Source organism: Tachyglossus aculeatus, chromosome 9, assembly GCF_015852505.1.
Source record: "Tachyglossus aculeatus isolate mTacAcu1 chromosome 9, mTacAcu1.pri, whole genome shotgun sequence".
NCBI lineage: Eukaryota > Metazoa > Chordata > Mammalia > Monotremata > Tachyglossidae > Tachyglossus > Tachyglossus aculeatus.
In genome coordinates this window covers 34,725,531-35,013,888 of record NC_052074.1, presented here as the reverse complement: position 1 = coordinate 35,013,888, position 288,358 = coordinate 34,725,531, and the positions used below count along the sequence as shown (strand labels likewise).

The following is a 288,358-nucleotide window of genomic DNA, read 5'->3' as shown; positions in this document are numbered from 1 at the left end:
ATGTGCAAAGCACTGTTCTAAGCGCTGGGGGGGGGATATAAGGTGATCAGGTTGTCCCAGGTGGGGCTCACAGTCTTAATCCCATTTTACAGATGAGGTCACTGAGGCACAGAGAAGTGAAGTGACTTGACCAAAGTCACACAGCTGACAACTGGCAGAGCTGGGATTTGAACCCATGACCTCTGACTCCCAAGCCAGTGCTGTTTCCACTGAGCCATGCTGCTTCTCTAGAAAAGGACAAAAGAGGAGGTTCCACAATGTGTTTCCAGACTTTGTTCTAAATTTGTTAATGAAGCATGGGAGGCAGTACCATCGAGGAGAGTAATTCAGCTCCTTTGCTTTGAGGATGGTAAGCTTGATAGAGTGCCCAGGCAACCTCGGAGATCAACCACACCTGATTAGTTTGTATTTGAGAAGCAGCATGGCTCAGTGGAAAAAGCACTGGCTTGGGAGTCAGAGGTCATGGGTTCTAATCCCGACTCTGCTGCTTGTCAGCTGTGTGACTATGGGCAAGTCACTCAGTTTACCTGGGCCTCAGTTACCTCATCTGTAAAATGGGGATTAAGACTGTGAGCCCCCCGTGGGACAACCTGATCACCTTGTATCCCTCCCAGCGCTTAGAACAGTGCTTTGTACATAGTAAGCGCTTAACAAGTACCATCATGATTATTATTATTGTATTTACCCCAGAGCTTAGTACAGTGCCTGACACATAGTAAGTGCTTAACAAATACCATAAGTAAAAAAGATAACCTATGACTGTAATGCACAAAAAGCAGCATGGCCTAGTGGATAGAGTATAGGCCTGGAGATCAGAAGGACCTGGGTTTTAATTCCAGCTCTGCCACTTGTTTGCTGTGTGAACTTGGGAAAGTCTCTTACCTTCTCTGTGCCTCAATTACCCCATCTGGAAAATGGAGATTATGTCTCAGTTACCTCATCTATAAAATGAGCATTGAGACTGTGATCCCCACATGGGACAGGGACTGTGTCCAACCTGATTTGCTTGTATCCACCCCAGCGCTTAGTACAGTGCCTGGCAGAGAGTAGGCGCTTAACAAATAATACAGTTGTTATTATTATTAGGACCAGGGCCTGGAACAACCAGCCTACGTTGAAGTCTCAAGCCCCTGTCAGTCCTAGAGTCCTAGAACAGAGCTCAGCTGTAGTGGGGACACTAATGATCTATAGAGGAAGGAGGAGAGGGGAGGCAGGTGGCAACTGCTCTCAGGGAACTATTTTCCCTTCTCTACTGGGTACACTCCTGATCCAAGCAGCAGGAAGAGGCAGAACCCACCTCTCCCTGGGAACCCCAAGTATTCATTCTCTTGGTTTCTAGTTCGGTGGCTGAGCCCAGAACACACCAAGGATCAAGTGGAGGTCTGCAACTCCTGAAAAGATGATTTTTTCCTCTTTTCATCCTCCTCACCCCACCCCGCAGGCCCCTACCTAGACTCTGAGACTCCAAGACTCCTCAGGGTGTAATAGAGGGAGCTAAGGAGGAGGGGTCCAGTGCCGGGTTGGTGCCGGGGAAGAGGGGCACTGATGTGTGGGGTGATAAGATAATGTTGGGGATGACCAGATTTGGTGTGGGAGCAGACACTGTGGATGGGCCCGAGCATCATGGCCTAGTGGATCCTAATCCTGGCTTTACCACTTGCCTGCTGGATGACCTTGGACAAGTCACTTCACTTCTCTGTGCCTCAGTTCCCTCATCTGTAAACTGGGGATTAAGACTGTGAGCCCTATGTGGGGCAGGGACAGTGTCCAACCTGATTACTTTGTATCTACCCCAGTGCTTAGAACAGTGCCAGACGTGACAAATACCATAATTATTATGTGGTGTGACAGCTGGGCTCAGGACTCCCTCAGAGGGGGGAGTTTGTCCCTCAGCTGTGTAAAGGTTAAGGTCGGCCTCTCTGCTCATTACCAGTCTTAGGGTTCCCTCAATTCCTTGAAACTGTGACTGTGGATTGACTGTAGAGTGGTTGAATGACGAGAGACTTCATGGGATTGAACGTGGACCCCGTGTTAGGAAATGAAGCAATTTATGGAATCAGAAGCTTATTGTGGGCAGGGAATGCTGTCTGTTATAATGTTGCACTCTACTCTCTCAAGCACTAAGTACAGTGCTCTGGATGCAGTAAGCCATCAATAAATAAATAAATACAATTGACTGACAGACGATATAAATGGCAACAGGACCAATAGTAGTTACAGCCCAGAGCAAACCAGCTGAAGGGAAGCTTTGATGTTAATTTGACTGGAATGATAATAATAATAATAATAACAACAACTCTACTCTGGGACAAGCCTACTCTGGGACAAGCACTCTGCTAAGCACTGAGGTAGATACAAGTAATCACTGTCCCTCATGGTTTCCCAATCTAATGAAAAGGGAAAACAGTAATTTAATCCCCATTTCACAGAAATAAAGGCACAGAGAAATTAAGTGGCTTCCCCAGCATCACACAGCAGGCAAATGCTGTGTGATGTCTCCCGACTCCCAGGACCGTGCTGTTGATTTTTTAATGGTATCTGATAAGCATTTACTATATGCTAGGCACTGTCCTAAGCTCTGGGGTAGATATGAAGATGGACACAGTCCATGTCCCATATGGGGCTCACAGTCTTAATACCCATTGTACAGATGAGGTAAGACACAGAGAAGTTAAGTGACTTGACCAAGGTCACAAAGCACACAAGTGGCAAGAGCAGGTATTAGAACACAGGCCCTCTGACTCCCAAACCCATCCCCTTTCCACTAGGTCATGCTGCTTCTCTGTTGTGTTGTTTCCACAGAGCAGTCTGTGTCCTGCTCAGACTGATGGGTTTGGCTTATCCTGTAAGGTGTCCGGGGAGGGGGATTCTGAATATGTGGTGGTCCAGTTCCTGATCCTGCCATATCCTCTTCTTCTAATGCTCTTCATCGGACAACCACCTCCATCCTTTTGCTCTTCAGATCCAAATATAGTTCCTAGTGCTCTCGGCCCTAGCCATCTCGATGTCGTTCAAATCCCAGTCCCTGTCCCATCAGCTGTGGCCCATAGCTTGGCCTGGTAGTTGAAGGGGTGGATATCCTTCTAGAAAAGAGAATAAAGCCAAGAGCCAGTGGCTGAAGCCCTAGAGCATGAGAACTGGGTAGGGCTGTTTTCCCTCAGCTGAAAAGAGTGACCATTCTTTTACAGGCATGACATGGTGGTTCTGTTCTGCGGAAAATCTGGTGCTACCATCTGCCAACACCTCAGCAAAGAAGCCCACCTCTTGTTCTCAGAGGACGACACCCTCTGTTGTGTGCTCCCACAGAACCCCTGCTGTCAAGGAGAAGTTGACTTTGCCGGGGCCATCTTTGCACAGAGGTCCGGGGTCAGAAACGCATCATTCCCAGGAGATCGGCTTCCAGCATCAAGATTCCAAATCGGGCAAATGTTCCTATAGCTCAAAGATCCTGATTTTTCCTTCAGATAAAGGGCCTCAAACTCTTCAGCTGGAAGAGAGGCATCAACATCACCAGAAGCTGGGTTTCCTGCCCTCTGGTCCCAGATCATCAGAGGTCCCTGAAGAGGAAGCCCACAGAGATGCAGAACAAACTTCTCCCAAGCAGCAGCGAGAGGCTGAGACCCACTGGGAATCGAGACCCCCCTCCTGGCTCCCTCTCATTACCCCCAAGACCCTCAGTGTCCTGGAGCAGCACTTGAAGTCCATGCTCCACTTCCAGCAACGGGGGCTGCCCAACTGAGTCCTGGAGGCCCGGAGTCTGTTAATACCTCAGGTGGGAGAGCAAGACAATCAGCCCGGCTCTCTCTGGAGAAAAGATTCAGTCATGTCTGGAGACTCCTGCAGGATGAAGATGCTGAAGAGCGGCAAGGAGGCCCTGGAGAAGCACGTGGTCCAAAAATGCCATCAGCTTAGATATGGGGAAATCCTGTCCATGGTGCACAGTGGTCAGGGTTACATAAGCAACTCATCGCCTCTGGTCCTCCCCATGTTGCTGGGCCCCCCTAGCTCTCTCTGGCCCCAAAGGCCCAGCTCGCACCATAGAAGCCTCCTCGCCCCCAAATCCATTAGAGACCAGATCTCAGACACCAGACCAGAGGACCTCTTCGTCTCTGAAGCTGAGCTGAAACCCCGGATTGCAGGAGGACCGATGACTTCCCGTGGAACCATCGGGTCTGGCCGAGGTTTCAGTGAAGAAGAGCCTGGAATCAGTCATGCAGCAGATACGTGTGGATTGCCATCTCTGGGTGTGACAAGCTCTACGATCTACCTGTCGACAGGACTGTGTTTTCAGCAGGACCTGTCCAGACGGCAGTGAACCCAGAGAACCAGCCAGCCCCGGACACAGACCCTTCAGAATGCAGCAGGTTAGATAAGGGGAAGGGGGAGAAATCTAAAGAGCCGAAACTCTCCCCCATCACCGAATGCCAAGAGGTTTCAGTGGACATCAGGGAAGGTGACTGTTCTCAAGAAATCAGGGACTGTGATGGGCCACGGAGTCAAACTGCCTAGGTCCCGGGGCAGGAGAGCGAGGGGCCTGATCTCCTGGGTTACCGCCACTCGAAGTTTTTGCTCTGCCCCCCAGGGCTGCAGGTGGCTTGGGGGCCTCTGTGGGCATCCAGAGAAGGGAGAGGAGTCGCAGCCAAAGCCTCAGTAGAGTCTCTGTCTCTGCCCTGGCAGGAAGGGGTCCAGCTCCTATCATGTCCTGTGGCCCTGAAGTTTCCAACTCAGAGCTAATGAGCACCAGAAAAGGCCACCAGCTGCCTGCCAAAGCCACGTTTTCTGAACAGCTGAAGATGAGGTTTGACTCCAAAGGCTAGCAGGCTGGCATCAGCCCCAGGGCTTGGGCGACAGCTACCTTAGGAGGGTCGGGCAAGCTGAGCTCAGTTTTATTGGGGAATACTAAGCCACCCTCCTCAGGTGTCTCTCTCCCCTGCCGCAAAGCTTCTTTGCCCCGCCAACACGCGGGTCTCTCCCCACGCAGTCACGATCACCACCCTCAGGATGGATTCCCAGGCCACAGTCCAGATAGGCTGGGTGCCCCATAAACTCTGCACGAACATCAAGATCCAGTGGACGCTTTCTCATTCATGGGTGGATCAGCCCAGTCACCCCACAGCGCAGTGTCTAATTTCATTCACCATCCTGGTCTCTGTTAAAATAGACTCATCCTCCTGCAGGAGAGCTCTGTCCTTGTCTTCCCCGGAGTTGATTCCTGGGGAGCTTTGGAATTCAGTCCCCAGATGTAGCCAGGTCTGATGCTTCTGGGAGGATTGTTATGCTGTTTGTCTCTCTGGGGATAGAGGAGGGGAGCCAGGATGGGGAATGTGGGGTTGTGGAAGTCAATCTTGGGTCCTGAGGGGATGGTGGGACCATTATTATTATTATTATTATTATTATTATTATTATTATTATTATTATTATTACTCAGCTCACCTTCCCCTTTTCCAGTCTAGGGCCATGCCCCTGGCACTGACCCCCGAAGGGCAGTCTGGAATTTGATACTCACCCCAACCCCTCAGCACTTATGTACTCCAATAATAATGAATAAATATGGCATTTATTAAGCATTTTACTATGTGCCAGGCACTGTACTAAGCACTGGGGTGGATACAAGTGCTTAGTACAGTGCTCTGCACATAGTAAGCTCTCAATAAATACAATTGATGATACAAGCAAATCGGATTGGACACAGTCCCTGTCCTACATGGGGCTGACAGTTTTAATCCCCATTTTCCAGCTGAGGTAACTGAGGCCCAGGGAAGTGAAAGGACTTACCCAAGGTCCCACAGCAGACACATGGCAGAGCTGGGATTAGAACCAGATCCTTCTGACTCTCAGGCCCGTTTTCTATGCACCAGGCCATGCTGCTTCTCCAAGTTCTCCAAGTTAGAGAGTCTCAACATTCTCCAGGTCCTGTTAGAAATCAGGCTAGGAAATAAACTGGGAGTGGGAAGGGGTGGACAGAAGGGGAGTCAACTGGAGCGTGGCTCAGTGGAAAGAGCACGGGCTTTGGAGTCAGAGGTCATGGGTTCAAATCCCGGCTCCACCGCATGTCTGCTGTGTGACCTTGGGCAAGTCACTTAACTTCTCTGTGCCTCAGTTACCACATCTGTAAAATGGGGATGAAGACTGTGAGCCCCACGTGGGACAACCTGATCACCTCATATCCCCCCAGTGCTTAGAACAGTGCTTTGCACATAGTAAGCGCTTAACAAATGCCATCATCATCACAAGAAAGAAAGAAACATCTGTAGGCCTCCTCCCGTCACTTGAATGATGGTGGTGGGGCAGTCTTACGCCCTGTCTATCCCTGATTTGTCTCCTCTGAGCTCTTTTCAGGGCCCTCTAGCCTGCCCTGCAGCCAGTGCTGGAGTGTGTCGGTTCCATCAAGCTCTCAGCAGGCAGAGTTGTGCACAGATCAGATCCAACCTGGTACAACCAATTAGAGAATGGACATTATGGACATAGGGGAAGAATCAGAGGAAGACCACTCTGAGGGCAGATTTGCCCTCCAGTCACCTCAGTGCAACCCACCCAGAAGAAATAATTTCCACCAATCAGGTCCTGCCTGGGGGAAGCAATCGGAGGAAGGGGTACGGTAGGTGGTTCATAAGGCGATGTTTTATCAAGGGTAATATGAACAACAGAGGTTTCTGGGAAAATCTTCCAAATGGGAAGAGTAAGCAAACCACACCCCTAACCTCTACCCATTACACTTTCTATTTAACCTCCACCACTATTTCCCCTAATAATCATCGAAATGAAAATAATTTTGGGTCTAATGAAGCACTTATTTATGGTATTTGTTAGTGGCATTCATTCAATCATATTTATTGAGCGCTTACTGCGTACAGAGCACTGTACTAAGCGCTTGGGAAGTTCAAGTCCGCAACATATAGAGACGGTCCGTTTCCCAACAATTCTGCCACCTTAGTGTTGGAATGGTTTCCCTTTGGAAGTATGAAGGGTACACCAGGGTATCCTCAGATCTCAAATCTTGGTTGGGGGTGAGTGGGGTTTCTTTTTTGGCATAATATGTGTCAAACACTGTTCTAAGCTCTGGGGTAGGTACAAGTTAAATTAGGTCGGGTAGAGTCCCCTTTCTGTCAAGTGCTTACTGTGTGTCAGACACTGTACTAAGAACTGGGGTAGACACGAGTTGATCAAGTTGGACACAGTCCTGGCCCACGTAGGGCTCACAGTCTTAATCCCCATTTTACAGATGAGGTAACTGAGGCACAGAAAAGTTAAGTGACTTGCTCAGGTCACATAACAGACAAGTGCTGGAGCTGGGATTAGAACCCAGGTCCTTCCGGCTCCCAGACCCCTGCTCTATCCAATGGGCCTAGCTGCTTCTCTGTCACTGACCCACATGGGGGTCAGTTTGCTATATATATAGCAATATATATATATTTTGGATGGTGTGAATTGAATCATTTGGTTATTTTGGATGGGGTGAATTGAATCATTTGATTATTATGGATGTGGCAAATTGAACCTTCCTTTCAGAAGGAATATGATTATTTAATGACATTACAGCTTTCCCACCAGGTGGAATATACTTACATGTTACTTGCATGTGACAAAAACACGTAGGCTAGGTGTGAGAGTTAGGGCTAGGTTTATGGTTTTTGCTATATATATAGCAAACTCTGGTGTAGAAATAAGGCGCACAGGTCATTCATTCATCATCATCATCAATCGTATTTATTGAGCGCTTACTATGTGCAGAGCACTGTACTAAGCGCTCGGGAAGTACAAATTGGCAACATATAGACACAGTCCCTACCGAACAGTGGGCTCACAGTCTAAAAGGGCTCACAGTCTAAATTCATTCTTTCAATCATATTTATTGAGTGCTTACTGGATGCAGAACACTGTACTAAGTGCTTGGGAGAGTATAATATCACAATAAATAGACTCATTCTCTGCCCACAATGAGTTTACAGTTTAGAGGGGAGACTGATGTAATATAAATAAATCTTGTCTTATGCTGTCGAGTCATCTTCGACCCATAGCCACACCATGGACACATCTCTCCCAGAATGCCCCACCTGTCTGTAATTGCTCTGGTAGTGTATCCATGGAGTTTTCTTGGTAAAAATACAGAATTGGTTTACCAATGTCTCCTTCTGTGTAGTAAACTTGAGTCTTGACCCTCATCCTTCTTGTGCTGCGGCTCTAGCAGATCCGGTGGGGCCACCTGGAATTGGGAAAGAAATGAAACAAAATCCACAATGTTGTAAGGACCCCAGTGTGACACCTCCCTCCCCAACATGCAGATCTTGTAGGGCCTTGGAGAACTGTAAGCTCCATAGCCCACTTTCTCCTGATCCCCTGTCTCTCTCCATCACCTACCTGCCCTTGGTCCACTGTGCTTTATGTGTCCAGTGTCTTAAGTGAGAACCATGGCTCTGTCCTCTGCTATGAGCCCACTAGATTGTAAACTCATTATGGTCAGGGGACATGTCTGCTAATTTGGTTGTACTGTACTCTCCCAACTGCATAGCACAATGCTCTGAAAACAGGAAGTGCTCAACAAATACTATTGATTGATTGATTGATTGCTCAGGGCCTCAGCAGCTCACAGGGGTCTTTGAGCTGGGTCTTGGGAGTTGCCCCTGCTGGAGACAGGCTCTCTGGGATTTTGTATTGTCAGACTCTTCCTCCTCCAGTCCTAGTCTATTCCCACTCTCAGTCTCCTTGTCGGCCCACCTCAAATCTCCTGGGACAGAGGCAGAGCCAAGGGCCAAGACCCCCTTCTCATGAAGGGAAGATCTTCGAAAGTAAAGAAGGCGCAGGCAGAGCCAGCCAGGGTTGGTAACAGAAAGACAGGAATGAAAGTGAGTAAAGGTTTTTTACCTTCTGACCTAACAGAGACCCCAGAGCCCAGCCCAAACCCCTGCTAATCACACTCTCACTTCCTGTGTGAGCATGGTCCCAGATACCAGCTGGAGGACTGGGTAGGGACTGTCTCTATGTGATGCCAATTTGTACTTCCCAAGCGCTTAGTACAGTGCTCTGCACATAGTAAGCGCTCAATAAATACGATTGATTGATTGATTGATTGATTGACTGTCACCTGTCGCCCGGGGACAGGTTCATTTAGGAATTGGTTCCGAGAGAGAGAGAGAGAGAGACACCGGGGACAGAAAGGCTGAGTTTTATGTAAAATTTGTTCTGCGAAGTAAATTGAATTATTCATTTATTTTGGATGGGGTGAATTGAATCATTTGATTATTTTGGATGTGGCAAATTGAACCTTCCTTTCAGGAGGAATGTGATTATTTAATGACATTACAGCTTTCCCACCAGGTGGAATATACTTACATGTTACTTGCATGTGACAAAAACACGTAGGTTAGGTGTTAGAGTTAGGGCTAGGTTTATGGTTAGGTTTAGTGCTAGGGCTAGACCCAGGGCTAGCCTTAGGTTTAGGGTTAGAGTAAAATTAAGGTTAGGGTCAGGGTTAAGATTAGGGTTACAGTTATGTTTAGCGCTAGGATTAGATGTAGGTTTAGGTTTAGGGCTACGGCCAGGGGTAAGGCTGTAGGGTTGGAGTTAGTGTTAGCATTTTGGTTAGAATGGGAGTTAGTTTTAGGATTGGTCTTAGGGTTAGGGTTGTGTTAGAATTGGGGTTCAGATTAGGGTTAGAGTTTGGGTAAGGGTTATGTTTAGGGTTAGGGCTCATGTTGAGGCTTTGGGAGAGAGTTAAGCTTAGGGGTTAGAGTTAGGGAGAGGATTATGGCTAGGGTTAGGGATAGGTTTATGTTTGGGGTTAATTTTAGGGTTAGGGTTAGGCAAGGGATAGGGTTAGGGTTAAAATCAGGGCTAGGATTAGGGTTAGGGTTAGGATTATGGCCAGGGTTATAATGGCCTGGCCTCAGTCTAGGGTTAGATTTAGTCTTAGAGTAAGTGTAAGGGCAGAGAAGCAGCGTGGCTCAGTGGAAAGAATCTGGGCTTGAGAGTCAGAGGTTGTGGGTTCTAATCCCAGCTGTGTGTGTCAACTGTGTGATTTTGGGCAAATCACTTAACTTCTGTGGGCCTCAGTTCCCTCATCTGTAAAATGGGGATGAAGACTGTGAGCCCCACGTGGGACAACCTTGATTACCTTGTATCCTCCCAGTGCTTAGAACACTGCTTGGCACATAGTAAGCGCTTAACAAATACCAACACTATTATTGTTATTATTATTATTATCATCATTATTATTATTATTATATGGTTAGGGTAAAAGTTAGCACTATGGTTTAGTGGTATGGTTATGGTTAGGGGGTATATCTAGCACAAGGGCTAGGGTTATTTTAAGGTTATGGTTAGGATTAGGGTTAGGCTTCAGGTTATGATTAGGGTTAGTGTTAAGCCTAAGGCCAGGGTTAGTTTAGAATTAGGGATAGGGGTAGGTTTAGGTTTATGTATAGGTTTAAGTTTAGGTTCAGTGTTTGGGTAAGGGCTAGGGCTAGTCCTAGGACTAGAGTCAGATTTCAGGTTAGGGTTAGAACTAGGGCTAGGGCTAGTCCTAGGACTAGAATTTGGGTTAAGTTATTGTTAGGGTTATGGTTAGTGTTAGGTTTATGCATATAATTAAACTTTACTCCTCTAGTGCTAACCTCAATGAGCCTTGATAATAATAATAATAATGATGGCATTTATTAAGCACTTACTATTTGCAAAGCACTGTTCTAAGTGCTGGGGGGGTACAAGGTGATCAGGTTGTCCCACGTGGGGCTCACAATCTTAACCCCCATTTTACAGATGAGTTAACTGAGGCCTGGAGAATAATAATAATGATAATAATAATAATAATAATAATAATAATAATAATAATAATTGCATTTATTAAGCACTTACTATGGGCAAAGCACTGTTCTAAGTGCTGGGGAGGTTACAAGGTGATCAGGTTGCCCCACCTGGGGCTCACCGTCTTAATCCCCATTTTACAGATGAGGTAACTGAGGCCCAGAGAAGTGAAGTGACTTGCCCAAAGTCACACAGCTAACAATTGGCGGAGCCGGGATTTGAACCCCTGACCTCTGACTCCAAAGCCCGGGCTCTTTCCACTGAGCCATGAAGGGCCCCCTCCTCCACCCGCCTGCCGGGCACCGGGAAGTGACTTGCCCAAAGTCACACAACTGACAATTGGCGGAGCTGGAATTTGAACGCATGACCTCTGACTCCAAAGCCCGAGCTCTTTCCATTGAGCCACGCTACTTCTTGATCTCAACTGTCTCTCCCCCGACCCCTAACCCACATCCTGCCTCTTGCTTGAAACATCCTCCCGCCTCAAATCCGACAATCACTCTCCTTCCCTTCAAAGCCTGATTGAAGACACATCTCCTCCAAGAGGCTTTCCCAGACTAAGCCCCAATTTTCCTCATTTCCCATTCCCTTCTGCGTCACCCTGACTTTGCTCTCCCCTTTGCTCTCCCCCCTGTTCCCAGCCCCAGAGCATTTATGTACATATCTGTCATTTTATCTATTTGTAGTGATGTCTGTCTCCCCCACTGTAGACTGTAAACTCATTGTGGGAGGGGGATGTCACTCACTGTTTGTTCAATCAATCAATCAATCGCATTTATTGAGCGCTTACTGTGTGCAGAGCACTGTACTAAGCGCTTGGGAAGTACAAGCTGGCAACATATAGAGACAGTCCCTACCCAACAGTGGGCTCACAGTCTAAAAGGGGGAGACAGAGAACAAAACTCAAACATACTAACGAAATAAAATAAATAGAATAGATATGTACAAGTAAAATAAATAAATAAATAGAGTAATAAATATGTACAAACATATATACATATATACAGGTGCTGTGGGGAAGGGAAGGAGGTAAGATGAGGGGGATGGAGGGGGGACGAGAGGGAGAGGAAGGATGGGGCTCAGTCTGGGAAGGCCTCCTGGAGGAGGTGAGCTCTCAGTTTGTTGTTGTATTATACTTTCCCAAGCACTTAGTATAGTGCTCTGCACACAGTAAGTGCTCAGTAAATATGACTGACTGAATGAATGAATTAATGGTCAGGATTAAGGTTAGTTTAACACTTTGGCTATGGGGTTAGGCATAGGATTAGGGTTAGTGTTAAGGTTAGGGATAGCGTTAGGGTTGGGGTTAGGGTTTGGTTTAGATTTAGGGTTGAGGTAGCGTTTGTGATAGGGCTAGAGTTAGAGTGAGGATTAGAGCCAAAATTAGGGTTAGGGTTAGATTTAGGGTTAAGGCAAGCGTTATTGTTAGGGTAACAGCTAGGCACAGGATTATTTTAAGAGTTAGGGTTAGGGCTGGGCCCAAGTATAGGGTTAGGATTAAAGTTTGAGTTCTTATCTTCTTCCCATCCAAACCTGTCCTCCCCCTAATTTTTCTGTCCTTGTAGGTGGCACCTCCATCCTTCCTTTGCCATAAGCCCATAAACTTGGTGTTATCCTTGACCCCTCTCTCTCATTCAACCCAACTATTTCAATCCATCACTAAATCCTGTCGGTTCCACCTTCACAACATCGCTAAAATCTACCGTTTCCTCTCATTCATTCATTCATTCATTCAATCGTATTTATTGAGCGCTTACTGTGTGCAGAGCACTGTACTAAGCGCTTGGGAAGTACAACTTGGCAACATATAGAGACGGTCCCTACACAACAGTGGGCTCACAGTCTAGAAGGGGGAGACAGCGAACAAAACAAAACATATTAACAAAATAAAATAAGTGGAATAAATATGTACAAGTAAAATAAATAAATAAATAGAGTAATAAATACGTACAAATATATATACATACATACAGGTGCTGTGGGGAAGGGAAGGAGGTAAGGCATGGGAGATGGAGAAGGGGAGGAAGAGGAGAGGAAGGAGAGGACTCAGTCTGGGAAGGCCTCCTGGAGGAGGTGAGCTCTCAGTAGGGCCTTGAAGGGAGGAAGAGAGCTAGCTTGGCGGATTGGCAGAGGGAGGGCATTCCAGGCCAGGGGGATGACGTGGGCCGGGGATCAACGGCGGGACAGGTGTGAATGAGGCATGATGAGGAGATTAGCGGCAGAGGAGTGGAGGGTGCGGGGCTGGGCTGTAGAAGGCAAAGAAGGGAGGTGAGGTAGGAGGGGGCGAGGTGATGGAGAGCCTTGAAGCCAAGGGTGAGGAGTTTCTGCCTGATGCGTAGGTTGATTGTTAGCCACTGGAGATTTTTGAGGAGGGGAGTAACATGCCCCGAGCGTTTCTGGGCAAAGACAATCCGGGCAGCGGCGTGAAGTATGAATTGAAGTGGGGAGAGACAGGAGGATGGGAGATCGGAGAGGAGGCTGTTACAGTAATCCAGATGGGATAGGATGAGAGCTTGAATGAGCAGGGTAGCGGTTTGGATGGAGAGGAAAGCGCGGATCTTGGCATTGTTGCGGAGCTGAGACTGGCAGGTTTTGGTGACGGCTTGGATGTGAGGGGTGAACGAGAGAGCGGAGTCGAGGATGACACCAAGGTTGCGGGCTTGTGAGACGGGAAAGATGGTAGTGCCATCAAAAGTGATGGGAAAGTCAGGGAGCGGGCAGGGTTTGGGAGGGAAGACAAGGAGTTCAGTTTTGGACATGTTGAGTTTTAGGTGGCGGGCAGACATCCAGATGGAGATGTTCTGAAGGCAGGAGGAGATGCGAGCCTGGAGGAAGGGAGAGAGAGCAGGGACAGAGATGTAGATTTGGGTGTCATCAGCTTAGAGATGATAGTTGAAGCCGTGGGAGTGAATGAGGTCACCAAGGGAGTGAGTGTAGATCGAGAACAGAAGGGGACCAAGAACTGAACCTTGAGGAACCCCTACAGTAAGGGGATGGGAGGGGGAGGAGGAGCCTGCAAAAGAGACTGAGAATGAACGACTGGAGAGATAAGAGGAGAACCAGGAGAGGATGGAGTCTGTGAAGCCAAGGTTGGATAGTGTGTTGAAGAGAAGGGGGTTGTCCACAGTGTCCAAGGCAGCTGAGAGGTCGAGGAGGATTAAGATAGAGTATGAGCCATTAGATTTGGCAAGCAGGAGGTCATTGGTGACCTTTGAGAGGGCAATTTCCATGGAACGTAGGGGACGGAAGCCAGATCGGAGGGGGTCGAGGAGAGAGTTGGTGTTGAGGAATTCGAGGCAATGCGTGTAGACTCTCCAACCAGACTGCTATGACATTAATCCAGTCACTTACCCTATCTCACCTTGATTACTGTATTAGCTTTCTTGCAGAACTTCCTGTCTCCTGTGACTCCCCACTCAAGTCTATATTTCACTCTACATCATTTTTCCGCAAAAACGTTCAGGACATATTTCTCCAGTCCTCAAGATACTCCATTTGTTGCTCATCCACCTCCTCATCAGATAAAAACTCCTCTCCTTGCTACGCTCTTACTACAACCCAGCCTATTCAATTCATTCATCCAGTGCTAACCTGCTCACTGTACCTAGATCTCACCACCAACTTCTCTCTCGCCCACCTCCTGCTTCCAGCCTCTAGCGCCATCCCTTCCAGCTTATGTACATAGCTAAAATTTATTTGCCCTCCCTCCCAGCTTATGTACATAGCTAAAATTCATTTATATAAATGTACATCTCCCCCTTTAATAATGATAATAATTGTGGTGTCTGTTAGGTGCTTACTATTTGGCAGACACTGTACTAAGCACTGGGGTGGGTACAAGCAAATTGGGTTGGACAGAGTCCCTGTCATCCATTCATTCATTCAATCATATTTATTGAGAGCTTACTGTGTGCAGCACTCTGTACTAAGCACTTGGGAAGTAGAAGTCAGCAACATATAGAGACGGTCCCTACCCAACAACGAGCTGTCCCACGTGGGGCTCACACTTTGTTTTGTTTTCTGTCTCCCCCTTCTAGACTGTGAGCCCGTTGTTGGGTAGGGACTGTCTCTATATGTTACCACCTTGTACTTCCCTAGCGCTTAGTGTAGTGCTCTGCATACAGTAAGCAATCAGTATAGAGAAGCAACGTGGCTCAGTGGAAAGAGCCCGGGCTTTGGAGTCAGTGGTCATGGGTTCAAATCCCGGCTCCGCCAGTTGTCAAGCTGTGTGACTTTGGGCAAGTCACTTAACTTCTCTGTGCCTCAGTTACCTCATCTGTAAAGTGGGGATTGACTGTGAACCCCCTGTGGGACAACCTGATCACTTTGTATCCTTCCCAGCGCTTAGAACAGTGCTTTGCACATAGTAAGCACTTAATAAATGCCATTATTATTATTACTAATAATAAATACGATTGAATGAATGAATGAATGAATCCCCATTTTACAGATAAGGTAACTGAGGCCCAGAGAAGTGAAGTGATTTGCCCAAGGTCACACAACAGACAAGTAGTAGAGCTGGGATTAGAACCCACAACCTTCTGACTCCTATCATCATCATCATCATCAATCGTATTTATTGAGCGCTTACTGTGTGCAGAGCACTGTATTAAGCGCTTGGGAAGTACAAGTTGGCAACATATAGAGACAGTCCCTACCCAACAGTGGGCTCACAGTCTAAAAGGAGGCCTGTGCTCTATTCACTAAACCATGCTGCTACTCATAAGCTATAGACTGTAAGCTTATTCCAAGCAGGGAATGTGTCTGTTTACTGTTATACTGTACTCTTCCAAGTGCTTAGTACAGCGGTCTGCACACAGTAAATGCTCACTAAAGACAGTTGAATGAATGAATGAATGGGTTATGGTAAACCCTGCGGCTAATGTTAGGATTAGGGTGAGAGAGAGGGTTAGGGTTAGCGTTAGCATTAGGGGTATAGTGAGGTTTAAGTTAGGATCAGTTTTAGGGCTTGGGTTAGGGCTAGGGTTAGAGTTAAAGTTAGGTTTATGGCTAGGGCTAGGACAAGGGCTAGGGTTTGGGTTTGTTTTAGCATTAGGGTTAGTTTTAAGGCCGGATTAGGGTTAGAAGGAGGGGTAAATCAGAGTTAGGCCTACGGTTTGTGCTAGGGACATTTGTTTTCCTGGGAGAGTTGCAGCATGAATGAAATTCTCAGTTGACAGGAAGCTACCCACAGTGGTTCCCAAACATGCCTCCACAGCCCAGAGGAATTATGGAAAGGGTTAATGTTAGTTAACCCTAATTATTGTCAGGGTTAGTGGTAGGGATAAGCCTAAGGCTAGAGTTATTATTATTATTATTATTATTATTAATCATCAATCATATTTATTGAGCGCTTACTGTGGGCAGAGCACTGTACTAATGATATTAATGATAATAATAACAATAATAATAATAATGATATTTATTAAGCGCTTACTATTTGCCAGGCACTGTATTAAACATTGGGGTGGATACAAGCAGGTCAGGTTGGATTTAGTCCTTATCCCACAGAGGGCTCACAGTCTCAATCCCCATTTTCCGGATGAGGTAACTGAGGCTCAGAAAAGTGAAGCGACTTGCCCAAGGTCACACTGCAGGCACCTGGCAGAGCTGGGATTAGAATCCATGGCCTTCCGATTCCCAGGCCTGTGTTCCATCCACTCCACCGTGCTGCTTCTCTAGGTTAGGGCTATAGTTAGTTTTAGGGTTAGGGTTAAGATTAGATTTAGAGTGACCTTGGGCTAGGCTTAGGGTTAGTATTAGGGCTAGGGTTAGGACTAGGGTAAGTGATAGGTTTAGAGTTTGGATTAGGTTTAGGGATAGGACTAGTATTAGGATTAGTAGCCGTTGCGTAGCCATTTGGATGGAGAGGCAAGGGTGGATTTGAATGATGTTGTGAAGGTGGAACCAAGATGATAGGTGGGTTGAATGAGAGAGAGGTGTCAAGGATAACACCAAGGTTATGGGCTTGTGAGACAGAAAGCATGGTGGTGCCATCTACAGTGATGGGAAAGTCTGGGAAAGGACTGGGTTTGGGTGGGAAGATAAGGAACTCAGTTTTAGACATGTTAAGTTTGAGGTGATGGAGGACATCCAAGTAGAGATGTCTTGAAGGCAGGTGGAGATGTGAGCCTGGAGGGAGGGAGAGAGATTAGAGGAGGAGATGTAGATTTGGGTATCATTAGCACAGAGATTGCCCTCTGAGTCGCACCTGGAGAGTTTCTAGTACTCAACAGTCTTGACTATGGGTGGGAGAGTAAAGCAGAGGCATACTCATTCCATTCCTAGCTTTGCCAAGTCAAGACTTCCCTGTGCTGGGCAGCAGTGGAATGGGAGAAAGTCGAGGGTGAAGACTCAGGTTTACTGTACGGAAGCAGGCAATGGTAAACCACTTCCATATTTTTATCAAGAAAACTCCGTGGATACACTACCAGAACGATTGCAGATGGAGGTGGGGCATTCTGGGGGAGATGTGTCCATGGTGTCGCTACGGATCAGAGACGACTCGCCAACATAAGACAAGACAAGCATAGAGATTGTAGTTGAAGCTGTGGGAGTGAATGAGTTCTCCAAGGGAATGAGTGTAGATGGGGAGCAGAAGGGGACCGAGAATTGAACATTGAGAGACTCCCACAGTTCAAACCCGTTTTGGCCCAAATTTCCAAATGAACTCTTGGTGAAATTTCAACAGCTCAATTCCACTCTCAGTCATAATACAGTAACAAAAGATATCTACACTAATCCTTGCATTGCAGTTTACAGCCCATCAGCAGTCTAATCTTCTGCATGTGCCATTTTTCCCCTACCCCACTGGGTAGACCAGTTAAGAGAACATGTGTTGCTGTCCATTCTGTCAAAATGACTGCCTTCACAGACAGGACACTTGACACCATAACAATTTTGTCACTACCTAGTTCAAGGTTTTCTCTTTTCCTGTATGTTAGCAGATGAGAGTGCAAATAGGTGCAAATAGGTGCTTAGCAGTTTTGGCATTTATCTCAAAATTTGTATTGTACAATCAATCAATCAATCAATCGTATTTATTGAGCGCTTACTGTGTGCAGAGCACTGTACTAAGCGCTTGGGAAGTACAAGTTGGCAACATATAGAGACAGTCCCTACCCAACAGTGGGCTCACAGTCTAGAAGGGGGAGACAGAGAACAAAAGAAAACATATTAACAAAATAAAATAAATAGAATAGGTATGTACAAGTAAAATAAATAAATAAATAGAGTAATAAATATGTACAAACATATATACATATATACAGGTGCTGTGGGGAAGAGAAGGAGGTAAGATGGGGGGATAGAGAGGGGGAAGAGGGGGAGATGAAGGAGGGGGCTCAGTCTGGGAAGGCCTCCTGGAGGAGGTGAGCTCTCAGTAGGGCCTTGAAGGGAGGAAGAGAGCTAGCTTGGTGGATGGGCAGAGGGAGGGCATTCCAGGCCAGGGGGATGACGTGGGCCGGGGGTCAACGGCGGGACAGACAAGAACGAGGCACGGTGAGAAGGTTAGCGGCAGAGGAGTGGAGGGTGCGGGCTGGGCTATAGAAAGAGAGAAGGGAGGTGAGGTAGGAGGGGGCGAGGTGATGGACAGACTTGAAGCCCAGGGTGAGGAGTTTCTGCCTGATGCGTAGGTTGATTGGTAGCCACTGGAGATTTTTGAGGAGGGGAGTAACATGCCCAGAGCGTTTCTGGACAAAGACAATCCGGGCAGCAGCATGAAGTATGGATTGAAGTGGGGAGAGACACGAGGATGGGAGATCAGAGAGAAGACTGATGCAGTAGTCCAGACGGGATAGGATGAGAGCTTGAATGAGCAGGGTAGCAGTGTGGATGGAGAGGAAAGGGCAGATCTTGGCAATGTTGCGGAGCTGAGACTGGCAGGTTTTGATGACGGCTTGGATGTGAGGGGTGAATGAGAGAGCGGAGTCGAGGATGACACCAAGGTTGCGGGCTTGTGAGATGGGAAGGATGGTAGTGCCGTCAACAGTGATGGGAAAGTCAGGGAGAGGGCAGGGTTTCGGAAGGAAGACAAGGAGTTCAGTCTTGGACATGTTGAGTTTTAGGTGGCGAGCAGACATCCAGATGGAGATGTCCTGAAGGCAGGAGGAGATGCGAGCCTGGAGGGAGGGGGAGAGAGCAGGGGCAGAGATGTAGATTTGGGTGTCATCAGCGTAGAGATGATAGTTGAAGCCGCGGGAGCGAATGTAGTAACAGAGGATATCTGCACTAGATCTGCACTGCAGTGAACAGCCCATCAGGAGTCTAATTTCCTGCATGTGCCATTTTTCTTGTCTCATGCTAAGTGGCCAAGTTAAACAAATGTGTTCTGTCAAAGTGACTGCCTTCACAGAGAACACACTTGATGCTATGGCAAGTTCGTAACTACGCAGCTTAAGTTTTTTTCTTTTACTGTATGTTGAGATACAAGAGTGCAAATAAATGATAAGTAATAAGCTGAGCAGTTTAGGCCTTTACCACAAACACTTATATTAAGTTTGAGTACACTTATCCCAACTACTCTGGGTTGACTTGCATATTCTCTATATTCTGTGCCCGTTGCACTCTCTAGGAACTCTCTCTCATTCATTCATTCAATTGTATTTATTGAGCACGTACTGTGTGCAGAGCACTGTACTAAGCACTTGGGAAGTACAAGTCAGCAACATATAGAGATGGTCTTTACCCAACAATGGGCTCACAGTCTAGAAGGGGGAGACAGACAACAAAACAAAACATATAGACAGGTGTCAAAATCGTCAGAACAAATAGAATTAAACAACTGACTGGCACAAATTACCAAACTCTTTTTGAAATTTCAAAAGATTAGTTCCATGTGAAATAATAGAACAGCAACAGAAGATATCCACAGTGATCCTCTGCACTGCAGTGAACAACCCATCCGGAGTCCAGGTTTTGGCATGTGCCATTTTTCTTCTATCCTGATAAGTAGGTAAGGTTAAGAGAATGTGTGTAGCTGTCCATTCGGTCATACTGACTGCCTTCACAGAGAGTACACATGAACTTGAAAAAAATTGTATCTACTGAGCTCAAGTTTTTCTCTTTTCCTTTATATTGGGGTATCAGAGTACACATAGGTGCAAGGATGTGCTTAGCAATTTAGGTCACCATTCCAAAACATCTTTGTGGCAATCTAGGTAGCTTATCCCAATTACTCTTTGTCCACTTACATGTTCTCTATACACTGCTTATAGTGTAACAAGGAGTTTCAGTCTAAACACATCACCACTCTATAGAATGAATGAATTCATAATAATAAATATGGTATTTAAGCGCTTACTACGTGCCAAGCACCGTTCTAAGCACTGGGGTAGTTAAAAGGTAATCAGGTTGTCCCAGGTGGAGCTCACAGTCTTAAATTCCTATTTTACAGATAAGGTAACTGAGACACAGAGAAGTGAAGTAGCTTGCCAAAGGTCACACAGCAGTCAAGTGGTGGAAGCGGGATTAGAATGCACATCCTCTGACTCCCAAGCCTGTGCTCTTGCCACTAAGCCACACTGCTTCTCTTGAGACAGTGCATGACACATAATAAGCGCTTAACAAATATAACAATAATGATGATAATAATAATAATGATATAACAATACATGCGTGATAGCCTGGAAGAGGTGGAGGGGCTTGAGCTATTGGAGGTCTCTGTGGGGGAGAGAAAATCATTTTGGTGGAGATGAGGTGGTGGAGGTTGTTATGAGATTGGAAATGATCTAATGGCTATGGAGGATGAGATCCAGAGTGTGGTCACATTGGTGTGAGGGCAAAGTGGGGCAGAGCCAGATGTCAGCACCACTTAGGAGTAAGAGGAATCAGACAGTTCTCTCTCTTTTTCTCTGCCACCACGAGGAAGCTCATACAGGAACTGCTTTGCAAAAGTCCTCAAGGGTCTGGGCTACTGCTGTGCCCAAGCCCCCAGGATGGAGAGGGCCAATGGAAGCACACAGTCACTCTCTCTTCCCTCGGCCAGACAGGACAGCTGAGTTCCTTCTGGCCCCTTCAGAAAAAAATGCAGCCCGTGCCTTCCTCGTGCGATTTTGTAATTTTCCAGTTCCGAAACAATTAAGATTAAAGTTTTGATTTCAACCGAATCCCAGATGAGTCACCGGAAAGCGAGCTAGACGTTGGCCACGTTCTGGGTGGCTGCTGTTTCTTAGTGTGCATAAGAGTCACGCACACAGTCCCGACAAGGACTGCAGACTGTATGGCCTACGCTGAGTCCCCGGACACTTTATATCACTTCAGCTGTGAATGCAGGAGACCCGCAGCTGGGGAGAAAGAAGGCACAGGATTGCAGCAGTGCTGCCACTGTGTTTCTCATCTTATTTGCAAGCGATGGCCATCCATCTTCTTGCCGAACTGGTTGGATGACTCACTCCCTTACACCAACAGTGCTGAGAATGGCTTCATAAAGCAGCATCTCACAAAGATGCATTGTTTACGGGGACAGAATGACTGAAGTCACAGGGTGGGGCAGATGGATGAGGCGCTCTGGGGATTCACCAGAAAAGATGCTCTGTGGGAAAGCAACTCTTTGGCCTGGAGATCTTCATGTTACACAGTCCGACCTCTCCACCTCAATCCATTAATCAATCAATCAATCACATTTGTTAAACATCTGCTGAGTTCAGAGCACTCTTCTAAGGTCTTTGAAGAGTTGAATAGAGCAAAGCAGCCTGGGAAGCAGCATAGCCTAGTGTAAAAAACATGGGCCTTGGTGTCAGAGGACTTGGGTTCCAATTCTGAGATGTCACTTTGGGCAAGTAACTCGACTTCTCTGTGCCTCAGTTAGGTCATCTGTAAAATGAAGTATAATCAATCAATCAATCATATTTATTAAGCGCTTACTGTGTGCAGAGCACTGTACTCAGCACTTGGGAAGTACAAGTTGGCAACATATAGGGACAGTCCCTACCCAACAGTGGGCTCACAGTCTAGAAGGGGGAGACAGAGAACAAAACCAAACATATTAACAAAATAAAATAAATAGAATAGATATGTACAAGTAAAATAAATAAATAGAGTAATAAATATGTACAAACATATATACAGGTGCTGTGGGGAAGGGAAGGAGGTAAGACGGGGGATGGAGGGGGGAGAGGAAGGAGGGGGCTCAGTCTGGTAAGGCCTCCTGAAGGAGGTGAGCTCTCAGTAGGGCCTTGAAGGGAGGAAGAGAGCTAGCTTGGTGGATGGGCAGAGGAAGGGCATTCCAGGCCAGGGGGATGACGTGGGCCGGGGGTCGACGGCGGGCCAGGCGAGAATGAAGCACGGTGAGGAGATTAGCGGCAGAGGAGCGGAGGGTGCGGGCTGGGCTGGAGAAGGAGAGAAGGGAGGTGAGGTAGGAGGGGGCGAGGTGATGGACAGCCTTGAAGCCCAGGGTGAGGAGTTTCTGCCTGATGCGCAGATTGATTGGTAGCCACTGGAGATTTTATAGTATAGTGATATATTCAATCTTTCACCAAATCCTGTTGGCACTTCCTTCACAACATTGCTAAAATCCACCCTTTCCTCTCCTTTCAAACTGCTATCACATTGATCCAAGCACTTATCTTAGCCCACCTTGACAACTGCATCAGCCTCTTTGCTACCTACCTGCCTCCCGTCTCTCCCGACTCCAGTCCATACTAAACTCTGCGGCCTGGATCATTTTTCTAAAAAAAAGATCAGTACAAATCTCTCCACTGCCCTAGAACCTCCAATGGCTGCCCATCCACCTCCACATCAAACAGAAACTCCATACCATGGGTTTTAAAGTACTCGGTCACCCTACTCCCTCCTAATTTACCTCTCTGATTTTTTGCTGTAACTCAGCCCACACACTTCACCCCTCTAATGCCAACCTACTCACAATACCTCCATCTCATCTATCTCAGCTCTGACCCCTTGCCCATATCCTGCCTCCTCCCCTTCATACCTGAAAGACCTTCACTCTCCCCATCTTCGAAGCCTTAGCTGGGATCTCTCATTCTACAACCCAGCCAGCATACTTCACTCCTCTAGTGCTAACCTTCTCACTGTGCCTCAATCTCGCCTGTCTCGCCACTGACTTCTGGCCCATGTCCTGCTTCTGGTCTGGAACTTCAAAGCTCTCCATCACCTTGCCCCCTCCTACCTCACCTCCCTTCTCTCCTTCTACAGCCCGGCCCACACACTCCAATCCTGTGCCGCTAACCTCCTCACTGTGCCTCCTTCTCACCTGTCCCGTTGTTGACCCCTGGCCCATGTCCTATCTCTGGCCTGGAATGCCTTCCCTCCATATATCCGCCAAACTAGCTCTCTTCCTCCCTTGGAAGCCCTACTGAGACCTCACTTTCTCTCGGAGGCCTTCCCAGACTGAGGTCCCCTTTTTCCACTCCTCTTCCTCCCCTCCCCATCGCCCCCCCCATCCTACCCCCCCAACCCCGCAGCACTTGTGTATATTTGTACATATTTTTAACTCTATTATATTAAGGATGTGTATATAGCTATGATTCTATTTATTTTGATGGTATTGACGCCTGTCTACTTGTTTTGTTTTGTTGCCTGTCTCCACCTTCTACACTGTGAGCCCGTTGTTGGGTAGGGACCGCCTCTATATGTTGCCAATTTGTACTTCCCAAGTGCTTAGTACAATGCTCTGCACACAGTAAGCGCTCAATAAATATGACTGAATGAATGAATGGATGAATGAATGAATGGAACACCCTCCCTCCTCAAATCTGATAGGCAATTACTCTCCCCCTCTTCAAAGCCTTAATGAAGGCACATCTCCTCTGAGAGGCCTTCCCAGACAAAACCCCTTTTTTCCTCATCTCCCACTCCCTTCAGTGTCACCCTGACTTGCTCCCTTTGCTCTTCCCCACCCCTTCCCAGCCCCACAGCACTTATGTATGTACCTGTAATTTTATTTATTTGTATTGCTATCTACCTCCCCCACTCTAAACTGTGGGCTCTTTGTGGGCATGGAATGTCACTGTTTATTGTTGTATTCTACTTTCCCAAGTCCTTAATACAGTGCTCTGCACACAGTAAGCTCTTAATAAATACAGTTGGATGAATGAATTAATAAAACCAAATCTCCTCCAAAAGGCCTTCCCCAACTAAACCCTCATTTCCCCTACTCCCTCTCCTTTCTGCACTGCTCTTGCATTTGGATTTGTGTATTTGGATTTGTACCCTTTATTCACCCCATCCTCAGTCCTGCAGCACTTATGTACATAGTCATAATCTTTTATTATTACCAATAATAATGATAGTGCTTATTAAGCACTTCTATGTGTCAAGCACTGTTCTAAGCTTTGGAGTAGATAAAAGCTTGTCAGGTTGGACACAGTCCCTGTCCCACATGGGGTTCACAGTCTTAATCCCCATTTTACAAATGAGGTAACTGAGGCACATAGAAGTTAAGTGACTTGCCCAAGGTCACCCAGCAGACAAGTGGCAAAGCCGGGATTAGAACCTAGGCCCTTAATGTCTCTAAGCTCAATATGGGCAGGAAGTTCTACACATTCTAAGCACTCAATAAATACCAGTGATTGACTGATTGATTAATTAATTAATCTTCCCTCCTACTTAGACTGTGAGCTTCATATGCAACAGGAACTGCATCCAACCTATCTTGCATCATAAGTCAATAGCACTTATTGATCATCTACTGGGTCACAGAGAAGCATCTTGGCCTAGTGGAAAAAGCCAGAGGAGCCAGAGGGCCTGGGTTCTAATCCCACCTCCACCACTTGCCTGCTGTGTGATATTGGGCAAGTCACTTCACTTCTTTATGTCTCAGTTTCCTCAACTGCAAAGTGAAGATTCAATACCTGTTCTTCCTCCTACTTGGACTGTGTGCCCCATGTGGGACAGGGACTGTGTCCAGCCCAGTTACCTTGCATTTACCCCAGTGTTTGGGCATATAGTAAGTGCTTAACAAATACCACTATTGTTATTATTATTACTGTAGCCCTGTACTAACAATTTGGGAGAATTCGATAATCAATCAATCATATTTACTGAGTACCTACTGTGTGCAGTATTAAGCGCTTGGGGGGAGTTAAATATAAGCAAGTTGGCAGACATGTTCCCTGCTCAAAATGAGCTTACAGAGTACAGGAGAGGCAGACACAAAATAACTTACACATAGAAGAAGGGGGAAGAAAAACAGATAGGGAGATGCACAAGTTTTCAAATAGTAGGACATGCAACGATACATATAGAAGTGCTGTGGGTGGATGGGAGGACATAGGAGTTTACAATGTAATATAGCTCAGTGGAAAGAGCATGGACTTTGGAGTCAGAGGTCATGGGTTCAAATCCCGGCTCCGCCAGTTGTCAGCTGTGTGACTTTGAGCAAGTCACTTAACTTCCCTGTGCCTCAGTTACCTCATCTGTAAAATGGGGATAAAGACTGTGAGCCCCCCGTGGGACAACCTGATCACCTTGTAACCTCCCCAGCGCTTAGAACAGTGCTTTGCACATAGTAAGCACTTAATAAAGGCCATTATTATTATTATTATTGTTAATAGAGAGGACACAAAGGGAGGAAAAAGAGAGACTCAGTAGTTAACAAGAGAATGGAAAGAAGCGTAAGTGAATAAACACATACTTAGATGTAGAGTATGTAAATAGATGTATAGAAAAGGGCTCTGGATAACTGTGAGTATGTTGAGTGCTGAGATGGGAATTAGGAGGATCTACCCTGGGGAGAAGGAAATTCATCAAGGAACATTTCCAGGTCATAGTGGGATTTTGGGGTGGGGGTGTTGGAGACCGGGATATTTGTGTTCTGGTGGATTTCAGACAACCTGGCACAGACAGAGGCCTGGCAACCAGCCCCAGATGAGTGGAAGGCCCTGGGAAGATTCAGCCTGGAGAGGAGAAGGCAGGCATGTGCGGGGGTTCTCTTCGGGGGTTAACGTGATGTTTATGGGGCAGGGCATAATGGCTGCTCTCCTGCCCACTAACACCAACTGCGGGATAATGGACTTGTGTAAACCTGGAAAGAACTGGGCGGTTCACATGGAGGGGTGCACTTGGCTCTTGGAAGGGTGGGATGGAGCCCTGACCTCCATGGCCATGTATAGAGGAACACCTGGACTGTCAGAAGCATGGGAAGAAGGCCTGATCTCCAAGGCTATGCAAAGGCCTGTCGGGAGGATGAGATCAATCACTGACCTCCATGGCCATGCGGAGGGGAATTCCGGGGATTTTGGAAGGGTGGAATGAAGCCCTGACCTCTGTGACCATGCAGAGGGGAACGCCTGGGCTGTCTGACCTCCATAGCCAGGTAGAGGGGAATGTCTGGGCTATAGGAAAGATGGGATCAAGTCCTGACTTTCACAGCCACTCAGAGGGGAATGCCTGGACTGTCGGAAGGATGAGATTCATTCATTCAATCGTATTTATTGAGCGCTTACTGTGTGCAGAACACTGTACTAAGCGCTTGGGAAGTACAAGTTGGCAACATCGATGAGATGAAGCCCTAAACTCCATGGCCATGCGGAGGGAAATGCCTGGACTTTTGGAAGGATGGAATGATGGCCTGACCTCCATAGCCATGCAGAGGGGAACTCCTGGGCTGTCAGAAGGATGGGCTGAAAGTTTGACCTTTGTGGACACACAGAGGGGAATGCCTTGGCTGTTGGAAGGATGGGATGAAGGCCTGACCCCCTGTACCAGGCCTAAGTCTCTGATTCCATCTTGTTTGACCAAGTCACCATTTGCTTGGGGTGAGCACACCACATCTGTCACTGATCTTACCTATCTCTTGGAGCCAGCAGACGCCTTTGGGCAACACTCCACTGCAGACTCTGGGAAAGAGATAAGATAAGGAAGTGGTATTGGCCTGACCCTGCTGGAGTGAGTAGAGCAAGGTGGAGCACAGCCATTGTAGACCCCATTAGCTCTTCGTAGTGGGATGAGATCACTGTTAGCTGGTGAGTGATCATACTCCTCTACCCAGAACAGGGGATGCCAGCTCTGCAATGGCACCACTAGGAAGGTGGGGCACCTGGTTGGTTGTCGTTTGTATAGAATTAGACCCTGCTTTGATCCGGGCGTTTGAGAAGTCATGGAATGTATTCACAGTGTGGCGTGTTGCACCAAGGTGAGCCCAGAGGCTGGGGCCTGTTTGTAGAAAATTGCTTCCATGATTAGTGCATTTGAACCTAGGTGAGCTCGGTGGTTTGGGACTGTTTCTCATGACTTTTACTCTGAATGCTAGCATATTAGATAACTAAGTGAGCCTGGCTGATAGGCCGTATTATAGTGAATTATATATTAGATCATCATCATCAATCATATTTATTGAGCACTTACTATGTGCAGAGCACTGTACTAAGCGCTTGGGAAGTACAAATTGGCAACATATAGAGACAGTCCCTACCCAACAGTGGGCTCACAGTCTGAAAGCGGGAGACAGAGAACAAAACCAAACATACTAACAAAATAAAATAAATAGAATAGATATGTACAAGTAAAATAAATAAATAGAGTAATAAATATGTACAAACATATATACATATATACAGGTGCTGTGGGGAAGGGAAGGAGGTAAGATGGGGGGATGGAGATGGGGACGAGGGGGAGAGGAAGGAAGGGGCTCAGTCTGGGAAGGCCTCCTGGAGGAGGTGAGCTCTCAGTAGGACCTTGAAGGGAGGAAGAGAGCTAACTTGGCGGATGTGCGGAGGGAGGGCATTCCAGGCCAGGGGGAGGACGTGGGCTGGGGGTCGACGGTGGGACAGGCGAGAACGAGGTACGGTGAGGACGTTAGCGGCAGAGGAGCGGAGGGTGAGGGCTGGGCTGGAGAAGGAGAGAAGGGATGTGAGGTAGGAGGGGGCGAGGTGATGGACAGCCTTGAAGCCGAGGGTGAGGAGTTTCTGCCTGATGCGTAGGTTGATTGGTAGCCACTGGAGATTTTTGAGGAGGGGAGTAACATGCCCAGAGCATTTCTGGACAAATACAATCCGGGCAGCAGTGTGAAGTATGGATTGAAGTGGGGAGAGACACGAGGATGGGAGATCAGAGAGAAGGCTGATGCAGTAGTCCAGACGGGATAGGATGAGAGCTTGAACGAGCAGGGTAGCGGTATGGATGGAGAGGAAAGGACGGATCTTGGCAATGTTGCGGAGCTGAGACCGGCAGGTTTTGGTGACGGCTTGGATGTGAGTAGTGAATGAGAGAGCGGAGTCGAGGATGACACCAAGGTTGCAGGCTTGTGAGAAGGATGGTAGTGCCGTCAACAGAGATGGGAAAGTCAGGGAGAGGGCAGGGTTTGGGAGGGAAGACAAGGAGTTCAGTCTTGGACATGTTGAGCTTTAGGTGGCGGGCAGACATCCAGATGGAGATGTCCTGAAGGCAGGAGGAGATGCGAGCCTGGAGGGAGGGGGAGAGAGCAGGGGCAGAGATGTAGATCTGGGTGTCATCAGCGTAGAAATGATAGTTGAAGCCATGGGAGCGAATGAGGTCACCAAGGGAGTGCATGTAGATCGAGAAAAGAAGGGGACCAAGCACTGAACCTTGGGGAACCCCCACAGTAAGGGGATGGGAGGGGGAGGAGGAGCCTGCAAAAGAGACTGAGAATACGTACAAACATTTATACATATATACAGATGCTGTGGGGAGGGGAAGAAGGTAAGGCAAGGGGATGGGGAGGGGGAGGAGGGGGAGATGATGGAGGGGGCTCAGTCTGGGAAAGCCTCCTGGAGAAGGTGAGCTCTCAGTAGGGCTTTGAAGGGAGGAAGAGAGCTAGCTTGGTGGATGTTGGGAGGGAGGGCATTCCAGGCCAGGGAGCTGACATGGGCCGGGGGTCGACGGCGGGAAAGGCGAGAACGAGGCACGGTGAGGAGATTAGCGGCAGAGGAGCGGAGGGTGTGGGCTGGGCTGGAGAAGGAGAGAAGAGAGGTGAGGTAGGAGGGGGTGCTGGAGAGCCTTGAAGCTGAGGGTGAGGAGTTTTTGCCTGATGCATAGGTTGATTGGTAGCAAGACAATCCGGGCAGCGGCATGAAGTATGGATTGAAGTGGAGAGAGACAGGAGGATGGGAGATCGGAGAGGAGGCTGATGCAGTAGAGATGAGTGGTGGACTGAGGGTGGGGATTCTGGCTTGGGAGCGGTGGTAATGAAATAGAACGTTTCTGCCAGTGGAAGGGCAGAGTCAGAAGACTTCAATCTCACCCCAAAATACAGAACTGTCAGAAATGGAACCTCAAGGATGTTTTCCTCTTTCGAATTATTAGGAAAGCATGAGACAGAATGCATTCATTCAAGAATATCTATGCAGCTTTAATTGAGAGTTGAGAGATGGCTCTCCATGCCAACTCACATTGTGGGCAGGGACTGTGTCTGTTTATTATTTATTGTACTCTCCCAAGTGCTTGGTACAGGGCTCTGTGCCCAGTAAGCACTCAGTAAATATGATTGAATGAATGAAGGAACACCCCATTATCATCATCATCATCATAATAATGGTATTTGTTAAGTGCTTACTATGTGCCAAGCACCTCTCTATGCACTGGAGTAATTACAAGGTAATGAGGTTGTTCCACATGGGACTCACAGTCTTAATCCCCATTTTACAGATGAGGTAACTGAGGCATAGAGAAGTTAAGTGGTTTTCCCAAGGTCACACAACAGACAAGTGGCAGAGCCAGGATTAGAACCCATGCACTCTGACTCCCAAGCCCATGCTCTTTCCACTGAGCCATCCTGCTTCTCATCACTCCTCTAGACTATAAGCGCCTCCACTAGACTATAAGCTCCACGTGGGCAGGGAGGTACCAATGCCTACCAATTCTGTTATATCATACTCTCCCAAGCACTTTTTACAGTGCTCTGCACACAGTAAGCACTCAATAATTTCCAATAATTTACTGATTAATTGATTTGAAAGAAGAGAGAGTACCTGGGATGAGCAATGGCTCATCCAAGGGAATAAACTAGAATGAGGAACAGTGAAGAGGTTCAAATGGGAGGGGAGAATACAAACTGGAGAGTAGCAGGTGAAGAGGAAAGATATGTAGGTGAGCCCGTTGTTGGGTAGGGGCCTCTCTATATGTTGCCGACTTGTACTTCCCAAGAGCTTAGTATAGTGCTCTGCACACAGTAAGCGCTCAATTAATGTGATTGAATGAATGAATGAATGAATGTAGGGAGAGAGTTGGTGGACAGTCTTAAAAGCAATGGGCAGGTTATTTAAATTGCTGCAGATGTGCTCTGAATTGATGTTTTACAAAGGTTTAGTGTAAATTCAAGACAGCTGAGGCTGGCAGTAGAGAGACCAGTGAAACAGCAATTTCATCAGAAGATGATAAGAGCTTGAAGTAGTAGTAGTAATAGTAGTAGTAGCAGTAGTAGTAGTAGCAGCAGTAATAGTAAATGCTTACTGTGCTTACTATACCAAGCACTGGAAAACTTTTAGAATTAGACAACAACCTTGTCTCTCCAGGGTTTATAATCTCTGAATACAGGTCGGGGAGAGGACTGGATTTGGACACATTGGGAGAAGTGAAACAATTAATCACTAAAATGGCATAAAAGACAAGGACAAATACACAGCAGACAAAATAAAAACAAAAGTCAGTAGGGTGCTGTATCTAGAGGAGCAGAATTCCAGGCTCCTTATAATTCAGGGTCCAAGGCCCACCTGTAGTCACTGCAATGGCTACCACCACCATTAGTTTTCCCAAGGTCCAATGAAGCCTCATGCTGCAGGTGCTATATTATCTTTCCCGCTGGAGTGGTGAAAGGCAAGACAGGATGGAGTTCCTTGGATGGTGCTGGGGGGAGAAAGTGCATTCATTCATTCACTCAATTGTATTTATTGAGCACTTACTGTGTGCAGAGCACTGTACTAAGTGCTTGGGAGAGTACAATACAACAATAAACAGGCACATTCACATTCCCTGCCCACAGTGAGCTACAGTCTAGATGGGGTGAGACAGACATTAATATAAATAAATTACAGATGTGTACATAAGTGCTGAGGGGCTGGGAGGGGGGATGAGCAATGGGAGCTAGTCAGGGCTATGCAGAAGGGGATGGGAGAAGAGGAAAGGGGGCTAAGGCAGGGAAGGCCTCTTGGAGGAGATGTGCCTTCAATCAGGCTTTGAAGCGGAGAGAGTAATTGTATGTCGGATTTGAGGAGGGAGGGCGTTCCAGGCTAGCGGCAGGACATTGGCGAGGGGTCGGTGGCGAGATAGATGAGATCGAGGCAGGATGAGAAGATTAGCATTTGAGGAGCAAAGTGTGCGGGCTGGGTCATAGTAGGAGAGTAGGGAGGTGAGGTAGGAGGGGGCAAGGTGATTGACTGCTTTAAAGCCAGTGGTGAGGAGTTTTTGTTTGATGCAGGGGTGGGTGGACAACCACTGGAGTTTTTGGAGGAGTGGGGAGACAAGGCCCAAACACTTTTGTAGAAAAATGATCTGGACAGGGAGTGTCGTTCTTTATTATTATATTGTACTTTCCCAAACGCTTAGTACAGTGCTCTGTACGGTAAGTGCTTAATAAATATGATGGAATAAATATGATTGAATAACTGAAGTAGGGCGAGACAGGAGGGCGAGCGGTCAGCAAGGAGACTGATGGTTCCCAGGGTGGCAGCATGACCGGCACATAGAGCATGCTGGAAAACATAAAGCGCTTAGTACAGTGCTCTGCACACAGTAAGCGCTCAATAAATACGATTGATGATGCTGGAGCTCTCTAGGGGACAGGGAGAGAGAAGGCCGTTCACTCGGTTGCAGTTAAGAACACACAGGGAGATGAGGCTGCAGTTCCCGGATGGTCAATTCAGGCACAATGGGAAGGGGCCAAGAAATCAGCGGCTTTTCTACCCAGCCCAGAGTACAGAGAGAAGCCAAGGAAGGAAAGAGTGAATCCAAAAACACTGTGAGGAAAGAACCTGCAGGATTTAGTGATAGGGAATGTTAGGAAATGAATCGTTATAGAATCTCCTATCTAAGAAAAATGACAAAATAGTTATCTTTTGGGGGTGGGTTAAAGTACATCCTGCTTGGAAAAAGTGAGTTGGACCAGATGTCCTTTGTCAACCTATCATTTGGTGATTCTGTGCATCTCTGTGCACTTCGATTACTAGTTGCTATCATCTACTGCCTCTCTTTTTTCTCCAATTTTGTGAGAGATTCTGGCATCTTTCTCCCCATCCTCATTCATTCATTCTCTCAGTCATATTTATTGAATGCTTACTGTATGTACAGCACTGTGCTGAGCACTTGGAAAGTACAATTCAGCAACAGATAGAGACAATCTCTATCCAACAACTGGCTCACAGTCTAAAAGGGGGAGACAGACAACAAAACAAAACAAGTAGACAAGCATCAGTAGAATATTCCTCAGAGAAGCAGCATGGTCTATTGGAAAGTCCACAGGACTGGCAATCAGAAGACTGCCACTTGCCTAATGTGTGAATTTAGACAAGACACTGAAGTTCTCTGTGCTTCAGTTTCCTCAGCTGTTAAATGGGGATAAAATATCTGTTCTTCCCTCCCTCTTAGTCTATGAGCCTGTGAGGTGCAGGGACTGTATTTGGCATGATGATCTTGTATCTACCTCAGCACTTGGTTGGGGTAGACACAGTGCTTGGTTCATGATAGATTCTTAACAGATACTACAGTTATTATCATTATTATTCCTTCTCGTCTCTATCTCTACACTGATTCTTTGTGATTTCAATATCTATGTGGACATTCCTGATGAATCCCCAGCCGCCTATATCTTCTCACTCCTCAACTCTATCGACCTCCTGCTTCACCACACCTCAACCTCTTACCAACTTGGACGCTTGCTCGAGCTCATCATTACTAATTATTGTTTAATCTCTCATCTCATCAACTCGGAAATCCCACTCTCTGACCATACCTATAAATTATTTCTTTATATTAATATCTGTTCCCCCTCTAGACTGTAAGCTTTTTGTGGGCAGGGAATGTGTTTACCCACTCTATTGTAGTGTATTCTCCCAAGTGTTTAGTAGAGTGCTCTGCACACAGAAAGCGCTCAGTAAATACCATTGATTGATTGTTTGGTTGACCACAGTGTGGCCTAGTGGATTGAGCCCAGGCCTAAGAGTCCAGAAGGTCCTGGGTTCTGGTCCCTGATCTGCCACTTCTCTGTTGTGTGACCTTGGGCAAGTCACTTAACTTCTTTTTCTCTCAGTTACCTCATCTGTAAGATGAGGTTTAAGACCGTGAGCTCCATGTGGGACATGGACTGTGTCCATTCTCACTACATCCTGTTGGTTCAACCCTCACAACATTGCTAAAATCCACCATTTTCTCTCCATCCAACCTGCTACCACATTAATCCAAGCAGTTATCCTAGCCCACCTTGATTACTGTATCGGCCTCCTTGTTAACCTCCCTGCCTCCTGTCTGTTCCCACTCCAGTCCATACTTCACTCTGCTGCTTGGATTATTTTTCCACAAAAATGTTCAGTCCATTTTTTCCCATTCCTAAAGAACCTCCAGTGGTTGCCCTTCCAGTTGCGCATCGAACAGAAACTCCCTACCATTGGCTTTAAAACACTGTTACCTTGCCCCTCCCTACTCTCCTATTACAACCCAGTCCACATACTTTGCTCTTCTAATGCCAACCTACTCACTGTACCTCAATCTCACCTAATTCTCCGCCAACCTCTCATCACATTCTGCCTCTGGCCTGGAATGCCTTCCCTCTTCATATCTGATAGACAATTACTGTCCCCACCTTCAAAGTCTTATTGAAGACACATCTCCTCCAAGACACCTTCCCTTCCTTCATTGTCTTTTCTCCCACTTGCTTCTGCGTCTCCCTGATTTGCTCACTTTATTCACCCACACCCCTCTCAGCCCCGCAGCACTTGAGTACATATCCATAATTTTTTTATTCATATTAATGTCTGTTTCCCCTCTAGACTGTAAACTCACTGTGGGAAGGGAATGTGTCTTCTATATTGGCATATTGTACTCTCCCAAGTGCTCAATACAGTGTTCTGCACACACTAAGCACTCAATTGATTGAGTGGCCAACCTGGTTAACTTGTATCTACCCTAGTGCTTAGTACAGTGTCTGGCACAAAGTAAGTGCTTAACAAATACCATTTTTGAAACAAGCCTCCTTGACTGCCGTCTCTTTCACATCTCCTCCTTGAAAAGTTGTCCTCTCACCTAAAAGAAACCTATCATCTCTTGACCCCTTGCCACTTACCTCATCATAATGCTCTCTTTGTATTTCCTATCCAATATCTCATCTCCTGTTGAACAAATCTACATCCCCATCTGCCTTCTTGGCTGAACTCACCTCTTTGCACCCCTGTTCCTCTATCAGTCTCTTTTAGAGAAGCAGCGTGGCTTAGTGGAAAGAGCACAGGCTTGGGAGTCAGAGGTCAAGCGTTCTAATCCCGGCTCCGCCACTTGTCAGCTGTGTGCCCTTGGGCGAGTCACTTAACTTCTCTGTGCCTCAGTTACCTCATCTCTAAAATGGGGATGAAGACTGTGAGCCCTATGTGGGACAACCTGAATAGCTTGTATCTACCCCAGTGCTTAGAACAGTGCTCGGCACATAGCAAGCGCTTAACAAATACCAATATTATTATTATTATTATCAGTCTTGCAACACCAACCCCCAGTCCTGTAACCACTGGAAGTTCTTGAGAAGTGGAGCTGTGTGGACTGAACAGTTTTTTTTTACAAAAAGGCCCCAGGCAGCAGAGTGAAGTGTGGACTGGAGTGGGCATGTATGCATGTGTCTGTATTTGCCTATGTATGTGCCTATGTTTTCCTATGTGGGGTCAGAATAGGTGCATATTACTATATGCATGTGTGCATGTGTATATATATATATACACATATATATATATTTATATATATACACACATATATATATATATATATATGTGTGTGTACGAGTGTGTGTGTGTGTGTGTGTGTGTGTGTGTGTGTTTGTGTGTGCCTCCTTTCACCCACCCCCTAGGCCTCCAGGGTCAGAGCTGGCAGGGAGGTGGTTCAGGGGTGACAGGCACTTTGGGTTCAATAGGGCCGCCGCTGCCCACTTGGAAGTCCTGCCTCTGCATGATGGACTAGGGAAGAGCTGGCAGGGCTGAAACCAGGACAGTGGGCAGAGTGGGGAAGGGAGGGGAGACTGGCAGGACCAAATCTTCAAAAAAGGCAGGGAGAAGAGTTCAGGATTTGGCAACCAGGCCATGAGGGAGCTGGGCAGGGACCACCTAAGGGAACATGAATGTAGAGGAGGGAGGAAAGTGGGATAGTAGGTCTGGGGAGGGCAGAGAAAGTAAAGAAAACATAAGAAATCTTGAAGTGGATCATTTGGACGACAGCTGTAAGCAACTGGGAGATATCCAGGGTGCTGGCTAGTGAAATTCAGCAGATCCGTCCGGCTGATATGACATTAAGTTGATGACAATGATAACGAGGACTATGGATTCAAGGATGATTACAATGACAATGGTGATGATGGAATCTCCTATAGTTCCCAATGAGTTTCTGTATTGAATCCTTAGGCCTGAAAACTTGCATAAAAGAATTGATTATCTTGTTAGCTGCCCTCCTCTCCCAGCCACTTATATACTTGGCTCTGAACTCCTTAAGCACTTTGATATTTACCCCACCCTTAGGCCCAAAGCAGTTATTTACATATCCTTACACTGCGATTTCCCTTACCTGCAATTTATTTTAATGTCGGTCTCCCTCTCTGGACTGTAAGCTCCCTGCGGAGTTTGGAGAGGGGAGAATCTGGAATGAGGGAGACCAGGGAGGAGGCAGATAAAATAGCCTAGTTGAGATATGAGCAGAATTTGTACCGAAACTGTAGCTGTTTGGATGGCATAGAAGGGGCAGATCCATCTGCTCTTGTGTAGAAAAGAATTGGAAGGGTTTGGCAACAGTTTGAATTTGAGACAGGGAAAACAATGAGGAGTCTTGGATAACACCAAGGTTTGGGCTCCTGGGACAAGGAAGAGAGTAGTTGTTTATGATGAGGAAGTAAGGAGGAGGAAGAGATTTGGTTGATGAGTAGTTTGATTTTAGACATATTAAGTTTGACATTCTGGTGGACAGCCAAGTGGAGATGTCCTGGAGGCAAGATGGGATGCAGGATTGCAGGCCAAATAAGAAGTCAGGGCTAGAGAAATAGAAAAGCAGCATGGACTACTGGATAGAGCACAGCCCTGGGAGTCATAAGGTCATGAGTTCTAATCCAGGCTCTGCCACTTGTCTGCTGTTTGGGCAAGTCCCTTAACTTTTCTATGCCTCAGTTCCCTCATCTTTAAAATGAGGATTAAGACTGTGAGCCCTGTATGGGACAGGGTCTGTGTCCAACCCAATGATCTTATATCTACCCCAGAGCTTAGACAGTGCCTGTCCCATAGTAAGCACTTAACAAATGCCATAATTATTATTATTTGAGAGTCACCCTCATAGAGATGGTAGCTGTAACACTCAAGCAGGTGAGTTCCCCAAGAGAATGGGTGTAGAATGAGAAGAGTAGGGGGCTCAGAACAGAACCTTGTGGGATGCCAAGGGTTGAGAGGCAGGACAGGATCCAGGAAACAAAACTGAGAAGGAGGAGAACCAGGCTAGTGGCATTAGTAAGCGCTTAACAAATACCACAATTATTATTGTCTTGTCTTATGCTGTCGAGTCGTTTCTGACCCATAGCAACTCCATGGACACATCCCTCTCAGAACACCCCACCTCCATCTGAAATTGTTCTGGTAGCATAGAATTTTCTTGGTAAAAATATGGAAGTGGTTTACAATTGCCTTCTTCCACGCAGAAAACTTGAGTCTCCGCCCCCGACTCTCTCCTATGCCGCTGCTGCCCAGCCCAGGTGAGTTTTAACTGGTTGCAGATTGCCTTCCATTCATTCATTCATTCAATTGTATTTATTGAGCGCTTACTGTGTGCAGAGCACTGTACTAAGCACTTGGGAAGTACAAGTCAGTAAGCTAGGAATGGAATGGGTATGCCTCTTCTTGACTCTCCCTCCTGCAGCCGAGGCTGGTAGAGTACTAGAAAAACTCCAGATGTGATCCTGAGAGGGGACTATTGTTATTATTATTATTTCAGCAAAACTGAACCCTGAGAGTGTTCTGAGGGAGAGGAGGAGGTCCACAATATTAAAGGCATCTGAGAGGCTAAGGAGGATTAGGACAGGGTAGTACCCATTAGATTTGGCTCTAAGGAAGTCACTGCTGACTCTCCTTTTGACTCTTTGTGGTCAGACTTTTGACACGTGGAATGAGCGTGTCAAAAGTCTGACCGCAAAGGGTCAAAAAGAGAGTTGGTGGGAGGAAGTAAAGGCAGCGTAGGTAAATGACCCATTCCAGGAGTTTGGATAGGAATGGGAGCATGTGATGGGGTAATAGCTGGATGGGACCATGGGAGTGAGAGAGGGATTTTTTTATGGAAGTGACTAAGGCTTGTTTGAAGGCAGAAAGAATGAAACAAACAGAGAGTGGGAAGTGCAGGAGGGATAAAGCTTGAAAGACTGGTGGGGGGGACCTTCTGGAATGTATATTGTAATTTCACTATAGTAATAATAATAATGATGATATTTGTTAAGCACTTACTATGTGCCAGGCACTGTACTAAGCGCTGGGATAGATACAAGCAAATCGAGTTGGACACAGTCCCGGTCCCATCTGGGGCTCATAGTCTCACCCCCAGTTTTGCAGATGAGGTAACTGAGGCCCAGAGAGGTGAAGCGACTGGCCCAAGGTCACAAAGCAGACATGTGGCAGAACCGGAATCACTAAAATTTTGATTTGACTAGGTTTTCGAGAGGCGAAGTTTTTAAATAATACACATGGGAATAACACAAAGGATAGAGCTTAAGTAAATATTCCTCTTTTCATTTACAATGGCATCATATCCAAAAATATGAATACCCTTTATGTTCAGATGTATTATTACCGCACACTTTGTATAGTAAGGGAAAATAATTTTCCAATTTAGCATGGAAGCAAGGTTGGCCTTCCCTTTGAACCACACACACAAACTTCCATTAACATTAATGTGCCTTACAAGTGCTCAACAGGAAAATTAACCTAGTTGCTCATAAATCTCTGAAAGCATCTGGTATTATTAGAGCATACTGACATAAAACTGGAAAAATGTGCTAAGCCCTTGTTAAAATGTAATCGGGCAATTTATTCCTTTTGAGGAATAGTTTCATCTTTATATTAACGCTTTAGATAAGCGGTTCTCTTCACTATTAATATAATGTGCATGACTAAAGCTCTATGCATCAAGCTGAAAATAAACCCCCAATAAACTCCCAAGGACTAACATTGCTTGTACATTATTTATATTTTACATTGTCAACTGTGATGAGAAAATTAGTGGTTTGCAGAGGGAAGGCGAGGATTTCAGTTTTAGACAGATTGAGGTTAAGGTGCCAGAGGGACATTCATTATTCATTTATAATTATATATTATAAATTACTTATTTATATTAATGCCTGTCTCCCTCTCTAGACTGTAAGCTTATTATGGGCAGGGAACATGTCTGCTAACTCTGTTTATCATATTCTCCCAAACACTTAGCACAGTGCTCTCTCCATAGTAAATGCTAAATAAATACCATTGATTGATTATTTAGTTTGGTTCTGTAGACAAGAGGAAACGTGAGATTGCGGAGAAGTTAAGAGGTTTGGGACAATGAGCTAAATTGGGTAGTCATTCCTACTAGAGGGGGTAGCAGAAGTCAAGTGACCAGCATAAATTTCCAAGGGAATGAGTGTGAAGTGAGAAGGGAAGGAGACCCAGACCAGAGCCTTGAAGGACACCTTTAATTAAGGGGTGAAGAGTGGAAGAGGTGCCAACGACGGAATAAGCAGTCAGAAAGGTAAGCGGAGAACCAAGAGAAATGTTTGTCAGTAGAACCGAGGAAGCTTCTGGGAGGAGGAGGTGGGTCTGGCCAAAAGGAGCCCAGAAGGAGCCCAGACTAGACAAGACAGGAGAAATCGAGTCACGAAGGCCGGGACAGGCCCCGTATTAGGTTCCCTACTAAACTGCAGAGCTCTAGTGCTGTACAACCTTCTCTAAGCCTGTGAGACCAGGATTCCCCACAGATGCACATTCACCTCTCTGAGTCACATGTGGGCTACACTCTACATCAAAGGGCAAGACAGAGTCACAAGCAACCAGGTCCTAGGATGTCATCAGTTTTCTAGCATTGGGGCGATGCTCAACCCAACACAGCTGCACTGGCAGGGACATAAGAGTATCCTGGACAAATAATCAATCAATTGATTGTATTTATTGAGCGCTTACTGTGTGCAGAGCACTGTACTAAGCGCTTGGAAAGTACAATTCGGTAACAGATAGAGACAATCCCTACCCAACCATGGGCTCACAGTCTAGAAAATTTCAATGTGCCAGGCAGATCTGTCAGCAGAAACTGAATCCCAGTTCCCAAATGAGAAGCAACATGGTCTGAGCCTTTGTCTACTTTTATTGTACTTTCCCAAGCAATTACTACAGTGCTTTGCACACAGTAAGTACTCAATAAATATGATTGATTGATTGAATTGGAAAGTGAGGCAAGCTTTTTTCTATGGTTGCCGTAAACCTGTAATTTCTGAGGAAGATGCAAGATAATTTGTCTCTGACCCATCTGAGGCTTACAATCTAAGGCAGAGGGAGAACAGACATTTGATCTTCATTTTGCAGATAAGGAAACTGAGGCACAGAGAAGTCAAGTGATTTGCCCAAGGTCCCACAGCAGGCAAGTGGTGGAGTCGGGATTAGAACCTAGGTCCTCTGATTCTCAGGCCCATGTTTTTTCCACCAGGCCACACCGTTTCTCAAAGCTCCTTGTGCACAGGAATCATGTTTCCAACTGTATCGCATTCTCTCACGCACTTAAAAACCAGATTGAATGATTCATCATCCTGCCTGTTCATCCACTCCTTTGCTGCCACCATTACTCCATCACCCCGACCTTCTGCTCCTGTTATTCCCAACAATTTTGATATCCCAACCTGATATACATTCAGGGGCTAGATTGGCCCATGGACTGTGAGCCCCACGTGGAACAGGAACTGATCACCTCAAACCTTCTTCACAGCTTAGTACAATACTTGGCACCTAGTATGAGCTCAATAAATGCTACGGTTTTCACTCAGTTGGCTCTTGCCATCCTACCTCACCTCTACACTGCTTTCTGCGTCCCGTCACTGCGGACAGCATCACCATACCTCCTGTCTTACAAGTCAGTAACCTTGGCATTAACCATGAATCATCGGTTCAGCCTTCACATCACTAAAGTCCACCCTTTCCTCTCCATCCAAATTGCTATCACATTAATCCAAGCACTTATCCTATCTTGCCTTGATTAATAATAATAATAATAATAATAATAATAATGGCATTTATTAAGCACTTGCTATGTGCAAAGCACTGTTCTAAGTGCTGGGGAGGTTACAAAGTGATCAGGTTTTCCCACAGGGGGCTCACAGTCTTAATCCCCATTTTACAGATGAGGTAACTGGGGCACAGAGAAGTTAAGTAACTTCCCCAAAGTCATACAGCTGACAATCGGCAGAGCCGGGATTTGAACCCATGAACTCTGACTCCAAAGCCCGGGCTCTTTCCACTGAGCCACGCTGCTTCTCAAGGTATCAGCCTCCTTGCTGACCTCCCTGCCTCCTGTTTCTCCCTCCCCCTCCAGCCCATACTTGACTGCTGCTCAGATCATCTTCCCACAAACTCCTTTCCGTCGGCTTTAAGGCACCCAATCACCTGGCCCCCTCCTACCCCACCTGACTTTTCTCCCACTACACCCAGCCTGCACACTTCGCTCCTCTAATGCCAACCTACTCACTGTATCTCGGTCTCATCCATCTCACCACCTACCTTTCGCCCACATCTTGCCTCTGTCCTGGAACGCCCTCTCCCCACCTTCACAGTCTTACTAAAGGCACATCTCCTCCAAGAGGCCTTCCCTGATTAAGCTCTTTTTATGGTATTTGTTAAGCATGCCAGGCCCTGTACTAAGTGCTGGGGTAGATACAAGCTAATCAGATTGGACACATTCCACGTCTCCCCTGGGGCTCAGAGTCTTAATCACCGTTTTACAGATGAGGTAACTGAGGCACAGAGAAGTGGAATGCCTTGCTCGAGGTCCTTCTGACTCTCAGGCCTGTACTCTTTCTACTAGGCCATGCTACTTCTCCCCCTATTCCGTCTCCCTTCTGCATTGCCTATGCATTTGGATCTGTGCCTTTTAAGCACTTAATATTCGCCCCAGCCTCAGACCCACAGCACTTACATAAGTATTCTTATACAATGTCACATCCCCTCTCCTTAACTTATTTCAGCATCTGTCTCCTGATGTAGACTGTAAGGTCCTTGAGGGCAGAGATCATGTTCACCAACTCTATTGTACTGTAGTATTGATTAAGCACTTACTGTGTGCAGAGCACTGTAATAAGCGCTGGGAGAGTATACACAGGTAAGAATTAGACACAGCTCACGTCCTCTGCGGGGCTCATAGTCTAAGACTTTAAATGGGGAGAAGGGATTGGACACTCCCAAGTACTTAATACCGGACTCTGAGCAGAGTAAGCACTCAATAAATACCATTGCCTGATTGATTTGATGGCCCTCTCTTACAGACAGACACATACCGTATCTTCACAGCATGTTGTGCTCTCTCCCTGGACCATGATTTGGGAACAGAACAATGGGTTCTGACCATCTGCAGCATTTTGCCTGGTCACACGCTAAGCTCCCAAACAACGGTGATGGTATTTGTTACGTGCTTACTAGTGCTGAGATAAATACAAGTCAATCATCCTGAACACCGTCCCTGTCCCAAAAGGGGCACCGAGTCTAAGGAAGAGGAAGGAAAGGTGTTGAATCCCCATTTTACAGGTGAGGAAACTGAGGCAAGAGTTGGAAAGGGAGGGTAGGGGGAGGCTGGAGGAGGAAGGGCTTGTAGAGGAGACAGGAAGTTTTTCCCGTATATATCCGTGTATAAATCTATAATTGTATTTATCTATTTTGATGCTACTGATGCCTATCTACTTGTTTTGTTTTGTTGTCTGTCTCCCCCTTCTAGACTGTGAGCCCACTGTTAGGTAGGGATTGTCTCTGTGGCCAAATTGTACTTTCCAAGCACTTAGTACAGCGCTCTGCACACAGTAAGCACTCAATAAATACGATTGAAGGAATGAATGAATGAAGCACAGAGAAGTGAAGTGACTTTCCCAATTGCCTGCTGTGATGAGAACCCAGGTTATTTTGATTCCCGGACTCTGCTTTTTCCACCAGGTCACACTGTTCCTCTGGCAAAGTAGGCTAGAACCCCTTCTTTCCAAAGCAAATGATGAAATTTCTGAATTCAATAGTATTATATTTTAGTGATTAAACAAGGAAAACAATTAGTCTAATCAGTAATCAATCAATCAATCGTATTTATTGAGCACTTACTGTGTGCAGAGCACTGTACTAAGCGCTTGGGAAGTACAAACTGGCAACATATAGAGACAGTCCCTACCCAACAGTGGGCTCACAGTCTAGAAGGGGGAGACAGAGAACAAAACCAAACATACTAACAAAATAAAATAAATAGAATAGATAGGTACAAGTAAAATAAATAGAGTAATAAATATGTACAAACATATATACATATATACAAGTGCTGTGGGGAAGGGAAGGAGGTAAGATGCGGGGGATGGAGAGCAGGACGAGGGGGAGAGGAAGGAAGGGGCTCAGTGTGGGAAGGCCTCCTGGAGGAGATGAGCTCTCAGTAGGGCCTTGAAGGGCAACAGACAACTTCAGAAAACCAGGCACATTCATTCATTCAATTGTATTTATTGAGCGCTTACTGTGTGCAGAGCACTGTACTAAACGCTTGGGAAGTACAAGTTGGCAACAGATAGAGACGGTCCCTACCCAACAATAGGCTCACAGTCTAGAAGCGGGAGACAAGACACACCAACTCTTATTACCTGGACTCTTGTTCCCCACCTTTCGAGCTCCAGGTCCTGAAGTCCCAGGGTTACCCCTTGCTTTCCTTCTCATCGCCAGAAACAACAACAGCAGCAGAGAAGTCTGGGCCCCAAACTGTGGCCCAGGCAGCACCCTTCTGTCCCTCTGAAGGCTGGGAAAGATGGACCTGCCTGGGGCTGTGAGAAGCCCAGAGATGGCTCCCCCCAGCAGGGTCGGATGCTTGTTGTTAACTCTCACTGTAGGGTTGTTCGTTGTTTATCTGGGGGGTTTCTTATTTAAGTGTTGATTTTTCTGGGTTCTGCTTCCTTATCTCCTTCCCTGTGGTTCTGCCCTCACACCCCCAACTTTAGACGTTAAGGCCCCCCACCCGGGGGACTCTGGAACCTTATCTGAAGCAAGATCCTTGTACCTTTTCCCAGCGCTCAGGACAGTACTTAGCCCAAAGCAAGGGTGGAATAAATGCAATAAACACTGAGCCACAAACTTTTTCATTTTCATCTTTTAAATTACCTTACCTCCTGATGCCATCTACTGGGCCTTAACTGAAGAGGAATGAGGACTTCAACCTCTGCCAGAACACCATCACCATCGTTCATTCATTAATTCAATCGTACGTATTGAGTGCTTACTGTGTGCAGAGCACTGTACTAAGCGCTTGGGAAGTAGAAGGTGGCAACATATAGAGACGGTCCCTACCCAACAACTGGCTCACAGTCTAGAAGGGGGAGAAGGACAGCAAAACAAAACATGTGGACAGGTGTCAAGTCATCAGAACAAAAAGAATTAAAGCAAAATGCACATCATTAATAAAATAAATAGAATAGTAAATATGTGCAAGTAAAATAAATAGAGTAATAAATCTGTACAAACATATACAGGTGCTGGGGGGGGGGAGGAGGTAGGGCGGGGGGGATGGGGAAGAGGAGAGGAAAAAGGGGGCTCAGCCTGGGAAGGCCTCTTGGAGGAGGTGAGCTCTCAGTAGGGCTTTGAAGGGAGGAGGAGATTCTGAATAGCCAGTTTGTGTGTGTGTGGCGGGGGGGGGGGGGGTGTTGCTAGAAGTGAGAGCACTGGAGGTTTTCTTAGTATGGAGAACTATGTTGGCCTCAAATACTGCCCCAGTTGTTAGACCTCAAATTCTCTTAACAGATGTTTCACGTGAGAAGGTACCAGCAAAATGTTCTCCTAAGGGCTTTCAACTAAAATCCTCAAGTGCTGGTGGTTATTTCCCCCATTTTTGTTGAACTGTGTACTTATCCACAGTCTTATTTCTTTTAGGAGTAGTCTAATCAATCAATCAAAAAATGGTATTTATTGAGCACTTACTGGTTGCAAAGTATTGTACCCTTGGGTAAAGCTTGGGAGAGTACAAATCAACAGAGTTGATAGACGTGTTCTCTGCCCACAGTGAGCTTATAGTCGAGGGGGAGGGGAAGAGGGGCTCCAAGACTTGCCCGCTGTGTGACCTTGGGTAAGTCACTTAACTTCTCTTTGCCTCAGTTTCTTCACCTGTAAAATGGGAATTAAATATCTGTTCTTCCTCCTTCTTAGACCATGGGCCTCCTGTGGGACAGGTGTCTAACCTGATTGTCTTGTATCTACCTCAGTGCTTAGTAACGTGCGTGGCATCTAGTAAGCACTGAAAAATACCATGGTTATTATGATTGTTATATTTTTACAGATCCTGAGCACTACTCATTGGCTATGCTGTCAGCAAGCAGTGTGAATTCTATTCTTTTCCTCCCTCTGCCCTTTCCCCTTCTGCACTAAAAAGGCAGGAGTTATTGTGGTCCCCCTCAGAAGGAGGGGAAGGGGAAGGGGAACAGCAGCAGCAGAGGTCAGGACTGCATCCACGATAAGGTTGATGATGATGATGATGATACGGTCTAGAGGGTTTGGGGATAATGAGTATTTGGAACCATGCTGCATGGAAGCTGCCACTTTGTGCCTGCCACTCACCCAATTGTATTTATTGATCGCTTACTGTGTGCAAAGCACTGTCCTAAGCACTAAACAGGCACATTCTCTGCCCACAACAAGCTCACCTGCCCATTCTTCCCCCCTGCCCTGTCTCAAGGTGGGTCTGCTTGACGCAGCCCACACCTTTCTCTGGACGGGGCTGCGTGCGATCATAACACTGTTCATCTGCCGCGGCCTGGCATGTATACACAAGTCTTTTCTTCCAGTTTAGGAGTTTCAAGCCCAGTACCAAGATAGGTAACCCGTAATTAGCAGGCCCTTCTGAAAATCTTTCAAGTCCAGAAAGTCCACTCAGCCAGCTGTTTCCAGAATTCCAACATCAAAGAGAGAGGAGGAAGGTGAATGGCAAGGGAAAACCACACCCAATCTCCTCTGGGTCTGGGCCAGACTAGTCAAGGCTAGTTCTGGAGTGGCCTTTAAGGGCCTCGGACTGAATCACACCCCCAATCTGGGTCAGCACCGAAGTGGACCTAAGCTCCTGGAGCCAACCTCTCTCCTGGAGGCCATTTTGGATGCGGATGTCTTGTGGCATGAGGGGAGTTGGCAGGGCTTTTTTCACCCCCGTCCTTGGAAAGTCAGAAGGATGGGCCACTTAAAAATAACCATGAGCAGTGGGAGACCAGTCGCAGCTCCAGAGCATTGAGATCAGGGAAGCAGCATGGCCTAGCAGAAAGACACAGGCCCACGAGTCAGAGGTTCTAATCCCAGCTCCACCATGAACCTGCTGTGTAACCTAGGGCGAGTCACTTAACTTCTCTGTGCCTCAGCTCCTTCATCTGTGAAATGGGGATTTGATAACCGTTCTCCCTCCTACTTAGACTGTGAGCCTCAAGTAGGACCTGTTTATCTTACATCTACCCCAGTGCTTAGTCAAGTGCTTGGCACATAGTAAGTGCTTAACAATTATTATGATTATTATTCCCTGAGTCGGCTGGCTTGGAAGCACATCCCCAAGTGGGTGCCAAATTCTCTCTTGGGCTAAATCCTGGCCCTAGGTTGAAAATTAGACAGCCCCATGAGGGGAAGCTGAAGCCTGGGCTTGGTTTTTCTGGGACTGAAGCCAATGCCAACCTACCTTTGGGGAAGGAACTATCAATTATGTTTTCCCACTCGTATGGAAGTGGAGCAGCTGCCCGGTAAGGTGGGCCTTCCCATGGCCATCATCAAGGACCTTTCCACTCTCAAGAGCCCCTTCCCAGTTCCCATGGTCACCTGCTGGCTATCAGGGCTGTGGGGCGACTCAAAATAATTCCTGCACCAGTGGGGAGCATGGAGGTGGAAGGTCTGCAGAACTGATGTCCAAGGAGGGCATAGGGTCGGGGGGGTTGACGTATGGCCAGGGGGCCCACTGGACTTCATGTGTCCTGGGCCCCCCAGAACCTGACTCAAGTGACGAGAAAGAAGGAGGTGATGTTTACTGGCCATTAGCTTTCCTCTTAGATATCGATTCGCATACCAGTCCCTACTTTACCTTTAGCAAACTGACTTGTTGGCAAAGCGCACAGCCAGTAAGGCAACAGAACTGGGCAGCCCCTCCCCTTCCCTGCTCTTAATCACTGTTCAACATAGGGTTAAGTTTGAAGAGGAGGATGAGTATGTCCTGACAAATGGCCCTGTGTCACCAACACCCCCCTCATTTCCACACCATGATCCTCATTTCTTGCTCATCAGTCATCTCTCCCTGAGGCTCTCCCCAGCCCTCTGGCTTTTGAGCTGCCTGGTTAACTCAGTCAATCAATGCTATTTATTGAGCGCTTGCTGTGGGCCTGGCATTGTATTCTAGTGCTTGGGAGAGTACAGTCCAATAGGGTTGGTAGACATGTTCCCTGCCCACAAGGAGTTTAGGGGTTTATAGTTCAGAGGTGGAGACAGATATAAAAATAAATTACAGTTTTGTATTTAAATACTCCAGGGATGAAGCAGCGTGGCTCAGTGGAAAGAGCCCGGGCTTTGGAGTCAGAGGTCATGGGTTCGAATCCCAGCTCCACCACTTGTCAGCTGTGGGACCTTGGGCAAGCCACTTAACTTCTCTGTGCCTCAGTTACCTCATCTGTAAAATGGGATTAAGACTGTGAACCCCACGTGGGACAACCTAATCACCTTGTATCCCCCCAGCGCTTAGAACAGTGCTTTGCACATAGTAAGCGCTTAATAAATGCCATTATTATTATTATTATCATTATTATGAGGGTGGGGTGAATATCAAGTGCTTGAAGAGTACAGATCTAAGTGCATAGGTGACACAGATATGGCCTAGTGGAAAAAGCACAGGCACTTAGTACAGTGCTCTGCACACGGTGAGCGCTCAAGCAATACCATTGATTGAGAGTGAGTAGGGAAAATGAGGTCTTAGTAGGGGAAGGCCTCTTGGAGGAGATACAATTTCAATAAAGCTTTGAAGGTGGGGAGAGTGATTGTTGCATATGAAGAAGGATGACATTCCAGGCCAGAGGCAGGACAAAGACGAGAGATTGAAGGCGAGAGAGAGATGAGTGCTTACTGTGTGCCAAACAGTATACTCAGCACTTGGGAGAATACAGAATACCAGTAGAGTTGGTAGACGTGATCCCTGCCCTTAAAACACTTACAATACACTCTGGGAGATGGACATCAAAATAAATTACAGGTAGGGGAAGATGCAGAGTAAAGGATATATACCTAGGTGCTGTAGGACTGGAGGTAGGGGTTGAGAATTGAAGTGCTAAGAGGACTTCAGTGCAAAGGTGACACAGACGGGAAGGAGAATAGGGTTGGGAGAAGAGAGCTTGAAAAGGGCAGGCTTCCTAGAGCAGGTATAATAATAATAATGGTATTTGTTAAGCTCTGACTATGTGCCAGGCACTGTACTAAGCACTGGGTTGGACACAGTCCCTATCCCATTTGGGGCTCACAGTATCAGTCCCCTTTTTAGATGAGGTAACTGAGGCAGAGAAGTGAAGTGACTTGCCCAAGGTCACACAACAGACAAGTGGTGGAGCCAGGGTTAGAATCCATGACCTTCTGACTCCCTTCAAAGCCCTACTGAGAGCTCACCTCCTCCAGAAGGCCTTCCCAGACTGAGCCCCCTCCTTCCTCTCCCCCTCCTCCCGCTCCCCATTCCCCTGTCCTACCTCCTTCCCCTCCCCACAGCACCTGTATATATGTATATATGTTTGTACGTATTTATTACTCCATTTATTTTATTTGTACATATTTATTCTATTTATTTTATTTTGTTAATATGTTTTGTTTTGTTGTCTGTCTCCCCCTTCTAGACTGTGAGCCCACAGTTGGGTAGGGACCGTCTCTATATGTTGCCAAGTTGTACTTCCCAAGCGCTTAGTACAGTGCTCTGCACACAGTACGCGCTCAATAAATACGATTGAATGAATGAATGAATGAATGAACTCCAAGTCTCATACTCTATCCACGACATCATGCTGATTTTAAGAAGAGTGGTGGTCTGTCAGATTACTTAGACTGTGAGCCTATGTGGGACAGGCACTGTGTCCAACCTGATTGACTTGTATATACCCCAGTGCTTAGAACAGTGTGAGGCACTTAGTAAGTGTTTAATTTTTTATAATAACAGTGAAACGGGAGGGAGTTCCAGGCAGGAGGGAGGATATGAGGCGAGGGGCCGATGTTGACAGAGATCATCATCATCATCATCATCATCATCAATCGTATTTATTGAGTGCTTACTATGTGCAGAGCACTGGACTAAGCGCTTGGGAAGTACAAATTGGCAACATATAGAGACAGTCCCTACCCAACAGTGGGCTCACAGTCTAAAAGGGGGAGACAGAGAACAAACCAAACATACTGACAAAATAAAATAAATAGAATAGATATGTACAAATAAAATAAATAAATAAATAAATAGAGTAATAAATGTGTACAAACATACATATATACAGGTGCTGTGGGGAAGGGAATGAGGTAAGATGGGGGGATGGAGAGAGGGACGAGGGGGAGAGGAAGGAAGGGGCTCAGTCTGGGAAGGCCTCCTGGAGGAGGTGAGCTCTCAGCAGGGCCCTGAAGGGAGGAAGAGAGCTAGCTTGGCGGATGGGCAGAGGGAGGGCATTCCAGGCCCGGGGGATGACGTGGGCTGGGGGTCGATGGCTGGACAGGCGAGAGCGAGGTACGGTGAGGAGATTAGCGGCGGAGGAGCGGAGGGTGCGGGCTGGGCTGGAGAAGGAGAGAAGGGAGGTGAGGTAGGAGGGGGCCAGGTGATGGACAGCCTTGAAGCCCAGGGTGAGGAGTTTCTGCCTGATGCGCAGATTGATTGGTAGCCACTGGAGATTTTTGAGGAGGGGAGTAATATGCCCAGAGCGTTTCTGGACAACGATAATCCAGGCAGCAGCATGAAGTATGAGATGAGATTGAGACACAATAACTCATCCTATCCTGACTGGATTACTGCATCAGCCTCCTTTCTGACCTTCCAACTGCCTGCCTCTCTCCATAATTTCAGTCCATACTTCACTCTGCTGCCTAGACAGTTTTCTGTCTCCCCCTTTTAGACTGTGAGCCCACTGCTGGGTAGGGACTGTCTCTATGTGATGCCAATTTGTACTTCCCAAGCGCTTAGTACAGTGCTCTGCACATAGTAAGCGCTCAATAAATACGATTGATTGATTGACTGATTGATTATCTTTCTACAGAAATGTTCAGGGCATATCACCCCCTTCCTCAAAAATCTCCAGTGCTTGCCTATCAACCTCTGTATCAAACAAATACTCCTCACTATTGGCATCAAAGCTCTCCATCGCCTTGCCTCTTCTTACCTCACCACCCTTCTCTCCTTCTACATCCCAGCCCGCACATGCCGCTCTTCTTGTGCTAACCTTCACACTGTGCCTTGATCTCGCCTGTCTTGCTGTTCACCCACCCCTGGCCCGTGTCCTACCTCTGGTCTGGAATGCCCTCCCTCCTCAAATACACCAAACAATCACTCTTCCTCCCTTCAAAGTCCTACTGAAGATGCAGAAGCCTTCCCAGACTAAGTCCCCTCTTCCTCAGCTCCCCTTCCCTTCCGCTTCAACTCGACTCACTCCCATTGCTCTTTCCCCCTCTCCCCACCCCACGGTACTTACACAAATATCTATAATTCTATTTATTTATATTGATGCCTGTTTACTTGTTTTGATGTCTGTTTCCCCCTCTCTTTACTGTTAAGCCCACTGTGGGCATCGATTGTTTCTCTTTTTTGCTGTATTGTAATAATAGTAATGATGGCATATGTTAAGCACTTACTATGTGCAAAGCACTGTTCTAAGCTCTAGGGGGGATACAAGGTGATCAGGTTGTCCCACGTGGGGCTCGCAGTCTTAATCCCCATTTTACAGATGAGGTAACTGAGGCTCAGAGAAGTTAAAAGTGACTTGCCCAAGGTCACACAGCAGACATGTGGTGGAGCCAGGATTAGAACCCGTGACCTCTGACTCACAAGCCCATGCTCTTTCCACTGAGCCACATATTTTCCAAGCGCTTTGTACAGTGCTCTGCACACAGTAAGCGCTCAATAAATATGATTGAATAAATGAATGAAGTAAGTAGGTTGATGTTAGGAAGAGCCAAGTATGTGTTAGCTGGCTTGTAGAGAATGGGGAAAGAGGTTAATTAGTAGGGAGAGAGCTGAATAAGTTCCTTAAGAATGATGGTGAGGAGCTTCTGTTCGACGAGAGATAGATGGGTAACCACTGGAGGTTTTTGAGGAGTGGTGAGATAATAATAATAATGGCATTTATTAAGCGCTTACTATGTGCAAGGCACTGTTCTGTGCACAGAATGACTTTTTAGAAAAATGATCTGGGCAGTAGAATAAAGTATGGACGGATGCGGGAGAGGCTAGAGGCAGGAAGGCCAGTGAGGAGGCTGACGCAGTTGTCCACCAGCTCTGTTGTACTGTACTCTCCCATGTGCTTAGTACAGTGCTCTGCACCCATTGACGAAGATTGATGATGACAGTCATCACGTAAGCTTGCAACCTGTAACATGTTTGTAATGTATGACTCACCTTTCTAACCCATGCTTTTATGGGAAAACTATCTTCCATAATAAAAACTGGTCACGATGCTTGACATTTTTGAGGGACACATCATGGTTGTATCATGGGTTATATCTGTAATAGTACTTATTAAATGCCTACTGTGTGCAAAGGATTGCTGTTACCCAAAGGTCTAAATGCTGCAAGCTCACACTGCCAATCTCGAGCTAGAACAGGGGCTGATGGGAAGGCCGGGTGGTATGGAGGGGCAGGGTAGCTTGTCTTTCAGGCTTCAGGCCTCAGTGGTTCAGTTGTACAGGTGATAGGCAGGGGTCTTGCTATGCCATCACCAAGATTACCGCGACTCCAACAGTCACAACCAAAGTCTCCCCAACTTTCTACAATCTGTGAAAGGGTGTTCCACAGGAACAAAAGCCCAGGACCACAGGCAGCAAAGCACTGTACTCCACATTTGAGAGAGTACAACGGAGGTGAGACACAAGCTCCCTCCTTTCAAGGAATTGCCCCTTTAGTGAGGGGGCGGGGATGAAATACAAAATGATTTAGTTAGAAAAAGGAGATACATTTCATTGTAACTTGAGAATAGACAGATGAAGAAGTGACCAAATAAATGCTTAAAGTGCACGGTTGTTGTTGTTGTCTTATGCTGAAAGTGACACCAGCCTCATCCGACATAAGTAGGGAGTCCAAAAAGGTGGCAAGAACAGTTGTGCATCCTCCTGGGCACACCTTCTACTATTCATTCAATCATATTTATTGAGCGCCTAACTGTATGCAGAGCACTGTACTGTTGAGGACGAACCCCAGCAAAACCTCCACAACCTCCAAATAAGTGAAGACCTGGCACCTGAACCTGCTACTGGAGAAGCAGAGTGGCTTAGTGGAAAGAGCACAGGCTTGGGAGTCAGAGGTCGTGGGTTCTAATCCCGGCTTCGCCACTTATCAGTTGCGTGACTTTGGGCAAGTCACTTAACTTCTCTGTGCCTCAGTTCCCTCATCTGTAAAATGGGGATTAAGACTGCGAGCCCCACGTGGGACAATCTGATTACCTTGTATCTACCCCAGCACTTAGAAAAGTGCTTGGTACATAGTAAGCACTTAACAAATACCATAATAGTAATCATTTTTATTGTTAAGTCCCTGGATCAGTCAGAGCCATGAAAAATAGCAAAATACCCCGGCCTGGTGACACGCCTACTGAATTTGTCAAACATGGAGGGGACAACTTGCAGGAAAGTGCTCTTCCTCAACACGTGGATCACTGAGGAAATGCCAAAGGGTCTCAGGTATAGCGCCAATATCACCATCTTCAAGAATAAATGTGAATGATCAGATTACCGCAATTATCAAGGTGTTCCGCTACTCTCTGTTGAGGTTAAGATCCTCCTAGCAGGAGGTCCTCCTGGATTGGCTACTAAAGAAAGAATATTGTCAACAGAATGTTCCCAGAAATGTAACGTGGCTTCAGATCACCACGTGGCACAGCGGATAGGGTCTCTGCTGCATGTCCCCTCCCGGCCCCCTTGACCGTGAGCCCGTTGTTGGGTAGGGACCGTCTGTACATGTTGCCAACTTGTACTTTCTAAGTGCGTAGTCCAGTACTCTGCACACGGTAAGCTCTCAATAAATACAATTGAGTGAATGAATGAATGAATGTACGAGGCAGGAGAAGTGCGGGGAAAAGCACCAGACCCTTTACACAGTTTCCAGAGACATTGGCAGAGCTCCTCTAGGAGGCCTTCCCAGACTGAGCCCCTTCCTTCCTCTCCCCCTCGTCCCCCTCTCCATCCCCCCATCTTACCTCCTTCCCTTCCCCACAGCACCTGTATATATGTATAGATGTTTGTACATATTTATTACTCTATTTATTTATTTTACTTGTACATATCTATTCTATTTATTTTATTTTGTTAGTATGTTTGGCTTTGTTCTCTGTCTCCCCCTTTTAGACTGTGAGCCCACTGTTGGGTAGGGACTGTCTCTATATGTTGCCAATTTGTACTTCCCAAGCGCTTAGTACAGTGCTCTGCACATAGTAAGCGCTCAATAAATGCGATTGATGATGATGATGATTTGATACGATCGGCAGATCTGGGCTCTGGGAATTACTAAGCACAAACAGCTGCCCTGGAAAGTTCATCAAGGCTCTGAGACTGCTTCTCAGACTGTGAGCCCCATGTGAGACAGGGACTGTTTCCGACTAGAGTACCTTGTGTCTGCCCCAGAGCTTAGTACATAGTTCGGCACATAGTACGTGTTTAACAAACTCAATGATTATTACTGTTATCATTATTACTATTTCATAATAGTATACATGGCCATTGCCCATTACCAACAGAGCCAACCTAAGACACGTGGTGAGCCACGGTCCGGTTCAACCTAATAATAACAATAATAATGATGATGATATTTGTTAAGCTCTTACTCCTCCCTAGCGCTTAGAACAGTGCTCTGCACATAGTAAGTGCTTAACAAATACCATCATCATCATCATTACTAAGTGCCAGGCACTGAACTAAGGGCTGAGGTGGATGCAAGCAAATCAAGTTGGACATGGTCCCTGTCCCACGTGGGGCTCATGGTCTCAGTGCCCACTTTACAGATGAGGTAAATGAGGCGCAGAGAAGTGAAGTGACTTTCCCAGGGTCACGCAGCAGACAAGTGGCAGAGTTGGGATGAGAACCCATGACCCGCTGACTCTCAGGCCTGTGCTCTAGCCACTAGGCAATGGCGATTCCTCAGCACTCTATAGAACCAGGCTGGAGGATGCAACGAGAGACCTGATGTTAGAATACTGTCCTGCACCCCTGGGACTTGGTGCATCATCCAAAGTCAATCAGTTGATCAATGGTATTGGTTGAGTGCTTACTGTGTGCAGAGCACTGTACCAAGCACTTGGGAGAGTACAATATAACAGAGTTGGTAGATACATCCCCTGCTCACAATGAGTCAAGTCCTAGAAACAGCCAATCGATCAATCAATGGTATTTATTGAGCATTTACTGTGCACGGAGCATTGTACTAAACACTGGGGAGACTACAATATAACAGAGTTGACAGACACATTCCCTGCCTACAGCTAGCTTATCGTCTAGAGGACGAGTTTACAATGTAGAGGACACGCTTACTGGAACTATAGACACAGGTGCTGGCACCCTAACTGCCAGAAGACATGCAGGGGATTGTAATCCATTCAACTGAACCTGCCAGACATTTCAGGTGGGCAATAAGTCTGAAGGAAATGAAGGTGACGTATCAGAGAAGACACATAAGCAAAAATGTACACTAGCACCCCAGTGCTGTTACAGAATTGTGACTTAGGCAGCTCCACATTGACCAATGCTGCAATTGACAGCTGAGGAAGTAGAACGCTGAATCAAGAAGGTCAGCACATCCTTCGGGAGGTCGTCAAACCGAGCATGGCGGCAGACTGGTATCTCCAGACCAGACTATTCCGAAGGCCTTCAGTGCTGTGATGCTGTCCAACCTTCTCTACAGCTACGTCACGTAGAATGTCCGCCGCTTCCTCATCTGGCTTCTTGAACAGTTCCATCAGCATCATTCACAGGCCTACTCAAGATCACGGCAAGACACACACACACAGTTTTGGAACATAATAATAATGATAATAACAGTGGTATTTGTTAAATGCTTCCTTTGTGCCGGACACTGTACTAAGCGCTGGGGTGGTTACAGGCAAATCGGGTTGGGCACAGTCCCTGTCCCGTGTGGGGCTTACAGTCTCGATCCCCGTTTTACAGATGAAGTATCTGAGGCACAGAAAAGTGAAGTAACATGCCCAAGGTCACACAGCAGACAAGTGGTGGAACAGGGATTAGAACGCATGACCTTCACACTCCAAGGCCCAGGCTCTATACACTACACCATGCTGCTTCTGAGTAGCCACGTCGTAGCAAAGCTCTCCATCCCCCTCATCTTACCTCCTTCCCTTCCCCACATCACCTGTATATATGTATATATGTTTGTACATATTTATTACTCTATTTATTTATTTATTTATCTTACTTGTACATATCTATTCTATTTATTTTATTTTGTTAGTATGTTTGGTTTTGTTCTCGGTCTCCCCCTTTTAGACTGTGAGCCCACTGTTGGGTAGGGACTGTCTCTATATGTTGCCAATTTGTACTTCCCAAGCGCTTAGTCCAGTGCTCTGCACATAGTAAGCGCTCAATAAATCTGATTGATGATGATGATGATGAAAGCTCTGCTCCCCTCAACACAGCTACACTAGGCGGGGCACACGAGGAAAATAAGGGACAGCAGGATACCCAAACAACCCCTGTATGAAGAGCTGAAACTGGGAAACCCAAGGTAAGGAAGACCTTGGAAAGATTTTATTGGCACTGTAAAAGAAATCCTAAAACAGTGCTGCATCCTGTAGACTGTAAGCTCCTTGAGGAGAGGGATAGCATCTACCGATGCTGTTGTATTGAATTTATTCATTTATTCAATCATATTTACTGAGTGATTACTGTGCACAGAGCACTGTACTAAGCACTTGAAAAGTACAATTCAGCAATAAAGAGAGACAATCCCTGCCCACACTGGGCTTACAGTATAGAAGGGGGGAGACAGACATCAAAACAACTAACAGACATCAATATAAACAAATAGAATTATAGATATGTACATATATACACAAGTGTTGTGGGGCTGGGAGATGGAGGTAGAGCAAAGGAAGCAAGTCGGGGTTATGCGGCGGGCAGGGGGAGCTGAGGAAAAGGGGGGCTTAGTCTGGGAAGGCCTCTTGGAGGAGGTGAGCCTTCAGTCGGGCTTCGAAGGGGGGGAAGTGTGATTGTTCGGAGGACTGGGTGTACTGGGTGTATACAATGAACACTCTGCACTCAGTAGGGGCACAAGAAAGCAGCCTGCATGTGAAAGCTTCCCTGGGAGAGTGTTTTGAACATAATAGGTGGGTGGAGAGGATAGTTAAAATGCAGGCATAATAATGAATAATAATTATGGTATTTGTTAAGCACTTACTAAGTGCCAGACACTGTACTAAACGCTGGGGTGGATACAAGCAAATCAGGTTGGACACAGTCCCTACCCCACATGGGGTTCACAGTCTCAATCTCCATTTTACAGATCAGATAACTGAGGCACAGAGAAGTGAAGTGACTTGCCCAAGGTCACACAGCAGACAAGTGGCAGTGCCTGGATTAGAACCCACGACCGTCTGACACCCAGGCTCTCTCCACTACGCCATGCTGCTTCTCTAAAAACACAATTCCCAAAGTAGGATGAACATCATCCCTAACAAACGTCATCATTCCCCCTGAAGCTTACTCATTCACTGGGCCTTCCTCTCCCCCGTGTCTAGAACTCCTTTTCGTTTATACCTGACCAAGTCCTTCTGAAATTACATCTCTAATTCAATTCTAATCTCCCTCGTTCACATCCTTCCTCACCCCCAGCGCCCGCGGGGCACTTAAACCCTTGAATTCATTGTGGGCAGGGAGTGTGTCTGCTTATTGTTGCATTGTATGATCATGGCATTTGTTAAGTGCTTACTATGCGCCAAGCACTGTTCTAAGAGCTGGGGCAGATACCAGGTAATCAGGTTGTCCCACGTGGGGCTTACAGTCTCAATCTCCATTTTACAGATGAGGTAACTGAGGCACAGAGAAGTGAAGGGACTTGCCCAAGGTCACACAGGAGATTAGAACCCACAACCTCTGATTCCCAAGCCCGGGCTCTTGCCCCTAGGCCGCGCTGCTTCTCTCGTACCTTCCCAAGCGCTTGGTACAGTGCTCCGCACGCAGTAAGTGCTCAATAAATAAGATTGAATGCATTGACTGAATAGTCAATTCAATAGTCAATTCCCCCTCGTCGCCCTCTCCATCCCCCGCATCTTACCTCCTTCCCTTCCCCACAGCACCTGTATATATGTATATATGTTTGTACATATTTTTTACTCTTTATTTATTTATTTATTTTATTTGTACATATCTATTCTATTTATTTTATTTTGTTAGTATGTTTGGTTTTGTTCTCTGTCTCCCCCTTTTAGACTGTGAGCCCACTGTTGGGTAGGGACTGTCTCTATGTGTTGCCAATTTGTACTTCCCAAGTGCTCAGTACAGTGCTCTGCACATAGTAAGCGCTCAATAAATACGATTGATGATGATGATGATGTACTTCCCAAGCGCTTAGTCCAGTGCTCTGCACATAGTAATCGCTCAATAAATATGATTGATGATGATGATATACATTTCCCAAGCAAATGATTCCCCAGTAGGCACACGACGCTTTCCGGATTTGGGAGAATGGGCAGCAAGTTTCGACTCCTTCCCTTCCCCACAGCACCTGTATATATGTATATATGTTCGTACATATTTATCACTCTATTTATTTATTTTACTTGTACACAACTATTCTATTTATTTTATTTTGTTAGTATGTTTGATTTTGTTCTCTGTCTCCCCCTTTTAGACCGTGAGCCCACTGTTGGGTAGGGCCTGTCTCTCTATGTTGCCAACTTGGACTTCCCAAGCGCTTAGTCCAGCGCTCTGCACATAGTAAGCGCTCAATAAATACGATTGATGATGATGATATGCATTTCCCAAGCAAATGATTCCCCAGTAGGCACACGACGCTTTCCGGATTTGGGAGAATGGGTAGCAAGTTTCGACTCCTTCCCTTCCCCACAGCACCTGGATATATGTATATATGTTTGTACATATTTATTACTCTATTTATTTACTTATTTTACTTGTACACATCTATTCAATTTATTTTATTTTGTTAGTACGTTTGGTTTTGTTCTGTCTCCCCCTTTTAGACCGTGAGCCCACTGTTGGGTAGGGCCTGTCTCTATGTGTTGCCAATCTGTACTTCCCAAGCGCTTAGTACAGCGCTCTGCACACAGTAAGCGCTCAATAAATACGATGGATGATGATGACTGCTATGAAAATGGTCCCATTGGGCGACATTTGCCTGACATTTGTTTTCAGTCGGAGGGGCAGGAATGGCGTGAGGGGAACAAAGCCCGCGGGCGCGCGCACGCTGAGGGAAGCGCCGAGGCCGCGCGCACGCGCGCTCCCGGGCCGGGGGTGGGTGGGGGGAGGGGCGGCGGCGGCGTTCCAAAATGGAACGTTCGCTCGCGCTTTGTTCCCTCCGCTCGGCGCCCCCGCCCACCCGGGCGACCTCAGCCAATCCCGTTCGAGAACGGAGGAGCGGCGGGGGCGGGGGGGGGGAGGCAGGCGCGCACGCGCACGCCCTGGCGGTCACGCGCACGCCCGCCCGTCCTTCGGGGCGGGAGCGGGCTGAGGAGGGGCCGCGTTTCCTGCTGCTCCTCGCCCCTCCCCCAGTTTCCCAGGGCGCACCGCGCGCGGCGCGGCGGGGGGCGGGGTGGGAGGAGGAGGAGGCGGCGGCGGCCATGTTGTTGTGAGCGTCTGTGTGTCTCCCACTCGGTTCCTCGGCGGTTCGGAGGAGGGGTCGGGGGGGTGGGGGGGAGGGAGGAGAAGGAAGAGGAAGAGGAGACGACGACGACGACGACGCCCCGAGCCCACGCCGCCGCTTCTCCAGCCTTCCGTCTCCTCAGGGGAGGCCGACCAGCCGCGGGAGCCCCGTAAGTGTCCCGCCCGGCTCCCTTCCCTCCTCACGGCGATGGTCCGGAGGCCTGGTGTGGGGGGGGGGGGGGGGGCGGCTCGCGGGGCCGGCGTCGTCGTCGCCTTCTAAAGCCTGCGCGCGCACCCCCCCCCCCCCGTGCCCGGGCACGCGCGTGCGCGCTGTCGCGCCCCCCCCCCCCCCCCCGGCTCGTTCGCACAATGAGGGGCCGTGAGGGAAGGGGCCGCCGTGACCCAATCCGTCAATCAATCGTATTTATTGAGCGCCTACTGCGTGCAGAGCACTGTACTAAGCGCTTGGGAAGTGTACAAGTTGGCAACATAGACTCCCCTTGCGCCCACTCCTCCCGGTCGGCCGGGGGACCCCGAAAAGTCGGGGTGGGGGGGAGAGCCGGCCTACCGTGAGGGAAGCCTCTGAGGCAGAGAGAGAGAGAAAGAAAGACACAGTGGGGGCCATTCAGTCAGTCAGACCTATTTATTGAGCGCTTACTGTGTGCAGAGCACTGTGCCAAGCGCTTGGTAAAGTACAGTTGGGCACCAGCTAGAGACGGGCCCTGCCCCTCAACGGGCGCACAGTCTACAACGGGGAGACACACAACAAAACAAGTAGGCATCAGTGGGTAAATAGAAGTATAGGTAGCCGCACGAAAGACACAGTGGGTGTGTGTGTGAGTGGGTGTCGGGGGTTGTTCAGTCAGTCAGACCTATTTATTGAACGCTGACTGTGTGCGGAGCACTGTACCAAGCGCTTGGAAAAGTGTCTACGACGGGGAGACTGACAACAAAACAAGGAGACAGGCATCAGTAGGTAAATAGAAGTATAGATATCCGCACGAGAGGAAGACACAGTGGGTGTGTGCGTGAGTGGGTGTCGTCAGTCAGTCCTATTTATTGAGCGCTTACTGTGTGTAGAGCACTGTACCAAGCGCTTGGAAAAGTACAGTTGGGCACCAGCTAGAGACGGGCCCTACCCCACAACGGGCTCACAGTCTACAACGGGGAGACTGACAACAAAACAAGTAGGCATCAGTAGGTAAATAGAAGTATAGATATCCGCACGAGAGAAAGACACAGTGGGTGTGTGTGTGAGTGGGTGTCGGGGGTTATTCAGTCAGTCCTATTTATTGAGCGCTTACTGTGTGCAGAGCACTGTACCAAGCGCTTGGAAAAGTGTCTACGACGGGGAGACTGACAACAAAACAAGTAGACAGGCATCAGTAGATAAGTAGAAGTATAGATATCCGCACGAGAGGAAGACACAGTGGGTGTGTGCGTGAGTGGGTGTCGTCAGTCAGTCCTATTTATTGAGCGCGTACTGTGTGCAGAGCACTGTACCAAGCGCTTGGAAAAGTACAGTTGGGCACCAGCTAGAGACGGGCCCTACCCCACAACGGGTCACAGTCTACAATGGGGAGACACACAACAAAACAAGTAGACAGGCATCAGTAGACAAATAGAAGTATAGGTAGCCGCACGAGAGAAAGAAAGACACAGTGGGTGTGTGTGTGTGTGAGTGGGGGTCGGGGGTTATTCAGTCAGTCACACCTATTTATTGAGCGCTTACTGTGTGCAGAGCACTGTACCAAGCGCTTGGAAAAGTACAGTTGGGCACCAGCTAGAGACGGGCCCTACCCCACAACGGGCGCACAGTCTACAACGGGGAGACTGACAACAAAACAAGTAGGCATCAGTAGATAAATAGAAGTATAGATATCCGCACGTCATTAATAAAATAAATCGAGTAATAAGGGTGTACAAAGGGTCTCGGGGGGAAGGGGCCCGGTTCGGGTTTGCCACCGGCCTTTTCGCCCCAAGAGCCACTTTTTTTTGTTGTTGTTTTTGGTGGCACTGCCTCGTTCCGAAAACCGGCCAAGGAAAGGAAAACAAAGAAAAACGTTTGGTGGCCCCGGTTACCCCGGGGTCGCGATGGGGATACGTTTTCGATTCCACATGTTAGCGTTTCGGGAAAAGTCAGCTTTTTAGGCCCCGACGGGGTCGGGATGGCTGTTGTAGATTACCCTGTTTCTCCGGGTCGTAATCGCTGTTAATCCGACTGTTTCGGTTTGAAGCAGGGGGAGCGTTTGCCGAGGACGTAGTACTTCCAAAGCATTAGCTTTGGCTATTGAATCTCGGGTTTACGGGACTCTCATTTACTAAAGGCCTTGACGTGGAAGTAAACAAGGTCACTCATGCACTTAATTTTGCTAAGAATAAGAGAACAATGCCCTTTTCGTCAGAGTTGGGAAATCTGATTTTTTTGAAAGATGTGACCTTTCAACATGTACTGATATTGAAAAAGCAGAGGTAAGGACTAGCCTACTGCATAGCAGCAGATTGATCAATCAATCAATCAATCAATCGTATTTATTGAGCGCTTACTATGTGCAGAGCACTGTACTAAGCGCTTGGGAAGTACAAATTGGCATCACATAGAGACAGTCCCTACCCGATAGTGGGCTCACAGTCTAAAAGGGGGAGACAGAGAACAGAACCAAACATACCAACAAAATAAAATAAGTAGGATAGAAATGTACAAGTAAAATAAATAAATAAATAAATAAACAGAGTAATAAATATGTACAACCATATATACATATATACAGGTGGGAACTACATTCTGGCCAGTTTCTCCCAGATTTTCAGTGCCTTTCACTTTTTAAACTAGGCTGTTTGTCTTCTCGGAGTTTTATTTTTGAACCATTCTTGTGGATTTTTTGTGTGCAGGCGTGCAGTGATGAAGAATATGTATGCAAGTTCCCTAAACATTTGATCTTAAGAGATGACCTCTTTTTCTTCTACAGTATTAGAGTTTTTACAGTTTAGGCTTTTTCATGAACAGCATGGCAACGTATGTAGTGCTAAAAGTACTAGGAAGAGGCACCATATAAAACCAATGTGAAGTGTCGCATACTATTACAACATCAGCTAGAACACGACAATATGTGTGGTATGCGGCATAATAGGATAAACTAGTAAAAGGCCAGGACTCTTGTGTATTCTCAGTGCCCGGCCTGGCCCATTGTTCTGTAGTGTGCCTTGAATGCCCTTAAGGGTTCTGTTGCCAGCTTCCTTTCTTGCTTCCTATTTCTAGGGTAGCAGCATTCTATTCTGATGGTGGCATAAACCTACTTTTGGTCCCCACAAGGGTGAAGGAAGTTTGGAAGCACCATAGCATAGTCTAGATTTTGATGGGATCAAGCTTTTTTTGTAATGGCCTTTGATCAGTAGATTGGAAGAAGGCTTTTTTGAATTGTAAAAATTAGACATATCTAAACTAGTAAATGTGAAGTCTAAATGTAGATCTATTTCTTGCAGTCAAAGGTGTTCCAGTACATCACTTCTTGATTTTTTTTTTTCCCCCTTTCTGGATTGAGGCAGTAATTTTTACTCTTTCAAGATCACTCCGTTTTGACTGTTTTCCCTTTGACCTCTTCCTACTTTTGCATTTGCAGAGTGCTCTTGTGATGGTCTCATCTCTGTTACCCAGGCCTGTCCCAAGGCTCCTTCCTTCCACCGCCTACTGTGTTTTATATTATTAGTGTTTCTGTCAACCATGTGAGAATGTATTTTCAATCAGATCGTTATTTATTTTTCTTCTGGCAGCTTCACATTGTAACATATAGAATTGGGCAGATGAGCTTTGCCTTCAGTTTTTCTTCATTTTCCCTTTTAAATAGTTAAAATAATCCTTCACTTTTCCATTGAAAAGGCTAAGGTTGCTCTCAATGCTGTTAAAGTATCTTGTTTCTGATTAACTGCGAAGCGTGAGTTCATGAATCACTTGTCTACCAATATCCCGTGTTTCTTTAGAACGGGAGCAGTGATTTCTCAAACTTCTTTAACCAAAGGGACCTAAAGCCATTGTCTGCTCCAGCTATGCGGCCCCCAAAGGGGGTATGACTGGGGCTTATCAGGAGCTTTAGATATTCTGTTGTCAGTGCAGTGCCTGCCATGTGTTCCCTGGCAAGGGTTTTGTTATATCAACTTCAGTTGGTGTGGAGAAAAGGGCTAGTTCAAAGGTCAAAACTCCGCAGCAGGAGTCGCCACAAGTTATGCATAGCACGATCCATCCCCCTCCCTTATAAATCCTAGAGCATGTCATTTTAGTATAAAAAGAGGACTTGTGTCTTTCAGAGAAGTCCAGGACATGATGATATCCTTGCTGCCTTCTCTTGAATACTTGTGCTACACTTACCTAACATACTTGGGGACTGTGCGCCCCATGAGGGACAGGGACTGTGTCCTACCTGATTAACTTTTATGTACCCCGGTACTTAGAGCAGTGCTTGACAAATAGTAAGTGCTTAACAAGTACCGTAAAATAATCTGATTATAATTTAGGAAATTTCTTTGGTTGTAGAAAGGAAGGGCAAACACCACACCCCCAAAGAAGAAAAGAGTCTGAGAAGGAATCATGAAGGATTAAAAAAAAATGTGTAGAACTCAGATCTTCTAAATGCCAAAATAATTTCATGGCAAAATATCACCATTGCTGAAACTTAAAACTAGTATTCTATTGCTTTGAAATATTATTGTCCATGGTAGTGTCCACTGTGAGCACAACCGATCAGTGGTGTGTAAGTGCCTGAATTCCAAGCACGGTACTTGGGAAAGTACCACAAAAGTAAAACACCTGATCCTTGCTCACAAGGAGCTTGCAGGCTAACGGAGGAGATGGGCATGTAGAGTTAATTGCAGAACTCAGCTTAGCACTTGGAAGCGTACAGTGGAGGTTGAAGACATGACCCTTCCCTGAAGGAACTTTATACAGTATAATGGGGGTGGGGAGACACCTATCAAAACTGTGAAAACGCAGTAGGAACGAGAGTGAAGGCGTAGCTACAACTGAGAAACTAAAGAGGGCACAAAAAATAAATGGGATTCACAGGCATACACATGTGTGCCTTGAATGGCCAATGAAATACTACAACTAATAAGGCAGAATTTAGGTGGGGATTACTCCTGGAGGAGGAGGCTTTTTAGGAAGGCTTTGGAAAACATGAGAATAAACTGGAGTGTTTTAGGACCGTCTCACTCCACAGTCTACAAGATCTCAGTATATAGCTTTCTTTTATCACCTTCACGAATAAAGCGCTTGAAAATCCCAAAGGCTGACTAAACCGTTCTTGGGGGAACAAAGAGTTTTGGGTTAGGACAGGTTTGAGTTGGGACAATGTGGCTTCAGTAATACTGGGGAGCCCCACTTTTCTTAAGGTTCTGGCAGCAGGCTCACTTGTACCAAAGTACCGTTCATGGGGCTCTCAGGAGTTGGGGGTGAGGGGATGGGGAGAGTTGCTGATTGTTTCCATCTGAGGCACAGATGCCATTGATTGAATGTGGCAACACTTTTGTCATTTTTAAACCCTTTCTGTCATTCCCACTCATGGCCAGGAGGACTTTTGCTGACATCAGTGTGCTTTAAGGTTCATAAGTGGTCCTCTGACCAAAGTAATTGCTCCCCTCTTATAGACAAGTCAACTCTGTTTTTATTTCTTAGGGCTGCACTTTCTTTGCCTTCTTTAGACTGCTTACTCACTTTTTTTTCGGCATTGAGGCCAATGAAATAGGGAGAATCCAGAGCACTGTGACTGGATCTTTATGGCATGATGCGTGGTTAGATGGGAGTGTCAGGCGTGACAAGCCTGACCGTGGAGAAGTCGAAGTCACCTTGTGTGGCGTGGAAAATGGAGCCTGCGCAAAGCTGTCTAGGAAACCTGTGGACTTACGGAGCAATTGGCTCCTGAAAACTGTCTCATGTCGATAAATACCTGGGAACAAATTTTTCCATAGGAACAAGGTTAAAAATAATAATTGTAGTATTTCAGCATTGAGTACGTGCCGACTGTTGTGGCAGATTCAAGTAATCAGGTTGGACATGATTTCTGTCCCTCGTAAGACTCGCAGTTTGAGGGCAAACAGGTATAAATGCTTAATTATCGATGATTATAAAAATTAGTTCCCAAACCAAGGCTAGGTATCCTAATATTGCCCAAATTACACAGAATTATGTATTCAGTTGTAGATGATGAATACTAATTAGCTACACTGATGCATGTATATTGAGTCAGAGAGCCAATTTTACTTCATCTGTTTCCCCCCACTCCTGCTCCACTTTCCCAACTCCACCTCCTACCCCTGTCCACTTTAAATTCTCTCTATCTCCTTGGAGCTAGTGCCATGATGGAGGCCTGTGTTGTGCAGTCGAAACCCAAGGTGGTGTAAAGCGAAAATGGTGGATGTTTCTAAACGCAGGGGCCACTTGTCGTAGTTCACCTGAAAATGAAGACTTCAGGTATTATGGTAGCCAAAATGATGTACAGAATATTAAGAACAGAGTCTCAAAAGTGGTTAGTGAGGGACACCTGTGTTTATCATTTTGAAATACAGTAATGGTGTACACCAGGTTCTGCTATAACACAGTGGTTGCAAGACCCCTTATAAGGAAAACTTTCTGTGTAGTTCCCATTCTGACACAGCATGCATTGGCATAAGCCATTTCTCCCAACAGCATGACATGCCATGTCCAAACAGGGTTGAATTGTTGGACGGGTGTTCTCTAGCTCCCTAGCAACATTCTTGCCAAAATGAGTGGTGAGAAGACATGCCTTATGACAGAAATAAGTGTATTTGAAAAATGGTTAGATATATGTTGAAAGAGTGTTAAAGTTATTGTTAGTTTCTGTTTATCTATATCTATCCAAACTTTGCTGTGAATCAATTTTGGCTATAATTTGTAAATTTAAACAGAAACAATTTTTGAAGGCAAACTTCCTGACACTAAAGTTTATTTGATCATAATTTTCAATTATGAGAATGGAATAGCTATTATTATGTTTTTGGGATGAGGTGAAAGGGAATTGCTTTTAAAAAAAAGTTTTTAGTGTTATGAAGCCCAAAGCTCTTCTGCTAACCACTGTTTTGAATTTAGAAGCTTTGGTATGCTCAGCGCTAACAGGGAGCCCTGAACACTTTCTCAAACCAAGTTGGATGTAGTCTGCTAAGCAGTACTTTCCAAAATATTCACTTACCTACAAGCATTTGGGCTTACTCCCCTTCCATTTTGTCCTTCCAGACAGCTCTCTAGCCGGTCTGTGTCTGCCTCCTCTCCCCCAACCCTCTCCCCCGTCTTCACTATCCCTCCACTCCTTGTCTTTTTCCAGATTACTCTTAAGCCCAGTGTATTTGAGGAAGGGAAATGTACCTAAACCCAATTGGAATAAAATAGAAAGCTTTTAGGCTTGTGGTTAAGCAGGATAGGGAGCATGATGGGGAGCAGGAATGACCCTCCCCTTTCATTCTCCCAGGAACAAACAGATGACCAAAGCAGACTGGGAGCTTAGGCCCTGGAGAAGTTAGTGCTGTTGTACCTCAGGAAGTTATTGAAGTTGTTTGTGGTTGTTGTTTAATTAGCCGGTCCTTGCTACCCTCATGCTGTAGGTTAAGTGCTCCTAGGAGTCAAACTGGTAAGTTGCTGTGAATCACTTCTAAAAAAATCCTGTGCAAATATTTAAATCCACAGGTATGTAATTATCTGCTTTGTGGGGACAATTCTCCCATATCATCTCAGTGTGCACTTTGGGGTGTTAGCTATGCTTTTCATTGGATTGATTTTGTAATTTAGCTAAGTTGGAGGAAGCCATTATCGAAAAGTTATCTGCCAAAATGAGCATTAAAACGATTTTTATTGCCAATGATCATTGTTCAGTTCTTTCACTGTCCAGCAAGAATACTTCTAAAACCATGAAAATAGTTAAAAAGTTAAAGTATTTATTCATGAATACTGAAATAGACTGCTCAGGAACCTTTTGAAAGTTTCATCCCTGTTGAATGATTTCGATGTTGTTCTGCCTAAAAGGCATAATAGGATAGAGAAGGATTTTGTACCCTGGAGGCATGCATCCATGAAGACAGGCAAATCATTGTAAACTGCTTGATGGAATCAGCCAGACTTTACAGCCTGTTAATCTAAAGAAATCCAGATGGGTGTATCAGCCTGCACTAGGAAAGCCCCTTGCACAACCAAAACTCTATATTGGCAGTGTAGAGCTAAAGACTATCTCACAGTTCTGTTGCCTAGGCAGCATACTCACCGGTGATGAAACTCTAGACAAGGAAGTAATAATTGTGGTATTTAATGCAGCAATCATTGGCGTTTATTGAGCTCTTACTACATGTAGAGCCCTGAACTAAAGTCTTAGGAGAATACAGTGCAATAGAATTGCTGGACATGATCCCTGCCCTCAAGGAGCTTACAGTCTGTGCTTACTCTGTGCCAAACACTTCAATAAGCCCTGGAGTAGCTGCGAGATCACTCCCATGATTCTGCGCATTATCGTGGCACGGGTGAAGCTTAGAGCTATGCCACCGAAAGAGAGTCTCTTGCCAGGGTTACGCATAATTCATTCATTCGGTCGTATATATTGGGCACTTAACTGTGTGCAGAGCGCTCAGTGGGAAGGTCTAAGCCAAAGTGTCAGACAGAACTGATTCTAGACGGTGAGCCTGTTGTTGGGTAGGGACTGTCTCTATATGTAAACAGGTAGGGACTGTCTCTATATGTAGTCGATTTGTACTTCCCAAGCGCTTAGTACAGTGCTCTGCACACAGTAAGCACTCAGGAAATACGATTGAATGAATTAATTCACCTTTGCTGGGCAGCGGTGGCATGGGAAGAGTCAAAGATGGATGATAAGTGATCAAAATATTGAGCAGAGACAAACAGCAGAGACTTTTTTTACTGTGCAGAAGGCGGCAATGGTAAACCACTTCTGTATTTTTTTTTTTTTTTTTTTACCAAGAAAGCACTATGGATTTATATATATATATATACCAGAATAACTACAGAAGAGCGAAGATAAGACGTCCTGGAGAAAATATGTCCAGTCGCTATGGATTGGAAACGACTCGATGGCCAGCAGCATGGCCTAGTGGCAAGAGCACGGGCTTGGGAGTCAGAGGACGTGGGCTTTAATCCCAGCTCTGTCACTTGTCTGCTGTGTGTCCTTGGGCAAGTCACTTAACTTCTCTGTGCCTCCGTTACACCGTCTGTAAAATGGGGATTAAGACTGTGAGCCCCACCTGGAACAACCTGATTACCTTGTATCTACCCCAGTGTGTAGGACAGTGCTTGGCACATGGAAGTGCTTAATAAATGCCATAATTATTATTAGATGATGAGATACGAGCTAATCAGGCTGGACACGGTCCATGTTGGACATGGGGCTCCCAGTCTGAGTGGGGAGAATGTATTTAATCTTCAATTTACAGGTGAGGAAACTGAGGCCCAGAGAAGTTAAGTGACTTGCCCAAGGTCACCCAGCAGGCAGGTGGTGTAGCCCCACTTAGAACCCAGATCCTCTGATTCCCAGATCTATGAGACTGATTTTTGAGACATCTCAAAAATCTCCAGTGGCTACCAATCAATCTGCATCAGGCAGAAACCCCTCACCCTCGGCTTCAAGGCTGTCCATCACCTCGCCCCGTACTACCTCCCCTCCCTTCTCTCCTTCTACAGCTCAGCCCGCACCCTCCGCTCCCCTGCTGCTCGTTCTCGCCTGTCCCGCCGTCGACCCCCAGCTCACGTCCTCCCCCGGCCTGGAATGCCCTCCCTCCGCACATCCGCCTAGCTAGCTCTCTTCCTCCCTTCAAGGCCCTGCTGAGAGCTCACCTCCTCCAGGAGGCCTTCCCAGACTGAACCCCCTCCTTCCTCTCCCCCTCCTCCCCCTCTCGATCCCACCACCTTACCTCCTTCCCCTCCCCACAGCATCTATATATATGTATATATGTTTGTATGTATTTATTACCCTATTTATTTTATTTGTACGTATTTATTCTATTTATTTTATTTTGTTAATATGTTTTGTTTTGTTCTCTGTCTCCCCCTCTAGACTGTGAGCCCACTGTTGGGTAGGGACCGTCTCTATATGTTGCCAACTTGTACTTCCCAAGCGTTTAGTACAGTGCTCTGCACACAGTAAGCGCTCAATAAATACGACTGAATGAATGAATGAATGAATGCTCTTTGCATTAGACCACAGAGGCCATCACATCTTTAGGTATACTCAGATGGGATGACAACAGCATGGTGGTAGACTCCAAAACATACTGGCTTCAGATCTCACAGAGTGGTGAAGTGGCTAGAGCACGGGCCTGGGAGTCAGAAGGACCTGAGTTCTAATTATGGCTATACCACATGTCTGCTGTGTGTCCTTGGGCAAGTCACTTAACTTCTCTGTGCCTCGGTTACACCGCTTCCCCTCCTCCCCCTCTCCATCCCCCCGCCTTACCTCCTTCCCTTCCCCACAGCACCTGTATATATGTATATATGTTTGCACGTATTTATTACTCTATTTATTTTACTTGTACATATTTATTCTATGTATTTTATTTTGTTAATATGTTTTGTTTTGTTCTCTGTCTCCCCCTTCTAGACTGTGAGCCCACTGTTGGGTAGGGACTGTTTCTATATGTTGCCAACTTGTACACTTTCCAAGCGCTTAGTACAGTGCTCTGCACATAGTAAGTGCTCAATAAATACGATTGATTGATTGCTGTGTGACCTTGGGCAAGTCACTTCACTTCTCTGGGCCGTAGCTATCTGTAAAATGAGGATTAGGAATGTGAGTCTCATGTGGGACAGAGAGTGTGTCCAACCTGATTGACTTGTATCTACTCCAGTGCTTGGGCCCTTAACAAATACCATAATTATTATTTGTCATCTTGCCCAATCTTCTGCAACTAGGAGATCTGACTTCCACACAGACATAACATTCAACTGCATGAGCAATTCCTTTGGTGTCACTTAATATCTATTAAGATTAATTATCTATTAAGATAATTATTAGATTAATTATCTAATTAGATATTTAATATCTAATGACAAGCAGGATCAGTCTGAAAACAGCCTTTAGCTCCATGTTGCCAGTGAAGTCTGAGAATCAGTCACTGGTCGTTAGGGAGTACTTACTCCCTACAGTACTTGCAGAACAGTACTTGCAGAGTACACTACAGAGTACTTGCAAGTACAGTACTTGCAGAGTGCTGTACTGAGAGCTTGGGAAAGCTCTGGGACCTTAGATGACAGCAGGATACTCTAAACAGCTGCTGAAATCGGAAAGCTGAAAGGAAGGAGAGCAGAGGAGACATTTTTAAGTATTGTAGTTAAACTCTCAGAGCATGCTGCATCTCAGCTGAACGCTGCGATGAGATGCAGCATGGCTGAGTGAAAAGAGCAAAGGCCTGGGATATTTAGGATCTGGATCCTGGGTGGCTCAGCCACTTTTTTTTATGGTATTTAAGCACTTACTATATGCCAATGCTTGCACTTACGAGAAGCAGCGTGGCATAGTGGATAGAGCGTGGTCCTGGGAGTCTAAAGGTTGTGGGTTCTAATCCTGTCTCCACCACTCAACTGCTGTGTGACCTTGGGCAAGTCATTTTGCTTCTCTGGGTCTCACCTCACTTGTAAAATGGGGATTGAGATTGTGAGCCCCATGTTTGACAGGGACTGTATCCAACCCACATTGTAATCAGTCATATTTATTGAGTGCTTACTGTGTGCAGAGCACTGTACTAAGCGCTTGGGAAGTACAAGGTGGCAACATATAGAGACAGTCCCTACCCAACAGTGGGCTCACAGTCTAGAAGCACTGTAAGCATTGTAAGCACTTAACATTTTTTTGCCAGTTTGTTTAGAGAAGCAGCATGGCTTAGTGGAAAGAGCAGGGCTTGGGAGTCAGAGGTCATGAGTTCTAATCCCGGCTCCGCCACTTGTCAGCTGTGTGACTTTGGGCAAGTCACTTAACTTCTCTGTGCCTGTTACTTCATCTGTAAAATGGGGATTAAGACGTGGGACAACCTGTTAACCTTGTATCTGGCCACGTGGGACATCCTGTTAACCTTGTATCTATCTCAGCGTTTAGAACAGTGCTTGGCAGGTAGTAAGTGCTTAAATACCATCATTATTATTATTATTACTACTTAGCACTGGGGTAGATACAAGCTAGTCAGTTTGAACACAGTGCCTGTTCCACATAGGATTTACAATCTTAATCCCCAGTTTGCAAATGAGGTAATTGAGGAACAGCTAAGTGACTCACCCAAGGTCACACAGCAGACATAATGGTGGAGCATTGTCTGCTGTGTGATTTTAGGCATATCGCTTAACCTCTTTGGGCCTTAATTTCCTCGTTTGTAAAATGAGGATTCAGTACCTGTTCACCCTTGTACTTAAACTGTGAGCCCCATGTGGGACAGGGCCTGTGTCCATCCTGATTGTTTTGTATATAGTAAGCACTTAGCAAATACCATGAAAACAACCCAAAAAAACTGGGAGTTAATTGCCATAGACCACCATAATTAAGACAGGAGCAGCTCTTTGCAAGGGCAATGTTGGGCCCTGCAAATAACAATACAAAAAGGACATCCTTTATATATGCGCAAGACAGCCACGTCTATGAGGCAGGGATTGGCTTTATCAGTCTTACACATGTGTTTCCCCTGCTTCCTCTCACCCCCAGCCACAGGTGACTTTCACCATCAGTTGAGGCTGAGTAGAAAGTCTGTGTACTTAGATAAAATGGATCTATAGGATCAATTCTATGATGTGACTGTATCGCCTCCACCATTGTGATTAGATAATTTTTTTGGTATTGACCGCTTACTGCTGTACTTGCAGAGCGCTGTGCTAAGCGCTTGGGGGAATAAAATGGAGCAGTTGGTAGAAACAATCCCTGCCACAAGGAGTTTACAATCTACAGGGAGAGACAGACAGACATCATAATAGATTATGGATAGAAAAAATAGTGTAAGAATATTTACATAAGCACGGCAGAGCTGGGATGAGTTTCAAAGTGCTGGAGTATGCTTCATGTTTTCATTGTATGTCTTATTTCTCTGTCTGAAACTTCACAACATAAAAATGAAAATATTAAGGTAGGGCTACTGTCACAAATTCCGTTGAAGCTCAGCATGGTTCTTGTTGTTAGTACATTTGTAGTTACTGTGAAGTTTTCTGCTTATTGAGGAAAAAATGACTAGAGAGCATTGCTCTTTAGGTTTTTCTCACAAGAATTTTTGTACACATCCTGTCTCATAGAGTCTGGAATAGAGGTAACTAGGGATTCTGATCATATGAGCCCTGAAAAATCCTCATTTCCACCTTAGAAGGAGTACCAGGGTGGGGGGAGAAGCCATGATTACCTTGCAGTCTTTTGATACAGTGTAATTGAGATACATTGCCCTGGCCATTTATTGGTTTGTGTAGAAAGCGGTCCTGGTTATGGTGCATTAGCAACATGCCCAAGGGAATATGAACAAAGTAAAAATAACTACTAAAAAGAAACTTAAAATGATAGCTCCCTTTCCCCCCAAAAAAAATGCTTGGAAGAAAAAATTAGCGAAGGAAAATGGGATAGACTAGGGAAGGACATCTCTTTCTGACCTGCCTCCTAAAGAATGGTTTATTTTTGCTTGTCTGTTAAATACATTTAAATTTCTCTGAATCCAGATGACTTTTTTTGCAGTCTTGTCACTCACTCTTGCACATTAGGGGCTAAGAAGAATGATTTTGAAAACATCCCACTAACTAAATATACATAAATTCTTGGGGGCAACTTCAACCCCAAACTGTTTCACATTTTAAATCTTTTTGCTGCTGCTGGGTAGTCTCAATAGTCAGAACTCTAAGAAAAGTTACTTACAAGTGATGTTTACTTAATCATAGTAAACTTTAAGATGATTAGAATTAAAACCTTTGGGTGGTTATATTATATTTTAGAAACCACTTTGAGGCTGTAAAGCATTCAGGTTGTATCACATTCAGGATATGCTATTTCCATGTATGTCATGCAGGTGATATTACATATATATCAAGGTATATGCTATATATAGCAGTATGTCATTTTGCTGTATATACCATATAGCAATTTTTTATTAAACACATTAACTTTCTATTGCAGTAGGAAAAAAAAGGCACAATCACGAAGCTTGCATCTAATTATATTTGATTGAGGGTAACTGTGAACTAAATTCTTAACATAATTATGTATTACCAAATCTACTTCTCCAGCCCTGACCCCTCTCCTTCTCTGCGGTCTTGCATTTCCTCCTGTCTTTAGGACATCTCTATTTGGGTGTCCCAGTGACGTTTCAAACTCAGTGTGTCCAAAACGGAACTCTTCCTCTTCCCGCCTAGACTCTGCCCTCCCCCTGACTTTCCCATCCCTGTTAGTAACATCACCATCCTCCCTGTGTTACATGCCCGCACCCTTGGCATTTGTCCTCGATTACACTTTCACTCAACCCGTATATTCAGTTTGTCACCAAACTTTGTTGGTTCTACCATCACAACGTCTCTAGAATGTTTAAAGAAGTAGCATGTTGTAGTGGATAGAGCACGGGCCTGGGTGTCTGAAGGTTCTAATCCCAGCTCCCCTACTTGTCTGCTGTGTGACCTTGGGCAAATCACGTAACTGCTCTGTGCCTGTTATCTCATCTTTAAAATGGGGATTGAGACCGTGAGCCCCACGTGGAACAGGGACTGTGTCCAGCCTAATTTGCTTGTCTCCAACCCAGCACTTTATACAGTGCCTGGCACATAGTAAGCGCTTAACAAATACCACTATTATTATTATTATTAGTAATAATAAAATATGCCCCTTCCTCACCATCCAAACTTCCACCCTGATCCAGGCTCCTTTTGACTACTGCAACAGCCTCCTTGCTGACCTCCCTGCCTCCTCTCTCTCTCTTCTCCAGTACATAATTCACTCTGCTGTTTGTATCACTTTTGTAATAAACTGTTCCATCCACATCTCCCCTACTTCTCAAAAACCACCAATGCCTGCCATCCACCTTCCTACGTCAAATAGAAACTCCTCACTATTGGCTTTGGCTCTCAGTCAACTAGCCACCTCCTACCTTATTACCTCACTGCTCTCCCACTACACCCCATTCTGCACACTTTGCTCCTCTAACTCCAATTTACTGTTCCTCAGTCTAGTCACTGACCTTTTTCCCGTGTCTTCCCTCTGGCCTGGAACTAACTTCGTCCTCCTTCATAATCCGACAAGACTGCCTCTTTCCCCCACCTTCAAAGCCCTACTCAAATCACACTTTGTCCAAGATGCCTTCCCTCATTAAGCCCTCAACTTCCATCTTAGCCCTCCCTTCTGCATTGCCTATGCACTTGGCTCTGTACCCCCAAGCACTCGATATTCACCCCACTTCCAGCTTCACAGCACTTAAGTGTATATCCTTATACTTTCCCATTTCTCCATCAGTAATTAATATCTGTCTCCTTTTAGACCGAGCGCCTCGTGGAACCTGTCTAACAACTCTACTGTGTTTTTTCCTCTCCCAAGCGCCAAGTACAGCACACAGTAGGCACTCAATAAATACATTAATTTAACATTATTCATAGTAAACATAACTCCCTTTTGGGTAATTTTAGAGGGAATTTTCCTAAATTGCTGATCTTTATGGCTTAGATTTTTTGTGAGAAACACTACTTTTGTGAGTCCTTTTTCACTTTTGAAGTGTCACATTCAAATGTTTGTCTTCAAGGCCATTTTCTTTTAGGTCTCTGTTTTGAGGCAAAAGTGAATTGATCTGGCAGGACACCAGAGCCACTGGATTTTGACTAGGAATTACCTCCATTGAAGCTAAGATGGAACAATAATAAGTTGTCCGCCTATCCATTTTTAAAGGGTTTGCAGGTTTTCTCCAGAGGAAGGCCTCAGGATGATGCCCCAGCTAGAAGTTTCTTCCAGAGGTGAGATATTTTGCCTGGCTGCTATGAAACTGGATTTTGAGATCCATGCTAATCTCTCAAGACTCAATTTCAGGTGATAGTTGTCCAAGATGAGGTCCAGTGGCTACCACATTAATAATAATTATGGTATTTGTTAAACGCTTACTCTGTATTCTAAGCGCGGGGGTAGATACAAGGTAATCAGGTTGTCCCATGTGGGGCTCACAGTCTTAATCCCCATTATACGGATGAGGTAGTTGAGGCCCAGAGAAGTTAAGTGACTTGCCCAAAGTCACACAGCTAACAAGTGGCGGAGCTGGGATTAGAACCCATGACCTCTGACTCCCAAGCCCGTGGTCTTTCCACTAAGCCGCGCCGCTTCTCATTAAGGCAAACGCTTATCCTATCCCACCTTGGTTATTGTGTCAGCCCCTTGCTGACCTCTGCTTTCTGTCTCTCCCCACTCCAGTCCATACTCCATTCTGCTTCCCCAGTCATTTTCCTTCAAAAACGTTCAGCTCGTAGCCCACCCCACCCCCTCAAGAAACTCTAGTGGTTGCCCATCCACCTCTGAATCAAACAAAAACTGCTCACCATTGGCTTTAAAGCACTTAAACACCTTTCCCCCTCCTACCTCACCTCTCTACTCTCCTACTATAACCCAGCCTGCACACTTGGTTCATCTAATGCTAACCATCTCACTGTACCTTGATCTCATCTATCTCGCAGCTGAGCTCTCGCCCACCTCCCACCCCTGGCCTGGATTGCCCTTTCTCTGCATATCAGGTAGATAATTGCTCTCCCCCACTTCAAAACCTTAATGAAGGCACATCAGGAAGCCTTCCCTAAGTCCTCCTCTCCTCTTCTCCCACTCCTTTCTGCGCCACTCTTATTTGTTCCTTCCTTCATCTTCCCTCCCAGCCCCACAGCACAGATGTATATATCTGCAATTTATTTATGTAAGTGTCTGTCTCCCCCTCTAGACTGTGAGCTCATTGTGGGCAGGAATGTGTCTATGTTGTACTCTCCCAAGTGCTTAGCACCCAGTAAATGTTCAGTAAATACAATTGAATGAATGACTCAATGGGAAGTTTAGGGGAGCAGCAGGTCTCTTAAATTTCTCCACTCAATTACAGCAATACCAGCATCAGGCCCTTACGTTAATTTTGAGTGCCCACTTTTTAAAGAGCACTGTACTAAGCGCTTGGGAGAACCCAATGTAATCTGCATACAAGAACCGGGTCATTAGTGGACCTTATGGTCTATTGGGGAAGATAGACTAGAATACATTATAAATTGGAGGAAGGAAGGAGAAGGGGATGTGTACCTGAGTTGGTGCTGAGTGTACCTGCCACTTGGCTCCTGTGTGGCTTTGGGCAAGTCATTTAACCTCTCCGAGCTCCAGTTTCCTCATATGTAAAATGGGGGTGAAATAGCTGTTCCCCTTCCTCAGACTGAGTCCCATGTAGGATAGGGATGGTGACAGACCTGCTTATTTTGTGTTTAGTACAGTGCTTGGCACATAGTAGTTGCTTAGCAAATACCACATTATTATCATCATTAGCTCGAGCTTAAGCAATAGGGCATGAAATGTATAGAGAAGCAGCGTGGCTCAGTGGAAAGAGCACGGGCTTTGGAGTCAGAGGTCATGGGTTCAAATCCCGGCTCCGCCAATTGTCAGTTATGTGACTTTGAGCAAGTCACTTAACTTCTGTGCCTGTTACCTCATCAGTAAAATGGGGAGTAAGACTGTGAGCCCCCCGTGGGACAACCTGATCACCTTGTAATCTCCCCAGCACTTAGAACAGTGCTTTGTACATAATAAGCACTTAATAAATGCCATTATTATTATTATTATTATGTACACACGTGCTATGGGAAGTTGTGAATACTTAAGGGCTTAGGTGGCCGAAGCTGCATTTGTGGGGTGGGAGGGATATAGGATGGGATGATTAGAAATTAATCAGAGAAGACCTCCTGGAGATGTGATTTCAGTAGGGCTTTGAAGAGGGGGAGAACTGCAGTTTGATTTGAAACGGGATTTAGTGAGGTAAAAGGGGTGATGGCAGAGTTGAGAACAAGGCATAAAGAGTAGGTTGCCTTGAGACAAAAGAAGATTGCAAGGTGTGGCTCGTGGCAGAAGAAAGTGGATAAAATAAACAGGAGACAGCGAGCTGAATGAGTAACCTAAAGCCCATCAGTGTTCAGAAGTTTTTGCTGAATGTGGAGAGGAATTGGTAGCTGTTTGAGGTTTTTGAGGAGGGAGGTGTGTGCAGAACAGCATTCTAGAAGAATGATCCAGGCAGCTGAGTGAAACTGGATAATGAGAAAAGGGCATGGGCTTCCGAAGGAGAAAGGGGATGGGGAGGGGTAGGGTAGCATGAAAGCAGCAGTTTGGGCAGGAAGTAGATCAGCTCTTTTCCCCCTTTCACAGTGAGTGTGGTAGAGTGGGGAAAGTGAAACTCCCTCTTGGGAGGGAGTTCTGGGGAACATAGTATCCTAAGTCAGGCTCCCTGTGTTCTAAAAGCAGTTCCCTCATACTGCCCAGAGTCCTCATCACAAGCGTCCTGAAATTCAGTATTTGCCTCTGAACCTGGTCCAGGGGTCGCCAGGCCTTCTGTTACAGCGCACTCTCCTAAGTGCTTAGTTACAGTGGTCGGCACACAGTAAGTGCTCAATCATTACCATGGGTGTACTGATTCAGAGTGGCAGAGGCATGTATTATTTATTTTTGCAGTGGTGGCGGGGGCGGGGCAGAGGGGAGGTGGGCTGCAGTTCCAACTCTTTCAGTGGTGGTGGTGATACCCCCCTATTCAGGTGGGCCCAGAATGGGGACACCTGATTTTGGCCACCACCGCCAATCCCCAGCTCCTCCCACCCCCACCCAGGATTGCTAATTTGGTATTTTGATCTTTGGCTCTCAGCCAAATTAGGTTTTTGGTTTGTGGCCCTTCAGTCCCTGAGATGTCACCACTTCTGGGAGGCAGTAATAATCTTCATTTTCAAAGCACTTAGACCAAGTATTATACACAGCATATTAAAGCGAGTGAGAAACCTTTTCCAGGGAAGAACATAGGTGGTCTGATTCTTACCAAAGCTGGAATTAATAAAGATTAATTTACTCATTTTTTGTGAATCCCGACATTATTTGACTGCATCTTTATAAAATCAACAAATTAGAAATACTAGATGCACCATAAATGCAATAGAAAATGTGTGTACAATGATAAATCTGCATCATCAATGATAAAAGGTAAGTGATGATGATGGTGGTTGTGCTAAAATATTGGTACCTTAGCATCTGGAGAACTGGATTCCAGTCGTGACCGTGCAAGGGGGGAAATAGCTGGTGGGGCTGTGTGTGACGCAGGCCATTCTGCAAGGTGGACAGTAGGCAGGAATCTGGCTATTGTGATCCGAGGGCATACTGTCAAGCAGGGGTGGGCTGTCGTTTGGACTGGAGGGACCACTTACAGGTTGTCTAGCGTTGCACACCAACTTCTTCCAGGTGTTATGCTTAGGAACTGGGTTTTAGAGGTGGAAGCCATTGCAGCTCCCCAGTGGCTTTGAGCCAGTTGTAGATAACTTTTGCCACCCTAAGCTGCCAGTCGTAGTGGGGGTTTCAGCACCAGTCACTTGGTGGCCTGGAACTCGTCCGCCTTCTCCTGCCCATCCTTACCATAGAACTTTTATGAGAGTGACGTAGCAAGGCAGCTTAACTCTTCATCATCAAGGAGGCAAAAGAGGGATGGTGATGGTGATACAATATCTTTGTATTTTTGAGCCTTTGGAAGAAATGAGTTGCCCAGAATTCTGCCTGGGGTATGAAACTATTCAACATTTTGATAGCTCCTTAATGATGGAGACTCATTTATGGTTATGAATTTTGCAAAGGATAAAACTGGCAAGAGTTATGGGGACTTTAGAGGGTTGGATTTCCCACTCCCTTTTGTGTTGCCCTGGTTGCTCCCTCTAGTCACCTTCCTCCCAGCCCCACAACACTTAGGTACCTATCCATTATTTATTTATATAAATGTCTGCCTCCCCTTCAAGACTGTAAGCTCCTAGAGAATGTCTACCAATTCTGTCGTGTTACTATATTGTACAGGGAAGCAGAGTGGCTCAGTGGAAAGAGCCCGGGCTTTGGAATCAGAGGTCCTGGGTTCAAATTCTGGCTCCGCCAACTGTCTCAGTGTGACTTTGGGCAAGTCACTTCACTTCTCTGGGCCTCAGTTCGCTCATCTGTAAAATGGGGATTAAGACTGTGAGCCCCCAGTGGGACAACCTGATCACCTTGTAACCTCCCCAGTGCTTAGAACAGTGCTTTGCACATAGTAAGCGCTTAATAAATGCCATCATTATTGTTATTATTATTATTATTACTCTCCCAAGCACTTAGTACAAGTGCTCTGTAAGAGTAAGCACTCAATAAATACGATGGACTGGATTCAATTTCAGAACAGTACTGATTACATTGGGACATTGGTTTATTAGGCAGGTGAGATTGGGTAGGATGGTGATTAAGGGAACACTATGTACAGTAATTAGGAAATGCTATAAGATCTCACTTGAAATAATGGAAAAACTATTTGAGTCTAAGCTGGAAGTGATTCACTTGTATAATGTAGTTTCTACAAAAGGGCAAGTTCCTATCCACACATTGCAAAAAATAGTTAATTTTGGTGGGTTTTGTGAAATAATCTTGATCTGAAACACAACTGCTGTACGGGGTCTTCTATTGTGGTGAGGCTTGTTCAAAAACGGGAGGGTGGGTACTTAAGGTATTTCAGTATTTATGTTGTAATGAGCCATTCAGGCTCTAATGGTCTCTCTCTCATGGACTAGGGTTAGAGGGGTTCGTTGAAGTAGTTTTCAGTCAAAGCTATGAAGAATCGTAAGACCTTGACACATAATAAGCGATTAACAAACACCACGATCGTCACTGTCAGTATTTATGGATGCCCAGTGTGGAAGAGATCATTGGTCATGCACAACACCCAGACTGTGGACCCTGTCAGTCAGAAGTGCCACTTGGAAAAATCTATGTCAGCAATATATATAAAGTATCTTATTGGTTCAATCAGTAGTTTTGGAACCCTTAGTTCATATGGAGCACAATAATAATAATACTAATATGTGGTATTTGTTAAAGCACTTACTGTGTGTCAGACATGATAGTGAACTCTGGGCTAGGTACAAAATAAGGAGCTCCCAGACTTTAAATAGACCACCAAACTATGTTCCTTTGTTAACCAAATTGATGCCTTCAGCACGAGCCTCTCTGCTTAACTCTCACCCATCCCTTCGCCAATCTTGTACCACTAATCCGCAGCTCCGGATCACCTCCATAGTCCGCTTCCTTTGCCCCATGCATAAGCTGTAGAGTGCTGTTGGAAATCCAGGTATCAGGCCGACCTTGTCTTTATCAAATTCATACTTGCCTGCTTTAACTGCACTTTCCTCCACCTGGCAACGTTATTTCCTTCTTTTTATTGACTCCCATGCCAGTTGTTCCAGACATTTAACTCCCTCCCCCAACTCCCTGACCCTATAATGACCCCTCTTTCCTCTAATGACCTGGCCACATACTTTATTTAGAAGGTTGAAACCATTAGGTGAAATCTCCCTAAACTCTACCTTGCTTCTTTCCAGTCTCTCCCTCCTCCTGCCCTTTCTTCGATTCTCCCATCTTTCCCAGCAGTATCTCAAGAAATTCCCCCCCCCGCCTCTCAAAATCCAGCCCCTTCCTCTGCACCTCCAACCCCATCCCTTTGCACCTTATTAAAGCACTTGACCCCTCCCATCTTCCCTCTCTGACCACCATTTTCAGCTGTTCACTCTCCAATGGCTTTTCCCCCTGACTGCTTTCAAACATGCTCATTTATCTCCTATCCTTAAAAAAAAAACCCAAACCCCCTCCCTCCACCCCATGACTACCTCCAGTTATTTCCTCCTTTGCCATCCTTCCATTCCTCTCCAAACTTCTTGAGCGAGTTGCCTGCACCCACTGCCTTCCCATCCTCTCCTCCAATTCTCTCCTTGACCCCCTCCAATCTGGCTTCCACCCCTTTCACTCCACAGAAACAGTCCCCTCGAAGATCACCAGTGATCATCTTGCCAAGTCCAATGGCCTCTACTCCATCTTAATCTTCCTTAAGCTCTCATTTGCCTTTGACACTGTCGATCACTCCCCTTTTCTGGAAACGTTATCCAACCTTGGCTTCACTGAGACTGGCCTTTCCTCCTATCCCACTGGTTGCACATTCTCAGTCCCTTTCGCAGGCTCCTCCTCTGCATCCCAGCCCCCTAACTGTGGGACTCTCTCAAGGCTCAGTTTTGGATCTCCTTCTATTCTCCCTGGACACCCATTTCTTCAGAACTGTTTTGTTTAGTACAGTGCCTGGTACATAGTAAGCGCTTAACAAATACAATTATAATAATAATTATAATAATTTGATCCCATCTCTATGCAGGTGATTCCCAAATCTAAATCTCCAGCCCGATCTCTCATCTCCTCTAAAATCTCTTATTTCCTCCAGCCTTCAGGTCATCTCTACTTGGAAGTTCCGCTGACACCTTAAACTTAACCTGTCTAAAACAGAACTCCTCATTTCCACCTAAACCCTGTCCTCTCCCCGACTTTGCCATCATTGTAGGCAGCATTACCATCCTTCCGATCTCAGCAAGCCCATAACCTTGGCGTTATCCTCGACTCATCTCTTTAATTCAACTTGTGTATTCCATCTGTCACCAAATCCTGTTGGTTCAACCTTCACATCATAACTAAAATCTACCCTTTCCTTTCCAACCAAACCACGTTAATCCAAGCATTTATCCTGTCCCGCCTTGGTTACTGTATAAGCCTCTTTGCTTACCTCTCAGCCTCCTGTCTCTCCCCCCTCCAGGCCATGCTTCACCATGCTGCCCAGATCATTTTTCTACAAAAATCTTCAGTCCATGTTTCCCCACTCTTAAAGAACCTCCAGTGGTTGCCAGTTCACCTCTGCATCAAACAGAAACTCCTTATCATTGGCTTTAAAGCACTTAGTCACCTTGCCCCCTCTTACCTCACCTCACTCTTGTCCTATTTTAACCTAGTCCACACACTTTGCTCCTCTAATGCTAACCAACTCCCTCCCTGTACCTTCATCTCATCTGTCTCGCTGCCGACCCCTCCCCCATGTCATGCCTGTGGCCTGGAACCCCGCACCCCTTTCTTCATATCCTACTTGCCCCACTTTCAAAGCTTATTAAAAGCATGCCTCCTCTGAGGCCTTCCCTAACTAAGCCTTCATTTCCTCTTCTCTCATTCCTGCCTTCGTACATGGAATTGCACCCTTTAGAGAAGCAGAGTGGCTCAGTGGAAAGAGCCCCGGGCTTGGGAGTCAGAGGTCCTGGGTTCTAATCCCGGCTCCGCCACTTGTCAGCTGTGTGACTTTGGGCAGGTCACTTAACTTTTCTGTGCCTCAGTTACCTCATCTGGAAAATGGGGATGAAGACCGTGAGCCCCATGTGGGACAACCTGATTACCTTGTATCTACCCAGTGATTAGAACAGTGCTTGGCACATAGTAAGTGCTTAACAAATACCAAAATTATTATTATTAAATTATTATCACCCCTCCCTTAGCCCCAGAACATTTATGTATGTATCCATAATTTATATCAATGTTTGTCTTCCCCTCTAGGCTGTCAACTCATTGTAGGCAGGGAATATGTCTACCAACTCTATTATATAGAGAAGCAGTGTAGCTTAGTGGAAGGAGCATGGGCTTGGGAGTCAGAGGACATGGGTTCTAATCCCGCCTCTGCCACTTGTGTGACCTTGGGCATATCACTTAATTTCCCTCTGCCTCAGTTACCTCATCTGTAAAATGGGGATTAAAAGTGTGAGTCCCATGTGGGACAACCTGATTACCCCAGTGCTTAGAACAGTGCTTGCACATAGTAAGTGCTGAACAATTACCATAATAGTAATAATAATAATTATTATTATATTGTACTCTTCCAAGAGTGTGATGCAGTGTTCACCAAATACGATTAACTGATTGGATGAGTAATTCACCACTAGTCAATGGTATTCAAGTACCTACTCTATGCAGAGCATTGCACTTAGAGTTTGGGAGAGGCAGAAGAGATGACCCTTGTCGTCAAGCGCTTAGAACAGTGCTTTGCACATAGCGCTTAATAAATGCCATAAAAAAAGTGATGGACATGATTGTAGGTGGTGAATGGAGCGGGTTCCATCAAGGAGACTGCTTTTGTAAGGGTTCGAGTGTAGGAAAGCTGAAACAGGTTACGCATTTAGAAATGTTGGCAGTGCTACTCCTCAGGATCCCAAAAATCAGGAGGTGAGGATTGTCCCTATGATGAAAAGAGAAGAATGACCCAAGAAAAGGGCTGAAATTGACCACAGGAACTGGTTATTCCCTGGGGAAAAGTGTTTGCATTTAAAGATAAAACCTTTAAGATAGCCCATTCCAATGGTGGCAGTGGAATTTCATCACACTAAATGTGCTAAATTGACTGAAGACCAGGGGAAAATTGGAGTTGGACTTCCTGCTTTTGGAAAGTAATTATTTGGGAATTCTTTTTACTAGAAGGAAGTTGAAAAAGTCACTCCTCAAATACAGTGGTTTCCAGTGGTGAAGACTGTAATGACCTCACCAACTATTCTGTTGGAAAATCTGCTGTGAACATCTCCAAGTCACCCCTCCGCCTTCTTACCACCTGTGGTGTGCCAGGGGCCCATAGCCCCAAATCACAGTTAGAACACCCTTTGGTGTCGTGTAGGAGAGCCCCGACCCCTGCCAGGGTCCTAAAGTCCTCTGGCTCTTCCCTTCCAAGGCTGAACTGGATTGGGGCTTCCTGCCCTGCAATCCCCACTCCTATACCCCCTTAGCCACCACCTGTTGTTTAACAGTGTAGCTTTTCTTTGGAGGGCAAGGGGATCATTCAGAGTCTGGCCAGCCTAACCCCCTAATCTTGAGGTTGGCTGCAGGGAGCTCCCTCAGTTTCCCGGGTAGACTCATCTCCCCAGCACAGAGTCTCTATGTCATCAGGGGCCTAGTGGTTACAACCCTGAATAAGTTTTTAGTGACAGGACTGCAGTTAACAACTCAGTTTGGTAACAAGTAGAACAGAATCCCAATGTAAAACATCTTTCCCATTAATAATAATAATAATAATGATGATGGCATTTATTAAGTGCTTACTATGTGCAAAGCACTGTTCTAAGCGCTGGGGAGGTTACAAGGTGATCAGGTTGTCCCATGGGGGGCTCACAGTCTTAATCCCCATTTTACAGATGAGGTAACGGAGGCACAGAGAAGTTAAGTGACTTGTCCAAAGTCACACAGCTGACAGTTGGCGGCCTTTCACAATTACTGCCCCCCAACCCCCAATGGTATTTGTTAATCAATCAATGGTATTATGCAATTATTATTTTTAGAGCATTGTACTAAGTGCTTGGGATAGTATGGTACAACAGAAACTCCAGTGGTTGCCCATCCACCTCTGCATCAAACAAAAACTCCTCACCATTGGCTTTAAAGCACTTAATCACCTTGCCCCCTCCTACCTCACCTCACTAGTCCTACACGCAGCCCACACACTTCATTCCTCTAATGCTAACCTTCTCCCTGTACCTCGATCTCGTCTGTCTCGCTGCCGACCTCTCACCCAAATCCTTTCTCTGGCCTGGGATGCTCTCCCTCCTCATATCAGGCAGATAATTGCTCTCCCCAACCTCAAAGCCTCATTGAGGACACATCTCCTCCAAGAAGCCTTCCCTGACTAATCTCTTGTCTCCTCTTCCACTCCCTTCTGCCCTGCTTTTACTTGCTTCTTCATTCTTCCTCTCTCACATCCCCACAGCATGTGTGTATATATTTACATATATATCCATAATTTATTTATTTATTTATATTAATGTCTGTCTCCCCCTCTAGACTGTGAGCTCGTTGTGGGCAGGAATGTGTCTGTTGTTGTACTGTACTCTCCCAAGCGCTTAGAACAGTGCTTTGTGCACAGAAAGCACTCAAATACAATTGAGTGAATGAATGAACAGTATTGGACACATTCCCGGCCCATGATGATTTTACAGTCTAGAGGAGGGAGACCGACATTAATATAAATGAGCAATTTAAAATATACAATTTAACGATATGTACATAAGTGCTGTGGGGATGCAGTTGAATGAATGATTGAACAGTATTGGACATGTTCCCTGCTCATGACGGTTTTACAGTCTAGAGGGGGAGACCGGTATTAATGTGAGTGAGTAATTTAAAATGAACAGTTTGATATGTACATAAGTGCTGTGGGGTTGGGGTAGGATGAATATCAGACATCCAAAGGTCACAGATTGAAGTGTGTAAATGCTATGTTAAATGCCTATTGTTTGCCAGGTTCTGTTCTGAGCCCTGGGGTAGATACAGGGTGATCAGGTTAGACACAGTCCCTGTCCAACATGGGGCTCACCGTCCTAATCCCCATTTTACAGATGAGGTAACCGAGATACAAAGAAGTGAAGTGTCTTGCCCAAGGTCACCCAGTAGACAAGTGGTTGAGCCGGGACTAGAACCTGGGTCCTCATGACTCTCAAACCCGTGCTCTGTCCACTAGGCCACACTGCCTTGTAAAGTGTCCCACTGCTGCACACATTCTCCAGGTCTTTTCTCCTCTTGCTGGATGCCTCCAGTTATTCTCTTCACAGTCTTCTGATGTCAGGATAGGTCTGCTGCTGATTCGCACAGTTGTTTCCTCTCCTTTGGGGTAGGACTCACTTTCCTCCGGAATTCTTCCTTCACGATCCCCACAAGGAGAACCTTTCTTCTGTGATCCGTGGCTCCAGGATCACATATCTGATCGGTCTGTTTGCTCTTACTTTCCTGCGTCACACCTTAGAACCTCTCCCCCGCAAAATGACCGAGGGTCTTCTCTTCCCAGTAGTTCCTCATTTCCCAATCCTCCTCTGTGATCATTTGGGTTCCAGAGGGCAGCATGAGAGGTCTGTGTGAGTGAGTTTCCTCCTCCAGAAACCACCAGAGTTTCCCCTGCCCCCTTCTTTATAGTGTGGGGCTAAATTGAGAGCCCACCACACTAACTTATTACCCCATCCTCCCCATTCTCCTCCTTTCCAACCCCCTGCTTTGCCTGCTCTCTAAATCTGCACCCTTGCCCTTTCTTTCTGACCCCTCCTCTCATTTCTTAAAGATAGTTACTTCCACTCTCCTTCCTGTCCTTACTGCGGTCTTCAACCTTCCACCCTCAGGTGACTCCTTCCCCTGTGTCTTTAAGCACACTCAAGTCTCTCATTCAAAGAATGCCTCTTCTGGGTCCCACTGCTGCCCTCAGCTATCATGCCATTTCCTCCTCCTGTTGAAATACCTTGAATGGGTTGTAGAGAACTGCTGCCTTCCCTTCTTTTCCATCAGCTCTCTTCTTGGCCTGCTTCAGTCAAGGTTTGGTCCCTTTATTCCACTGAAACTACACTCTCCAAAATCACCTGGGGCTACCCCAAAACTAAGCACAATGGGCTGTACTCTGTCCCAATCCACCCTGAAAGTCAACTGCCTTCAACACTGCTGACCACCCCCTACTCCTTGGATTGCTATTCAGATCTTGGTTTTGCCAGTGGGATAATTACCTGTTTCTCCTCCTACCTCTCTCTCTAACAGCTGTTTCTCAGTTTCATTTATTGTTTCCTCTTTCATCCCTCAATCACTATCAATCAATCAGTTGTATTAATTGTGGGCAGAGCACTGTGCTAAATGTAAAGTCTAGAGGGGAACACCCACCCTAACTGGGTGTCCATTCCTCTTCTTGCTCTACGCTCACTCTCGGTCTTGCCCCTCTAAGAAGCACACAACCATGGGATCATCCTCAGCTCCTCAGTGTCTTTCAGCTGTCATGTCCTATCAACTGCTAAATTCTGCCCGTTTTTCCTCCAGAACATTTCTTGGCTCCTCCCATTCCTTTTCACCCAGGCATTCACAACATCTATTCTCAGATATGAGTATAGATGGAAAGTAGAAGAGGACTCAGAACTGAACCTTTAGGGGGTCCCCTTAAGTTTAGGGAGTGGGTGGTGGAGGAAGAACTGGAGAAAGAAAAGGCGCAGCCCAAGAGTAAACAGGGAGAACCAGGAGAGGACAGTGTCGAAAGAATCCCAGGTTAGGTAGTGGTTCCAGAAGGAAGAGGTGGTCCACAGTGCCGATGGGTGTTGAGAAGCTGAGGAGGATTTGGGTGAAGTAGAGTCCTAGATATGGCAAAGGGAAAGTCTTTGGAGACCTTGACAAGAGCCGTTTCAGTGGAGTGATGGTTAGAGAAACCACACTGTAGAAGGTTGAGGAGAGATAAATTAATTTATTGTGCATTTTATAATGGTATGTAAAACGGTTTGTGCTGAATGCAAATTTTTGCTCTTCTTTCTTGAGCAACTCTAGAAATTGGACAGAAAGTGAAAACTGTTTATTTTTTTGGGAAGTCTCAACTGCACAAGATAAACTTATATTCAGTTTGTGATTTAGAGCAAACTTGAATGAAGATGTAGATAACTAAAGAACCTGTGGCACTTGTACATGATGCAGTTATTACATCAAAATGTGTTCTTGGATCCTGAGGAAATCCTGGGAGGTGAACCCTTTTTTCCCCCACTTCTCTCCTCCTCTGCCCTCTCCTCCCTTTCCCTCCTGCTGCCATCCCTCTCCAGTCCATGGGTTCCACTTTATGGTTAGGGCATCTATTTCACTACAGCTGTTTGGATGGTACAGCTTTCAAAGGAAAACTTATGTCATCCAGCCAAGTTTTGATATCTGTTCTGCAACCAGATGTTTTCTCCCAAACAGTTTGGGTGACAGTCTATTCCAAAGTTTTTCTAATTTTCTTTTTTTGTTGTTGTTGTTTTAACAGGTTTGATCTGTGGATGAAATGAATCATGATTTTCAAGCTCTTGCATTAGAATCTCGGGGAATGGGAGAGGTGAGTATTCGTAGTTTACACATTCTCCTGTTTTTTAAAGACAGTTGACAATCTCTAATGCAAGTAATTGAAACAGCTATCAAAACCAGTCTTCCGGGCTTTACAGTCGTTTCTTGTTTTTCCTAGAAGTTAGACTTGATGAAAAATCATTTAAACTATAAGATGGAATAAATTTTAAGATATGCTGGCCTGTTGTTCAGAGTGACTGTCCCACTGTTCATCACTCCCATTGATTCTTGCTAGATGCCTGTTTCGGCTGATAATGAGACCTATCTTGCCTTACTCTTATCCCCCTTTTATAGGCTGTCAGCCCCAACAGGTGCTTGCCTACACACCTGCACAATTACCTTCCTCACCTGAGAGTGGCAGTGGCTTGAGAGGGGTTTGGAGAGGAAGAAGGGGGTGGGTTTGGAAAAATAACATTGTTGGGAGCATCTTGGAAGAAGTTTAATGAAAAAAATGTGATTATTTCTATACCCTGGTTAGGGCTCTTCTTTGGTTCCGTGAAGGGAAAGAGCACTAAATAAAGTAGGTCTTCCTTAGGAAATAATGGAAGTGATTCAACTGGTTCCCAAAATTGACCAAAACTATATAAACATTTAAAATGATGATAGAAGCACAATAAACATTGTTGTGTGATAAAAGAACAGTGTCAGTATTGGTCAGCAACAAATTTTGAATTTGCTATTTTTATACTTACATTTAATAAATACTTAATTTTAAGGCAGTTTCACTTCCTGAATTATTTAGAAAAGGAAGTAGTGTGGCCTAGTGGATAACACACAGGCTAGGAGTCAAGACCTGGGTTCTAGTACCAGCTCTGCCACTTGTCTGCTGTGTGACCTTGGGCAAATGATGATAATGATGGTATTTGTTAAGCGCTTACTATGTGCCAAGCGCAGTTCTAAGCGCTGGGGGAGATACAAGGTAATCAAGTTGTCCCACATGGGGCTCACAGTTTTAATCCTCATTTTACAGATGAGGTAACTGAGGAACCGAGAAGTTAAGTGACTTGTCCAAAGTCACACAGCTGACAAGTGACAAAGCTGGGATTAGAACCCGCAACTTCTGACTCCCAAGCCTGTGCTCTTTCCATTAAGCATCACTTAATTTCTCTGTACCTCAGTTTCCTTAATTGCAGAATGGGGGCTCAGTACCTGTTCTTCCTACTGCTTGACTGTGAGCCTCGTGAGGGACTGGACTCCTACCTGGGTAACTTATCTACCCCAGCGCTTAGAATGGTACATGAAGGATAGTAAACACTCAACAAATACCTTAAAAAAAGGTTCTTGTTCTAAGATTAGAGATCAGTTTTGAGCTATGTTCAGTAGGCCTGCAGTTATCTATTGCTAAATTGAAATGGTCATTAATCATTCTTCAGTCAAAATACTTCAGAGGTTGAGGAAGAGAGGAACTGAGGTGATGAAATGGACAACGCCAAGATAAGCTCTGCAGCAAAAATTATAGTACTCTACTGAATAAGAACACCCAAGAGAAGAGCTTTGAGTTAGATCCAGTGAGTTAGAATATTGGGCCCATCCAGCCTGGAGACACAGTCTGATGGTTCCCTTCCTTGACATATGTCTCCTTCACCCATCTTAGACCTCTCATTCATTAATTTATTATTATTATTATTGCTGTTAATAACAACTAATATTTATTGACTGGTTAGAATGTGATCCCCATATGGGACAGGAACTGTTTGACCTGATTAACTTGTATCTGCCCCAGCTCTTGGAATAGTGCTTGATACACAGTATGTGCTTAATAAATACGTAATAACAATAATAATGATAATTGAGTGACAGCTGACTCCTGAGCACCGTTCTTGGGAAGAAGGCAGAGCGGGAAAGGGCACAATCCTTGCCCTTAGGGAGCTCAAAATCTAATCGGAAGACTGACACTTGGCATTATCCTCGACTCATCTTCGTCATTTAGCCCTCTTATTCAGTGTCTCCAAATCCAGTAGGTCCTACCTTAACATCTCTAGAATCTACCATTTTCTCTCCATTCTAAGCACGTGCCTCTTGGGCTAATGAATCAGCCGCCTCACTGACCTGCCCTGCCTGCTGACCGGGTGATTTTTCCGACAAAACATTGTTCCCATCTTCCCACTCCTCCAGAGACTCCAGTGATTGCCCATCCACCTCCGCATCAAACAGGAACACCTTACTGTTCTTTAAAGCACTCAATCAGCTCACCCTTTCCTACAGTAGCTCACTGATTTCCTAATACACACCAGCCCACACACTTTACACCTTTCGTTCATTCAGTCGTATTTATTGAGCGCTTACTGTGTGCAGAACACTGTACTAAGTGCTTGGAAAGTACAATTCAGCAACAGATAGAAGCAATCCCCACCCAACAGCGGGAATGTCAACCTACTCACTGTACCTCAGTCTCTTCTATCTTTTCCCCTACCCCTTATCCACTGCTTCTGCTGGCGTGGCCCTCTCTCCCCATTCATGTGTGGCAGGCCATCACTCTCCCCACCTTCAAGGTTTTATTCAAATCACAGGAAACATGTCTACCGACTCTATTGTGGAATTCTCTCAAGCGCAAAATAAGTGTTCAGTAAATACTATTGATTGACATTAAATTAGAGGTAAGAGGAAGAAGAGGAATATCACCTAATCCCCACAGCATTTATGTACATGTGCTCTGTGCTCTGGTATTTTCTCTGTGCTCTGGTATTTTTTCACCCTCTAGTTTGTAAATTCCTTGGGCAGGATTGTGTGTACTAAATGAATTGTATTCTCCCAAGCGTTTGGTACAGTGGCTTGAACACAAGCTCAGTAAATACAGTTGATTAATATCTGTCTCCCCCTCTAACGCAAGCTCAGTAAATACAGTTGATTAATATGTCTCCCCCTCTAGACTGTAAGTTCGTTGTGGGCAATGTGTCTGTTATATTGTTGTATTCTCCCAAGCACTTAATACAGTGCTGTGCACACAGTAAGCACTCAGTAAATAGGATTGACTGACTAGAAGAGGAGGCGCTTAAATAGTGTAGTTTATGTGTCAGTATGTACCAGAATGCTACTGGTGGTTGTGAGCGCTTAAGAGTAGTGGTGACATTGAAGTACAAAGATGACGGTTGGTAGGATATGACCTGGGAAGAAGAAGTAGTAGTGATTAGGAATGGCCTCATTCATTCAATCGTATTTATTGAGCGCTTACTTTGTGCAGAGCACTGTACTAAGCACTTGGGAAATACAAGTTGGCAACATATAGACACGGTCCCTACCCAACAGTGGACTCACAGTCTAGAAGGGGGAGACAGAGAACAAAACAAAACATATTAACAAAATAAAATAAGTAGAATAAATATGTACATGTAAAATAAATAAATAGAGTAATAAATACATACAAACATATATACAGGTGCTGTGGGGAAGGGAAGAAGGTAAGGTTGTGGGGTGGAGAGGGGGAGGAGGGGGAGAGGAAAGAGGGGGCTCAGTCTGGGAAGGCCTGCTGGAGGAGGTAAGCTCTCAGTAGGGCTTTGAAAGGAGGAAGAGAGCTAGCTTGGCGGATGTGTGGAGGGAGGGCATTCCAGGCCAGGGGAAGGGCATGGGCTGGGGTCTGATGGCGGGACAGGCAAGAAAGAGGTACAGTGAGGAGGTTAGCAGCAGAGGAGCGGAAGGTGTGGGCTGGGCTGTAGAAGGAGAGAAGGGAGGTGAGGTAGGAGGGGGCAAGGTGATGGAGAGCCTTGAAGCCGAGAGTGAGGAGTTTTTGCTTGATTCGTAGGTTGACAGGCAGACACTTTGAGATTTTTGAGGAGGAGAGTAACATGCCCAGAGTGTTTCTGCACAAAGATAATCCGGGCAGCAGAGTGAAGTATGGACTGAAGCGGGGAGAGGCAGGAGGATGGGAGATCAGAGAGGAGGCTGATGCAGTAATCCAGTCGGGCTAGGATGAGAGATTGTACCAGCAAGGTAGCGGTTTGGATGGAGAGGAAAGGGCGGATCTTGGCAGTGTTGCGGAGGTGAGACCGGCAGGTTTTGGTGACGGCTTGGATGTGGGGGGTGAATGAGAGAGCGGAGTCGAGGATGACACCAAGGTTGCGGGCTTGTGAGACGGGAAGGACGGTAGTGCCGTCAACAGTGATGGGAAAGTCAGGGAGAGGGCAGGGTTTGGGAGAGAAGACAAGGAGTTCAGTCTTGGACATGTTGAGTTTTAGGTGGCGGGCAGACATCCAGATGGAGATGTCCTGAAGGCAGGAGGAGATGCGAGCCTGGAGGGAGGGAGGGAGGGAGAGAGCAGGGGCAGAGATGTAGATTTGGGTGTCATCAGCGTAGAGATGATAGTTGAAGCCGTGGGAGCGAATGAGGTCACCAAGGGAGTAAGTGTAAATTGAGAACAGAAGGGGACCAAGCACTGAACCTTGAGGAACCCCTACAGTAAAGGGATGGGAGGGGGAGGAGGAGCCTGCAAAAGAGGCTAAGAATGAAGGACCGGAGAGATAAGAGGAGAACCAGGTGAGGATGGAGTCTGTGAAGCCAAGGTTGGATATCATGTTGAGGAGAAGGGGGTTGTCCACAGTGTCGAAGGCAGCTGAGAGGTTGAGGAGGATTAGGATAGAGTATGAGCCATTGGATTTGGCAAGCAGGAGGTCATTGGGGACCTTTAAGAGGGCAGTGTCCGTGGAATGTAGTGGACGGAAGCCAGACTGGAGGGGATCGAGGAGCGAGTTGGTGTTGAGGAATTCGAGGCAGCACGTGTAGACGACTCGTTCAAGGAGTTTGGAAAGGAATGGAAGGAGGGAGATGGGGCGATAACTAGAAGGTGAGGTGGGGTCAAGAGAGGGTTTTTTTAGGATGGGAGAGACATGAGCATGTTTGAAGGCAGAGGGGAAGGAACCAGTGGAGAGTGAGCGGTTGAAGATGGAAGTGAAGGAGGAGAGAAGGGACGGAGCGAGAAATTTCATGAGATGAGAGGGAATGGGGTCAGAAGCACAGGTGGCCAGAGTAGTACTTGGGAGGAGGGAGGAGAGCTCCTCTGAGGATACTGCTGGGAAGGATGGGAGAGTAGCGGAGAGCGTTGAGAGCCGGGGGGTTGGAGAAGGGGGAGGAGTGACTTTGGGGAGCTCAGACTTGATGGATTTAATTTTATTAATGAAGTAGGAGTCCGGATCGTTGGGGGTGAGGGAAGGAGGAGGGGGAGGAACTGGGGGCCTGAGAAGGGAGTTGAATGTATGGAAGAGCTGATGGGGATGATGGGCATGGGTATCAATAAGGGAGGAGACATAGTTTTGTCTGGCAGTGGAGAGGGCTGAGTTAAGGTAGGAAAGGATAAACTTGAAGTGAACGAGGTTGGCATGGTGTTTAGACTTTTGCCAGCAGTGCTCAGCAGCTCGAGCATAAGAGTGAAGGAGGCGGACAGTGGCAGTGATCCAGGGCTGTGGGTTAGTGGTCCGGGAGCGGTGAAGGGAAAGGGGAATGAGCGAGTCTACCTGAGTAGAAAGGGTAGAATTGAGAGCAGTAATCTGATCATCAAGATTGGGTAGAGAGGAAAGGGAGGCGAGGTTGGGTGTGAGGCGCTCAGAAAGATGGATGGGGTCAAGAGAGCGGAGATCTCTGTGAGGGAGTAATATGGATTTACAGGGGAAAGGAGTGTGAGTGAGGAGGCAGGTGAGAAGATTATGATCAGAGAGAGGGATTTCAGAGTTGGTGAGGGTGGACACAGTGCAGCGATAAGAGATGATGAGGTCGAGGGTGTGACCAAGTTGGTGAGTGGGTGAGGTGGGGTGGAGCAAGAGGTTGGCAGCATCAAGGAGAGATAGAAGGCGGGCGGCAGAGGAGTCACCAGGGATATCCATGTGGATGTTGAAGTCTTCAAGGATCAGAGTGGGCATGGAAAAGGAGAGAAGGAAGGTGAGGAAGGGGTCAAAATCGATAAAGAAGTTGGAGGTGGGGCTGGGGGGGGCGGGAGATGATGGCTAAAAGAATCTGGAGGGGGTGGGAGAGGCGAATAATGTGGGCTTCAAAGGAAGGAAGGGGAAGGAGGGTAGTGCGAAAGTGACATTGGGGGGCGAGAAGGAAACCGACACCTCCTCCTTTTCCCGTGAGTCTGGGGGAGTGGGAGAAGGAGAGGCCTCCACTGGAGAGAGCAGCAGAAGAGACCATGTCTCCGAAAACAGCCATGTTTCAGTTAGGGCGAGGAGGAGTAGAGACCTGGAAAGGAATAGGTCCAGGATGAAAGGGATCTTACTTAAAAATGGAGCGGGGGTTCCAGAGGCCACACTTGGCGGCAGCTGTCGAGGGAGGGGAGGGAGGAGGAAGGGTGCGAGGGGTGGGGAGGGTTTGGATTGGGATGAGTTGGCGGGGGCCTAGGCCGGGAGAGTGGGAAGAGGGGTGGCGATGGGAAAGGAGAACTGGGATGGGGTGGGCGCGGGGAGGAGGGGAGGACTGGCGCTGGTACAGAGGGATCCTGGGGAGGGGGTGAGGGGGAGTGGTCTTGATGGGGGAGAGGGAGGGAAAAAGCTGGGTGGGGAAGGGGAAGGTGAGGAATGGGAATGGCCTCCTGGATAGGTGGGGTTTCAGATGGTCCTTTCTGCAGCCCGACCTGGTGAAAAGAGCACAGTGGGGAAGAATATACAGATGGACGTTATTATTAATAATAATAGTGGTATTTGTTAAGTGCCTACTATGTGCCAGGCACTAATGCAAGCAAATTGGCCTGGGAATAGACTGTTCCAAATATTGTAAATTTGGCTTCTGCCCACTATCCTGCTGCATAAGTGGTGTGGTCCTTTTCTTTTTGGAATTAGGGAAGCACAACCTTTGTTAAAGGGGGATGAGGAGAACTGTAGCCTGGCATATTTGCAGAGGAAGGAAGTTCCTGTTAGGAGAAATGGTGTAAGCGTGAACTGATGTGTAATGGGAAAAGAGTGAATGTGTAAAAAGGAGAAAGCCGATAGATTGCCTGAAAGCAAACTGAGAATGTTCTGCTGATGTGAAAGGAAGTGACAGGTTTGCCTATTCCATCTCAGCATAATATTTTGTTTAAATGACTCAATTATAATTCCCAGCAAGGAAACTATTCTATTTTCTTGAAGCCCACAAATTTCTTCCATCTGATAGGAATTTAGTGACTCAGGAAGGAATGTCTATCTCTGAAAATATAAGAAATTGCCATTTAAACAAATTTCAGCAAGGCTAAAAGAACTCTAAAATTGGTGCTCACTGTCCATGTAAGGGGGATGTTCATATATAAAAGTTCAGTCATTTATATTTGTGAAGAATAAAGAAGTAGTAACTTCAGATCTAAATTTTATTAAAATGAAAGGGAAAATATAGCCAAACAGTGAATAATGTCTTTTTTCTTCGGGCTGTAGCAATTGGTTCACTAGTTTTGACCGTACTCTTCAAACACTTTGTTCTTTTTCCAGAAGTGTTTTTGATGATTTGTTTTGATTATCATTTAAATGTATTTTCCTTTCTCAAATAGCTCCTACCTACCAAAAAGTTTTGGGAACCTGATGATTCAACAAAAGATGGACAAAAAGGCATATTTCTTGGGGATGATGAATGGAGAGAGACTGCATGGGGAACTTCTCGTAAGTGATTATTTTTGGTTGTGGCATTTATAAATCACTTCTGTTTGACATTTTCCAAAACTCACATTTGCTTACTAAGTGACCAAAAGTTGTAAAATTGATACAATCCAAGCCTTGATGCTGAAATTGTTCTGATTTATAATCAAATGGAATCCAATTAAGAGCATGTGTCTCTTTTCAGAAAATTTGGCTGAGAATTTCACTTTCTATTTAGACGGAGTTGAATTAATGTCTTTCATAAGAGAATCTGATTTTTCAAAATATTTTTTGGCCAGAAATGTGCATTTTTAAACATTTTTAATTCTTTCCAAATCCGAACTCTAGACTGAATTTGCATAAGAGCAATTTGACCCCTCTTATTAAATTTCCATCAGTATAAATTGTCACCTGAACTCACTTTACAAAAGATTAAATTATTTCTCCAAAAGCGCCCGTAGACTTTCTTAGCTGTCATGATAGAGATCCCTCTGTGGATGCCTTAGAGTCATGAAGATTAGAGCTAAAAGTCTCAAGTTGATCCACAGGAAAACTATATTGTGCATATAGCCTTAATTCTATTTGTTCTGACGATTTTGACGCCTGTCTACATGTTTTGTTTTGTTGTCTGTCTCCCCCTTGTAGACTGTGAGCCCACTGTTGGGTAGGGACCGTCTCTATATGTTGCCGACTTGTACTTTCCTAGCACTTAGTACAGTGCTCTGCACACAATAAGCGCTTAATAAATACGATTGAATGAATCCTTAGGAGTAATTTCTGGGCCCAAGACAGAATGCAAAATTCATTAATTTTGACCCAAGTCCTCAAAGTGTGGGCCTAGGAGGGCTTCGGAGGTCCTCTGCTCCTCCCCTTCCCATCGCCCCTACTCCCTCCCTCTGATCTACCCCCTTCCCCGCCCCACAGCACTTGTGTATGTTTGTACTTATTTATTCTATTTACTGTATTAATGATGTGTATATATCTATAATTCCACTTATCTATTTTGATGCTATTGATGCCTGTCCCCTTGTTTTGTTGTCTGTCTCCCCATTTTAGACCGTGAGCCCGATGTTGGGTAGGGATTGTCTCTGTTGCCGAATTGTACTTTCCAAGCGCTTAGTACAGTGCTCTGCACACAGTAAGCGCTCAGTAAATACGATTGAATGATTGAATGAATGTGATCACATGTTTGCTGAAAGAGACATGCTTCTGGGTGAAGACGCACCTCCTTTGCACCCTGTGCCCCTGCCCTGTGTATGCAAGGTCTAGAAGCAGGTTCTGCTATTTTCAGGATAGGGTCTGGTCTTTTCCTCGCTGTAGTTGTTCTGTCACCCAAAAATCTCCGTGAGGGAGTGCCAAAAAGCAACTGAAATCAGTTGCTTTTCTGGACCCGTTGATTTCTGTAGGAAGGGAGAGGAAGGCAGCGATGGGGAGAAAAGAAGGGAGGTGCCTTGCGTAAGAGAAATCAAACCCGTCACAGGTTCATATGGGTTCAGAGGTACTAGATGTGTAAAGCTGATGGGCCCCAGCCCAAAGGAGAAAAGAAAACCTGCCTTTAACCCCTTTTAGGGGCCATTCCTCTTTTGTACTAGATCAGTGACCACGCTGATGCTGGGGCTTTGGGCTGGATTGCAAACAGGCTAAATTCTGCAGGGCACTTTGCCCATGTAAGCCTTCATGTTAGCTTTCTTTCTGTTGTTACAGCTAAGTGCCCTGACTTCTATTAGCCCTTAATCCACCAGACCTTTTCATCCACTTCTAGTAAGGAAATCTGCATGGCTGGATAGCACTTCAAGTTTTAACAGCCTGCTTGGATGCATTGAGATCAATATTACTCTCCACAGAGCAACCTGTACAAGAAAATTAGGAGCGTATCTCCGCCGGGCTCCCCCCACCCCGGGTTTCCTTCTATACAAGCATGGCCCAGTCTGAGGATCCAGTGGTCACTAAACCAGTAAACCCTGTTTGCTCTGACCCCCTGGCTGCCCACCCTGCAGTTTTTATTTTATTTTATTTTTATTTTATTTTATTTTATTCACTCAGAGAGGGGACAAGGAAGAACAGGGCTGAGAGGAAGTAGGGAAGCAGCCACGGTGTTGGTCTCAGTCAGTGGTGTTTGAGTGCTTACTATGTGCAGAGTACTGTATTAAGGGGCCTGGGAGAGTACAGTACAACAGAATTAGAAGATATGTTCCCAGCCCTATCGAGCTTACAGTCTAGAGGGGGTATGCTTGCTTTACACATGTATGCAGTTGTTTCATTGAGCTGGCCTTCTGATTTGGTACAGTTTTGATGCAGTTTCGACCTAGACTAGGTTGTGGGACAAAAGGGTGTGGAGCCATGTTGTCAGTACTTGGTTACTAAACTATATAATAATAATAATGACATTTGTTAAGCGCTTACTATGTGCAGAGCACTGTTCTATGCAAATAATTGTCTCTCTCCTTTTGAACAGACCATTCTATGTCCCAGCCTATTATGGTCCAGAGAAGACCCGGACAAGGTTTTCATGGAAACAGTGAAGTGAACGCTATCCTGTCTCCTCGCTCGGAAAGTGGAGGCCTTGGAGTGAGCATGGTAGAATATGTGTTAAGTTCCTCTCCTGCAGACAAATTGGATTCTCGATTTAGGAAAGGAGCTTTTGTAAGTACGCTGTCAGTTTGAGTAGGAAGATGCTTAATCATTTCTTTTTTCTTCCAGTTAAAATTTTTGCCCTCTAGTTGTACTGAGGCAGAAAGAAAAAAATAGTCACATTTGGGGAAACTTAGCTAGGTTATCACACAAATGCTAAATAATATCATTCATTTCTAAAAAAAGATTCAAAACCAATCATAATGGGTCTCATGGTGGCTGGCTCTCAAAGTAAATGTAGTGTTCTAAAGCTTCATGCATCTGTGTACGCACACGGAAATGAACTTGACATCTGTAAGCTATCGTAATGCTAAGCATTGTGGTGTTACCGCTTTATCAGCACCGCTATAGTTAAGGTTGCATTAGCCCTTCATTATAAATTACAACCTGAATGTATTTTAAATTTGCCCCATTCCAAATATGTGAGTGTAAAACCTGGCAAACAAGTTGCCACTAAATTCAATTTAAAAGGCACTAAAACTGTTTGTATGGTGTACATGCACAGCAGTGTAGAATTAGGTCACCTCTTTTTTTTGTGTGCTATTAAAGAATTCAGAATCAAACAGATTCTTTTTCCTCAGGGCACTAGAGATGCTGAAACAGATGGACCTGAGAAAGGCGATCAAAAAGGCAAGGCTTCTCCATTTGAGGAGGACAAAAACAGAGATCTTAAACAAGGAGATGATGATGATGTTTCTAAAATAAATGGCAGAGGTTTACCAAATGGAATGGATGCCGATTGCAAAGATTTTAAGTAAGATTTCAACTTTTTTGAGAAGACAAGCATGTCTTTTTAGGAATTATTAATTCGCTTGTATGTCTCAGTCAGGCTCTTTTCAATCTGAAATTTAATTCTTCTGCCTCCCAATGTGCCATGTGTTGCCTTGTGCTAAGTGTTATTCCTCTTAAAGACTAGTGGTTGATATTCAGACATTCTAATGTAAAAACTAATTTAAGAAGTAATAAAGGATATTAAAAGATGCTCTTTTAATTAGTGAGTGATAGGCCAAATTTCTACGGTTGTTTATATTTTTTTCCCACCCCCCCCTGCTTAAACTTCTTTCTGTAGCTAATTTCCTGCAGATCGCTAAAACCTCTTCCCAGGGCTGTCTCTGGGCTCCTTTCTGGTTGTTTTTTTTTTTTTTAACTGACTTTGTTTTTGGATTCTGGCTTGGGGTTCCTAAATTCAGCTGGGGAGCAGTGTCTCTTCAGAGACACTCACCAAGGGTTCAGGTTGATACTCCTCATTCCTCCGAGAGGTAGCGGCAGATTGGGAGATTCCAAAAATTTGTTAGGTGACCTAGTTGTTAAAAAGAATGTGTCAAGGCCATTCAGATGTAGTTTGTACATTTTCTTCATCTAATATTGATTTGAGGAAGGGCAGGAAGTGCGTTTACTCACATTTTTCAAATTGTTTCTGAATGAGTTTCTCATCTGTGAGGCCAAATAAAATTAAATACTAAACCAATGACACCCAAAGCATCAAGTTTTTATAACTACAGCTGCAGGTTCCTTAAGAGGGAGACGTGTTTACTCTGTCAAGTGCAAGCACAGAGTGGAATAGACTTAAATTTTTGTGGTAAACATCAAAAACAGAAAAACAGATGCTTCTTCCTAACTTCAAAAAAGCATTCTAACAAGAAATCTCCTAATAGTCATTTAAAGAAAATTCAAGTGTTTTGAAACTGTCTGACCCTGGCTTTGTTCTTCAGCATTGACCAGATTCAGCTTGTCAAACAAAAGCAAATATTTCCAACTGAGTTTATTCTGAAAATAGATATTTATAATTGAAGTGTTAGCACAACATTAACTATAGCAAGAAAAATGGCACCACTGAAAGAAGAGAAGCATAACCAGAACAAATGGATAATTAAATTTTCTCCCCTGTAGGATTCTGAATATTAACTCCAATCTTCAGTTTTTGAACCAAATGATAATGAGTCCTCTAGCTTTCTCCTTGTATAGGAAGAGAGAACCCAGGGCCACTTTCGCCCTTCTTCTTCCCTTGTGCAGAGGTACCACCGGTGACCCCAAAGCGTACCTCTGAAACATGTTGCAAAAGCATTGGGGGCCCGGAGTTGTTGACCTCTGCTGGTTTATTGTGCCCTCGATTCCCTTGGCCCTTTGGGGCTCCCAGTTAGCTATGGGGCTTCCACTGATCTGCTGCAGGTATCCTTTGAGGACGGTAAGGTGGGGGTGCAGGTTCTAGGTCAGTGATCGGTCCCGGGATCCTTAATTAACACCTGAAACTAGGGCAAGTTCCTAAGAGGTGCTTGGAGGCAGTGATAGTCTGGGAAACAGCATAACATAGGGGAAAGTGCCCAGGGCTGGGTGTCGGGAGACTTGAGGAGACCCAGGTTCTGGTCTGTGCCCTGACACCGGTCTGCTGGGTGACCCTGAGCAAGTAAAGTCCCATTCTTCCCTGTACTTCAGTTTTCTCATCAGCAAAATGGGAATGAGATGCTTGTTCTCCTTCCTTAGATTGCAAGCCCCTTGTGGGACAGGATCTGCATATCTAGCATCTACCCCAGAGTTAAGCACATAATAAATGCCAAATTACCGTCACACTCTCTGTGGTATGCCAAGCCGCCACGGGGCTTGGGAACGCCAATCCAAGTTCAGCGGGCTCCTAGGAGCCTAGTTACTGAGTGGGTTTCAGTAACTAAATAGGACAGAGAGAGCAATGTGGGTTCCCCTCCCGCAAATGGGTCCCCATCAGGAGAAACAGGCTCATTGTTTCTCTTTATTTTTGACGTAATGGAGGAAATAAGTATTCCGGTTTTAATACTAATTGAGAGGGAGGTTTTTTAATAAGAAAAAGATAAGTGGTAGTGCTTGGTGGAGAAGGTTGAGAAAGCCAACCCCCTGTATTAGTCTTATGGTCTCGTGGTTGGATTGTATTCAGTACTGTGCTCTGCACACAGCTCCATAAATACCACTGATTGACTGATTAGTTGCTCAGTCTTCAATATGGCCTCTCTTCAATCAACATGTCACTCTTTGCTCCAGATCATTTCTCTAAAATCTTGTTCTCTGCATATTTCCCCCCTTGTCCAAAACTTTTCCTGGTTACCAGTTCCTTGCTATTTCAAGCAGAAACTCTTCCTAACCATTGACTTCAAAGCACTCTTTTTTATGGTATTGTTAAGCATTTATTGTGTGCCAGGCACTCTGCCAAGCACTGGGATAGATACAAGATAATAGGGTTGGACACAGTCCCTGTTCTAGTTAGGGTTCATAGTCTTAATCAGTCAATCAATCAATCGTACTTATTGAGCGCTTACTGTGTGCAGAGCACTGTACTAAGCGCTTGGGAAGTACAAGTTGGCAACATACAGAGACAGTCCCTACCCAACAGTGGGCTCGCAGTCTAGAAGGGGGAGGCAGAGAACAAAACCAAACATATTAACAAAATAAAATAAATAGAATAGATATGTACAAGTAAAATAAATAAATAGAGTAATAAATATGTACAAACATATATACATGTATACAGGTGCTGTGGGGAAGGGAAGGAGGTAAGACGGGGGGATGGAGGGGGGAGAGGAAGGAGGGGGCTCAGTCTGGGAAGGCCTCCTGGAGGAGGTGAGCTCTCAGTAGGGCCTTGAAGGGAGGAAGAGAGCTAGCTTGGCAGATGTTGGGAGGGAGGGCATTCCAGGCCAGGGGGATGATGTGGGCCGGGGGTCGACGGTGGGACAGGCGAGAACGAGGCACAGTGAAGAGATTAGCGGCAGAGGAGTGGAGGTAACAAGCACAGAGACATTAAGTGACTTTCCCAAGGTTACACAGCAGGCAAGTGGCAGAGCGGGATTTGAACCCAGGTCCTCTGACTCTCAGGCCCGTGCTCTTTCCACTAGGCCACACTGCTTTTCGCTAGGCCAAGCTGCTTAGCGTCAGTCACTGGAGCGCTTATTGGACAAAGCAGCTTAGTGGATTGGAAAATGCATGGACCTAATCTCGGCTTTGCCACTTACCTGCTGGATGATCTTTGGCACGTCACTTAACTTCTCTGTGCCTCAGTTCCCTCATCTGCTGAATAATAATAATAATGATGGCATTTATTAGGCGTTTACTATGTGCAAAGCACTGTTCTAAGCACTGGGGAGAATTCAAGGTGAGCAGGTTGTCCTACGGGGGGCTCACAGTCTCAATCCCCATTTTACAGATGAGGTGACTGAGGCCCAGAGAAGTGAAGTGACTTGCCCAAAGTCACACAGCTGACAAGTGGCGGAGCGGAGCCGGGATTTGAACCCATGACCTCTGACTCCAAAGCCCGGGCTCTTTCAGTACCTGTTCTCCTGCGTACTTGAACTGTGACCCCATGTGGGACCTGATTACCTTTTATCTACTCCAGTGCTTAATGCAGTGCTTGGTACAGAGTACAGTACTGAACAAGTACCACAGTTATCAATATTGTTGTTACATTGTGCAGAGCACTGTTCTGAGCTCTCTCTTCTTACTCCCTCTCTGTTCACAACCCAGCTCAGACTGTTAACTACGGTCACCATATCGTATTAACTAAATGTTGTTCTCATTTCTCCTGCCTCCTGCACCCTTCCTCCTGCTAGGTTGTCCCTTCCGATGTACCCAGCCCCAGTTCTTCCTATCTTCAAAGCCCTTCTGATATCCCATCTCTGTTTGGAGGCTTTTCCTGAATAATTTTTCTATTTCTAACATCATATAATGCCACTTACCACACCAGACCGCTTTGCCATTTCCTCGGCAGTTTTGCTCTTCTCTGTACGTTCTCATGTGTTTCTGCATTAGATGGTAATCTCCTTTTGGCTAGAGATTGTGTCTTCTGACTCTGCTGTTTCACTGATGGAGGGCTACTCTTGGAATCAGGAAACCTGGGGTCGTCTGCGTTCTCACTATCACTGTCTGATGTGAATAAAGACTGCACGTGCCCTTGGCATTGTGCCACATCCCTGCCGGCTAATCAATCAGTGGGATTTATTAAGCTCTTACTATGTGCAGGGCACTGTATTGAGTGCTTGGAGAGTACAGGCCTATCATCATCATCATCAATCGTATTTATTGAGTGCTAACTATGTGCAGAGCACTGTACTAAGCGCTTGGGAAGTACAAATTGGCAACATATAGAGACAGTCCCTACCCAACAGTGGGCTCACAGTCTAAAAGGGGGAGACAGAGAACAAAACCAAACATACTAACAAAATAAAATAGAATAGATATGTACAAGTAAAATAAATAAATAGAGTAATAAATATGTACAAACATATATACATATATACAGGTGCTGTGGGGAAGGGAAGGAGGTAAGATGGGGTGGATGGAGGGGGACGAGGGGGAGAGGAAGGAAGGGGCTCAGTCTGGGAAGGCCTCCTGGAGGAGGTTAGCTCTCAGTAGGGCCTTGAAGGGAGGAAGAGAGCTAGCTTGGCAGATGTTGGGAGGGAGGGCATTCCAGGCCAGGGGGATGACGTGGGCCGGGGTTCGATGGCGGGACAGGTGAGAACGAGGTACGGTGAGGAGATTAGCGGCGGAGGGTGCGGGCTGGGCTGTAGAAGGAGAGAAGGGAGGTGAGGTAGGAGGGGGCGAGGTGATGGACAGCCTTGAAGCCCAGGGTGAGGAGTTTCTGCCTGATGCACAGATTGATTGGTAGCCACTGGAGATTTTTGAGGAGGGGAGTAATACGCCCAGAGTGTTTCTGGACAAAGATAATCCGGGCAGCAGCATGAAGTGTGGATTGAAGTGGAGAGAGACACGAGGATGGGAGATCAGAGAGAAGGCTGATGCAGTAGTCCAGACGGGATAGGATGAGAGCTTGAACGAGCAGGGTAGCGGTATGGATGGAGAGGAAAGGGCGGATCTTGGCAATGTTGCGGAGCTGAGACCGGCAGGTTTTGGTGACGGCTTGGATGTGAGGGGTGAACGAGAGAGCGGAGTCGAGGATGACACCAAGGTTGCGGGCTTGTGAGACGGGAAGGATGGTAGTGCCGTCAACAGAGATGGGAAAGTCAGGGAGAGGACAAGGTTTGGGAGGGAAGACAAGGAGTTCGGTCTTCGACATGTTGAGCTTTAGGTGGCGGGCAGACATCCAGATGGAGATGTCCTGAAGGCAGGAGGAGATGCGAGCCTGTAGAGAGGGGGAGAGAGCAGGGGCAGAGATGTAGATCTGGGTGTCCTCAGCGTAGAGATGATAGTTGAAGCCGTGGGAGCGAATGAGGTCACCAAGGGAATGCGTGTAGATTGAGAACAGAAGGGGACCAAGCACTGAACCTTGGGGAACCCCCACAGTAAGAGGATGGGAGGGGGAGGAGGAGCCCGCAAAAGAGACTGAGAAAGAACGACCGGAGAGATAAGAGGAGAACCAGGAGAGGACAGAGTCTGTGAAGCCAAGGTCAGATAGCGTGTTGAGGAGAAGGGAGTGGTCCACAGTGTCAAAGGCAGCTGAGAGGTCGAGGAGGATTAGGACAGAGTATAAGCCTTTGGATTTGGCAAGCAGGAGGTCATTGGTGACCTTTGAGAGGGCAGTTTCCGTGGAATGTAGGGGATGGAAGCCAGACTGGAGGGGGTCGAGGAGAGAGTTGGTGTTGAGGAATTCTAGGCAGCGCGTGTAGACAACTCGTTCAGGGAGTTTGGAAAGGAGTGGTAGGAGGGATATGGGGCGATAACTATCTGGTCATTGTAATCAGTGCCCCAACAGAAGCATGTCTGGGAGGGGCGAGAGATTGTGAGTGGCCCTGAGCCATTCTTCTGCACAGGTGACTACATTTGGCAGTGTCGTTTAGATGCTGCTTCTCACTGTCGAGTTCCAACTGCTTAAAGAAAGAATCATCCTAAAGAGGCAAGGGACAGGTAGAAGAGTATGTAGGACACGAGAAGCAGCGTGGTTTAGTGGATAGAGCCCGGGCTTGGGAGTCAGAGGTCGTGGGTTCTAATCAAGGCTCTGCCACTTGTCAGCTGTGTGACCTTGGGCAAGTCACTTCACTTCTCTGTGCCTCAGTTACCTCATCTGTAAAATGGGGATGAAGACTGAGCCCTACGTGGGACAACCTGATTACCTTGTATTTACCCCAGCGCTTAGAAAAGTGCTTGGCACATAGCACTTAACAGACACCAACATTATTATTATTACAGAGATGCTAGATATATACCTGTATATATGTATATATGTTTGTACATATTTATTACTCTATTTATTTATTTATTTTACTTGTGCATGCCTATTCTATTTATTTTATTTTGTTAGTATGTTTGGTTTTGTTCTCTGTCTCCCCCTTTTAGACTGTGAGCCCACTGTTGGGTAGGGACTGTCTCTATATGTTGCCAATTTGTACTTCCCAAGCACTTAGTACAGTGCTCTGCACATAGTAAGCGCTCAATAAATACGATTGATGATGATGATGATGATGATGATGGTTTCTTTCTAAGTCATATGACAAGTTAGTGGCAGGTCTGGGAAGGGAATTCGGGTCTCTGTTGGAAATTGTTTACTAGACTGGTATTTTTTTTATGTCTTCAGGCTTAGAGGCCTACAACGTTTCATTTGAGTCTTTGTTTGAGAACTGTGGGTCAAAAAAAGGGATTGAGAACTTGTGGGAAGTATTTATGGCCTGCGAGACCTGTGACTGACATAGAGCTGAAGCAAATTGAGTTCAGGCAGTTTTAGAAATGTCCCCTCTTTCTGCTGTCCTGCCACCATAACGAGGAAGGGCCAGGGCACCGGGGGGAAAGGACTAACTGTAAATTTAAGATTCTTCCTTTCTCCAAAGCAAGAGCACTCAGATCTCTTCTGCTGAATGCGTGTGCCTCCTAAGCCAGGAAACTGCCATTATAAGTACGTCGGTCCTCTGTATGGCTTTTATTTTTGCTTGTTTTTTAATTTGGAGTTTGGATGGTTGGATTCCAAAGATTTTTAAAGCCTTTTGAGCTTGCTCTGGGAGGTTTGGCTGTGAAAATCCAGCTTGTTCAGAATTCTAAGTAGTGGAAAAGGTACCTAGAAGGGGAAGCAGGTACTGACAGTTCTTTAGGGTTAAGGTGAGAGAGAAGTATGGTTCCCTCCTATAATATGGGCATAGGGAAAACTGCACCTTGACTGACAGTGTGGATGCTTAAAACTTCTGTTATATCACCAGTCTACGGTGGCAACAACTAGGCCTTTTCAGGAAGGTGACAAGAAATCGAAAACATAGTTTTGCCACTATTTAAAGCCATGGCACGCCTGACCTTGGAATCTTGTGTGCACTTCTGGCCGCTCCTACCTTGGGATAATGAGATGGAGAAAGTCTGGAGAAGGGCAACCAGGTTGGTCTCAGGAGTGGGGAAGGTTAACTGTCAGCACTGTGCAGCCCAGGTAGACAAAGATGGAAGGTAGTGGGGGCTCTGAAGTTTGCAAACTCACAAAAGGTGTGGCAAGTGAGAGAGTGGAGCTGTTCTTCAAATTCAGACACACCTAATGAATCTTGAGGGTGGCAGATTCAAAACCAATAAAAGGAAGCACCCAGCAGGTGGTAAAGTGTATCAAATATGTTACCCACTGAATCTGTGCAGATGTAAAATATCTTTGGTTTCAAGCTGTCCTACTCCCTGGGCCTCCTCATCTCTCCCACCACTGACCTCTTAGTCATTCTCTCCTTTTTGTCTAGAATACTCTGCCCGTTCATGTCCAAGGACCACAACACCTCTCCCCATCCTTAAGCCCCTTCTGAAATCACATCTCCATGACGCCTTCGCTGACTCAGCCCTCTTTTCCTTTTCTTCCACTCCTTCTGAGTCGCCCTGGCTTGCTCCCTTTATTCATCCTGTCTACTTCTTTTGTTTTGTCTGTCTACTTGTTTTGTTGTCTGTCTCCCCCTTCTAGACTGTGAGCCCGTTGTTGGGTAGGGACCGTCTCTATATGTTGCCAATTTGTACTTCCTAAGAGTTTAGTACAGTGCTCTGCGCACAGTAAGCGCTCAGTAAATATGATTGAATGAATCCCCCATCCCAGGACTTATGTACATGTCCAAATTTATTTATCTTAATGTTTGTCTCCCCTCTAGACTGAGCTCATTGTGGGCAGGTACTGTCTCTATCAACTCCGTTATATTGTACTTTCCCAAGTGCTTAGTACAGTGCAGTGCAAACAGTGTGCTCAATAAATACAGTCGATAGATTGATAATTGAATGTATTTCTTAAGGGCCCCTTTCAGAAGTAGGTAGCCATTCTCCATGTCCTGTTCTTTTCACTTTTGAGAGATTAATCAGCTCTTTGTTTGTTCTCTGTGCAGTCGTACCCCTGGAAGCCGTCAAGCCTCACCCACTGAAGTAGCTGAGCGCCTGGGCCCGAATGCTAATCCTGCAGAAGGGCTAGGCCCACTGTCCAATCCTGCAGCGAACAAGCCCCTGGTGGAAGAATTTCCTAACCCTGAAACCCCAAATCTGGATGCCATGGAACAAGTTGGTCTGGATTCCTTACAGTTTGACTATCCTGGGAATCAGGTCCCGATGGACTCTTCAGGAGCCACTGTAGGGCTTTTGGACTACAGCTCCCAGCAGCAGGTGAGCTTAATGGTTACCCAGCCTCATCTCTGCACAGCAGGTTAGTTTGTATAGCTTATGTAATTGTACAGCCTGCCCGTTCTTTTTAGGTAAATGCTTTGTCGAACATTAGCTCGTGAAGTCCATTTATTTGGAAAAAGTTCCAAATCAAAATGTATTGTGTGTCCCCAGCTTTCTAAACAATGTTTTGAGAGTGAAGAAGATTCTAAATGGAAAATTAAACATTTTTCCCTAATAGCTCTTTCAGCGGTCGAATGCGCTAACGGTCCAACAGTTAACCGCAGCCCAGCAGCAGCAGTACGCATTAGCTGCCGCCCAGCAACCCCACATAGGTGAGTCGTTGCAACTTTGTAAAGGTAACAGCGATTGTTCAGACACGATTTACTTTTAAAACAAAGTCAGAATGCAGTATTCTTGTTAACTGAATCTTAATGTTTTCCATGTTTTGCTCAGCTGGGCAAAACCCACAAACAGTTTAGGAGAATGTAAATGTGTTTCTCCACTTCCATGTCTGAGGTCCAGGCTCAGTGTCTCTTCTTAGTTCCCCTCTTGGTTCTCCGCTCAACACCATTCTGAGCACTGAGGCCATCCCGGTTCTGCTTCCAGGCCTGATCGCTTTCTGGCTTTCCTCCTAGTCCGGCCCTTGGCCCCAGATCTACTTCTGGAAGTAACGTTTATTTGCCCCATTGGCTAAACCTTTGTCGTCATAATAATATTGGTAGTACTTATTAAGCAGTTTTATATGGCAAATACTCTGCCAAGTTCTGTGGACGTTACAAAATAATCAGATGGGGGTTCACAGCCCAAGAGGGAGAGTGAACAGAGAAGCAGCATGGCCTAGTGGAAAGAGCATGGGCTGGGAGTCAGAGAATCTGGGTTCTAATCCTGGCTCTGCCACCTGCTTGTTGGGTGACCTTGGACAAGTCACTTAACTTCTCTGTGCTTCAGTTTCCTCATGTGTAAATCAGTCCGTCAAACAGTGGTATTTAATGAGTGCTTACTGTGAGCAGAGCACTGTACTAAGTGATTGGGAGAGTCCAATATAACAGAATTGATAGACACATTCCCTGCCCGCAAGGAGGTTACAGGCTACAGGAAGATGGAGATTTCATACCTGTTTCCCTCTTCTTTTTGTGAGCCCGTGCAGGACGGGGACCGTGTCCGACGTGGTTTTCTTGCCTCTACCCAGCGCTTAGTACAGTGCTTGGTACATAATAAATGCTTAACAAATACCACTACTATTATGATTATTTTTGTCCTTACAACAGGTATTTTATTGCCATTTTACAGATGAGGAAACTGAGGCCCAGAGAAGTTTAGTGTCACGCCCAAGGTCCCATAGCAGGCAAGTGGCAGAGCTGAGACTAGAACCCATGCTCTTTCCACTAGGCCACGACCATCCCGATGATGTTGCCTCTGATTCCTGAAGGTTTTTCTTGTTGTTTTTTCCCTTCAATATTGTGATGCTTTGGGGGTGCATTTTTTTTCGGGGGGGGGGTGGGGGGGTAAATCTCAGTGTTTTTCCTTTCCTCTTTCATCCGCTCCCTTAGAGCCTTGCTGCCCCTCTGCCTTTGATCAGCTCAGCAATGACCCCACACTTAGATAGTTCACTGTTGTCACTGCCTTCCACTACCTGTAACCCCACTTGCTCACTGCACGTGTCATCACATTGTTGGGTCTCTGGGTTTGTTTGCTTCCCCAAAGTGGTCTGGAGCAGTGAATGTCTTAGCCTCTGGTTTTAGATTTCTGATAAGCTTTCTGTTTTGTGACGGACTAGCCTCTTTTTTGCAGTCTCCTGCAAATAGTTGGAGTTTTGATCTGTTTCAGTGCTCAGTTGCTCCAAGTATACTCACGTATATTGTGTGCTCCTACTTTCCTCGTGGTCCTTAAGACAGCCTCCTTCACCTTTCGTAGCCTCGGAGTTGAACCGTCTCCCCTCGGGAGGAGATGTGGTGTGGAGAGGAAGCAAGGGGCCCTGTGAAATTTCTACCTGGGAGAAATTTGGCTGCTAAAGGGGTGATTTCTCTTCAGCAGCATGCTAATTGTCTTCACCGCTGCCCTGCTGTCTTAGGGCTTGGCTGCTGGACAGTTTACAGCCACAGTGGCAATGCAGCTTCTTTGAAAAAAGACTCTGTGTTGTTTCACTGTGTTAGAGGAGGCAGTGTGACAGTTGGAGGAGGATGTTAGTTGCTGATATCAGTCTTAGCACTTGTAACTCGTTTTCCTCTGTCAGTTTTTGATACTGGCATACCTTGAGCTTGGCTGGATTATCGCTCTCAATAATAATAATAATAATAACAACAACATTTGTTAAGCGCTTACTATGTGCTCAGCACTGTTCTAAGCACTGGGGAGGTTCCAAGGTGATCAGGTTGTCCCACGGGGGGCTCACAGTCTTAATCCCCATTTTACAGATGAGGTAACTGAGGCCCAGAGAAGTGAAGTGACTTGCCCACAGTCACACAGCTGGCAACTGGCGGAGCCGGGGTTTGAACCCACGACCTCTGACTCCAAAGCCCGGGCTCCTTCCATTGAGCCACGCTTGCTTCTCACTTGTCCGGGGCTAGTCAGTTGTATGGGAGCTGTCACATAAGATGCTTGGTGCCCCTCTGTCATGCTACACGCGATGGTAGATTAACCCTCAGAAGGAATCCGTTTGTGGAGAAGGGGAAAGGGAAGGAACGTGTAAACACACGGGGAAGCAGTGTGACTCAGTGGAAAGAGCACAGGCTTTAGAGTCAGAGGTCATGGGTTCAAATTCCGACTCCGCCAATTGTCAGCTATGTGACTTTGGGCAAGTCACTTCACTTCTCTGAGCCTCAGTTCCCTCATCTGTAAAATGGGGATTAAGACTGTGAGCCCCCTGTGGGACAACCTGATCACCTTGCAATCTCCCCAGCGCTTAGAACAGTGCTTTGCATACAGTAAGCGCTTAGTAAATGCCATTATTATTATTGTTATTATCCCCAGTCCAGTGGTGGGCTTGGAAGCAGGGACCCTGGGGCCCAGTGCTCTTCTAGCCGGACACTCAAGTGTACATTTGCCAGGACTTTGGACGGAGGGCGGGCAGGGGAACGTGGGAATGGGGTGCTGGGGTGTGAGAACGCATGTGTGCGCACATGAGGGAGAATTTAGGACCCCCCCCCCCCCCCTCCAGCCCCTTGGGGCCCTATGCAGGGAGAAAGAAGATGGGGAGGGAAAAGTTGACTTCCTGAGCAGTCCCCCTGTCACCCAGCTTCCCTGAGTAGCTGAGTTCCTATTAACACCTTCCCTTAGATTGATTCAGTTAAGGAAAATTTACTCAAGCTGTCAGCACTTTTAAGTCCCTGCTAGAAAGAGGGGTGCAGACGGAGCTGCTGAAAAGCGGCTGGACGGAGTTCCAGGGTCCGAACTTGAGGAGCCCCATAGGGTTCCAGGGTCTTTTTAGTCCCTCCCTAGGCACCTCCCCACCTCCACCCAGTAGCCGACTGGCCCAGGTCAGGACCAGCCACCCTTGCCCCGGTTTCAGTGTGACAGCCCCCTTCCTAGTAAGCACCAGGGTCTTTCTTTCTTGTAACCTCTCCAGCGCTTAGAACAGTGCTTTGCACATTGTAAACGCTTAATAAATGCCATTATTATTATTATTTTCCCCTCCCCACACTTAGTTTGAGGTCCCGGACTGTGGCACCCCCAAGCACTCGATTAATACAGTCTTCAGCCTGAGTTTTAGTACTGTTCTGTTTCTTGAAAGTGTGGCTATATGTGAATGGCTGCCATGGAGCACGCTTCCCTGCAGACATACTTGTTTCTGGTACCCCGGGAAAAATAACTCATAATCCTTTTTAACTGGCCTGTGTTGAGATATTAAACATTGCTGAACTATTCATCTGTGTTAAAGTAATTCAGAGCATAGCTTCACAATATTAACTCAGTGAGTGGTAGTATGATCGAGTCTTCTCAAGGGGGTACAGAAGAACAAGCTTCTTTTATAACTGATAGTTTTTCATGCTTGGAGAAGAATACGATCAGTTTAGATGGAGAAACAGCCTTCTTCCTATCCTGTAGCGGGACAGCTCTTGAACCTCTGTTCATCCCTTCTGAAGTCCTCCCTCCTTCAGGGTCTTCTTCAGCCATTTTTAGAAGTTCATCTTCTTTCTTGAAAACTGATGTAATGCTTAAAAGATTTTAGCTGCTGTTGGAGAAACCAGGAAGCATCGTGGCCGAGTGGAAAGATCTCTAGTCTGGGAGTCAGAGGGCCTGGCTTCTAATCTCAGCTCTGCCACTTGCCTGCTGGGTGACTTCTCTGTGCCTCAGCTCCCTCATATGCAAAATGGGGATTCAATACCCTCCTACTTACTGTGAGCCCCAGGTGGTACCTGACTGTCTTACTCCCTTGTTTCTACTTTTTAATGGTATTTGTTAAGCACTTATTGTATAAACAGCCGTGGTTTCTCATGGGACTCAAGTGTAAGTAGGGGGGAAGAAGAGGTATTGAATCCTCATTTTGCAGATGCGGAAACAGGCCCAGAGAAGTGAAGTGACGGCCACCAAGTCACATAGCAAGCAGTTGGCAGAGCCGGGATGAGAACCCAGGTCCTCTTTCTCCCAGGCTCTTTCGACTAGGCCACGTTGCTTCCCGCCAGGAATCGACACCTCCCACTCCCTACCTCCTGGTTACGACTGTGGTTCCCCAAGTACAACATGGTTGGTTTAGGAGAAGCAAAATAAACCCTTTTCCTCCGATTTGTATCTCTGAGCAACCTCAGTCTCTTGCAGCCGTGGATTTCCTTTTTTTCCCCCAGCTCTCCTTAAATGGATGCAGTTCTTGCGAAACGTACTGATTATGGTATTCGTTAGGTGCTAACCATGTGCCTGGCACTGTACTAAGCTTTGGGGTAGATATAAGATAATCAGGTTAGACACAGCCCCTGTCCCACATGGGGCTCACACTCTTAATCCCTATTTCCCAGATGAGCTAACTGGGGCACGGAGAAGTTGTGACTTACCAAAGGTCACACAGCAGACAACTGATGGAGCCGGGAAAAGAACCCACGTCCTTTGGACTCCCAGTCCTGTGCTCTATCCACTAGGCCGTGTGGGTTCCCCTCTTCTTCCTCTGCATCTCCCCCTTAACCCCCCATTTTCAGTGGACTGTACCTTTTCGTAAGCATGTATTAAAAGGGGAAAGCAGCAGTTCCATCCAGCTGCGTGAAATTCTGGGCTTGATCTTCAAGGAAATCCCCTAACGCTAGGTACGCCTGAATCATTGAAGGTGGGTGTAAAGCATTGTCTCCAAGTATTCATGTGAGCATATTTGCAAAATGAACTTTATGCAGTGCATGTAAGAAAGGCATATGCTTCCCAATAGTATTCTGTATAATCCTGGTTTTTTGAGAAGTGTAAAGTAGTCAAGATTTCTGCTACTCTTGATAGGCTTCCATATCATTTCTGTTTCAGTTATGGTTCATACAAGCCTTTTTTATAAGCGTGTAAGTGGACAAAGGAACAGGAATGTGAACTTCATTTAGATTTCTGTTTTTGTTTTTTTTTTTTAATGTCCTTTTTCCTTTTGAAATACAGCAGGTGTGTTTTCAGCAGGCCTGGCTCCAGCTGCATTTGTGCCAAACCCATATATTATTAGCGCGGCTCCTCCAGGAACTGATCCTTATACTGCAGCAGGATTGGCCGCAGCAGCAACACTAGCAGGTGATTCCATTTTATCTGTTCCCTTATTTGGTGCCTTTGCTGTATGTCTGTTGCTATAATGTACTCTCCCAAGCGCTTAGTGCAGTGCTTTGCACACAGTAAGCACTCAATAGATATGGTTGAATGAATGAATTTGCTGTTTAGAATGTAAAATCTTAAATTGTACTTGTCCATTTGGCAGCCGTTCATACTGAAGATAGGTAGTGACTCTAGTAACGGTGTAGTGACTGCAGTGAAGTGATTAGAGTGATTTTCATTTTTTGTTTTTGAATCCTTCCAGGAGGGCAGTTGGAAGAAGTGGGCGTAGCTGCACGTTTTGTCGTTTAGGGGAAGCAGTAATTCAGTACAAGCTTTGCATCCTTTTATTTCCTATGAGATAGATGAAGTCTTACGAATCACTTGTAATAAGCTTAAACTCGCCGAACATTTGTTTATCCAGAATGCCGGACATATTCTTTAGAAAATTGATCTGCCACTTGGCTTCCAAAGAAAGGAAGACGTTTGGAGAGCAGCTGGGGGAAGACAGTGGAAAAAAGAATGATGATTGGAAATACTTCTTGTACAAAACGTGTTCAAAGGACATTTGGTCTTGTAGCTGTTATTTTTGAAGGGAAAAAAACCCTAACAATTGGATGTCGGTAGGAAAAGCTATTATCATAATACTAACAAGGTCTCAAGATATCCCGATCTACTCTGTGGCCGTGGAAAAAATCAGATCACGGGAGCCCCCTCCAATTCTCTGGCATTAAATGCCCGTGGGCACGGCCTGGTGCGTGGCCTAGTGGCCACAGCATGGGCTTGGGAGTCAGAGGGCGTGGAATCTAATCCCGGCACTGTCACTTGTCTGCTGTGTGATCTTGGGCAAGTCACTTAACTTCTCTGTGCTTCAGTTCCCTCATCTGTACAGTGGGGATTAAGACTGTGAGCCTCCTATGGGACAGGGACTATGTACAACCTGATTACCTTGTATCTACCTCTAGTGCTTAAAACAGTGCTTGGCATTCATTCATTCATTCATATTTACTCTCTCCCAAGCGCACGTAGTAAGCGCTTAACAAGTACCATAAGTGTTATTGTCATTAATAACTTCTAGGGCAACTAAAACTCACCTCCTCCAGGAGGCCTTCCCTGACTAGTTCCCCTTTTTCTCTGCTTTCCCTCCCCATCGCCCTGACTCGCTCCCTTTTCTCTACTCTCTTCCGCACCCCACAGCACTTGTGTATATGTGTATGTATTAATAATAATAATTCAATTTATTTTTATTGATGATGTGTATATATAATTTTATTTATTTGTAAGAGTGCTACTGATACTTGTTTACTTGTTTTAATGTTTGTCTCCCCCTTTCTCGACTGAGCCCACTGTGGGGAGGGATTGCCTCTATTTGTTGCTGAATTGTACTTCCCAAATGCTTAGTACAGTGCTCTGCACACAGTAAGCGCTCAATAAATATGAGTGAATGAATGAAAAGTAAGGGGTTGTGCCCTGCCTTCCAGGACTCCCAATCTAGTGAAGAAATACCAAAAAATATTTACACATAGTATGAGCTGGAGGAGAATAAGAAAGTAGTTCACTGTGTCAGAGTAGCAGAAGGTATTATGAAAGATGTGTAATCAGCAAAAGATAACAAGACATATCTTAACTAATGAAGTAATAGCAGAGCATCTGAAACTGGTAGTGTTGTTTAGAATGGTTAACTAAGCCAGCGTTTGTTGAGCCCTGAGACGATAGGGGCATGTAAGCCATCCCTTTGCCTTCCGTTATTCATTCATTCAGTTGTATGTTTTGAGTGCTTACTGTGTGAGGAGCACTGTGCTAAGTTCTTGGGAGTATGCAGTGCAACAGTAGACACATTCCCTGTCCACAGTGAGCTCACAGTCTGCCTTGAGAGCTAATGTTTTTTAAACCGAACTGCATAGCTCTGCCTTGGCTCTCATTTCTTCCTATTCCCTAGGTTGTGCTCCTAAACGGACTTCCTCACTTTCCTTCAATCTCTTGGCTTGTTCACCTATGATCCCATTTCTCATCAGTCAGTAACATTTTTTGAGTGGTGACTTCGTGCAGAGCCCTGTACTACGCACTTTGAGAGGAGAATGGAATTAGACACGATCCCTGTGCTCACAGTTTCATTGTGGAGTGCCTCTTTCCACAACTGAAATACCCTCCAGTCTAATTCCCTGCCCTCCTTTGTAGCCATCTGTCCAAAGCCATCCATTCAATCACTTTTTAGTTCAAAATAGATTTATTCACAATGGATACATCAAGGTGGATGGCAGGAAAAGATTATAATCAGTCTATTTGATTCTCTTGCCTTTGTAAGGACCCTCCCTTCCCAAACTGGAGTGTCTGAAAATCACCTTTGTCTTTGCCTCCGATATTGCAAGGCCTTTGCTCTAGAGAGTCAACTGATGGAGTTAGTTTGCTGCCCTGGTTAACTTGACTCCTGGAGTCTCTGGGCACCTTACTGTGAATTAAAAATTCCAACCCCTTGGGTCACTTAAGGGGTCCCGATTTTGAACTCATGACATCAGCCTATCTGCAGCCGTGAAATTTAGGAGGTAGGCCTCTCTCAGCAGTACCTTGGAAAAAGCTCTTTATGGGCAGGGAACATATCTGCTAATTCTGCTGTTGTTGTACTGTCCGAAGTGCTTAGGACAGTGCTCTGTACATTGTAAGCGCTCGATTAATACTGTCAATTGATTGCTTGGGGTCACGTGGGTTGAATGACTGAATGCCTACAGAAGAGGAGTTCAACGCTCTTTTTAAAGGTTGAACCCCAGCAATCTTAAGAGCTCATCTTCCCCACACCCAGCCTCCTGCTGGAGCCTTGCCCTTACTCCCAGGATGAAACCTAGGGTCGTTTGAGTGGGCCATTCCCCGTGTGGAGTTAGACGGAGAAGGAGAGCGAGAGGGAAACAACCCACAGTACCATACATTGCAGTCTGTCTGCAACTCTGACAACAGGGCTAAAGACTGGGACAGAGATTTCTAGCATGAACTTTTCCAACCTACTATTGGCCTGCTGGAATTTTTTGTTTGTCTACTATCGGTGGCATCAGGGCTGCCGGAGGAACTTCCGTGGCCTCTGCTGGATGACTTTATACACAGTCCCATTATCACGATTATCAACCAAAACATTCTAAAGGTACAAAGCAGAAAATCGGAAAAGGTAATCCGCAAACACCTCCCTGTTTTATGTTGCCTAACATCACTGTATCACATAATCCACTTAGTGCGATGAATCTTTTTTTTTTTAAATCCAATATTCCCTAATAATTTGGGTGATAGCGAATGATTTGAAGCAGAACGATCACCAGTAGGGCCCTAAATTTGTATAGGCTCACCGAGTCAGTCCTTGTTTTTTTTTTTCATGGCATTTATTAAGCGCTTACTATGTGCAAAGCAGTGTTCTAAACGCTGGGGAGGATACAAGGTGATCAGGTTGTCCCACGTGGGGCTCACAGTCTTCATCCCCATTTGACAGATGAGGGAACTGAGGCCCAGAGAAGTGAAGTGACTTGCCCAGAGTCACCCAGCTGACAAGTGGCGGAGCCGGGATTTGAACCCAAGACCTCTGACTCCAAAGCCCGGGCTCTTTCCACTGAGCCACGGTGCTTCTCATTCTTGTTAAAATGTATTCCTTATTTCAGGTATAGAATTTCATTTTCTAGGGTGTACTATGAACATTTTTGTGTGAGTTTTCCCTGGTTGTGTTGCCTACAATTCAGAGATTCAGTAGGTGCGCCTGTCCTGTTGGAAGGATTGAACTCTCGGGGACTTGTACAGAATTGATTTCTCTTGGCTAACTAGGAAGGGACAGTAGATTTCTGCTTGACGTGGTGGTGGTGGTGATGATGACGATGACCTGTGTGTCTTTTTGGCCAGGTCCTGCGGTAGTTCCTCCTCAGTATTATGGTGTTCCATGGGGGGTGTATCCAGCCAACTTATTTCAACAGCAAGCTGCAGCGGCAGCAAACAATACAGCAAATCAGCAGGCAGCCTCGCAAGCACAGCAAGGACAACAACAGGTAGAGTGCACCTTCAATTATATTAAACATTTCTAACTCAAGCGTTTTTAATGTTTTATTTGCGTGGCATTGAAAACGAACATTTAACTGCGTCACAGGTTTCTTTGTTTTGGAGGGCAATTGAAAACTCCCTATCTATGCTTTCACATTTTTTCATTTTAATTGCTGCATAATTTTTGAAAGTCCACATTCTGAAAGAGTTAGCGAGTGCCACTTCAATCTGATTTGGCTATTTCAGCTGACAAGTTGTCCATGTCTCACAATAGGAGAGATGTATTTATTCTCATATTAAAGTTTTTTTAATGACTTAGGCATGCAACCTGAAATACTTTTGTCGAAGATTGGCATTTGGTTCATTTTTGTACCATACGTTGCCCACAGCAGGAAGAAAATGTTTTCACAAACATTTTTTCCAACATTTTTTCTTTAGTGTGGATGAGTTACTTTCAAATTTATCACTATGGGGTAATGCAAATTTCAGAGTAATTAATTTCACCTTTTTATGGGACAAATTTTGGGTCTCCTATTAATAGTAATAATAATAATAATGGCATTTGTTAAGTGCTTACTATGTGCAAAGCACTGTTCTAAGTGCTGGGGGGGGGGGTACAAGGTGATCAGGTTGTCCCAAGTGGGGCTCATGGTCGTAATCCCCATTATACAGATGAGGTAACTGAGGCTCAGAGAAGTGAAGTGACATGCCCAAGGTCACACAGCAGACGTGGCGGAACCGGGATTAGAACCCATGACCCCTGACTCCCAAGCCTGTGCTCTTTCCACTGAGCCACGCTGCTTCTCTTACAATCAGGTCTTAGTGCCTTTGAACTTGGAGTCCAAATTTCCATTTCTTTAACAGTGGCTAAAACACCACATATTTGGCTTTGGGCCTTTGCTTTACAGCATCGTTAAGCTTTCAAGAACAGAGAGGTACTCTGTGATTTGTAAAAATCTGTTAATATCTTAATAGGGTTAGTCTAACTTCATTTCTTCTTTTTTGAACTTTTTTCTTTTCTTTAGCCGGTATTATTATCAATGTCTGCTGTGGATAAAACATATCTAGAAATGGCTTTCCTCGGTCTGTTAACTTTGCGTGTTCTACAGTAATGCTACATGGCCAACATAGTATCACATTAACTGAACCATCTCACTAGAGTTGGCTCTCATTGAAGTGTAAATATAAAATCATAGGTCTGGACAAGTTCCAAAGAGGTCAGTTTGTCCATCTTTAGCCTTCAGGAGAGATCACACCTGCAATTTTTTTTAAGAAATAAGAGGATTTCATTTTAAAGTAACTCAGAAAAGTGGACTAAACCCGGAAGCATAGAAGTCTTCTTGTTCTGCCCTAGTTGCTAATGGGGTAGAGCTGGTCACCATCTTTATAAGACTCCCAATGCAGGTTCTTAATAAACTACTGCTGACCCTTCGCTTCTCCATGTTGAACATTTCTGTTCTTTTAATTTTCCTCATAGTGTTTTCAAACTCTTGAAACATCATTTTTATCTGTAACATTTGACATTATTATGCTTGTACAGCTCTTGGGGGAATTCTGTCTTTAGTAAAACCAAAGCTTAATTGACTTTTCCCCCAGATGGGAAGGAGGGAGAGAGAGAGAGATAGAGCGAAGTTAAAAACACAGATGGCCAGCAATGAAAGCATCTAATTGATAATGTAATGTTTTGGGTTTGGTTTTGTTTTTAACTTCTTAAGTCTCATGTGTTCAGTCAGTTCTGCGCTACAGGTAGTGAGATGTCTTTACTCCCAGGTTCCTTAGCCGTGGAGAAACTGTCAGTAACTATTTCTGATAACTGTGTGGAACTTGACACTTTCAATACAGTACTTAAAACAGGTCTAGTGTTCAGGAGGCCTTTAACTTGGTTTTTTTAATTCCTCGTGTATTTTGGGTGCATGTATCTAAGGGTCCAGACCTGAATCTTATGCTTTGGTTTATGTGCACTTCTTTTAGATGTAGAATAGTTAAAATTGAATTCAACTGTTAACTATGCAAAGTTGTTATCCTAGACAAATGAAACTGTATATATAACATTTGTACTTTAGCTTTTAAGGAAATAGTATCATATTGGTCTTTTGTAGGTTCTGCGTGCTGGAGCCAGTCAGCGTCCTCTTACTCCCAATCAGGGTCAGCAAGGGCAACAAGCAGAGTCACTTGCAGCAGCTGCCGCAGCAAATCCAACTTTGGCTTTTGGTCAGGGCCTTGCTACAGGCATGCCAGGTATATACTAGATCGGCTGAGGAAACCGAAATTCGAGTAAAAGTTAACATTGAATTGGGTCAAAGAGTGAAAAAAATGTATCTTTAAAATTCTGCTGCATTCTGGCAAGTTTGGGCCTTTCTCTTATTACAGCTTTAACACAGGTCAGCTAAAAACCATGACATGAGAATGTTTTTAGGGTTGAAAAGAAAAAGAAAGCCATGCTATACATGTGATGGAAATCTTATATCTTGGTAAATATACCACAAAAGATATCTGTAAGGGTCTCTTATTGCAATCCTACTTTTAATATTCACATCCACTAAGGGATAGGGCAAACGGAACCTTTTTTTTTTTCTTTTTTAAATTGAATTACTACATTCCGTTGGGGAAAATGAGGTCTTGGAACTTGTTTTTCTACCTTCCCCGTTGGGTGACTTTCCCTGCCACTAGCTATGGTAGCTTGCCTCCTTCCTGTGAAGTCGTTGCTTCCTCAAGGAGCTCTGTCCCACCGAAAGTTTCGAAGCCTAAAAGGAAATATCTTTTTTCCATGTGGCTTTCTGCCACTGCAGAATTCAAAGCCCGTTCTAGGGTCTTTCATGATTGAAGCCGGAGAGAAATGAGGGAGAAGAGTACCATGCCAGGGCGTCACAGAAAAGGGTTGATTGGATTTCTGGTAATTTTGTGCCTGAAATTACTTCTTCCACACTCGAAAACATCAGGCCTGGGACAGTTTGTTTTCAGGGAAAAAAACATGGAAAGATTAGGTACTGGTTGCTATTAGAGAATGAATTTCTTTCGTGAACCATGAAGTATGTAACCCTTATGCTCGTTAAATAGAGGGTTTGTAGTGGAACGAATAACGTGGGTTTTTACATTGAATTTGGTGGTTCATTTTTTAACCAAGTTTAAGCTCTCTCCCGGTTCATAAAGTCAAGTTTTTGTTCAGGTTTTAAGCAGCCAATTGACAGGCGGCGCATGACATTCTTGGTAGCTCTGGACTTTTTTGGAGGAGGCTGGTGTTCCCCATTCTGCTCCATGAGATTCCCCCCTCTTCCCATACTCAACAAAGCACTTTCCTTCCCACCCCTAACCTCCTGTCCCTGGCCAACGTCCCCCACCTGGACCATTCATTCATTCATTCAGTCGTATTTATTGAGCGCTTACTGTGTGCAGAGCACTGTACTAAGCGCTTGGGAAGTACAAGTTGGCAACGTATGGAGACGGTCCCTACCCAACAGTGGGCTCACAGTCTAGACTGGGAGACAGAGACTGGTAAATAGGATAGGTAGGTGAGTGGCTATATAAATAAATTTGAAAATCTCTACTTTCTGCAGTTTCCTAAGCACAGTGTAACATCAGTGTTTCTTTTAACTGTCTCTTATCCTGATCATATGAATTGATCTACTTCAGTCAAAGGGTACTACATAGTGTTACTTCTCACATATCACTTAGAATCATTTGTGTAATTCTAAAAATTGAACTTGGGTTTACTTAGGTCAAATTGCATTTAACACCACTTATTATATGCATAAGTCCTGTAACCTTGGGAGTGTAAGTTGTCATTCCCTGGCCTTGTAGTTCTCAAACCTTGATTTGAAGGAAGAAATTAGAGGGCCAGTTCAAGTTCTTAAGCAGCCTCCTCAAGTTCCTGAGTCTGGAAATGGAGTTCCCTCCCTCTTTCAGGCAGAAGGGACTCTTGAGCCCCTTAGCACTTACAAAATAATGGGAACTTCCTGCTCTACTCTTCCAACCTGAATGGGTAGGGTTGGAATTTACCAAGATGCTAGGGAGATGATGAGACCGCAGACTTACTTCACTGTCCCTCAGCCCTCTGAATATTATTATGGTATTTGTTGTGCGCTTACTATATGTCAATCACTGTCCTAAGCATTGGGTAGATACAAGTCAATCAGATTATACGCAGTCCCGGGCTCACAGAATAAGAGGGAGGAAATAGGCATTGCACCCCCATTTTACAGATGAGGAAACTGAGGCACAGAGAAGTGAAGTGACTTGCCCATGTCACACCGCAGGCAACTGGCAGAGCCAGAATTAGAACTCAGATCATCTGAATACCAGGACCAACCTCTTTCCACTTGGCCACCCGGCTCCTAATGTGGAATAACAGCCACTTTAGGGGTTGGAGAACTATGGGCACTTCTCTCCATAACGAATGGTGGAGGAAGGAAACAGGAAGAAGCAGTTGGAAAGTCTGGTCACTCTTCTTTTGGGTCTTCCAGATTCTCATCTGTAGGGAGAGGCAACGTTCCCATTGCTATTTTCTGGAACTTGCTACCCAGTGGCAGGTAGGTAGGTGCAGGGAAGGAACGCGTTGAGTACCCAGGAGGTGGGTACTTTTATTGTTAAAATTGAAACCTTTAGGCAGAATCTCCCTGAAATTCTTTCATTCATTCATTGTCGTATTTATGGAGCACTTACTGTGTGCAGAGCACTGTACTGAGTGCTTGGAAAGTACAATTCGGTAACAGATAGACAATCCCTACCCAACAATGGGCTCACAGTCTAGAAGGGGGAGACAGACAACAAAACAGAAGCAGCGTGGCTCAGTGGAAGGAGCCCAGGCTTGGGAGTCAGAGGTCATGGGTTCTAATCCCGGCTCTGCTACTTGCTACTTTGGGCAAGTCAGTTCACTTCTCTGTGCCTGTTACCTCAACTGAAAAATGGGGATTAAGGCTGTGAGCCCCATATGGGACAACCTAATTACCTTGTATCCACCCCAGTGCTTAGGACAGTGCTTTGCACAGAGTAAGCGCTTAACAAATGGCATAAAAAAAAAACTAAAACAAGCAGACAGGCATCAATAGCGTCAAAATAGATAAATACAATTATAGATACAATTATACATTTTTATAATTGTATAATTATGCAATTATAGATACATTTATAAATACAATTATACACAGGGATATATACGGGAAAATCTTCCTATCTCCTCTACAAGCCCTTCTTCCTCCAGCCACCCCATACCCTCCCTTTTCAGCTCTTGCATCCTTTCCAGCAGTATCTCAAAAGGGCATCTCCTGCCTTCTCTCAAACTCTGTCCCCTCCACCTATGCCTCTTACCACATCCCTTCTCCCCTCACCAAAGCAATTGCCTCCCCCCCACTTCCCTCCCCATCAACTGCTCACTTTTCACTGGCTTCTCCCAGCTTTTCAAACATACCCAATGTATCCCCCCATTATTAAAACAAAAATCATTCCTTTACCCAACAGCACCTTCCAGTAATCGCCCCTCTTCCTCCTACCATTCCTCTCCAAATTCCTTGAGTTTGTTAGTTTGTGTCTATGCCCACTGCCTCCACTTCTTCTTCTCCGGGTCTCTCCTTGACCTGCTGTCTGGCTTCCGCCCCCTCCCATCCATGGAAACGTCCTTCTTTAAGGTCACCAGTGACCTCCTTCCTGCCAAGTCCAATGTCCATCATAATTCTCCTCGATTTTTCTGCTGCCTTCTACACTGTGGGCCACCCACTTCTCCTGAAAACAGTACTCAACCCTGGCTTCACCATAATTGTCCTCCCTTGGTTCTTCCATCTCCCAGACCATTCCTTCTCAGTCTTTTTGACAGGCTTGTCCTCTTGCCTCCCACCCTCAAATTGTGGGGGGTTCCTCAAGACTCTGTTGTGGCTTCTCTTCCATTTTCCATCTGCTCCCATGACTTCAACTACCAGATCTACTTGGATGATTCCCAAATCTGCCTCTCCAGCTCTGACCCAGTCTCTTTTCTCCTTTGCAGTCTTGCATTTCCTCTTGCCTTCAGGATATCTCTTCTTGGGTGTCACTCCAACACCTCAAATGTAGTATGTCCAAAACAGAAATCCTCAACACCCTCACCCCATCCTCCACCTGACTTTCCCTACACAGTAGGCAGCACCACTCTACCCTCTGTCTTACAAGCCCATAACCTAGACATTTTCCTTGACTTCTCCCTCTCTCAGCGCACACGTTCATTCGGTCACCAAATCCTGTTGGTTCACAACATCTCTAGAATCTGCCCTTTCCTTGCCATCCAGACTGCTCCCATGCTGATCCAAGCATTCACATTTCCCCCCTTGACCACTTCATCAGCCTCTTCACTGACTTCCCTGCATCGTATCTCTCCCCTCTCCAGTCATACTTCATTCTGCTGCTGTTTCAATGCGTAGCTCCCCAAAACTTCCAGTGGTTGCCCAACCTCCTTCACATCAAATGGAAACACCTCACCACTGGCTTTAACATACTAAATCAGCTCTCTCCCTCCTATCTAATCTCACTGATTGCATACTACCCAACTCTCTCTCTTCCTCTCAGCTTACTCTACCTCAGTCTCATCCTCAATCTCACTGACTCTTCACCTACGCACTCCCTCCCCCTTCAAGTCTGATAGTCTACCACTTCTTCCCATATTCAGAATCCTCCTAAAATCACATCTCTTCCAGGAGGTCTTCCCTAAGTCCTTAATTTCCCCTGTCCATCCTCCCCTCTGCATCAACTATGCATTTGGCTGTGTACCCCTTAAGCACCTTTGGTATTCATCCCAGCTCCACAATAATAATAATAATAATGGCATTTATTAAGCGCTTACTATGTGCAAAGCACTGTTCTAAGTGCTGGGGAGGTTCCAGGGAGATCAGGTTGTCCCACGGGGAGCTCACAGTCTTAATCCCCATTTTCCAGATGAGGTAACTGAGGCACAGAGAAGTGAAGTGCCTTGCCCAAAATCACACAGCTGACAATTGGCAGAGCTGGGGTTCGAACCCATGACCCCTGACTCCAAAGCCCAGGCTCTTTCCACTGAGCCACTCTGCTTATGTAAATATTCTTTTCTTCTTCTGTTTCCCTTATCCCTAATCTATCGTAATGTTTCTCGGCCCTATAAATTGTAAGCTCCTTGTGGGCAGGGATCATGTCTACCAACTCCGTTGTACTTTCCCAATATTGTACGGTAAAACACTCAGTAAGTACCACTGATTGATGCTTTTGCCTTGGAGTTTGGCCGATCAGTTGGACCCGAGAAGAAGCACAGTATCCAAGGATGGTCCTTATGGAGGTTAGAAACGTAAATGTCTTCTGATTCTCACTTGGGAAGCCATCTAGGAAGGTCTAGAAGACGGTCAGCAAACTATCCCAGCACTACTTCCCCAACCTCATCCAAAGACATTGACATTGACTTGTTAAATCAACCGTATCTCTGATGACCTTACCGGCACCTCCTTTTGAAGAAATTCAGACTTAATTTAGTCAGACAGTGCAAGTATGTGAAAATAAGTTTAGCTCTCTTGCATTAATCCTCTTCCTGCTGTACATACATTTGTGCAGAAGGCTGGGTTATTTAGAGTTCAGAATGTGTTCAGCCTGCTTTAATCCGTTCGCTTCTTTAATGTGATTTCACTGAATATACTGTTATTGCTATCCAGATATATCTATTTCGTTTTAATTACAGTTACGAGTAAACTGTCTCATCAGGCTGAAATGCCAAATGGCTGTACCCCTTGAAAATAATTGATTTGCTTGATCTTGCTGGTTACCAAATAAAAATTTTTCATTTCTGGTTGACATTAGATTTCCCCTTCCAAATTAATTTTTTTTAATAGTATTTCTTAAGTGCTTACTGTGTACCAGGCAGTGTACTAAGCACTGGCGTAGATGTAAGTTAATCAGGTTGGACACAGTCACAGTCCATGTCTTAAATGGGGCTCACAGTCTTAATCCCCAAATAATGATGGTATTTGTGTGGCTTACTGTGTGCCATGCACTGTTCTAAGCGTTGGGATAGATGCAAGGTTATCAGGTTGTCCCACATGGGGCTCACAGTCTTCATCCCCATTTTACAGATGAGGTAACTGAGGCACAGGGAAGTTAAGCGACTTGCCCAAAGTCACACAGCTGACAAGTGACAGCGCCAGGATTAGAACCCACGACCTCTGACTCCCAAGCCTGTGCTCTTTCCACATGAACTGTGTTCAACTTTGTGCCTACCCCTGCGCTTAGTACAGTGCCTGGCCCATAGTAAGTGCTTAACAAATACCATAAAAAAAAATCACACAGCAGACAAGTGGCAGAATGGGATTTGAACCCAGGTCCTTCTGACTCCCATGCCCTTGCCTATCCATGAGGCCATGCTGCCTCTGTAATCTCTTTATTAAGTAGGTTATAGTACAAGGTTTTTGGCATTATTTTAGGGAATAGGGAAAGAAATCAGTATAAAATTCATTCAATCCTATTTATTGAGCACTTACTGTGTGCAGAGCACTGTACTAAGCGCTTGGGAAGTACAAATTTGCAACATATAGAGACGGTCCCTACCCAACAGCGGGCTCACAGTCTAGAAGGGGGAGACAGACAACAAAACAAAACATATAAACCAAATAAAATAAATAGAATAAATATGTACAAGTAAAATAGAGTAATAAATATGTACAAACATATATACAAATATACAGGTGCTGTGGGGAGGGGAAGGAGGTAAGGTGGGGGATGAGAAGGGGGAGAGGAAGGAGGGGGCTCAGCCTGGGAAGGCCTCCTGGAGGAGGTGAGCTCTCAGTAGGGCTTTGAAGGGAGAAAGAGAGCTAGCTTGGCAGATGTGTGGAGGGAGGGCATTCCAGGCCAGGGGGAGGACATGGGCCGGGGGTCGACGGTGGGACAGGCGAGAACGAGGTACGGTGAGGAGATTAGCGGCGGAGGAGCGGAGGGTGCGGGCTGGGCTGGAGAAGGAGAGAAGGGAGGTGAGGTGGGAGGGGGCGAGGTGATGGAGAGCCTTGAAGCCGAGGGTGAGGAGTTTCTGTCTGATGCGTAGGTTGATTGGTAGCCACTGTTGATTTTTGAGGAGGGGAGTAACATGCCCAGAGCTTTTCTGCACAAAGACGATCCGGGCAGTGGCGTGAAGTGTGGATTGAAGCCGGGAGAGACAGGAGGATGGGAGATCGGAGAAGAGGCTGATGCAGTAATCCAGTTGGGATAGGATGAGAGATTGAACGAATAGGGTAGCGGTTTGGATGGAGAGGAAAGGACGGATCTTGGCAATGTTGCGGAGGTGAGACTGGCAGGATTTGGTGACGGATTGGATGTGAGGGGTGAACGAGAGAGCCGAGTCGAGAATGACACCAAGGTTGCGGGCTTGTGAGACGGGAAGGATGGTAGTGCCGTCAACAGTGATGGGAAAGTCAGGGAGGTAGCAGGGTTTGGGAGGGAAGATAAGGAGTTCAGTCTTGGGCATGTTGAATTTTAGGTGGCGGGCAGACATCCAGATGGAGATGTCCTGAAGGCAGGAGGAGATGCGAGCCTGGAGGGAGGGAGAGAGAGCAGGGGTAGAGATGTAGATTTGGGTGTCATCAACTTAGAGATTATAGTTGAAGCCGTGGGAGCGAATGAGGTCACCAAGGGAGTGAGTGTAGATAGAGAACAGAAGGGGACCAAGAACTGACCCTTGAGGAGCCCCTACAGTAAGGGGATGGGAGAGGGAGGAGGAACCCGCAAAAGAGACTGAGAATGAACGACCGGAGAGATGAGGAGAACCAGGAGAGGATGGAGTCTGTGAAGTCAAGGTTGGATAGCATGTTGAGGAGAAGGGGGTGGTCCACAGTGTCGAAAGCAGCTGAGAGGTCGAGGAGGATTAGGATAGAGTATGAGCTGTTGGATTTGGCAAGCAGGAGGTCATTGGTGACCTTTGAGAGGGCAGTTTCCGTGGAATGTAGGGGACGGAAGCCAGACTGGAGGGGGTCAAGGAGAGAGTTGTCGTTGAGGAATTCGAGGCAGCGTGTGTAGACGACTCGTTCAGGGAGTTTGGAAAGGAATGGTAAGAGGGAGATGGGGCGATAACTAGAAGGGGAGGTGGGGTCAAGATGGCTTTTTTAGGATGGGAGAGACGTGGGCATGTTTGAAGGCAGAGGGGAAGGAACCAGTGGGGAGTGAACGGTTGAAGATGGAAGTTGAGAGGAGAAGGGACGGAGCGAGAGATTTCATAAGATGAGAGGGAATGGGGTCAGAAGCACAGGTGGCCGGAGTAGCACTTGAGAGGAGGGAGGAGAGCTCCTCTGAGGATACTGCTGGGAAGGATGGGAGAGTAGCGGAGAGGGTTGAGAGCCGGGGCGTTGGAGAATAGTGGGGAGTGACTTTGGGGAGCTCAGACCTGATGGATTTTATTTTATTAATGAAGTAGGAGGCCAGATCGTTGGGGGTGAGGGAAGGAGGAGGGGGAGGAACAGGGGGCCTGAGAAGGGAGTTGAATGTACAGAAGAGCTGATGGGGATGATGGGCATGGGTGTCAATAAGGGAGGAGAAATAGTTTTGTCTGGCAGAGGAGAGGGCAGAGTTAAGGCAGGAAAGGATAAACTTGAAGTGAACGAGGTTGGCATGGTGTTTAGACTTTCACTAGCAGCGTTCGGCAGCTCGAGCATAAGAGTGAAGGAGGCAGACAGTGGCAGTGATCCAGGGCTGTGGGTTAGTGGTACGAGAGCGGCGAAGGGAAAGGGGAGCGAGGGAGTCGAGCTGAATAGAGAGGGTAGAGTTAAGAGCAGTAATCTGATCATCAAGATTGGGTAGAGAGGAAAGGGAGGTGAGGTGGGGTGTGAGGCGCTCAGAAAGATAAATGGGGTCGAGAGAACGGAGGTCTCTGAGGAAGTAATATAGATTTACAGGGGAGAGGAGTGTGAGTGAGGAGGCAGGTGAGAAGATTATCATCAGAGAGAGGGATTTCAGAGTTGGTGAGGGTGGACACAGTGCAGCGGTAGGAGATGATGAGGTTGAGGGTGTGACCAAGTTGGTGAGTGAGCAGCATCCAGTAAAATGAGCAGCTTCCAATAAATTTTACAGTCATTTAGTACTCAGGCAGAAATTGTAAGGCATCCTAAATCATTTTGGGATTTATTAAACATTTAAGAATTCATAAACAGTTCCCAAAACAAAGGGTTTTTTTGTTTCTAAGCTCCCGGTTTTAAAATTAGATTTCATTTTCATTTGGAAATGTTTCCAGCTGGTTCCCCCCCCAGGTGAAAATGAATAAGATCCCCTTGGCATTACAGACACACACAATTTCTTGCACTATTTTAATGGTCAACTCCTGCAGTAAGCGCTCAGTAAATACGATTGAATGAATGAATGCTGGGCAGAAACCCAGCGAAGTAGCCTGAAGTGCAGACCTGTCCTGGAGTGGTAGCCCTAAAAACCTGTAGGGGTGACAGTGCTTTACTTATTTATTCTTGCAGACAAGGCAGGACAGGTGTTTGCCTCTACTTGCCCATTTAGTTTGTCTTTCAGGCCTCATGATCCAGTTAGCTAGTTTTATAGGATTGAAAGGGCAACTGCTTAGTTAGCCGTTCACCCCAGCACTATGTTGAGCCCTGGCTACAGACCAAATCTGGTCCCTCCTAGCTAGGAAACTTCTTTGTTTAAAGAAGAAAAAAAGCCCATGCTTTTAATGGATAGAATACATCAGGATGGTGGTGGGTGCAAGGAGTGAACATATGGATTAGGAATTCTTTGATCGTGGAGCCAATTAATATTCAGAGATCAAATCCCAAAGTAAGTTTTGACTCCAAAACCATTCCCAACTCTTGTCCTTCTCCTAATGGAGATCCTTTCTGGTTTTAATTAAAAATGTTACCATGTTTGCTTTTTTGTTAGAGAAGCTCTGTTTAGGGACGTGATTATTCCTCTCTAGTAAACCATCTACAGATGAGAAAGCCAATAATTAGAGGGGACAACTAAAGGAAAAGTTAGGGATGTTAGCTGATGCCACTCAGAACCATAAAAATCAGATCTACACAGGGGTAACCATCATCTACTTCCTTTGAGCATCTTTTGGTGCCACCATCAGATATCATACTGGGATGGATGAACATTGGGCTGATCCATTGTTTTCTTCCATTTTCACGTACTGTCCTAAATGTGGAAAATATACGGATAGAAAGCTAATACAATTGTTAGAAAATTATATTTTTCACACAAATAAAATGCTTCCCGACCTGTTACAAAACGTTGACTTCTGAAATCTGAACAAAGCAATCGGTAGTTTGCTTTCATTTGCTTCAGTGAGGTTTTCATATAATTACAGACTTTTCTGATGAAAGTTCTTCCAAAATACCTTTAACCAAAATTTCTGGGGCCCCCTCGATGAGAAAGATAATAATAATAAATGTGGTATTTAAGTGCTTACAATGTGCCAAGCACTGGGAAAAATACATAGTAATCAGGTCCCACATGGGTCTCACAGGGTAAGTAAGCGGGGAGCACATGGAATTAAAAACATATGGAGAATTAAATGCTTAGTACATTTTTAACTAAGTTGTGTACCAGTGTCCTTGGGGCCAGTACTTATGCACCACCAATTCAAATTTAATTTCCAGGTCCATTTATAAGTAACAGGGTGCTAAAGTGCTTACGATGGGCCAGGCACTATACCAAGTACTGGGGTAGATGTAAGGAGATCAGCTACAATCTCTGTCCCACGTGAGGCTCACAATCCAATGTAGAGGGAGAGCCGGGATTGAATCCCCATTTTACCGATAAGGAAACTAAGGCACAGAGAAGTTAGTGTCTTGTCCAGGGTCATCCAGGAGGCAGCTGGCAGCCTGGGCTAGACCCCAGGACCTCTGACTCCTAAGCCTGGGCTCTTTCCAGTGGGCTGCGCTGCTTCTGAAACATCCAAAAGCTTTGCTCCAGACTGGCGCAGATGCTTCTGTTTTGACGGCAATAAAGTCCTTCCTGGGGCTGGGCGTAGCTGAAGGTATATCTCGAATGAATGTAGGACTTTGGCTCATCACCCCCCTGCTCTCTCCCTCCCGCCCCCCAAATTTCCCTTTGGGGTGGGAAGAATAGCCAACCTAACCCCCAATTGCATCCTCTGGAGTGAACCTGAGCCTTCCCATCGCAGGTCCCTCTCTCCCTAGTGTAGGGATAAGATTGGACCCTTTCCCAAATGCTTTTCAATACATTCAGTTCTCCCTGTAGTGTGGCAAACACAATGTTAGAGAAAATTCATGCTCTGCGGCATTCCTTGACCAGTGCCTCATGCAGTAATTTCCTCCAGCATCACAATCGCCTCCTTCCCAGTTGGGCTCATGGTGTCAGAAGAAGTGCTCTAACTCCCTACAGTCTTCTATCCAAAATGCAGAATAAAAGCGTGCATTATGGAAGAACTGGGTTTATGTTATTTTCTACAAGAATGTGATTGCATAACAAATTTAGCTTTTTCCTGCATATACTGATTTCATTCTAATTGTATTTTACATTTTTTTTTACAGAACTTCAGTTCTGCAGGCAGGCTTCCTAGCATATGAAAGTAGCAGTCTTAATGATGAAGGCAATGGAACAGCCCAGCACAGTTTAGTATATATTTGAACACAATCGAACATACAGTTTTTGAGGATCATCATTTTTGCACATATTCAATAGGACTCTCCTTTTTGGTGATTTTGATTCTAATCGGGCTAGTCTGTGTTTTCAGAAGTGGTAGGAAAAGCCTTGCAGAAAAGCTTCAAAATAAAGCCCTGACCCAGGCCTTCCAGGCCATTCATATGGGCATGTGATTGATTAATAGTAGTGAAAATAAACTCAAGATTCCCTGGAAATTGTTCATAGCTCTGGACAAGGCTAAAATGGCACTTTTCCAGTGATAAGACCCATGTCAGATCAGAGTATTGTTTTTACGAGCTGACGTGTAAATGCGTTCTAGAATCAGTAGTACTGATGAGTAGTATGTAGAGCTTTAGAACCATTTTATAAATTCTAATTTTTGCTAGTGCATACAAATGTATACTATAGAGAAAATTGTAGAGGTGTAGCAGCGTAGTAAAAGGTAACTGGTGTAAACATTTAGGGAATGAAAGTAGTCTTCGAGATAACACCCCCAGTTTTAAAAATCCGTCAGCAGCAAATGCTGAAATTAAAGCTTTCTTTATTGCCCTCCCCAGTGTATAGCATTGAATTCAGAGACTTGGCCATTTCAAGTGTATGTTAGATAATTCATTGGCCATACTGAAACGAAAATTGCAAAAATGCTAGCTCTCCCTTTTTCGAGACTTGCCTTGTTTGAGTGTACATAAAATTTAAGAAAAGAAGTCAAGTTTTCACTTTTTGTAATGCTACTTAAGAATTTTTGGGTTTTTTTCTTATAAAAAAGTGGTAGCTTTCTTTTGATAGAATATTATAAAGGAAATGCCAATGTTTGAGGAATAATAATTTGTTTTGTATCATGTAGGCTATCAAGTGCTAGCCCCCACCGCCTATTATGATCAGACTGGTGCCTTAGTGGTAGGCCCTGGGGCGAGAACTGGGCTTGGAGCTCCAGTCCGATTAGTGGCTTCGACCCCTGTTCTGATTAGCTCAGCAGCTGCGCAAGCTGGTAAGCGTATTTCCCGTTCCTCGGAAATCTGTTTCATTAGGGAATGCAGTCAATCAACGGTATTTTTTGAGTGCTTACTCCTCGCAGAGCACTGTGCTAAGTACGCAGTTCAAAAAAACTGAAAGGCTTCTGCTCTTGGTGCTTGACGGGCACAGCAACTCATTCAAGTACGGCGTAGGGAAGAGGCTCTTTTCTGCGCTTATTCGGCACCCAGTAAGCACTCAGTAAATGCCATCGATTGCTTGCTTGACTTGATGAGGCCTTTCGCTTGGAGCATCCTAACGTATCCCCAATATTGTTTTTCACAGCGGCAGCAGCTTCAGCTGGAGGAACTGCCAGCAGTCTCACTGGAGCCACAAACGGCCTCTTTCGGCCACTGGGTCAGCCGCCGCCACCCCCGCAGCAGCAGCAGCAGCAACAGCAGCCGCAGCCGCAGCCAAATAGTAACCTACCGTCTAATTCGTTTTATGGGAGTAGCTCTCTGACCAACAGCTCTCAGAGCAGTTCCTTGTTTTCCCATGGGCCTGGCCAACCTGGAAGTGCATCCCTTGGCTTTGGAAGTAGCAGCTCCTTGGGAGCAGCTATTGGCTCAGCCCTTGGTGGATTTGGCTCGTCAGGTACGTATTTTTCGAGAGTTCACCGTACCAGTTACCGAACTGAAAGCGGAGCATGAGAAAGACCATTGCAGGTTGAAACAGGCTTTGCTCTAGAACAGAAAGCAAGAGACAATACCTGCACTGGTACCCCAAGTAGTGTGCTATTGTAGGCTCACCTTAATAAACTAACCAAGCTCGAACAAACTGAAGCATTAAAAACTTTTCCAAGTTATCTGTTTCAAACGGAAGTTTTCTTTCAGTTAGGTGTGCAGGAAGCAGTCCCTCCCATGCTAAATTGATTTAAGCCACTAAAGAACCCTTCATTTAAAAAAAATGCTGTTCATTCAGCTAATTTTTTGGTCTGTGTGAAATGTAAACACCTTAACATCCACTAATTTTTTTAAAAAACAGCACGAAAGGTTGAGTACAAAAGTGAGGTGCTTTAAACAAACCGTCCCTAAGAAACCAATTTTTGTCTATTCTTAAATGAATTACTAGGTGTATCTTAGCTCAAACTACCCCCCCCCCCCCCCCCGTGAAACCTAAAATCATAAGGAAATAGTCTCTTCCCTATATTATACTTGAATAAGTTGTTATTGTCATGAACTGAGAGTCCAAATCTTTTGATTTTTGGGGCGGGGGGGAATAAGGAACTTTGCAAGTAAAATCAACACCCAACCCCTCAACACTTAGTGGTTCTGTAACACCCTTAGCTAAGACAAAATGCCTTGAATGGGATCCTGGAAGGGCCATTTCAGTTCTGCAGAGGCAATTCACTCCCTTCATACCAAGGCACCCTTTCTTCTTCTCTCAGAGGAGGGAAGAACAATCCATAGGTACTGTCTGTGTTCACCAGAAATGAAGAGAAGTAGGATCCTTCACTGGTCACCCCAGCCTTTTAATTCCACATTGAATCAGCCTGCGGGCCAGTTTGTAAGCAGCCTCTGCCCCTCTTCCAAATCCAGTTATTATTGGAAATGGAGCAGGGATGTCATGTGGTAGCTGGGTGGCTGTGGCACACGTTCAGTGCCTGTAAGGGCAACTGGATCTATTGATCTGAACAGCTTACCAAGGAAACAGTTGTGCCTCAGATGTGGCTTTAAACCCACATGGGCTCAGAACAAACTCTAGGTTAGGTCAGAAAGAGAAAATGTAGTCTCTGCAGGAGTTACCAGGAGTGTTGCAGCTGCATTTTCTGGTGTTGGTGTCTCACAATCCAACCCTAGAGTTTCTTAAAAATGTTGGAGCTTCTTAGCTAGATACCCTCGCCCTCCCTCCCTTCCCCATGAAGAGATGGCCGACCGACTCATTCAGCCCCTCATCCTCCCTGCAGTCAGCCAGCCATAAAACTCATAAGGTCTACTCACTTATCTAAGATCATTGGATGTTGGGCTAGGAAAGACGTGTGCATGTCGTGGTTTGAATCGAAATGCACCTTAGTTTGGAGTGAGATGCATGTTGCAGTGATTAAAACAGCAGGGAATACACCCAGCGCTTCTAATCAGCATTATTCATTTTGGGCTATATTGTAACCAAACAGTGGGAAGTGCTTAACAGGTGCACGTAATAATAGTAATAATAATAATAAATCGGTCATTTAAAAATCAAGGCAAAAACCCTCCCGACCCCACAGCCAAGAATGACTGAACAAATCATGCCAGGTTGAAGTAGGAATGGGGAATGGCATTTTATGCGACCTTTTCCCCCACAAAAGGAACAGCTACCTTCTATGGGAAATACTACCATAAGTTTAGTAATGGAACTTAATCTCATTCCATGTGGGGATTAAAACTGAGTCCTTTGTGGGACATGACTTTGTCCAAACTGATTACCTTGTCTCTCCCCCAGCCCTTAATACAGTGCCTGGCACATGCAAATACCATGAAAAAGTGTAACTACTTCATTGTCCACTTCCTTAGGTAATTTAACCATTGTTAGTCTCGACTATTCCATAATCGTATTTTCAGGAAAAATGTAGTTACTCTGTAAAATTTAATTTCCTTCACGGTTATGCAGTCATAAAGGTTTTTGTCTAATACGTATTTTCTTATTTTTTTTAATGTGTGGTTTTCTTTGTTGTTCCAAAAAGTCTAAAATTGACCTGTGCAAGTGGCACTTTACCTGAAGGTTATCAAAGAAGTGAAAGTGTGCTGCAGCTCTTTTTAGAGAGCAGCTTTTTGTTTGTTTTTAGTCTTGACAGCGGTATGAATCTGGTGTTTTAAAACATGACCATTTCAATGGAGGCATCTTGGAAACAGCTTTGACAGTGTCCTTTTAAATTAACATAATTGCTAGAGCGTATATGACTATTCGTCAATTTGTGCTCAAGAAAGCCATGCGCTTCTACATTTGAAAAATATTGTGGATATAAACAATAAGATTTTTTTATTTTTATAAAAACCGAAGAAGGCACTTAACATTTCACTATTACATAACATGAATTTTTTTAAAAAAAATTGCTATTTTGTATTGTTAAAGTAAATATCTCCTGAGAAATTTTTCTGAACTTGTATTAGTTGAATGTGTTGAGTAGAATAGTTGTGCAGTTATCTTTCCTTCTATATGGGGAAAAAAAATGCCTTAACGTTTCATTCCTGTGTTTAGCTCAGTTTGATGTACCCATCCATGCTCTGCTAAATTTCTCTCTTCAACCTAAGAGGAAGATAATCCACCTCTAAAAAAAACATTACATTTGAAAGCCAAGTTTTTATAGGACCCTTTAAAATTTTCTGTGGAAGAAGCACTGTATTGGTCTGAATATAGGAGTAGGTATTTTTTAATGACTTCTATATGTGGGATCAAACCCTGGACTAAAATACCTGGAGATTTAGGTAAAAAGGGATAAGCAAATCCAGAAGTAAATCTTAGCTCTTCAAGGAACCAGTAGAAAGAGACTACGTAGACACCTTGGGCAGCAATTCCATTAACTGGGAAATTGCCAATATCAGCAGTGACATTAACCAGCCCCTGCTTTGGGTCCCCTGAGTCTATATATATATATATATATATATATATATATATATATATATATATATATATATACATATATATGTGAGCAAATAAGAGGGATTTGACCATTCAGAAATGGGGAGATGGAGTGTTCCAAAACCCGAGGGTTTCGTACAGAAAAAGAACAATGCACACTGCAGTATGGCACTTAAATCGCTCATTACTGCTGCCTGCCTTTTTTATCCAGGAGAATCAGCAGTTGGATTCCATCTCTTCAGGTAGTATGAAATACAGGGGAAAAGAGTAGGTAAAAGTCAAAGGAACGGAACAATTGATTCTGAGAAGGGTGAAGGACCAGAAAGAGGTGCAGAGATGGCGAGAGGGAAGTTTGGAGAGGATCCTTAAGAATGAACCCACTTCTGTGGTTCACTCATACTTGCCGTGCATTGAAGGAAGAATCAGGTGCGTTTTTGTAGGGCGTTTTGGGGCGCTTGAGTAGCAAGCCGGTACTTTTTCTTTTTCTTCTGAGGTGTAAGTATTCAGGGTTGGGGAGGTGGCCTCATCGCCAATACCACCTAATATTCAGGCCAATACGGTATTCTGATAAAGCGGCACAGTTTAAACGGAGGCCCAAACCCGATATGATGGAAGAGAAGAAAAAAGAGGAAAATTCACGAAGGTTTTCCTCTGTGACTTTTTTTTTTAACTGTAACCTTTATGTCCGGAACAGATTGGCACTGAGCTGGAAATACTAGGGATAGAAGGTGCAAAAAGTAGGAAACCACCTTTCCAGTCTTCTGGCACAGTCGGTTGAGTTTAGCGAAGGAAACGAAGCAGCACCAATGGATAGTGCCAAGGCTTGTGATCATATTAGGGTATTGAAGCACAGGTGCGAAACGAATGAGCGATATTTATTTAGAGAAATAGAAACGTGCTTCAGTTGTGTGAAACTGCATTGTTTTTATTGCCGTGCATTTATACCCTCGTATGATTAATCAAGTAGCATGTATAGTTATCACAGAAATTATCTCCATCACGGTATCTTTACTTTTATAAATTATTTCGATCACTTCTGTTATTGCCCAGCGGTAGTTGGGGATAGATTTTATTCAGTTACCACTGTATGTAATTAGGGTTTTTTTTATTTCTTCTTCAGTTGGCAGTTCTGCAAGTAGTAGTGCCACAAGGAGAGATTCTCTATCTACTAGCTCTGACTTGTACAAAAGATCTAGTAGCAGCCTAGCACCCATAGGGCAGCCATTTTACAATAGTCTGGGATTTTCCTCCTCTCCAAGCCCAATAGGCATGCCTCTGCCAAGCCAAACTCCAGGACATTCACTTACGCCACCGCCATCACTTTCATCACATGGATCCTCATCCAGTTTGCATTTAGGTAAACGAAACCAACAACAAAACCCTTTTTATTTGTATGTATATGTGAACGTGTGTTTGTATGTGGGTAATCTATGTGAGATCTTTCATGTCGGATATAATCATGTCAGATTGCTTTTGCTCGTAGATATTTGCAGCCAATTTTGAAAGTGTGTTCTACTTTTCCATTCTAAGTACTGAAAATGAGGGTCTAAATGTAAAAGGAAGGTAAAGACCCGTTTTTGTTTCTTGTGTTCTTTTATTGAAATGCAAAGATGTGTGTTGTTTTTCTTGTCTGTGCTTTTTTTTATTTGTGGACAGTTTTCACACATTTGAAAGGCCAAGTGCTTTATACTTGGTAGTGAAATAAAGCTTTCACTAGCAGCTGTTTGGGAATACCGGGAGGAAAAAGTTGGAAATTCTCATTGATGTGAAACAAATCACCACTCACTTAGAACTGTGTCCTCTGCCTCATGGCAGTGGGGGCAAGAAAATAGTGTCACTGGGAAAAATTGGTTTATGGGGTTGTAGCTAATCATTATACTTTCAGAGTTTTGCTTCTGCTGCTTTGGAATGTTTCATTCCCACCGGAGTGATGGTAGTGTAGGTCTGTGATGCAGCTGGTGATTTCTGTACACCATTTGAGTGTTTGTTAAATGGTAGAAAACTCCCCAAATCTAGCATTCTAGTAAAACATGCTTCCAGTTGTTTTAATGCCAAAGTTGTATGGGTACTGAAATCACAGTCAGAAACGTGATATTGCTGTTAAGTTTTCACACCATCGTGAATGACATTTGTGGCAGAGCTAGGTGGTAAATCATATTTAACGCACCTTTTTAAGGTGTTAATGTAAATGAGAATCATGGATTGGAGGGTCTGGGGGAGGAGCAAAATGACTTCTGAATGCTTTTTTTAAAGGATTGACCTGGATGTTCCTGAGCACAGAGATTCTAATGCAAACCTCTGTAAAAACGTCAGAGCAGAAGTAACAAATGTGTGACGTGAAGGTTAAGGGCACTTTTGTAATGCCACCCTGCAGAAGTGCTAAATAAATATTAGAAGTATTCTGATACACACATTATTCAGCCTCAGAAACGCTGACTGGCAGATTTTCTGTGAAGTCGATTTGCAAAAGAGATTATCTCATTGTTGTGACAATTTTTAGTAATATGATGGGGAGCCTTCTGTATATTGTATGACTGCTGCAAGGTGAGCTGAATATTAAATGACCCCCTAAGCGTCTTGCTCCTAACTCTTTCTCCCATCAGGGATTTTACTGACTCTCAAGAATCGCTTCCAATCACAATCCTTGAGAGAGAGGACAAAAATTCCACCCCACTGCTGCTGTTACAGGCCTGGCAGATTCGTGCTTAGATTCCTCCTTTCCCTACATCCCTTTTTACTCTCCCATCGTTTGCAGCGTTATCTTCTCGGTTCCTGAATTTTTTCCATTGCACAATATGTGGTCGTGACTGTCAATAGTATATGCATTGTGTCCCTGAAACGAGCACTGAGATTCAGAGCCCAATGCATGCACCGTGACAGGTTTGCCTTGTTTGTATTTACTTTTATTTATGTGGTTATGTGGTTATTTATGTGGTACCATGGACACCTGGTTTTGTCCATGATTGATTTCAGGTACGGTGCAGGGGGTGGTTGGTTTGTTTTTCCTGAGTTATAAATTTCTTTTTTCCCGGGAAATTGAAAAGTCTATGGAGGTACCTCTATTATCCCAACACAGAATATGAGAAATCTTTATGTAGTTTGCTGTGTTTGCCTGTCAGCAGCCTAAGAAACCAGCCTTCTTAATGTTGATGACCAGAATTGATTGAAACAGGGAAAGTGGGGCTGTGTTATGCATAGTCCTGAAGCATAGAGGTTTTAGCTTGATCAGCTCTCAGGTGATTTGAGCCGTTTTGGAAGACATACAGTATGAGCGGTGCAATCCAACACCGTGCCAACCACAGAGCTCTACGAACGGGCTGATTGATATCTGGAGAAGCAGCATGGCTCAGTGGAAAGAGCCTGGGCTTTGGAGTCAGAGGTCGTGGGTTCAAATTCCGGCTCTGCTGCTTGTCAGCTGTGTGACTTTGGACAAGTCACTTCACTTCTCTGGGCCTCAGTTCCTCATCTGTAAAATAGGGATTAAGATCGTGAGCCCCACATGGGACAACCTGATCACCTTGTATCCTCCCCAGTGCTCAGAACAATGTTTTGCGCATAGGAAGTGCTTAACAAATACCAAAATTATTATCATTATTATTATTATTATTATTATTATTATTATTGGCGAGGCTTTTCCCAATTCATTTTTCTAACCCCTGCCCTTGACTGTCACCTTAGTGTTTGAATGTCCCACAGCCATGTAGAGCACACTTGCAAATAGCGATTCATACACTCTGCGGGAACCCATTCCGTTGGACCCGTGCCCCCTGCAGAGTTGGCACCTTCAGCGTGACCCCATTCGGCATGCCCCAACAACTCCTGGGATGAGCTTGCCCCCCACTTTGGAGCTGGACAAGTGCTGGAGGAGAAGCCAGGGTAGGGGTGAGCTGCCACGGAGCAGAGGCTGTGGTATGTGGGAGTCCCTCCCTTCTCTTCCCAACACCCCACGAGGGAGATCCAGCTCTGGTCTGGATGACCTAAGCCATGGAGGAAGAACATCCAGTACTGCTTTTCCGGGTGTCACTGGGACAGGGACCGGCAGGCAGCCAGACAGTTGTATTTGTGGAGCGCTTACCATGTGCAGAGCTCTATATTAAGCGCTTGGGAGAGTACAATATAACGGCACATTCCCTGCCCACAACGAGCTCATAGTCTAGAGGGGGAGATGGACATTAATATATGTGAATAAAATTAGAGATATGTAGAAAAGTGCCTGGCACCGCTCTGAGTCCCATGATGAGAGACCATCTGCCTTGCGCCCCCCCCCCCCCCCCCCCCACCCGCCCAAGCGGCTGGGGGCATCCCAGACCCCAGATGAGGACTCTGGCTTTGGCCTCATCCACAGCCAAGCAATGCTTGTGTTGAAGGATGGGGCCTGTTACCCTGCTGCAGCTGCTGGCAGAGCCCCAGTGGGCACCGGGGTCCCTCCCCAGGAGGGTCGCAGAAGTGACTTCTTGGGGTCTGTGGTGCCCGCACAGCCCTGGAGCCTCTAAGGGCTTCTTTTGCTCCTTCTCCCCGGAGCCTCCCGCCCCAGCCCCTGGCAAGGCCCCCAAAGCAGCAGTGGAGGAAGAGAAGTCCTGGTGAGTACCTCTCCCTGCTTCTCTTTTTCTTTTCTCATCTCATCCTTTTCTTCAACCCTCGTTTTGCTTTCTGTCACCTCAGCTCCACCCTCAACTTTATCCCTATGCTCAAAAGGAAAAATGGGCCCCACTGATGCATTTAAGTGCTTAGTACAGTGCTCTGCACACAGTAAGCGCTCAATAAATGCGATTCAGTGAATTTAAGTACATGGCCACCTTTCTAGTCTCCATATCCTTTGTAGATTCTTTTGTCTGTCGCCTCCATTAGGGCATAAAACGCTTGAGTGCAGGGATTGTGCTTTCTGTCTCTTCTGAACTTCCCAATAGCTTAGTTTACAGGGCTCGGCACCCAGTGACCATGTCATTGACTGTGGAGGAGTTTATAGGGGTCTATGTCTTCTCACTCCTCCATTTTCCCCCTTTCCAGGGCAGCTGCTGTGCATAAATTCTCAGCTGAATCGATTGACAGGCTGCCTCAGCCCACTGCTAATTGGCAAGAACCATCTCCTCTTTAGTGTTCGTAGCCGGGGCACTCAATCCATTGGGCTGCTCAGAGATTTTCTCCATAAACTCAGAACTTGGGTCTTAGACTTACATTGGGGCAGGGTGGTAAGGAAACAGCCGTCTCTTCCTGACAGCAGCTTTTCTGGTTGGGGTTTTGCTCCGCCTGCTATGTCTGCTAGTCAGACCGCTCTGCTGAGCAGGTCTGGCTCCTAGTTAATTGGAACTTTTGAGGCGCTCTTTCCCCAAAGCTTTCACTGCAGTCTGCTAGTCCTGGTGCCCCATAAAAGCACAGAAAAGCTGCAGTGGAGTCATTCACCATCTATGGTGTATGAGACACGGCGTGGCCTAGTGGAAAGAGCATGGGTCTGGGAGCTTGAGTCATCATCATCATCATCATCAATCGTATTTGTTGAGTGCTTACTATGTGCAGAGCACTGGACTAAGCGCTTGGGAAGTACAAATTGGCAACATATAGAGAAAGTCCCTACCCAACAGTGGGCTCACAGTCTAAAAGGGGGAGACAGAGAACAAAACCAAACATACTAACAAAATAAAATAAATAGAATAGATATGTACAAGTAAAATAAATAAATAAATAAATAGAGTAATAAATATGTACAAACATATATACATAATCCTGGCCCTGCCACTTGCCTGCTGGGTGATGCTGGGCGAGTGGAAAGAGCCTGGGCTTGGGAGTCAGAGGTCATGGGTTCTAATCCCTGCCCTGCCACTTGTCAGCTGGGTGACTTTGGGCAAGTCACCTAACTTCTCTGTGCCTCAGTTACCTCATCTGTAAAATGGGGATTAAGACTGAGCCCCATATAGGACAACTTCCCCAGTGCTTAGAACAGTGCTTTGCACCTAGTAAGTGCTTAACAAATGTCATTATTATTATTATTATTGTTGTTGTTATTAACTTCTCTGTGCCACCATTTCTTCTTCTGTAAAATGGGGAAGAAATAATGTTCTCTTTCCCTTCCCCTTAAACTGTGAGCTCTATGTGGGTTAGGGCCTGGGTCTATCTTGATTATCTCTTATCTTCCCCAGCGTTTAGTACAGTGCTTGGCACATAGTAAGCTCCTAGCACAAACCACAATTACTCAGCGTGGGTTGAAATCTTCACCACAAACCCATTGTGCGTGACAGTTGGCTATTTGAATTGTCATAGACTTTAAGTAGAACTTCACCGGTGACTATTTGTTTTTTGAGGCATGTATAATACGTTCTAGTGAAGGAGTAGATTGCACGCTTCTTATCGCATATATAAATCAGCAAGGCAGGCAGCAGTCCCATAGATCAGCCTTGTCAAAGCTCAGCTTCCACTGACCAGAAGTAGAGTTTGCCATCTCTCTGGATTAAGGAATCCAGATTAAGCAGCCATCCCCTCTAATGCAGACAGATTCTCGTACGACAGGTTGTTAGTAAAATCAGCGTTTGCAAGCTGCAGAGTGGAAAATAAGGTTATGTACTGGAGGGGATGGGAGCAAACTATGACAAAGAGGCTGATGGACAGATGCTGCCAAGAGGAGGAGGGAAGCCAAGGTGGCCCAGGAACTTTGGGGTAGAGGCGATGTGACCTAGTGGAAAGAGCAATAGGACTGGTAGTCAGTAAGGCTGAGTTGGAGACAAAGCTTCACCACTAATCTCATGGGGCCTCAGTTTCCTCACCTGTTTTCCAAAGATAAAATCAGTTAAGCACGGTGTGGCAACAGGAACTGTATCGAAGCTCTTAACCTTGTATCTACTCCAGGGGTTAGCACATAGGAATAGTGCTCAGAAAATGCCATAATTATTGTTAGAAGTTGAGAGAGGCAGATGCCCATTCAGTCAACACCAAGACACAGTGCAGCCGGGAGTTTGACGGTATATGAGGAAAAACTGGAGAGCAGAAAGGGAGTGGAGAGCAGAGCCTGTATCTGGAACCCCAGAGTAGCCCTACTGTGCCTCCGCAAGACGAGGGGAGCTGTTGTGGCACCCCAGGTTCCCCTGCTGAACATCTCAGAAAACCCAAAACAAGCTGCCCGGTTCTCCCTGAGCGCTGAGGAGCACCCTTTTAAATATGCCTGTCAAACCTCTCCCTGTTTCAATGTAGCTAGACCGTTTCCGCCCCCCCCCCCCCCCCCCCCCCCCCGCTTCATTTCGTAGTTGTAAAATCGGTGTTAGAAGCTGTTTTTTGCAAGAGACTGTTGAATTAAATTGGGGTGGTTTAATTTTGACCTTTCATGTGTTTGGAGTAATGAGTAATTTAAAAAATGCTTATCCAGTTTTTTGGTTGAATATTGGTGACCTAAGACTAATGTAGTATTCACTTTCTGAAAGGTAGTATGTTCTCTCCTGTGAAGATGACTTTTTCACAAGTGGAGTTGATCACTCGAGTTCAGCTGGGGTATTGGCATCCTTTGAGAGTTTCTTTATGGTGTAGCACCCAAAATAGCGTGCCGCAAGTGAGGCTTTCTACAAGGTAACACATTTTTAAAGAAATAGATTTGTTCCAAAGCCCTCAGCATGTCATCTCACTTTTGCATAAGTTTAAAAATATATTTTTTTATTTTTATTATGGTACTTAAGCGCTTGCCATGGGTCAGATGTTGTTCAAAGTGCTGAAGTGTTCTGAACTCACCCTACATTGAATCATTTAATCATCTAACTTCCTTATCCCGCCCATGTGCCTTCCACTAAGTTCAGCCTCCACCAGCTCCTTCTTGATGATTGAGAAAGTCCATCACAGCCTGTGTTGAGTAGATTAATCCTTGGAGAACCGTTTCAACTTTTTCACGATGGTCTTTGTAAGCACTTCTTAGGTACCAGGTTATCAAGTCAGACACAGTCCCTGTCCCACATGAGGCCCTTAAGCTCTCTTGTCTCCATTCTGCACATGAGGAAGTTGAGGCCCAGGGAGGTTGTGACTTGCCCAAGTTCACACCGTAGGCCAGGGGCAGAGCTGGGACTCAAACGTGGGTTCCCTTGTTCCCAGTTCTAGTCTCTTTGTACTAAGCAATGCTACCACCTCTATTACAGGATCTTCACAGGTGCTTCTTAGTAGCTAATTTTATTATATAGTTGGTCCTTTTCAGGTGTACAAAATTAAGTTTCTTCTTGTCAGGCATTGGTCTTTTTCAGAATAAAATACATACCAGGATGACTGCTTTTAGATATCTCTTCAATCCCTAGTCATACCATTTAAACTGCTAACATTATTGGTAGGTTAAACTAAAGGCCTCAGAAATTGGGAGCGAAGGTGGCACTCTGCTTTCCCTGATTTTCTTCTGCCACCCCTAAAAAAGTCCTTTAGTAGGGGCCACGGAGCTTACCAGAGCGAATTTCTAGCGCTCGTTGACCCACGGGTGATTCTGAGTAACAATGAATAAAATGAAATGGCAGCCCAATTCTGTCAGTGGGGCCGAGTCCCTTATTTCTTGAGGAATAATAATAATGGCAATTGTTAAGCGCTTACTGTGTGCAAAGCACTGTTCTAAGCGTTGGGGAGGATACAAGGTGATCAGGTCGTCCCACGTGGGGCTCACAAGTCTGAATCCCCATTTTACAGGTGAGGGAACTGAGGCACAGAGAAGTTGCCCAAAGAGACTTGCCCAAAGTCACACAGCTGACAGTTGGCGGAGCCGGGATTTGAATTCATGACCTCTGACTCCCAAGCCCGTGCTTGAACCACGTGAATATAGGTTTTCCTTAGCAAAGAGTGTTGCTGTTTGCCCGTAGCCCTACTTCCTCCCTTTATACAACAGAGAAAGGGAAGTTTTGGTTACAGAAAAACATTTTTGCTCCATACTTAGAGTTGAACTGAATTATTCCTGGAATCGTACACTGAAACAGTACACGGTGAATGAGAGTGCTCGGCTGTTTCCCAGGCGGTTCAGAATCAGAGAGCCAGCGAGGAGACAGACACCAGTCAAATCAGTGGTATTTATTTTTTATGATATTTGGTAAGCAGTTAATACATGTCAGGCATTGGAGTAGATGCAAGCTAAACAGGTTAGACACAGTCCATGAGGCTCACAGTCTTAATTGCCATTTTACAGATGAGGTAACTGAGCACAGAGAAGCTAAGTGATTTGCCCAAGGTCACACAGCAGACAAGCGGCAAGAGTTGGAATTAAAACCTGGGTTTTTCTGATTCCCAGGCCTGTGCTCTTTCCACTAGGACACACCTCTTCTCAATTTATGAGCACTTACAGTGTACAGAGCATTGTACTAAGTGCTTAGGAAGTACAGGATAATGAAGGCTCTTATACTCTGGACAGAGGAGACAAAATTCAGAATAAAGGTAACAAGTTTAGCACAAACACATGTGAAGGTAGAGGCAGAGAAGCAGCTGTACCAACACGTAGACCCAGAGATCAAATACATATAAATAAAATAAGAAGTAGGTACATCTGTAAATACTCGCCTGTTTTTTATTCATGAAAAGTCTGGTATTTCAAGACCCTAACCTTCTTTCCTGTTGTCTGTTATAACTTGCTTTCACAGGCCACTGTGACATTTCATAAATTCATAACTATAACGTTATGTCTTGTTTCCACTATATAAAGTAGCAGTCGGAAAATCAAGACATGGCTTTTTTAGGGACAGAGATACAATAACATGGAAAGATGGCATGATTTGTTTAGGATACTAATGTGGTAACAGGCCATTTCCTAAGCACATCAGGCACTTGGAGTTTTCTCTTTGCCGTTTTTTTTTTTCCATGTGCCTCATTTAGGGGGTCAACTTCATTTTCAGTGCAGGAGCAAACTTGAGGTGGAGCATGGGGCGGTCAGGGCTTTGCGGGGCTGAGTTTGGAGAAGAAGGGGAGAAATGAATAGGAGGGAGGTAAGGGTAAAAGCCATTTGAGACTGTCATTTTGAATCTCCAACTCCTAGAACATGGCTCAGGGCACAGTTGACTCAGTGATTTCACATCCCATTGAGCCGTTTTGCCCTCCAATTGCTAGGTCGGTTGGAGCATACTGTCTGAACCCACATGGCACCTCCAGTGTGGGTGGGAAGAGGCACCGAGAGCAGCCATCCAATACAGCTCATGCATGTGGCGCTAGGCAAGTACAGGTCCAAGGGGGTCATTATGAGAATAGTGGCACTTGCCCCCTAAACTGGAGAGTTCCCCCCTTCTAGACTGTGAGCCCGTCGTGGGCTGGGATTGTCTCTGTTGCTGAATTGTACTTCCCAAGCATGTATGGAGCTCTGCACACAGTAAACACTCAATAAAGGCGATTGAGTGAATATGCCGCGATCCTGCCATCTGGGGAGCCGGGAAAGGGCCGTCGCCAGGCCGACTGGGTGAAGGCCAGTCCCGAGTGGCCTCATTTTCGTCCTTTTGGATCAACGCGGGCCTCTGGAGCCTGCTGGTCAGCCCTAAGATGCGAGGGCATGCGACTGCCCAGTCCTGTGAGGGTGAGGGGGAAGGTCTCTTCCCTGCCCTCACCACTTAGTGGAGGATCCTCACAGATTCCTGACAAGGGGCTATGGGTGGAGCTGCCATCTTGACTTTACCTTCTGCCTCTTTCCTTCTCCAAGAGGCGGGGTGCCCGACGTTCAAAGCTGGTGGCTTTCTCGGCACCAACCCCGTGGGCACCTGTGGCTGCAGGACAGTGCAGAGATTCAGCCTTTTGATGCCCTCAAATGAACCTGTTGGCTAATTATAGATTGTAGGCTGTAACCCTCTTATAGGCAGGGCACATATCTACCCATTCTGGTATTGTACTCCCCGAGGCACTTGGTGCAGTGCTCTGCACATGGTAAGCGCTCAGTAAATTCGATTTGATTATACTGGAACAATTCTGAGGTTATGGTATTTGTGACTATCTCTTTTTACAAGTAGTTTTCATTCTTGGTCTGATGTTTTCTATCGCATGTTGTAGTTTTTCATTTTGAAGCTGTTCTACCAGTCTTCTAGACTGGGAGTTTGTTTTCGGCAGGGAATGTGTCTGATGTTATAGTGTACTCCCCCAAGCAGTTATTACAGTGCTTTGCACACAGTAAGAGCTTAATAAATACGATTAATATAATAACAGTTTTACTTCTGGAGAGTTGGAGGGTTAACAGAATTTTGGGCCTGGAGGGTCACTAAGCTCAGTGCTTCCCAACCGATCTTTTCAGTGCTAAGACCCTTGAAAGGCACGTGAAGCATTTGGAGTCCTACCCCGTTTCGACCCTCTAACCCAACCCTCTGTGAAGTGGACTTCCACTCGGGCCAAGAATGAAAACAGATGTGGATCTGGACTCCTTGTGCACAGTCGTGCCGGACTTTATATCTGTGTAAGCAGTGAACACTGGTAGAGCATAGCTGAGAGATCAGGCTGCCACATAGGTCCAGCCTCACCTATTTCCATCTTCCCCTGCACTTTCCATGAGGCCATTCTTAAATCTTTCCAAGCCAAAGAGCAACTCTTATTTTAAAGACCTCCAGCAATCCTAGCGCCTCTCTTGGCTGCTCTTCCAGTGATGAGCGGCAATTCCAATTGTTAGAGCAAACTTTCTTATGCTTGCTTAACTAAAGAAGAGAAGCGGCGTGGTCTAGTGGCTAGAGCATGGGCCTGGGATTCAGAAGGACCTGGGTTCAAATCCCAGCTCCACCTCTTGTCTGTTGTGTGACCTTGGACAAGTCACCCCACTTGTCTGTCCCTCAGTTCCCTCATCTGTAAAACGGGGATTAAGACTGTGAGTGTATGTGTGTCAGGGACTGTGTCCAACCCAATTAGCTTGTCACTGTACCCCAGTGCTTAGAACAGTGTCTGGCACATAGTAAGCGCTTAACAAATACCGCAGTTATTATTACTATTATTAGTAGTAATAAAGTCCTTCTGTACTGATTCTTAACTCTCTTCTGAATTCTCTTCTGGTTCCCAAATCCATCTTTAGACATGGAGGCCGGACTTGAACAGAGTAATTCCTTATATACATGGAAAACCTGTTTCGGGAAGATACAGTTTTCTTGGAAAGTAGGCTTTCAACCCTGTTTCTTCCCAAGGCAAGCCTGTTGATAGCAGTTCAGAACCACCTAGAAATGAACTTGTTTGCTCTGAGTGATTGGAAGTCTGATAGCACCTCTGCTCCCCACCTGTATCCATTCATGGGAAGCAGTGGGCTAAGGGGAGCATATGGCCATCCTTGGGAATAAGGGGACCTGGGTTCTAATAGTGGCTCCAATCGCCTGTCTACTGTATGACCTTGGGCTAGTCACTTAATAATACTAATAATGATGATGGTGATGGTATTTGTTAAGCGCTTACTATGTGCCAAGCACCGTTCTAAGTGCTGATACAAGGTAATCAGGTTGTCCCAAGTGAGGGTCACAGTCTTAATCCCCACTTAAAGGAGGTAGCTGAGGCACAGAGAAGTCGAGACTTACCCAAAGTCATACAGCTGATAAGTGGCAGAGCTGGGATTAGAACTCATGACCTCTGACTCTGAAGCCCATGCTCTTTCCACTAAGCCACGCTCCTTCTGTGGGCCTCTGTTCCATCATCTGTAAAATGACAATTAAATCCTCCTCCCTCCGACTTAGGGTATAAACCCTATGTGGGACAGGGACTGTGTCCAACCTGATAAATTTATATTTTCCCCAGCACTTAGAACAAGCACTTGACACATTGTAAGTGTTTAACAAATCCCCAGCACTTAGAACAGTGCTTGACACATAGTAAGTGTTAACAAATACGATAAAAAATTGTAACGTGTAATGTGGAATTTTTTTTTGTGTGTGTGTGTGTGTCCTCCATAACTTGAAGAGGTCACCGCTGATGGTGAACTTTGCCTAAGTGTGTATGACTGAAAAGGCCAGTGTGGGACTGACAGTCCCAGCCTCATGTGCACAAAAATATTGTCCCTGGTTTTGCTGTCACGTTCCATGTTTGCAGCACCTTTTGCTATTTTTTCTTGCCTCCTTATCTCTCATTCCTTACAAAGGTTTCGCTCGAAAAGAGCCAGTCCTTTCCTAATACCAGTGTGGCATGCTGGTCTTTCAGTCTGTAAGTCATGTACTGGGGGCTCACCATGTACAGAGCCCTGTACTAAACTCTTGAGACGGTACGATACACTGTAGTTGGTAGGCACAATCTCTGCCCTCAAGGAATTGTACTGGGGGAGAAAGACTTGGAATTACAGTGAGGGAAATAGCAGACTATAAGAATATGTACATTGTGTTGTAGGGCTGGGAGTAGAGTATCAACGTTCTTGAAGGGGTCCAGATCCAATTGTGTCGTTGATGCACAAGGAAGGTCGAATAGAGTGGAATAAAGTGAGGTTAGTCACGGGTAGCTTCTTGCAGGAGAAAGGATTTTAGTAGGGTTTTGAAAATGGATTGAGTGGTAATCTGCCATAGATGAAGGGGGAGGGAGTTCCAGGCCAGAGGGAGGACAGAGAGATCCAGGGAACAGTAGGTTGGTGTTTGAGGAATGAAGTGGGCAGGCTGGGTTGCAGTGGGAGATGAATGAGGTTAGGTGGGAGGAGGAGAGCTGATTGACAGTTGACTACAAGTTTCCAGCTGGGATGTAGCATTGTTTGAGGCCTTGTTTTATTCTGTCTGCTTTGCATTCAATTTCCAACTTCAGCTCTCCATACAACAGTAGGTCAGGTGTTCATTCTCTTCACGTGTCCCACCCAGTGTAACTGTATGAAGGTGAGAATAGTTTCAGTCGATGTTAGCTCCAGAATCTCATTGTCACGCTCATGCTTTGTCATTTGTTATTGAGTATGGTCCCTAAATGTGTCATGGATGGAATTTGTCAAGGGGCTCCATTTGGCACCTCTGTGGAGTTCCAGGTCTCACCACCCTCAAAGGGGCCAGACAGTGTTTCCACTCTGTAGATCTTTAGTGTAATCTGCAACCTACTAATACTTTGCTGTGGCCACGCTTAATTTGGCAGTCTCTCAAGGGATAAGCTGCTCTCCTTGATCAGGTTTTCTACTTCCCTGTCTGTCAGTGCTTTGTTGGTCAGCATGCTGTGTAGATAAGAGGATGCTGTGCTAGTGTTCAGCTCTGTGTTGCCCCCATGAATTTTTGGTGGTGTGCATGACTTTCCTAGAACGGGCTGCCTTGGTTTTGTTTAGGCCTGCCAGCCCGTAGTGCCTTGCTGATTCAGTGGAACGGATACAGTCCTTTACTTGTTTCTTTGGGTGTGGGATTCCAGAGTGCAATCACCTGAGTCCATGACTGTTCCTAGGATTTTGGATGATGCACTGAATATGTGGAATAGGAAGACTTTCCCAGAGGTGTAGAAGTATATTATGACACCTTTACCCCATTTCTTTTGGCCTTGTCCAACCTGACTCTTTAGAATAAATTGAACAGGACCAGCCCCACAGTTCCATCAGGGCACCCCCCAATTCTGGCCTGCCAGCCATGCCATCATGAAGAACCTGGGTGAATTTATTGGGGGAGCCAGACTTGCTTAGTAATTTCCAGGGCTCAGATCTATTGCTGGTATCAAATACTGCCATAGCAACTATGAAAACTGGATAGAGCAACTGTGTTAGAAAAAAGCATCCTCTTGCAGGAAAGGCAGGCAGCAAGGGGAAATATTCCCTGAGTTTCCTAGAGCTTTTGATGGGGTCAGCAACCATTGCAATTGAGGGGAACCAGTAGACAACTATTCAGGTTTTCAAAATGTCTTAGAGAGAGTAGGCACCAAAATCTTCTATTTTAAAAGAAGTCAGTCATAGTTTTGAAGGGAATGTTCTGCCATGGATAGAAATCTTGCCAAAGGGTAGTACATTTTTCAGAGTGTACAAATTTAAATAGCCGGGGGGTGGGGGAGTCCTTCAGATATCAGTACAAGCCCCGGATTCGTTCAGTGTCTTCATTGGTTGATCCAGAAGAGGAGGTAGGCGTTGCAGTCTATGGAGATGACCTCCATCTGCTCCAAGTGATAAAGTGCTATTTAGAGTAGAAGCAGCATGAGAAGCAGCGTGGCATAGTGGATAGAACACAGATGAGTTCTAATTCCGGTCACTTCTCTATGCCTCAATTACCTCATCTGTAAAATGGGGATTGAGACTGTGAGCCCCACGGGGACAGGGACTGTGTCCAACACGATTTGCTTGTATCCACCCCAGTGCTTAATCCAGTGCCTGGCGCATAGTAAGTGCTTAACAAATATTATTATTTTGTTATTAAAATGAAGGGCCTAGTAATCTAATCAAACTGAATAGCCTGAAAAATAGCAGGTCCCAGCTTCTTATTTTGAGCACTGGAATGAACGTGAGGTGGGAATCCCAGGAGGGTAGGGGGCGGATATGGGAAAATCCTAAACTTAGGCCGACCGAGGCCAGGGAGCTCCCACCGGGGCAAGGGCAAGACCCGGGCACCTCGTCACCCAGGCTAGGAAGATGTAGAAAGCAGTGATTGGGGCTCACCTGGGAGCTTGTTTCCTTCCCTCTGGGCCTGGGGCCAGAGTGCTAGTTTCTGGGCTTGAGGCCAAGGCCGGGAGAGCTGTGCTTTGGAGCCTTGGGGCAGCCCCAGCTCTGCAGGGTCCCCTGGGTTGGCTGAGGGTGGATAGCCCATAAAGCTGCTGGGTGAAGTATGGGGCTTTGCCCACAATCCCAGTTCAGACTCCCTTTGCCTTTTCTCCCCCTCACCCCCCGAGTTGTCACCCCCCACTAGATGGATTTCAGGATCACTAAGTGTGACATCATGCATCTGTGGACAATAATCCAAGTTCAAACTATGTCACAACTCGGGAAGGAGCTTTCAAAGCTGTTTAAGAGCTACAGCAAGTGATAGAACCCAGGTTAGAACCGTCCCACAGTATCCGCAACCCAGGGTGTCAGTATTCTTATTTGATACCTCAGCTGTCTGGTGGATTATTGCAAGACCCAGCTATAACAGTTGAAGCAGGCTGTTGTCTCTCCTTCTCCAACGTGGGGTTGTATTAAAGTCATGTATTAATTTTTTGAAAGCAGATGAATGTATAAATTGAGCAAATACCCTTGTGGAGAGCAGAGTTCAAAGGTGCGAAGAGGCGTTTAGAAAGACAGAGCTAAAATGATGATAAAATGAAGGCTGTTCAATTTTAAATTAACAAGTTCCTCACTAATATTCACAACCCGCTACCACAGTCAGGAAGACAAGCTTCTCTTTTCAGTAGCTTCCTATAAAGACTCATGATTGTACTACGGTTTTTCATTTTCTTTTATCCTGTAGACTAGCTCCTTGTGGGTAGGAAATAGGTCTGCCAACTCTGTGATGTACTCTCCCAAGCGCTTAGTACAGTGCTGTGCACACAGTGAAGCTCAGGAAAAAGGATTCATTGATTACCCTGTCTTTTTTTCTCCTGCCCTACTTACTGCTCAGTCAATTCTTGTAACTTGTAGTTAATGTTTTCCCCTTAACCATCCTTTACCTCCTGTACCTAGTAAAGCCCACTAACTTTGACATTCCTTTAAAAATGGTCATCCTCCAATTTATAACTCAAACTGTTTAATATGGTGACTGAATGCACCATTTAGGCAGCATTTTTTTTGTTGCTGTGCTTTTTCTTCCAAATGGCATAATCCTTCCAATAGTCCTTAATTAGCTGTCCTTGACCATCATTATTCATTCAGTCATATTTATTGAACGCTTACTGTGTGCAGAGTGCTGTACTAAATGCTTGGAAAGTACAAATTGGCAAGATATAGAGATGGTCCCTACCCAACAACGGGCTAGCCTCAATTGGTTGAAAAGGTTTTAGGTAATTAGATTTGTCAAGGATTGTTTCCTTGGGTATCACAATCCATGGTATTTGATTATCTACCCTTTGTACTGTAAGCTCCTTGTGGGCAGGGAATGGCTTAGTCCAATGCCCTGCATACAGTGAGCACTCAGTAATTACCACTGACTGATTGATACTGTTTGCAGAGCACTATACAGCCCTCAGGGAGCTTCCAACCTAATGGGGGAGACTGGAACAAGAGGCCTTCCCTAAGCCCCCCTTTCCTCTTCTCCCACTTCCTTCTGCGTCACCCTGTCTTGCTCCCTTTCCTCCCTCCCAGCCCCACAGCACTTATGTACGTATCTGTCATTTATTTATTTATATTAATGTCCGTGCCCCACTCCCCCCAACACTGTAAGCTTGTTGTGGGAAGGGAATGTGTGTGCTTATTGTTGTATTGTACTCTCCCAAACAGTACAGGGCTCTGCACACAGTAAGCTCTCAATAAATACAATTGAATGAATAAATTAACAAAATGATAGACTGGGAAAAGGGAGAAACAAATAAGTTCTTCAGTGGAAGAGTCTAATAAGTTAAGTATAGAAATGTTACGAGTGGCTGTGTGTGTGTAAGAATTTGTTGGAGTGAAGTGGGAGAAGAGAGCTGAGAGTCAAGGAGAGAGCTAATGTAATATCACAGAATCAATGGTCAGCGGTTTCTGTTGGCCGTGGACAGAACTAGATAAACATTAGTTTTTGTGGGAGTAGAGAGATGTGAGAGAGGGTAATAAACCAGACTTTCCTATTGGTTTTCCAAATACTAGACAAGACTAGTATGGAAGTTGAGGTGTTCCCAAAGGGTAGATGTCAGTGGGAACTTTTATCTTACACAGTCCTAGGCAGCGTTAAAATGTGGAGCTTGCTTGTCTTGGAAGTTAAATGTTCTGGAAGTCAAAATGCCTCCCAAATTGCCCTGCTTCATGTCCATTCATATAAATTCTGAGGGTTGCCTCTGCCTTGGTCAAAATCAGAATAGTAGGAAATTCTGCTTCTGCCTTGATGTTGACACTTGCACTGGGTTACCAAGACTGGATTTTGGTTCTCCTTGAATCAACCCGCGCAAGCCAGTTTTTTTCTGTTGACTCCCCAAATTCTACATTATGATAGCCTTGCTTGGTGGTGTGTGGCTTTCTGCTGAATCATCCACCTTGTGTGCCATTTTCTTTGTAACAATATGACTTAGTTTAGCACCAGCCTCCTCATAGACCTCTCTGACGCCTGTCTCTCCCACTTCAATCCGGACTCCACTCTGCTACCCGGATCAGTTTGTTACAAAAATGTTCACTCTGTCACCACTCCTCAAGAACCTCCCAGTGGCTGCCCATCCACCTCCGCATCAAACCAACTCTTTACCATTGGCTTTAATCAGTCAGTCATTTAGAATGAGCACTTACTGTGGGCACAACACTGTACTAAGCACTTAGGAGAGTACAATACAGCAGAGTTGGTAGACCGGTTACCTGCCCCAAAGGAGCTTACACTCAATTACCATGCCCTCTCCTTTCTTACTTTGCTCATTTCTTGCTTCACCCAGCATGCTTACTTCACTCCTCCAATACTCACTGTACCTCAATCTTGCCTATCACGACCTGACGACCCCTTGCCTGGAACTCCTTCCCCCTTCATATCTTACAGAACATCTTTCTCTCCACCTTCAGAGCCTTATTAAAGTCACATCACCTCTAAGAGGACTTAGCCTTTCCTGCCTAAGCCCTCTCCCTTTTGCATCACCCTTGCACTGGGTTGGTACCCCTTATTCACCCATCCCTCAGCACCACAACACTTAGGTACATATCTGTAATACGTTTATATTAATGTCTGCCTCACCCTGTGGACTAAGCTCTTTGAGGGCAAGGAGTGTGTCTATCACCTCTTAATATTGCACTTTCCCAAGTGCTTAATACAGTGCTCTGAACACAGAAAGCACTCAATAAATATGATTGATTGAAAACTCTCTAGATTGCTTGCTGCATTGAAGCCTTCCTGTGGTCTGTGTTTTAAGAGGGTCTTTCAGGTTGACCAAGTTAGCCTTAATGAGCAAGTCGCATCAACTTTCATCTCTCCTGGCTTTAGCCTATATTCTCTATTTTCTTTATTTTCATTTCAATCGCATTTATTGAGCACCATACCAAGGGCTTGGAGAGAGTACAATACAACTTGGTGGAAGACAGGTTCTCTGCTCACACTGAGCTTACAGTCTAGAGGACTGTAAGGACAGACTATTTCCAAAGAAATAGTCACACTGCACTTTTTCCCCAGTAAGGCCTCTTGCAATTATTCAATTGTATTTATTGAGCATTTAACTCTGTGTAGAGTTCTCTACTAAGTGCTTAGAAGCATACAGCAGAGGTGATAGACATAATCCCCATCTTCAAGGACCTTAGATTGTTTAGGTGACTCTTATCATTGCTAAACATGAGAGAATAATGTGGCTAAATTCTTGTTTAGAGTGAAAGACATAAAGAGACACATGTCTCTGCCCTGATTGGATTCCAGTGCTGTAACATAAACAAACTACCTGGTTGCCTTGAATTCTGGCATCAGTTTTGTCTCAGAGGACAGCATAACATTCATTCACTCATTTAATTGTGTTTATTGAACTCTTGCTGTGTGCAGGGCACTGTACTAAGCACTTGGGAAAGTACAGTGCAGTTACATTCCCTGCCCACAACGAGCTTACAATCTAGAGCTAACAACCTTTCTGCTCTTTTTTCCAATCCCTTCCTACCCACCCCCCGCAACTGACTTGGTATAAAGAAACTTCATTCGCAGAAGATGCTAGTTACACTTTAATATATCTTGGCTCACCTGCAAAATCTCTTTCCCACCATATGTAATGCAGGCACATAGCCCTCAACCCCAGCTCTCCAAAGGGACAACATTTCTCTTGGCCTTGTGCCTGTTCTTGTTTGCTTTTTTCATTTCCAAAGAAATAGGAATGCAAGATGAATTTCAGTTTACCTTATTCCTACAAAGTTTTCCTACATGTACTCTTCTTTGGAATTGTGCCCTAGCCTCAAGAACTTCATGCATTCCAGATCATCACCATCAACAGTATAATTGAAAATTTTTGTGGTCCAGGCCAGATCAATAACTGGCACTGCCAGATTTATGCTAAATGAAGTGAGGCAAAGTATTCATGCTCTCGACATCCTTTCACCTCAAGTATTCTCGTAGATTCATTGGTTGCTATTATCCGTATTGCTGCTGGGGAATGTACAAACTTCTTCGTAACCTTTGTAAACTCCTTCCTTACCCCCTCACCCTCTCCCCATAATCATGTTTCTTTAAGAATTTCAAATTTTCCTGGAGCCTTTTTAACCAGTTCCCTGAATCTGATGAATACTGCATTCTCTATGCATTGCTGTTTCTAACTACTGAGTTACTGAGGGTTTTTTTTTACTGCAAATCCAGAATTACGGATGATATTGTGTGTATTCTTCTTTAAAGAGGCAAGAGCTTCTTGATTACTTAGCCCCATGGAGAGGACGAGTTTTGGGATGTAGTTGTTCCAATTTTTGTTGTTGTTTTTGTTTGTTTCATTTTGAAACAGCAGAGCCTAATGGAAAGATCAGGAACTTGGGAATCGAAAAACCTGGGTTCTAATCCCAGTTCTGCCACTATTTTGCTTTGTGACCTTGGGCAAGTCATTTAGCTTCTCTTTGCTTCAGTTCCCTCATGTGCAAAATAGGGATTCAGCACTTGTTCTCCCTCCTGAGCCCCATACAGAACCTGATTATCTTGGCATTTAGTAAGCCCTTAACAAGTACCACAATAATAATAATAATAATAATAATAATAATAATAATAAATCACTATTTTGAAGTTGGGAGGGGGGCAAAAGAGGTTGTGATGATGTGTAAAAAAGCTTTTATGGGAGATATTAAAAAGTTCAATTGTTTTTTAGTTGGTGATCCACCTTTATTTCTGTATCGTAAAGGAATATGGAAAGGCAAATGATAATAGGTACTGTGTGCCCAAATGAACTTTTTGGCTATCACCTCTTTAATATCTATTCTTTAGTTTTAAAATAGTATCATTCATACACTGCCCCGGCTGAATAACTTTGTAGGTCAAAAACCACTCAGGCAGTTACCATTTTTCTGACTTAATTTTGAATTTGCTCAGTAATACTGTTAGTTGTGGTATTTGTTAAACACTTACTGTGTTCCAGGCACTGCAGAGAAGCAGTATCATCAGGTCAGAAACAGTCACTCCTGTTTTAGGGGAGAGGAAACTGAGGCATAGAGAAGTGCTTTGCCCAAGATCACACAGCAGGCAAGTGGTGGAAGTTTGGCCTTCATGTATTGAGAGTATTTTAAAGTGGTTTTTCTGTGATACATAACTTTTTGGGAGTAGTAATGAGTATCCTGGAGACGCCATGAGGTGGATTTGCTCTGTAATTGCAATGCATTAGCACAACCCTTCACTTTTACCCGCTAGCAGGGTTAATTGTGAGCAGAGGTTATCGCCACTTAGGGGAATAGTGAGAAATAAGTAATTGGCATGTATTCCCAACAAGCAGGTTTTATGGAATCTGTCCTCTGGTTTGAGCTCAAATAACTAACGACATAACAGGGTCAAGGCTGCTAAATGCAGTAGCCAAATTTGCAATTAAGAATTTTCAAGAAATTGAGAGCTTGTGATTCCTCTTCACGTTCCCTGTCTGTTTGGTGACATCAGTTTTTGTGGAAATGACAGATTGAAGTGACAATAAAGTATGACCGGCCATTTGAAGTAAACTATTGGAATTTGTATTTCCTCAGAGTTCTAAACAGAAAAACGTAGGGAGAATTACTTTTTGTTGCTTGAACTAAATATTGGTACTTTGGGGCTTGCTATTTTCCCTTGATCCTGGTGACTTATGCTATCGAGTCATCTCCGACCCACAATGACTCCATGGGCACATCTCTCCCGGAACGCCCCACCTCCATCTGCAATTGTTCTGGTAGTATATCCAGAGTGTTCTTGGTAAAAGTCCAAGAGTGGTTCATCTTGCCTTCTTCCACTCATTAAACTTGAATCTCCACCCCAAACCCTGCCCTCCCCCTGACTTTCCCATCTCTGTTGACGGCACTACCATCCTTCCCGTCTCACAAGCCTGCAACCTTGGTGTCATCCTCGACTCCGCTCTCTCGTTCACCCCTCACATCCAAGCCGTCACCAAAACCTGCCGGTCTCAGCTCCGCAACATTGCCAAGATCCGCCCTTTCCTCTCCATCCACACCGCTACCCTTCTCGTTCAAGCTCTCATCCTATCCCGTCTGGATTACTGCATCAGCCTTCTCTCTAATCTCCCATCCTCGTGTCTCTCCCCACTTCAATCCATACTTCATGCTGCTGCCCGGATTGTCTTTGTCCAGAAACGCTCTGGGCATGTTACTCCCCTCCTCAAAAATCTCCAGTGGCTACCAATCAATCTGCGCATCAGGCAGAAACTCCTCACCCTGGGCTTCAAGGCTGTCCATCACCTCGCCCCCTCCTACCTCACCTCCCTTCTCTCCTTCTGCAGCCCAGCCTGCACCTTCTGCTCCTCTGCCACTAATCTCCTCACCGTACCTCGTTCTCGCCTGTCCCACCATCGACCCCCGGCCCACGTCATCCCCCGGGCCTGGAATGCCCTCCCTCTGCCCATCCGCCAAGCTAGCTTTCTTCCTCCCTTCAAGGCCCTACTGAGAGCTCACCTCCTCCAGGAGGCCTTCCCAGACTGAGCCCCTTCCTTCCTCTCCCCCTCGTCCCCCCTCCATCCCCCCATCTTACCTCCTTCCCTTCCCCACAGTACCTGTATATATGTATATATGTTTGTACATATTAGTTACTCTATTTATTTATTTATTTTACTTGTACATATCTATTCTATTTATTTTATTTTGTTAGTATGTTTGGTTTTGTTCTCTGTCTCCCCCTTTTAGACTGTGAGCCCACTGTTGGGTAGGGACTGTCACTATATGTTGCCAACTTGTACTTCCCAAGCGCTTGGTACAGTGCTCTGCACACAGTAAGCGCTCAATAAATCATCATCATCATCATCATCAATCATATTTATTGAGCGCTTACTGTGTGCAGAGCACTGTACTAAGCACTTGGGAAGTACAAATTGGCAACATATAGAGACAGTCCCTACCCAACAGTGGGCTCACAGTCTAAAAGGGGGAGACAAAACCAAACATACTAACAAAATAAAATAAATAGAATAGATATGTACAAGTAAAATAAATAAATAGAGTAATAAATATGACTGGAGAAGGGGAGAGAGATCAGGGCTGGAGATGGAGATTTGGGTGTCATCTGCATAGAGGTGGGAGTTGAAACAATGGGAGTGAAAGAGTTCTCCAAGGGAGTGGGTGTAGATGGAGAATAGAAGGGGACCCAGAACCGAACCTTGAGACCCCCATAAGTAGGGGGTGGGAGGCAGAGGAGGAGCCCGCAAAGGAGGCCAGGGAGAAAGGAGGAGAACCAGGAGAGGACAGAGTTAGTAAAACCAAGGTTGGATAACGCGTCCAGAAGGGGATGGTCCACGGTGTCGAAGGCAGCTGAGAGGTCGAGGAGGATTAGGATGCAAGAAGGAGATTATTGGTGACCTCTGAGAGAGCGGTTTCTGTGGCGTGAAGAGGACGGAAGCCAGATTGGAGGGGGTCAAGGAGAGAATTGGAAGAGGGGAATTGAGACAGCGGGGGTAGACAACTCGCTCAAGGATTTTGGAGAGTATGTTACCAACTTGGATTTACCAAGCGCTTATAGTCCAGTGCTCTGCACACAGTAAGCGCTCAATAAATACGATTGAATGAATGAATTAATGAGAGGAATGGTAGGAGGGAAATAGGGCGATACCTGGAGGGAGATGTGGGGTCAAGGGAGGATTTTTTTGAGATAGGGGAGACATGAGCACGTTTGAAAGCAGTGCGGAAGAAGCCATTGGACAGCCAAAGGTTGAAGATGGCCTTTAGGGAGGGAAGATAGAGAAGCAGCGTGGCTCAGTGGAAAGAGCGCGGGCTTTGGAGTCAGAGGTCATGGGTTCGAATCCCGGCTCTGCCACATGTCATGCCACATGTCTGTTGTGTGACCTTGGGCCAGTCACTTAACTTCTCTGAACCTCAGTTACCTCATCTGTAAAATGGGGATTAAGACTGTGAGCCCCATGTGGGACAACTTAAGCACCTTGTATCCCCCCCCAGCGCTTAGAACAGTGCTTTGCACATAGTAAGCGCTTAACAAATGCCATCATCATCATCATCGAGATGGGAGGGGGCGAGAGTTTTGATAAGGTGCAAAGGAAAGGGGGTCCGATGCACATGTGGAGGGGGTGGCTTTGGAGAGAGGCAGGAGATCTTCTAGACTGTGAGCCCGCTATTGGGAAGGGACCGTCTCTACATGTTGCCAACTTGGACTTCCCAAGCGCTTAGCCCAGTGCTCTGCACACAGTAAGCGCTCAATAAATACGATTGAATGAATGAATCTCTAGGGGAACTGCTGGAATGATGGGAGAATTGAAGAGGGAGGGACTGAGGAGAGGCGGGGGTTTTAGGGAGTTCACACCTGATGGCATCAATGGAGCCCTGACCCTTCTCCTGGTGGGCTGGAGCCAGCCGCCCCTCCTCGCCTCCAGCCCCTGGAAAAGATCCCGAGGAGAGGCTGCTTTTCCCTGTCGGCATTTGCGGGGTGGGGTGGGATCCGAAGAGGGTTGCCTATGATAGGTGTCCCCACAGCCCAGGAGGGTCCCATAGACAGCCAGCCTCAGAGGGTCCCGTGCCCTCACACTGGTCTCCCCAGGCCCAAAAAACCACTCAGGTCACCTTCATTCATTCATTCAATCATATTTATTGAGCGCTCACTGTGTGAAGACCACTGTACTAAGCGCTTGGGAAGTACAATCAATCAATCGTATTTAGTGCTCATTCATTCATCGTATTTATTGAGCACTTACTGTGGGCAGAGCACTGTACTAAGCGCTTGGGAAGCACAATCAATCAAACGTATTTATTGAGCACTTACTGTGGGCAGAGCACTGTACTAAGCGCTTGGGAAGTCCAAGTTGGCAACATCTAGAGACAGTCCCTACCCAACAGCGGGCTCACAGGCTAGAAGGGGGAGACAGACAACAAAACACATTAACAAAATAAAATAAATAGAATAAATATGTACAAATAAAATAGAGTAATAAATACGTACCTCCCACTCCGAACAGCCCACTTTTAGACTGTGAGCCCACTGTTGGGCAGGGACTGTCTCTATATGTTGCCAATTTGTACTTCCCAAGCGCTTAGCACAGTGCTCTGCACACAGTAAGCGCTCAATAAATACGATTGATGATGATCTCCGAGTTCCTGAGCAATAATTCCCAACTGGACTACCTGTTGGTGGGAGCCCTTGTCCCCTCCCTCTGTCGTCATTCATTCAATCACATTTATTGAGCTCTTACTGTGTGCAGAGCGCTGTACTAAGCGCTTGGAAAGTAAAATTCAGCAATAGAGACAATCCCTGCCCACAGTGGGCTTGAGAAGCAGCGTGGCTCAGTGGAAAGAGCCCGGGCTTGGGAGTCAGAGGTCATGGGTTCAAATCCTGGCTCCGCCACTTGTCAGCTGTGTGACTTTGAGCAAGTCACTTCCCTTCTCTGTGCCTCAGTTTCCTCATCTGTAAAATGGGGATTAAGACTGTGAGCCCCACAGGGGACAACCTGATCACCTTTTAGCCACCCCAGTGCTTAGAACAGTGCTTTGCCCATAGTAAGCGTTTAACAAATACCACCATTATTATATTACAGTCTAGAAGGGGGTACTCTTTGTACTCTCCCAAGCGCTTAGTACAGTGCTGTGCACACAGTAAGCTCTCAAAACATACGACTTATGATTGATTGATTCCGGTGGGCACTACCAAGCCACAGTTTTCCTCCGGAGCTCTGTTGTATTGTACTCTCCCAAGCGCTTAGTACAGTTCTCTGCCCATAGTAAGCGCTCAGTAAATGCCATTGATTGATTGAAACTGCTGGGAGCTACCAGGGTACAGAACAACTGCACATAATAGGAGAAGCAGCGTGGCTCAGTTGAAAGAGCCCGGGCTTGGGAGTCAGAGGTCATGGGTTCTAATCCCAGCTCTGCCACATGTCTGCTGGGTGACCTTGGGCAAGTCACTTAACTTCTCTGAGCCTCAGTTACCTCATCTGTAAAATGGGGATTAAGACTGTGAGCCCCAAGTGGGACTGATCACCTTGTATCCCCTTCCAGCTCTTAGAACAGTGCTTTGCACATAGCAAGCATAGTTTGGAAATTATGTTTAAGAAATTTATTATTATTATTATGATTACTGATGATGATGATGATGACTCTCTCCCATGCGGCTGCTGCCCAGCACAGCGGTGTTTAGACTTGTAGCAGATTGTCTTCTACTCGCTAGCCATTGCCCAAGCTAGGAACGGAATGGGTATGCCTCAGCTTGACTCTCCCTCTTGTAGTCAAGACTGGTAGAGTACTGGAAACTCTGAAACTGTTTAATTTTTCAGACTATCCCATGTCAACAAATTTCATATTTTTCCAGAGGTCCCGAAACTGATTCCAGTTTCAAGCGTATAAGTCTATAGGAAAGCGTCCTCAAAGACCCCAGTTCCTGAGATACCCCTGTTTTCGGGGACTATATTATGGTTGTATTGTGGAAGTAATGGTTTAGTTACAAAATCACTCTGGATTTCTGAAGCAAGTGTAACCAACAGTAGCAATGGAAGCAATGTGGCCTCATGGATAAAACACGGGCCTGGAAGCCAGAGGCATTGGGTTCTAATCCCGGCTCTGCCACTTGCCTGCTGTGTGACCTTGAGCAAGTCAGTTGACTTCTCTGTACCTCAGTTTCCTCGGCTGTGAAATGAGGATTCAAAACCTGCCCTCATCCCTACTTAGAGGCTGAACAGCGACTGTAGCTGACCTGATTAACTTCTATCTACTCCAGTGTTTAGAACAGTGCTTGACACATAGTAAGCGCTTAACAAATACCATAAAAGAAATTAAGATGTTTGGGAAATTTTTTCACTCATTCTATGCAGAATTGCATTAACCTCCATGTCTTTTTATATGTGATTGAATAAAATCATGAGAAACAGCACGTTCTGTGAGTCAGAAGGACCCGAGTTCTAATCCTGGCCCTGTCACTTGTCTGCTGTGTGACTTGGGACAAGTCACTTAACATCTCTGTGCCTTAGTTACCTCATCTGTAAAATGGGGATTAATACTGTGAGTCCTACGTGGGACACGGACTGTCCAACCTGATTAGGTTGTGTCTACCTCAGCTCTGGCACAAAGTAAGCTTTAACAAAATGTCATTAAAAAAAGATTGTGAGGAGACGTACTTGGTAAAGAAACATTGCTTTTATAGTTGAGTCTTACTTTGAATTGGAGGACTCACCACTTCTAAATAGTGCTTAGGTAATTGAGGCAGAAAATTAAGGCTCACAAGGTGCTTTTGCATCAAATATTCATGTAATGAGCAAGTCGTGGAATTATTGGCTTTCATTGCTTCTCTTTTTCATTGCATCTTTACTAGGTGACACCTGGACTGTAAGCTTGTTGTGGACAGGAAATGCGCTTGTCAACTATTTTATGTTGTATTCTCTCACACAGTAAGCACTCAGGAAATATGGCTGATTGATGTGCCCCATGGCTTTTATGTTCATATCTGTAACTTGTATTAATTCCTGCCTGCCCCTCTTGACTGTAAGGTCATCCTTAGACCCTTCTTCCCATCAATCCTACTTCAGAGGGCCCTGAAAGTTTGGAGAGGGACCAAACCCAATACTGGAGCAAAATTCTGGTCACAGAAGGCAGAGTCTCAATACAAATGATCCTTTTCTAGCTGTCTTCTCTTTCTCTTTCCTTTCTCTCTTCCCTATATCTACTTCTCCCCCGACATTCTCCAATGGGTTTCGCCTATTCCATGTGTCAACCCTTGGTAGCCCATGAACAAAATTTGGTACTCACTGAATAAGATGAGCTGTGGAATAGTGTGTGGTTTTCATCAATTGGAAGAATGCCTGTCTCCCTAGCATCAAATTGAGTGGACTAATGAGTTAATTATTATTTTAAAAAGACTTTTTAGAAAGATATTATTGTTCTTAAAATTTGCTTTTAGGTTTTGGTTGAAAGATCTCTTGTAACATGGAGAGGTGATCTAAGTTTTTGCTAGATTAATTCTCGGTACCTTCTCCTATTCTCTTGTCAGAGCAATTCCAGGTTTGGATTTGGGGACACAATGAGGATTCCATCTATTCTGTAGAGTTTTGCTTGGTTTTGTACGAAGTAATCTGTGCATGGGAAGCCTCAGATATTGCATTGTAACTCAGTTTGGGTATCCATTCAAAGAGCTCAATTTATAAAAGTAAATTTTTAAAATAAACTAAAAAATAGAGATAGATGACAACAGTGCTAATTGAATTTACTTTCCCCTTAGAAAGTAAAAAAAAAATTGTGCGTTATTATGCCTCTAAGTTGACCAAAAATTACAACTGATAAATAAGAAATCTATTTACATGATGAATGATCTCACAATAGTAAAAGATGTTGAATTAAAGTTTTAGGTGGACATGTGAGAGGAAGCAATAGTTGTGTGCGTAATGGTTGTGTGGAGTCAAGAGGAACCAAGTGGTTTGGTGATGCTGAAGTAAGAATAGCGGGGGATTAGGGGTGGAAAATGAGGTTAAGTAGAGAAGACCTGTAGATGAAGTGGGGTGAGCTGTGGCCTGCCGGATATAAAAGGGGAAAGGGTTTCAGGCAGAAAAGAGAGCGTAAGCAAAGGGATGGAGGTGAGAAGGAGGTACAGGGAGTAAGTTGGCTTCTGAAGAACAAAGCATACAAGCCTGCGGTGTAGTGGAAAACGAGCAGGGATAGAAGATTATAAACTCAGTGAGGGCAGGGATTGTGCCTACCAATTCTGTTTCTCTTGTTCTCTGCCAAGCACTTAGCACTTAGCATGAGAAGCAGCGTGGCTCAGGGGGAAAGAGCCCGGGCTTTGGAGTCAGAGGTCATGGGTTCAAATCCTGACTCCACCAATTGTCAGCTATGTGACTTTGGGCAAGTCACTTAACTTCTCTGTGCCTCAGTTACCTCATCTGTAAAATGGAGATTATGACTGTGAACCCCCTGTGGGACAACCTGATCACCTTGTAACCTCCCCAGCGCTTAGAACAGTGCTTTGCACATAGTAAGTGCTTAATAAATGCCATTATTATTATTATTATTATTACGATTATTAATGTGCTCTGTACCCAGGAAACACTCAGTAAATACCACTGATTGTGGGAGAGCGCTGAATCAGTACCTAAATGCAAATAGTAAAGAGTTTCTGCCTGTTGGGCAGAGGAATAGGCAACTATTGGAAATTTTGGAAGAGTAGGGAGACTCATGCTAAACAGACTAAAGATCCATTATCCGTGTAAATCTGCCGCTAATACTGAATTCAAATAGGTTTTAGTCACTCTAAGCCATTTAAAATGCCTCATAGGTGAGGAGGAGCAGAAGCTCATTTTATTTAAGGAGACAGCTGTACTTATAAAATAACGCAGAAGAAGCCTTGCTTATAATAAGACTTGAAAATGAAGGAGTAATAACCTTGGCAAGCAGCCTAGTGGATAGAGCATGGGCCTGGGACCTGGGTTCTAATCCCAGCTCCGCCTCCTGTCTGCTCTGTGACCTTGGGCAAGGCACCTAACTTGTCTGTGCCTCAGTTACCTCCTTTGTAAAATGGGGATTAAGACTGTTAGCCCCTTATGGGACATGACCAGTGTCCAGCCTGATTAGCTGGCTTCTACCCCAGTGCTTATTACAGTGCCTGACACTTAGTAAGCACTTAGCAAATACCATGATAAAACAAATTAAACAAATACACTCAGTTCCTCCGTAATAAGTGCTGTCACTACCTCTTTTGGCTAGAGTACAACAGCAGAATTAAACAGCATGCTTGTCAAGGAGCAGTGCAGCAGTGGAGGAGGGAACAGTTACATGCCTGCATTTAGTGCGAGACTGAGGGCTAATACTAGGATGTGAGTTTTCTTGATGGAGGATACTGTAAGAACCCAGCGCCCGCCTTAGAGAAAAGGTGGATATGCCCTATCAAAAGATAATTTTGTATCTTTCCTTTTAAGCAACAAACTGCAGTATTTAGATATGTGTACTACTCAAAATGCTGCACGGCTTTCTCCTACTGTAAAATTGCAATAACTTTTATGTTGTCACCCACACCTTCTCGTCATTCTCAATGAGTTTGAGGACAGTGACCCTTAGCTTCCCACCCAAGATGGGGACAGAGCCAGCTACTTCTAGGATGACAGCAGAGAAAACTTCATAAGGTGTAGACTCAGGCTCCTTAATAATAACAGTAGTATTTACGTGCTTACTCTGTGCTGAGCACTGTACTTGCGCACTGGGGTAGGAAGAAGCGTAACCTAGTGGAAAGTCCACAGTCCCAGGAGTCAAAAGGACCTGGATTTTAATTGCAGGTCCACCACTTAACTACTGTGTGACCATGGCCAAGTCACTCGTGTGCTTTAGTTCCCTTATCTGCAAAATGGGGATCCAAAACTAGTTCTCCCTCCTACTTGGACTGTGAGCCCCATGAGGGACTTGATTATCTTGTATCTACCCTAGCACTCAGCTCAGTGCTTGGCAGAGAGTAAGCACTTAACAAAAACCACAATTACTGTTGCTATTAATCGGGTCAGACATTCCACCTGGGGTTCACAGTCTTGGGGGAGGGAGAAGAGGTATTTAATCCCCATTTTGCAGATGAGGGAATTGAGGCACAGAGAAGTTAAGTGATGCACCGAGCATCACTAGGTTGGTAAGTGCAGAGCTGGGACTAGAACTCAGGTCTTCGGGCTTCCAGGCACATCATCATCATCATCAATCGTATTTATTGAGCGCTTACTGTGTGCAGAGCACTGTACTAAGCGCTTGGGAAGTACAAGTTGGCAACACATGTTCTTTGCACTGGACTACTTCTTCTTGAGGGCAGAGATTGGGTCTGCCAACTCTGTTGTACTGTACTTTCCCAAGCACTTTGTGCAGTGCTCTGCAAACAGTAAGCACCCAATAAATACCACTGATTGATCGACTTAGAGACAGTGTCTCTTGCTCTCAGTAAGTGAAGGGCAGTGTAGTGGCCTAGAAAGTTGCTTGGCAAATGGCTGTTGGGTGGAGGGACCTCAAATTGTAAGAGTGTGTAATCAAAACCCTCCAATGCTTTTTCTCTGTAGAATGATCAGTTTGGTCCCGCTTTCTTTGCATTCTCCCTATACACATATTGAGGTTCTTGGAATTGGTTTTACCCTATTGCGGCTTCACCTTCAATGAAAGTGGCAATTCGGAATAAATCCTAAAGATGAACCATTGACTGGGGTCAAGGAGAAAAGTGCAGCAAACCTTTCCATTAGAAATTGTCACAAATTGCCAGCTAGGAAGGTTGTTGTCCTCATGGATTCTTTTATAATCAAGACTGGGTCCTTAAATCAGTCCGTTGCAAAGAACTCACTTGGCTACCAAGGCAGATGTTTTCAAGGGCTATTTGTTCTGGCATGTCTTCTGCTTTTATTGTAATGATTCCAGTGCACTGCATCGGAGATGCTCAGTGCTGCTGCTGTTGATGATGATGATGGCTGATATTAATGGCTAATGCTGTATTACTTGTTCCAGTTGTCTTGGGTTTGCATAGTAGAATTGGTCTTTAATATGCCTTTTATCCCTGTTAATAATCTCAAGACTAAACCCACTTTTCCCGGCCAAGACCATGCATGCTCCTGTATTCCTGTTTCCAGCCAGAATTGATAGGAAGCTGCCAGGTTAATGTGACCAATTTTGCATGTGCTACGTATCATACCACCTCATCGCTGCTGACGCCTCGGGATAGATACTAACAATAGATTTTTGCATCACAAATTCTACTTAAGCATATAATCTAATGGGAATATATACCTTGCTCACAGATCCATTATTTGCAGTCTTATAAATTTTACTGTTTTAAAAGGACACTGTCAAGTACCCTTTTTTGCACTCTTCTTTATAATACCTTGTTGCTTGAAAATAACACTCCTTGTTTTTGTTTTTGATTCTCTTGGTTTTTCCATTTGCCAGCCTTTGAATTTCTGTTATGGAGAGAACCGAAATTAGCAAGTCAGTTATTTCAAAATGAGATATTGATTGCTGCTTCAGCTTAGTGTCGCAAATAGTAGTGTAGCTTAAGTGGTCAAATCAAAGATTAATTTTAAAATCTGGTCTCCTCATTTTTTAAATATAATTTGGCACCTAATGAATATTCGTCCAAGAGTTTGCTTGGAGATGTGAGCCAGCATTTCTTTTCTACATAAAATATTTTTGATTTTAGGAGATGATTTCTCAGAAGTATAGAATGAAATGCAATGTAACTCCATGTGTGTGATGTTTGTAAATAGATCTGAAGAACTGCAAGTCAACCCAAGTTAATTGCTTTAGCGTTTTAAGGGTCCTATGCATTTAGGCTAACTTGCATTTCTTAACGTAGAAAATTGGCTGCGGCTTCAGTGCCAAACCTTATGTAAGGTAATTTGCATTTCGAAACTGGATGTGGACAATAATATGTTACCGTAAAACTTCCCTGAGAATCTTCTTTGATTTAGCCAGCAGATAATCATTATAGGTGTGCAGATTTTCTCTGTACTTCTAGTAGGTTGGTTGTCTCATACTCTCAGTTCTGTTTTAACCATCCTGTCCCCCCTACCCCCAAGTTTTAGTCACGGATAAAGCTTCCAGTAGAAATAAAGGAGGAAAGCGTTTCTTTGAATGAGTGTATTCATGATCTTAGAAAACTTCAGGATATGAGTTTTCGTTTTTCAGAAACGTTTACTAATGAGACCTGCTTCGTTGCAGGAGGCCTGACAAATGGCAGCGGCCGCTATATCTCTGCAGCCCCGGGAGCGGAAGCAAAATATCGGAGTGCCTCCAGCACATCGAGTCTCTTTAGCTCCAGCAGCCAGCTCTTCCCTCCTTCTCGGCTTCGCTATAGTAGGTCCGATATCATGCCTTCTGGACGCAGTAGATTGCTGGAAGATTTCAGGAACAATCGCTTCCCAAACCTGCAGCTGAGAGATCTTGTTGGACACATCGTTGAATTTTCTCAAGATCAGCACGGTTCTAGGTGGGTAGTTGTTCACCATGACTTAGTCATGCCCACTTAAAGCGAGAACGTTGCGAATGTCATTTGAATCCTGGGTTGGAAATCCCTCTAAATCACCGTCTTGACTGTTACGTTCTCCACTTCTCCATTGGCGCAGCAGTTGAAGATAATCATTTTGAAGTCCTAAGAACCGTTAGCTCCCCTCAGGTCTGTCAAAACTGGGTGCCTGCAGGTGGATTAGCTAGTCCATAAAAAGTTTTTCTCTTCGTCTCCTTGTTTGGCTCATTGCACTTGCTAATGAGCTAGCATGTTCCCCATTTTGGTGTTTTGAGGCACAGTGAACTTAAAAGGAGTGAACTGGAAGACTATGGAATTGGGGCCACTGCTCTTAGACAAGTCCTCATTGATGGTTTGTCTTGCAGTGAAAAAGATGGCTGTTAAACTATCCTTCTTTGTAGTTTCTGGGGAGTGTTCTAATGGGCCCAAAACTTGACACTTTACTAAAAGTGCTTCACTTCTGGAACATATTCATTCATTCATTCAATCGTATTTATTGAGCACTTACTGTGTGCAGAGCCCTGTACTAAGTGCCTGGAAAGTAGTCTGGCAACAAGTTGAGACAATCCCTACCCAACAACGGGCTCACAGTCTAGAAGGCGGGGGAGACAGACAACAAAACAAGTAGACAGGCATCAATAGCATCAATATAAATAATTAAAATTCTAGATATATCCACATCATTAATAAAAAAAAAATATGTACATATATACACAAGTGCTGTGTGGGAGGGAGGGGGGTAGAGCAGAGGGAGGGAGTAGGGGCGATGGGGAGGGGAGGAGGACCAGAGAAAAAGCGGGGCTCAGTCTGGGAAGGCCTCTTGGAGGAGGTGAGCCTTCAGTAGGGCTTTGAATTGGGGAAGTGCGCTAGCTTGGCAGATGTGAGAAGGGAGGGCATTCCAAGCCAGGGGTCGGTGGCAGGACAGGCGAGAACGAGGTTACACACATACAAGGGGAGATTATGAAAGATTCCTTGTGAAGGACCTGAATGGCAGGTCGAGGAATAGGATGAGCAACCATTGAAGGGTGCTTTTCTCGCCTACACAAGACGGGGGGGCTACTGCTGCCCTGACGCCAGGCAATGGGAAGTTAAACACCGACTGAGCCAATGTACTTGCTTGCCTCCTTGGTCTACTGCCATTTTGGGGTAGGGCAACTCTACTGGCAGAGGCAGTAGTAGTACTGAACTCCTTGTCTTCCCTTCCGAACCCTGCCCTCTCCCTGACTTTCCCATCTCTGTTGACGGCACTACCATCCTTCCCGTCTCACAAGCCCGCAACTTCGGTCATCCTCGACTCCGCTATCATTCACCCCTCACATCCAAGCCGTCACCAAAACCTGCCAGTCTCAGCTCCGCAACATTGCCAAGATCTGCCCTTTCCTCTCCATCCAAACCGCTACCCTGCTCGTTCAAGCTCTCATCCTATCCCGTCTGGACTACTGCATCAGCCTTCTCTCTGATCTCCCATCCTCGTGTCTCTCCCCACTTCAATCCATACTTCATGCTGCTGCCCGGATTGTCTTTGTCCAGAAACGCTCTGGGCATGTTACTCCCCTCAAAAATCTCAAGTGTGTACCAATCAATCTGCACATCAGGCAGAAACTCCTCACCCTGGGCTTCAAGGCTGTCCATCACCTGGCCCCCTCCTACCTCACCTCCCTTCTTTCCTTCTCCAGCCCAGCCTGCACCCTCTGCTCCTCTGCCACTAATCTCCTCACCGTGCCTCGTTCTCGCCTGTCCCGCCATCGACCCCCGGCCCACGTCATCCCCCGGGCCTGGAGTGCCCCCAATCCTTCTGCCCATCCGCCAAGCTAGCTCTCTTCCTCCCTTCAAGGCCCTACTGCGAGCTCACCTCCTCCAGGAGGACTTCCCAGACTGAGCCTCTTCCTTCCTCTCCCCCTCGCCCCCCTCTCCATCCCCCTCATCTTACCTCTTTCCCTTCACCACAGCACCTGTATATATGTATCTATGTTTGTACACATTTATTACTCTATTTATTTATTTATTTACTTATTTATTTATTTATTTATTTATTTTACTTGTACATATCTATTCATTTTATTTTGTTAGTATGTTTGGCTTTGTTCTCTGTCTCCCCCTTTTAGACTGTGAGCCCACTGTTGGGTAGGGACTGTCTCTATATGTTGCCAACTTGTACTTACCAAGTGCTTAGTACAGTGCTCTGCACACAGTAAGTGCTCAATAAATACGATTGATTGATTGATAGTACAGTTGCCACTGGACTCCACAGGACGAGCACCTATGCCCAGCAGCTAATAGACTAGATCTTGGGCCCAGGGCCCTCTGGACAGCTCTTTAAAGTAAGGACAATGGAACTAGTCCGGGTTGTGGAGCTTCAAGCTATTAAAGATGCCACGGTGCCCGACAGCGCTGACAAAACGAGAGCTCTGCCCTCGACAGTAATACAACGCACAGCCAACTCGGAGCTAGATGGTCTGTGTGCTTGAAGGTGAGACTCGGAAAACTTTTACAGATAAATCTTGAATTTATGACACAGTCGGTTCCCGAACATTTCATCTTCAAGTCAGAGCATACACTGGAAGTGGTATCCCTATAGGAACAATGTTGTTAAGTGGGGAATTGGTTCGCAGCCTATGGCCGCGTACCGTTTTTACCAAGATGACCCAGAATGAGATCTCAATCCATTACAGACATTGCATAAGAGTGTGTGTGTGTGTTGTGTGGAATGTCAGACAGGGTAGCCAAATTTGATAGCGCAGTTAGTAAAGTGAATGTGTTGATCCTCCCGGGTGACTTTTCCTGACAGTCGGTAGCTCCAGTGCCTTCCCCATCAATCACATCTATTGAATGCCGTCAGAGTGCAGAGTTCTGTTCCTCATCCTCTATCCACTTCTACCCTTATTACCCATCTCCATCAGGTCTTCCCTAACTTCTGTATGCCCCCCCAAGCCTCTCAGTCCCATCCCCTGAACTCCTGAATTCCGTCGCCGTGTTCTCCCCACAGTTTCTACTCCTGCTTCTCCTACGGTATTCCAGTTCAATGTTTTTTAAACCTTTTTTCGTAGCTGGGGGGGCCCCTCCCCCTGCTGCAACCCTCCCACCCTGTGGAACCACCTACCACGGGAACTGGGCTCCATTGGATGGAAGAAGAGGCCAGGCAGGGTTGGGGGCGTATTCTCGGGGATGCAAGTGGGGAATTGGGTGGAGGATGGCAGCTGTCTTCTGGCTGTGAAACGGGTGCATTCAAATCATTGTTCTTACTGACCAGAGAAGAGGAAGGTGGGTGGGCCGTGGTGGCAGGGCAGAAGGTGACTTCTGGGCCACGTGAAGGGGGGGCACGGGTGCAGTTGGGGAGAAGAGGAGGTGAGCGTTTAAAGAGGGCCAGAGCAAAAGGGATATGGTTACCTGTAATGAGGGAGAGGCAATATGACCATTTTACCTCCAATGAAATAATGGATAGGTGCCCTAAAATCAACCACTCCATCATACTGATTAAGCACTTACTGTGTGTGCAGAGCACTGTGCCAAGCATTTGGGAGAGTACAGTGTAACAGATTTGATAGATAATGTTCTCTGTCCCCACAAGGAGCTTAAGTCATAAAGGTGAAACCGATGGAAAGCCCAAATGGTGTAACTTTAAAAGCAACGTATTGTTCATCATAACTCAAAAAACTTAGTTGCGGTGTGATTGTATTTTTTAAAAATCCACCAACCCCCACCCCCCCACAAAAAGTGTCATAGTAGTCGTGTAATGATTTAACGAGTATTTAATTTTTGAAAATTAAAGCTATGTTTGGACAAGGTTAACAAGCTTGGGCAATTTACCTTCATTTGATTTTCCTGAAACTTGATCACTCTTGCTTGTCTCTGTCTTTAAAAAAAATCCTAAAACTTCATAGAAAATTTCAAAGTAACTTTACCAGTAGATTTTATTTTACTGTTAGAACATAGCCACTGCTTGATCAAAATTAATGACTCACAACTGTTTATATTAACCCTTTTATTTATTTACATAAAACTGGCATTTCTCTTAACACAGATTTATACAGCAGAAGCTTGAACGAGCTACTCCAGCTGAGCGTCAGATGGTATTTAATGAAATTTTGCAGGCAGCCTATCAATTGATGACCGATGTTTTTGGGAACTATGTTATCCAGAAGTTTTTTGAGGTAAATACCCACATGCATGTTCACGTATACATAAAAAAGAGGCTCTGTGACCAAAAATTGGCTCTAATAATAATAATGATGATGGCATTTATTAAGCGCTTACTATGTGCAAAGCACTGTTCTATTTTGTTTTATTTTGTTAATATGTTTGGTTTTGTTCTCTGTCTCCCCCTTCTAGACTGTGAGCCCACTGTTGGGTAGGGACTGTCTTTATATGTTGCCAACTTGTACTTCCCAAGTGCTTAGTACAGTGCTCTGCACACAGTAAGCGCTCAATAAATACGATTGATTGATTCTAAGCCCTGGCACACAGTAAGCGCTCAATAAGTACGATTGAATGAATGAATGGATTTCATCATTAGTTTCCAAGAGCGGGGGATAGGGGAATATCGGTACCATTCTTTTCATCAGACTGACATCCAGGAAGCCAAGAAACTGGAGGCTGGGGTACAGAAGCAATTGCCTCTTTTAGCGGCCAGTTCTAAGAACAACAAAAATTGTGGTATTTGAGCAATTGCTGTTTGCTAAGCACTGTACCAAGCGCTGAGTTACATGCAAGATTGTCAGGTCCGACTCAGTCCCTGTCCCTCATGGGATATGTAGTCTGAGTACAGGGGAGAACGGGCAGTAAATCCCTACTTTACAGAGGAGGAAACTGAGGCACACAGAAGGTAAGTGAATTGGCCAAGATCACCCAAGCAGGCCGGTGGTGGATCTGGGATTAGAACCCAGGTCCTTTTGACACCTAGGCTCTTATGTTTGGAAGTAAAAGTAAATCTCCTAACAAGACTATCCTCAATCATCCCCACTAGCCTTTCAGACCTTTCAGGTTGACTTTCAAATTGCACCTCATGAATGTGGTGTAAACTCAAATCCAAATATATTTGTACTTCACTCTGCTGCCTGGATCATTTTTCTACAAGAACATTCAGGACATGTCACCCCGCTCCTCAGAAAACTCCAGTGGTTGCCCATCCATCTCTGCATCATCATCAATTGTATTTATTGAGCGCTTACTATGTGCAGAGCACTGTACTAAGCGCTTGGGAAGTACAAATTGGCAACATATAGAGACAGTCCCTACCCAACAGTGGGCTCACGGTCTAAAAGAGTGGGCTCACACACAAAAACTCCTCACCATAGACTTTAGAGCACTCCACCACTTGCCCGCTCCTATCTCACCTCTCCCCTTCCACAACCCAGTCCTCACACTTTGCTCCTCTAGTGCTAACCTTCTTACTGTGCCTCCATTCATTCATTCATTGTTATATTTATTGAACGCTTACTGTGTGCAGAGCACTGTACTAAGTGCTTGGGAAACACAAATTGGCAACATATAGAGACGGTCCCTACCCAACAATGGACTCACAGTCTAGAAGGGGTGACAGACAACGAAACAAAACAAGGAGGTGTCAATACCACCAGAATGAATAAAATTATAGCCATACAGACATCATGAATAAAATAAATATAGTAAATATGTACAAATAAAATAAGAATAATAAATATGTACAAATATATACAAGTGCTGTGGGGAGGGCAGAGGGAGGGGGTGATGGGGAGAAGGAGAGGAGAAAAGGGCTCAATCTGGGAAGACCTCCTGGAGGAGGTGATCTCAATCTCACCTGTGTCGACCTCCAGCCCAAGTCCTGCCTCTGGCCAGGAATGCCCTCCTCCCTCAAATCTTACACAGACAATTACTCTCCCCCTCCTCCCCAACCCTTCCTCCCACCCCCTTAAAGCTTTGTGAGCCCACTGTTGGGTAGGGACTGTCTCTATATGTCGCCAACTTGTACTTCCCAAGCGCTTAGTACAGTGCTCTGCACACAGTAAGCGCTCAATAAATACGATTGATGATGATGATGATGAAGGCACATCTCCACGTAGAGGCCTTCCCAGACTAAGCCCTACTTTTCCTCAACTCCCATTCCCTTGTGTCGCCCTGACTGGCTCCCTTTTTTCTTCCCCGCTCCCAGCCCCACAACACTTATGTACGTATCTGTAATTTTAATTTTTTTTGTATTGATGTCTGCATCCCCCACTCTAGACTGTAAGCCCATTGTTGGCAGGGACTGTGACTGTTTATTGCTGTATTGTACTCTCCCAAACGCTTAGTACAGTGCTCTGCACGCAGTAAATGCTCAATAAATACGATTGAAGGAGTGAATGAACTTGAAAGTCTGTGTGAATTGCTAAATTTGGAGCAGGGAAAGTAGCTTTGATAAAAATCAATCATCCAGTGGAAGTTGAGCAGTTAACTGTGCACTGAGTATGGTACTTAGCATTTGGGAGAGTACAATACGACAAAGTTGGTAGACACACTAGGGATAGGGAATAAAAATAATTCACTACTCTGGCAAGTTGAATCAGCAGAGTCACTTTTAACCAAAGCTTTATTTTCTTAACAGTTTGGGAGCCTGGATCAGAAATTAGCTTTAGCCACCCGCATACGTGGTCATGTCCTTCCACTAGCTTTACAGATGTATGGCTGTCGTGTTATTCAGAAAGCCCTGGAATCTATTTCGCCTGACCAGCAGGTAATTGTAAGTTATAACAATACTTTTTGCATTTCGTTTTCTAAGAAGTCTGCATTTCAGATTTCTCCTTTTTCTGCTCAATGCTACGTCTCAAAATTACTTTTACTATGTAGTGAATATTAAATATTTTTCGCCAGAGTGAAAAATCTACTGGGTTTTTAAAAATACATTAAATATCTGAAATTTCGCAATTCAGAATTGGATTATAATTTCAGCACTAGTAATTTGGCACTGATTGATACTAACTGAATGAGATTGTTATAAAAGGGCTATCAATAGCTACCTCTAAATGTATCAGAGCCAAAAAATGGGGTGAAATAGCTTATTTGTGAAGTTTTAATTTGGAGTAAGCAGGGTTCTCTGATACCTAAGCGTTGTAAAAATTGTAGTTTTATTTATGATTTGTTTTTCACATCATCTTGTTGGCTGTTGAAACCAAAATCCAAGTGTGTACTTTGCCTTCTTCAGAACGAAATGGTAAAAGAACTGGATGGCCATGTTCTTAAATGTGTGAAAGATCAAAATGGAAACCATGTGGTACAAAAATGCATCGAGTGTGTCCAACCCCAGTCACTGCAGTTCATTATCGATGCTTTCAAAGGACAGGTAATATTTATGTTGTTGTTCTTCCTTTTTCTAGGAATGGCGATGGAACTAACACATTGTTTTCCGTAGGGCGTTGGAAACATCAACTACCAAATCCCCTGACTTTGACAAAGCCTCCTCTGTCTCTGGCTTTGTACCTCAGCAACTGGCCTTCAAAACTCTAAGCATTTTCAAAGCAGTTTATGCTGTGCTTTGTTAAACAATCCCCGCTGAAGCTCCAGGTGGGAGGGGGAGAAAAGGAAAGAAGTAATTTTAATGTCTGCCCGCTCTCCCCTTTCCAGAGTTTGAAATCTGTCCTGAAACAATTACTGGCAACCGGAGTCATAGAAAGATTACGTTGTGACTTGAATGCTTTTTAGACCTTATTTTCTGAAGGGAAAATTGTTTCCAAAGGCCCTCTTGACAGGTTGGATTTCCCTTGGACCCGTTGAACGGGGCACCCGAAACAATTTTCCCTCTCCTTATTGTTTCCCGGGCACCTTGCTGCCTGAATTTGCCAGCTCTGAGATTCGGAATTGGGAGGGATGAGGGGTGGTAGAGAAGGGAGGTCTGGTTAAGACCCCTTGGGCTGGGCTTCCTGGGGCTTTCTCCTCTTCATTAGCCAATGGAAGTCAATTGTATTCAGCACCTACGGTGTGCGGAGCACTGTACTAAGCGCCTGGGAGAGTGCAAGAGAAGTCAAAGGGAAGGGAAAGCTGCGTGGTTAAGTGAATAGAGTGCAAGCCTAGGAGCCAGAGGGACCCAGGACCTGGGTTCTAATCCCGGCTCCACCACATATCTGCTGGGTGACTTTGGGCAAGTCACTTCTCTTGGCCTCAGTTACCTCATGTACAAAATGGGGATTAAGAGTATGAACCCCATATGGGACAGGGACGGTGCCCAACCTGATTTGCTTGTATCTACCCCAGTGCTTGGCACATACTAAGTGCTGAACCAGTACCATAATTATTAAGTGAACAAAGAAGCCATGACCTGGTCCCTGCTGGATGAATGATATCCTGAAGGGCAGCAGCTTTAGATGTGAGCACGCACCGGATCACCAGGCATGTGCCCCGATGCCATGTTTTTGTCCATAAGACATGGTACAGTGCAGCCCATGAGATAGACAGCCGCTAACAGAAGAAGTGTGGCTAGGTGGATTGATCATGGTCTGGGGAGTCAGAGGGACCTGGGTTCTAATCCCGGCTCCGTCACTTGTCTGCTCTGCGACCTTGAGCAAGTCGCTTCACTTCTGCGCCTCCGTTGCCTCATCTGTAAAATGGTACTGCAATCCCAGTGTGGGACAGGGACTGTGTCCAACCTGATTAGTTTGTATCGTAGTACAGTACCTGGCAATCGATCAATCGTATTTATTGAGCGCTTACTGTGTGCAGAGCACTGTACTAAGCGCTTGGGAAGCACAAGTTGGCAACATATAGAGACAGTCCCTACCCAACAGTGGGCTCACAGTCTAAAAGGGGGAGACAGAGAACAAAACCAAATATACTAACAAAATAAAATAAATAGAATAGATATGCACAAGCAAAATAAATAAATAGAGTAATAAGTATGTACAATCATATATACATATACAGGTGCAAAGTAAGCACTTAACAAATGCCATTAAAAAGTAAATCTGCTATTCAGAGGAGCTTGTCCTTCTTTGTTGCCACATTTCAGGCACATCAGCATGCAGTATTTGCAAATTATTCATTCCAAACATTCTCAGGGCAACTTGGAGCATCTAATAATAATAATAATAATGGCATTTATTAAGCATTTACTATGTGCAAAGCACTGTTCTAAGCGCTGGGGAGGTTACAAGGTGATCAGGTTGTCCCATGTGGGGCTCACAGTCTTAATCCCCATTTTACAGATGAGGTAACAGGCCCAGAGAAGTTAAGTGATTCGCCCAAAGTCACACAGGTGACATTTGGCGGAGTGGGGTTTTGAACCCACGACCTCTGACTCCAAAGCCCGGGCTCTTTCCACTGAGCCATTCTGCTTCTCTAGCCTCTGGGCTTTAAAAATGGATAAATGAGCTTTAATGGTAGTGGGGTGAAGTTTCTATATAACTTTGTAATCCTGCCATTTAAGGTCTTCGTGCTCTCAACACATCCTTATGGCTGCAGAGTAATTCAGCGTATTCTGGAACACTGTACCGCTGAGCAGACATTACCCATCTTGGAGGAATTACATCAGCACACAGAACAGTTGGTGCAGGTAAGTGTCGTTGAGTGCTGGAAACTTCCTCTCCCATGACATCCTCTCAAACACAGAACTTTGGAAAATAGATTTCGTTCCTTCTGAATTGCAAATCACTGAACACTATTAGTGTGATCCACATTGTGGCAAATGATGGTTTAATACTGGAATGAAGGCCTGGTTTCAAATCCTGCTTTCACCTCTGGTCGTCGGACAAAATGAATCAGACCCATTTTTTTACAAAAAAGTGCCCCCATTTTCAACAACTGTTGTGGATTTTTTGTGTGATGGAAAATAATAAGAAATGTCTTTGTAGGATCAGTATGGCAATTATGTTATTCAGCATGTGCTGGAACACGGTCGTCCTGAAGATAAGAGCAAGATTGTTTCCGAAATAAGAGGAAAAGTTCTAGCCCTCAGTCAACACAAATTTGCCAGGTAATGCAGTACTTTCTTTCACCTATTCATTCATTCAGTCGTATTTATTGAGCACTTACTGTGTGCAGAGCACTGTACTGAGCACCTGGGAAGCACAGTTCACCAATAAAGGGACTATCCCTGCCCACACCAGGCTTACAATTTAGAACAGGGGAGACAGACATCAGAACAAGTGAACAGGCATCAATATAAATAAATAGAATTGTAGATATGTACATATATACACAGGTGCTGCAGGGTGGGGAGAGGAGGGGTAGAGCAAAAGGAGCGAGTCGAGGCAATGCAGAGGGGAGGGGGAGCTGAGGGAAAGGGCTTAGTTTGGGAAGCCCTCTTGGAGGAGGTGAGCCTTCAGTAGAACTTTGAAGGGGGTAGTGTGAGTGTTTGGATTTGAGGACAGGGGTAGGATGGGGGCAAGAGGTCGATGGCAGGGCAGGTGAGAACGAGGCCCAGTAAGTAGGTTAGCGACAGAGGAGCAGTGTGTGCGGGCTGGGATGTAGAAGGAGAGAAGGGAGGTGAGGTAGGAGGGGGCAAAGTGATGGAGAGCCTTGAAGCCACTAGTGAGGAGTTTTTGTTCGATACGAGGTTGATAGGCAACCACTGGACATTTTTGAGGGGGGTGATGACATGCCCTGGACTTTTCTGTTGAAAGATAATTCGGGCAGCAGAATGAAGTATGGACTGAAGTGGTGAGAGACAGGAGGTTGGGAGGTCAGAAAGGAGGCTGATGTAGTAATCCAGTCGGGATAGGATGAGTGATTGTACTACCTTGGTAGTGGTTTGGATGGAGAGGAAAGGGCAGATATCGGCGATGCTGTGAAGGTGAGACCAGCTGTCTTTGGTGACGGGTTGAATATGTGGGGTGAATGACAGAGCGGAGTCAAGGATTCATGCATTCATTCATTCAGTTGTATTTATTAAGCGCTTACTGTGTGCAGAGCACTGTACTAAGCACTTGGGAAGTACAAGTCGGCAACATACAGAAACAGTCCCTACCCAACAATAGGCTCACAGTCTAGAAGGGGGAGACAGACAACAAAACATGTAGACAGGAGTCAAAATCGTCAGAACAAATAGAATTATAGCTATATGCACATCATTAACAAAATAAGTAGATTAGTAAATATGTACAAGTAAGAGTAATAAATCTGTACAAATATATACAAGTGCTTTGGGGAGGGGAAGGAGGTAGGGCAGAGGGGGTGATGGGGAGGAGAGGAAAAAGGGGGCTCAGTCTTGCGAGGCCTCCTGGAGGAGGTGAGCTCTCAGTAGGGCTTTGAAGGGAGGAAGAGAGCTAGCTTGGCTGATGTGTGGAGGGAGGGCATTCCAGGCCAGGGGGAGGACGTGGGCTGGGGGTCGACAGTGGGATAGGTGAGAACGAGGCACAGTGAGGAGGTTAGCGGCAGAGGAGCGGAGGGTGCGGGCTGGGCTGTAGAAGGAGAGAAGGGTGGTGAGGTAGGAGGAGGCGAGGTGATGGACAGCCTTGAAGCCAAGAGTGAGGAGTTTTGGCTGGTTCGTAGGTCGACAGGCAGTCACTGGAGATTTTTGAGGAGGGGAGTAACGTGCCCAGAGCATTTCTGTACAAAGATAATCCGGGCAGAATAGTGAAGCGGAGAGAGACCAGAGGATGGGAGATCAGAGAGGAGGCTGATGCAGTAGTCCAGTCGGGATAGGATGAGAGATGGGACCAGCATGGTAGCGGTTTGGATGGAGAGGAAAGGACAGATCTTGGTGATGTTGTGGAGGTGAGACCGGCAAGCTTTGATGACGGATTGGATGTGTGGGGTGAAAGAGCACGGAGTTGAGGATGACACCAAGGTTGCAGGCTTGTGAGACGGGAAGGATGGTTGACACCAAGGTTGCGGGCTTGTGAGACGGGAAAGATGGTTGTGCCGTCCACAGTGATGGAAAAGTCAGGGAGAGGACAGGGTTTGGGAGGGAAGATATGGAGCTCTGTCTTGGACATGTTAACTTTTAGGTGGCGGGAGGACATCCAAGTAGAGATGTCCTGAAGGCAGGAGGAGTTGCAAATCTGGAGGGAGAGAGAACAGGAGTAGAGATATGGATTTGGGTGTCATCTGTATAGAGATGATAGTTGAAGCTGTAAGAGCGAATGAGTTCTCCAAGGGAGTGAGTGTAGATGGAGTGTAGAGTTCCCTACAAACGGTAAGTCAATATTTTGGCGATTTCTGTCTTTATGTGAGTCAGAGTGAAGTAATATGGAAACTATGGACATTAACCCCTTGGTAAGTGGCAGTCTCTTACCTGTAGGTTGCTTTTTAAATAAAGCATTCTAATTAACATCATTGTCACCGTCAACCCATATTTGAATATCCGTTGATCCAATAAGCCTGTGAAAAGGCAATATAGGCAAGACTTGTTTTTGTAAGCCCCTCAGGCATTGTCTCTTAGATTTTTAAAAAAGCTTTCAAGAATTTACCAGTCTAACTTCAATGGTCCCTTCTCCTGTTCACTCCCCTGGCATTCCACCTTGACTTTTCCTCATATAGAAGTAGGGTGAAGGACGCAACTTTGACTCCAGAAAAGGCGGGGCAAGAAGAGTGAAAGTAAGCAAGGTGAAGCCCAAGTTCCCAGAGTTACCCACCACCATTGCCGGCTCTCGTGTGTGTGTGTGTGTGTGTGTGTGTGTGTGTGTGTGTGTGTGCGCGCGCACACACACACACACACACACACACAGAGCTTTTGGTCAGAACCCTCATTCCCCCCCTTTTCCTCCCCTCTCCCTGCCCTTAGATCATGGCAGGGAGCAAAAAGGACAAACCTTCGGAGGTGTTGCTGCAAGAAACACTTGTAACGAGACTCCTGTGACCAAGGAAGGCCGAGAAGGAAGAAAGTGGATTCTAGAGGGAGGGGCCGCAGCAGCTTTGGGGATGAAATTCTTTGGCTGAACACACTGGTCAATGGAATCTCTAACTAGGCCAAGCAAATATCTGGGGATTGCCCACTCTGGACAAAAATGAATATCCCTCCTCAATGTCTGTCCCGGGAATCCTGACTCCAGACTGCATTTCAACCTTTCCCGCTGTCCCCGTCCTCCCTCGCTCTGTCTCCTGAAAAGCTCTGGAAAAAACCAAGGCCTCATATATAGAGGAAAAGATCAAGTGTCTTGACCTTGCTCAGCATTTTCACAAGAGGATAAAATTTGGAATGTGATGCGCCTTTTTAGTTTCAACCTTATCTAGAAATTGTGCCCCTGCCATCTGAAGTGTGCTCACCACCAGTTCAGCTTCTTGTCTACCCTCATGTACCTAACTCTCAGATTTCTTCCAAAGAAGTTTCAGTCTGTTGTCCACCTGTAGCAGAATGCTTTACACACTCTGTGTTACTGTCCTGTAGAGAATCCCTTATAGCTGAAAAGCCACAAAGTAACGACCAGTTCAGTAAGGCTGACTGACCACGCACATTCGCGTATATGTATTTCCCCCATATACCAAACTCGTGTTGTGGCAAGAATGTTCCCTCCTCCTTCCATCATGTTCTATCCAAATCTGTACTGAGAAGGTATTTTCAAAGAACTGACTATAGTTCCATGATCAAACAGCTCTGGTCTAGGTAGTTCAACTCAGCACCTATTGGAATTGCTGTCTCCAGTGAGAGTGAAGAGGCAGGTATCGGGAGAGCATGGTATCCAGCAGCTTGAGTCCAAGGAACTTTTTCCTGCAAACATGAAATGTCCCGTGTGACCACAGGCAATAGAAATCACTCTGCATTTAAAAAAGCACACAGTAGATGCTCAGTAAATGCTGTTGGTGATGGGAATAGCTTAAACAGACACGAACAATTTCTCATTGCGTATTGTATGTTGTTTTCAGCAACGTGGTAGAGAAATGCGTCACTCATGCGTCCCGTGCTGAAAGAGCTTTGCTTATCGATGAGGTTTGCTGTCAGAGTGATGGCCCACACAGTGCCTTATACACCATGATGAAGGACCAGTATGCCAACTATGTGGTTCAGAAGATGATTGACATGGCTGAACCTGCCCAGAGAAAGATAATAATGCACAAGGTACTGTGTTGGGAACTTGAGTGTTTTGAATGCAGTGTTGCTTTATTATTTTTTTTTTTAGGTAGATGAAAATTTCGAAAATAACTTCTTTTTCTCATTCATTCATTCATTCATTCAGTCCTATTTATTGAGCGCTTACTGTGTGCAGAGCACTGTACCAAGCGCTTGGGAAGTACAGGTCGGCAACATATAGAGACCGTCCCTACCCAACAACGGGCTCACAGTCCAGAAGGGGAAGACAGGCAACAAAGCAAAACATGTAGACAAGTGTCAAAACCGTCAGAATGAATATAATTGTAGCTATATGCACATCATTAACAAAATAGAGTAATAAATATGTACAAGTAAAATAAATAGAGTAATAAATCTGTACAAATATGTACAAGTGCTGGGGGGAGGGGAAGGAGGTAGGGCAGATTGTGGGGTTGGGGAGGAGAGGAAAAAAGGGCATGGTGCTGGAGAGTGAGTCTTTGTATTCATTTTTTTATAGTATTTGCTAAGCGCTTGCCATATACCAGGCACTAAGCTAAGTGCTGGGTAGGTACAAGCTAATCATCTTGGACTCAGTCCATCATCATCATCATCAATCGTATTTATTGAGCGCTTACTGTGTGCAGAGCACTGTACTAAGCGCTTGGGAAGTACAAATTGGCAACATATAGACCACATGGGGCGCATAGTCTTTATCCCCATTTTACAGATGAGGAAACTGATGCCCAGAGAAATAATATTAATAATAATAATAATGATGGCATTTGTTAAGTGCTTACTATGTGCAAAGCACTGTTCTAAGCACTGGGGGGGAATACAAGATGATCAGGTTGTCGTATGTGGGGCTCACAGTCTTAATCCCCATTTTACAGATAAGGTAACTGAGGCTCAGAGAAGTTAAGTGACTTGCCCAAGGTCACACAGCAGACGTGGCAGAGCTGGGATTAGAACCCATGACCTCTGACTCGCAAGCCCGGGCTCTTTCCACTGAGCCATGCTGCTTCTCTAAGTGCTTCTCTAGGAGAAGTGAAAGGACTTGCTAAAGTTCACCCAGCAGACAAATTGGCGGAGTTGGGATTACAAACCAGGTCCTCTGACACCCTGGCCTGTGCTCCTTCCCCTAGGCCACACTGCCTCTCAACTTTTCTTCAGTGAGAAAGGTTCTGCAGCTTTCATGAAGATGAGGAGGTAGTGGTCATTGGGCAGTACTGAGGGGAACCCCACACCCGGAGCCTTGAGGAGGGTGGGAGGAAATTAGCTTTTGGCATGGAGGTGGCCAGGGAGCTTCCCCTTCCCCTAGGTCTCTCGAGCTGTCATCTGTCCAGGTTGTCAGGGTACAGTTTTACACAATCCAGCAGACTTCATCTCTCAGTAAGGATGATGGGGGTTTTTGTTGGGTTTTTTTATGATATTTGTTAAGCTGTTACTATATGCCAGGCATTGTGTTAAGCACTGGGGTAGATGCCAGCTATGTTCCAGATGGGGCTCACAGTCTTAATTCCTTCTTTTTTCAGATGAGATAACTGAGGCAAGGAGAAGTTAAGTGACTTGTCACACAGCAGACAAGTGGCAGAGCTGGGATTAGAACCCCGGTCCTTCTGATTTCCAAGCCCATGCTCTCTCCGCTAGGCAACACTATGCTGTTGCAGCTAATCCGTGTAAACTATTCTGAATCTCAGCAGGGTACTCTGTTGTTTGTAAAGTTAGCCAGTTAGCCAGTAGCTCCGCTGAGACCTCAGGGAGACTGTGTTGATGGAGGATCTGCATCTTGTATGCCATAGTGCTCTGTGCCAGGATCAGCAACCTCGGGCTCAGGAACCCGAGCCGACTCTCCTGACAATCACATTTGGCTTTCGAGTCCACGATGGAGGGAGGGATGGGCATTTAAAACCACCTCCCAGAACCTCGGGCAAAGAGAGAAACATCCCTCCCTCCCCGCCTCCGGACGAACACGCCCCAGCCCCCCGTTGCTACCTAGCAATCACGTGGGGCTTAAAGTTGGCAGGGGCTGCTGGGCTTTATCCCGAGCATTGCTATCTGGAATTGAGAACAGCAGCAAGGGGAGCCAGCAACAGCAAGGCCTGCCCCCACTACCCACCGCGAAGAAAAAACCAAAGAAAAAACAAACCTGGTTCCCTGGCTCAGGGACTCCAGACCTTCACAAAGGGGAATCTCCACCCACCTTGGAGCTCCCGCGGCTTCCAGTGGTCTCTGGGGCCCGGAGGAAAACCAACCCAGTCCTCCCTTTGCATTGGCCCTCTCTTCCTTTCCCTTCCCCTCTTCCTATCCTTCTCTTCCCTCGCCCCTCACCTTGCCTCCCATGCTGGTAGCAGCAGCTGTTGGTCTGAAGCGACCACAGGTGAAGTCATCCTGCTGGGTTTGTGCGCAGCAGGATGTAGTGATGTTACAAGGGGGACCCCCATCGTGAAAGCCCCGGCGGGGAGGGGGCCGGCAGTGGGCCCACGAGGAGAGATGGAGGTGATAGAGACGTCAGACCGCTGCGGGCCACTGCCGCTTAACAGGCCCCAGACACCCAGAGCTGCCGCCAACCCCACCGCCGCCGCCTCAGCTCTTCCCTGGCTCAGGGCTTTGTGGGAGTGGGCAGCGGGCGGGGGTCCGTAACCCCGGGTGCCCTTTTCACTCATTGAACTCTTCTGATTCCAGATTCGACCCCACATTTCCACATTGCGCAAGTACACCTACGGCAAGCATATACTGGCCAAGTTGGAAAAATACTACCTGAAAAACAGCGCTGACCTGGGTCCCATCGGAGGCCCCCCAAATGGAATGCTGTAACAGAGGAGGAATGCGGAAGCCGCTGTTTCGAATTCGTGAAAGGCGATACGTATTTGTGAATTATCAAAACACAGCTCAACACTGAATATTCTGGTTTTTTTTTTAAAGAAACATATTTATTGACTTTATTCATCCATTTGTAAATTTTTTAAGGTTCTTGTGTATATTTTTGGGGTGTGAATTACAGAATCTCCTCAACCCTGGCGGGGGACCTATCAGATTGGATTGCTGGCAAAGCACAGAATGCCTGTATATGATGTAATTGTATCAAAAAAAGCTGTCACATATTTTGTAAATTTTTACCTTGTAAAGTCACTAAAGTAGTTTTTAAAGGGAAAAAGTACAGTATTCTTTTAATAAACTGGCTTGCCATCTGATAGGTCTACAGCCCAATAGCACAACAGGTTTATAGAGATGTATATAGAATTATAGCCCATATTTTTTCCCTTTTGTGTGAAATCTTTTATACCAGATTAACAATTAACTGCATAAATGTTATTAATATTTAAAAAAAAGGTTCAGTTGTTCTTTGATAATTCACAACGTATCTTCCAAGTAAGGCACAGCAAATGATTTGGGGAAAGACAAGATGATGTGGTATGTACGAAGAAAAACACCTTCCTTCATGTGCTGTGGTTGTGGTTTTATACTGCCCCAAATGTATCTGGCAATGTATAGAGCTGTTGTATATACGTATATATTTAATTGTTCTGAGAAGTAGAGGAATTAAGGTTATGGTGAGATACTTCTATCCAACTAAGTGCACTGTCTGGGAAGTACCTTATTAACTTTTCAGTCAGATTCGCAATGCAAGAAGAGTGAAGAGTTGTATTTTGTTTTGCATAGAGAGTTATAAAAGCAGGTTGCAGTTGAGTTGAGCATTTGTTTTGCTTTCTCTCAGTAGATGCAGAAAGTAGGAACCAGATAGAGAGGAGAAAGGGGGCCACTGAAAAATAAACTTGATAGCTCAACATTTAAGCATGATTACGTATTCAGATAGCTTTTTTTGCTTCCTATAAATATATGCATTGTATGTGTGTAGGTAATAGATGTAAGTTTACAATTTGAAAGCAGATCTTGTTTCAGTGTTTATTACAAGCCTTGCTAATTTAGTAGTGATGCTTATCTTGGTTGTACAGATGTACATTTGTAAACCTTCATGCTGTAAATGAAATTTGTTTTACCCTTTTAGAGGGGGAAAAACTGCATTTTAGTGTACATTCATATCATCGTTTTTTGCCCTGGCATATCGTGTTGTATAATGTAAATTTATCCAAATCAAGAGTGTTTTTTTAATTTTATCTTTATAAGGTTTCAGAACTATGAACCAGCGTTCCTTTTATCCTATAAGAGAAGCATTCTTTGGTTTTATAACCTAGATGTTGATTCTGTTAATATGGACATTCTAGAAATTGGATAAAGCTTAAAAATTAGTCAGGATGTTGTGCATAGTAAGAAAGTATTGGACTGAGATCTGATTATCATGGAAACCAATGCTTTTTCCATCTTATGAAAATGTGGCAGGTTTTTTTTTCTTTGTACAGAAGAGTACTGTATTTTTGAATAGCCTGCTCCCAAGTAAGATCAAATATGTATAATATCAGTCGTTTTCTCTGGACATATAACAGTGTAACAGTAACATAAACCTGATGTACATTTACAAGCGGCCTTATGTACATTTCCCAATGATCTTTTTAAGGCAAAATTGTGACCATATGTGTATAATTAAAATCCTTTTTAATCCTTTGCCTATGGAAATATTTTGGAAAAAAATTGCTTTGTATATTCAGTTTCTGAATGATAAAGTCCTTTGTATTTTGTTGAAGTCAGTATTTTGTATAAAACATTTATTTTGGTGACTCATTTAGGTTTTGTGTTAAAAACTAAAACGGCGTGCCACCCCATTCATTTGATCATGTAAATGATGGTTTTATTAGCGCTCTACAGAAGGAAAGGGACCATCTGGGATGCAATTTTATGTAAGGGTTTTTATCATTTAATTCATGTCATGAACTAAGCACAGCATAAAGTTGAGGTACTGGGTATTTTTTTCTTTTGTCTTTAAAATTTTAGCGTTGTCGATAGAAAAATATTCCTCGGTGAAGAGATTAATGTTACCAACTTTAACCTGCGTATCAGACTCTTCTCATATCTACTGGCAAACACGTACAGATTGCCCCGGTGACTGTTTCTTCGCTACCTAAAGCTCACCATGACATGAGTCTTTAAGGAAATCTCTTCTGCACCGGGAGGCTGTCAGAGTGAGATCTTTTGCTCTGAGGGCCAGCCGGAAAGTTTCAGGATTATGTTTTCTTGAATTGGGACTGGCAGTGATTTCACTCGTTCCCACCGGCTCTCGATTTCGGTTTAAAAACCTCCCCCCGAAAACCCGATCCACAGCCCCTGCAGCGACAGTAGAGTCTGGGAGGGCCGACGTGGCTCGGACACTGCAGTGGGAACCTGGGGGAGTGGACGTGTTTACTAGAGATAGGCATTCTCTTCAGCCCAAACACAGCTTTGCCTCCCCGACAGTCCTTGTTTCCTACTGATCTGTTCCGGAAGAATCTTAATCTTTAAATCTCAATGCCGCGAGACCCATTCATTCACTTATTCATAGCTCCTTTCTCTTCCCTTTCCCCTCACTCCCTCTCATTCCTTTTGGAAATATTTTAGCGTAGTGTCTTTTGGTAAAATAATGAACATCATGCTTTTCCAAAATGAAGGAAATACTGTATATCGTTTGGGCAGAACCACTAGGCTTTTGCATTTGAGTGTGATATGCATTTTGATATAGATTGTTTATGGACCAGTTTGTCTAGTTTGATCAGTCCTAGCTCCTATTGGTTCATATGGAATAATGTTGTTATATTCACTTATTTGTATATTCTGTATAAACAAGAAAATGAAAATGTGTGAATAACATTGTATGAAATAAACCTTTGTCTTGTGTTTTTCTGTAGAAGGGAAAGGAGCTATCAGTTAGTGTACACTGTCCAGTTGCAAGGTATTTCTAACTTGGGGAATACAGAAACCATGAAGAATTCAGTGATTACGAATGCAACAAGGCTCCTTTTGGGTTTAGCTGACACTGAATCTAGTTACGTCCCAATAACATAGCCTGCCGTGGGTGAAGGATCCATTCAAAATTAGGCTGCCGGTTAGTAATCTGAATAAGTCTGATCCAGTACCATTTTCCAGCCTGAGTTTAGGTAACCTAACGTAACTTTTAGGGTGTGATAAATTCACATTCACTTGAAAATTCACTTTAAAATTCAGACCTCCATTAAGAGTCATTAAGCCTGGCAGGTGGCTGGGATTTTTGCTCTTAATTTACTGTACTCAAAGACCTTCTTTGTGGCCTTACCCTGAGGATTGAAAGTAGCATCTGTTGAAATTCATTTGGGGCTGGGGAGGAATAGATGTGAAAGCTCTGAAACATTTTCTGGGAGTACACTTTAATAACCCAAAGGGAAATATCTACTATTTGTTCCATCAGTACTTAACATGGACTCTTAACAAAATTAAACTAACCACGTTATCAGAACGAAGTTTTACCGAGAGGATGGAAGGAACAGAATTTAGATTCATGTCCATCCACTACAACTGTTGCTAGAAAGCACAAAATTGTTTATAGAAACTAACTCTCCCAGGATACAAACCGGCACCCAATCACAAGTGCAGGCACCGACTCCCAAGTCATGGTTGGAGAGATTTAATTTGGGAGCTGAAGGGGGCTAAAAGCATAAGCTCCTTGAAGGCAGGGATCGCGTCTGCTATCTTGTACTCTCCAAACTGAGGAGCAGACACGTATATCCTAAGGCTAAGAAGTTGTGGGTGTGCTTTGGGTCCGACACTTTTGGAACTGCAGGCAGAGCCAGATAGGTAGGTGTAGGTCTTGGAGCCAGTAACAACTTAGGAGAACATCACAGCTTTGTAGACCTACCTCCAGTTGGTGTGACAGTAGTAGCTGTGGTAGTACTAAGCACTTAGTGTGGGCAGAGCACTGTCCTAAATGCTGGGAAAAAAATGCACAACTAACAATTAGACATGGTCATTCGTTCGTTCAATCGTATTTATTGAGCGCCTAGTGTGCAGAGCACTGTACTAAGCGCTTGGGAAGTACAAGTTGGCAACATATAGAGACAGTTCCTACCCAACAGTGGGCTCACAGTCTGCAGCAAACCTTGTGACTCCCAGGCCCGTGCCCCGTCCCTATGCAGCAGACAAGTGGCAGCAAACTTTGTGACTCCCAGGCTCGTGCTCTATCCCTATGCAGCAGACAAATGGCAATCAATCAATCAATCAAACAACAGTATTTATTGAGCGCTTACTGTGTGCACAGCACTGTACTAAGCGCTTGGGAAGTACAAGTTGGCAACATATAGAGACAGTTCCTACCCAACAGTGGGCTCACAGTCTGCAGCAAGCCTTGTGACTCCCAGGCCCGTGCCCCATCCCTATGCAGCGGACAAGTGGCATCAAACTTTGTGACTTCCAGGCCTGTGCTCTATCCCTATGCAGCAAACAAATGGCAATCAATCAATCAATCAACAGTATTTATTGAGCGCTTACTGTGTGCAGAGCACTGTACTAAGTGCTTGGGAACTACAAGTTGGCAACATATAGAGACAGTTCCTACCCAACAGTGGGCTCACAGTCTGCAGCAAACCTTGTGACTCCCAGGCCCGTGCCCCGTCCCGATGCAGCAGACAAATGGCAGCACACCTTGTGACTCCCGGGCCCGTGCTCTATCCCGATGCAGCAGACAAATGACAATCAAACAATCAATCAATCAACAGTATCTATTGAGCGCTTACTGTGTGCAGAGCACTGTACTAAGCGCTTGGGAAGTACAAGTTGGCAACATATAGAGACAGTTCCTACCCAACAGTGGGCTCACAGTCTGCAGCAAACTTTGGTGACTCCCAGGCCCGTGTTCTATCCCTATGCAGCAGACAAATGGCAATCAATCAATCAATCAACAGTATTTATTGAGCGCTTACTGTGTGCAGAGCACTGTACTAAGCGCTTGGGAAGTACAAGTTGGCAACATATAGAGACAGTTCCTACCCAACAGTGGGCTCACAGTCTGCAGCAAACTTTGTGACTCCCAGGCCCGTGCTCTATCCCTATGCAGCAGACAAATGGCAATCAATCAATCAATCAACAGTATTTATTGAGCGCTTACTGTGTGCAGAGCACTGTACTAAGCGCTTGGGAAGTACAAGTTGGCAACATATAGAGACAGTTCCTACCCAACAGTGGGCTCACAGTCTGCAGCAAGCCTTGTGACTCCCAGGCCCGTGCCCCGTCCCTATGCAGCGGACAAGTGGCAGCAAACTTTCTGAATCCCAGGCCTGTGCTCTATCCCTATGCAGCAGACAAATGGCAATCAAACAATCAATCAACAGTATTTATTGAGCGCTTACTGTGTGCAGAGCACTGTACTAAGCGCTTGAGAAGTACAAGTTGGCAACTTATAGAGACAGTTCCTACCCAACAGTGGGCTCACAGTCTGCAGCAAGCCTTGTGACTCCCAGGCCCGTGCTCTATCCCTATGCAGCAGACAAATGACAATCAAACAATCAATCAATCAACAGTATCTATTGAGCGCTTACTGTGTGCAGAGCACTGTACTAAGCGCTTGGGAAGTACAAGTTGGCAACATATAGAGACAGTTCCTACCCAACAGTGGGCTCACAGTCTGCAGCAAGCCTTGTGACTCCCAGGCCCGTGCTCTATCCCTATGCAGCAGACAAATGACAATCAAACAATCAATCAATCAACAGTATCTATTGAGCGCTTACTGTGTGCAGAGCACTGTACTAAGCGCTTGAGAAGTACAAGTTGGCAACATATAGAGACAGTTCCTACCCAACAGTGGGCTCACAGTCTGCAGCAAACCTTGTGACTCCCAGGCCCGTGCCCCATCCCTATGCAGGGGACAAGTGGCAGCAAACTTTGTGACTCCCAGGCCCGTGCTCTATCCCTATGCAGCAGACAAATGGCAATCAACCAATCAAACAACAGTATTTATTCAGCGCTTACTGTGTGCAGAGCACTGTACTAAGCGCTTGGGAAGTACAAGTTGGCAACATATAGAGACAGTTCCTACCCAACAGTGGGCTCACAGTCTGCAGCAAGCCTTGTGACTCCCAGTCCCATGCTCTATCCCTATGCAGCAGACAAATGGCAATCAATCAGTCAATCAACAGTATTTATTGAGTGCTTACTGTGTGCAGAGCACTGTACTAAGCGCTTGGGAAGTACAAGTTGGCAACATATAGAGACAGTTCCTACCCAACAGTGGGCTCACAGTCTGCAGCAAACTTTGTGACTCCCAGGCCCATGCTCTATCCCTATGCAGCAGACAAATGGCAATCAATCAATCAATCAACAGTATTTATTGAGCGCTTACTGTGTGCAGAGCATTGTACTAAGCACTTGGGAAGTACAAGTTGGCAACATATAGAGACAGTTCCTACCCAACAGTGGGCTCACAGTCTGCAGCAAACCTTGTGACTCCCAGGCCCGTGCCCCGTCCCGATGCAGCAGACAAATAGCAGCACACCTTGTGACTCCCGGGCCCGTGCTCTATCCCGATGCAGCAGACAAATGACAATCAAACAATCAATCAATCAACAGTATCTATTGAGCGCTTACTGTGTGCAGAGCACTGTACTAAGCGCTTGGGAAGTACAAGTTGGCAACATATAGAGACAGTTCCTACCCAACAGTGGGCTCACAGTCTGCAGCAAGCCTTGTGACTCCCAGGCCCGTGCCCCGTCCCTATGCAGCGGACAAGTGGCAGCAAACTTTCTGAATCCCAGGCCTGTGCTCTATCCCTATGCAGCAGACAAATGGCAATCAATCAATCAATCAACAGTATTTATTGAGCGCTTACTGTGTGCAGAGCACTGTACTAAGCGCTTGGGAACTACAAGTTGGCAACATATAGAGACAGTTCCTACCCAACAGTAGGCTCACAGTCTGCAGCAAGCCTTGTGACTCCCAGGCTCGTGCCCCGTCCCTATGAAGCGGACAAGTGGCAGCAAACTTTGTGACTCCCAGGCCCGTGCTCTATCCCTATGCAGCACACAAATGGCAATCAATCAATCAATCAACAGTATCTATTGAGCGCTTACTGTGTGCAGAGCACTGTACTAAGCGCTTGGGAAGTACAAGTTGGCAACATATAGAGACAGTTCCTACCCAACAGTGGGCTCACAGTCTGCAGCAAGCCTTGTGACTCCCAGGCCCGTGCCCCGTCCCTCTGCAGCGGACAAGTGGCAGCAAACTTTGTGACTCCCAGGCCCGTGCTCTATCCCTATGCAGCAGACAAATGGCAATCAATCAATCAATCAATCAACAGTATTTATTGAGCGCTTACTGTGTGCAGAGCACTGTACTAAGCGCTTGGGAAGTACAAGTTGGCAACATATAGAGACAGTTCCTACCCAACAGTGGGCTCACAGTCTGCAGCAAACCTTGTGACTCCCAGGCCCGTGCCCCGTCCCTATGCAGCAGACAAATGGCAGCAAACCTTGTGACTCCCAGGCCCGTGCTCTATCCCTATGCAGCAGACAAATGACACTCAATCAATCAATCAATCAACAGTATTTATTGAGTGCTTACTGTGTGCAGAGCACTGTACTAAGCGCTTGGGAAGTACAAGTTGGCAACATATAGAGACAGTTCCTACCCAACAGTGGGCTCACAGTCTGCAGCAAACTTTGTGACTCCCAGGCCCGTGCTCTATCCCTATGCAGCAGACAAATGGCAATCAACCAATCAATCAACAGTATTTATTCAGCGCTTACTGTGTGCAGAGCACTGTACTAAGCGCTTGGGAAGTACAAGTTGGCAACATACAGAGACAGTTCCTACCCAGCAGTGGGCTCACAGTCTGCAGCAAGCCTTGTGACTCCCAGGCCCGTGCCCTGTCCCTATGCAGCGGAAAAGTGGCAGCAAACTTTGTGACTCCCAGGCCCGTGCTCTATCCCTATGCAGCAGACAAATGACAATCAAACAATCAATCAACAGTATTTATTGAGCACTTACTGTGTGCAGAGCACTGTACTAAGCGCTTGAGAAGTACAAGTTGGCAACTTATAGAGACAGTTCCTACCCAACAGTGGGCTCACAGTCTGCAGCAAGCCTTGTGACTCCCAGGCCCGTGCCCCGTCCCTATGCAGCGGACAAGTGGCAGCAAACTTTGTGACTCCTAGGCTCGTGCTCTATCCCTATGCAGCAGACAAATGGCAATCAATCAATCAATCAATCAATCAACAGTATTTATTGAGCGCTTACTGTGTGCAGAACACTGTACTAAGCGCTTGGGAAGGCCAAGTTGGCAACAGATAGAGACGGTCCCTACCCAACAGCGGGCTCACAGTCTAGAAGGGGGAGACAGACAACAAAACAAAACATGTAAACCAAATAAAATAGAAGAAATATGTACAAGTAAAATAGAGTAATAAATACGTACAAACATATATGCAGGTACTGTGGGGAGGGGAAGGAGGTAAGGCAGTGGGAGCGGGCTCAGTCTGGGAAGGCCTCCTGGTGGAGGTGAGCTCTCAGTAGGGCTTTGAAGGGAGGAAGAGAGCTAGCTTGGCAGATGTGTGGAGGGAGGGCATTCCAGGCCAGGGGGATGATGTGGGCTGGTGGTCGACGGCGGGACAGGCGAGAAGGAGGCACAGTGAGGAGATTAGCGGCAGAGGAGCGGAGGGTGCGTGCTGGGCTGGAGAAGGAGAGAAGGGAGGTGAGGTAGGAGGGGGCGAGGTGATGGAGGGCCTTGAAGCCGAGGGCGAGGAGTTTTTGCCTGATGCCTAGGTTGACAGGCAGCCACTGGAGATTTTTGAGGAGGGGAGTAACATGCCCAGACTGTTTCTGCACAAAGATGATCTAGGCAGTGGCGTGAAGTATGGATTAAAGTGGGGAGAGACAGGAGGATGGGAGATCGGAGAGGAGGGTGATGCCCTGTCCCTTGGGCTCAAACTTGAAAAAGTGGGGAGAAGGGATTGGAAACAGACATATCAGGATTAACAAAGCATTAAAACACAAATGCACAAAATAGACTCACCAAAGTGGCAATGGAGAAATCAGCATGAGGGAGCAAGCCAGGGACCCTCTGGTAGGAAGGGAAAGCTGTGGTTACCCCGGCGCTTTACTTGAGCACATGGGAGCAACTTCTATTCCCTGCCTGGTGTGTGTGGAGCTTGCCGGGGCAGGGACCTTGGTTGGCAGGAGGGAAGGTGGTGGCAGTAGTTAGCACGGTGCTTTTTTCCATCAATAACACGAGTGGAGGAGCAGCTTTTATTTCCCCCCCAAGGCACGTCATGTAACACACAGCTCATCGCCATTGAGCTGCCACCTCATTGCAAACCAGCTTTTGAGGGTGGGCCATTTGAAGAAAGTGACTGACAGAACTTCCAAGGAGTTGCTGTTTGGCAAAACTGAAATGGACTGCAGGAACAGGGAGAGCTCTGACTTTAGAAATGTGAAAAGGCCGTCTCAAACAATGGGTATGGCGACAATCAGAAGACATGAGCAGAGGGTTAAGGCCAGGCAGTGCAATGACGGTAACTTGAGCACCACAATGATCTTTATGATGTTGCTCAATGTGGAATGGATTTTTCAGGCATATGTTCCAGCAATTTCATTGACCACAGTGAAGTGACGTAGCCTAGTGAAAAGAGCACGGGACTGGAATTCAGGACCTGGGTTGTAATCATGGTTCTGCAACTCTTCCGTGCTCCACTTCCTCATCTGTAAAGTGGGGATTTACTACGGGTTCTCCTTCCTGCTTAGACTAGACTCCTGCAGGGGACAAGGATGTTTTCAGAACAACATTCACTGTATCTTATCCAGTACTTAACTGCTTGGCACATAGTAAATGCTTAACAAATGCATTATTATTATAACACTTTCTATTTGCTCCCCGAGGAAAGGATGGAGGGGCTGGGGGGGTCAGACCTATGCTGTTAATGGTGGGATGGGCGGGTATAGGGCCTGAGGTAGGGGGAGAGGGCTGGGGCTGGCAGATGGGAGTCATCATCATCATCAATCGTATTTATTGAGCGCTTACTATGTGCAGAGCACTGTACTAAGCGCTTGGGAAGTACAAATTGGCAACATATAGAGACAGTCCCTACCCAACAGTGGGCTCACAGTCTAAAAGGGGGAGGCGGAGAACAAAACCAAACATACTAACAAAATAAAATAAATAGAATAGATAGGTACAAATAAAATAAATAAATAAATAAATAGAGTAATAAATATGTACAAACATATACATATATCCAGGTGCTGTGGGGAAGGGAAGGAGGTAAGATGGGGGGGATGGAGAGGGGGACGAGGGGGAGAGGTTGCTGCGGTTCTGTTTCCTGTTTATTCTTTCCATAATTATTATTATTATTACGGTATTTGTTAAGCACTTACTATGTGCCAAGCACTGCACTAAGTGCTGGGGTAGATACAAGCAAATGGGGTTGGACTCAGACCCTGTCCCAAGTGAGGCTCACAGTCTCAATCCCCGGCTTTGGAGTCATGGGTTCAAATCCCGGCTCCGCCAATTGCCAGCTGTGTGACTTTGGGCAAGTCACTTAACTTCTCTGGGCCTCGGTTCCCTCATCTGTAAAATGGGGATTAAGACTTTGAGCCCCCCGTGGGACAACCTGATCACCTTGTATCCCCCCAGTGCTTAGAACGGTGCTTTGCACATAGTGAGCGCTTAACAAATGCCATCATTATTATTATTATTTTACAGATGAGGTAATTGAGGCCCAAAGAAGTAAAGTGACTTGCGCAAGGTCACACAGCAGACAAGTGGTGGATCATCAGAATTAGAACCCATGACCTTCGGACTGCCCACTACCGTGTTTTCTGTAAGTAAAAAAGCCCCTGCCCCTTGCCCCCTGGCCCCAAGCCAGTCTGAACATGATATTCGATATTAGCTGACCAAATCAATCAGTTGTTTGATTCGTTCATTCATTCAATCGTATTTATTGAGTGCTTACTGTGTGCAGAGCACTGTACTAAGCGCTTGGGAAGTACAAGCGCTTGAGAAGCAGCGTGGCTCAGTGGAAAGAGAATGGGCTTTGGAGTCAGAGCTCGTGGGTTCAAATCCCAGCTCCGTCAATTGTCGGCTGTGTGACTTTGGGTAAGTCACTTCACTTCTCTGGGCCTCAGTTACCTCATCTGTAAAATGGAGATTAATGTGAGCCCCCCGCCGTGGGACAACCTGATCACCTTGTATCCTCCCCAGTGCTTAGAACAGTGCTTTGCACATAGTAAGTGCTTAACAAATGCCATCATCATCATCACCTGGTAACCTCCCCAGCGCTTAGAACAGTGCTTGGCACATAGTAAGCACTTAACAAACGCCATCATTATTATTATTATTATTACAAGTTGGCAACATCTAGAGACGGTCCCTACCCAACAGCGGGCTCACAGTCTAGAAGGGGGAGACAGACAACACAACAAAACATATTAATAAAATAAATAGAATAGTAAATATGTACAAGACAAAATCAAATAAATAGAAGGGGCATAGTAAATATGTTTGACCGAGTGGCCTAGGTGGATGTGTTCCCTGCCCACAAGGAGCTTCCAGTCTAGGGGAGCAGGGCCATACTAGCGTTAGGCTGGGTCACCCCGTTGCGGGGTGGGGAAGAGAAAGGAAGGGGAAGAGGGGAGGAGAAGGGGAAGGGAGAGAAGAAGGGAAGGGGAGGAGGAGAAGGGAGAGGAAGGGAAGGGGGGAAGAGAAGGGGAGGGAGGGGAGGAGGAGGGGGAGGAGAAGCAGCGTGGCTCGGTGGAAAGAGCCCGGGCTTGGGAGTCGGAGGTCATGGGTTCTAATCCCGCCTCCGCCTCTTGTCAGCTGTGTGACTTTGGGTAAGTCACTTCACTTCTCCGTGCCTCGGCTGCCTCATCTATAAAATGGGGATTAAGGCTGCGACCCCCCGTGGGGCAACCTGATCACCTTGTAAACACCCCAACGCTTAGAACAGTGCTTTGCACATACTAAGCGCTTAATAAATGCCATTATTATTAAATAAGGGAGGAGAGGGGAGGAAGAGAGGGGAGGGGAGGAGAGGAAGGGGAGGGACGAGAGAGGAGGGGAGGGGGGAGGCAGAGGGAGGGGAGAGGAGAAGCCCGGGAGGGCTGGGCCGATTGGGCCGCCCCCAAGGGAATGGGCAGGGCCCGGGCCTATAATAATAATAGTAATCATAATAATAATAATAATAATAATAATAATAGTATTTGTTAAGTGCTTACCATGTGCAAAGCACTGTTCGAAGCGCTGACCATCTCTATATGTTGCCAACTTCCCAAGCGCTTAGTACAGTGCTCTGCACACAGTAAGTGCTCAATAAATACGATTGAATGAACGAATACAAGGTGATCAGGTTGTCCCACGTGGGGCTCACAGTCTTAATCTCCGTTTTCCAGATGAGGTAACTGAGGCCCAGAGAAGTTATGTGACTTGCCCAAGGTCACACAGCTCACAACTGGCGGAGCCGGAATTGGAACCCATGACCCCTGACTCCCAAAGCCTGTGATTGATCCACCACTGATCCACGCTGCTTCTGCCTTTCTGTGGCAGCGCCTCCTCACTGGGCCCTAATCGGCTAAACGGCGGAGATGCCCAGCGCAACGTCCGGCCCAGAACGATGGACTGACGCCAGCCATCCGTTGGGAGGCCCTCGGTCAGTCAGTCATCCATCCATCCATCCAAACAATCAATCAATCAATCAATCGTATTTATTGAGCGCTTACTGTGTGCAGAGCACTGTACTAAGCGCTTGGGAAGTACAAGTTGGCAACATATAGAGACAGTCCCTACCCAACAGTGGGCTCACAGTCTAAAAGTCATTCAACCTCCTGCACCACCCCTTAGCCCCGACCACTGGGCCCTCTGAACCCGACCATGGCCAGGGGGAAGGCGGGCAAACCATCACCACTTTTCTAAAACGTCGCCTTTTACCTGCCGGCCAGAGGACATACCTTTCTCCTCTAACTAGTGGCTTGCTTACTTCTTTGTGCCTCAGTGACCTCTTCTGTAAAACGGGGATTCAGACTGGGAGCCTCACGTGGGACAGGGTCTGCAGCCAACCCCATTTGCTCATAACCACCCCCAGCACAAAGTGTGCGTGACAGATCAATCAATCGTATTTATTGAGCGCTTACTGTGTGCAGAGCACTGTACTAAGCGCTTGGGAAGTACAAGTTGGCAACATATGCTCTCCAAGATGCTCTCAAAGACCCATTCCATGGAGAAGAATAATTGTGGTAGTTGTTAAGCGCTCACTAAGTGCTAAGCAATGCTCACCTGAATGGCGATAGGCCAGAAAAGGCCGATGACTAAATTTTTATGGACACATGTGCAAGACAGGTGCTCTCAAAGATTCACACGCTCAATGGATGAAGTAAAATCTGTTCTTACCTAGCAGCACTTGAACTTAAACCTCTCTCGTTCTGGCAACCTGCTATATAATAATTGCATCTGTTAAGCGCTCATTACGTGCCAACGGCATGCCCTCCCTCTGCCCATCTGCCAAGCTAGCTCTCTTCCTCCCTTCAAGGCCCTACTGAGAGCTCACCTCCTCCAGGAGGCCTTCCCAGTCTGAGCCCCTTCCTTCCTCTCCCCCTCGTCCTCCTCTCCATCCCCCATCTTACCTCCTTCCCTTCCCCACAGCACCTGTTTATATGTATATATGTTTGTACATATTTATTGCTCTATTTATTTATTTATTTATTTTACTTGTACATATCTGTTCTATTTATTTTATTTTGTTAGTATGGTTGGTTTTGTTCTCTGTCTCCCCCTTTTAGACTGTGAGCCCACTGTTGGGTAGGGACTGTCTCTATATGTTGCCAACTTGTACTTCCCAAGCGCTTAGTAAAGTGCTCTGCACACAGTAAGCGCTCAATAAATACGATTGATTGATCGATTGATTGGTTTTGTTCTCTGTCTCCCCCTTTTAGACTGTGAGTCCACTGTTGGGTAGGGACTGTCTCTATATGTTGCCAACTTGTACTTCCCAAGCGCTTAGTACAGTGCTCCGCACACAGTAGGCGCTCAATAAATACGATTGATTAATTGATTGATCGGCTGAAAACCACTCGCCGAAACCCAGAACCATTAGATCTTCAGTCGAACGCTCTCCCAACTGGGCTATTTCGGCCGCTGCACTCACCTCCCCCGTTGTGTTGTACTTTCCCGTGCGCGTAGTGTCTCGCACAGAGTCAGCACTCAGTAAAAATCACCGATTGATTAACTGTTCGGGTGGTCGACAGTGCTCTGCACATAGTAAGCGCTCAATAAATACGATTGATGATGATGATGATGATGGTGGGCGGCAAACGGGAGGGAAGAGAAGGGGAGAGGAAGCCCTCCGTGGACTTGAAGGAGGGAGTGGAGAGGACAGCGGGTACGGAAAGAGAAAAGGAGGGGAGGGAGGGGTTCTCTGTTAGGCCTGAGCCTGGTCTGTGGGAATAAATCAGTCGTATTTATTGAGCGAGCACTGTACTAAGCGCTTGCATGGCTCAGTGGAAAGAGCACGGGCTTTGGAGTTAGTCATGGGTTCGAATCCCAACTCCGCCACATCTCTGCTGTGTGATCTTGGGCAAGTCACTTAACTTCTCTGGGCCTCAGTTCCCTCATCTGTAAAACGGGGTTTAAGACTGTGAGCCCCACGCGGGACAACCTGATCACCCTGTATCCTCCCCAGCGCTTAGAACAGTGCTTTGCACATAGTAAGCGCTTAACAAATGCCAATTATTATTATTATTATTATTATTATGAAGGATAACAAAGTTACTACTTGGTCGCCAACCGCACGGTGCGGCCCTGGCTGCGCTTCCCACATCTAACCAGTAGGGGGCGCTCGCACATTTGAATCCAGCCTTGCGGACTTGGAGACTTTGGGCTACTTTCGACGACGCAATTTGATAACTGCAAACGTTAGGGCTGTAATATAGGCAATATACAGCTTCAACTGAAGATGGCCAGGTTGCCAACCGCGTATTTACAGCTAAGTGCTGTTAAAAAGTGATCCAGTCAACTGTAATCTCCAACGGCCGTAATGTCTGCGGGTGATGTCTAACATTTAATTGCCTTCAGCAGTTCTTAGCTCCCATTTTCAGCTTGATGCACTGGCCGATTAGTCCTAAATACATTTATTAACGTATAAGCATCCCAGCCGAAGCCCCAGGCCGATTGTGCTTGGACTGACAGCGTGGAAGGGAACAGAGGGAACGCAGTCAGAGTCCTCTTCCCTGGAGACGTGCAGGCGACCGGGAAGAAGGGAGTGGGGGAGGAGGACAGCTATTCCTCTGAATCCCTCTGTAGGGAGAAACTGCTAAAATCCCAGTGCTAAACTGTAGCCAGGCTTAACCAGAGGGAACCACTTCTCCAGTAACCTTCTGCGGGTGGCCAGGCCCACGCACAAGCTATCCTGCCCACCCATTTTCCTGCTCCTGTTGGCCACACTCCTGTGTGCATTCTTCACTCCTCACAATCCTCCCTCCCGGCTAACGGTGAATCTCCCATTCCCAACACTTTGCCCAAGTGCTTCCCTCTCTGCAGCCACCCCCTCCAAAGCCACCAGCCCACAGATCTCTCCCTGAAATCCCTCCTCCTCCAGGAGGCCTTCCCTAAGCTGATCCCCACCTCCTGTTCATTCTGTCCTGTCAGCCACCCTTAGCATTTACTGCATGTCAAACTGGTTTTCCCCTTTTATTCTTTTTTCCACACTCTTGCTGTTACCGATTGTAGCTACATTTTTCCTACTGCTTCCCTGATTGTAAGCAATCCGTCTGCTTGCTTCTTCTATTGGATGCTAAGCTCTTTGAAGGCGGGGAATGTGTTCTTTTGCTACTACTACCCTAATAATAATTATGGTATTTATTAAACACTTCCTCTGTACCAAGCCCCGTCCTAAGCGGTGGGCATGCTGCAAGTTAATCAAATGGGGCACAGTTCTCTGTCCCACTTGGGGCCTAATTTAAAAGAGATGGAAAGCAGGTATATCCCCTATTTACAGATGAGGAATTTCAGGCCCAGAGAAACAGTGTAGCCTAGTAGAAAGAGCCCAGGAGTGGGGATGAGGGAACCTTTCCTCAACTCTGAGCTCTGCCACTTACCGAGAAGCAGTGTGGTTTAGTGGCTAGATCAAGGGCCTGGGAATCAGAAGGACCTGGGTTCTATTCCCAGCTCCACCACATGTCTGCTGCATGACCTTGGGCAAGTCACTTAACTTCTCTGTGACTCAGTTACTTTATCTGTAAAATGGGGATTAGAGTGTGAGCCCCATGTGGGACCAGGACTGTGCCAACCTGATTAATTTGTATCAACTCCAGCACTTAGAACAGTGCTTGGCACATAGTAAGCACTTAAGTATCATAATTATTATTGTTATTATTATTATTATTATTATTATCTGCTGTATGACCCATGGCAAGTCGCTTAACTTGTCAGTGCCTAAGTTTCCTCATCTGTAAAATGGGGATTCAATACCTGTTCTCCCTCCCCCTTACACAATGAGGAATACTTATACTTTGAGGAGCACAGACGGTGTCTGACCTGATTTTTTATGACATTTGTTAAGCACTTACTATGTGCCAGGCATTGTACTAAGCTCTGGGGTAGATGCAAAGTAATCAGGTTGGACACAGTCATGTGACACATAAGGGTCACAGTCTTAATACCCGTTTTATAGCTGAGGCACAGAGAAGTTAAATGACTTTCCCAAGGTTACATGGCAGAGAAGCAGAGAAGCTGAGCTTAGAACCCAGGTCCTTCTGACTCCCAAGGCCCATGACCTATCCGCTAGGCCATTGATTATCTTTATTATCTGAATATCTTGATTATCCTGTGTATATATTCCAGCACTTCATACAATTAATTAATTAATGGTATTTATCAAGTACTTACTGCATGCAGAGCACCACGCTAAGTGCCTGGGATAAACAAGAGTTGGTAGTTGTGACCCCTGCCCACAAGAAGCTTACAGTCTAAAGGAGGAGACAGACATTAAAATAGACTATGGGTAAGAGATATAAAGTTTAACAATATTTACAAAAGTACTATGGGGCTGAGATGAATAGCACAGTGCTAAATGGGTACATAGCCAAATGCATAATCAATTCACGGGGAGGGTGGCAAGGGAATAAAGAGCTTAAATCTGATGTAAGCTCATTATGTGCAGGGAACATGTCTTTTGTACTCTCCCAAGCACTTAGTACAATGCTCTGTACATAGTAAATGCTCCATAAACACCACTGAGCAATAAGGCCTCTTGGAGGAGATGTGATTTCAGGAGGGTTTTGATGGAGAGGAGAGTGGTGGACCAGTTGGCTATGAAGGGGGAAGAAGTTCCAGGCCTGAGGGAGAACGTGAGCAAGGAGTTGGTAGCAGGATAGATGAGATTGCGGCACAATGAGTAAGTTGGCATTTGAGCGGTGGAGTTTGCGGGCTTGGGTTGTAATAAGAAAGCAGCAGAGTGAGGCAGGAGGGAGAGAGCCGACTGAGTCTCTTAAAACCAATGGAAGAAATTTCTGTTTTATCTGGAGGTGGATGTAGGTACGTGGCACATAGAAAGTGCCTTAAAAATACTACATTATTATTATTATTATTATTATTATTATTAGTAGTAGTAGTAGTAGTAGTAGTAGTAGTAGTAATAGTAGTAGTAGTAGTTTTTGACTCACCCAGGGTCAGAGCTTTCCAGTAACAGAGCTGGGATTAGAACCCTGGTCCCCCTTTCTTGTAATCCCAGTGTCCAGAGGGGTGTTCTGCACCAGTCAGTGCATAGAAAAATACTTTTGAGCAAACATAAAGTACTTTAGAAATGGGAATGATAGAAAGTATTTTCCTGAACTGTGGGTGATGCATGGTAATGGATCTGGCCTTGCAGCAGAGAATCAAGAAGTGGGGTGCAGGAGGGCTAAATCTGGGATTGCTGCATGCTCTGTGATAGGCTGTATGTAGGAGCCCTGCTACTTTTGGCATTTTTTTGATCAGTCCTGCTTTCAAAACTCTGAGAATGAGGTAGCAGGAAGGAGACTAACATCCCTAGAATAAGGCTTCAGTTTTCTTAAAGCAAAAGATGTTTTAATCTTTGCATGTTATCTGGTTCCTTAATCTGGCTGGCAGACTCAAGAATGTGAATGTTAGCATGTTCTTTCATGACACAGGAAATATTTCCACTTTCCATGGAGACACAGTGATCACGGACAAGTCTGTTCCTCGCTCTGCAGTCTAATGTATGGGAGTGGAACTGCCTGGTGATTAATTTTGATTTATTCAACTGAGAATATTTCACTTCCTCTTGTTTTATGATGCAAGTTAAGGCCAGGTTGGATGACTTCTTGAATCCAGGGAGCCTGAGAATATTAAGGAGGTTCTAGAATGACTAGTCCAATCAGTCAGTTAGTGTCTTCTGAGTGCTACACCCTGTTCTATATAGCACCATAATAACTTTCATTTATGAAGTTTTTCTCCTAACTCAAGGCACTTTCATAGCTGTGTATTATCTCAGTGTATTTTTTCTCACTGTCACAACTTCAGAGGAGAGAGAAGGCTTACTGTCAACAGAGCACTGTATTAAGCACTTGGGAGAGTATGATACAATAGTAACTAGACATAATCCCTGCCCTCAAGAACTTTACAATCTAATGGGGAGAGGGAAAGAGAGAGACAGAGAGAGAGAGAGAGAGACAGAGAGAGAGAGACAGAGAGGTTAAATTAAATTACAGATCAGGGAAGAAGCAGGGTATAAGGATCTCATTGTGGGCAGGGAATGTGTCCATTTATTGTTGTATTGTACTCTCTCAAATACTTAGTACAGTGCTCTGCACACAGTAAGTGCTCAATAAATACAATTGAGTGAAAGAATAGTCATAATAATAATAATATTTCTTAGGCGCTTATTACGTGTCAAGCTGGCACTGTTCTAAGCTGAGTGAATGAAGTAGTCTGGGGATGAGGGTGGGGTGAGTATTAAAGTGCTTAGCGGGTACAGACCCAAGTGCATAGGCAACACAGAAGGGAGGGAAAATAGAGTGTGGAGGTGAGAGAATAAGCAGGGAAGTCTTCCTGGACTTTAGATAAACTTTGTAGGTAGAATGAATGGTGATCTGTGGAATATGAAGGAGGTTGGAGTTCCAGGCCGGAGAGAGGATGTGAGCAAGGGGTCAATGGCAAGAGCGATGAGATGGAAGTACTGTAAGTAGGTTGGTATTAGAGGAGCAGGTTGAGTTGTAGTGGGAGAGGAGGGGGTGAGTGAGTGCCTTAAAGCCAATTGTAAGGCGTTTCCGTTTGACACAGAGAGGGATGAGCAGTCAGTGGAGGTTTATGAAGAGTGGGGAGAAAAGATGAATGACAAAGTGTACAAAAGAAATGATCTCAAAAACACTCACCCTCAGATTCAGTCGACAGTGTCCTCTTACAACCAAAGGATCACTTGGCTACTTCCAAAGTGCAACACTGGCCTTGTTTCCCCAATTGGACCAATAAGGGTCATTAGTGAATTTAAATACACCCTCCACAGGCGGGGGAGTTGATGGAGAATAGAAGGGGACCCAAAACTCTGGAACACAGTTAGGGAGTGGGAGGCAGAGGAGGAGCCAGTGAAAGAGATGGAGAAGGAATAGCCAGAGAGATAAGAAGAGAACCAGGACAGGGCAGGGTCAGGGAAGCCAAGGTTAAATCATGTTTCCAGGAGAAGGGGGTGGGTCACAGAGTTGAAGGCAGCTGAGTGGTGGAGGAAGATTAGGTTGGAAGAAGAGGCCATTAGATTTAGCCAGAAGGAGGTGCCAGATTGCAGAGGGTCAAGGGGAGAATTGGAGGAGAGGAAGTAGAAGTACAGGGTATAAATAATTCCCTTGAGGAGTTTGGGAAAGAATGGTAGGAGGGGGATGGGGTGATTGCTAGAGAGGTTGAGAGAGGTTTTGTTTTTAGGCTAGGGGATGCATGGGACCTGTTTGAAATCATTGGGGAAGGAGCCACTGGAGAGTAAGCAATTGAAGATGGTGTTCAGGGAGAGAAGAAGAAGGAGAAGAAGAAGAAGGGAGGGGGCAAGTGTTTAAATCAGGTGTGAAGGGATGGGTCAAGGGTGCCAGTGGAGGAGGTAGAATTTAAGGGAAGGTAAGAGATCTTTTGAGACACTACTGGGAAGGATGAGAGAGTCGAAGAGGGGGTAGGAGGAGAATGGGATTGGAGAGATGCAGAGGAGATTTTAGGGGGTTCACATCCATTATTTTATTAGTGAAATCGATGGCCAGATCATTGGCAAGAGATGGAAGAAGCAGGGAGCCAGGGGTTTAACAAGGGAGTTAAAAGTCTGAAACAGCCGGTGTGGGCAATGGGCATATGGAGTCAATAAGGGTGGAGAATGATTGTTGCCGGGCTGAGGAGAGGATGAGTTTAAAAGGGACAAGGTTGCCTGATTTCTGGATTTCTGCCAGCTGCGTTCCATGGCACAAGCACAGGAGTGGAGGAAACAGACTGTGGAGGTGATCCAGAGGCTGCAGGTTGATGATACAAAATTGACAGAGGTATAGGGGAGCAAGGGAGTTCAGTATAGTGGGAAGGGCTGAAATGTGGGTCAAGAGAGGGTGGGATGGGTATCTCAAATGGGATAAAATGACTTGGAATAATTGGAGGAAGTCAGGATGTCAGAAGTCTTCGTTGGGGGTTAGGGCAGTTTTGCAGGGAGAGGGTGTGTAGGAAAGAAGACTGGTGAGGAGGTTGTATAGTTAGCCCAAGAACATACAACATAATGGATTTCTTAAATCCAGGGCACCCAATCGATCAAGCAAGCAATCCGTTGTATTTATTGAGCATTTACTGTGCACAGAGCACTGTACTAAGGGCTGGGGAGAGTACACATTGCTTTTCCTGCTGGGAGGAACAAGAGGTCATAATGGTTCCTTTGGTCTATAGGAATGCAATCTGGAACTTTGAGTTTGTAGCAGAAATATGCACCATTCAATTTGAACCTCCATGACGAATGCACACTATTTATTTTAGTTTTTAAGACTACAGTGCTACTTGGTGTTTGGCTAAAATGTGAATCCAAGGGTTTATTATCAACTGAGAGAAACTTCCCCCTGTAAAGAAAGAAATCCTTCTATGGAAAAATCATGCAAAACATATTACCAGAAGAAATTACCAGGGCACTGTTTAGCTTCAAATTTTAAATTTTCTTAAAAAATTAGCAATTTCTTTCATTTTTTAAATGATACCTGTTAAGCTCTTACTATGTGCCTGGCACTCTACTAAGTGCTGGGGTAGATGTGGGATAATCAGGTTGGACGCAGTTCTGTCCCACCTGGGGTTCACAGTCTAAATCAGAGGGAGGAGGATTTAATCCCCATTTTACAGATGAGGTCACCGAGGCACAGAAAAGTGAAGTGACTGGCCTAAAGTCACACAGCAGTTAAGTGGCGGATCCAGTATTGGAACCCAGGTCCTCTGAGTCTCAGGCCTGTGCTTTTTCCACTAGCTCACACTACTTCCCTTAATTGAAGCTGGAAAGGCAGAGAAGACCACCCGGATCCCTGCTGCTGCCTGGGCAACCCAGGAGGAAGATTCGATCTGAGCCCCTGCTGATCTGAAGCCTGGCAGTTTGGGGGATTTTCGAGGGAATTGGTGTCTTGGGAGGCATTATGTTTTGAAGAGCTTTATCTTCTCCAACCACTAGAAACCTGGCAGCTCACTTCAAAATTAATCCCCCACAATTGAAAGGTTGCAGAACCCTATGGGGTTGTGTGAGGCAAAGGCAATGAATGTTTGCAATACCACTGCCCCACGCAAAGGTAAACTTGAATGTAACATCCCCCTCGCACCTTCAAAATATGGGAGAATTGCACTCGGTTCTCACCAAATTCATTTGCTTTTTTCAAAGGCTTGGCATCTGCAAATCACACCAAAGAGGGAATTTGAGCCTGCTTATCATTTGCCTTATTATTCCCATCTTTCTGTGGAGGGAGGGGCGTGGGAGTCCTGTTCTAAGGAAGGACGGGGCTTGGATCTGGGAAGGACCTGAGGACTGTGCCCCCACCCCCATCTAATGTTCTTAGGATAAATGTTAATGTTCCTTTTACTTTACAATCAACCCAGAAAGCCAGTGCTAAACACATGCCCCCATTGTTTTTTTAATGGCATTTGTAAAGTGCTTACTATGTGCCAGGCACTGTAAAAAGCTCTGGGTTAGATTCAAGCTAACCAGGCCGGACACAGTCTGTGTTCCAAATGGGGCTCACAGTGTTAATCCCCATTTTACAAGTCACTTCCCTTCTCTGTGCCTCAGTTACCTCATCTGTAAAATGGGGATTGAAACTGTGAGCCCCTCCATGGGACAACCTGATCACCTTGTAATCTCCCCAGCGCTTAGAACAGTGCTTTGCACATAGTAAGCGCTTAACAAATACCATCATTATTATTATTATTATTTTACAGATGAGGAAACTGAAGCACAGAGAAGTGGAGTGATTGTGCAATGTCATACGGCCGGGCGTTGCCAACTTGTACTTCCCAAGCACTTAGTACAGTGCTCTGCACACAGTAAGCACTCAATAAATACAATTGATGATGATGATGATGATGACTAGAACCCAGGTCTGTTACTTAGGTAGCCCTCTGACAATGTATTATTAAATCCAGTGGTGAGGAGATGAGCACATCCTTTGGAACAGTCTGAGCGTGGCAGCAGGGCGTTAGATGAGGCTCCGGACCAGCCTGAAGGTCTGCAGAGCTGTCGAGCTGACTAACCTTTCCCTGGCTGTGAGGTCTAAACCCCACATCCTGCTCCTAGAGCACTTACTTGCATCTCAGCATCTCTCTTGGGCCAGATTCCACATCAGATGCCGAAACACAAAGTCCTGGAGCAAAGTCAGTCTCTGAGCACTGAGGCTTTGCTCACCTCCTACAGCTGAGGTGAGTGGGGCCCGTGAGGAAAACGTACGATGGTCAGACATCCACGCAGCTGGGTGGCAGGTGGAAATTGGAAAACCGAGGACAGACCCAGGAAGGACCCAGGAAATGTTTTGAGGGTAAAGAAGAACAATAATAATAATAATGGTATTTGTTAAGTGCTTACTATGTGCTGTTTTAAGCACTGGGGTAGCTACAAGGTAATCATGTTGTCCCACGTGGCGCTCTCAGTCTTAATCCCCATTTTACAGATGAGGTAACTGAGGCACAGAGAAGTCAGATGACTTACCCAAAGTCACACAGCCGACAAGTGGCGGAGATGGGATTAGAACCCACGACTTGACTCCCAAGCTCGTGCTCTTTCCACTAAGCCACACTGCTCTCCTCTGACAATGCCTCTGCCAACGCTAAAACCCAGCTGAAAACTGGTTGTCTAGGGCAACCGAGAAACCAGCAGAGTGGGAAGAGGGCAGATCTTTTCCTAAAGAAATTTCCTAAGAGTTGTGAGGTGAGGAGACCAAAACAACACAGTGCCAGGCACTGCAAACATCAGGCATGACTGCATAACGGAGGAGAGTCTTTGTGAGGCACAACCAGCACAGTGGAACCGAAACTGATCTTTTCAGCATGGCTTAGTGGATAGAGCTCAGGCCTGGGAATCAGAAGGAAGTGGGTTCTAAAATCTCGGCTTCACCCCAGACGTTGCATGACCACTGTTTCTCCAGGCCCCATGACATCATCTGTAAAATGGGGATTAAGAGTGTGAGTCCCATGTGGGATAGGGACTGTGTCCAACATGATTAACATGTGTCCACCCCAGTGCTTAGAACTGTGCTCGCCACATAGTAAGTGCTTAACAAGTACCGTAAGTATTATCACTTGCCCACCCCATCGTGAACTTGGCCATCATTTGCTCTCACTGTAATTTATTTATGCATTACTATTTAAAATATGAATGTCCTCTCCCTCCTCGAATGTGAACCCCTTGGGCAGAAAGGAACTTCCCTTTCATTGTTAATCTTGCTCCTATCCCGGTCTTAGTGGAGTGATTGGCTCAAAGTAAATATTGAATAAATATAATAACAGTAATGCCAAAGGTGTGGAAAGTGGGGTTTGTGCCAGAACACCCTTAAAGGTCACGCATGGTGTTCCCAAACCCCCTTGGGAGGGGACTAAAATCAATGTGTGCCCATGGCATGGCTCAAACGATGCCTGGATGCTCAGAACCCACTCTGAACCAATGCCAAGAGTGCCCACGGCTGCCAGGAGGGAAAGAGAAGGTGCTCCTGTAGGGATCAGTGCTGCTTTGGTCAGCACTGTGGCCTACATTGTCTTCCCCTCTAGACTGGAAATCAATCAATCAATCAATTGTATTTATTGAGCGCTTACTGTGTGCAGAGCACTGTACTAAGTGCTTGGGAAGTACAAGTTGGGAACATATAGAGACAGTCCCTACCCAACAGGGGGCTCACAGTCTAAAAGCTCCTTATGGGCAGGAAACTCACCTACCAACTCAGTTATATCGTACACTATACCAAGCGCTTGGTACAAAATGCTCTGCACACAGAAAGCGCTTAATAAATACCATTGATTGATTGACCTAAAGGGCAGGGAGAGTCCAAGGCGATCTGCAAGAGGAAGAACTGCCCCATCGGGCCCAGACCCGGCCATGCAATGCCCTGATTAAAGCTGTGGTTGAGGTGATTGAAGCGATTGTTCAGTGGATGGACATTTGAGACACCTCAGCTTACTGCTGAGTCACAAACACAACACATATGCTTGATTAGGGAGTGGCAGGGAGTGTGGATTGTGGATTGTGTTATTTCCTGGGAGCTGGGGAAACTCTGATTATATTCCCGGCTCTAATACCGACTTGGTAATGAGACATGGGCAGAGTCTGGGCCTCAGTTACTTTCAAAGTGAAGAGGAGGACATTTTCCTGGTCTCTCCGCTCAGGGTAGAGGAATAGGGTTTCCATTTATAACATGCTTCGATTTTTGCAGAGAAACAGGCCACCACCAACAAGAGCCCCTCATTTTGCTGAAATTTCCCACAACGGAAACTATATTTTACTTCTACCTTGGCTGTTTCATGTTCTATGCAATCTCTCACCCTCATTCCCCACTGGTAAATGGAATATAGTTCATCTGTCACCAAAGAAAAATGATAGTCAACTTCCCATTTTGAAAGGAAAAGGCTTACTCAGGGTCCCATGATAGTGCACCTTACACATCATGTCATTCCCGATAAAATCTGAATGAGCTGATTGTCAAGAACTGGGGATGAGCTGATGAAATTCATCTCAGAAATTATGATTTGAGAAGCTGAAGGAAAGAGCACTCGGGGCTCAATAGGATTTGAGCTCCTTGTGGACAGGGAGCGGGTCTACCAACGCTGTTGTATTGTACTCTCCCAAGCGCTTAGTACAGTGCTCTGCACACAGTAAGTGCTTAATAAGGACCATCGATTGAACCCTGTACATTTGGAAAACTGTCCGTCGGTGAAGTGTAGTACTTCTCTTTATTCAACCTCCATTAGCATGATGGGGCTAAAATTGGGGATGCTCAAAATAAGGTGGAGCTGGGTCTCCTGGGATTGAGACACACACACACACACACACACACACACAAATGCACAGACACACATAATTGTTACTGTGCTATTTAAGCACCAGGCACTAGATTTAGGATTGAGTCCCTGTCCTATATGAGACTCACACTCTAAGGGGTAGAGGGGCAATCCCTATTTTATGGGTAAAGAAACTGAGGCCCAGAGAAATTGAGTGTCTTGGCCAAGGTCACAGAGCAGATAAGTGGCAGAACTGGGAATAGAACCCAGGTCTCCTGACTCCCAGGGTTGTGCTCTTTCCACTAGGCCACACTACTTCTCAGTGTACAGCATCCAATTTTCACCCAATCACTGTCGTCATATAGTAGTAGTAGTAGTAGTAGTAGTAGTAGTAGTAGTAGTAGTAGTAGTACTAGCATTTGAGCACCCATTGGTTAAATGCACTCTACTAAGGACGAGGAAAGTGCAAAACAAGTGAGAGATTCCCAACTCACAACAAGCTTAGATTCTAATGGACATAAATGGATTTATAAAGTAATCAAAGTAAATGATTGCATGTACAACCAAAAAAGCACAGTTCATAAATGCTGAGGATGGGTGTGTTTATATGTACTATAATATATATATATACATGTATATACATATATGTACATGTATATATACATATATACAATTTTCCTTTGTATTTAAAGAAAATGCCACTGATAGTGAAATTTACCTTTGACTGTGTATGTGGTTGAAAAGTCCAATGTGAAGGCATATGCCCTACCTTGCCACACAAAGAGACTGTCTCTTGTCATATTTGTTTTTTTCTACACCCTTACAAAGGTTTTAGTTCAATCAATCAATGGCATTTATTGAGTGCTTATTGTGTGCAGAACACTGTATTAAGCATCAAAGTACAGTACAACAGAGTGGGTAGTTGCTATCCCTGCCCATAAGAAATTTATAATCTACAGGAGGAGACAGACATGAAAATAAAAAGGGATAGGGAAAATTAGGAATATTTACAAAGTATTGTGAGGTTGTGGTTAGTATCACAGTGCTTAAGATGTTCACAGCCAAGTTCATCACCAAGGCAGAGGGGAGGGTGGGTAGGGGAAATGAGAGCTTAATCAGGGGAGGCCTCTTGGATCAAAGATGTGATTTTAGAAGGGTTTTGAAGGTGGGGAGAGTGGTCGAGTATTGGTTATAAAGGGGGAGGGAGTTCCAGGCCCAAGGGAGAAAGTGGGCAACGGGTTGGTGGTGAGGTAGAGGAGACTGAGACATAGAGAGTAAGTTGATGTTAGAGGTGCAGGTTGGGCTGGAGAAGGAAATCAGCAAGGAGTGTGGGGGAGAGCTGTTTGCCTTAAAAACGATGGTAAGAGGTGTCTGATGCAGAGGTGTCTGATGCAGATGGTTAATCTTTGGAGGTTTTTGGAGGAGGGCAGAGATATGGACTCTGTTTTTTCAAGAAAATTATTTAGGCAACAAAGTGAAGTATGGGCTGGAGAGGGGAGAGACAGGAGGCAGGGAAGTCAGTGAGAAGGCTGATGCAGTAGTTTAGGCAGGAAATGAGTGCTTTGATCAGTGTGGTAGCAGTTTGGAGGTAGAGAAAAGGGTGGATTCCAGAGAAGGTAAAACCAACAGGACTTGGTGACAGATCAAATGTGAAGGTTGAATGAGAGAGATGAGTCGAGGGTAATGCCAAGGTGAGGGGCTCATGAGACAGGGACAATGGTAATAGTGTTCAGAGAGCAGCTTCTTTCTTGTCTGTCCTCAGAAATTGTCTCCCAGTTTTCAGCTAGGATGCGGCATTGTTTGAGGCTTTATTTTACTGGGTCTTTACATATGTTTCCTCTGCCTTCCTGGCTTTTGTTTTTCCAATTTTAGCTCTTCATACAGATGTTTCCTTCTCTCGGAAACATTATCCAACCTAGTCTTCTGGTTCTGCTGGTTCTCCTCTGCTCTTTCTCAGTCACTTTCATGGGCTTCTCTTCTGCCTTCCACCCTCTAACCGCGGAAGTCCCTCAAGGCTCAGCTCTGGGTCCCCGTCTATTCTCTATCTACACCCACTCCCTTGGAGAACACACCTGCTCCCTCGACTTCAACCGTCTTCTCTATGAAGATGATTTCCAAATGTATATCCCTAATCCTGAACTCCCTGCAATCTTGCACTTCCTCCTGCGTCAGAATATCTCTATTTGGTTGTCTAACCAATATCTCAAATTTAACATGTCCAAAACATCTTACCATCCTCCTCTAGATTTTCCCATCATTGTAGACACCACCACCACCCTCCCTGTTTCACAGGTCTATAATCTTGGTGTTATTCTTGACGTCGCTGTCATTCAATTTTCAATCTGTCCCCAAATCCTGTCAATTCTACCTTTACAACATCTCTATCATCCATCCTTTTCTCTCCATCCAAGCAGCTCTCATGCTGATCCAAGTACTTATCATATCCTGCCTTAACTACTTCATCAGCTTCCTCACTGACCTCCCTGCATCCTATTTCCCCACTATCCTGTCCATACTTCTCTGTTGCTTGGGTCATTTTTTTTGAAAAACGATTGAGCCCATATCTCCACACTCCTTAAATACCTCCAATGGTTTCCCGTTCACCTCTGCAGCAAACAGAAACTTATCATTCCCTCCTACCTGACCTCACTGATTTCCTATTATAACCCAACCCGCACACTCTTCTCCTCTAACACAAGCCTCCTCATGTCCTCCCTGTCTCCTTGCTTTCCTCGCTCCGGAGCATACTTCATTCTAAAAAAAATTCAATCTGTCTCCCCACGCTTCAAAATTCTCCAGTGATCACCTCTATATCAACAGAAACTCCTTACCATCAGTTTAAAGGCACTTAATCTGCTCTCCCCCTCCTACCTTACCTCGTTGATCTACCATATATAACCCAGCCCACACATTTTGCTTCTCTAAATGCCAATTTTTTCACTGAACCTCATAATCGCCTATCTCATTGCCAACCTCTTGCCCTCACCCTCCCTCTGTCCTTGAACTCTCTCCCGCTTAGCTGACTCCTCCCCACCTTCAAAACCATCGAAAATTCACATATTCTCCAAGAGAACTTCCCCAAATAAGCCCTCATTTCCCCTTCTTGCTCTCCTTTCCACCTGGCGTAGTGGATAGAGCCCGGCCCTGGGAGTCAGATGGTCATGGGTTCTAATTCTGGCTCTGCCACTTGTCTGCTGTGTGACCTTGGGCAAGTCGCTTCACTTTTCTGAGCCTCAGTTACCTCATCTGTAAAATGGGGACTGAGACTGTGAGCCCCATGTAGGACAGGGACTGTGTCCAACCCAATTTGCTTGTATCCACCCCAGTGCTTTGAACAGTGCCTGGCACATAGTAAGTGCTTGACAAATATCATAATTATTGTAATTATCACCTAAGCTCTTGGATCTGCACCTTTTAAACACTTGTTATCTACCCCACCCTCAGCCCCACAGCACTTATGTTCATGTCTTTATACTCTGCCATTTTCCCTATTTGTGTTTCACTGTAATGTCTTTCTCCCCCCGTGGTCTGTAATCTTACTGTAGCCAGGGACCATGTTTATTATTATTATTAATAATAATAATGGCATTTGTTAAGCACTTTCTATGTGTAAAGCACTTTTCTAAGCTCTGGGGGGAAACAAGGTGATCAGGTTGTCCCACGTGGGGCTCACAGTCATCATCCCCATTTTACAGATGAGGTAACTGAGGCTCCGAGAAGTTAAGTGACTTGCCCAAGGTCACACAGCAGACATGTTTGTCATCATTATCATCATCGTTATGTTTATCTATTGTTATTGTACTCCCCCAAGTGAATAATTCAGTACTCTGCACACATTAAGTCAATCAATACCATTGATTGATTGATGATAATTAGGTAGTGGTGATGGTTCTGTTCCCTGCACTTTTCCAGTATCTGATGAGCAGCAAAGATCACATCTGCTGTGTTTTGTTGTCGTCTGAGCCGCATTGTAATTCCGGAAGGCTTCAGTTGATTATATCCACTAGTAGCTGATCCAGGAGCATTCTGGCTCAGATCTTTCCAGCTATGGGAAGTAATGAAGTGCAATCTGTACTTTTGCCTTTCTCCATGGAGATGGTATTGATGATGATTGAGATCCTATATTTTCTCAATGGTCCACGGGATATGTCTACGTAACCTTTTGGGTGGTGAAAGAGAGCTCATCTAAAGTGGGATTTATCACATTTTCCCAGCAGTCCTGTCTACAAGGAATAAGGAAAAAAAATAGGGCCTTCAATGTTTCCACCACCTTGTTAATTTGGAAAGGAAAACTCCAAACTGGCCATTTTGCACATACAAAAAATTCCTTCCACTTTCAATCTGTAGCATGGTGTAGTGATTGGGTAGAGCACGGGCCTGGGGGTGAGAAGGGCATGAGTTCTAATCCCAGTTCCTCCACTTGTCTGCTGTATGACCTTGGGCAAGTCACTTTACTTCTCTGGGCCTCAGTTCCTTCATCTGTAAAATGGGGATTGAGACTGTGAGTCCCATGTAGGACAGGCACTATGTCCAACTTGATTTACTTGTATTCATCCCAGGTCCAACTTGATTTACTTGTATTCACCCCAGCGGTTAGAACAGTGCCTAGCACGCAGTAAGTGCTTAACAAATACTATTATTATTATTATTATTATTGTTACCAAAGACATTTTTGAGGTGATTTTTTTTCTAGCTAAACTCCAAAAAATAACAAGCGATCATTTCTATCCCCTGTCACAAAGCCAGAATAGTACAGGAGAAGGAAAGACGGCTTTAGTACGGTAGATACTGCCCTGGGAAATACAGGTATTCACTTAAGTGTTTGAGCCATTGTTTGAGTGTTTGATTCACTATCATATCAATGCTTGTTTACTTGTTTTGATGTCTGTCTCCACCCTTCTAGACTGTAAATCCATTGTGGGCAGGAATTGTATCTATTGCCGAATTGTACTTTCCGAGTGCTTAGAACAGTGGTCTGCACACAGTAAGTGCTCAATAAATACAACTGAATGAATGAAAAACCAAAAAAACCCACCCATGCCCAGAAGGAGTCAATGGTCTTGTAGAGAGGACTGTTAACGTACCTTAATGTATCTCTCCTCTAAAGAAGCTACCTGTTTAATCAACTGCCTTGCAATAAGGATTTGCAAGAGGCCCTAATAGTCTTTTGAATCATGTAGGTCTCAAGTAACTCTCTAATATCCTTAGCTTTTATCTCATTTGGCAAAAACAAACATTACACAGGCTAAAGCCGGCGGTCAACCCTTCCTTGGCACAGTTTTCCCCCACTGAATTGGGTTTTTGGGAAGTTGCTGGCCAGTGCTGCCAAATTACAATTCAATGGGGAAAAATGGCAAAACAGTACTTGGTCAGAAAAAAAGAATGGAAGAATGAAGCGAGGAAAATCGCCCGTGCTAATCTTTTTGGTTTGGTCAACAAGGCTGGTTTCGGAAGTCCGCTTTTCCCTCACTCCCTTAGAGCATTTTCTCGGTGCATCCGTGATGCCCACCGCCATCATTCGCAAGCCTCCACAGTCTATCTCAGGTGGTTGTTAATAACTCGGGTTGGCTTAAATTTTTTCTTTTAATTAACAGCCACCTTGCCCAACTTGCCAGGGTCTAGCCACCTCTGCCACGGTGCTCTGAGATAGTTGCTTATTTCAAGTAGTGTCTATATTTTACCTCCCAAACGCTTAATACAGTGCTCTGCATATGATTGATTGATTGAATCCAGCCCAGTTGGACACTTTCCATCCCCATCGGCTCATTCCATCAGTTTTGCATCAGAAAACACTGAAAGTGGTAGTTACATTCAACCACTGAGGGGGAAGAAAGAGAGGCTGGTGTCCCCAAACTTGGGATTTATTGAGAAGATTGGTAGTAATGACAATTTAGAAAGGGGGCAATGTGATGGGGTTTATTGAGGAGACTGGTAATGATGGCAATTTAGAAAGGAGGCTGCTCGTTGGCGTGTGCCGGGGGTGCCCCCAGCACCATAGGTGAGGGGCAAGCGTAGGGACAGGCCTAGCAAGCCGGTTGAGGAGGGCGCATGTGGAGAGAGCCCCCACACCCCGCAAGTTCATTCATTCGTTCAATCGTATTTATTGAGCGCTTACTGCGTGCAGAGCACTGTACCAATCAATCAATCATATTTATTGAGCGCTTACTGCGTGCAGAGCACTGTACTAAGTGCTCGGGAAGTCCAAGTTGGCAACATACAGAGACGGTCCCTACCCAACAGCAGGCTCACAGTCAAGTCTCCAGGAATGCGGGGTTCCTCACGCCCTTGCTCTTTGTCTCGACTTTTTCTTCCCTAATACTACCAGGTGGCATTTTTTCTTTAGGTGGAGAAATCTTTAAGAGGAAGGCTTCCCTCCCTCCCACCCGCCCCTCACACGCACAGCCCGCGGGCGCCTTTTAGACTGTGAGCCCACTGTTGGGTAGGGACCGTCTCTGTACGTTGCCAACTTGTACTTCCCAAGCACTTAGTCCAGTGCTCTGCACACAGTAAGCGCTCAATAAATACGATTGATGATGATGATGTATATATACCTGTATATATGTTTGTACATATTTATTACTCTATTTATTTATTTATTTTACTTGTACATATCTATTCTATTTATTTTATTAGTATGTTTGGTTTTGTTCTCTGCCTCTCCCTTTTAGACTGTGAGCCCACTGTTGGGTAGGGACCATCTCTCTATGTTGCCAACTTGTACTTCCCAAGCACTTAGCACAGTGCTCTGCACACAGTAAGCGCTCAATAAATACTTTTGATGATGATGATGATGATGTATATATACCTGTATATGTTTGTACATATTTATTACTCTATTTATTTATTTATTTTACTTGTCCATATCTATTCTATTTTATTTTGTTAGTATGTTTGGTTTTGTTCTCTGCCTCCCCCTTTTAGACTGTGAGCCCACTGTTGGGTAGGGACTATATATGTTGCCAACTTGTACTTCCCAAGCGCTTAGGTACAGTGCTCTGCACACAGTAAGCGCTCAATAAATACAATTGATGATGATGACTGTCTCTATATTTTGCCAACTTGTACTTCCCAAGCGCTTAGCACAGTGCTCTGCACGCAGTAAGCGCTCAATAAATACGACTGATGATGATGATGACTGTCTCTCTATGTTGCCAACTTGTACTTCCCAAGCGCTTAGTACAGTGCTCTGCACGCAGTAAGCGCTCAATAAATACGATTGATGATGATGATGACTGTCTCTCTATGTTGCCAACTTGTACTTCCCAAGCGCTTAGTACAGTGCTCTGCACGCAGTAAGCGATCAATAAATACGATTGATTGATTGATTGATTGGTGGCGTCTGGGAGAGCTCGGGGTCCCGAAGGAGCCTGAGAGGGGAGAGAGAGGGGAGAGAGAGAGAGAGAGGGGAGAGGGGGAGAGAGAGAGAGAGAGAGAGAGAGGGGAGAGAGGGGGGGAGAGGGAGAGAGGGGAGAGAGAGAGAGAGAGAGGGGAGAGGGGGGGAGAGAGAGAGAGGGGAGAGAGAGAGAGGGGAGAGAGAGAGGGGGGAGAGAGAGAGGGGGGGAGAGAGAGAGGGGGGAGAGAGAGAGGGGGGAGAGAGGGGGAGAGAGAGGGGGGGAGAGAGAGAGGGGGGGAGAGAGAGACGGGAGAGAGAGAGAGGGGAGAGAGAGACGGGAGAGAGAGAGAGGGGAGAGAGAGGGGGGGGAGAGAGAGAGAGAGGGGGGGAGAGAGAGAGGGGGGGAGAGGGGAGAGAGGGGGGAGAGAGAGAGAGAGAGGGGAGAGAGAGAGAGGGGAGAGAGAGAGGGGGAGGGGGGAGAGAGAGAGAGAGGGGAGAGGGGGGAGAGAGAGAGGGGAGAGAGAGAGGGGGGAGAGAGAGAGGGGAGAGAGAGAGGGGAGAGGGGGAAAGAGAGAGAGAGAGGAGGGGAGAGAGAGGGGGGAGAGAGAGAGGAGGGGAAGAGAGAGAGGGGACAGGGGGGGACGAGGGGGGAGAGGGGGAGGGGAGAGAGAGAGTGAGTGAGAGGGGGGGGGAGAGAGAGGGGGGAGAGGGAGAGAGGGAGAGAGAGGGGAGAGAGAGAGGGGTGAGAGAGAGAGAGGGGAGGGGGGGGGGGGAGACCTGCCGAACGGTGGAGGGAGCCGGGGGGAGACTGAGGCTCCGTTGGGAAGGCGACGGCGAGCAGAGGAGCGGCCCTGGGCGGGCCCGGAGCGCGGGGGCGGGGCCGGGCCGGGCCGGGCCGGGGCGGGGGCTGAAGGGCGCGGGACTGGCATTTCTCCTGGCCCACGGGACACAGCTCGCCAGCCGGACCGCCGGCCGCCCGACCCACCGACCCACCGACCGAGGGGCAGGCAGACAGACAGACAGACAGAGGAGGAAGGAGGGCCGGCAGGAGGAGCGGGCCCCCCCACCCGGAGCCGGAGCCGTGCCCCGCTGGTCGGCTCGGCTCGGCTCGGACCGGACCGGACCGGACCGTCTCGTCCCGTCCCGGTGGTCTCGGGCCGTGTCGGCGGGCAGCATGACGGCCTTGGCACTGTGGGTGCTGGCGCTGGCGGCCCTGGGCGTCGGGCCCTGCTGGGCGGCGGTGAGCGGGGCGAGCGGGCCGCGGCGGTGGGGCCTGCACGTGGAGGGGCCCGGCCGGGCATCAGCAGCATCCTAACAGCACTAATGATAATAATGATGGCACTTGTTAAGCGCTTACTATGTGCGAAGCACTGTTCTGAGCGCCGGGCCTCCGGACGGCCGGACCCCCGGGGGGCTGGGAGGAGCTGCCCCGGGGCCGGGCCGGGCCGGGCCGGGCCGGGCGGCTCCTAATTGAAAGCAGCCGCTGGGTTGGACCGCCCTCTCCCCCCCATCCTCTCCTCCTCTTCCCCCGGGGGACCCCACTGTCTCCATCCATTGCCAAATTGTACTTTCCAAGCGCTTAGTGCAGTGCTCCGCACACAGTAAGCGCTCAATAAATATAATTGAGCGAATGGATGAATGAATGAAGACCCCTCCCCCGGGGGACCCCTGCCCCTCCTCCTCTCCCTCCTCCTTTTCCCTTGGGAGATGCCGGCTCCTTCTCCTTCATCATCATCATCAATCGTATTTCTTGAGCGCTTACTATGTGCAGAGCACTGGACTAAGCGCTTGGAAAGTACAGATTGGCAACATAGAGAGACGGTCCCTACCCAACAGTGGGCTCACAGTCTAAAAGGGGGAGGCAGAGAACAAAACCAAACATACTAACAAAATAAAATAAATAGAATAGATATGGACAAGTAAAATAAATAAATATCCGGGGGACTCCTGCCCTTCCTTCTCATCCCCCGGAGGACCCCGGCCCCTCTTCTTCCTCCTCCTCCTCCTCCCCTTCCTCCCGTTCCCCCGGAGGCCGGAGCTTGGCCTCCCCTTTGTGCTGGTCCAGGGGGCTGGCGGGATCCGGGGGGCTCGGGCCCCCCACCCCCTTAGACGGGCCACTCGGAGTTACTCGTCAATCTATCAATCAACCGTATTTATTGAGGGGCTTACTGTGTGTAGAGCACTGTACTAAGCGCTTGGGAAGTACAAGTTGGCAACATATAGACAGTCATCATCATCATCAATCATATTTATTGAGCGCTTACTGTGTGCAGAGCACTGTACTGAGCGCTTGGGAAGTACAAGTTGGCAACATATAGACAGTCATCATCATCATCAATCGTATTTATTGAGCGCTTACTGTGTGCAGAGCACTGTACTAAGCGCTTGCAGCCCCCACCCAACGGTGGGCTCCCAGTCTAAACGTCGCCGGCCGTTTGGAGCGGTGGCTAGTGGAGGCCCAGGCTGGCACCCGGTGGCATCAGACGTTTCTCCGCGTGTTGGGACGCTTCATTTGCGTCTACGAGCCTGGAGGGTGTGCCCCCAGTTAGTCCCGAACCCCTCTTTTCACTCAAGCGAAGGAGCCTTTGACCCTATCTCAGAATCTTCATCATTCCGGGTGTTCACACCCAGCCAGGAAAAGAGGGGTGTACCCTAAACTCACCCACAGCTCAGCCTTTGGCACCATCTCCCCAACATTCCTTCTCGACCTTTTCCCCCAGCGGTAGCCTTATCTTTGAAATGGGTTGGTAGCAAATTAACACACACACACACACAACAACAACAACCACAAATATAACCAAAACAAAAACCCCAACCCTGTACAAATAAACCTCAGGGGTAGGGGAAGAGGATCTTTGCTGTTTCTTTTAAGCCCGTGTTGTAAACTTCCGAGTCTCTAGAACTTCAACACAAGCTTAAACAAGCTCCAACTGAACTCCAGCTCTTGTGTTTTGAACTTGCCCTACTGGATTAAGAAAGAAAAAAATTTGAATTTGTTTTGGAGTTCTTTACCGGCCTGCTATTTTCTTTCATTTTCTGTCATCGCTTCTTAGCAACCCAACGAGCCCTTGCCCTCTGAGCCAGATAAGTTGGAAGCTGAAGGGGATGGGTCTTCCCAAATACTTTCACTATTACATCATCAAAATTCAGATTTGCTTTTTATGAGCTAGGCTGTATATTTTAATAATGTGTGTTGGCTTTGTTCTTTGACTTTTGAATCCTTTCATTAAATGAAGGGCCTTTAATCACAACTGGGATCTGGGCAATTTCTCAGTGGTTCCAGCCACCAGGTGTCAGCCCTAACATTGGCTCTGCAAGAGAGAATTTTCTGACTGGAGCCCAGGCTTCGAGGGATCCCGGAGAAGGGAGAATCAATCCATCAATTGTATTTATTGAGCGCTTACTGTGTGCAGAGCACTAAGTGCTTGGGAAGTACAAGTTGGCAACATATAGAGACAGTCCCTACCCAACAGTGGGCTCGCAGTCTAAAAGAGAAGGAGAAGGATCCTTCAGAAGAGGCAAATGCTATCGTTTAGCAACAATCCCACCTTGCTAGTGGGCAGTCTGTGGAACGACCACTGGACAGATCCACCCGTTGGAACTGCCGTGACTGATTTCAGAAATTGGCTCAAGAATCAAGCCCTGTATGACAGCCCAGTTTGAGCTGGTTCGGCCTGTGGGAGGGTACAGGTTAGGACTGTCTTCCTAAATTTCAGCACATTTAGAAGTCATTGTTTTCATTTGGTACTGTCCTCCTCCTCCCTTTCCACCTGTTTGGAGTGATGGTGCCGTGTGTGGCGATGAGGTCACCAGAAGGGGAGAAGATGAGGGAAAGCCTTAGGAAATAGGAAAGTCCAGAATGGCAGAGGAAGGACAGATCTGCCACCGAAGGAGTTTATTGTTTTTCTCCGAGGTGGGAATTCCTGGAAGATCGCTAGTGCGAAGTTATTTCAACTGGAAACAGATTGTGTACAACTCAAGGCACAAAGGCCTGGCTTAATTTGCAGCCATTGAAAGGTGAAATTGGTAGAGGGTGGTGAGTAGAAAGTGGGAGGCTGTTATCTGGTTAATTCATGGCAGGAGGGGGAAACTGATGTCCGTGAAACTTAGATGGCAGGAGCCCTCCTTAACTGGTGGCCTCAGTCCTTGCCTGCCTTCTCCTTTTGTGGTCCAAAACCTGAAGCACCCTGTGTTATTTATCTTGAAAACAGCCTTCCGGATTTGGAGCCAGTGTTGGTTTTGACTAACCTCGCAACCTGACCTGGCAGCACCTTCTGGGCCTGCTTTTGGTTCCGGGGGGGGCGGGGGGTGTCTCACACCTAAGCTTGGAGTCCTGCCCTGGGCTCCTTGTTAACCTGAGTTCATTCCAGGGGGGTGGGAGAGCCATGAAAGTTCTGGGCTCTGGCTGCGGGGAGTAGCCCCATGCTGTTATAATTATTGGCAGCTGGGTTTATCTCTCCCTGACACATAACAGTAGTGAGTGAACTGGGACCAGCAAAAAGTGCGTGTGTGTGTGTTTGTGTTTTCAGGGGTTGGGGCTGGATGGTGTAAAGAAAATCTGAGGAGACCCTGAGAGACCCTGATTCTAGAGCTACTTTGTAGAGAAGCGGTGTAATGGAAAGAGCTTGGGCCTTGAAGTCAGAGGATGTGAGTTCTGCTGCTGGCTCCGCCACATGTCTGCTGTGTGATCTTGGGCAAGTCACTTAACTTCTCTGTGCCCCAGTTACCTTATCTCTAAAATGGAGATTAAGACTGTGAGCCCCATGTGGGACAGGGACTGTGTCCGACCTGATTACCTTGTATCCATCCCAGTGCTTGGCACGTATTAAGTGCTTAACAAATACTCTTACTACCAAATACTCCTATTATTAGAAATCACAGAGTCTTGAGCTGGAAGGGATACCATGATATTACTTGGTATAGTCACTCTGTTTGAAGCAGATGAATAGGATACCTGGTTTGTTTTACTTGGTCTGACTTCGGGATGTGCTTCTCTTCCTCCGTCCAGAGGTTCTTGAGTCTCTTAATGTTTCTGTGTCTTGCTATAGTAAGCACCATAGGCAAACAGCCCTCCCTCCCCACTCTCCTCCCCCAAAATCAGGTGAGGATGGATCAAAAGACCTCAATTTCTGGACCAGTAAAGGCTTGGGGAGTAAAGTGGAAAATATGATGTTTAGCAATAACAATATTTGTGGAGTTTGTTAGTGTGCCAAGCATTGTGCCTAAGCACTGGGTTAGATAAGGTACGCAGGTCCGACCCTGTCCCTGTCGCTTACGGGGCTCACGTCTAAGTAAGAGGTTGAACAGGTATTGAATCCCTATTTTGCAGGTGAGGAAACTGAGACCCTGAGCAGTTAAGTGATTTGGCGCTGTACTTCTGGGGCAAATGAAGGGCAAACATTCAGATGCCTCATCCCAGAGGCATTAATGAGAATGGTTGGTCTGGAGGAGAATTCTGACATATTTTTTCAAACTTCTTTTGGTTTAACAGAAATTGTGACTGTTTTTGCAATTGGAAAGGAGGAACGGAAGGGGCTGTCCCTTTTTTTGGTGGGGGGAGCATCTAAAGTAAACTCCTCTACCAACTCGGTTATCTTGTACTTACTACAGTGCCCTGCACTCGGTAAGCACTAAATAAATACCATTGATTGGTTACAGGGGGGTACAAATAAAGGGATGGTAATGGAAATGTGGCACTGGGGTTGCCTAAGTAATAGGAGTTTCAATGTCAGAGTAATAAAGCCATTTCTGCTCTGTGGTACTAATCTGAGATTGGAACCATTTCTCTTCACATTGTGTATGGGCATTGTGGAATTGTGTCCTTACTTTGGCGACAAAAGAGCTGACCAGCTTCCCATATTGCCATTCAGACATTAACAAGTAGGTCTAGATTAGCGCCTCAGACTGAGTAATTAATGGTCTTTCTTTAATCCTAAGGATGAGGACTTCTGAGGATGACAAACTAGGAATCTAGACGCCTGTAGTTCTCTTTCCTCTGTTTTTATCTATTATTTTTTAGTTTGCTGAAGGCTTCCTTCTTTATGGTTTTCAAGCACGTCACTTAGAGGAGAGAGCATTTCCCTTGCTTTCCCCTACCCACCTTTTTCATCCAGCTAACTGGGTAGAGTGCTATGCTAGCAGAGGTGAGGTGTGGTTTCACACACTTTAAATGCTCATGGGCTCAGTGTACAATTTGGAGCCATAAAAATGTAGCCTCCATTGAGTGGTTTGCTTAAAAACCACCAGTGTGAATCAGGCTGAAAAACTGGAATGGGGCAGAGTTTACTGTTAACTTGAGCTGGTCTTTTTTAGGGGTGTACTAATGACGCTTGTTCCCAGAGGTTGCAGACTGCAGGAAACTAGAGTTTTCTAAAAAACCGGCCATCAGAATTCAAATAGGTTCGACTGAAAGCTTTTCTTTGTAGGACTTTTTCTAATTTTGTTCCTTCCTCTGCTGTTGTCGGCCCCCCCTCCACCAACCGCCCTTGTTGCCCCCTTTCTGACTCCCCCAGCTTGACCCCTCCCGTAAGAATCACTTGTTTTAGAATAGCTATTCTTTTTTGAAAGGTATAAAATCACCTTTTTTAAAAAAAGCCGGGGGGTTGGGGGGAGGTTGGTGGTGGGTAACGAGTAGAGACACGCAGGAAGCCCCATTCACGCCTAGTGAAATAGGCCAAGGTAACTGGCTGCATATTGTTTCAAATCCTTCCAGAGGTGAGGTCATTCTTGGCTCTGGGTGACTCTGATTTAACCATAAAGCCAAAGAGGGTTGAGCTTTCAGATGTGGTTTCCAGCCTGGGCAGGGGCGTGGCTTACCTGACATGTTAGTTTTTGCTCCCATTACCATCCCAATCTTTATAAACTGCATGTTTGTTTTCATTGGGTGCCCTCTGAGAGTGTTTTTCCCCCTATTTTTTTTTTTTAAACCTGAAGACCAATAGAGTGGCTTCGTTAGAAGATCGACTTGGGTCAACAGCAACCTCACCGGAACAATAGGAACCCAGCCCCACTTTGACTCAGTTGCGGGAGGAGTTGGTAGGCCAGCTGGCATTTCACAGTGGTTTTTATGGAAAGCCGTATGCCAGTTAGGTTTTCATACCGTTGTTCGTGCGTATGACTTTTACAGTACGTGAGGAATTTTGAGACTGTGTTCACTGGAGTTATAAATCCAGTTTGCTTGAAAGCTAAAGGCTCACTGACGTAGAAAACGAGACCTCTCTCTGCATACTTTCTAAGCCGGGGGAGAGGCTGAATGTGTAATTCATAAGAATTCATTTATTTGGCTCGGATTTTATTGGAAGAGTTGGGTGGAAAGAAAACTTGGGACAATCATCAAAAGGGGCCCGAGAATCCACTCGGACGAGAATGTGCTCAAATATTCCAAGACGATATTTTTAAGAGTGGAACTCGACCACCGCTTGGAAGAGAACTCCATCATATTTCATGGCACGAGCGAGGGATTTAACCCAACATTACTTATTTTTCCAAGTTAATAGGCTGTCCTAATTCTTCTCACTGGTCTATACCACTCCCCTTTTTCTCGTTATATTGGAAATGAACATTCTTTAAGTCATGTGCATTATCTGCCTTCTGCAGTTCATTTGGTTTCAGCCCTAACTTGGTCCTTTGGTTTCCTGGAGAATTGACAAGGCTCACTGTTTCATCAGGTATGGTTCAGGGGAGTGGAGAGTGCATTTCATTGCTCATAATTATGCCTTTAGGCAAACTCAGGAAGTTGGGCAAGCTAGCCTGCTTATGTGTAAGATAGCCTTACTTGGAAATGTTGCGATGGAAGGACTGCAGGGTCGTGAGTGAAAAATTTGCATAATCCTGTTTTTTTGGGGGGGGTTTGCGGCGGAGTGGAACGTTTCTCCACCGTATTCCCTCGGTGGAGAAATGTTGGCCCTTTTGAAAATATTGCACTAAGCCATTTCTACTTTACTAAAATATGATCCATTATCAGATTGGTGCCGTTTGCTGCATTACTCAAAATAATCTTCTGCCTTCCTCCATTACTAACCAACTCTCCAAGCACTATGGGCTAGGGGAAGGGAAAGCTAGTGGTAGACTCTGGGGTTCTCTTTGAGGTGGGAATTTCTAGTGCTCGAGAAACATTAAATTACAGTTCCCCACCTAGCCACAGTATGTCATTAGTTGGGGAGAAGAGTATTCACCTCGGCCTTTTGGTTCAAAGCCCAGAAATTGTAGCCTATGGAATCATTTACAAGTTGGCAAACTACAACTCCATACCTCAAGCACTTTTTATAGGCTTTGGAAAAAACAGGCCCATTTTAAAAAGACTCTTCCTTCTTTCTCTCCCTTGTTTGTGTCCCTCCCGCCCCCAGAAGTAAGTAAGGGTATTTCTTGAGCACCTACGGAGCACAACACACTGTACTTAGTGCTTGGAAAAGTGCAAGAGAAGCCAAAGATACAACCCCCTCCTACAAGGAGCTTACACTGTGCAGGGTGTAGGATATGCTATGAAAAACTGCAGCGTAGGGGGAGCAGAAGGGAAAACATGCATCTGATAAGATGGAGGTGATGAAATATCAGAATAAATCACTGACGGTACTCTTGGTTTTCCTGTCACGGTTCTCTTCTAGCTCTCCTCTTGGCTTTCTCATCACTCCTTTTCAGTCTCTTTCATTGGCTTTTCCACTGCTTCTCATCCCCTAACTGTGGGTGACCCTCAAGGCTCCATTCTGGTCCCCTGACCTTCTGACTCTTCCGACATTCACTCGCTCACTCCCCAGAGCTCATCTAGTTCCACGGCTTTATCTAACTAATAAATAACTATGCAGATAGCTACCTTGTGAGCTCCTCCCTCACACCTCTTCTGCAATCACGCATTTCTTCTTGCCTCCAGGACATCTTTTCTTGGCAGAACATCCACCACGGCAAGAACCTTCTCATCACAGTTGACAAGTTGACATCACCATAATCCTTTCCTTTTCTGGAGCCTAGACCTTGGCATTATCCTGGACTCCTCCCTCTCTTCCAACTCCTATATTAACGCTGTCACTAACTCCTGCTGATTTTTCCTTCCATATCATTTCCACATTTTGTCCTTTCCTCCCCATCCAAATGGCCACCATGCTGGTTGGTCCTGTCACTTGTCTTATGCTGATGCTGGCTTGCCTACTGCCTCCAGCCACCTCACTGGTCTCTGTGCTTCCACTTTCACCCCTCTTCGTCCCGTACTTCACTCTGCTGCCTGGATCATTTTTCTAAAATGCCATTCTGTACACATCTCTGCCCTCCTCGGAATTCTTCAGTTGTCACCCATTTCCCTCCGCAGCAAGCAGAAACTCCCGATCATTCGTTTTTAAGGTACTCGATCAGCTTTCTTCATCCTATTGACCCACACTTTTCTGTCACTACATCCCAGCTCTCACGCTTCGTTCTCCTCAAGCTAACCTTTTTTCAGGGCTTTCTTTTTGTCCACCTTACCTCCAGTCCACTGTGTTCATACCATTTTTCCTGCCTGGAGCTCTCTTCACTTTTGAAGATGCCAGACCTCAGCTTTTGCCATCCTCAAAGCCCTTCTTAAAAAGTCACATCTCCTCCAAGAGGCCTTCCCTGATTTCATTCATCTTCTCCCCAGTTTATATTGCTTCCTCGGCACTCCTTCTCCTAACCGTGGGTTGTGGTGCCCACAACCACTTGTGACTTTCTTGTTCATTTCTGCTTGTGCTCTAGCCACAGCTTCCTACTGACTTTTGTCTTTCTTCGTGTATTTATCGTGGTCCCTTATGCTGTTTGAGTGTTTCATTGCTGCCGATGTGTCTGTCTCCAATCCTTCCCCCAGCCCCACACCTGTATTCCTAGATTGCTAGTCCCTCCACAGACAGGGCCCGTATCTAATTCCCACCGCTATACTCTTTTCCAGAACTTATCTCAGTGCTCTGCACACAGTAAGCACTTCATACCAGTACTTGTCCATTGCTTAAGCACCCGTCTATATACTTGATTTTCTTCCCCACACCTCCCACTTGTAAATTACTTGTATCTCCCGCTAGATTGGCAGCTCCTTGTGGGCATGGATCGGGTGTACTAACTCAATTGTTCTCTCCCAAACACTCAGTGCAGTAGTGGGTGCTCAATACATAGTGTTGATCGATGAGCTCTTCCATCTGAGGAAGTGGGGTAGTCTACCAAAAGAATAAAGGCCGAGATTTCACCAATGGAAAGCTTAAGGGGATCTTCACCGGTCACCAGATATGTACTCCGAAGTGTGGGTGTTGGGAGGAATTAAGCTGTGAAGGAGTTCAGGGAAAAGCGTTTGATTGATGTTCAAGGGGGAAGGATGTGGGTTTCTGAGATACTGAGTCTGGGCTTTTAGTGGGTAGCAAAATTTCATGGTAATTGACTGAACTGCAGTAATTGTCATCCCACAAGTTCCCCGAGGGCTCCCTTGCCCTTCTTCCTGGTCCCACGTCCTACTACTCCAGAGCACCACATAGTCTTGTTAATCGGCATCACGAAAAATCCCCGAACAGGTGGGAAAGAAGAAGTTGAGGAGAAAAGCCAGGGAGGTGGTGGAGACCTGCACACTCCATTTTTCTAGCTGGCCAGAGTGGCACTGACACCTTCAAACATCAGTTTCCAATGCTCCGGCCTCGGCGCTACACAGCCTCACCACAGCCTCACCAGGCCCTCCTCTGTTTGGGAAACGGCTGGTGCCGAGTCAGTCAGATTTACTTCATTATGGCTCTCTACCTCATCTTCAACACCTGGACCCCTTTTGGGCCTCTTCCTCCAGGTTTTATTGCCTAGTCTGTCGCCTTAATTACGTGTCATGGAAGGATTTTCGTCCCATGACTCTGGAAGGCATTGCTCTTTGGGTGACTCAATTAGATCAGTTTCACGGTAGACCTAGTTTCCGTTCACGAGTTTTCCAGAGAAACCAGGACATATTTCTTGGAATGGCACTCCCCTTTAGACTGTAAACTCGTTGTGGACAGGGAATGTGTCTACCAACTCTGTTAAAATGTTACATTGTACTCTGCACACAGTAAGCGCTCAATAAATATGATTGACATTGACCCAGAACCCATTTCTGGAGTGAGCCTGAAACAGTTCTTTTTACAATTTATGCCAATGAAAGGGAAAGGGAGGGAGAGAGGGAAGCATCCTTTCAACTAAAATATCAAGGCTTTTAGCTGCTATTGTTAGACTTGACAGTGTTCCTATCTGAATATAAAAAGGTAAACTGGATCAGCAGCTATGAGTTTCTGACAGAGAACCTTGGCTTCCTGCTGGCAAGGGAAGTGGCGGGGGTTGGGGCATAGCTATACACATACTGGGCTACTCTGGTTCCCCCAAAGTAACCCCTTCTTTCTCCCCTCGCATTGCACTATTGTCCAAGTGCCCAAAGTGGGGAGGATGATCAAGTTGTCCATGGCAGTTAGATGAACAGTGCAAGCGGAGAGAGAGAGTGAGTGTACATGTGTGTGGGCACAGAAGAAAATGCAAAAACACCCAAGAAAGGCACATAGTACACTGAGCAGTGACAGACAAATTAATATAATAATTTGAAAAATTGTGGTATCTGCCAAGCACTCATTATGTGGCAAGCACCATTCTAAGCACTGGGGTAAAGTTAATCCAGTTCAGATAGAGTCCCCATCCCACATGGGGCTCCCAGCCTAAGTAGGAGAGAGAAGAACAGGAATTGAATCACCATTTTACAGATGAGGAAAGTGAGGCATAGAGAGGTAAAGTGATTTGCACAAGGTCACCCAACAGGTATGTGGTGGAGCTGAGGGCTAGAACCCAGGGCGATGCAAAAGATCCACTAGTCATCAGGGAGAGGGAAGAGGGGAGAGGGAATGAGAGGGGAGAGCAGGTTGTAAGGCATTATGAAAGGGACAAAGGGCTTCTAGCAAAAGGGAGAGAAAAGAACAGTAAATGGTGGAGGTAAAGAAGGATGAGCAGTGGCATGTGGGGAATTGTTGGGAGGGAGCGATAGAGATAGAAAGAGAGAGAACAGGTGTGTAGGAACAATCAATGGTCTTTATTGAGCACTTTGTGCAGAGCACTGTACTAAGGGCTTGGGAGAGTACAGTACAACAGAGTTGGTAGACACATTCCCTGTTCATAATGAGCTTACAGTCTGGGGGAGGGGTAGACGTTAATACTGACATAAAGGGCAAGAAATACAGGTCACGGAAGAGTTCAGAGACACAAAAAGGAGAGGAGGAAAGTGACAATTCCAAGAAGTCAAGGAACAGGAGAGGGACAAAAGTACATCCTATTATGAAATGGGGATAATTTCCTATGTAACAGCGTTTCATTTTATATCCTTATCTTTGAGAAAGTAGTATTCTCTGAAAAATGACACTTGCAAAAAGCACACATTGGGGTTTGACCTAGGCTCTTACTAAGGCAGATTTTTCATCTTATCATTTCATCTTATCATTTCATCTTATCATTTCATCATATCCTTATGGCCCGTGAAAAACCCACACTTCTATGGAAGAGGGATTATGAAGCAAACACAGGACTTTAGTCAGGCTTCTGGAGTGGGTGACTGAAGCTGAAGGGAAAGGTAAAGCCCTGAAATGTTGGCTTGTCCTGATTGGTTTTTCTTTGAGCAATTTTATTTCATGACACATGAGCACGTAGTGGGGAAGCTGGGGAAGGGAAGTCAGTTATTTTAGTTAAAGCAGTTCCAGTTACTTTTCTGCAAAGATACTTTCTATGAAACTTTTCTTTATGCTATTTGCCCAGTTAGGCAAAGAGGTGGGGAAAATGCTTGTGAGACATAGGGTAGTATGGCCTCTGTCATATTCTGTCTCTCTGGTAACAGCTCTCTTTCCTATTTGTGAAGTTTTAGGAGGTGTTGGGAGAGTTATGGTGCTAATAGTACTTTGGATTCCGCAGCATATTTTCCTGTAAAGATCTCAGGCTTTTCGTAGCATACAAATGAGAGCATTCTGAAATATATTACACTCAGCGTTCTGATCTTCTGCATCTGCATGTTTCCATTTCATTTGTTGCTGAATTGTACTTTCCAAGTGCTTAGTACAGTGCTGTGCACACAGTAAGCGCTCAATAAATATGGTTGAGTGAATGAATGAATTTGTGTTCCGTTCATTAACTTAAGGCATTTCAGATTTGTAAAGTAGGATTAACTTTACCCAACCAACTAAATTTAATTGCTGAATTGTACTTTCCAAGTGCTTAGCACAGTGCTCTGCACACAGAAAGCGCTTAATACATACGACTGAGTGAATGAATGAATGAGTTTGTGTTCTGTTCAGTAACGTAAGGCATTTCAGATTTGTAAAGTAGGATTAACTTTCCCCAACCAACTAAATTTAACTGCACTGTCTGTCTTTCAGCCTTCCATCTGGAGAGGTCACACCATGGGTGATAGAAACAAGTCTGTAGGTGGTTTTCGGAAGTGTATTAGGAGAGGAACTGAAGTCAGGTCTTCCCATTGTGAGCCACTGGTCATCTAGTGCTGAAAAAGCTTAGGAAGAGTGAGTTCAGGGGAATGGAGCATCTCCCTGAGAACTTTGAATTTCTGGGCTGAAATAAGAGGAGTGCTCATGCTTAAATCACTACTTGGATCTTTGGGGTCCTCAAATCCTCCAGATTTAGGCTAGTGCATTATGAAGCAATTGTGGCCTCCTGGATAGAACAGGGGCCTGGGAGTTAGAGGACTTGGGTTCTAATCCTGTTGTTTGACTTTGGGCAAGTCACTTAATTTCTCTGAACCTCAGTTACCTCATCTGGAAAATGGGGATTAAGATTGGGGACAAGGGCCAAGTCCAACCTGATTATCTTTTATCTACCCCAGTGCTTAGTACAGTGCCTGGCATAGTAAGTGCTTAACAAATACCATAAAAAACCAAAAAAAACCCAAAACAGTGTAAGTGGCAATTGAGTGCCCACTGTGTTCAGATCTTGAGAGAGTACACTAAAAGCTCTCAGAGAGCTTTCCATATAATGGAAGAGTTTTTACATTTCTACATTAGTGTAGCCACTTGTTCCTTTTGCTTTATCACCATCTAATGTAATGTGTTGTACTGGTAGAAAAGAAATAAGTGCCGTAACTATTCGGGTGGATTATTGGAAAGAACAGATATTCCCCTTTGTCTTCTGTTGCGTGATTAAAAAAGAACATTTAAACTGGAAAACTTGGCAGGAGGCAAGAACACTTTTTTACTGTGAAAACCCACATCTCTAAAGGAGGTCATCCCTGACTCCTCTTCAGACTGTCAGAGAAAGGACACCTATAAGAGTGGGTTTGGATGTTTTGCCTACTTTGACCCAGGGAATCCTTCCACCTCCCCCTCTAGACTGTAAGCTTGTTATGGGCAGGGAATGTGTCCATTATATTGTTACACTGTACTCTCCCAAGCTCTTAGTGCAGTACTCTGCACATAGTAGGTGCTCAATAAATATGACTGACCGACTCACTGACACCTATTAGGCTATCTGTTCATCAGAGGGGAAATGGAAGCTGCTGAGGGGTGCTGGCGGGGGTGGGGGGGTGATGGGGAAGGAGGAGGCAACCCTATACAAGTTAAGGCAGAAATACTGGTGCGCTCAGTTTATTGTACTGCATATTAACTGAATCTAGGTTCTGCACATTAACCGATGGCTATTTGCCAAAGCAGTAGCACTGGTCCAATCTGTTCTTTCAAGAATGTTAGTCTTGCTGACCTACCATTTCAGGAAGCCCTTGATGAGCTATCATAATTATTATTATGATTAAGTGCTTGCTATGTGCCAAGGACTACACCAAGCACTGAGGTAGATTCAAAATAATCAGATCAGACACAGTGTCTGTCCCTCAAGGGGCTCATAGTGTAAGTAGGAGGGGCAGGGACAGATGAAGAAACTGAGGCCCAGAGAAGTAAAGTGGCTTGGCCAAGGTCAGACAGTACACCAGCAGTGCAGCGGAATTAGAACCCAGGTCCTCTGCCTCCCAGGGCGGGGCTCTTTCCGCTCAGCCACGTTTGCTTAAGAAAATGTAGCAGTTGATCATGCGGCAGGGGAAGGTGGCAGGATTCACAGGACACTCTTATAGGTGTACTTTCTCTGCCAGTCTGAAGAGGAGTCAGGGATGAACTCCTTTAGAGATGTGAGTTTTCACAAAAACGTAGCAGTTGATCAGCAGCAGGGAGGGCAGGCAGTGTACATTTTTGAATGCTCTTTTCTCCTCCCCACCTGGCCCTCTCAGTTAAGCATGTTGTTGTGTTGGAAGCCGTATCCCCTGCACTGGCATACTTCTGCCCCTACTTGGTGGGTATCAGTGTTCCAGGGAAAGCCTATTGGAAATATCCTTGGAGTGACTTCTCTCCGTGGGAGTCACCCGACTCTTTAGAGCGGATGTGCTAAGCAAGCTTCGGCCTGTATTTTTTGCCAGAGGCTGCTTTAGGCGGAGCCAGCACACCTTAAACAGTTTTTGAAGCTGACATCACCATCTGGGGTGGAATCTTTTTTTTTTTTAAACAAAAAAACTTTGCACACACAAATGCTTCTATAAGCACACCCTTAATGACTCAACAGCTCTCTGTGGGTAAGCAGGGAATAATGGAGCACTTGGTGGATGTAGAAATGTAGCATTGCTGTTGGGCTGTCGGATTTTAGGTTGCGTGCCCAGAGAGGGGGATTTGGGCCAAAGTGGAAAAATCGAGAGACTTGGGGTTGAGTCTGATGTGTCAGTGAGTCTTCTCTTCTTTCTTTGCCTCTCCTCTGTCTCACTACATACCCGTTTAGCAAATCAGTAATAGTACTCACCCAACTACTATGCTTCTTCAGAGAAAGGTGTTGCAAAGACCCGTTGGTTCACCAGGAAAATAGGAATTCCAATATATTGTGAACAGTAATTGCTTGAGAACCAAGAATTTGGTTATTAAATCAGCATGTCTTTATTTTCTCCATTAAAAGCCCAAAATAATTTCAATGAATTGAGAATTCATGGAAGTCTAGTGAACTAATGAAGTAATTTCAGCTGAACTGTTTGGAGGGAGCTGTTATGAATTGTCAAAAGATCAGAATTATTGGTCTTCCAAGGTCAGTGGTTCAGCGCTACTATTTTCCCTCTCCTTAATCTGTTTTAATATCTGTCTCCCGCTGAACACTACATGCTCTTTGCGGGCAGGAGTCATGTCTACCAACTCTGTGGTACTGTACTTTCCTAAATTCCTAGAACAATGCTCTGCACACAGTAAACACTCAATAAATACGGATTGATAGATTGGTGTCCATCCTCCTCACTTGTCTCCTACACAGCTGTGTTAAAAGCGAGCATCGCTTCAGGGCTAGAAGACTGACTTCTTTCTGGGCCTTCATTGTTTGCGATCCTCTCTTGCCATTTGATGTTGTGTGGCCTGTGAATAAATTGTGATGATATTGTTCAAGGAGCCAGATTGTGGCCTTTGGGTGGCATCTAGCTCTGGAGAGAAGATTGGACAAGATTACAGTTCTGTAGACCTTCAGTTTGATCTGGAACATATTACCAGGCTGACGTCACACTTGGACAATCTCCCCAAGGATGTGCTGGCCTTGATTTGGTTTCTACTTCCTTGTCTGTTGTTGCATCATTGATCACTGTGGAACCTAGCTAACAGAGTTGTGAGGGAGCATGTTGGCCATATGAATTTTTGGTTGTGTGTAAGCTTCCTTGGTGCCGGTGGAGGGGTCATCTCGGTTTTCTTTAGACTTTTCTTCCACCCATAATGCCTGGCTAGTTTTGGGAGACGGTTTACAATTGTTGGCATGTCTTCTTAGGTGTGTGCTTCTAGGCATGGTCATCTGCACACAGCATTTCTTAATAATAATGCTAATTGTGGTTATAAGCACTTACTATGTGCCGAGCATTGTACTAGATTCTGAGATAGGTACAAGAGCATGGCTCAGCGGAAAGAGCACGAGCATGGGAGTCAGAGGCCATGGGTTCGAATCCCAGCTCCGCTGCTTGTCAGCTGTGTGACTTTGGGGAAGTCACTTAACTTCTCTGTGCCTCAGTTACCTCATCTGTAAAATGGGGATTAAGACTCTGAGCCCCACATGGGACAACCTGATCACCGTGTATCCCAGTGCTCAGAACGGTGCTTTGCACATAGTAAGAGCTTAACAAATGCCATTATTATTATTATTATTAATTAGTTTGGACACAGTTCCTGTTTCACAGGGGGCTCACAGCCCAAGTAAGGTGGAGAACAGATAGAAAGAACATGCACTTTCCACTAGGCCACGCTGCTTCTCTTGAATGACTGGGATGCTGCTCAAAGTCTGTTGAGTTGAAAGAATTTCCTAGAGGTGTGGAAGCATATGCCAACACCTGCGTTCAGATCTCTAGTACATCTTTCAGTGTGGCTATATGTTGCCAACTTGTACTTCCCAAGCGCTTAGTACAGTGCTCTGCACACAGTAAGTGCTCAATAAATACGATTGATGATGATGATGGCTACAAAGAACGAATTGAACAGGACCAGGCCCACCACACATCCCTGATTCACTCCACTGACAGTGGGGAACGGCTCAGACGGAGCTTCTCGACTCTTACCTGACCAGCCCATGCTGGCATGAAGTAGTTTAAGAACCTCAAACTTTTCAGGGTGACCAGTCTTCCAGGGTCCAGGTGGCATCCAATGCTTTGATAAGATCTGTGAATACCAAGTAGAAGTCTTCGTGGTGTTCCCTGCACTTTTCCTTTATCTGAAACACAGCAGACGTTATATGTGTTGATTTCTTGTATTTGTATTCATGTCTGACTACCCCCCTCTAGACTGTGAGCTCCTTGTGGGCAGGGACTGTCTCTCTTTATTGCTGCATTGTACTTTCCCAAGCACTTAGTAAAGTACTCTACACACAGTAAGTGCTTAATAAATATTGAATGAATCAATCTGCTGGGCCACACTTTTCAGAAGCCACACTTTGATTCCCAGAGCACTTGGTCAACAATACTGAGTAGCTGACTGGTTGATATTCTTTAGTAGCTGATCTAGGAGTACTGTGCTTAGGATCTTGAGAGCAGCGAAGAGTAAAGAGATATCTCAATCATTGCCATAATCTGAACTTTGACCTTCTCTTCTTGAGAACAGCAATAATGGTGGGCATCAATGAGGTCCTGAGGCCTTTTGTCAATGGTCCGTATGTTGAGGAAGAGCTTGTATAAGTCCTTAAGTGAGGTGTCTGCTCTAGGTTTATAAATCTCAGCCAGTGTGCCAGCTGGTCCGTGTGCATTGCTTTTCATCGTGGCTTTCTTCAGTAGTTGGGATGGAAATCAAGTCTTTACTCGTAGGAAGGATTTTGATATCATCTTCCATAGAAGAAAGCCAATTGAAACGGACATTGAAATATTCTTGTGCCTCTTTGGGATTCCTTTCTGGTATGGGAGGATCCTGGAGTCTCTTTAGAAGTGCCACAGTGGCATATGCTGGGCCATATAACGTCTCTAATGATACATAGAATTTCTTGAGTTTTGTGACATTCTGCATAGTTACATCTGCTTCTGCTTTTCTGCTTCTACTGGTCATGCACGTTCCCCTTAATTAAATTTCGATGAACTTTCAAATTCTTGGGAATCTTGAGTACTTTTAGAGGTGCAGTAGATGTTTTGCAGCAAGCAAGCTTTTTACCTCCAAGTTGTTGGCATTGAAGCAATCTGGATTATTTCTCTTGGCTGCACCCAATGTCTGGGCAGCTGCCTGCGAAACAGCGTCATGGGGAAATGTCCATTTATTGTGTAGGTTGGGGATTGTGGCCCAGTGGAAGCAACAGGTTCAACTATTGTCAGTTTTTCTCTGAAGTTTCTAAATTTACACCCTCTTTCAGCTTTACAACACATTGGGGGGTTTTGACTTTGCAACACGTGTCTTCTTTTATGGTACTGGCTCTGAGGGGTGTGGATGGTTGTTGTGTGGGTTGCGTAGGGATCGTGGGGAAGCTGTGGTGGGAAGAAAGATTAAAGAGCACAGGGGGGTGTGTTTATCTGACCACAGTCTCCTCACCTACCTCTCTCCCACACACCTCCTCCCCATAAATCTGGACTGTTACCCCTCAGAGACCTCCGATCTTTTGACCCTATCCAATTTTCTCAACCCTATTTAGCCTCTATACCCAAACTGCCTTCGCTGGATGACCAAATTGATGCTCTCATTCATTCATTCGTATTTATTGAGCGCTTACTGTGTGCAGAGCAACACCACCCTCTCTGCTGAACCCAACTCCCTTACTCCTCTATCCCCTCATCTGCCCTTTCCTCTCCATCCAAACGTTAATCTAAACATTTATTCTATCCCGTCTTGATTACCGTATAAGCCTCCTTGCTGACCTCCCTGCCTCTTGTCTCTTCCTCCATCCAAACTGCTGCCACGTTAATACAGTCTCTCATCCTATCCCACCTGGCAATTGCATCAGCCTCCTTGCTGACCTCTCAGCCTCCTGCCTCTTCCCTCTCCAGTCCATACTTAACTCTGCCACCCGGTTCATTTTTCCACAAAAACGTTCTGGACTTGTCACCTCGCTCCTCAATAAACTCCAGTGTTGACCATCCACCTGCACATCAAACAGAAACTCCTCATCATTGGCTTTAAAACACTCCATCACCTTGCCCCTTCCTACCTCACCTCACTTCTCTCCTTCCTTTTACAACACAGCCCACCCACTTGGCTCCTCTAGTGCTAACCTTCTCTGTGTCTCGATCTCCCCTGTGTCACCACCGACCCCTTGCCCACATCCTGACTCCGGCCTGGAGTGCCCTCCCCGCTCAAATCCAACAGACAATTAGTCTCCCCCAGTTCAAAGCCTTATTGAAGGCCCATCTCCTCCTGCCAGACTAAGCCCCACTTTTCCTCATCTCCAACTCCCTTCTGCATCGCCCCCTTGCTCCTTTTGCTCTTCCCCCCGTCTCAGTCCCACAGCACTCATGTACATATCTGTAATTTTATTTATCTGTATCGATGCCTGTCTCCCCTACTCTAGCCTATAAGCTTGTGGGCAGGTAGTGTGGCTGTTTATTGTTGTATTGTATTTTCCCAAGTGCTTAGTATAGTGCTCTGCAGACAGTAAGTGCTCAATAAATACGATTGAAAGAAGGAATGAACGGCAAACAAAAACTCCTCTCCATCAGTTTTAAAACACTCAATCACCTTGACCCCTCCTATGTCACCTCGCTACTCTCATAATACAACCCAGTCCACACATTTCGCTCCTCTAATGCTAACCTCCTCACTGTACCTTGATCTTGTCTATCTCACCTCCTACATCCTGCCTCTGGCCTGGAACACCCTCCTTCCTCATACCCAACAGACAGTTACTCTCCCACTCCCCTTCAAAGCCTTATTTAAGGCACATCTCCTCCAAGAGGCCTTCCCTCAGCCCTCCTTTCCTGTTTTCCCACTCCCCTTTGCATCACCCAGACTTGTTCCTTTTATTCATTACCCTTTTCAGTATTTTGAGAAGCAGTGTGGTCTAGTGGCTAGAGCCCAGGCCTGGCTTCACCACTTGTTTGCTGTGTGACCTTGGGCAAGTCACTTCTCACTTCCAGTGCTTAGTACAATGCCTGGCACATATCAAGAACTTAACAAAAAACATCATGATTATTATTATTATTCTCTGGGCCTCAGTGACCTCATCTGGAAAAATGGGGATTGAGACTGTGAGCCCCAACGTGGGACAGAAACTGTGTCCAACCCGATTTGCTTGTATCCACCCCAGCGCTTAATGCAGTTCATGGCACATAGTAAGCACTTAATAAATGCCATAATTATCATTATTATTATTGCCCCCTCAGCCCCACAGTACTTATATACATATCTGTAATTCATTTATTTATACTAATGTCTGTCTTTCCCTCTAGACTGTAAGCTCACTGTGGCAAGGAGTGTGTCTGTTTATTGTTATATTGTACTCTCCCAAGTGCTTAATACGGTGCTTTGCACACAGTAAATGATCCATAAATATAATTGAATGAATAAAATGAATGAGTGGAGCAGGGGAAACTGGGGGGTGGGAAGAAAGGGAATTCCCTGATTGCCTGGTGGGGTCACCAGGGAGAGCTGGCCCGTCCATTTGATTTCTGATAAAGTAAAACTTGGCCACCCTGTCATGGAACCTCTCTGTGTCAATGTAAAAACAATCACATAGCTACAGTACTTATACTCAGCTATAGTACTCAGAGAAGCAGCGTGGCTCAGTGGAAAGATCCCAGGTTTGGGAGCCAGAGGTCGTGGGTTCTAATCCCAGCTCTGCCACTTGTAAGCTGTGTAACTTTGGGCAAGTCACTTAACTTCTCTGTGCCTCAGTGACCTCTTCTGTAAAATGGGGATTAAGACTGTGATCCCCATGTGAGACAACTTGATTACCTTGTATCTACTCCAGTGCTTAGAACAGTGCTTGGCACCTAGTAAGGGCTTAACAAATACCAACATGATTATTATTATTACTGTTATCATTATTATTACTACCACTTGGAAGTGAGTGTACAATTCATGATAATTTTGGTAAAAATGGGACATCCAACTTTGGTTAAGGAGCTAGTGCCTCATTTGTAATAGCATTCTCAGGAGAAGATCGGTTCCCACCTTCAGTATTCCCCACTTAGGATGAAGGATCCAATTTTGTCATAAGACCAAGAACTTCCTTTGTACACATCTATAGATTATTGTACTTATCTATAACTAATTAAATGTCTCTAGGGATAGAGGCTTATTGTGGGCAAGGAGCGTGCCTACCAACTCTATTGTATTGTGCTCTCTCAAGGGCTTAAAGGTACAGGGCTCTGCACACAGGAAGCACTCAAATAGCATTAATTGTTTTTATGTGATTTATTGTTCCATGTCTTTTTGTATTATCAGTTGATCTAGTCTTATCCTCGTGCTTCTACTGTATGTATACACTTTGCCTACCCGTCTTCCCTTTAGCTTGTGAAGGCTTCAAGTGCAGATGCCATTTTTTCATTTGTTGTCTCCCAACAAGAAGTATAGTGCTCTGCACACAGTAGACATTCATTGGATTTTTGTGAAAATTCTGGCCAAAATGGTCATGGAGCAGTTGAGCCCTATAATGGACCTCCCATAGTGGGATATTTGTTGAGATACTCTCCCAAGTGCTTAGTACAGTACTGTGCACAGAGTAGGCACTCAGTACTTGTGATTGATGATAACGAGGAGTTATACTGGCACCTTTCATGAGATGCAGGGCTGAATTGTTGGTTTGGTGCGTTTCACCCTTTTCTCTGTGCCAGCTGACAGACCATGTTGTATTTCAAGCACGGAGTTCAGATATGCCTCTGATTCTAAGGGAGACTCTTCCAGTTCAACAGTCTACAAGCATCATCAAGCATGTTTGAGACGATTTCAGGGACTGTTATGCTCTGGGGGTGCACACATGCAGAAGAGATGGAGATGGTTATGAATTGATTCCCACAATCCGCACAGTGCAATGGACTGACAGTAAGTCTGAAGAAAAGTGAATTCATGCACCAGCCGCCATATGGGAAACTCTACAAAGAACCCCTGTTTATATCAGCAAAACAAAACTGTAGAGCTGAACCGATTTCTGTGATCCAGCAATGTACAGCTAGACAAAAAGGCAGAAAGCAGAAGGAAAAGGCAGCAGGACCTTTGGACTATTGCAAGACAGAGTATAGAGATGGTGAGAAGCAAATTGGCCTAGTGGAAGGAGAACGGACCTGGGAGTTAGTAGGATCCAGCTTCTAATAATGGCCACTTATCTGCTGTGTGGCCTTGGGCAAGTCACTTAACTTCTCTGTGCCTGTAACCTGTAAAATGGGGATCAAGACAGTGATCTCCATATGGGGTGGGGGACTGTGTCCAACCAGAGTGTGAGCCCAACGTGATTATCTTGTATCTACCCCAGTGGTTAGAACAGTGCTTGGCACATAGTAAGCACTTAAGTGCCATAATTATTATTAGTATTAGTATTTACTCCAGTACTTAGTACACTGCGTAGCACATAGTGTTTAACAAATACCATTTAAAAAAAGAAAGGTGTGAGACATCAAACCTCTTACCAGGTTGATGGTCCATAAATCTGTTGGCCTTCTGCATTGCTGTGAAACCTACCACAGGAGACTACAGAAAGTTTCCAGTGAAGTTTCACCGTTGTCACCTGCTGGGTAGTTTGGGAGAGGAGAAGGGGTGACAACAAGATGCCTGAGCAGCTATCGTCTGGGGAAATGAAAGGAGGAGCTCAGACATGACAGGACAGTGCAGGTGACTTAAAAGAGATGGTGAAGCCCATTGCCTATGGGACATCACAGAGGGTGGTGGGAAGCAGGCCACCTGGCCCAGTGGGAATCAGGAGAGAAGTTCATCTCCCCTTCTTGACTGTAAGCTCATTGTGGTCCTATGTTGTACTTTCCCAAGTGCTTAGTACAGTGCTGTGCACACAGAAAGTGCTTGATTGATCTCCTGGAGCAACAGCTGCAGGATGCTGAGAGGCAGACTCAGAAACCAAGACAGGCGTGGTATGGGAAATCCCATTAGCCCAGGTAGGAGCTGATCCACCTGGCAAAAAGGCAAGAGGGAACTTGGGTCTTGCATGGGTGCTTTGAGCTGCATCTCACAGTAGCATCATCTTTGCAAGTGGACAACTATTGATTAGCTGACTGCACTTAACAAAATCGTAACAGGCTCAACTGGTTATCTTTTTAGAGACCAGATAAGTAGAATGTGTCTGTAACTTGACAAAGCAACAAGAAGAAGTGTGGATCACCACTGACTTGCAGGTGACAGAACTCATGACAGAAAAAGTAGGTACCGGGACAGAGGACTAGCCATGTGCAAAACAGCGATGGTGGCCCTGGGCTACAGACCATTTAGTTCATGGGGTAACTGGCTAGTTGTGAGTGGAAGAGAGTGCCAGGGCAAAAGTGGTGGCTTAGGTATCCAGTGAAGAAGTAAGCCTGTGAGTAGGAGGGGAATGTACAGTGAAGCATTCCTTAGGTTCCATAGAGTAATAATAATAATAATAATAATGGCATTTATTAAGCGCTTACTATGTGCAAAGCACTGTTCTAAGCGCTGGGGGGATACAAAGTCATGAGGTTGTCCCACGGGGGGCTCACAGTCTTCACCCCTATTTGACAGATGAGGGAACTGAGGCCCAGAGAAGTGAAGTGACTTGCCCAAAGTCACACAGCTGACAAGTGGCGGAGCTGGGATTTGAACCCATGACCTCCGACTCCAAAGCCCGGGCTCTTTTCCACTGAGCCATGCTACTTCTCCTAGAGGGCTGTTCCTGTGTGGTTCATGTGGAGTTGGTTTTCCATCCCTCCAGTGTTCTCTTAGCTTAAAAGAGGGAAGAAAATATTAGCTTAAACTTTCAAGCCTCTCCCAGCCCAGAAAAATAAACCCTTGAATAAATCTTAGCTAGTGAAGCCATAGCAAGGTGTGGGCGAACTGTTGAATTCTCATATATCTGAGGAGCTCTTTGCATTCCAGTGAGGCCAGATCAGTGTTAGCCAAACTGGGACAGCTCGGCTATGGATTCTTCCTACTGCCAGGGTACCCTCAGTGCCAACAGGGTAGCCCGCTTTTCAAAAAAGAAGCGGGGTAGAGGTGAATGATTGCATAAAATGGTTACCTTGGGGATATAATCCAGGCCATAAAGTCCACCTGGCAAAATTCCCCTTCCCTACCCTGTCACCAGGGTCAAACCCGTCCTGGAATGGGGACCTGCAGGAATTGAAGTTAGCTTTAGGCATACAGCCACTATAGGGAAGCATCATAGCCTAGTGGAACAAGAATGGGCCTGGGACTCGGAGGACCTGGGTTCTAATCCTGGCTCTGCCACGTACCTGCTGTGTGACCTTGGGCACGTCTCTGTGCCTCAGTTCTCTCATCTGCAAAATGGGGATTCAGTGCCTGGTTTCCCTCCTACTTAGGCTGTGAGCCCCATATGGGACTTGTTTATCTTGTGCCTACCCTTTTGCCTGGTACGATGCTTGGCACATACATAGTAAGTGTTTTAACAAATACTGTTGTTATAGTTATTGTTATTATTACAGCGGTTGTTAGGACCAGGAGAGGGTTTTGGCTGTTGAGTAGGGTAAGACAGCCGAGCTGGAGCAGTGAAACACCTGACAACTATTCCTTTAGCATAACTAGGCAATAAGTTTAATTGCTCTTTTTACTGCTGTTAATTTTTTTTTTGGTTTTGCTTTGTCATGTTCTTTCCTTTTGTGTTTTGTAAGTCCCCTCTCTCCACACTCCAACTCTCTTTAGACCGGGAACTCCTTTGGGCCAGGGGTCAAGTTATTCTGATACTTATAAGCTTGTTGTGGGCAGGGAGTGTGTGTTATATTTTTCTGTTGTGCTTTCCCAAGAGCTTAGTACAGTGCTCTGCACACATTAAGCGCTCAATAAATACAGTTGATTGATTTTAGTAGGGCTCAGTGTGCAGCTTTACACAAGAAACTCTCAAGAAGGACAGTACATAATAATGCTGTGCTCCTTGGAAGCAGGGATTGTCTTGTCTGGTCCCAAGTGCCCTGTGCTGTGTATCCTGCAGGCCCTCAAAAAATGCTAACCATGATCTTTCCCTCTTTTCTTTCATTCATTCATTCAATCAATCGTATTTATTGAGTGCTTACTGTGTGCAGAGCACTGTACTAAGCGCTTGGGAAGTACAAGTCGGCAACATATAGAGATGGTCCCTACCCAGCAACGGGCTCACAGTCTAGAAGGGAGAGACAGACAACAAAACAAAACATGTAGACAGGTGTCACTGTCTAGACAACCACTCTTGACCTCCAACCCCTCACTCCTCCCCTCTCCCAATTTGAATAGCCAAAGTTGTTCCAAAAAAAAAACCCCACCTCATCCAGGAGGAATTTCCTGATGAATCCTTCCCCCCTCCCCTCCATTCCCCCCACCCACCCAATGTTCTGATCATGTCATCACCTCACCATTCTTATGGATTTATCTGTTGGTTTGTGCACATATGTGTGTGTGCACCTGTGCACACAAATAGCAATCTTATTTTTTCTTTTTAGTTTCACCAATTTGCCTTTGTTAAAACACATTTACTTTGTTAAAACACATGCTCCTTTGGTGCAGCGAACATATATTATACTTCTGTATGTTCCCCAAGTGCATAGTAAAGTGCTCCATAATCAGTACGTTCTGTTGATGGTGGTGCTTGGTTGGCTAGACCGTATTTATCTCTAGATCTTATGCCGTCTAGTCGTCTCCGACCCATAGTGATGCCGTGGACACATCTGCTAGACTGTGAGCCCACTGTTGGGTAGGGACCGTCTCTATATGTTGCCAACTTGTACTTCGCAAGCGTTTAGTACAGTGCTCTGTAAGCGCTCAATAAATACGATTGAATGAATCTCTCCCAGAATGCCCCACCTCCATCTGCAGTTGTTTGGGTAGTGTATCCCATAGCGTTTTCTCGGTAAAGATACAGAAGTGGTTTACCATTGCCTCCTTCCATGCAGTAAACTTTAGTCTCCACCCTCGACTCTCTCCCGTGCCGCTGCTGCCCAGCACGGGTGAGTTTTACGTGTAGCAGATTGCCTTCAACTCGCTAACCACTGCCCAAGCTAGGAATGGAAATGGGTATGCTTCTACTTGACTCTCCCTCCCATAGTCGAGACTGTTAGAGAACTGGAAACTCTCCAGGTGCGACCCTGAGAGGGGCAGACCATATTCATAATGCCTTAAAATCTGAGCGGTTTGGTTCTGGTAATGGTAGCATGGAATGTAATTATTTTGTGGGTTAAAGCAACTTTTGTACCCATTTCAGAGATGGAGGGAGGATAACAAATAAAAATACGATCCCGAGTTGTTACCAAAGCCATTATTATTATTTTATTACAATTACTCTCCCCATATCAATTTTATCTGTGCAATGAGTGCTAGTCTACTACTTTGTGGTGAATTTTTTCCCTACGTAGTCCCATCTTGCAATATAGTAACCTTGTGATGTTCATTTCAACTACTTGTCATAATGTTGGAGATGTCTTAGAAATAAATAGCATTTTGACAAGCTGTATTCCAGTCTCATGTAGCACTTCTGAACATATTGACTTGCTTATCCTATTATTTAAGCACTGAGTCATATACCTGTCCATTTCTCCTTCCTCCTATCTGTGAATTATTTCTCCCCCTCTAGATTGTATGTAAACTCCTTTTCAGCAGCTATCATGTCTATCCTTAAACTCTCTCTGGCATTTAGTACGGTGTTCTGCACGTTTGTGCTTAATGAATCCTTTTGATTGTGTGCTTAGAACGGTGCTTGGAACATAGTGCTTAACAAATACTATTATTCTTATTTCTTCAAGAAAATCAGGAATGGGAAAAATTCCAGTGAATTTGTTTTAAACGTTTTTGTTTCGTTTTTTGCCTGCTAATCGTCTGTGAAAATGAATGGATTTTTACATCTGTTTTGCCGCCTTACAGTTTTTCCCCTTAAGTTGATGTATTTCTGTGGTGCTGTCGGAGACTTTAAGCTTATGCTGCATCTAAAACAGAGGCAAAGCAGTTTCCACCGGTGGTGACTGCTTCTTGCTCCAAGCTAAATGCTGATGCAGACAGCACTCCCCCAGCCTGTAGTGGTGTGACCCGAGAACAGGGGAGAGGGAGAGAAAGAGTATTTAGTTCACTCTGTAGCTAATTCAGAATCAGGAAGAAGCCACTGCAAGTGGTGGCGATTCTTTTACATTTTGAACTTTGCACTTTTGTTTGACCTTGTTCCTTTGTCCTGTTCCCTGCTCTGTACCCGTGTAGCCTTCCCAGCCCTGCCTTTGCCCTTGGATCTGTTCCCTTTAAGCCCTTGACGATCGTCTCACCCTCTGCCCCTCAGCACTTATATACAGATTCATGGGCAGGGAACATGTCTGCCAACTCTGTATCATACTCTCCTAAGAGCTTAGTAGAGTGCTGTGTGCACAGTAAGCTCTCCATTGATTGGAGTAAGATAAGGCATCAGGGCCACATCATTACTGCCACTTGACTGTTCAGTTTGCCACTATCAATCATTGGCATTTATTGAGTCCTTATTGTTGGCAAAGCTCTGTACTAACTGCTTGGGACATTACAATATGGCAAAGGTAAAAATGTCTGTAGCATTGCATATGAGAGCAACTGTTTCAAGTTTATTAGTACATGTGATTAGCAGTTATAATAATAATAATAATGGCATCTATTAAGCGCTTACTATGTGCAGTTGTGTGAAAGCCATATTATTCAAGATATGCCATAACCATCTTAGTTGATAAGAATTGCAAATAAGAAATACCCTGTGAGCCCTCTCAGTACTATGCTATGTCATCATGGTGTTATTTAACACCTACTATGTGCCAGGCACTGTACTAAGCACCAGAGTGGTTACAAAGAAGTTGAATTGGACACAGTCCTTGCCTCACGTGGGGCTCACAGTTTCAATCCCCATTTTACAGATGAGGGAACTGTGGTCCAGAGAAGTGAAGTGACTTGCCCAAGGTCACACAGCAGACAAAGTGCCCAGGCCCTTGCTCTATCCACTACGCCATGCTGCTTCTACTGTCAAGAGCCCCTCCAGCCCTGATATATTCATTCAATCGTATTTATTGAGCGCTTACTGTGTACAGAGCACTGTACTAAGTGCTTGGGAAGTACAAGTCGGCAGCATATAGAGACGGTCCCTACCCAGCAAACGGGCTCCCTGGTCGGGAAGACCTTGACTTCTCCCCCTGGGGCAATGAGAGTCGTTCACCATATTAGTGCCTTTATCTGGGAAGCTCAGGAACAACTCTACTCCTAAGACAGCTTCATGGTCAAGTTAGTAGTCGAGAATTCTTTTGGCCTTCCCTGGGACTGATGGCCAGATTTTTGACTTTGACTTTGGCTTCACCCAAACGACTCTTCCCCTTTGCGGAAGGCCCTCAACTTAAACCAATTCAGTTCGAGTAGGATTTTTAGGTGGCAAATTCACAGCGCCTGTTTGAGGCATAGTGCCTGCTGTGAACTCAAGAGGTTTCAACTTGCTGATTGTTTTAAAGAAGAGATGTGTTAAGCTCTTCTTTCTGTACAAATCCACCTTGAGGTTTGCCTTTACTGTTTCAGTTTCGGCATTCAAGCTTAAAGGAAACTTGTGACTATTTTTACAGCATGGTCCTCATAGAAAATCTTTGAGCAACGTGTGAAACTCACACCTGGGCCTGAACCTAGGGGAGTTACTTTGCTTTTGAATAAGGAAATGGTCCCGAGGAGTCTGGGTCTCGCCTTTGTGTTGTTTCATGACAGCCTCGCCACTCTTTTAGTATTCTTAGTCTTTGCCCAGGATAGTAAGTGCTTAACAAATGCCATAATAATATTATTACTATGTGCCAAGCACTGGGGTCAGTTCAAAATAAGAAGGTCGGATACAGTCCCTGTCGTTCGTGGTCTAAGGCAGGAGGGATCTGTTTGGCCAGAACAAAGGAGTGAGGGTGATTGTAGGAAGAGGGAAAGCCTGGCTTAGTTTCACTCTCAAAGAAGGCTCTCCAAACAGGGGTCTGAAAGCCACCTTTCTCCTGCACGCTGAGAGGGCCCCAATCTGGAGCAGCAAGCTGCTCTCCTTCAAAGTACTACCTGAGCAAAGCGAGCTCTGAGCAGCAAAGCCTTTCAAACCACATGTTTAGCATCCTCTCCCTTTGGGGCACCCTGGCGATTGAACCGAATAACATTTAAGCTATGGAATTGTTAACAGAGCTCAGTCAGAATAATTGCAGGAGGGCACACAGACCCAACTACCAAAGCAACTCCATGTGCCCCCCCCGCAGCAGTAGTCCTTACTCTTCATTCCTCCCCCCCACCCTTTTTTTTTTCTTGTAATTTTAGAAGTATTTGAGGAGAGCATCAGTATAGGCTTGGCTGGCCCAGCTGAAACTAGGTGGGCTTGTTAATCATTCCCGTGTGATTGCCAATTATCTGGATCTAGCATTGCTTCTGTGCTTTCACCTCTTTTGTAACTCCACTGAGGAGTAGCAAGGCCTAGTGGATAGAGCAGGAGCCTGAGGTCAGAAGGACCTTCCCTTCGTTCCTTCATTCAGGTATTTATTGAGTGCTTACTGTGTGCAGAGCAGTGTACTAAGTTGCTTGGGAGAGTACAACAATAAACAGACACATTCCCTGGCCACAGTGAGTCTAGTCGGGGGAGATAGACATCAATACAAATAAATAAATTGCAGATATGTACATAAGGGCTGTGGGGCTGGGAGTGGGGAAGAACAAAGGGAGCAAGTCAGGGTGAGGCAGAAGGGAGTGGGAGAAAAGGGAGGGCATAGTCTGGGAAGGCCTCTTGAAGGAGCTATGCCTTCAGTAAGACTTTAAAGCAGGAGAGTGTAATTGTCTGTCAGATTTGAGGGGGTGGGGGATGTTCTAAGCCAGAGGCAGGACCTGGGCTAGGGGTCTGCGGAGAGATAGGCAAGATCAAGCGTCCTAATCTTGGCTCCGTCACTTGTCTGCTGGGTGAACGTGGGCAAATCAGTTCATTCCTTTGGGCCTCAGTTACCTCATCTCTAAAACGGGGATTTAGACTGTGAGCCCCATATGGGACAGGGACTATGTCCCACCTGATTAGCTTGTATTTACTCTAGCACTTAATATAGTGCCTGGCACATAGTGAATATTTAACAAATACCATTTGAAAAATGCACAGTTGTGCCAGCATATGTGCTATCATTACCTATTTTGGATAGAATACAACAGCAGAATTAGATGGTGGGTTTGTCCAGAACAGCACAGCAGCTCGACTCCCTTGCTTCCCTTTCCCTTTGCCGCTCTTGTACCGCTAACCCACAGCCCTGGATCACTGCCTCTGTCCGCCTCCTTCGCTCTTATGCTCAAGCTGCTGAACGCTGCTGGCAAAAGTCTAAACACGATGCCAACCTCGTTCACTTCAAGTTTATCCTTTCCTTCCTTAACTCTGCCCTCTCCTTTGCCAGACAAAACTATTTCTCCTCCCTTATTGACACCCATGCCCATCATCCCCGTTAGCTCTTCCGTACATTTAACTCCCTTCTCAGGCCCCCTGTTCCTCTCCTTACCCCCAAAGATCTGGCCTCCTACTTCATTAGTAAAATTAACTCCATCAGGTCTGAGCTCCTCAAAGTCACTCCTCCCCCTTCTCCAACCCCCTGGCTCTCAACCCTCTCCGCTATTTTCCCATCCTTCCCAGCAGTATCCTGAGATGAGATCTTCTCCCTCCTCTCAAGTGCCGTCCCTCCTCTCCTCGTTAACTTCCATTTTCAACCGCTCACTCTCCACTGGTTCCTTCCCCTCTGCCTTCAAACATGCCCACGTCTCCCCCATCCTAAAAAAACCCTCTCTTGACCCCACCTCCCCTTCTAGTTATCGCCCTATCTCCCTCCTACCATTCCTTTCCAAACTCCTTGAACGAGTCATCTACACGCACTGCCTCGAATTCTTCAACACCAACTCTGTCCTTGACCCCCTCCAATCTGGCTTCCATCCCCTACTTTCCACGGAAACTGCCCTCTCAAAGGTCACCAATGACCTCCTGCTTGCCAAATCTAATGGCTCCTACTCTATCCTAATCCTCCTCGACCTCTCAGCTGCCTTCGACACTGTGGACCATTCCCTTCTCCTCAACACGCCATCCAACCTTGGCTTCACAGACTCCATCCTCTCCTGGTTCTCCTCTTATCTCTCCGGCCATTCATTCTCAGTCTCTTTTGCAGGCTCCTCCTCCCCCTCCCATCCCCTTACTGTAGGGGTTCCTCAAGGGTCTACACTCACTCCCTTGGTGAACTCATTCGCTCCCATGGCTTCAACTGTCATCTCCACGCTGATGACACCCAAATCTACATCTCTGCCCCTGCTCTCTCTCCCTCCCTTTAGGCTCGTGTCTCCTCCTGCCTTCAAGACATCTCCATCTAGATGTCTGCCCGCCATCTAAAATTCAATATGTCCAAGACTGAACTCCTTATCTTCCATCCCAAACCCTGCCCTCTCCCTGACTTTCTCATCACTGTTGACGGCACTACTATCCTTCCCATCTCACAAGCCCGCAACCTTGGTGTCATCCTCGACTCCGCTCTCTCGTTCACCCCTCACATCCAGTCCGTCACCAAAACCTGCTGGTCTCACCTCCGCAACATCGCCAAGATCTGCCCTTTCCTCTCCATCCAAACCGCTACCCTGCTGGTTCAGTCTCTCATCCTATCCCGACTGGATTACTGCATCAGCCTCCTCTCTGATCTCCCATCCACCTGTCTCTCCCCACTTCAATCTATACTTCACGCTGCTGCCCGGATCATCTTTGTGCAGAAACGCTCTGGGCATGTTACTCCCCTCCTCAAAAATCTCCAGTGGCTACCAATCAACCTACGCATCAGGCAAAAACTCCTCCCTCTCGGCTTCAAGGCTCTCCATCACCTCGCCCCCTCCTACCTCACCTCCCTTCTTTCCTTCTCCAGCCCAGCCCGCACCCTCCGCTCCTCTGCCGCTAACCTCCACACTGTGCCCCGTTCTCATCTGTCCCGCCATCGACCCCTGGCCCACGTCCTCCCCCTGGCCTGGAATGCCCTCCCTCTGCACATCCGCCAAGCTAGCTCTCTTCCTCCCTTCAAAGCCTTACTGAGAGCTCACCTCCTCCAGGAGGCCTTCCCAGACTGAGCCCCCTCCTTACTTTCCCCCTCCTCCCCCTCCCCATCCCCCGCCTTACCTCCTTCCCCTCCCCACAGCACCTGTATATATGTTTGTACATATTTATTACTCTATTTTACTTGTATATATTTACCATTCTATTTGTATTATTTTGTTAATATGTTTTGTTTTGTTGTCTGTCTCCCCTTCTAGACTGTGAGCCTGTTGTTGGGTAGGGACCATCTCTATATGTTGCCAACTTGTACTTCCCAAGCACTTAGTACAGTGCTCTGCGCACAGTAAGCGCTCAATAAATACGATTGAATGAATGAATGAATGAATTAGAGGAGGAAACAGTTGCATGCCTGCATTTAGTGCCGCTGTAAGGGTTAACTCTAGGATATGAGGTTTTGGGGTTTTTTTTACCACAGGATACTGTAAGAACCCAGCCCCCACTTTAGAGAGAAACCGGTTATGCCCTATCAAAAGATAATTCTTTTTAAGCATTATTTAGTTACGGGTGGTATTCAAAATATTGCCCCCCTTTCTCCTACTATAATATTGCAAAAGCTTTATATGTCACTGCCCACAGTAAGCATTCAATAAATGCCTTCGATTAATTGATTTGATTTGATTGTGTCTATCTGTTGTATTGTCACCCAAGTGCTCAGTACAATGCTCTGTACCCAAAAAGTGCTCAATAAATCCCATAGATTGCTAGGAAAAGGGGATGGGACATCACACTTGATTCACATTCGATTTAGACTTCCTCAGAGCCAAGCAGATCTAGTTACAGGAGGAAAGCAGTAGCTGAACAGTCTCCCAGTGAGACCTAAGGGTCTACCTCAGTGTGAGCCTGAAAACCTGTGCAACGGGAGGGATTCATCACCCAAGTGGTTTATGCAGCGCCCCTTACACTGGGTCATCCCTGAGGGAATATGGGACCCAGCAAATGATAAGGGAGGAGGAGACCCCTGCCCCTTGTGCAGAGGAGCGTGGCATAGTGCAAAGAGCACAGGCCTGGGAGTTATAGGACCCACATTCTAGTCCCAGTTCTGCCACTTGCTTGCTGTGGCAAGACTTTGCCTCGGTTCCCTCCTCTGTGAAATGGGAATTCAGTAACCCATTCTCCTTCCCACTTAGACTGTGAACCCCATGTAGGACAGGCACTGTATCTAACCCGATTAATTTGTATCTACCCCGGTGCTCAGATGAGTGCCTGGCACATAGTAAGTGCTTAACGGGTACCGTCATGATACTAAAGATGACAATGCCAAACACGTTTATGGCCAAGCATTGGGCCACTGAAGTATGGAAATGTCATAACTCAGCAGGGGGTTGCCTTGGTAGCTGCTGTGGTCTTCAATAATGTCAGGATTCCTGGTGGGCCCGGCCACCTCGTGGAACTCCCAATGTGATTCTCTAACAGGAAACCTTCCCTACTGAGTCATTCTCAGGAGGGAAACAGGACTAGAATTGGAGCCATGGTCTTTCCACTGTGCCAAAAGCAGAAACACCCTAAGAAGAGGTTTTCCATATCTCAGCCTAAATATTCCCTAATTTATCGGAAGGAGTATTCAGAGTCAATTTCTAGGAAGGTAGGCCTTTATTTTCATTCAGCTAATCACTGTAGAGTATTTTTTTTTTTAATTGGACCTCCTACCTGGATTATTACAGTAAAAAGGTTGGGTGCTGATTGTGCCTTTACCTGACTTATTCTCGAGACTGTAACATAGTTTTAATTTCATTATCCAATTTACCCCAGTGCCCCTCCCCAGTTGATTATTTTCTGGTGAATTGAAATTTTCCTCATGGCATTACATTTCGGACTTTGTTATTACAGAGTCTTACCTCAGAGTGCTTCATGGTTCAAAATGTTCTGACTTTTCAGTGAGGTGCGAGCGTGCTGCTGTAATGTACCTGAACCAGTCTGAACCCAGGCCTGACCTGATCTCACTTCAGGGGAAGGGGAAGATGTTGAGAATCTGTTATGCACAATGCCACGTCATTTATACCGTTCCTGCAGATTGTTGGGATTACCTGTAATCCAGGGTGCAAGTCACCGTGGCACCATGGCCGTGGGCCTTGCTGAGAGCCAAGTTTTCTTTTGGCCCACTGGGGTCCTAAATAGCTGGGAAAGGTGAAAGTCATTCTGCCTCAGCCACCTGTTCTTTGGCCCAGCTGGTTCTGGGCCCTCGCAGGCCGCTACAGCCTAGAGCCAAACCAGAGCAAAATATAGCCAACATCACAGCAGGGGCAAGGGCCAGAGGAAGGAGAGACAGAGAGGAGAAATCAGGGAGCAGAGACAGGGCCTGAAATCCAAAAAGAAAAGCCAGAGGAGCTGAACCAGGAAGGAGAGTATCAGAAAAGAGAACCAGAAGTCACACAGTCTCAGCGATGAAGTTAAGTATACAGATGGTGGTGGGCTTTATAGTTCACATGTTCATGAGGCTAAGGGAGAGGCTACAGCTTTCATCAAGCCTGGACTCTGAATTAACCACCTCCTTATGGCCTACAGTGTTCGTTGAGTGTCTAGTGGTACAAGTACCTGAGCAACCCACAAAAGAAGGAAGGGACTAGATTCATTGCCCCGAGAGGCTGTCAGTGTAATGGGTGAGGTAGACACAGATTATTTCCTTGTGTCTTCAGGAGACAAGTAACCATTTGTCTTACCCTAAGTGAGGCAATCAGTCAGTATTCATTCATTCATTCAATCATATTTATTGAGCGCTTAAAGTGTGCAGAGCACTGTACTAAATGCTTGGGAAGTACAAGTCTGCAACAACAGTACTATTTATTCATCTAATTGTATTCATAGAGTGCTTTACTGTGTGCAAAGCATTGCCCTTAATGCTTGGGAGAGTACACTAAATAAACAGACACATCCCCTGCCCACAGTGAGCTTGCAGTCTACTGTGGGCAGAGCACTGTGCTAAGCTCTTGAGAGAGTATAATTCAGAAGAGTTGGTAGACATGATCCCTGCCCATCGCTTCATCCCCTGGACTCACCGTTTGCTAAAAGCCTTGCTTTTCACTATGGTGCAGTGGCTGTGCAGTGTGACCGTTGGTCCTTAGGGAAGAACACGGCTCTAAGGATCAGTAAATCTGGGTTTCAGTCTCCAGGGATAGGCCCCCAGTCATAGAATTTTGGGAATCAAGAACCATAGAGAGTGTTCTATAAGGTGGACAGGCTCAGGAGGAGTCCTTAAAAAAGCTTACCAATGTGGCCGCTGAAGACCGTAGAAGCGATCGAGGGAACTGCCTGGTTCCGACATGGCACCGTGGCACTATGCCACGGCCACTTTGGCTTAAATAAGTCCTGCATAGAAAACGTCTCGATGGGCACCTCAGAATGAGCGAGAATGTGCTTGGGCGGATGGCACAGTGCAGGGGGCTCTGCACAAACCACTATCACTAGAATCAGTTCCCCCTGCACAGTTCTTCGGCCTGATGTCTGGGTGAGGCTCGGCTGGGATTTTTTGACAGTAGAATTCATCATCCATCCTCATGCAGTAAAGGCCTTTGTTGAGAGGCTGTGAGGAGGTAATATCTTTCCCCACTATACGGTTTGTTTTATCTATGCTCCCAAAGTTAGGGAGTGAGAGATGGTGCTCTCTGGATTGGGGCTGGAGACTGTGACACTCGGCGCTCTGCGGTGGGCTGGGCGATGCTGTCGGAGACGGGAACAACTGCTCTTTGGGTACTCTTGATGGCAGTGGGCGAGATGCAGGAGGAGGTGGTAGTGGCAGTGGCAGCAGACCATCGTGGGAGATAAGCAGTGAAGTGAAGGTGGAAACGTGCAGCGGTTAGTGGCACTGTGCATGACAGTATTTTACTATTCATTCATTCAACCAATTGTTTTTACTGAGCACTTACTGTGTGCAGAGCACTGCACTAAGCTCTTGGAAAGTACAGTTCAGCAATAAAAAGAAACAATCCCTGCCCACACTGGTCTTACCGTCTAGAAGGGGGGAGACAGACATCAAAACAAATAAAGAGGCATCAATATAAAAAAATAGAATTATAGGTATATACACGTCCAAACAAGTAAACAGGCATTAATACAAATAAACAGTTATGGATATGTACATATATGCACCAGTGCTGTGGGGCGGAGAGGGGGGTAGAACAAAGGGAGCGAGTTGGGGCGACGGAGAGGGGAGGGGGAGCTGAGGAAAAGGGGGGTTTAGTCTGGGCCTGTTGGAGAAGGTGAACCTTCAGTAGGGCTTTGAACGGGGAGAAGTGTGATTGGCAGAATTGAGGAGGGAAGCCGTTCCAGGGCAGAGATAGGACGTGGACCAGGGGCTGACGGCGGGACAGGCGAGAACGAGTTCCAGTGATAAGGTTAGCACCAGAGGAGTGGAGTGTGTGGGCTGGGTTGTAGAAGAAGAGAAGGGAGGTGAGGTAGGAGGCGGCAATAGTGAGGAGTTTTTGTTTGATGTGGAGGTTGATAGGGAACCACTGGAGATTTTTGAGGATGGGGGTGACATGCCCAGAACGTTTCTGTAGAAAGATAATCCAGGCAGCAGGGTGAAGTATGGTCCGAAGTCGGGAGGGACAGGAGGTTGGGAGGTCAGAAAGGGGGCTGATGCAGTAATCCAGTCAGGATAGGATGAGTGATTGTACTAACATGGTAGCAGTTTGGATGGAGAGGAAAGGGCAGATCTTGGCGATGTTGGGAAGGTGAGACCAGCCGTCTTTGGTGACGGATTGGATGTGTGGGGTGAATGAGAGAGCAGAGCCGAGGATGACACCAAGTTTGTGGGCTTGTGAGGTGGGTAGGATGGTTATGCCGTCCAGAGTGACGGGAAAGTCAGGGAGAGGACAGGGTTTGGGAGGGAAGATAAGGAGCTCCGTCTTGGACATGTTGAATTTTAGGTGGCAGGAGGACATCCAAGTAGAGATGTCTTGAAGGCAGGAGAAGATGCGAGCCTGGAGGGAGGGAGAGAGAACAGGGGAGGAGGTAAAGATTTGGGTGTCATCCACATAGAGATGATAGTTGAAGATGTGGGAGTGAATGAGTTCTCCAAGGGAGTGAGTGTAGATGGAGAATAGAAGGTGACCAAGAACTGAACCTTGAGGGACCCATACAGTTAGGGGATGGGAGGGGTAGGAGGAGCCGGCGAAGGAGACTGAGAATGAATGGCCAGAGAGGCTGGAGTCAGTGAAGCCAAGGTTGGATAATGTGTTGAGGAGAAAGGGTTGGTCCACAGTGTCAAAGGTAGCTGAGAGGTCGAGGAGGATTACTACTAAAGTGATGTTGGGGCAGGAGTCGTGCGGGGCTCTGAGTCCCCGTAGACCCTCGTGAGCTGGAGGGCGATGAGCCCCTGTGTTCATCCAGCCCAGGGTGTTTTCTAAGCAGGATTTCTCTTTGAAGTTCGGAAGGTGTGACTTGGGGTGTAGCATTTTAAAAGTTAAGATAGTAGCATGAGTCTCTGGTACTGATTGTGATCAGCGTGAAAAACCCTTTGCTTTCCAACATAGGTATCTGGGTCTAGTGTGTGTTTAGTGTAAGTTAAAAAGTCCTTATAATTAATGGAAAATTAGAATTCACTGTAGTTTTGCTTGAAATTGTACTTTTCAGGAGTATTTCCAATTTTTAGTGTAGTTTCACTCTAGTTCTGTGCAACACAGTCAATTCACCTTGCAGTATTAACTGTGAATGTATCCCCATTTTCCCATAGCTCCCAAGGGCACACCCAAGGAGCTAGTGCTATAAAGGAGTTGTAAAGTCAGGACTAATATGCTGGGAAACTGAAACAGTATGTACATTTAGAAGTGCTTCGTGTCATTCCTTGTAACTGGAAACATCTTAAGTTGAGGATGGTCTGTCTGTAGGTTCTGCGTGTAGGTCCCAGAAGCAGTGTGGCCTAGTGGAAAGAACACAGGCTCGGGAGTCGGAGGGAGTGAGTTCTCATCCTGGCTCTGCCACTTGCTTGCCGTGGGACCTTGGGCAAGTCACTTCACTTCTCTATGCCTCATTTTCCTCAACTCTCAAATGGGGATTCAGTACCTGATATAACTCCTACTTAAATTGTGTGCTCCATGTGGGACAAGGACTGTGTCTCCGACTTAATCGATTTGTGTCCACCCCACCACTTAGCACAGTGCTTGACGCATAGTAAGCATGTAACAAATGCCATTAAGTAAAAATGTTAGGGACGTGAGAGGTCCACCACCACAGGCTAACTCCAAGTGGTCTTCGTTGCCACTGTCGGAGGCCAAACACTAGGCTAGAGAAACCACTGAACCGAGCTAAGTTTTCCTTGGCATTCAGAACACCCAGTTGAACACCTTCAGTGGCCTCCTCCTGTTCCAGAGAAGACCTTTCTGGGTAAGAGCTACTTAATGGATTTTTTCTTTTTTCTTTTTCTAAGTTCAGTTTAAAAGATCAAGGAAGGTTGGAAATGGTGGACCTAGCCCTAGCTTTTTCTCACCCTCCTCCTTGACTCACTCTCCCTCCGCCCTCTTCTCACCCCGCCCTTCCCCACGTAGAGTAGTTGGGAAGCTCTTAGGAAAATGTGAAGTATATTGTTGACTGCCAAAAGTCCATCCCTGCCTTCCCAGGGTGTGTGCTTTGGGATCGAGTAGACTTTCTAGTGTGATGGCCAAATTCCAAGTCAGGACTATGTAATTGAAATTACAGAGGGGTAATAGAGTAGAAATTATAGTGGTAAGCAGAGTACAACTACCATCCTGTTGTGATTTATTGTGTGGGGTTTTGCTCTTTAATACTGCCCATGTTTTGCGACAGAGGAAGTTGTGCTTAGGGGGTTAGTCCTTTCTTTCATCAGTCAGGAGGTCAAAAGTCAAGGCCAGTGGTCTGTGATAACTGCTCAATCTTCAGTCTAGATGTTCTGGGAAAGGGTGGTTTGGAGAGGTGGTATACACAAAGCACAGCAAGCATATGGAATGTAAGTTATGCAGACGAAGGAGAGTTGGATGCACTATGAAATTGCCTGACAATTACAGTATAATGTTGAACCCTAATTTGATTGAAACTCTTTTTGGCAGGATTAAAAGCCTAGCCTGAAAAGACTGCAGGATACTTTCTTGGGTAAAACCACGTAAGAGGGCTCCTTCAGAAACTGTTTCAGAAAGGAGACCGAGAACTTTAGAAAAGCTGATCTGCAGATCTTTCAAGATTGGGAGGAGAGAAAGGAAGTTAAATATTAACCCTAGCTTTATCTGGATAATAATTTAATCCAAGTGCAGCCTACTTTCCCAAAAAGCGATGGAAAAAAAAATCAATTCTTAGCATGAATTAAAAGGGAGTAGAGGTCCTGGACACTTTTTTTGTGTGTTTTTGAACCAAAATGCTGAATTAATGCAGACAACCTCATTTTGTAGTCCTTGAATTTATTTGAGGCTAACAATCCATTGTTTATGTGGTGTTCTGTTTTCTTTCGCTAACCAAAAGCATGAAATCTAGACAGGTATATCTTGTTTTAATGCTGTTGGAGTATCATAAATTTTGCTGTCTTTACAGACCCACATTCTTAGGTGACTAAGAGAGGAAGCTGAATCTTACTACAGCTCTCCCACCCTCCGCCCTGTCCCACCCGAAGTGCAGGTTCTAGCTTGATGGGACTCTTGGTGAGAAGAAAACAGTGAGCTGATAAAGTACTTCATCTGCCAGCAGGAAAAATAGTGCCAGGAAAGGAGAGTGTGAACCGCCTCTTGCTCTACTAGAATTGTATGTTTCTTTGGGGGAATGAAAGGCCTTGGTGTATTGCAGCCTTTGTGGCTTTTAGAGCTTAAAGCATTAGAGCTAGTGTATTTCTTTGATTGCATTTGCAAATTTTCATTGTGTTCTGTTAAGGGTTTACAGATGCAAAACTACCCAGGGCAAAATATGGCAGGTCCAGCCCTGTGCTTTGTAGCAAATGGAATTGTAATAACGAACTTTACCACTTGAATCCGGTGTGCAAATATTAGGGAGAGTATTTCAGGGAAAGGATCAGATTGTGTAAAGTTCATCAATCTCAGTACGTGTGTTTACGCTCTTTGGACTGACATTTTTGTCAGTCTAATCCTTCTTTATGCTCTCTTTGGTCACTTTGATCTGAAAATCACCAGGCCTGTTCACGTGGAACAAGGGCAGAAGGTTGAACTTTTCTGATCAAAAAAGTCAGTCTATATTAGTATTGCACTTAAGTGTTTGAGGGCCAATGTTTTACTCAATGGAAAACTGCAGAATCTTGGTCATTTCGCAGCATTTTCTCCTCCTCGGTGTCCTGCGTGAGATTCTGACTCAGAAAGATAACCCTGTGTCTTGAAGCACTTGTGTTCCTGTGCTGGCTTGAAAACCCCCATCATCTGCCATCTTAGCTTGGTTTCTTGTTATGTATCATCATGATGACTGGTGAGCAATCCTTGACCTGCTCATTCCTGTCCAGAATGGGGTAAAAGCTCTCCTTATTGTTCAGTTGGAGTGATGCCCTTTGAAAATGGTTTTTCAAGAAAGAGATGGCTAACGTGAGTTAACTTGATGATTCTAGAAAATTGATGGATAGATTCCCATGCATCTTCTCCTTCTTATATGCCAGTTCAGTGTTGGCCTTCAATAGCTATTCTATATTAGATCTCTCAAGCCTTGGACAGAAAGACCAGACAGAAAGAAAAAAAAGAAAGAAAGATGCAAGACCAGTTGTAGGGCTCCTTGGTTGGGAGCAGTGAGTGGGGAGGACTCCTCTTTCATATATTTTTTTAAGTTTAATCTTTGTATTTCTGTACACTTGTCCCTTTCTTCTGGGAGTTCAAAGTACTTTACATAGGCAAGCACATTTCCACCCATCTTTGTTCATTAGGGCTTTAAGTAGTTTTCTGTCCCTTCTAGGAAGGGGAAAGGGGTGGTGTTTCTCTTTCTGTCAAAAAGGGGGTGTTTTAGGGGGATCTGTGGAACTGAGGGGCCTTCTCACCTTAAAGGCAGATAGCACATTAAAACAGGACACCAGAATGTAAGTCTGAAAAAAAAATGGAACCACTTCCTTGTCAAAGCCGACTGCCATTTCGTGACCAAATATTTCCAAAGTAGCCGCAGGTTGTTCTAGGATAAAGCATCGGTGAACTTTGCTTTGAGAGGGGGCGTCTAGTAAATTTCAGTGGCTCAGCTGCAATATCAGATATAAAACATCATCAGGGATTAAGCATGGTTATGAAAGTCTCTTGTCGAACCTGTTTAATGAAGAACAGTTCTTTAACCTTGATTTTTTCTTTTGCTGCTGTAGATTGATAAATAAGTTACGTTAGTCATAACATTAAGTGCCTCTTCTTTCCACCCACATAAGCTTCCATTACAACATAATTTCAGTTAAATCTAATAAATATTAAAATGCTTCTCCCACTCACTAATCTCCTAGAGCAATGAAACAACCAAATAAGCTAGCAACTCCTTCCGGTTTTTTTCCTTTTTCTTCTTCTTTCCTGCTAAATTGGAGAATTAGCTGTAATCAAGCTAAAATGTTGTGGGAGGTATTTAGAGGATTACTGTGAATTTCTTTTTAATGTTTCTCTTTTGAGGATTGACTTTCTGTGGGATGGTGGTAAGAATGTCAGGGATGTGGTGTTTTAGATTTAAAACTCATTCAGTAACCCTGTATTCACCATCCTTGCAGAATGAGGGAAGAATTGAATGACTGCAAATTCTATTTTGGGTTCTGTCCCCGCAGGGCTCTGTTAAAGGCGCCTGCTGACTGTGGCTTGGATTCTTTCTCTGTAAAGTGAGAGTAGTGGTCGGGTCTGTTAGTTACATCGCCCATCTCCTATCTCTTGGTTCAGTTCTTGGTATCTTTCCTTGCGACAGTTAGTGATGGGAAAATGGATTGCCAATTGCTGCTTGTATATCTTTTTGAACTGGGGCCTAGGGAGTGGCAACCCACACTCCGGAGGGAGGGAAGATAGACTTTGGCTTTCTGGGATGTAACCTCTCTCCCCCTAAACCTATGACCTCTGCAATGACCTCTTTCTAGGGAAAAATCCCCAAGGACAAACATTTAGGTGGGGGAGGGTTTGACCCGAGAAAACCATCCATTGTTAGCCCATCCTCCTCCTGATTTGGCCATGTCCAGATGTCGGAGGGACAGTCAGCACTGGCTGGACGTGACTGGTCACGATCCCGCTGCTTGTCGTAATAGTGAAATGAGTAGGGGGCGTCAGCTGGAGTGAGCCAAGTCATGGGGACGACAAGGACTAGCAAGGATTGGTTCGAGAATGGGTTGGGGTGAAGGGGAGTTTGTCCACGATGGACCGGGACTCCTCAGGTGGGTTATAGGGTTGGGAGAGGGGATGACGTGAGAGGTGGGGCCTGGTTGGACAAGGGTGATTTGACAGTTTGCGATAATGGAGGATAATGGATCCACAATCTAAGCAACACGACCCCTTTCCTACATGAGGTGCCCGTCTCCCATGTGGAAGTCTTTATTGACTTTTGTGGTATCTAAAGAATTAATTGTGGGGGTGATTCCCTGAGAAGTGAATAAAAAAGCTCGCCTTTTTCCAGTTACTTTTACCTCCTGTCATTTCCTTATGATGGACTTGGGCAGAGGGAGGCTGTTTGCCAGCAAATGGGTAGCGGTGGGATAGAAAATCATGGATTGTTCTCTTTTTTTGTGTCCTGCTCTCATGTAAATGCCTTTCCTAGGACGTTCAAGGGCCGAGGTGTAGTGCCCTTACATCACGGGGATGACTCTAGGGTCTCATTGGCCCTGATTTTATGGGTGTGTAGTAGTGAGCAGTCCTTTGCCCCAAACCCATGATGGCTGACTCTTGGTTTCCTTAGCCATATGGTAGGTAGGGCTACCAGACTCACTTGGATCTGAGCCCAGATGATAGCTGGCAGTTAGGAAGAAAGCTCCCTGGTGACGTTGCCCCCGACTCTTTGGCTAGCACTCTTGGTGTCTCGCAGAGTGTGTTTGCTGTTGATTGCCTAACAGGCTAGTCTGGCCCTTCCGCTCCCTCCCTTTATTACAAAGGGAACCCCTCAACGGCCACAGTTGTTGGTTTCCGCTTAAAACCCAACCCTAGGCAATAATTAACTATAATTTCAGCCTTGGTACCTTGCCCTCCAGAGTCTTACCACCAACTAACGCGAATAAAGGAAGCTTAGTTCCCCTTTTCCCGCTCTATATTAGCAGCTCTCTCCGTCTCCTGCCGTCCCCCATTCAGAAGGAGGAGGGTGTCTAATGAGGCCGAAATTGATGTCAGTCAGTGTTATTGAGCACCCACTGTACTAATTGATTGGGAGAGCACAATATAATAGAGTTGGTAGACACAGTTCCTGCCCCACAAGGAGCATGCAGTCTGGAGAAGGAGACTGGCACTAAAATAAATTTCAGATAGAGAAAATGGCAGGGCGTAAAGATGTGAAATAGGGAAATTCCAAACCATTGAGCGTGCTGCCTGAAGTGCACGGTGAGTTCACGTTAGCCTCCGGAAGAAAGATTCTCAAGAAGAATCCGAGTCCTGGACTCCTAGACACTCCTCCAACCTAGGGAGCAAGCCACGCCAATAAGTGGGGAGGTAGCCGAGGTCTTGATCTGCCTTTGTTTATGAACTGAAAGTATCAGACCTCTCCCCTAAAGGTTCACCACTCCCGGAATGGCACTGAGCAGAAGCGTTAGCATCAAAGGGTTACCCTCTCCTCGCCTCCTGAGGCACCAAGGGGTGAATTGCTTTCCGGGGGTTGGGGGGGGGTATTCTTCCTCAGCAGGGAGTCACGACTCATCTAACCGGTCCCTATCCTACTGGTGAGGAAAGGTAGCAGAGACACCAAGGCCCCTCGTTAGCCTGGCAGGGAGGCAGGGAGCCTTCTCGTTGACAGGAGCTCCAAGTTCTAAATTGACATATGTTTTTAATAGTTTTCTATCTTGAGCGACACCGTATAAAACAAGAAACATAACTCTTAAGTTCTGACTCATGTGGGGTAAAGGCAGAGTTTTCCCAGAATGTGCTCATTTTCTCCCAAGACTCTTCTGTCTTGATTGTACTCTCCAAAATGCTTAAAACGGAGTGCTCTGCACACAAATGTTCAGTAAAGACTAATTACTAATTTATCCCTAAACGAGCATTTGCTCTTATAGCAACACTACGAACACATGGCATTTATTAAGTGCTTGATACGAGCCAAGTAGTGTGTTAAGTCCTTGCGGGGGAATTGGAACATGGCAGAGCAGACACAGTCCCTATCCCACATAGGGTTCACAGTTGAGCTGGAGATAGACAGATAGGGGCAATGTGACCATGTAACAATGGATTGCGACAACAACAACAAGCAAGAAGTCAACAAACCAAGACCACAGCAAGCCCAGACAAGTAAAAGAATGGCTCTTGGTGGTGGGAGACTGAGATGCCCCAGTTCTCCAAGTAAACTCCCCTTAATTACAAGCCAGGACAGCTTCCCCATGGTTCTAAAGGCTGCAAAAGTACGCTTCTGGCACGCGGTGTCCTACAACCTTAGGGGGTGCTGGTTTGGGCAGCTGTGCAGGTCCCTGGATTTCAAGAGGCTCCAAGTGTCATGTGATTCGATCCCTGCCCAACCACTGTCATCATCATCAATCGTATTTATTGAGCGCTTACTATGTGCAGAACACTGTACTAAGCGCTTGGGAAGTACAAATTGGCAACATATACAGACAGTCCCTACCCAACAGTGGGCTCACAGTCTAAAAGTGGGCTCCCCGTCAGGCAGGGGATGAATTACTTCTGGCCCATGGTGTCCTGGGGCACTGCGGGAGACTGGCCCCGGCGTGGGGTGGTCCCAGTTGGAAGGGGGACATGAGCCGTGGGTGACTCAGTCCCTTCTGAAAGGGGCTCCTGGTGTTTGGCGTTGTGTGGCACCGGGGGAGGTTTTTGCCGCAAGTATGGGGCTCCCGATATTCTCAGCATTAGCTAGGCCTCACACTGCCACCCCATCCTTCCTCTGGCACACTTGGGAAGAGGCTCTGGGAGCCTGGGTGATGTGGGGGCTGGGCGGTTTCTCTCTGGGTCGGCAGGCTTTGGTAGGAGAACCACAAGACTGAACTGGGGCTGCTCCTTCCAAGTGGCATAGATGGGATGTGCGGGGATGTCAGGGTGGCTCTGAGGGGCAGAGTCGTCTGCCTCATCTGAGACTTCCAGTTTGCAACTGAGCCCCTCGGAGAGAACTGAGGGTCCAAAGGGGGCAGAAAAATGATAGGGGAACGGAGGGAGGCTCTCTGATTCGGCATAAAGAAGCCAGTCTCGAGGGGAAGAGAGTCCCCAGGAAAGGAATCGACAACTAGAAGGAGGAAATAACCTGGACGAAAACCTCGGCTGAATTTTCAGGAGACGTATTTTAGATTCATTCATTCAATCGTATTTATTGCGCGCTTACTGTTTGCAGAGCACTGTACTAAGTGCTTGAGAAGTACAAGTTGGCAACATATAGAGACTGTCCCTACCCAACAGTGGGCTCACAGTCTAGAAGTCACGGTAGTCACGAAAGTCACGAAATGTTTGCTTACACTTTAAAGAGTAATACCCGGAGAGCGTCTCTGAAGTCTAGCGTTGGAGAAAGGTTGAACGGGTGGGCCTTGGATGGGAATCTTAAAGGTCCATATTAAGCAAGAATTGACATTTGTGTCACCTCTTTTCAAGTCCAAAATGCTGCCCCCTGATTTCCTGGGGATGACTTCTGCAGAAAGCAAAGTAATGGCTGCCTGTGTGTTGTGTGCAGAGGTGTTAGACTGCACGGGGAAGTGGTAGTGGTTCTGTGGAGCCAGTTACAATTCATATCGAAGCAAACTGGTTCCTCTCTCCCTTCTTCCCTCTTCTTCCCTCCTTAAGAGTGGAAACTCCTTGTGGGCAAGGATCATGTCTACCTACTCTGTTATACTATACTTTCCCAAGCACTTAAGCCGGTGCTCTGATTGATGAATTCCTCATCCCCCGTCCCCCGCCACATCTTTAGCCCTCACAACTGGCAACTTTCTTTAATCTGTGCTTCTTCAGCAGTGCATTTTGCTCTTCCCATTACTTTCCCCTCAAGAAAGGATTTTCTTGGCTTGAAGGAGCCTCTTGTCTTCTTTTTGGAATTGTGTCTAATGGGGACAAAGACATGGAGGCCAAAGTGTTGCCTTCAGCTTGTGGGTCATATTTCCGCCTTCTCCTTCCTGATGGTTGCTTCCAGGGCCGGATGTGGGCTGAGGCCCAAGGAGACCCCTGATCCATCAATCGACTCTATTGTATTGGATTCTCCCAGACAGAACAGTGCTCTGCACATAGTAAGCGTTCAATAAATGCCACTCAGCACTTGATCATGCGTGTACTCTGAGAAGGCTTAGGACCAGGGACACTGAATTGTGGATTCTTACGATGGATGCCATCTCTTTATGAGAGGCATATGGTCTGTTTTCACTCTATAGGGCCCTTTTTGTCTGCCTTTCACTGCTTATCTGCACATCCTGATACCATCCTATTCCTGCCCCACATAACTCAGCTTCAGTTAACTGCAGCTCTGTTTGGTTTCTGTTCAGCATTAGGGACTTTAGTTCCTTCAACTGACCTAATATCCGAGAGAGAGGAGACCAGCTGCCTCCTCAGCATTGTCCCTTCCTCGTGGAAAAGTGGCCCCATGTTGTAACTGTGGGATAGGAAATCTTTCCCCAGAATACCTATCCTTCTTAGCACTCTTCTTCCTATAAATTAGCCGTTGTGAAAGTGGGGAGGAATCTGTACCCTTTAAACACTTGAGAGTCACCCTACCCTCAGCCCCACAACACTTATGTTCAGATCCATAATTTGTTTTAATACCTGTCTCCCACACTAGACTGTAAGCTCCTGGTAGGCAGGTAATGTGTCTACCAACTCTGTTTTATTGTACTCTTCCCAGCACCTAGTATAGTGTTCTGCACAACAGTAAGTGCTCAATAAGTGCCATTATTAGATTTCTCCCTTGCCCAGCAAAGTGCTCTAATAATAATAATGATGGCATTTATTAAGCGCTTACTATGTGCAAAGCACTGTTCTAAGCGCTGTACTGTTCCCCCCCACCCCCAACCCTGCCAGCCTCCATAAATTATGCAGTTGTTTGCGTGGCGCTCTGTGGCTTGAGACTACTGGTGTGGGTTTTGATTTTTGAACCATCTTTTAGGTAGCTGTTTGTTATTCTCCCAGCAGGTCCCTAAACTCTCTTCTGTCTCCTTCCAGAAAGTGTGCCTTGATAAACTTCTTCTTTCTGCATGGTATGAATCTAACACCGACCCTTAGCACTTGTGGGTATATCAGTTTATGTTTATTGTCACTTACTGTTCTATTTCTCCTGCCACATTTCTGTTATCAACAGTTGTAGAGTTATTCTTAGTCCCACTTCTATTATTTGCAAATAACTGGTGTCTTTGTGAGTCCCACATTTAGTTGGTAAGCCACTTGAGGACAGGAATTAGGCCTTCTGCTCTCAAGCTCTACACTCAGTGGGCATTGATTAACTCTGTCCTGGGGTAGATAGGTATAGAAAGTGGGTTCTGGGTGTGGTAGTTGGACTAGAAATGCAAAACTTTTTATACCAGGAAGTAAAAATGTCGATAGAGAGGATTGTTGAGGAAAGGGGCCAAGATGAAAACGTCGCTCCTGTTCATCCAGTCATTTATCTAAGCTGTCGTGGCGTGTGTGCGTGTGTGTGTGCGTGCATGCGTATGTACACAGCATTGAGCACTAGGACCGGTTTAGCATGTGTCTAGCGGCAACTGGAGATGTTAATGGTTGTGTAAGTCTTTGGGAAGAGTCTTTGCCTTTTGGGTGAGTCTTAAATCCTGGTTGTTTTTGACCAGCAAACTATAATTTAGACTTGTATTTCCGGGTGTGAGCCTTTTGGGTCGAGCACCACTTTGAATCTTCACCTCTGTATTTTATTAACCTCTAGATAAAACCATTCATTAAAAGTCATTAGAGCAGATGCTGGTCACTTGGTGTCTCCAGGTCCGGAAAGGCGATCTTGGTGTTTCTAGGCATATAAAGCAGCAAATCACTGGCCACTTATTTAAATAATTAGTAAGAATAAGAATAATAATAATGGCATTTTTAAGCACATACTACATGCCAAGCACTGTTCTAAGCACTGGGGGGGGGGGGGACACAAGGTTGTCCCATGTGGGGCTCACAGTCTTAATCCTCATTTGACAGATGAGGTAACTGAGGCACAGAGAAGTTAAATGACTTGCCCAGAATCACACAGCTGACAAGTGGCAGAGCCGGGATTCGAACCCATGACCCCTGACTCCCAAGCCCGTGCTCTTTCCATTGAGCCACGCTGCTCCTCTAATAATTCTCTAAGGAATTGGTCTGAAGACATGTCAGGTATTGTGGGGCAGGGTGCCACAGACTTATAAGCATAGCAGAACAGAGATACTGGAAAACACCAAAAGAGGGAAAGCAGAATATTGGAAACTCATTTTACATGAGGTGACTGTGTGGCTATGAGGTGACTGGAATAGGGTTGACTGACAATTGAGGAGAGCAGAAAAGCTCATATATAAAATACCTCTGACTACCTGACATGCATCAAAATTTTTCCTTTTGCAGAGAAAGATGAAGGGATTTTTAAAATTTTAATTTTGCAAAGTCAACTGCAGGAGCATGGGCTATCCTAACCGTTCCTTGCATTATATTGAACTGTTTGCTCACACCAGCAGGGAGCAACTCATGCATTGCCATGGACATATTAGGATATAAATAATGCATTTTAGGTTTTGAAGTCTATGCTGCTTTATTTTCAAACACTGTGATATTTGGGAAAAGTAGCTGTGCCCAACCAGTTGATTTAGAGGAGCCAATTGCTGCAGGAGAAATGTTAAATTCAGTGTGATCTGAGTAACTCCACCTTCAAACAAGCCTATACAAAGCCCTAAACTCTGTACTAGTTCTTTCTGATGGCTTATGTTGGGCCAGAAGCAAATGTAATTTATTGCAAGATTCTGAATGTAGGTGCCAGTGGAATTCTTGAGTGTCTATACATAAACATCCTCCATTGTAATTGGTTACCATCTCCTCTATTGCTGATCGATGAATGATAGAGGACACTTCACTGTAGAGGGTCTGGTTTAGGTCACTCTTGTGTTGGTTCTCTCTGTAATCAATTAGTCATATTTATTGAGCACTCACTGTGTGCAGGGCACTTTCATTCAATTGTATTGAGCGCTTACTGTGTGCAGAGCACTGTACTAAGCACTTGGGAAGTACAAGTTGGCAACATATAGAGACGATCCCTACCCAACAGCGGGCTCACAGTCTAAAAGATTGTACTCAGTACTTGGGAGAGTACAACAGAACAATATAACATACACATTCCCAGCCCATAAGCTCGTTGTGGGAGACAGATATTAATATAAATAAATTATAGATATCTACCTAAGTGCTGTGGGGCTGGGAGTTATAATAATTTTGGTATTTGTTAAGCACTTACTATGTGCAAAGCACTGTTCTAAGCGTTGGGGAGGATACAAAGTGATCAGGTTGTCCCATGTGGGGCTCACAATCTTAATCCCCATTTTACAGATGAGGTAACTGAGGCACAGAGAAGTGAAGTGACTTGCCCAAAGTCACACAGTTGGAGTTGGTGAATAAAGGGAGCAAGTCAGGGTGATGCAGAAAGGAGTATCTAGAGTGTGAGCCCACTGTTGGGTAGGGACTGTCTCTATATGTTGCCAACTTGTACTTCCCAAGCGCTTAGTACAGGGCTCTGCACACAGTAAGCGCTCAATAAATACGATTGAATGAATGAATGAAAGGGAGTGGGAAAAGAGGAAATGAGGGCTTAGTGAGGGAAGGCCTCTTGGAGGAGATGTGCCTTCAATAAGGCTTTGAATGTGGGGAGCGTAATTGTCTCTCAGATATGAAAAGGGAGGGTGTTTGAGGCCAGAGGCAGGATGTGGGTGAGAGGTAGGCATTGAGATAGACGAGATCAAGATACAGTGTGTAGGTTAGCGTTAGAGGAGCCAAGTGTGCAGGCAGGGTTGTAGTAGAAGAGTAATGAGGTGAGGTAGGAGGGCGCAAGGTGTAAGATCCCGTGGGGCTAAAGTCACACTTTTCTTGATTCACGTTCTTTCCTGGCAGTTAATACAGTGTTCTGCCCACAATAAGTGTTTAATAAATACCATACTACCACTTCTTAGGTTGTGAGCCCCACTAATTCCCCCCTGAGGATTTTCTCCCAGGGCTTGCTACGTTGCTCCGCACACAGTAAACCCTTAAAAATACTTTTATTACTACTACCGTGTTTGCATGCCACAGGAAAAAAAATACTGAAATTTACCAAAGGTCAAATAGAGTTTGGGAACTGCAGTCTCTCAAGCTGTGGAGGGAAAATAACTGATGGGAGAATGTGTATGGAGTGGAAAGCAACATTGGAGTAGTGAAGACAGCTCATATGAAAGTCTTGTGAATAACCATTAGCTCTGAGCGAGTAGTGACAAAAGCTAATTTATCCAAATTTAGACAGAATTATTCCTTGAATGATGACGGTGATAATAATTGTGGTATTTGTTAAGTGTTCTCTGTGTACCGAAGCACTTTACTAATTGCAGGGATAGGTACAGTATAAGAAAACAAACATGAGGAAGAGCAGGGTCCTGGGAGTCAGATGACCTGGGTTCTAATCGTGGCTCTACTAGTTCAGTTCATTCAATCATATTTATTGAGCGCTTACTGTGTGCAGAGCACTGTACTAAGTGCTTGATTGCTGTGTGACCTTGGTCAAGTCACTTAATTTCTCAGTGCCTCAATTTCCTCAACTGAAAATGGGGATTCAATACCAGTTCTCCCTCCTACTTAGACCCCCTGAGACAGCAACTGTGTCTAACCCCAGTGCTTAGAACAGTAAGCACTTATCAAAAATCATAATAATAATGATAATATAAGCAGGTCAGACACAGTCCCTTTCCCACATGATGATCACAGTGTAAAAGGTGAAAGAACAGTTATTTTGTTCAGTTTTACAGATGAGGAAACTGAGGCATTGATGTTCAGTAATTTGCCCAAAGTCACGGAGCAGGCAAGTGGCAGAACTGGGATTAGAACCCAGGTCCCCCGACTCCCAGCCTCTTGCTCTTTCCACTGAACCACATTGCTTATCTCAAGTAACTGTTATTTTCCGACAGCTTGTCCTATTCATTAAAAATATTCTACACACAGTGAATTACAAACACGTTGTTTTTCAGTCTCTTGCAGTTAAATCTCATTAATGTTGAAAGAAAATGAATTCATGGAAGTGCTGTTGTTTGGGTTTTTTTTTACTAAGGGCCCTATTCCAATCAGTCAATAAATCAGTCACTAATATTTAGTGAGCACATAATTGAATGCAGAGTACTATACTAAGGTACTAAGCACTTGGAAGAATACAATACAACACAGTTGGTAGACGCCTCCCCCTGCGCACAAGAAGCTTTCATTCTAGAGGGGGAGACAGACATTAAAATAAAATATGAACATGACAGCACTACTGGAGGATGAGGCTGGGGTGCATATCAAGTGACTTAAAGGGTAGAGAGGCGACACAGGAGGGAAGGGGCTGAATTGGAAAGGCCTCTCGGAGGAGATGTGACTTTAATAAGGTTTTGAAGATGGGGAGAGTGGTGGTCTGCAGGATATGGAAGAAGAGGGAGTTCCAGGACGTGGAGAAAGAGGAGAGATCGAGATACAGTGACTAAGTTACTGTTAGAGGAGAGGAGTGTGGGGGTTGGGTTGTAGTAGGAGATCAGCGAGATAAGATAGGAAGAAGTGAGCTGACTGAGTTCTTGGTAAGGCGTTTCTGTTTGCTGTGAAGGTGAATGGGCAACCAATGGAGGGTCTTATGGGCTAATGGTTTGTTTAGGAAAATGATCAGGGCAGGAGGAAACCATAGGATGGCTCAGTGTGGTTGGGCAGGATTGTCTCTATTTGTTGCTGAATTGTACTTTCCAAGCTCTTAGTACAGTGCTGTGCATACAGTAAGCGCTCAATAAATACGATTGAATGAATGAATATAAATTGAATTTAAAATAGTTGCTTAGGAGAAGGCACTTAGCAAGCTTCAGCCAGCTAGGAATTTCCAAATCTGCCCTTGAAGGTTTCTGTTTAAGTTGCCTACAGAACAAACATCAGAGGGCTGACTGGTTCCAAGTCTGATCCAGGTCTGATCCAGTTCTGCTCCACCTTTGTTTGCTTTGGTTCAATCATTAACCCTGTGTATGGCCCCCAAATCCAAAGGCAAACTTGACCTTCCTATTCATGATCTTTTCCTGAAGGATGCTCCATACCAACTATTTGGTTTTCTCCAATTCTGACAGTTATTTAACTGTGCTAGTCTGATTAAAGCCATGGCGTTCTTATCTGTAGGAACCGGCTGGAAACTTGGAAATGGATGAACATGGTGTTGATTCTGAGAACAAATTCTGCTTTGGTTTTTCTTGAGGGTAACTAGTAGTTGCCTGTCTGACATGTAACAAAGCTATGAGACCCTTAAAAAAGAAAAAAACAAAGAATGAGGCCCTGATTTCACCAAGTCCTTTCTGCTTGAGAAAGAATAGAAATTTACTATTCTCCCTGAATTAAGGGAAACATCTAAGGCAATGGCAGCTCTATTCTTTTATCGGGGTGACCTATTCGGGCCCTGGTTCTTCCTCCTCGTTCCACCCAAAATATGCAGCAAAAATGGGCGTGTTCTGGCAGGACTGAGAGGACAGTGAGGAAGCCCCTTTCGAAAGGGGCCTGCTTCTGGTGCTGTAAGGGAGAGCAGGCACTGCTGGCCTGAGGAAACTCCTTGAAAAAGATCTTCACGTTTAACTCGGGGTTATTTTTTCATCCTTATAGCAAATTGCAGCTACCAGCTTCCCTCCTGAAGATCTAGACGGATCTGGGGATGATGATGACAATTTCTCTGGCTCTGGAAATGGTAAGTTTGACTCTGGATGATCCATCTTTTACCCCTCTCACTCGCCCTTTGCTCATTTCAGCCTTTCTCGTTTGTGGTATTGCCAGCCTTTTCTCTGGGCTCCCTAAGCGGGCTTTAGTGTCACTTCTGGCTAAAGCCCCTTGCAAGTTGTTATTATTGTTATTATTGTTATGGTATTTATTAAGCACTTGCTATGTGTCAGGCACTGTTCTAAACACTGGGGTAGATACAAGTTAATCAGGCAAACACAGTGGGGCTCATGGTCTAAATAGGAGGGAGAACTAATTGAATCCCATTTTACAGTTGAGGAAACAGGTGCAGAGAAGTGAAGTGACTTGATCACACAGCAGACAAGTGATGGAGCTGGAATTAGAACCCAGATCCTCTGACTCCTAGGCCTGTGCTCTTTCCATTAGGCTGTGCTGTTCTGGAGCAGCAGCTGGGGTTACTCGAGTCCAAAACTCTGGTGTTCCAGCTCTGGCCCTCTGGCCCCCAGGCAGGGGGCTGCTGTTTGGTCCTGGGATTATTGTCAACCCTGATTTGCTTGTATCCACCCCAGCGCTTAGTAGTGTCTGGCACATAGTAACTGCTTAACAAAAACCATTATTATTATTATCATCGTTATCTCCAGTGCAGGGAAGCCAGCAGATAAGTGTAGACTGGATAAGCTGTGTCTCCCGTACAACTCACTGGTTGAACATACTTCACTTGATGGTGGAGTGCATCTTGCCTGGGAGTTTGAGCAGTTCTTTTTATAACTTAGTTAGTAAGGCCACTCAGGCCTGGTCAGAATTTAGATGTTCCTTGACTTGAGTGAACACACCCCAGAGTTCTCAAGGCTAGTCCAGCCTCTGAAACTCCCAGCGGAAAGGTGTAGCTTAGGAAGAGCCTGGACCTGTGGGTCGGAGGACCTGGGTTCTAATCACAATTCCCCCATTTGTCTTCTGTGTGCCTTGGACAAGTCACTTGACTTGTCTATGCCTGTGTTTCCTCATCTGGAAAATGAGAGTTAAACAGTACTACCTTTCACTTAGACTATTGGTCCCGCGTGGGACAGGGACTGGGTCTGACCTGATTATCTTGTATCCACCTGAGCATTTAGTACAGTGCTTGGCACATAGTAAGCATTTGACAAGTGCAATTATTATTGTTATTATTAGAAGCAGTACTTTTATTCTCCCCCTTCTAGACTGTAAGCACATCATGTGCAGGGAACATGTCTCCCAGCTCTATTGTGTTGCACTCTCCCAAGTGTTTAGTACAGTGTTCTGCACACAGCGCTCACTGTCATTGATTTTTAGAACTAGGCTGGTACCTTGTCCAGTTTTGTACTAATAAGAGGACCATATTGTTTTTTTAAACTTTTACTGTGGCTAAAATATATCCATATTTTGAAAAGCCAACAGGCTGTACTTTGCTTTTGTTGTATAAAAAATGGATGTGCACCCCACACCAATCTGGATTTCTGGTTATGTGGTCCAGTATGAAGAAACTTGGATGTTCTTCCTCACCTAGGACTTGGCGTGACTTCTTGCTGCCATCATCTAGAGCAGCAACTCCGCTGCTCCTTAAAACCCCAAGATGCTGAAACATACCTTTCCATTTTGAGGCAGAATGCTTCCTAGACAGTCTTGATTCTGGCTACTAGAAATTTCAGGGGGAAAATATCTCAAATTGGTCAGTGGGAGGCTTGTAATTTCTGCGCGGAGGAGGGTTAATGGAGACAAAGAAGAGAGTATGTCTAAATGGATGCCCCAAAGTGTTCAGAAGCAGTGTGGCTTAGTGGAAAGGGCACTGGGCTGGTAGTTCGGAGACCTGGGTTCCAAACCCGGCTCTGTCACTTGCCTGCTGTGTGACTTGGGTACTCTCTCCCCATACCAGTAGCACTTGCCCATATCTTACACTCTGTTGCCTGCTCTTATCTGTAATTGATTTTAGTGTATGATTCCCCAACTAGATTGCAAGCTCTGTAAGGGCAGGGAGCCTGCCTGTTAAATCTTGTGTATATTGTTGATTGATGGAGGTCTTTTTTCTTGGTTCCAGGGCCTATGCCAGGGGTCTCAGTGATCGAGCTGAGCCTCCCAACAAGAACCAACACATTGTTAGCATCTGTATCGGCAGTATCCACAACCTACCCACCCATCCATGAGGAAGAAAGAAGCACAGGAGCAACGCTTACCTCCCCGTCGACAGAAGAGGATAATGAGAGACCGCTGGTTCTTAGTGAACATACGCATGAGTCCTCTTATCCTGATGAGGGGACTACAACCGGCCCTGCTAAGGGGACCACAGGGCACCCAACTACTCAGCACCCTTCTACGATCAAGGTTACCACAACGAGACTCGCCAGCACAGTCCGCAACACTGACCTCCCCAGCTCCCGTCGCCAAAATGCCTCTCACATCTTCCCAGGCGTGTTTGACTCTACTCTGGAGAGAGGCAGCGAGGGAGCTGTGACTGCTTCGGCATCCCCCGAAATGGCTTCTGAGACGATGACCCCATTCGCAGAGACCGAAGGATCTGGGGATACAGTAAGGCCTGATTCTCATGGTTATTTTGTTTTCTTGACTTCTTTCTACCTGAATGAGTAGGGTAGCCCTGGAGAACATCCTCTTAGACCTTTTCTAAGTCCCCGCAACCATTCTGCTCAGCACAATGCTTGGCATATTGTATGTGATAAACAAATATCTTTATTATTATTATTATTATTATTATTATTATTACTGGAAACCCCAATAGAGAATGCCAAATAGGACGGGAATACCATAAAAAAGGAAGAGAATGGATCATAGCGAGCAGTCTGATTTGGGTGATCTTGCCCGTAGACTTACAATTACTGGCTCACTTTCTTCTGCCCACCTGTACCTTTGGGTTGAAAAATAAAATAGATTCATTTTCCACTCATAAACTTATAAGCGTGAATTGGAAGTTTCTTCATGTTAGCCTTCTGGGCATTTGGGCTGCTATTTGCAAGGACAAAGAGTTGTTCCGTGACTGGTGGTCATCAGGTCCATGAAAAAGGCCAAGTCAGGACTCGGGATTTCCAGGGTTTATATTGGCAAGGAATGGACTACGATGGGGTGAAGTAGTGGTGGGACTGAAGGAGAGCCAGTCGGGTGACAGTTCTACAGGGGACGATGCTTGCTTGTATACATACCCTAACCCATCCAGTCATGGCATTCTGGGGTCCCTGCTCTGTGTTTTCCTGCCATTCAGCCTGACGTTTTCTGGACTGCAAGACCTTGAGTGATTCTTTCTGTCTCTCTGAGTGCTCTCTACCAGCTCAAGAGTGGCAGATGCTAGTGTTCACTGGGCACCTGGTGTTGACCGGTTGCTGGGCTTTGGAGGAGTGGGCCATTTTGGTGCTTTGGGTGGTGTGTTACTGAGGGGTAAGGCCATTGATGGCCAACTAGATCCCCAAATGAACCAAGCTGCACCATAATCCCTGTCCATTTTCTCTTTTTCAGAGTGATTTTCACTTTGTTGGCCCCAGTGAGCCACCAGTTGTAGAAGTCCAGCCTGACCCAAGGAAAGAGACCCCAGTGGACAAGGGGGCCACGGGAGCGGCACAGGGAATACTGGACAGGAAGGAGGTGCTAGGAGGTAGGTTTGAAAATCGAAAATGGGGTTTTTTTCCCCACTAAAACTGTGGTTTTCAAGCTCTGCAGGTGAAAGTTCAAGAATCAATCATTTATTGAGCCCTTACTGTGTACAGAGCACTGTACTAAGCGCCTGGGAGAGTACAGTACAACAGGGAAGACAAATTCTCTGCTGCCAACAAGATATTGGAAGTTCTACCTATTGTGGAAGGCTAGACACTCATGTCTCCTAATCTTTAAAACTGGAACTTTTAATGGGATAAATTTATATAAAGAGGAATCAAGAGCTACTGCAGGGCTGCCAGCTTGTTGAGCGAGGACAGTTGGTTGAAATGGGAGAGGACAGGAAAGGCTGCTGGGCCTTGGAACTTTGCATCTGGAATGGAAGGGCTGTGGAATTCCCGAGTTTCAAATCTGAAGAAGCCATACGACCACCTTGTTAGCAATTGCTTGTTATTTGTCAGTGTCGAGAAGAGCTGCAGCCTAGTGGGTAGAGCACAGACCTGGGGGTCAGAAGGACTTGGGTTCTACTCCCATCTCCACTATTTGTCCGCTGTGTGACCTTGACAAGTCACTTCACTTTCCTAAGAAGCTGTGCTTCCCTAAGAAGCTTCCCTAAGAAGCTTCTCTTCCCTAGAGAAGTAGCGTGGCTCAGTGGAAAAAGCCCAGGCTCTGGAGTCAGAAGTCATGGGTTCAAATCCTGACTCCACCAATTGTCAGCTGTGTGGCTTTGGGCAAGTCACTTAACTTCTCTGGGCCTCAAGTTACCTTATCTGTAAAATGGGGATTAAGACTGCGAGCCCCATGTGGGACAACCTGATCACCTTGTATCCTCCCCGCACTTAGAACAGTGCTTTGTACATAGTAAGTGCTTAATAAATGCCATTATTATTATTATTATTTTTATTCCCTGTGCCTGTTATCTCATCTGTAAAGTGAGAATTAAGACCATGAGCCCCCTGTGGGACATGGACTATGCCCAACCTGACTAGCTCATTTCTACCCCAGCACTTAGTAGAGTGCCTGACAAATAGTAAGCACTTAGCAAATACCATAACTTTTTTTTTAAATGGGATTTTCTCTAGAATCTAGGAGCTGCTTGTCGGCAGGAATTGCATTTTCCAACTCAGTTGTACCATACGCTCCCAAGCACTTAGTACAGTGCTCTGCACACAGTAAGTGCCCAATAAATGCCCTTGATCAATTGATGGATTGTTTTCTCTTCCAACAATTTGTTGGCTGGGGTTTTAGTGTGTCTTAAAACTTCCACAAAAGTCTCTAAACTTGAATTCCTCTTTCTTCTTGCCTCCTTTCCTCCTTTCCTCCTTTCCTTCCCACAGGGGTCATTGCTGGTGGATTAGTCGGGTTGCTGTTTGCCATGTTCCTGGTTGGGTTTATGCTGTACAGAATGAAGAAGAAAGACGAAGGAAGCTATTCCTTGGATGAACCGAAACAAGCAAATGGAGGGTACCAAAAGCCACAGAAACAGGAAGAATTTTATGCATAAACGTACTTGTCTCTGGAACAGAATTTTCCCCTGGATTTCCCCTGCTCCTTCCATCCTGCACATAGACTCTTATTTTTGTCTCTTCCATTAAGAACTTCAAGCCATATCCCTGCCTCCTTGCCATTGGAAGTCTTACTCTAGGTACCAAGTAGATTTGGACTCAGTGCCTGGCCTGCTTTCCTGCACAGAGTTCACTAAAGGTGGGACTGCAATCTACTGAGCTTGCTTTGGTTTCTGTCTAAAAACTGCCGAGAGAGCTGGGGGAAGAGAAGACTCTATTATTTGGCCGCTAGAAAACAGCAAGAATTAAAGCTAGCAATTCCATCTCCATTCCTGTCAACTCAAAATCCTCCTTGTTTTAACCTTCAGAGCCACTTCTAGAGATATTGAGTGATTTCTCCATTAGAAATGAACAGTGGCTAAACCACCTGGAATTCTTCGGTGCTTCTGGTTGGCATAACTATAGCACTTACTAGTGTACGTAACCGCCAGGCGTTGACTGCGGAATATTTGTTCTAGGTCAGCATTTACCTCTAACAGGATTCACTGTGCATTGTGGGGAAAGTAATTTAGAAAGAGAACTTCTTTTGCACATTGTCCGCCGTTTTGCTTTACCTTCAAGTTTGACACTCTGAGCTCAGATTTGTTTTTGTTACTAAAGATTAGAATTCTACTGCCCCCGGGGTAAATCAAAAGAGCAGTCTTTTGGTGTTAGGACAGTTCTGCCTCCTGTTTTGTGTTTGTTCTGCTTTATTTTGTCTTTTGAGGTACCAAATCTTCAAGCCAAATGTTAGTCTTAATTTTTATGATGTCCTTGCAAGACTGTCCCCTGGGGCCGCAACAGGGTAGCAGCCACGTGGGACTTTTCCTTTTGTGCCCATGAGCCCACCACTGGCTGCCAACGAGGAGTGGCATTTTCAAACTAAATGTGCCTGTATAATTACAAGTCTAAAATAGCTGACCTGCTGCTGAATGGAAAGAAAAAGGGCACATTGAATTGGATCAAGTATAATGTCGACTCCCTGGTTTTTTGGCCCAGGTTGCAGAGAAGGAAGTGAAGATGGGTAGCCGATGTTCCACCTTCCCGCCCCCCAAGCCTTGCAGGGTTCCCCTAGACCAGACTGTAAAAGCCACAGAGCTTTCCTGGCCATTTGGATTTCAGCCCATCCTTCCCTTCTATCTTTGAACCATCTTGCATGTCTAATTCCTTGAAATTCACAGGAGGGCTAGGAATTGCAGACAGCACTGCCAGTTGCCTTGATTCTCAGTGCCTAAAATGCCTAGGCTGAAAGATTATTTCTGGAACCGCAAGCCAGGCCCAAGGGCAAGTACATTTCCCAGAGAACCAGGAAAGCTTTTTGCTTTTGGCAAAACTGTACTTAATCCAATGGGTTTTTCCATGTACAGTAGATTTTCATAATGTTATAATAAACTTTAATATAAAGTAAGTAGTACAAATTAAGAGTGCTTTTGGTTCTGTTTCGTACATGCTGGTGTTGTGGATGTTGAATCATCCTTTTATCAAAAACCCAAATGTTCACGTTAGGGAGAACTATTAGGTTAAAATGTACCCTCGCTGTAGTTTAGTGTATGTTTTGCTTTCAACTGTGTGTTTCATTTTGTGTGTATCTGGATGAATGAAATATGTGTTTTTCCCCTGTAGTAAGAAGTTTTAGGGAGATTGAGATCCATATTTATGTTGCCAACCAAAAACCTTAATTGTTAGTTGCAGCTTATCGATCCTAAGTTGTTTCTTTTTTTGTCGCTTGTCCCAAATAACGCTTGCACTAGTCTCTTCAGTTGCCAAGAAACAGGGACCAAATTACCATTACAAGCCTGTAATTGATGGAGAACTGGCAAAGGTGGCTGCGTTCATTGCATATTTTGTGAACGTGTTAAGCCGAGAACAGTTGGAACCGACCATTCCAACCAAAGGTGATTGACAGTGGTTGAGTCTGTGGGGCTTGGCTATCGACAACAAGATCTACATCGTGGTTAGTTTTGGTGTTGCCGAGTTCCTTAGTCAAAGCTAGAAATTTTAGAAATTATTTATGGACTAGCTCTCCCCTCACTCTCCATTTTTTTCCCCCTCCCAGGTCCCTTTCCCCACTCCCACCCTAGCATATGTGCACGGAGCTGGTTATTCCTAAATGTTCTCAAACGGAAGGTGAATTCAGTCCATTGCTGGGGCTTTTTTTCTACTCTACTGCGATGTAGCATCCTAGTGGTGATTGACCCACACGGTTGTATTTGCTGCCTTCTAAAGAAACTTCTCAATACAGGTGGATAGTATTGTTTTCCTGAGAGGGAGAGAAACGTTTTTACCAACTAAATGTTGTCTTTTTATAATCTAGGGCAAATGCCTTTTCTTGACAGCTCTCTGTTGAGATGAAAGCCAAATGCCACAATTTTGAATATTTGGTAACTTATAACTGGAGCTCTTCTACAGACCTGAGATTATGCATTATTAAATGATGTAACTTTAAAAGTGCTAATTTCTGATTTTGATGGGAAACATTTCAGTTGACTCTCTGTATGCCATTTAGACAAACAGGTAATAAATGGCATTTGCCATTTGGGGCAAGTCTGATGGTGATGTTTGTTGGGTAGTCTTCGCGGGGTTCTAGAGGTTTGGCTTTCCAAAGCATGCAACCAAATGGTTGAGCCCCTCAGTAGCACATTTGTGTGTAAATGGTTTCTTGTGGCATCAGCAAGTAACAAAGAATGAGCCTTCGGCGGGTCCTGGGCTGCCCATTTGCCCAAGATTAAAGGTCATTCTAGCCCAGGGCTGGCCTCCCCTCCCCATGCAGACAAGCCATCTCCAGTGGGGAAGTAAAGTAGGGGAGGATAAGCACTACAGCCGAGCAGATTCTGCAGCCTGCAGGAGCCCCCCAACGATGAGCCCACCCACAGGTAGAAAGGAACACCCACTGCCCCTCGTGTCCCTCTTCTCGGGGACAGGCCGTGCCAGAAGGTACTGACCTGTGGTGGCCACTGGGTCGGAGGCAGGTAGGAGCCCCGGGGACCAGGCTTCACCAATCCTGGTTCTTGGAGAACCAGTGCACCCAGTTCTGCGATACAGCGTGTTTTCAAGAGACGATCACCATCCAGCCCAATGGAAGAAATAGAATCGGGCAACGCTCTTCCCGCAACACAAGCTTGTGTGACAGAACACTATCAGTCTCTGTGTAGGAAGAAACGGTGGTGCTTGGGCTTTCCTTCAGTCATGGCGTGATGCTATACTTCCCTGCCTCTGCCTTGGCCTCACTGTACATATCTTGGGGCATTTTGGGTTTCCTTGTGTTTTGGTAACCTTACAGTTTGTGCTACCACGATTGATTTGAGACCCCCTCAGATTTCAGGACGGAGAATCGGCTCGGGGAAAACAATTAGAGCGCTAGTGGCTGTGTGGTGCCACTCCCGGTATCTTCCCTACAGTTGGGTTCCCGCTGGGGCCTGGTGTGGGGCGGTGAGTAGGTGTGCAGCATAGGCTGTGCAAACCACGTCAAACAGAAACTCCGTACCATCAGCTTTAAAGCACTCAATCAGCTCCTTCCTTCCTTACCTCACTGATTTCCTACTACAACCCAGCCCACGCACTTCACTCCTCTAATACCAACTTACCACTGTACCGCAATCTCGTTTCTCTTGCTGCCAACAGATTTGCCTCCATCCTCCCTCTGGCTTAGAACTCCTTCCCCCTCCATATATGACATACCATCACACCTCCCCATGTTCAAAACCTTACTAAAATAACATCTCTAAGAGGTCTTCCCCAAGTAAGCCGTCATTTCCTGTACTCCCTCTCCTTTCTGCATCTCCTGTGCACGTGGATCTGCAGTGCCCTTCGAGCACTTAATATGCACCTCACCACCCTCAGCCCCACAACACCTATGTATCCGTAATTTATTTTAATGTCTCTCTCCTACTCTAAACTGTAAGCTCTTTGTGGGCAGGGGACATCTAACAATCCTTATTGTACTGTGCTCTCCTAAGTATTCAGCGCAGTGCTCTTCTTATAGTAAGTGCTCAATAAATACCACTGATTGATTGATTGACTTATAGGAAGGACCCACTGACAGGCAAACTACAGCACAATTGTCCATGTTGAGACTTGTGCTTCAACCAGCATGTGGAAGCCACTGGGATCATCTCTGCCCACACTGACTGGCTATTTTTCAGGGACACTTGCTGGCCCTGTCTACCTCATGGAGCACCTTGGCTGGGCCTTGGGTTTGAAATCTTCCCTAGTCCCAGGAAACAGAACCAGGACTAAGACATGGGCCCCTGTTACCCAGAGTGGTGATCTTCTTCACTGATCCACTAACAGCCAAATAAAGGCATTGCATGGATATAAAGCATTTTGCTAGTGGTGGGCATCATAACCTGGGGATTTCAATCCAAAACATCAGTCATGGTGGTATCTTTGAACCATTGCCCATTAATTCCGATTGAAGCATTGGTTCTTATAACCAGATTTCCCCACACCATGAGGGTCTTCAATAACGCAGTCCTCTCATTTTAGGAAGATTCTCTGGAACAGTGTATTTGTTGTGGGTGTTCTTGCTCCACATTTCTCTATGTGGGATTAGTATTTAATGTCTTTTTCTTTCTCTTTCCCTCTTTCTTTCCCTCTCCCCTACCCCCTCTCCCTGTCTCCCTCTCCATCACGCCCTTCCTGCTAATTTCTCATTTCTTTCAAATTCAGTATCTTCCAGTGAAACTTTTCATGGAGTGATCAAAGGTCAGGGGGTCTGCCTTCTCTCATAAGAATCCGGAAAAGCCAAATCTTCCCTATAGAGGCAAAGGAGTAAGCAGACGAGTAGCTGAAAATGACTTTTAAGTGACTCGGGCCCTGAAGATTGAGGAGAGCCCCTGGCTCATCTGTAGTGTGATCAGGGAACTTTCTTCTCCCTGTTTTCCGTAGAACCTTGCTAAATGGTAGCCGAAGCTTTTCTGGGTAATAATTGAAAATTTGGCACTATTTTTTTTAATGGCATTTATTAAGCCCTTACTATGTGCAAAGCACTGTTCTAAGCGCTGAAAAGGTTACAAGGTGATCAGGTTGTACCTTGTTGGGCTCACAGTCTTAATCCCCATTTTCCAGATGAGGGAACTGAGGCACAGAGAAGTGAAGTGACTTGCCCACAGTCACACAGCTGACAATTGGTGGAGCCGGGATTTGAACCCATGACCTCTGGCTCCAAAGCCCGTGCTCTTTCCTACTGAGCCACGCTGCTTCTCAGACACTATTTAGTCTTAAAGCTCTACTAACGCTTCACTTCAACTATCTCAGAAAGGAAAGAAAATTAAATTCCACGTTTGCCCTTGGAAATCTTAGTCTTCCCCAGCCCTAACCCTTCTTTGACTACTTGAGACTCTAATGGGTCTGCTGAGCACTGAGTTACTGCATCCCAGAGAACCAAGAGCAGCTGCCCCAGTGCTCACCATGGAAGAAAACATTGCAGGGTACTTTGGGGCACAGCGGGGTCACTTTCTGATCAATTCAACTGGAGTTTAGATTCTCACTGTCCAAGATAACCTCAGAACTGCAATGCTGAAGGAACTTGTGGGATCACTCCAGATGGTAAAATCTAAAAAAGGTTTAATAACAGCTCCGACCGCTCTTGATGCTTGAAGGTCCCACTAGTGGAGGGGCCAGACATGTCCTAAGGTTGTAACCAACTGTGGGGGAGGGAGAGAGAGGGAGTGTTTGTGTGTGTGTCTGTGTCCATCTAGGCCTCTTTGGAGGGACTCTGAGGACTTTAGTGCTGAGTGCCGTCCCCTGAGCTCACAAGGTGCTGGTTTCCCCATGCTTACAAAGCCAAGTTAGAGAGCTAATGACACCAACAGTGTGGCATCCACCTACACAAGTCAGCAGATAGGAGAGTCAAGGGGAAGCACCAGTAGCCTGCAGTCAGGTGGCTTGGACCAACTAGCCTCGCAGACGGGTCTTAGCCCCTTATTGTTGGATGATGCCCACTTGCTCAACCTGCCTGATGGGAATGCTGGGGGAATACAGAAGAACTTCCAGGTGACAGGACCATCCTGCAGGAACTCCCCTCCTTGGTGACCGCTTCTTTGGCCCTGTGATACTTTCACAGTTCAGCCTCCAAACCAGCCTTCCTTGCCCATTCTGACATGAAACAGCAAAGAATACAAAAGCATCACATGTCAGTCGCTTTCCAAGTGTCCCACTTTACTCTGCCCTTCATCTCTCGGGCACAAACCACCACTTTGTGGTATAAAACATCAAAGTCTAAAGCCCATTATAGCCCTAATTAGCCTTGTGCCATCAAGGCCAGGATCCTGCTTTGAGATTCCACATTTAAACAGCTAGAATGTGCCCACGTAGCATTCAGGCCAGCTTGATGTGACAGGCCTGCCTGAGGTTAGGCCCCCGGTAATCACAGTAGTAGTAATAATACAAGGAATTAAGCAATTTACTGTGCGCAGAGCACTGTATTAAATGCTGGGAAAGAATACACAAATGGGAATAAGACACAGTCCCTCAGGGAAGGCCTATTCTTTCTCTCTCTGCCAATTGGCTCCATGCATAAGGCATCTGTTGTTCTCCATCAGTGGCACCACAGCCCTTGTCCTTTCTCCCTGAATGCTCAAGGTACAGACCAGAATCGATAATATTAGTTGAGGATTTACTGTGCACAGAGCACTATACTAAGCACTCGGGAGAGTATGACAGAGTTAATAGACACGAACTTGTAAGGAGATTACAAGTTAGTGGGGGAGACAGACACTAAAATACATTACAGTTAGGAGTTAAAAGCAGAGTGCAAAATATGGACATAAATACTATAGGGTGGGGGTGAGAACTCAGTGCTGGGTGATGCAGAAGTGCTGAAATGGCAGTTGAGAGGAAAATAGAGTGGGTTCTTCAGTTATTCATGACTCTGTAGCTCAGGGGTGAGAGCACTGGTCTTGTAAACCAGGGGTCGTGAGTTCAAATCTCACTAGGACCTACTTTCAAGTATTTGGGGAGCAGCATGACAGTGGAAAGAGCATGGGTTTGGGAGTCACAGCTTGTGGGTTCTAATCCCAGCTTTGCCACTTATCAGCTGTGTGACTTTGGGCAAGTCACTTAACTTATCTGTGCCTCAGTTGCCTCACCTGTAAAATGGGGATTAAGAATGTGAGCTCCAAGTGGGACAACGTGATTACCTTGTATCTGCTTAGAACAGTGCTTGGCACATTGTAAGCGTTTAACAAATACCACCACCATCATCATCATCATCGTCATTCATTCAATCACATTTATCGAGCACTTACTGTGTGCAGAGCACTGTACTAAGTATTTGGACAGTACACTTCAGCAACAAAGAGAGACAGTCCCTGCCCACAACAGGTTCACAGTCAAGAAGGGAGACGGACATCAAAACAAGTGAACAGACATCAATAGCATCAATATAAATAAGTAGAATTTTAGATATACACATCAAAACAAGTTAACAGGCAGTAATACAAATAGAGTTATAGATATGTACATATATACACAAGTGTTGTGGGGCAGGTAGAGTCTGGGTGAGGGGGCAGAGGAGAGATTAATCAAGAAAGGTATCCTGAAGGACATATGACTTCCGAAGGGCCGGATTTGAAGAGTGAAGGAGTTCTGAGCAGAAATGAGGGCATAAACAAGAAGTCAATGGTAGGAGAACTGAGAAGGCAACACGATGAGTCGGTTGACTTGGGCTGAGTTGCAGTGGGAGAGGAGGAAGGTCAGGGAAGAGGGAGAGCGGATTGTCTTAAAGCTAATGATCAAGAGTTCCTGCTTGAAGCAGAGAGGAATGGGAGAATTATGAGGTGTGCAGTATGAAGGATGATGTTTTCATTCATTCATTCAATCGTATTTATTGAACGCTTACTATGTGCACAGCACTGTACTAAGCACTTGGAAAGTATAATTCAGCAATAGAGACAATCCCTGCCCACACTGGGCTTACAGTCTAGAAGGGGAAGACAGACATCAAAAGAAGTAAATAGGCATCAATATAAGTAGAATTATAGAATTTTAAAGAAATGATCCTTGCAGCACAGTCAAGGCCTGGAGGGAGAAAAGACCGGGGGCGAGGAGATAGCTCTCTCCCTGGGCTCTTGCCACTAGGAAGCTTTCCACAGGATTTCTAAGATGCTCTTCTGTCCCTGAAAGAGAACACAAATAGTAGTAATACTAATGATGGTATTTCTTAAGCACTTACTATGTGCCAAGCACTGTTCTAAGCACTGGGGTAGATACAAGGTAATCAGCTTGTCCCACGTGGGGCTCACAGTCTTAATCTCCATTTTACAGACAAGGTAACTGAGGCACAGAGAAGTTGTGATATGCCCAAAGCCACAAAGAAGCCCCATGTGGCACAGGGACTATGTCTGCTCTGCTTATATTGCATCTATCCCATCACTTGGGAGAGTGATTTGCATATAATAAGTGCTTAACAAATAGCACTATTATTATTACTATTATTGAGAGTTGTAATTTTATAGAGAGCTCTTCCAGACCCCTGTTCCCTGCCCCTCCAGCTGCTGATGGCTCCCTTCACAGAAAAGATTAACATGGAGAAGGCTGATGGGAGGCCAACCTCCTTGGTTGTTTTGAGGACCCTGTAATTTGCTAAGTGGAAAGTACTGCATTCCCTGGACTTTGGGCCAATAAGACGCCTCTCTTGGCCAGCAGAGAAAAGCACACAAATTCACAATGAAGAAGCTTTTGAGGATCAAATTCCCCTTGGTTCCCTTAAGATTTTCTATTTGAAGAAGCAAAGTACACAATACTTAAAAAGTTCAACCCAGAGAAGCAGCATGGCCTAGTGGAAAGAGCATGGGCCTGAGAGTCAGAGGACCTTGGGCAAGTCACTTCTCTGTGCCTCAGTTCGCTCATCTGCAAAATGGGGATTCAATACCTGTTCTCCGTCCTACTTAGGCTGTGAACCCCATGTGGGATCTGATTATCTTGTTTCTACTCAGCAGTACAGTACTCGGCACATAGTAGGCACAAAACAAATTCCACAATTATTATTAAACCACTCCACATGAAATTTAAGATGAAACAAATCCGAAAACGATTATTTCTTACCTGCAAATGGATGCACCCCAGAGACAACTGTGAATGTTAATTTTACCAGGAAGGGCCCATAGTGGGATTTGCATCTAATGTAAGGGCTTAGTTAAACAATAGGGTCTGCAAGCAGCTGGGCCCATTTTAGTGCTCTGCATGAACTGGGCACCTCTTCAGGGCTCCAAATATAGTAGGCACCTACCCTGTATGTAGGCACCCAGTATAGAGCAGTAGCGTGGCTTAGTGGAAAGAGCCCGGGCTTGGGAGTCAGAGATCATGGGTTCCGATCCTGCCTCTGCCACTTGTCAGCTGTGTGACTTTGGGAAAGTCACTTAACATCTCTGTGCCTCAGTTACCTCATCTGTAAAATGGGGATTAAGACTATAAGCCCCACGTGAGACCACCTGATTACGTTGTATCTACTCCAGTGCTTAGAACAATGCTTGGCACATCATAAGTGCTTAACAAATACCATCATCGTTATAGCACTCAGCACATAGTAGACACCCAATACAGGGCTCAGCACCAGGTGAACACCTACTGAACTGTTGTGCCTCCTGTAGACGTCATGTTAAGAGTTCTACTAACACTAGGCATCCTGTAGTGTTTACACAGTAGATGCCAGGACTCTGTACACAGTAGGCGTCCAATAAAGATGGGATTTTGAACACTGTAGACTTTCAGATTGGTGCTTATTTAGCACTCTGGACACAAGAGGCACCTAGTATGTTGTTCTATTCCCAGTAGATGTCCAGGGTGGGAGGGTTTTTGTGTACTGTAGGCATTCAGTATGGTGCTCTGAACACAAAGAGAAGCAGCATGGTGTAGTGGATAGAGCATGGGCGTGGGATTCAGAAGATCTTGGGTTCTAATTCCTGCTCTGGCACATCTGCTCTGTGACCTTGGGCAAGTCATTTCACTTCTCTGGGCCTCAGTTATCTCATCTGTAAATTAGGGATTGAGACTGTGAGCCCTGTGTGGGACAGGGACTGTGTCCAATCTGATTAAGTTGTATCCATCCCAGTGCTTAGAACAGTACTTGACACATAGAAAGCACTTAGCCAACAATAACAAAAAAATAGGTGTCCAATACAGTGTCTTGAATGCAGAGGTGGTCCATAAATCCTACTGAATCAAAACATTTTATTAAAATAGCTATTCCCTTTTGCCACTTGGTGTCTAACCTGTCAATAATCAATCAATGGTATTTATTGAGTGCTTTCTGTGTGTGGAGCACTGTACTATGCACTTGGGAAAGTATAATACGGTAGAGTTGGAAGACACGATCTCTGCCCACAAGAAGTTTACAGACCAGAGGGAAAAAGAACCATTAAAATAAATTACAGATGCACATAAGTGCTGTGGGGGTTGGGTGAAAATAGAAGTGCCTAGGGGATACAGACCCAAGTGCACAGATGAAGCAGAGGGGAAGGCAAATAGGGGAATTGAGGTGTTAGAGAAGTCCTCTTGAAGGAGATATGTTTTTAAGAGGGCTTTGAAGGCCCACTGTTGAGTAGGGACTGCCTCTATATGTTGCCAACTTGTACTTCCAAGCGCTTAGTACAGTGCTCTGCACACAGTAAGCACTCAATAAATACGATTGATTGATTGATTGGCCGAGAAGTGGAGTCATTTGTGAATGGTGAGGAGTCCATGTCAGAGAGAAGATGAGGGCAAGGGGTTGGCGGTGAGATAGACGAGGTGGGGGTACAGTGAATAAATTGGCGTTAGAGAAGTGAAATGTGTGGGTTGAGTTGTAGTAGGAAATCAGCAAAGTAAGGCAACATTAATAATTGTGGTATTTATTAAGTGCTTACTATGTATCAAGCACTGTTCTAAGCACTGGGGAAGATACAAGTTAATAATCATGCCAGAGACAGTCCTTGCCTGACATGGGGCTCACAGTCTAAACAGGAGGGAGAACAGGGATTGTCTTCCTATTTTACAGATGAGGAAACTGAGGCACAGAGAAGTAAAGTGACTCACCCAAGCTTACACAGCAGGAAACTGGCAGAGTGGAAATTAGAGTGGCTCAATGGAAAGAGCACGGGCTTTGGAGTCAGAGGTCGTGGGTTCAAACCCCAGCTCTGCCAATTGTCAGCTGTGTGACTTTGGGCAAGTCATTTAACTTCTCTGTGCCTCAGTTGCCTCATCTGTAAAATGGGGATTAAGACTGTGAGCCCCCCTTTGGAACAACCTGATCACCTTTAACCTCCCCAGCACTTAGAACAGTGCTTTGCACATAGTAAGTGCTTAACAAATGCCATTATTATTATTATTATTATTATTATTATTACCCTGGCTCCTTCCACAAGGCCATGCTTCTTCTCTGGTATGTGCTTTTAAGTCTATGGTAAGGAGCTTCTGTTTGCCGTGGAGGTAGGAGGTGATTCTTAAGGAGTGGGGAAACATGGACTGAATGGTTTTTTAGAAAAATAACCTGGGGAGCAGGAGGAAGTATGGAGGACTGAAGTGGAGAGAGACAGGAGGCAGGGAGGTCAACGAGGAGGCTGATGCAGTATTCAAGGCAGGATAGGATACGTTTTTGGATCAGTACTCCTAGTGCCCTGGTCAGGCCATCCCAAATATCTGAAATTAGCTGGTGCCACTCTCTTTCTGCACTCCCCAACCCTGCTTACAGAAACCCCAAGAAAAATATAATCTGTGGTCTGCTGGGTGTGAAGCAGGTGGGAGTTCCAGACAGACAGCAGGAAGGGTAGAAGGAAGGGAGGGATGGATGGAGGGAGCAAGCAGTCAGCAGCAGGAGTGACAAGAATAAGTTATAATAAGAAGGTAAACTTGAGAGAAATTTAGAGTGCGTGCTGGGGTGTAGTGAGGCAGGAGAGTGGATAGATAGGAGGGAGAAAGCTTGCCAGACTGCTTTCAAGCCAGTGGTCAGGAATTTCTGCTTGATGATGAGAGGAACCATTAGAGGTTTTTGAAGAATGGGGTGATGTGGGCAGAAAGATGTTTTAGAACAAAGATTCAGACAACAAAGTATGGCCTGGTGTGGGGAGAGACTGGAGGCGGAGAAGTAAGCGAGGAAGCTGATGCAGTAAGTCGACTCAAAATAACGACAAGTGCCTGGGCTTGTGGTATTTGTTAAGCCCTTACTATGTGCCAAGAACTGTATAAAGCACTGGGGTACATACAAGGTAATCAGGTTGGACACAGTCTCTGACCCACAGAGGGGCTCACAATCTAAGGGGGAGTATTAAATCCCCATTTTACAGGTAAGGAAATTATTTTACAGATAAGGAGTAGTTAAGTAACTTGCCCCAGGTCACACAACAGGCACACACACATGCGGAACTGGCATTAGAACCCAGAACCTCCGACTCCCAGGCACTTGCTCCTTCCACTAGGCCACACTGCTTCCACTAGGCTCTGTTAAAAGACAGGAAGGATATAGGGTTGAGGGATTGGGAGAATGATGGCATTGCCAATTGTGATGGGGAATTTAGGTGGAGGAAAATATTAGGGATGGAAGATGAGTTCAGTTTTGCTTCTATTGACCTGGTAGAGGTGTCCTGGTGGCAGGAAGAAATGGGAGGCTGCAGAGGAGGGGGGAAGGTAGATTGGGGAGCCAACTATGATGAGGACAGGGCAGCTGAATTAGTACCAATCT

At 45.6% G+C, this 288,358-nt stretch overlaps 2 protein-coding genes, 1 non-coding gene and 1 pseudogene across 8 annotated transcripts; all 4 read left to right on the top strand.

The window, feature by feature from the left end:
* LOC119932061 overlaps window positions 1–8,224 on the top strand; it is a 16,298-nt pseudogene extending 8,074 nt beyond the window's left edge.
* A 50,007-nt stretch (window positions 8,225–58,231) lies between these two features.
* PUM2 (pumilio RNA binding family member 2) lies at window positions 58,232–187,199 on the top strand. 6 transcript variants are annotated; one of them, XM_038751695.1, is made up of 21 exons: window positions 58,232–58,324; window positions 86,988–87,056; window positions 94,506–94,614; window positions 97,046–97,233; window positions 97,803–97,975; window positions 106,455–106,725; window positions 106,964–107,057; window positions 112,288–112,410; window positions 116,296–116,438; window positions 118,530–118,668; window positions 130,844–130,987; window positions 131,296–131,604; window positions 135,689–135,925; window positions 167,234–167,501; window positions 171,559–171,688; window positions 174,097–174,225; window positions 174,694–174,831; window positions 176,908–177,033; window positions 177,332–177,453; window positions 181,284–181,476; window positions 184,132–187,199. In XM_038751695.1, exons 2-21 carry the CDS (start codon window positions 87,006–87,008, stop codon window positions 184,261–184,263), a joined length of 3,219 nt encoding a protein of 1,072 aa, XP_038607623.1. In that variant the 5' UTR covers window positions 58,232–58,324; window positions 86,988–87,005; the 3' UTR covers window positions 184,264–187,199. The 6 variants fall into 6 exon arrangements, with proteins under 6 accessions (XP_038607623.1, XP_038607621.1, XP_038607622.1 ...); XM_038751693.1 differs by having other exon boundaries at window positions 174,097–174,231; XM_038751694.1 differs by having other exon boundaries at window positions 112,285–112,410.
* A 30,849-nt stretch (window positions 187,200–218,048) lies between these two features.
* SDC1 (syndecan 1) lies at window positions 218,049–278,244 on the top strand. Its single transcript, XM_038751436.1, has 5 exons — window positions 218,049–218,349; window positions 270,476–270,557; window positions 272,601–273,088; window positions 274,025–274,160; window positions 275,497–278,244. Exons 1-5 carry the CDS (start codon window positions 218,284–218,286, stop codon window positions 275,661–275,663), a joined length of 939 nt encoding a protein of 312 aa, XP_038607364.1. The 5' UTR covers window positions 218,049–218,283; the 3' UTR covers window positions 275,664–278,244.
* Window positions 278,245–282,570: 4,326 nt separating this feature from the next.
* On the top strand, window positions 282,571–282,643 carry TRNAT-UGU. Its single transcript has one exon. It is a non-coding gene; the product is annotated as a tRNA-Thr (tRNA).
* Window positions 282,644–288,358: the final 5,715 nt, after the last annotated feature.

Excerpts from the sequence above, each read along its gene's own strand:
- SDC1 (XM_038751436.1), top strand. The coding sequence starts at position 218,284 with ATGACGGCCTTGGCACTGTGGGTGCTGGCGCTGGCGGCCCTGGGCGTC. Across the intron at positions 218,350-270,475 it reads TCGGGCCCTGCTGGGCGGCG|CAAATTGCAGCTACCAGCTT; the intron begins GTGAGCGGGGCG and ends TCATCCTTATAG. Across the intron at positions 270,558-272,600 it reads TTTCTCTGGCTCTGGAAATG|GGCCTATGCCAGGGGTCTCA; the intron begins GTAAGTTTGACT and ends TCTTGGTTCCAG.
- PUM2 (XM_038751692.1), top strand. The coding sequence starts at position 87,006 with ATGAATCATGATTTTCAAGCTCTTGCATTAGAATCTCGGGGAATGGGA. Across the intron at positions 130,988-131,295 it reads CTCAGCAGCTGCGCAAGCTG|CGGCAGCAGCTTCAGCTGGA; the intron begins GTAAGCGTATTT and ends TGTTTTTCACAG. Across the intron at positions 174,232-174,693 it reads CGCCTGACCAGCAGGTAATT|AACGAAATGGTAAAAGAACT; the intron begins GTAAGTTATAAC and ends TGCCTTCTTCAG.